General features: G+C 41.4%; 5 protein-coding genes, 1 long non-coding RNA gene and 1 pseudogene across 11 annotated transcripts; 3 read left to right on the top strand and 4 right to left on the bottom strand.

The window, feature by feature from the left end:
- Positions 1–10672: 10672 nt before the first annotated feature.
- On the bottom strand, positions 10673–27881 carry LOC132568916 (lysozyme g-like). Its single transcript, XM_060235098.1, has 5 exons — positions 27799–27881; positions 17989–18078; positions 11801–11997; positions 11196–11334; positions 10673–10823 (listed from the first exon to the last, which is right to left on the bottom strand). Exons 1-5 carry the CDS (start codon positions 27866–27868, stop codon positions 10687–10689), a joined length of 633 nt encoding a protein of 210 aa, XP_060091081.1. The 5' UTR covers positions 27869–27881; the 3' UTR covers positions 10673–10686.
- An 11327-nt stretch (positions 27882–39208) lies between these two features.
- On the top strand, positions 39209–39316 carry LOC132569196 (U5 spliceosomal RNA; annotated as a pseudogene).
- A 3767-nt stretch (positions 39317–43083) lies between these two features.
- LOC132568915 (lysozyme g-like) lies at positions 43084–54264 on the bottom strand. 2 transcript variants are annotated; one of them, XM_060235096.1, is made up of 7 exons: positions 54173–54264; positions 51395–51476; positions 49947–50039; positions 47550–47746; positions 45642–45780; positions 43542–43696; positions 43084–43218 (listed from the first exon to the last, which is right to left on the bottom strand). In XM_060235096.1, exons 2-6 carry the CDS (start codon positions 51438–51440, stop codon positions 43548–43550), a joined length of 624 nt encoding a protein of 207 aa, XP_060091079.1. In that variant the 5' UTR covers positions 51441–51476; positions 54173–54264; the 3' UTR covers positions 43084–43218; positions 43542–43547. The 2 variants fall into 2 exon arrangements, with proteins under 2 accessions (XP_060091079.1, XP_060091080.1); XM_060235097.1 differs by lacking the exon at positions 43084–43218 and having other exon boundaries at positions 43529–43696.
- Positions 54265–62367: 8103 nt separating this feature from the next.
- TXNDC9 (thioredoxin domain containing 9) lies at positions 62368–70965 on the bottom strand. Its single transcript, XM_060233836.1, has 5 exons — positions 69836–70965; positions 65773–65993; positions 64471–64589; positions 63401–63655; positions 62368–62835 (listed from the first exon to the last, which is right to left on the bottom strand). Exons 2-5 carry the CDS (start codon positions 65959–65961, stop codon positions 62718–62720), a joined length of 681 nt encoding a protein of 226 aa, XP_060089819.1. The 5' UTR covers positions 65962–65993; positions 69836–70965; the 3' UTR covers positions 62368–62717.
- A 2240-nt stretch (positions 70966–73205) lies between these two features.
- Positions 73206–114851, top strand: EIF5B (eukaryotic translation initiation factor 5B). Of its 2 annotated transcripts, none has more exons than XM_060233835.1 (24): positions 73206–73480; positions 85380–85505; positions 86344–86428; positions 86989–87637; positions 89378–89595; positions 90427–90577; positions 92917–93012; positions 93428–93517; positions 93718–93804; positions 94785–95080; positions 96805–96912; positions 97432–97542; positions 98468–98535; positions 98840–98981; positions 102024–102155; positions 103252–103434; positions 103532–103693; positions 106365–106496; positions 109709–109840; positions 110252–110328; positions 110422–110586; positions 111669–111807; positions 113309–113470; positions 114106–114851. In XM_060233835.1, the coding sequence occupies exons 1-24, from the start codon at positions 73446–73448 to the stop codon at positions 114211–114213; spliced, it is 3654 nt and encodes a 1217-aa protein (XP_060089818.1). In that variant the 5' UTR covers positions 73206–73445; the 3' UTR covers positions 114214–114851. The 2 variants fall into 2 exon arrangements, with proteins under 2 accessions (XP_060089818.1, XP_060089817.1); XM_060233834.1 differs by having other exon boundaries at positions 89375–89595.
- Positions 114852–121486: 6635 nt separating this feature from the next.
- Positions 121487–181610, bottom strand: REV1 (REV1 DNA directed polymerase). Of its 4 annotated transcripts, none has more exons than XM_060233830.1 (24): positions 180917–181610; positions 177872–178009; positions 165234–165297; positions 164574–164706; positions 163708–163876; positions 155649–155798; positions 151682–152376; positions 148520–148627; positions 147479–147595; positions 139870–139993; positions 139079–139207; positions 134849–135003; positions 133292–133411; positions 132269–132489; positions 129604–129776; positions 128181–128283; positions 127545–127710; positions 126093–126283; positions 124320–124553; positions 124029–124146; positions 123658–123875; positions 123350–123506; positions 122653–122755; positions 121487–121922 (listed from the first exon to the last, which is right to left on the bottom strand). In XM_060233830.1, the coding sequence occupies exons 2-24, from the start codon at positions 177886–177888 to the stop codon at positions 121811–121813; spliced, it is 3777 nt and encodes a 1258-aa protein (XP_060089813.1). In that variant the 5' UTR covers positions 177889–178009; positions 180917–181610; the 3' UTR covers positions 121487–121810. The 4 variants fall into 4 exon arrangements, with proteins under 4 accessions (XP_060089813.1, XP_060089814.1, XP_060089815.1 ...); XM_060233831.1 differs by having other exon boundaries at positions 139870–139990; XM_060233832.1 differs by lacking the exon at positions 177872–178009 and having other exon boundaries at positions 180917–181079.
- A 22957-nt stretch (positions 181611–204567) lies between these two features.
- On the top strand, positions 204568–208651 carry LOC132568914 (uncharacterized). Its single transcript, XR_009555225.1, has 3 exons — positions 204568–204619; positions 206083–206297; positions 208057–208651. It is a non-coding gene; the product is annotated as an uncharacterized LOC132568914 (long non-coding RNA).
- The last annotated feature ends 33547 nt before the right edge of the window (positions 208652–242198 follow it).

Below are 242198 nucleotides of genomic sequence, written 5' to 3'. Positions count from 1 at the left end.
AATGGGTGTCTGGAGTTTCCCAAGTACTAGACAAAAGGTGGCTGTAAGATTGGGGTGAGATTATATTTGTTCAGTAAACCTGGAAAATTAATGTTGTCCTTGATAGCCTGGAATAAAGGGGAGGGAATGTGGATATAAGACAGATATAGAGTCATGTTCAGGAAGGAGGTGATAGCCAAGAGAAGGACATTCCAGTAGCAATAGTGGAGTTAGGAAGCAGATCACAACACATAATCCATTCATACAGAGAAGATGGGCTAGATGTGTGGTCCTTTATCTGTGGCAGACAATAGGCAGCTTCTTAGCCATTAAGTTTTGGGACCGTGGAGCATTAGACAGTGATCGCTCAGCTGTTTTCACAGAGAAAGAGAAAGGAAGGAGGGGGAACTTCTTGGAGGAATTTGGTAACAGTGTAAGCTCTGCCATTGAGCCTACATCTCTTTCTTGCAAACCCAATGATGCCTCCTGGTCTCCTAGCATGACATCTCTCATGCCAAGTCTGGTTTTATGGGGAGCAGTATTCTAAGAGGTTCAGATGTTCTCTGGGGTGTTGGGGTATCTCTACTCACATGGAAGAACCACCTCCAGTTGCAGGGCAGTTGCCATGGTTACATGATGGGTCACCAACCAAATTCCTTGGTCATGTGCTGCAAGGGTATATATCATTTCAAAATGCTGTGCAGATGCCCAGGAAATTTGTGCTTCACATTATTTATTCTTTTTGAACTTATTTGGTAGTCTTGCAAGCAATCCTATCTAGAGTTACTCCTGTCTAAGGGACAACATTGTGGTGGGTCTGACTCTGCAATGGGAAGAGGGAATAGTACCCCTTTGTAAGAAAACTTAAGTGCCTTGAAGTTTTCTTAATGTGGATAGATTTAGGCTAGTAAATCCAATTCTAAGCATGCATATTCCAAAGCAAGCCCCAATTGTCTAGATTGAATTTACTTCCAGTGAAGTGTTCATAAGCTTAGACAGTGCCATTCTAAATACCTGATGCTGTTCATTGCTGCTATGGCATTGACATAACTCCCGTAATTGGTATCCTGTGCTTTCTCAGTCAAAAAAACATCCAAATCCAAGAAGTTGAGGGCATGGCAAATGCACTGGAGTTCATACTGAGGCTGCCCCCGCAGACCAATTATGGAGTAGCAAGCTGATGATGGCCTTGTGTCAGCCATGTATGAAATCATCATGACACCTGCCAATACTACTCCATGACATCTCCCTTTCCCTTCCTACATAACACAAGAAGGGGAAATCATCATCATCAGCCTTTATTGGCATAAAAGAAATCAGTTAAAGAAGGGAAAAATCAAAGGAAACAAGCATGCGCTGTAGGAACTTTGTCACTATCATCCTTCCTGGAGTTGTAAGGGAAAAGGAATAGCACTGTGGAACAGCACAGTTTTGAGGTTTCAGATTCTAACTCCTGACATTCATGCTGCTTGGTGGCTGCAGACTCCAATAATATCGTTTAGCACAGGGCTGTCAAAATGTATTGCACCAGCCCTCGGAGGGTTCCTATCAGACCTGCCAGCAACTCACTGTTTCTGCTTCCTTTTCTCTCTCTTTTTCTTTCTTTTGCATTGCAGTCTGCTTTCCCAGGCTTGCTCAATTGTGCAGAGACTACAGAGCAAAGCCTCTATTTTCTGCATTGACTGAGGCTCCTCCTTGGGGAGAAAGGGGAAGAGGGAGAGCTGATCCAAGCTTCTATTTCTTCTATTGGCTGAGGCTCCTCCCCCTCCTTGACTCCTGGGGAAGGAGGAAAAGAGCCAGAGTTTCCTTTGGCCACTTCCCTCAATCCCATGAGTGATACAAAGAAAGCACCTTTAAGATCAACAAAGTTTTATTCCAGGTATGAGGTTTTGAGGGGATGGGAGAGAGACACTGTGTGTGTCCATACCAAATTCACCGAGCAAATTTCCTTTGCAGATGGGGGAATTTGAACATAGACTTCCTATATTGTAGGCTGCTTCATAGGAGTTGTAGTTAGAGAAGGCTATAGCTTTGAAGACAAACACATAGCCATCAATCTTTGTCATGGTGCCTTCGCATGTTCTTGATCAGCACTTGAAGCAACTTATGTACAAAAGCTTGCAATGTCAAGCCATTTCATGTTTTCCTCTGGTTCTTAGGCCCAAAGCGTTGACCATGATGTTTCTGTTATTAATGCCAATAAATATCCCCCGGTAGTTGGAGCAGTCTGACTTTTCCCCTTTGTTCTTGTATAGGGTGATGATGATTGCATCGCGAAAGTCCTGTGGTAATTTGCCTTGTTCCCAGCAGGTGACAAGTACTTTGTGAAGTGAGCTATGTAGTACTGTGCCCCCATGCTTCCAGATCTCTGGTGGAATTCCATCAACTCCTGCTGCCTTGCCACTTTTCAGTTGCTTGATGGCTTTAACAGTCTCTTCTAGAGTGGGGATCTCATCCAACTCTGTTTTCACTGGTTGAAGTGGGGTGAGGTGAATTGCTGAATCTTGAACTACGCGGTTGGCACTGAAGAGAACCTGAAAATACTCTGACCACCGGTTCAATATGGATGCCTTGTCTGTGAGGAGCACTTGGCCGTCTGCACTACGCAAGGGACTCTGAGTCTGATATGATGGACCATATACTGCCTTCAGGGCTTCGTAGAACCCTCTTAAATCACCAGTGTCTGCACACAGCTGGGTTCTCTCAGCAAGCTTGGTCCACCACTCGTTCTGAATGTCTCGAAGCTTGCACTGGAGGTTGCTACATACAGCGCGAAAGGTTGCTTTTTTCCCAGGACAAGAGGGCTGAGCAAGATGTGCTTGGTAGGCAGATCTCTTTTTCGCCAGTAAATCTTGGATCTCTTGATTGTTCTCATCAAACCAGTCCTTGTTCTTCCTTGTGGAGAACCCGAGGACTTCAACTTACAGATACACACCTGAACAAACATGAACTGCATACTCAGGATTCCTACGGTGCAGACACTCCAGATTTTGATGCAAAAATTCAGAGCAAGAGATGTCAGTTATCAGAGACTGTTAAATAAACAAAATATTGTAGGAATGCTACATTTTTAAGCATGTTTTACTCTAAGTTAAAAAAACCCCCTGTGTTTGTATATCTCCACTACCTGGCATTACATTACACATTGCCCAGCCCAACAAGATCTCATTTATGTCAGATCTGGGCATTACAACAAATGAGTTCAACACCTCTGGTTTAGCACCTTCCCATGCAGACATCCCTCCGCTGTGTTCAAGTGGTTAATTACAGCTACCTGCTGCTATTCATCCCAGGCAGCATTTTTTCCTCATCCTATGTTATTGGAGCACCTCAGGTCTTTCTGGCACTAACTTGGGGAGAGAGGCAGAGACCTAATTCTCAGCCAGCTCCTCACTGTTGCTCCTTACCCTTGTTTCTGTTTGAGGGGGGGGCGGTTCCCAGATATAAGGAGGCAGTTGGGGCCACAGGGCATGTGCTCAGACAGTACCAGGCACACTGGGGTAAGGACAGCTACATCTCTTCAAGCCTTTTTCTGGAAGTATTCTATCCATAGGAGACTGGAAAGCACAGTGGGCACGCACACAGCAGGAACCTCTCAAAGGCCCTAGACAACAGATGGGGAGGAGGTTCCTGGGTTTTGCTCCATATTAGTGATGAAGAGACCTGAGAAGGCTAAGGAGGCCAACAGAGAGAGAAACAACTTTCCCCTACTTTGGTTCTCAGGCTAGCCCAATAAGCTTAAAGTGGCTGGAGGGTGTATGAGTACAAAACCCAGACACGACCACCCCATCTCTGCTCACACAAAACTTGATGCTGGAAGTTAAATATCAGAAATAGTAGGCCTGGGTCCAAAGGGGCTTTCCTTGAGTTTGGGACTTGGTTGCAGCAGCATATTAATAAGGATTGCTTCCAGACTAAAGCTGGCCTGAAAACCAATGAGACATACTAAGGACCATCTAACAGCCACTTTTCTCCAAAAGTCATTCTCAAAGAGACTCATCATTCAAAGAGTGAAATCTTTCATTGTACTGTCCAGCCAACAATAATATAGATTTTGGCTAGGATTCAAGACCAAGGCAGCCTCCAAGTTCAAAGTCTATAGCTCTTGCAAGAAGACCATTTTGAGTTACACAAACAACAGGAATCACTGCCAAAAGAGACATGATTTTTTTTTGAGACTGAGATGATGATAATTATAGTTTTATATACAGCTGTTTCTAATACACTTTAGAGATTTCAACAAGCACTTTGAGGAGATGGAAAGAGAAATGTAGAGGGAAAGTGAATCTCACTTAGGCTATCATAATAACAATTACAGTTTAGTTCTAATAGAAACCAGACAGGCTCTCTTAGAAGCAAGAACAGATTAATGATTAGAAGGACATGAGCTTCCTGCTGGGGAATTTCCAGTAGCTGTGGATTTCTTCCATGCTGTGCATCCATTTCTGAGTCCTCCCTCAATAATTATGACTGATCTTACCTGCAATCTGCTGATACAGGTAAAATTTAGTTATGAGACCCCATCTTGTCAGTTTTTACATGAAGCAAGAGTGTGACCTAAATCTAATATCTAATAGCCAAAATAGCTCCTTTGTGTGGATATCTAAATTCTTGGATTGAGAGGGGCATGGAAGTTAAACAGTTCTTTCTGCAAATTTGGGGCACTCCCCAGGTTTGCAGAAAAAATTGAAACCTTATGAAATTAATTTTGGGATTTAAATTTCCCACAAAACTAAAACCACTGTATGCGCATTCACACTTACATGAAGCAAGAATGTGACCTAAATCTAATATCTAATAGCCAAAATGGCTCCTTTGTGTGGATATCTAAATTCTTGGATTGAGGGGGGCATGGAAGCTAAACAATTCTTTCTGCAAATTTGGGGCACTCCCCAGTTTTGCAGAAAAAATTGAAACCTTATGAAATTCATTTGGGGATTTAAATTTCCCACAAAACTAAAACCACTGTATGCGCATTCACACACAGCAGACTTATATCCTCTTGGCAGTTGGCCTCTTTGGCCAGCAGGATGCTCTGGAGGCTGCCAGTGGGCTCTTATTGCGGCCTGTGGAATGCCTTGGAGGCCACTGTCTGGACCCTCTACAACAGGGGTATCAAACGCATTTGTTATGAGGGCTGAATCTGACATAAATGAGACCTTGTTGGGCCAGGCCAGGTCAGACCAGGCCATGTGTGTACCTATTAAGATTAGGTAGCAGAGATATAAACTTTATAAAGGACACAAACAAACACAATTAAATATTTTTTTCAAAAAAAAATTAAAACATGCTTATAACAGTAGCACTCGTTGGTCTTAAAAGTGCTTTCTTTGGATTTCTCCCAAGGTATCCAGGGAACCGGCCAAAGGAAGCTCTGGCTCTTTCCTTCCTTCCCCAGGGGACCAGGAGGGGGAGGAACCTCAGCCAATAGAAGGAAGAGAGGCTTGGCTCAGTAGCTCTGCTGTGTGGTTGAGAGAGCCTGGCATCCCCTTCTTCCTCCCCAAGGGAGGAGTCTCAGCCAATGCCTTTTTAGGATCTGGCCCCCCTCCGACGAGACCTCGTAGGAGCGGGATCCGGTGACCCGCAGCACCCAGGCGGCTAACCACTCCGGCCCGCTTGCAAAGTTCTTTGCATATACCGGATCCCCTGGAAAGAATCCCCTAATGGCTTCCCTGGTTTCGGGGGAACTACGGAGGTCCGTAGCCCAGTCAGGATGCAACCTGTCTAGCCTTGTGATTAACTTCCTCCCCAATAGTAACTCGGCAGGGCTTAACCCGGTGACGGGGTTGGGGGTGATTCTGTTATCAAATAGGAAGGCTGCCAGGCAGTGATCCCAATCTCCCTGTACAATACAACCCAGGGCCTCTTTAGTGGTGCGCATCATGCGCTCTGCTTGGCCGTTGGTGGCTGGATGGAAAGGGGCGGACCGAATGTGCTGGATGAGGTACCGATTCAAGAACTTCTGGAATTCCCGGGAGGTGAAAGTATTCCCATTGTCCATGACGAGGGCCTTGGAAATCCCATGAGGGAAAAAAAACCCTTCACAAGGCCTGAAAAGCAGCGGCCTGCTTCTTTTCCTAGACCTACGGGGCGTTTTGATCGAGGAGCCTATGAAGGGGTTCTGCGATGGCTGCTTTGTGGGGCAAAAATGAATGATAAAAATTTAATAATCCCAAGAAACTTTGTAACTCTATCTTGCACTTGGGGGCCGGGGCGTGGACAGTAGCCCTGGTCTTGTCAGCCGTCGGGTGGATTCTTGCGGCATCTACTGCAAACCCCAAGAACTCTACCCTCAACACCCCAAGGGAACACTTCTCCCACTTTACTTTAAGTCCCGCCACCTAGAAACCGCGGAATACCTCACGCAGACGGCTACTGAACTCCTCAGCGTCCGGGGCAGCGATCAAAATGTCATCAAAAAATGGTTGCACTCCGGGGATCCCTTTGAGAAGAGCATCCATTATGCTCTGAAAAATCCCTGGAGCCACACTAACCCCAAATTGCAACCGCCGCACCCGAAAAGTTCCCCTGTGAGTCACAATGGTCTGCGTTTCTGCTGTCTCGGCGTCCACCGGGAGTTGCTGGTACGCCTGGCCAAGTCCAACACACACACACACACCGCATTCCCGGGCCCGACCCCCTCGCATTCCCGGGCATGGGGAGGGGATGTGGGCAGATCCAGGGTCCACAGAGTGAGGGAAGCAGTTAGGGCCGATCATCTGCGTGGGGATGCCCTCCGCAGGTTCTCCACCATGTTGGCCGCTAGTGTCACGATGTGGCTACCTGCAGAACGGGACACGGGTCACATGCTGGCATGATTGGCCAGTTGCGGTCACACCATGCCTCACACTCAGTATTGCACCTTGAGGGGACTCAGGCCGCTCATCATCTGTGGACAGACGGAGGTCTGCTATGGCAGCATCCATGACCTCCTCACTCGATGTGTCCTCCCCCAAATTTGACACCTCCTGAAGGTAGTCCAGACGATCTGAGGGCGGCGGGGGGTGCTGGACCTGGTGTCCTCCTATCTTGCAGGTGCTGGGCGGCCAGCTTCAGTCCTCGGCTGCCTTGCTAGAGCAGGCTTCCGCCTCCAAGTCCACTGTGGAGCTCGTGGCAGCCTGCGATGATTCCTGGGAGTCACTGGGGGGGGGGGGCAAAGGCATCGCTGTCAGTATCTGGCAGTCTCTTGGTGGTGAGGGTGGAGGGGAAGGAGACAACCTACCGTGGATCACCTCAATGCCACGGCCAGCTACAGCCACCGGACGGATGAGGGGTCCCATCATTGCCTCAGAGCCGGTCAGGGCCCGGGCCACTGCCTCCTCATAGGTTGATCCCTCAGCAATGAGACGCCAGACCTGCTTCTTGGCAGGGCCGAGGGAGTCATTACAATGCTTCAGGGTGGATTGCTCTGTGTGTAGGACCTGGCTCACAGCGGACACTCGCTCCACCGCCATGCGGCAGAAACCCCGCCGATGTGAGTTCGCCCCACCGGCTCTCATGGCAGCAAGCACCACTGCGGCGTTCTTGACCACCAAGCCAAACAGGTGTGCCTTCTCTGCCTCAGTCCAGTTAAGTTGGCGGTGACGCTCGGCAGAGGCCAATCTGTCTGCTGCCATTCCTCCCACGGGCAGTGGAATGCGGGGGCTGCTGGCTGCAGCTGGCTGATAGTGGTCAACCCACCCAGCTTTCCCATGGGACACCAGCAGGGCATCTGCCGGCCTCGGCGGCCCGCAGCTGCCACTCGTGCAGGGCCCCTCACAGCTCCATCTGCAGCTTGAAGACATGGTGGTGAGGCTTGCGGAGGCGGCATGGTCACCGCAGCCCACGCCACAGTGCACAAACCATGGGGGACCGTGCTGGGTGGTGCGCCCTCATCCCGCCGCCAGAGCCCCCCCGGGTGCGGCCGCTGCACATCCTCCCTGCTATGTGTGGGTTGTGCGTTGGCGGCGGAGGTGCCGTTGGGTGCGCAGGAACCGGGAGAGTTTGAGCACTTTGCACTTTGCGTCTCGAGGATTTAGCCTGGACCGCGCTACCATCCAGGACCTGTGCAAGCAGCTCAGGGCGAGCCTCTGCAGCCAGGTGACCGGCCCCCACCCTATCTCTGTCCTTCAGTGGGTCCTCATCTTCCTGGCAACCGGCTCCTTCCAGGGTGTGGTGGTCGAGGTCCTGGAGGTCTCCCAGTCGTCGGCCAGCCACTGCCTCCACTCCTTCCTGGATGCCATGCTTCAGCGCCTCCAGCAGCATGTGCGGTTCCCAACAGGTGAGAAGGAGCTACAGGCTGCCAGAGCTGTCTTTGTGGCAGTTGCGGGGATCCCCAATGTTGTGGGGGCCGTGGACTGCACACATGTTGCCCTGGTGGCCCCATGGGAGGATCGCATGGTGTACCAGAACAGGCACCACTTCTACAGCCTCAACGTGCAGGCATCCTGAGATCACCAGGGATTCTTCACATATCTGGTGACGAAGTTCCCTGGGAGTGTGCACGACGCCCAGATCTTCACGTTCTCAGGCTTCAATCACCTCCTGGCAACCTGGCCGGATGGGCGGGGGTGATTGCTAGGTAAAGCCACCAGGTGGCGGCTTGGGGCACCCCCTCCATCCTGTGTCCTCAGCTTCCTCTTCCACAGGGGACTGCGGGTACCCGTTGCTGCCCTACCTGTTGACGCTGTACCCGGAGGAAGAGTCCAAGAACCAGGCAGCATACAACCAGGCACACAGGGCTACTCGCATTGTCATTGAGAGTGCCTTCGGCCAGCTGAAAATGAGGTTCTGCTGCCTGCACCACACAGGTGGACGATGCAGCATGCAGCCCCAGCCTGCGGCCAAGCTGGTCGCTGTGTGCATCATGCTACACAACATCGCCACCCATCAATGCCTACTGGCCCCCCAGGACCTCCTCCTCCCAGACCCCGGGTCGTCGATGGGGGAGGATGAGGAGGCGAGGGCATGGGCTGCTGCCCAGCAGGACGTTGAGGGTCACTTGCATCGGGAGCGTGTGCGAGCTCTCATATGGGCCAGTCAGTGTACAGGCAGGGCTCCCAGGGATGAGAGCATGCCGTGAGTGCTGCCGCTCACACACCCAGGGCCACCGGTGGGATACCGCATGCTCCCATGTATGCTAATGCCTCTGGGGCACCTCAATCTATTATTAAACCAGTATTGTCGGGACCACTCTCGGGATCCCTTCAAAAATTCATGCACTTGTTGGAAAAGGCATGGGGAAGACGACAAAATGGTAGGCAGAGCTGAAGTCCTGGGGGGAGACACAAAAAGAAAAACACAATGGAAAACACATTAGGAGAGAACCTGGGAACCCCTGTGCAATGCTGGGCGCACCTTGGCAGGGTTCCCGCATGCCATGGCCATGGGACTGTCAGCCAGGGCACCACAGCAGACATTCGGTGAGGTGTGAGTGGCACCAGCGGCATGGACGGCCAGGGCTGGTCTTGGGGGCTGGAGGCTGCGGGGACCCCTAGTCGGTCTTACCCGTCCATGCGGGGGGCTCTGAAAGCAAGATCTGTTAGGATTGCAAAGCAAAAGTGGTTAAACAGGCAGCAGAAACTTTGATCACCTCCCCCAAAGTCCAGCTGCTCAAACTTCACAAACATCCTTCTCTGTGCCATTCCCTCCACCAAGTGTACCCCTCCTCATGCCAAGTCCGCACGGCATGGCCCTCCAGAGCAGAGTGCCGTGCCGTACGCCCTGCCCTCCCTGGGGAGTTGTGCAGGGCACGAGCTGAAACCTTTGTAGGAAGGGGGGCACTGATTGGGTGTGGGAGGGGGGCCTTGGTCAGCCTGGCATGGCAGGGAATTGGTGGGGCGATAATACGACTCCCAAAAGGGTTCGTGCACTGCTGCAGCTGCGCCGCCAGTGTGTGCTTTGGGCTTCCACTAGTGCCTATGGGGCATGGCAGCATTTTCTGTGGCGCAGGTTTGATCCTGGGGGGGGGGCGTTCCCGCACTGAAAGGTCTCTGGGTCCCGACCAACAGCGGCCATGCCCCTTGGCCGGCCCCCTCCTGTGCCGGAGTGGCAGCCGGAGAGTGGTGCATGCCCCGTTTCCGCTGGTGTAGAGGAGGATACGCCAGCTTATGTCTCCGTATCGCCGGCGTAGTGGTAAGTCCGCTTCCACTATGCTTTCTGCCCCCCCCCCTTAGGATTGTGCTGTAAATCACATAGTCCAATCTTAAGAAGCTATGTAGGACTCTTAGCAAGTGTCCAGTGTATAGTCCATCTTTAGTAATCTCCTGTGCCACCAGAGGGACCAGGAGACTCCTGGCAGATCCCAGAACGTAGTGTCAGGATTCACTTATAACTTTTTGGATTCCCTTATAACATTTTGGATTCACTTATAACATTTTGTGAGAGTGGTTCAGGCTATTTGCTCAATGGAAGAAAAACCAGAATCTGAACAAATAAGTAATGCTGATCAATAAAACATACAAACCTTAAAGTAAAATTTGAACTAATTTATTTGAGGTGGTTCATTAGTATCTGCATCACTTTTAAAACCTCTAAGTAAATGTGTTTAAATTTCCATAACCGCCAGCCATTAAAGCATTAAGATTAATATGATCCTACTGCAAGACAGATGCTTTCTACATTTTCTGTTAAAGCTTTAACAACTAAGGAAAAGAAAGGGTATACTATGGATAGATGTAATTCTTGTAAATTATTTCTTTAAAATGGCCAAACAGGAGATTAAAATTATTATGGGTATCCGTTTTCATTGTAAAACTGGGCTCTTCCAGTAACATCATTGGCATAATCATTCCCTGTTGTGCCAATATCCATTCTGTCATAAGTTTGAACATTACGAATTCCTGCATTGTAGGCTGAAATTCCACCTAGAATTAATGTAGAACAACAGAAAATCATATTGAAAGCATTCTTTAATATGCATGTCATATCTGTTAAAAATATTAATCTGAATTGGCATTTCTGAAAGTTAAACATTACAACCTAGATCTAGAAGACCCATTTGTAAAGGCAATGTTTAGTACTAGATGTTGGATTCAACAGATGTAGCAGATTCCACTCATGGAATGAAACCAGCCCATATTCTATTTCCTGCTGCAGCCCTAGGCACAATCCGCCAAACTGGAGGAATTTCAGGACCATCTAAGAGGTGGCCTAGGGGCTACTGGTGGGAAGGGAAAGTAAGCAAGGGAGACAGACCCCAATTTGTACAAAATATTTTGGAGTTGGTAGTTTCATACCTTTGAGCTGCTGTGCTTTGGTCCACCGTGGAAAATTTTTAGCAACGCCGTTTATCATGCCACAGAGAATTTGGGTAGCTTGATTAATATGAGCCTCACTATCCCATGTGCCAGTTAATCTATGGTATCTTTTATCAACCTAGAGGAAACATTACAGGATTTCACTAACTCTGCAAAGATTATTATTTTATACGGTGCCATCAATATACTTGCATTTTATAAAGTGATAAGAAGAAAAATACAAGTGCCTGCCTAGAGAAGTTTACAAAGATGAAGGAGGACAGAGCAAAGCAAGGTAATAACTGAGGAATGTGATCAACTGCATCTATGTGAAGGTATGTCAAAGTGGGCAGCCATGTTGTTTCAAAGCAACAGAACAGAGAGTCCAGTAGCACCTTTAAGACCAACAACATTATATTCAAGGTATAAGCTTTCATGTGTTACACACAAATGCTTATACCTTGAATAAAACTTTGTTGGTCTTAAAGGTGTTACTGGACTCTAACTTTATTCTGCATTTACATGAAGCCAGAGTATAGTATCATTATTTGGATCAGTAGTGGGCCTCACAGTCTGTGTGTTCACATAAAATATATACACTTTACCTGCATCAAGCCAAATCCGTTTCCACCGTCACCCCAGCCATTCCTCAGGACAGTTCCGGCATGAGATTCTCGAGAGATTATACCCGCAATCACAGCTGCCTCAATGCCTGTTTTTCTACTGACGGCTAAAATCTTTGCTTTATATTTGTTCATATTCGTTAGGTCTTTCTTTGCAATGATGGCTGAAGCTTGAACTCCTTATGCAAAATGAAAATAGCATTTTAAACATTTGTTTCAAGTAGATAAAAAGTACATTTAAATAGCATAAGCTCAAATAACACTGCAAGTGTAAGTCAAACTTTAGGTGAGATATTCCCCCCCAAATTAATGCCCCCAAATTATGAGAGTCCATTCCAGTCAAAAGACGGGTAGTACTGTTGGGCTTGGATGAATAACGTAAAGGAAAATCAACAGTGGGAGTACATGTGGAAATCTTTTGTACAGTGGCTCTCTTATGCTGTGTTAGGGGTGCGTACATAACAAAGCACACAAAAGGTAAGATGATTAGTCTGCAAAAGAAGAAAAATCATCCTATGGTAGTGTTACCTCAAAACGGCCACCAAAGGGCTGGGCTATACATTACTTTGGTAGTGTAAAATAGCCCCACATGACTCGACACCTGTAAAGTACTGGGGTTGGTGCAGTAAGAGACCAGAGTCGGAGAGTGATTTCAGCAAGCTTTACTTCAGGAACACAAACACAGACTGAGCTGTATTCAAACCTCCCGCTCCTTTATACAATTCTTGCCCCCTTCTGATTGGACCTTAACTATGTACATGGATTGGCTATTTACAGAGGCCTAAGGGCCTATCAGGGTACAGTATGAGCCTAGATGTTGATTGGCTACTTATGTTTCAATCCTTCCCCTGATTGGGCACGCTTAGGCCTTCTCTGGAACCCTGGTGTGGAGTACAAGCTTGGCTTGTTCAACTTCCCTTCAAAAGTAACAGTTCCCTCCAAAAGTAACAGTTCTCCATTTGAACCTAGGACAAAACACCCCTCCCCCCATAGTTCCAGCTATCAGGTGACATAGTCCTGGAGATATGCCGGAGGGCGGCGGTCTCGTGTCGAGCGTCGGAGCTCCGAGGGGACTGGGCGTTCCAACTCGGTTGGTGGTTCCGCGACTGCAGAGCTGGAGACATCTGGGACGGCGGCCCCGGGAGACCTGGGTTCAGCTGCGCGGTCGGGGGTCTCCTCCTGCTGGGCCGAAGCGGGCTCTACGGAACCCTGTTCTGTGTCAGGCTCACGGGGACTTACGTTGTCCGGATCTGGAGCCTCTGACCTTGGCTCCCTGGCAGGCAGGCGACCACGGAGTTGGTCGATGTGTCGCCTCAGGAGATGTCCACCCTCCAAGGTCACTGCATAGGAGACCGGTCCGGTGACGTGGTCCACCTTTCCAGGGAGCCAGGCGGGGCCAGTGGTGGCATAGTTCCATGCCCACACTGTCTCACCTGGGTAGAACCCTCTGGGGGCTTTAAGGTGTTCCGGCGCCGGTCGCCTGTCTGGGGCTCGGTCAGGGTGCAGCTTGTCCAGCAGGGTGGTGATGCGGCGGCCCATGAGGAGTTCGGCTGGACTGCGACCTGTGGAGGCGGTGGGTGTGGTCCGGTAGGCCATTAGGAAACACGACAAGTCTTTTGGCCAGTCTGAGGGGCCCAGACGGTTCAAGGCCTCCTTTGCCGTGCGCACCATCCGCTCTGCCTGGCCGTTGGTGGCTGGATGAAACGGAGCAGAGCGAATGTGCCTGATGAGGTTCCTGGCTAAGAAGTCCTGGAACACTGCGGACGTGAATGCTGTGCCGTTGTCAGTGACGATGGTCTCCGGCAACCCGTGGGTTGCAAAGATGGCCCTCAGAGCTGTGATGGTCGCCTGCGATGATGGCGAGGGCACCTGGACCACCTCCAACCACTTGGAGTATGAATCCACTAGTATGAGTAGAGTCCACCCATGGAAGGGGCCAGCAAAGTCCATATGCAGTCTTGACCAGGGGGTTTTGGTGGATTCCCATGGTTGCACTGGGCCACGTGGGGGGTCAGGCCTTGACACCTGGCATGTCGGGCACCTTTAAACCGAAGCCTCAATTTCTGCATCGAGGCCGGGCCACCAGACATAGCTCCGTGCGAGAGCCTTCATGCGGACTATGCCCGTGTGTGCCTCGTGCAGGGCTCTAAGCACTTGGTCTTGCAAGGGTTTGGGGATGACGACTCTGTTGCCCCATAGGAGGCAGCCTTTGTGGGTGGATAGTTTGTCTTTCCGGGCTGCAAACGGTGTAAATTCCGGCCCAGTCGAGCCCTTGGGCCACCCCCTCCCCACCCAGTCCAAGACACGGGAGAGGACTGGATCACGAGCGGAGCGGGCAGCAACGTCATGGGCGAGCAATGGCCTGTCCGGAAGCATGTCCATCAGTAGGATCTGATGAGCCGGGGCTGGATCGGGATCTACATCAGGCAAGGGCAAGCGGCTCAGGGCGTCAGCATGGCCCATTGCCTTGCCCGGGCGATGCACTAGGGTGTAAGTGTAGCTGGCTAGAAAAATGGACCAACGGAGGACCCGTGGGGACAACACCTGAGGGGTCTGCCGGTCTGATGCAAAGAGGCCCAAGAGGGGTTTGTGGAGCGTATAGAGGGTAAAGGGCCGGCCATAGATGTAATCATGACATTTTTTGATGCCGGCCACAACTGCCAACCCTTCTTTGTCGATTTGGGCGTAGTTCCGCTCCGCCGACGAGAGGGTCCGCGAGTAGTACGCGATAGGGACTTCGGTCCCATCAGGGAGTCGGTGGCCCAGAACTGCCCCCACGCCATAAGGGGATGCGTCGCATGCAAGGACCAAGGGCAGGGTCTCGTCGAAATGGGCAAGGACGGAGTTGGACATCAGGAGGCCCTTGATATCCTGGAAGGCTTTAGCGTGCTGCCGGCCCCACGCCCAGGGTCGGTTCTTGTCTAGAAGCCGGTGCAGAGGTTCGGCCACCGCTGCCTTGTGGGGGAGAAAAGCATGATAAAAGTTTAGGAGGCCGAGGAAGGCCTGGAGTTCTTGCTTGTTGGTGGGCGCTGGAGCATCTCTGATGGCACGCAGCTTGGCGTCGGAGCGGTGGACCCCCTGGGCATCGATGGAGAACCCCAGGAATTCCACCCGATCCACGCCCAGGAGGCACTTCTCCCGTTTGACCTTGAGGCCGGCTGTTTCAAAACGTTGTAGGACTCCTCTAAGGCGGGCGGTGAATTCTTCAGGCGAGGCTGCCGCGATCAGCACATCATCGAAGAATGGAGTGACTCCGGGAAGTCCTTTTAAAAGAGAGTCCATGAGTTCCTGGAACAACCCCGGAGCCATACTCACGCCAAATTGCAACCGCTTTACTCTAAAGGCCCCCCGGTGGGTCACAATTGTTTGGGCGTTGGCCGTGGCCTCATCCACCGGCAGCTGTTGGTAAGCTTGGGCCAAGTCCAACTTGCCAAAAAATTTTGCGCCGGCTAGGGTGGCTAAAACGTGGCTGACGATGGGCACAGGGTATGCGTGGGCCTGAAGAGCCTTGTTGAGGGTGCACTTATAGTCTGCACAAATCCGCACTTCCCCACTGGGCTTGACTGGAGTCACGATGGGAGTTTCCCAGGTTGCGTGGGTGACAGGCTCTAGTATTCCCTGTGCAATCAGTTTATCCAGTTCCTCCTCAATTTTAGGCTTGAGCGCGAATGGAACTCGCCACGCTTTAAGCCTAATAGGCCGCACTGTGGGGCCGAGGTGTAGTGTAACCGGGGAACCCGTGTAGCAGCCCAAGGTCCCATCGAAAACGGCCGGGAACTCTTCGCAAACCTTGTTAAAGTCCACTCCGACAGTCTTATTGACCCCCCTGATCTCTATTCCCAGGGGCTTGAACCAGTCGAGACCCAAAAGGTTTGTAAGGTGGTTCTTGACCACTAGCACTTGTAGCTGGCCCTTGAACCCCTTGTATTGGACTGGGACCGGGCCCACTCCCAAGATAGGCACCTTATTCTTCTGGAAGTCCACTAAGGTAAACCCCGGGTCCCTGAGACGAGGCCTCAGCCTGGTGGGAATTTTAAAAAATGTCTCTGCCGCTATAATAGATGATGCTGACCCAGAGTCCACCTCCATTTGGCAGGGCACCCCCCCGATCCCTACATTGACCCGGATTTTGGGGCCTGACTGGCGAGGGTAGGTACTGTACCGGGTATGGGTGGGCGTGGAGAGCGTCGGTCTCGAAGTCTGGCTGGCCTTCGGAGTGCACAGATCTTTGCGGGACGCGTGCTCGGGATTTGGATCTGCAGGCGCAGGCAATGTGGCCTTCCTTGTTGCAGAGTCGACAGGTGGCATTCCGGAATCGGCAGGTCTTCCGCTCGTGCTGGCCCCCGCAACTTGCACATGCAGGTAGTGTCCTGTGTCTCATGCCCTGTGGGACGTGGGTGGTCTTCCTTCCTGCTGAACGATAGCCGGTTTGTAGAGCTTTGTCCTCGTCTGAGTCCTCTGTAGATGGTTCAGGGTTGATCTGGTGTGCCGCAGCCTGTCTTGTCAGCCGTGGCTCTGCTGATCTGCCCTTCTCCCAGCTGGTGGCCACATCGATTGCCTTTGTTAGGTCGCACTCGGAGAGGGACAGGAGTTTCTGTACTAGTTTTTCGTCCCTCAAGCCCCATACAAACTGGTCGAGAAGGGCTTCGTTGAGGTCTGCGAAACTGCATCGGCTTGCCACCCGGCGCAGGCTTGTCAAGAACGCCATTGTGGTTTCGCCTGCCTTCTGTGTCCTTTGTCGGAAGTCCCAGTGCCGGGTGAGCTTGGTTGGCTGGGGCTGGAAATACTTCTCCAGAGCGCTGATGATGTCGTCCACCGGCGTCTCTGAGAGCTTCCTGGGTTGGAGAAGAGCCCTGGCTAAGTCCACGGTCTCCGTGCCACACGTACTGATAAGCAGAGCTCTCTGCATGGTAGTCTCTGTAATCTTCCGGAAGGTCAGGTATGACTGGAAGCCTTCGACCCATGAGTCCCACAGCTCGGGGCGATCGATGCTAAAGGGCTGCAGGAGTTTGGCTGTAGCCTCCATTCTTGGCAGCGTGTCTGGGTGGCTTGCGAGATGGGGTGTGCGCAGAGCGGAGGTGCAGACCCAGATGGCTTGGATTTAGCCACCTTTCCGTGTTCCTGGTTCTGTTGCTGGTTCTTACTGGTATCCCATCCTCATTGCCAGTGTAAAGTACTGGGGTCGACGCAGTAAGAGACCAGAGTCGGAGAGTGATTTCAGCAAGCTTTACTTCAGAAACACCAACACAGACTGAGCTCTATTCAAACCTCCCGCTCCTTTATACAATTCTTGCCCCCTTCTGATTGGACCTTAACTATGTACATGGATTGGCTATTTACAGAGGCCTAAGGGCCTATCAGGGTACAGTATGAGCCTAGATGTTGATTGACTACTTATGTTTCAATCCTTCCCCTGATTGGGCACGCTTAGGCCTTCTCTGGAACCCTGGTGTGGAGTACAAGCTTGGCTTGTTCAGCTTCCCTCCAAAAGTAACAGTTCCCTCCAAAAGTAACAGTTCTCCATTTGAACCTAAGACACAACAGATTATTAGTAGCACATGCTCGGGCAGCAACATGGATAGCTGTACCATTAATAGTAGTCCTTACGTTTCACAAAGGAAGCAATTCTGTTCTTGATACCCAATGTTGCTAAAAATTGTTGAGTTACTTCTTTTGACATTTTTTAAAAACTATATTCCCATATTTTCTCAGGTTTTTTTCTTTCCTTTGTTGGACCTAGAATGGAATAGGTATTGGCTTAAATCCTGATCTTCTTTTCTGCATAAAGAAGTTGCTTTTGTTTAAAAAGGGGGGACGTTATTTTTTGCTCCTCCAGCAGATCCACATTTTATCCAGAGTGTTGTTCCTTGGGGCCCACTGGCTCTTGAATGAACCATTTCAAGGAACACACAGGCTCCTGTGGTCATTTGGAAGAGGAAAAGTTCCCCGTCATCTGCTGCATAAACCATTCCAAACTCTATAAACAACTAGGGTCAGCCCTGACACTAGGCAAATTAGGTGATTGCCTAGGATGCTGGCCTTCCAGGGGTAACGAACTGGGCGCCCCATGTGACTCAATGACATTATGGGGGTGGGCGCCAGAAGTTAGTCTTGCTTAGGGTGCCAGATAGTCTAGGGTCGGCCCTGTAAACAATAGTGAGGAATCTTACCATGGAATTTCAGGCCTTCTGCTTTTGCAGTTCTGGGTCCAGCTCCAGTGGTTTGAACATCTCTTACCTTTCCGTAGGGGCCAGTACAACCTTCGAAGGTTAAATACAATTATTAGTAAAGTCAAATGATGATAAAGACTTCCTTAGAATGGATTGTGTTTTGTTTTACCACTGGTTGCAAACAGTGGCCCGTAGCTACAGTGGGGCACTGGGGGTCCAGGCCCCACCAATCAAACCCCGTGTAACCTTTCTGGCCCCACCAATCACTTCCCCATTTCTTGCCATTGCTCTATTCAAGAGGCCTTAACTCCTTTCTTTCTCCTCCCAGCCCCTTACCATCCAGCCTGATAAAAAGTGCAGAGGAAGGGGAAAGCTCATGCATAATTTTGTGATAATAAAAGGGATAATGAGGCATTTGTTTTTTTAGAGGCAGTCACAGGATATTTTGAGAGTTGACACCCACAGCCTAAGCCCCCTCCCCAACAAAAACATCCTGCCTTGGGCCCCATCAAATTTAAAATCCTGGCTCAGTGTTCTAATCTGGTTGTGCATACATCCCTTGTGAGCACATAAAAGGTCAACCAACAGTTGAGAAATACATCTTTCAAGGTGGCTTATTAATTTTTAGTAAAAACTATTGGGGCAGCCTCCATGAACGTATTGACTTGTGCACCAATTATCTATAAACTAGAGTATAGTTTAAGCTGCTTCTTATTTTTCAAGGGGAATAACATATGCTTACCACAGGGGAGGATTATTTCCACTGAGCTCACTGCAATCCCTGAATAGAGGGATCCAGTTGTGGATATGCATCACATCAAAAGTGTGTGTCAGTGCCCTGGCATTATCAAATATGGCCATCCCCACCCAGCACAATGGGCTAAATTTTTGTGTTTATTTTTCTTTTTCACGCTGGGAACAGGGTTGGATGGACCCACCCAGCAGGCAGATATTGATGGATTTCCCAATCAAACTGGAAATGAAGAGGCACACAGAAATCTAGTATAATTTCCGCCCACACCCCCACTCTACATCCAAACCCTGTTTAGAATCTCATGGAGAGCCAGTAAGCAGGAGGGTTGCCAATCCCCAGGTGGGGCAGGGTATACCTTCGCAAAGAACCAGCCTCAATAATAATGCAAAACTTATCTAAACTTTATGAATATAGAACAAATTTCAAAAATAAAGTGAAATTAATCTTAAATGTAGACAAAAGAACTGTTGAAACTACTGCTAAGAATTCTGAAACTTTTGCTCTCTTTGTAAATTGTATAATCAGGCTTTGTAAAGCTTGTAGAAGCTTTTGAGTGGGAAAAGGGCATCATGTACAACCCTGTTGCATTCCATATGTGCCTTGCTGCACTGAATTACTTCACTCCATTATTGTAAAAGAAGAATTGGAGCTTGGTACTCCGCTTAAGAATTGACTTCTGCCACAGCTTGGACCCTTCCTTTGGAGAACTCGGCATTTAGTTGCCATTTGTGTGACTTTGTGGTGTGGGCACGGTCAGCAGAAAGCAGGGGGAGGGGAGGGAAATGTCTGTTGGGCACCTCAATATTCCTTATGGAGATCAATTCCCATAGGGAATAATGGAGAATTGATATGCAGTTATCTGGGGCCCTGGTAAGGCTGTTTTTTTGAGGTAGAGGCACCAAATTTTCAGCATAGCATTTGGTACCTCACCTCAAAACACCCGTCAAGTTTCAAAAGGATTGGACCAGGGGGTCCAATTCTATGAGCCTCTTAAGAAGGTGCCGCTATCATTCATTATTTCCAGTGGAGAGAAGGCATTTAAAAGGTGTGCAGTCCCTTTAAATATGGTAGCCAGAACTCCCTTTGGAGTTCAATTATGCTTGTCACAACTTCTCTCCTGGCTCCACCCCTAAAGTCTCCTGACTCCACCCCCAAAGTCCCCGGATATTTTTTTAATTGGACTTGGCAACCCTAGTAAGCAGCCAAGTCAGAAGGCATGATCATTGGCCTCTTCTCCTAAGGAACACACCTTTTTGAGCCAAAGTGTAGCACACTTCAGCTGAGAGGTCAGGTGGGCACTTTCTCATCTTCACCTTCCCACTCTGGCTGGAGTGCTGTAAAGAGGCAGGCCTCTGGCAATCAAGGGACATTTAGGAGAAATACTTCCCTAAAAACTTTACCACTGAAATATCGGCTTCCATTTTTAAAAAAGTCTTAGCTTTTTTCAGTACAAAGATAAAATGGAAAATGTGCAAGCAGTTCTTGCCTTGATTGCCCGGAGAATGGAGAGGAAGCTGGAAACTGAATTAGTTCAGTCACTTGATGCCTTCCTGGCCATGTTTATTCTTACCTGCTCTGTTCCATTACACACACACACTTTGGGCAGAACTGGACTGAGATATTTACTACTTTTTTTTGTAGTGGGCTGTATGTCCCAGAAATTGGTGGGGCCATGAGAGAAGGAGCAGGAAGAGAATAATGAATGTCCAGTTTAATTCACCTGGCATCTGCTTTCAATCATTACTTGCTAACCACCCTGCTGTAACTTGCCTGTTAAAAAGAAAACATGTCCCTGAACATGTGCAGAATGCCTTCTGTTTACCAATGAATAACACTGTCAAGCTCCTCACCTCCCCTGAAAAAAAATCTGGGATATGGGCTAAAGAGGCATATAATGCTCAGCCAGGCTTAAACTCCAGAGCCTTTTACAATGGAAAATGAGTTGCTTTACTGTTGAATGTGAAAGGGTTGAGGGGGAATACTATCTAGGGAATCTTAAGTCTCATCACCTTTCATTACAGAAAAAATAGAGTTTTGAAAAGCTGTAAATAAATTTGTCCCAAGAGAACAATCAGTGCTCTGAATGTCAAGAGTCCTACTGCTCTGTACAGGTGCAGAGAGGCTTTTCCCTCACCTACATAGTAATCATACAGCAATATACCTGGCATCAAAGAATGAATAACCAGGGTGGAGAGAGATTCTGGCTGTGTTGGTCTGAAGCAACAGAATGATGTTTGAGCTCAGGAGCACCTTTAAAACCAACAAAATTTAATTCTGAGTATAAGCTTTTGTGTGCACAAGTATCTGAAGAAATATACATGCACATGAAGACTTATACCCAGAATTAAATTTTGTTGTTGGACTCAAACTTTGTTAGGTTGGAGTAAATGACTTCCATACCAATGTACTTTAGGACTGTCCCATTGTATTAATAAATATGTTAATTAATGGCTATGAGAGTTTTTTTGTAGAAAATGCCCAGCATTTTCATATTAGGTCACACCCCCTGACACCAAGCCAGCTAGAACTGCATTCCTGTGAATTCCTGCTCAAAAAAAGCCCTGATGGGTATCCCCCCTATCTATCCCTCTCCAGCTTTTCCAATATAATTTTGAATCCTACCTATGGTCACATGCCCTTCCAGATAGAAGAATGTAGCACACTACTTAAATCAGCATAGCACTCATAGTATAACTGTAGTGTATCAAGAAATGTCATGCGACCCGACGGGGGGGGCAACTGGGCAGTCCCAGGAGCCCCAGCGCCGGGAGCCTGTCCCCGCCTATCTCCAGCTGTGGCGGGAAGTTCAACGGGGCTGGATTGGCCCTACCAACCCAGTAGGCTGTACCCGGGATTGTACATAAGCGGGACCCGGCCCGCGTGTTCCCTCTCTTGCAACGTGCTCCTAATAAACCATGTTGCCCTACTCTCGTCTCCGCATCGAGTACGTTACACTGGCGACGAGGATGGGATCCTAGCCGCAGCGGCTACGACGGAGATCTGGGCAACAAGCGACTGTCGCCGCCATCATGGCCAACCAAAGCGGAATCACCGGCTACCTCGAGCCCTTCGACCCAACCAATCCAGAGGGATGGGAGTCCTACGCGGAGCGGGTCGAGTTCTACCTCCGGGCCAACAAGATCACTGACGCCGGAGCGAAGAGGGACGTTCTCATGAGCGTCTGCGGGCCTGCCACGTTCGAGATCGCCAAGGGTCTCTCGGCACCCGCCCGTCTGGCAGAGAAATCCTACGACGAGATCATCCGACTCCTCACGGGACACTTCTCACCACAGCCTTCGCGGGTGGCTCGCAGGTTCCTGTTCCACAAACGGGACCAGATCGCGGGCGAGTCCGCCGCAGACTACCTGGCGGCCCTCCGTAAACTCGCCGGGAACTGCAACCTCCCCCAACTGGAGGAAGCCCTGGCGGACAGATTCACGTGGGGCCTCCGCGACGAGAGGCTCCAGCAGAAGCTCTTCGCCAAAGAAGAGCTTACTCTCCAGGCCGCCTTCAGCGAAGCGGTGGCATGGGAACGAACCGCACGAACGTTTCCCCGGGCCAAGATGGAAGCTGCCCATCACGGAGAGCTGGACCAAGACGGCCCCGAGGAGGAGGAAGCCCATCAGCTACGCCGCCCAGCCGGGCCACCCAACAGAGCGACTCAACGCCCCCGAGCGACCGACCGACCACCAGCGTCGGAGAGAGCCCCAGCCACCAAGTGCGCCAGCTGCGGCGGCCCCCACGAGCGGAGAGACTGCCAATACCGGACCTGGGACTGCAGGAGCTGCGGAAAGACTGGCCACATTGCCAGGGCTTGCCGAGCCAAGCCCAACCGCAGGAAGCCGACCACGTACCACGAGTCCGCGGAGTCCCACGCGGTAGCCTCCACGTCCCTACAGGTACTGAACTTGCCCCACGATTCCCCCGATAAAATCAAAGTGGCGGTCCTTATAGAGGGAAACCCCTGCCAAATGGAGGTGGACTCAGGGTCCTCCATTTCCCTTATTGCGGAAGAAACCCTAAGAGAGCTGTGTCCCCGCCAGCGGCTACAACTTCGGCCGGCAGACTTCATACTCCGGGACTTCCAGAAGAACCCGGTGCAAATTGCGGGGTGGGCGCGGGTGCAAGTCGAGCGGGGGTCCTTCCACGGCCCGCTGGACATCCTGGTGGTTAAGCGCCAGCTGGCCACCCTGCTAGGTCTGGCCTGGTTCAAACCCTTGGGAATCCGCGTGGAGGGGGTGGGCCAGACCATAACGCCCCGGGGGTTCGGGGAGATTTGCAAGGAATTCCCCGAGGTATTCGATGGGTCCCTAGGGAGCTACCGGGGGCCGCCCATCTCCCTGCCCCTAGACCCCACGGTCAGACCGATTCGGCTCAAGGCCAGGAGGGTTCCGTTCGCCTTGAAACCTAAGATCGAGGCAGAGTTAGACCGCCTCACGGCACAAGGCGTCCTGGAGCCGGTGGACTACGCCACCTGGGAAACCCCCATCGTTACCCCCATCAAGCCAAACGGGGAGGTGCGGATCTGTGCCGATTATAAATGCACCATAAACAAGGCACTACAGGACAACCCCTATCCAGTGCCGGTGGTGAGCCATGTCCTGGCCGCCCTAGCGGGGGCTAGGATATTTGGGAAGCTAGACCTGGCCCAGGCCTACCAGCAGCTCCCAGTAGACAATAAGACGGCGGAGGCCCAAACGATCGTGACCCACAGGGGGGCTTTCCGGGTAAAGAGGCTTCAGTTTGGGGTTAGCGTCGCTCCGGGGATTTTCCAGAGCCTAATGGACGCTCTCCTTAAAGGGATCCCAGGAGTCCAGCCGTTTTTCGACGACGTTTTAGTCGCCGCCCCGGACCCCGATGAATTCGGCAACCGCCTTCGAGAGGTGCTCCGCCGGTTCCAGGCAGCGGGGCTCAAGGTCAAGAGAGAGAAATGCTTGCTGGGGGTTCCACGGGTAGAGTTTCTGGGGTTCGCCGTTGACGCAGCAGGAATCCACCCCACGGAAGAAAAGACCCGAGCCATCGTGCAAGCCCCGGCTCCCACTTGTAAAGCGGAGCTCCAAAGCTTCTTGGGGGTGCTCAACTTTTACCACTCCTTCCTCCCCCACAAGGCAGCCCTGGCGGAGCCCCTTCACCGGCTGCTGGACAAAAAAGCCCCTTGGGTTTGGGGCAAACGACAGGCCGCGGCGTTTCAGGCGGTCAAGGACGTCCTGGTGTCCAATGCGGTGCTCCACCATTTTGACGAGGCCCTCCCCGTCATCCTGGCCTGCGATGCGTCGCCGTATGGGGTGGGAGCAGTCCTGGGGCACCAGCTTCCGGACGGGAGGGAGGTACCGGTCGCATATTACTCCCGCACGCTCACTTCAGCCGAGCGCAACTACGCGCAGATAGATAAAGAGGCCCTGGCAATCGTGGCAGGGGTCCGAAAGTTCCACGAGTATCTATATGGGAGAAGGTTCACCATTGCCACGGACCACAAGCCCCTCTTAGGTCTACTGGCCCCAGACCGACAAACCCCCCAAATACTCTCACAGCGCGTGTTGAGGTGGAACCAATTCCTCAACTCATACACGTACACACTGGTTCATAGGGCCGGCAAGGCTATGGGACACGCGGATGCGCTTAGCCGTTTGCCGCTTCCGGAGACGGGTCCGGACCCCGCACCCGCACACCAGGTCATGACGATAGAGAGCCTCCCAGAGCCGCCCCTCCACGCAACGGAGGTGGCCAAGGCCACCCAGAAACACAAGACACTGGCACGGGTGCTCGACTGGGTGGTGAGGGGGTGGCCAGAGGGAAACATGGGGGAAGAATTCAAGCCTTACAAGGCGAGGAGGGAGGAATTAGCCGCACACAAGGGCTGCATACTTTGGGGCAGTAGGGTAGTGATTCCACCTCCGCTCCAAAAGCGTGTTCTAGAATCCCTACACGAGACTCATCCCGGCATAGTGCGAATGAAGGCTCTGGCCAGGAGCTACGTCTGGTGGCCGGGAATGGACGGGGAGATCGAGGGCTGGGTCCGCGGGTGCCAGACCTGCCAGGAATCCCGGCCCGAGCCGCCCAGCGCCCCCGTCACTAGGTGGGAGTCCACCCGGAAACCATGGTCGAGACTCCATATCGACTTTGCGGGCCCATTCCAGGGGCAGACCTTCATCATAATAGTGGACTCCTACACCAAATGGCTGGAGGTCATCCCCGTAGGGTCCACCTCGTCCACAGCCGCGATCAGAGCTCTGCGCAGGGTCCTATGCACACATGGCATCCCGGACACCATAGTCTCTGATAACGGGGCCGCCTTCACCTCAGCCGACTTCCAGGCGTTCCTGCAAAGATACCTGATCAGGCACATAAGGTCGGCTCCCTTCCATCCGGCCACCAACGGCCAGGCGGAGCGGATGGTCCGCACAACAAAGGAGGCCCTCGGCCGAATTGTACAGGGGGACTGGGACCACAGGCTGGCCGCGTTCCTCTTCGATAATCGGATCACCCCCAACCCGGTCACAGGAGTCAGCCCGGCTGAGCTCCTCATGGGACGCAAACTCATAACCCGGCTGGACCAGCTGCATCCCGACCGGGCTTCAGACACCCGCGGGAGCCCCGAAGTCCGAGACGCCGCCCGGGGCTTCTTCGCGGGCGACCCAGTTTTCGCCCGAAACTATGCAAGGGGCCCCGATTGGGTGGCGGGGCGGGTACTGAGGGTAACCGGGTCCCGCCACTACGACATATCAACGGAGGGGGGCCAGGTACTACGGCGGCACATTGATCAGTTGAGGCGCCGCACCCTTCCGGAGGCCCCCACGGACACGGACGAGGCTATATCCAGCGAGGAGCCTAACGGAGACCGCCTAGGTGACGCGATCCCAACATCCGTGATGCGGGCGCCGGAGGTACCGGAACCGACCGAAACCGAGGGATCCGCGGAACCGGACGGGCCGCCCCCGTCCACTCCAGGACCTACCGAGGCACCATCCTCGGCGGCCGCGCCGCCGCCACCGGGACCCCCCAGACGGTCCACTCGGGAGCGCCGGCCCCCCGCATACTTACAGGACTTTGTACATTAACCAGGGGGGGAGCGGTGTAGTGTATCAAGAAATGTCATGCGACCCGACGGGGGGGGCAACTGGGCAGTCCCAGGAGCCCCAGCGCCGGGAGCCTGTCCCCGCCTATCTCCAGCTGTGGCGGGAAGTTCAACGGGGCTGGATTGGCCCTACCAACCCAGTAGGCTGTACCCGGGATTGTACATAAGCGGGACCCGGCCCGCGTGTTCCCTCTCTTGCAACGTGCTCCTAATAAACCATGTTGCCCTACTCTCGTCTCCGCATCGAGTACGTTACAATAACTGTATGAAAATAACTTTTTCCTTGGAAGGTATGTATGACATTGCAGATATATGGATTCTTTGAATGTTTAGACTCATGTGTGTTTGCAACAGCCACGCTGTGTATGTACATTAGGGATGGGAGGCAATACTTGGCATGAAAAACTTAACTATATTTTATATTTAACACACATTTAGCTTACATGTTATATTTATTCTGTTAAATATCACTTCTCTTCAAAACTTCATTATTATGACTATGCAGAGATATCATATGGTACCTCCCAAGGGATATATGAAAATACAACTATTGATAAAATTAATCAAAGTGACATCATTGCATGCCTTATGCCATCACAGGTCCTCACCCATGACATCCTGGGGCCCCACACAAGAAGGCTCACGGTTAGGATAATGAGGACATAGCCCCTTCCCAATGTACTCATGCCTCTCTACCATATAAAGTTTCTGTTTGTGGACCTGTAAAGAGGAGAACTGGGGGTAGTTGCCCTCATTTGCTTGTCTTTCATGCTCTGTTTTTATTATAATTCATTTTGTGTTAAATTTTTTAACACTGTAAGCATTGGGTGCAAATATCAATTGAAATAAGGGGTGTATATATATTCTAAATAAATAAAAATATAATATGTCTGAATTATAGTCGGCTAGACAAGCTAGAAAGGTGGTATTTTTGTAGGAAGAAATGTATTCTAAATGATTCTTTAAAAAAAATCACCACATATCACTAAATGATGGAGGAAGTTTCCCTTCAATTAGTATTAATCTGGAAGAGAATACTGCACTTTCCAGATATGCATGTTATTTATTTATTTATTTACTTCATTTATAGCCTGCTTTTCTCCCCAATGGGGACCTAGTGTGGTTTACAGCATTCTCCCTTCTCTATTTTATCATTGCAACAGTTCTGTGAGGTAGGTTAGGCTGCGTGTATGTGATTAGCCCAAAGTCACCCGGCAAGCTTCCATAGTAGAATGAAAACTTAGGTGTCCTAGTCCAGATCTTAGTCTCAAACTCTAAACAATATACCATGGCAGCTGACAGAACTCCCCCCCCCCCGCCCCCGGAACTGTGTGAGGAAGGAACCTGTGAAAACCACCTTCTCACCCAGTGGTGGAAATGTATAAGAAGGGTCCATGAGAACTAAGCACTGATGCAATCCTGCCTGCCCTCCCTCTCATGATCTGCCCAAATTCACAGAATCAGCATTGCTGCCAGATGGTCATCTAGCCTCTCTTTAAAAACCTTGAGATAAGGGGAGGCCGCCACCTCCCAAGGAAGACTATTCTACTGAGGAACTGCTCTAACTGTCAGGAAGTTTTTCCTAATGCTTAGTCAAAAACTCTTTTGATTTAATTTCAACCCATTGGTTCTGGTTCAACCTTCTGGGGCAACTGAAAACAAATCCACCACACCATCCTCTATATGACAGTCCTTCAAGTACTTGAAGTTAATGATCATATCACCTCCTCTTCATGCTAAACATACCCAGTTCCTCCAACCTTTCCTCATAGGACTTGGTCTCCAGGCCCTCACCATTTCATTGCCCTCCTATTCAGTGAACTAGGATGAATAGTTTTGTTTCACAATTCCCTTTTCCCAGTTGGCTGGAACAAATAATTATACATTCAGTTTGAAATCATCAGTCTACTGCTGCTTTGTGATCACCAACAGGAGACAGAATGTTTGCTAATTTGATATGAAAGATTAATGGGAAACATACCTGGAACATTTCCTTCAGTTCTGTAAAGAAGACAGAAAAGAAACACAAGTACAAATGAAACACCTGCCATGGTTTGTTTGATGTTTCTGGTCCACTTTGCTACCGTAACTATAGAAGAAGAGACCCAAATGACCCTTTTTGTATGAGTTCCTTTCTGGTTGCCTGCTATTTGCTTACTGAAGTGATGGGCGGGCAATTTTGAAAGTTGTGCAATTCAGGGCCATAGCCAGTCTTCCATTGCAAAATCAGAGACTTCCTCATAACCAAAGGAACACATCACTTTGACGCCAAGCCACATTAATGAACATCAATTATTAGCACCAGAAATGTCCTGTTCAGGTACTGTGGTTCAGAAGCATTGTCGACTTACAATAAGCACCTTTTAAAAAGAAATATATACCTTTGTGAAAGAAAGATTTACAGATAAGTCTATGTAGGTTATACGAAAATCATCTGTAAAGGGACATTTATTATTACATCGTAAGGTACATGTGTATATAGGAAATCAAGGATGTTATTTCATGATCATACTCGCCTATAAGTGAATTTGAAAAAAAATCTACTCTTTGACTTTTCGTGGGTACTATGTCACTACCACATGGCTGCCAGAGGGGTACAGCGAACTGTGAAATGGCTGCCATGGGAGCTCTATGCATCTGCACCCATCTGTTAGTTAGATAGCATAGGAACTATCTCTATCTATCTACCCTACACTATCAAGCATACATTGCTAGACTAAAGTGGTTATTGTTTTGTTTCAACTGAAACACAGCTCTGTGTAACATTTTAGCCTTGCTAGGACATGGTCAGTTCAGGACAAGCACAGCTGCATTAAAACCAAGTGCACTCTGTTAAATAAAGTAGGATCTGGATCAATGAAACCAGTACCCTTCCTACATCAATAAGAAAACTATAATTAATATAGTCAATATAAGTATAAACAAGGCTTTTTGTAGAAAAAAATCCCAGCAGGAACTTATTAGCATATTAGACCACACTCCCTAATATTAACATATTAGCTCATTAGCATATTAGGCCACATCAGCTGGGATAATTAAGTGCAAGTGGAACTGGTGGTAGCTGGCTCCTGCCCCCCACCTGCCCCCCTCCTTCCCTCCCTCCATGAATAAGCTGCAGCTACTCCCACCAGACCTTTAAAAGAGTCCACATACCCTAGCAGCAGACCTTCAGAAGACAATGCCCACCACTCGGGGAAGGAAGGAAGGAAGGAAGGAAGGAAGGAAGGAAGGAATGAAGGAAGGAAGGAAGGAAGGAAGGAAGGAAGGAAGGAAGGAAGGAAGGAAGCTAGCTAGCTTATGGGCAGAGCTCTGTGGGCGCCACATCACTCCTATGTAACAAGGAATAATTTGACCCTATACACTCATTTGACCTTAACCAATTCCACACTCCCACTGAAGCACTACACACACACACACAAATACATTCCAAGTTCTCTGAGTAAATGATCCAGCTTTTCCCTTCCTTAAGATTCAACCAGACAAAAATATGTGTTATCTCCCTTGCACTTTTAATCTCCAGCTTCCCAGCATTTTTGAGATTGGAAGTGGGACGAGTGAATAGGTGGACCATAAACAATGATCTGTGTTTCCGTATTTATTTAGGAAAGTTATGCTTGGCAATTAATATTTTTACTGGCAGATGGCTTATTTCCTGCTAATGTAGTTGGATGGTTAATACAGACTCCTTCGTGAAACTCCTAGCCATAGTGTGAATGGTTGCGCTCCAGGTTTCAGCAGAGTATTGGCAGAAGGCAGCTGACTGGAATGGGAGGCTTAATCTATGCATATAGTGGAAGGAGGTGGTTATAAGGTGGCAGAGTCTGAGATGGTAGAATGAACTGAACTACTTTATATGCTGGGTATGGGATCATGCTGCATTAATAATCCTCTGTCTGTGGAAAACTAGCACAGCATGAAAACAGCAAGGGTAGAACTTTTCACCCCTATACCCCCCCCCCCTTTTAAAAATCAGCTTAGAATTTTTACATGGGAGAGCATTAAAAATGTGACTTTCTCCACCAGCAGTGTGAAGTGATACATCCATTCCAGCACTTCAAGATTCTATTGAATGTGTAGCCCAAGCCCAAAGAAGGACTTCACACTGAAAATCCTGAATCCTGCATACCTGTGGTTTATTTAAATGATTAAAAAATCACTCACACTACTGCTATGCTTTCCGGGGTGGGGTGGGGTGGGGGCGTCCTGGAATATCACAGAAGCAAGTTGGTTGTCAGCTATGATCAGTTGCAGAGAATAAATCATTCTAGTTCTAGTATAGCTTCACTGACTGAGTGACTGAGAGGAAAGAAAGAGAGAGAGAGAGAGAGAGAGAAAGAGAGAGAGAAAGAGAGAGAGAGAAAGAGAGAAAGAGAGAGAGAAAGAGAGAGAGAAAGAGAGAAAGAGAGAAAGAGAGAGAGAAAGAGAGAAAGAGAGAGAGAAAGAAAGAAAGAAAGAAAGAAAGAAAGAAAGAAAGAAAGAAAGAAAGAAAGAAAGAAAGAAAGAAAGAAAGAAAGAAAGAAAGAAAGAAAGAAAGAAAGAAAGATTACCTGGATTACTTACCATATTCATCCACTTGAATGTTGTATAAGTAGATAAGGCTGCAACTTCCTTCCTTCCTTCCTTCCTTCCTTCCTTCCTTCCTTCCTTCCTTCCTTCCTTCCTTCCTTCCTTCCTTCCGGGTTTGATTCCCCACTCCTCCACTTTGCACCTGCTAGCATGGCCTTGGGTCTGCCATAGCTCTGGCAGAGGTTGTCCTTGAAAGGGCAGCTGCTGTGAGAGCCCTCTCCAGCCCCACCCACCTCACAGGGTGTCTGTTGTGGGGGAGGAAGGTAAAGGAGATTGTGAGCCGCTCTGAGACTCTTCGGAGTGGAGGGCGGGATAGAAATCCAATATCTTCTTCTTCTTCTTCTTCTTCTTCTTCCTTCCCAATCTGCTTTTTCAGTTCTCAAAGCAGAGAACAATAAAGACAAACAAAACAGGATTCATAGTAAAAGAGTCAAAATCAAGCAGGAGAAAAGTTATGATATGGCACCGCAGACAACCAAGCAAACTTGAATAATAAAAGAGTATCTTAAAAAATATGGATGGCACACCTCAGTGAACAACTGGTTAAATGTGGTAACTCACAGGCAGAAGCAGATTCTGTAGGAATGGAGTCTCCTTTGAGCAAACTGTTGATGACAATCTTGCCTGCTACTAAACCAGCCACCCACAAAAGAATCTTACTGCTAATTCTCGAGAGTAGGGTGGTGGTCTGTGGATGGAAAAAGGTGATTCCTCAGATAACCAGAACCCAGGCTATATAAAACCACTGATCAAAAGCATCAATAAAAAGATGAATTTTACTTCTCCTGGTGTGGTTAGATGCATTTGCTGACGAGCTGCCAATTCATTGAAATCAACTTTAATTGTACACCGAGCTCTTTATGATCTTTATCTCTTTCATTAATCATTTGGAATATTTGCCTAATTTTAAACTCAATCATTTATTTATTTGTAAGGGACATTTTTGTGGTTTTTTTTTTTTTTTTTACTTATAGTACCATGATGTATTGTGGATTACACTGTCTTGTTTGCTAGACTCCTGGAAATCCTGTTCTGTACTTCTGGTTACTTTAATGCTATGTAATGTTTTGGATTTTTTCATAAATATTCATTTTTTTAAAAAAAAGATGTATTTTGACCTATTGCCTAAAAGATAAGTAAAGCAGGCACCAGACAACCAAAGCAGCTGTCCATAGTGATAGTCTGACACTGCACTTTGGACCAATTGACATGTCTGAACCATTTCCAGTTCACATTACAGTAATCTAATTTGGATGTGATCAGAGCATAGATCAGCATGGCCAGATCATGTATTTTGAGGAATGGGCATAGGTGGCATACAAACCAAAGCTGATAAAAGATGTTACAGTCCATAAGGGAGACCTGGGCTTACAAGCACAGGCCAGGATCCAGTTGTATCCCCAAGTTACAAACCTTGCTCCTTCAAGGGGAGCACAACCCCATCCAAGCAGCTTCTCCATTGACCAACAGCACCACAGTTTTATCTGAACTGAGCTTATGTTTATTGACCTTCATCTATCCCATTACCTTCTGCAGGCACGTATTCAGGACTTCCACAGACCCATCTGACTTAGCTGTTAAGGAGGAATTCTTAATAGCTAAGAATTACAACTGCTCTCCAGCTGGCACAGATCACCTCCTCTTGGGGTGGGGTGGGGGAGTGAATGCCTTCACTTGGGTAGGTGGGAAGACAGCAAGGTGGGGGGGGCACTTGCCCAGAGCCTCCTTCTAGAGCCCGTTATATTTTTCTTCACAATGGGTTATACTCCTAGTAATTAATAATTATCATATGGCATTGTGTTTAGTATGGTAACTGTAAAAAAGCCCACAGGAAAAAAGCCCACAGAAAAAAACCCCACAGTCATAAAGGCTCACAGGAAAGAAGTCCATATGGAAAAAAGTCCACATGGAAAAATACCCACATAGAAATAAGCCCACATGGGGAAAAACCCACACGGAAAAAAACTCATCCAGAAAAAAGTGCACATGGAAAGAAACTCACATGGAAAAATACCATATAAGGCAGCATAGATGTTTATAATTGTGGATAACCATTCACATCCATTTACAAGAATGACCAGGTATTACCTATATTTTATGTTGTTATTTTAGGATTAAAATGTCGTATTCACATTCAACTATTTGTGACTAGGCACCATGCATACTTGTGCAACTGTATCCCATAAATATTCATTTTGGGGGAGTTTTGATTTGATTTAAGAAGCACCAGATAATACACTTCTTTCCTGCCAAGTCAAACATCCTGGGCTTTTGTTTAGGAATGTGATGATAGCTAGAAGTAGTTCCTATATTGGCTGCTTTCTCCCCACTCTGATTAGGTGTTTTCAGTTCGTGTTGTCTTTAGCTGTCTTCGGGGATCATGCTGCTCAGTTCCTCTGGAGTGACCATCTGTCATTTCTTCTTCTGCAACCTTTATCGGCATAACCAGGAAAAAATACAGGATAGAAGTAAACAGTCCTCAGGAGTTTTCTAGTACAAACAACTTAAAGAACATGGTTACAGTCAAGACTTAAGGGATAAGCAAAGTTGCTCCCTATCTGGTACCCCTACTGCTTTTGGTTCCTATCACCAAATGCTCCAACACCTGCTCAGTGATTGAGGGACACATGTCAGCTAACAAGCATTCTGTCCATGTATTTATTGCAAGGTTAGGGGTTGAGAAAAGTGGTTTAATCAAACGGTGGCAGTGGGAAATCAGCAACAGGCGATCTAATAAGATGTGTTTTAAAGAATCAGGTTCTCTACCACACCTGACGGTCTCTGTTCATAAAGGATATTATGTACCCAATTATCTGCCAAAGGTCACAAACTAAGGGAATATATTGAGTCTGGCCAGCATCTGTCATTTCCTGCCTGACCTCTTTCTTGAAGCATCCTTGTTGTGTGGCACTCTGACTGGTAGTGTTCCTCGCTTCCACACAGGAAGCAACTATGACAAGTGCCCCCTTTTTCAGATAATTGACAGGTACAGCAACTTTTCCCATCGAATTTTCATCGTGATAACAAGTTTTATTAAATTTAACAGGGAAAATTAGGGAATTGGGGAAAAAATCAGGGATAGGATACAGAAAATAAAATAAAAGATTAAAGTTATTACTACATCAAGAAAAACAAAAGAAAAAGTATAATTCATTATACCTGCAAGTACTCAAAATTAGTACTAAAAATTAATACACAGATATTACTTTAAAGTCTACAAATATTTTGATATTACTGTAAAATCCTCCTGTTTTACCAACTATTTAGTGGCAGATTCCAGATTCTTAGCTATCATATCTGTGATCATACAAAACCAAATCTATGTATCTTTAATCTACATAAAACAACAGAAGAAAGAAAAAAAAGAGAAAGAAAGGTTTAAATTTTGGTCTTTAATACCAGCTTATTAACCAAGAGCAGGGTTGTTGTTGTTTTTTTTAAAGCAGGAAAGCACAGGAACGCAGTTCTAGCTGGCTTAGCACCAGTGGGTGTGGCCTAATATGCAAATAAGCTTCTGCTGGGCTTTCTCTACAAAATGGCCTATGCTAAAAATTGGTGATGTCAGGGGGTGTGGCCTAATATGAAAATGAGTTCCTGCTGGGCTTTTTCTACAAAAAAGGCCATGACCAAGAGGTTTCAATATGTAGCAACAGCAGCTGCATCTCTATATAATTTACAAAGGAATCTCAAGGCTAAACGAAAATAAAACAAGCTTCTCATTAGAAGAAGAAGATGATGATATTGGATTTATATTCCGCCCTCCACTCCAAAGAGTCTCAGAGCAGTCACAATCTCCTGTATCTTCCTCCCCCACAACAGACACCCTGTGAGGTGGGTGGGGCTGGAGAGAGCTCTCACAGCAGCTGCCCTTTCAAGGACAACCTCTGCCAGAGCTATGGCTGACCCAAGGCCATGCTAGTAGGTACAAGTGGAGGAGTGAGGAATCAAACCTGGTTCTCCCAGATAAGAGTCTCTACACTTAACCACTACACCAAACTGGCTCTCATTAAGCATTAAAGGTTTCTGAGTTAGATGGGTACAGTTATGATACTCATGTCTTATTAGCAAATGTTGATAACTTTAGGCATCTACTTGAACAGTTAGCTCTTTTTAATAAACAAAAAGGATGGGTTTTCAAAAAGAAAAGAGAAAAAGTAAGTAAGGGAGGAGGAGAAACAAAAACACAAACCCATGGAATGCTGTTTTTACAGCAGCCCTCATCTCAGAAGGTGCTAGCCATTCCCAATTGCTCCCACAACTTCACACTAAACAGAAAGGGGAACCTTGATCTATAGGGAAGATTCATCTCAATCCCATCAAATTGTACTCATTTACTTCCCTAAAAAGCTCTTAGTGGATTAATTCATTGGCAAACATCTCCATGCATGGGAATGAACAAAGGGCACCTCCTCACCAACCATTCAAGAAAAAGCAAAAATATTAAAGGTATGTACACACTTTCCTTATATATATGTATGTGTGTATGTAATTCTAGCTACAATAGTCCAAATTCTAATTAAACAGATTAACGTTTTAGCCTTACATTAGTGTATATTTAAATTTTAAAAAGTTTTACAAGTTGTTAGAGTCATTCAAACCCCTCTTTTGTAGCAACAGATTGTTAAACTTCATTATGATTTTGAGCTTTGCAGAAAATCACACCAAACCAAAACAAGCTCCCCATTCAATTTGAAAAATAAAAAACGAAATAATCCTGCTTTAGGTTTGAAGAATCCCTCAAAAAAAAGGGGGGGAAATTCAAAATTAAGTCCCATAATATTGTGCCTGTTAGAGAATAGTCTTATAGCCTCTTCTTATAGTTTGAATAAAAATTAAGATCCCCTAGTTTAAAAATCAGAATATTCATTCCAAGATGTTATGTCAGATCCATAATATTATGCTCATGTCAAACCACTGTATGGTAAGAGTTTATATTCTCTTCTTGCTAAAAGCCTTCCAAGTCATAAACCTTGTTGTTGGACTTGCTCTGAGGCTGTAGATTTTAATTGAGTCGACTGATTTTTCCCTTTAATTGCTGAGCATTTTTACAAAAAGCTTTGGAGACGAATCGATGTTATTCCCCCCTTTCTTGGTCTCAGTGAACTGTAAATTTCATTTCTCCTGCATAAGTGCATAAACTGCATTCATTTTAAAATCAAACAAGGCAATCTCAGGCAATTATCGTTTCACTTTTGCCCGCTTCTCAGGCAGATTTTGTGCTCCTTGATACCTCTGTTCTTGTATATTTTCCATATTTTCCATTTCTTTACAATTCTCCAGGAATTTTCCCATCTGTTCCTTTGCCAATTCTGCTAAATGACCAAGTCCTTATGGAGAGTATAGTAGCCTTAAAATCTTTTGAATTATTCATCTCTTCCCTGCTGTTATAATCAGTATGATAGTAGAAATCAGAGACTAAGTTTAGAGTGCCAGGTTGAAAATCCAGAAATCCAGCTTTTCTCATATAAAGTCACATTCCACCTTTGATCAAGCTTTGTACAGTATGTTGGTAGTCCAATTGTCATTTATTTAATTTTAAACCAGATCTATCCACAACTATATACTCAGTCCAATTCCTTTTACTTGAAATAAAGATAATTGTTATAAGCTTGTTCTTTTAATTTTAGAAGCCTCTCTTGCGGGGGAGGGGATATTTTCACCTCCTCCCCCTCTTTTTGAACAGTTAAATTTGGTTTTATATAGCACTTTAGTTGATAGGTTATATTCCAAAGTGAACTTACTTGCAAGGTATAGTTCGTTAGTTGAAGTAGAAAGATGATTAAAAGAAAGTATTTTGTTACCAGTAGACACAGCTAGTGCCATACAAAATGGCAATTGTCACAGTGAGGCTTCAGGATAGACAAAGAACCAGGCTTCGCCCGCCGACGAAATCCCTGGGAGTGTCGTTTCCCATGCTGTTAGGGCTCCCCCTCCAGGGGTCCCCTCGGGTATCTGGGCTTCCAAGACCCCCTCAATCTGGTCAATTCAGGAAGTTTGCAAGCGCTGAGATTCCCCCCGCCTTACTGAGCTGAAGCCGGAACAGGAAAACCCCCCATCGAATTTTTTATGATGTCTCTTCTGCTCCTATAGTGAGTAGTTTGGCTGGTATAGTGAATAGTTAGTTTTAAAAGTTCACATCCTTGATTTGTTTAATGCTGGCTTTTAGATAGCTTATGTCATTCAACAAGAAAGTGCCTTTTCCCTTGTATGAAAAGGCACCTTTTGTCTCATGTTGAAGTTGTTACGTAAAAATACTGCAGTGTAGGGGTTTTGCCTGTCTTTGACCTGGACACCATTTCCTCATTTCTGTTGTTTCTCTCTTTCTTCATCCTGCTGCAAATCCCCAGGCAAACAATGTGGCAAACATAATGTTGTGTGGGCCTCAAATCCCAAAGCTGCCTCCTTGAACTGTCTTTCATTCTCTTTCTGTCTCTCATCTAGCCTTCCTTCTCTTCTTGTACCTTTAGGAAGCAATGCACACACACCTATCCTGTGACTAGATGTGAGTAAGACAGGCCTGTAGCTAGGAATTTTTAAGTTGGGGGACAGTGAAATTTTTGGGGGGCAGGGGGCACTTAGCAGCTCCTTCTTCTTCTGCCTGCATTACTGCCTGCCCACAGGTACTAGTAGCTAGGCCCTCAAGTGGTGGCGAGGGAGGGAAGACCACAGGGGACTTTGAGTTGGGCCCCATCAGGAAGTCGGGGGGGGCAGGGCCCACACAGCCTCCTGTAGCTACAGGCCTGGAGTAAGACATAACTGGACATTTTCATTATTAAAGATTCTAGAAATTGTCAGACTGTGACTTGCCAAACTAGATGTTTGCATTTGCCAAGGTATTTAATTTGACTTGTCAAGTATTTAATTGAAGCTGCCTTTTAAATTGTCTTTCTGTCATGTCCTCCATCTATCAATCTATCCACTTCAAGTTATTAAATTTTATCTTATTTTAGGCAAGTGTCTCTTTCCACTTTTGGGGAAGATACTATACTGGTCCATATCTGGGTATGCAAAGATTCCAGAACCTTAAAAAAGAAAAACCTTTCCCAAGTCTGGGACTTGACCTCCTGCATATGCTATCTGGAGTCTCTGGGTTACATTTTTTTAAAGGGGTGTGCATCTCTGTTGCCTGAGTGTAATTCTTAGTGTTAAGGCTTAGCTGTTAAGGAGGAATAGAGTTGAGTGTCATTAGCATGTTGATGATACCTCACTTCAAATCCCCAGGCAATCTTTCGCAGTAGTCTCATGTAGATGTTAAACAGCATGGGGGACAAGATGGAGCATTTTGGGACATCATAGTGTAGATGCCACATGATCAAGTAACAGCCCCCTGCTAACCCCTGGAATTGATCAGTCAAGTGGAACCACAGAAGCACAATGTCCCCCTCTCCCACTCAGCCAAACTATCCAGATGGGTATCATGGTTGGTTGTACCAAATGTTGTACCCGGAGAACCCCTGGTGATGGGTATACATGTCATACAAATCTGGCATAAATAGCATATTGGCTTTTCCTTATGGAATGGGTTGAAGTTACAATCACCTTCCTGCAATGGGCAGTTCTTTTTGCCATTGACAAATTGTGGTGTATTCCAGCACCAGAGAAGGGGAGCACACAGCCTCCTTAGAGAAGAAGAGCAATAACAGATGTTTTTTACAGAATAGATGGGCTAGAATTGCTAATATTTCTTCACTTAAAAGTACTGTCACACAGAGACTCGGGACTGCATACGCAGGGGGTCAAGTCTTAGACCTAGGAGAGGTGTTTTTTTTTAAAGAAATTAGAATCTTTGCATACCCAGATATAGACCAAAAAGTGGAAAGAAATACTTGCCTAAAATAAGATAAAATTTAAAAACTTGAAGTAGATTGATTGAGCGCATGACAGAAAGACAATTTAAAAGGCAGCTTCAATTAAATACTTGACAAGTCAAAATAAAATACTTTGAAAAATGCAAACATCTACTTTGCAAGTCACAATCTGACAATTTCTAGAATCTTTAATAATGAAAATGTTCAGTTATGTTTTACTCCAGGCCTGCAGCTACAGGAAAGCTGTGTGGACCCTGCCCCCGACTTCCTGATGGGGCCCAACTGAGGGCCCCCGACCTGCAGCCTTCCCTTCCTCACCACCCCTTGAGCGCCTAGCTACTAGTACCTGTGGGCAGGCAGTAGTGCAGGCAGATGAAGAAGGAGCTGCTAAGTGCCCCCCCCCCATTTCACTGCCCCCCAACTTAAAATTCTTGACTACGGGCCTGTCTTACTCACATCTAGTCACAAGATAGGTGTGTATGCAATTGCCTCCTAAGGGTACGAGAAAAGAAAGAAGGCTAGATGAGAGACAGAAAGAGAATGAAAAACAGTGCAAGGAGGCAGCTTTGGGATTTGAGGCCCATACAATGTTATTTTTGCCACATTGTTTGCCTGGGGATTTGCAGCAGGATGAAGAAAGAGAGAAACAATAGAAATGAGGAAATAGTGTCCAGGCCAAAGACAGGCAAAAGCCCTACACTGCAGTATTTGTACGTAAAAGCCTCAACATAAGACAAAAGGTGTCTTTTCATACAAGGAAAAAAAACAATTGCTTGTTGAATGACATAAACTACCTAAAAGCCAGCATTAAAGAAATCAAGGATGTAAACTTTTAAAACTAACTATTCCCTGTACCAGCCAAAGTATTCACTATAGGAGCAGAAGAGACATCATAGAAAATTCTATGGGAAAAATTGCTGTACCCAGGGGTGTAAACTTTCAAAGTTCCCGCACGGGGGTGGGCTGGGGCTCAGCCAGAGGCATTGGTATGATAAGTCCCTAAAAGAACTGGGACCCACTCTGGTTTCTCTTCAGATTGCATAAATCTTTCGCCTTTTACTAAGGATTTCCGTGGAGTAAGAAATAATTTTAAAAAAGAACTGTGACCCAATGACATTATAGGGAGAAGCCAGTGACATCACAGGAAGCGGCCTCCATTATCACTACCTATGGAGGTGGGGGCATAGGGATTTAGGAGAAGCTGCCCAGAATTTTAGTGGGAACCCCCCTAACCATGCCCCTGGGCTGGCCCAAACCCAGCAAAAGGTGGGAGTTGGCCTGTGGTTGTAGTGGTATCTCAGCAGTCACCTGCTGTTTCCTGTTTTTGAAATTCACTTTTAGAATAGTTACTTTAAGATCTGCAAACATGCATATCATGTGCATAGGATAAACTAATGGTCATAAATTTGACAGTAAAAGGCAACATTGAAAAGCCTCCAGGGGAACTTTTTAAAAAGTTTCCCTGTATGTTCATTTACAGGTGTCTTATCTCTGCCTTATTCATAAGGGTATTGTACCGGAATTTACAAAATTTTGGCATCACAGATACCTTCATTTGGTAAATGCATGGCTGGAATCTCTGAGCAAGGGCAGAATAGAAAACAGTTGCATTCAAGGCAAATAGATGAGGGGAGGGGAGCAGGAGAGAAAGGTAGAAAGGAAGCAACTTTAAATGCATTCTCCAAGCCACTAGCTGGCTTGGCTTGGAGAAGTGATTTAAAGAGACAAATGCCTTCTCCAAGCTGGTTGTCAGGATGGTGGGGTCTTTAAGAGCCACATGTGGTTCCCTAGTCACAGTTTGGCCACCCCTGCTCTAGGAGATCTTCCACTATTACAACTGATCTCTGGGTGATATCAGTTCACCTGGAGAAAATGACTGCTTTGAAAGGTGGACTCTGTGGCATTATACTCCATTGAAGTTCCTCCCCTCCCCAAAACTCACTCTTCTCAGGCTCCACCACCAAATCTCAAGGTTCTATATTTATATGATGACTACAAAAGCGCTATAGAAGGCAGCCTTTTCATGAACAAATAGCACATCTTTAGCGATAGTCTTTCTCCATGATCGTTGAATGGCCATTGGTAGTTTTCTGGGTGATTCTGAATACTGAACCAATACACAAAACAAAATTGGCATGCTGAGAAGGGAGGCTGAATTCATACAGAATTCTGCATCTGTTGAAGCAATAGCATAATAGTTTCTTCTTTCTTTACCCAGTTTAGCATCCATCCCATCCCATGTATATTGTGTTACTGGGAAGCTTTCCAACAGTATAGTAAATAAGAACTGGCAGGTATCTGGAGAATCCAAACACATAAGCACTTTCCTATGGGCCAGAATCTTCCCAGAGATTCAGTCAACCCCCATTCTCAGCATGCCAATTCTCTGTGTTAATCACAGCGTAATCCTAAACAGAATTATGCCCTTTTAAGATCATTTACTTAGATGCATTCAGAAGGGTATAGCTCTTTTTAGGATTGCATTGGCAGTCACAGAAAATAGTCCTTGTGTAATGCAAGGCTTTCCCACACACCGCAACAATGTTTTCCTGTGGAAACCCTGTGGCTGCTGGGGCCGCTGATGCAGTGCAGTGGCTTCTAGTTGGGCTTCTAGACAGCAAGTTTCCACAATTTTTTCCTGTCGTAGTTTCTCCTTTGCATAATTACAGTCTTTTTTTTGAGGATTTTTTTTTTAGTGAGGGTGATATGCTGTTATATCATCATGCTGATATATCAATTACCAGTTGTTTTTAAAAGGTCAAAGAACCACTCCCCCCTCCCCGTGGTACAGGCTATAGAACAAGAGGCCTCAAGAATATCTCTAAGCCTTTGTCACTTCCCTGTAAGTAATTAATTCTAAATATTAGCCTTAAATAGCATGAAAAAATATTTTTACAAATTTATTATTTTTCTCTTTTATATTACAGAAATTTCCTTGTGATCCAGCATTGTTCTATTATTTTATTCTGTTCTGTATTATGAGCCAATATTTGTACTTACCTTTCTGACCTCTGAAGAAGACCAATCTAGCTCGAAATGCATCAGATCAAGTTGAGTGGTTTCCCATTGAGGTTTTATGATTTTACATAGGATAGAGGCTTATGATTGGCCCTTAAATGGTTTTAGCTTTCAACAATAAATACATGTATGTTGATTTATTATTTTTCCGCCCTTTAATTGCGTATTAATCTTTTAGGTTTCTTACTCCAGTTTTTGGGTTAAGTTTCTTTCCCTTCTTTGTTTTTTGTTTTTTGTCTTATGGGTGGGACCACAAAAATCTAGAATTTCTGTCCCCTCAGCACACAGCAAACCCAGCTTTGCTTTTTGCTTTGCTTCAGGTGGGGAAAATGGAGCTCTCCCGAGATTACAACTGTTCTTCATACAACAGAGATCAGGTCCCCTGGAGAAAATGCCTGCTTTGGAGGGTGGACTACGTGACACTATACCCTAGACGCCCCCCCCCCTCCCAACCCTCCCCTCCTCAGCTTGATCTGTAAATCTCCAGGTATTTCCCAAGCCAGAGTTGGCAACCCCTAGCTGTGATCCTCCCAAAACTTAACAGAAAAGCAGGTTTGGCAAAGACTGAAGAAAAAACAGGGAAGCCCCCAGGAGATGCATATGTACCTTAGTGCAAAATCTGCTTCCCAACTGCATCTTCCCTGGGACAAATAACCTGTATAGAAAGTCCACAGATGCATAATCCTGCCCCCCTCTACTCAGGTCATTTGTCTTTTGTAATATGTCTTTGTGATGCCCATCTACTGGAAGACTTTCTTATATATAAATGTCACATTGCCTAATTTTATAGGATCTATGGATTTTTTAACTTGGACACCTATAATTGGAGCCAGTACAGTACAGTGGTTAAAGTGTTGGAGTAGGATTGTATAAACTTGGCTCATAGACCTATTCAAGCCATGAAGATCACTGACTGATTTTTGTTCAATCACTCTCTTGGGACTCTTGTGAGGATGAACGCCTTGGAAGAAGGGTAGCATAAAAATGTGACAGATACAGTCAAGGACTGAGTTGCATGTATGACTTTTTGCTTAATTCACCAAGAATGCTTTGAAATACACTGTTTTTCTTTATTCCAGTTTTTCAGTATATTTATAAGCCTATGTAGCCCCAGTACAAATAAAAGAAACACAATGATCCTGCCTTGAGCTAAAATTGTTGCTATTCTTTTTTGCCTTTTGTTTTAATTTGTCCAAGCTGAGGTGTCAGGTGTGCGGAAAATACAATAGTAAGATAAGTTTTGTAACCATTAGTACTACCCATTGTCACTAAACACACCAAACATTCACCAGCTTTGGAATGTTACCTTGTGTGTAATTGCAATTGAACCCATGGAAACCACAGAAACATGCTTTGGCCAGCATTTCCCCCACTGAGCATTTGCTCTCCTGCTGCCACCTTGTGGCCTCTTTAGCTCATGAGAATGAATTTAAAACATGCTCCTTTATCATTTGATAACCTTTAGGAACCTGGTCTCCTATTGATGAAACCTATCAAGGCAAAAATGTTCAGGGATGGAAAATATCAAGATTAAACTCCTCATATTTGCTATAACTTTTAAAAGCAGCAGTTATAGGGCAAGCTAGAATGAAATACATTTCCTATAAACAGTGCTGGAAAACGGGACTAATGAAGAGCAAGGACTTCTGCTTACAGAAATGGAAGGTGCTTCAGGGGTACAATGCTCATCATTTGAAAAATAAATTAGGCAAAGATGACCATCATTACTATGTAACACCTAAAATACATAAATCCTGGATTTTATATTTGAATGCTCTGTTGTCTCTGGTTTTGTGCATTCGAACAAACCCTGGCTGTGGTTTAGATCTGTCACTGAACCATTTCAACAAAAACTGAGAGCACATGCTTTTGGGGCAATTGGTGTCTCTAGGTTTCTAGATTCTACCAAGAAAAGCTGAATAACTGATCCTGAATTTATAACTGTGGCTTGATTATTATTACTTCAAATATTGCTTCTTTTCTCATCTCTTTTATATTCAATGCCAGGGGTGGGCACACTTGGTTAACATAAGAGCCACATAGAATAAATGTCAGATGTTTGAGATCTGCACGACATGAATGTCAGATGAGCAGAAGGAAGGAAGGAAGGAAGGCATATGGATGGGGGAGGGAGGAGACAGGGAGAGGTGGAAAGAAAGCAACTTTAACTTTGAAGACATTCTCCAAGCCACTGGCTGGCTTGGAGAAGTCATTCAAAAAAACAAATGCCTTCTCCAAACTGACCGATGTGGTGGGGGCTTCGGGAGCTACACAATATATATGAAAGAGTCACATGTGGCTGCAATTTGGCCACCCCTGTTCAATGCTATAGCTTTACTTAACAACATGAATTGAAAACCCGTGACCTTTTCAAATATTTGGCAGCAACAACCACTTTATCAGCAAATCTTCCATATGTACCACAAAAGTCACTTCCATGGTAACTCAGAATACTTGGAATGCCTGCTTGATAGGCACAGATCCCATCTAGAATGAAACAGAACAATTATTGTAGATTAGAAAAGAAATATTTTTTTATCAGACTTGCACAATTTGTAACCCTCTAAATATAATACTGTCCACCAGTCATTAATAGGCAGACAGCAAAAAAAAAAAAAAGTTTAAGAATTCTCTGCCAGTGAGTGGCTCATGTTTTGCTTCTAGAGGATCAATGCTCTTTGATCAAAGAGCACTACCTAGAACAGGGGTGTCAAACATGTGGCCTGGGGGCTAAATCAGGCCCTCGGAGGGCTCCTATCAGGCCCCTGAGCAACTGGTTGTCATCCGCTTCCTTCTCCCTCTTTCTTGCTTCCTTCTGCATAACAGCTTTCTTTGCAAGGCTTGCTCAATGACACATGAGCTACAAAACCAAACCTCTATTTTCTGCATTGGCTGAGGCTCCTCTCTTGGGGAGGAGAGGGGAGGGATAGCTTGCTTTGCCAGGGTCTCTCAATCACACAGCAGAGCTACTGAGTCAAACCTCTCTTCCTTCTGTTGTCCTACCCATCCTGGTCCCTGGGGAAGGAAGGAAAGAGCCAGAGCTTCCTTTGCCCAGTTCCCTCAATCCCACAGGAGAGATACTAAGAAAGCACCTTTAAGATTAACGAGTGATAATGTTTTAAGCATATTTTATTTTAAGCTTTTAAAAATCATTATGTTTGTCTGTATCAATATGTTGTTGAAGGCTTTCACAGCCAGAGTTCATTAGTTGTTATAGTCAGGGGTGTCGAACTCATTTGTTATGAGGGCCAGATCTGACATAAATGAGACCTTGTTCGGCTGGGCCATGTTGGGCCGAGCGATGTGTGTACCTATTTAAGATTAGGTAGCAGAGATATAAACTTTATAAAGGACGCAGACAAAAACAATTAGATATATATTTTTAAAAACTTAAAGCATGCTTAAAATGTTAGCACTCGTTGGTCTTAAAAATGTTTTCTTTGTATTTCTCCCAAGCGATCCAAATAACTGGGCCAAGGAAGCTCAGTTTCTTTCCTTCCTTCTCCAGGGGACTGGGGGAGGGGGGGAGGAGCCTCAGCCAATATAAGAAAGAGAGGCTTGGCTCAGTAGCTCTGCTGTGTGGTTGAGAGAGCCTGGAAAAACTAGCTTTGCCTCCCCCACTTCCTCCCCAAGACAGGAGTCTCAGCCAATGGAGAAAATAGAGGTTTTGCTCTGTAGCTTCTGTGTGATTGAGCAAGCCTTGCAAAGCAAACTTATGCAGAAGGAAGCAAGATATAGGGAGAAGGAAGCAGATGACAGCCAGCTGCTCTGGGGCCTGATAGGTGCCCCCCAGGTGCCTGATTTGGCCCAAGACTGCTTGTTTGACACCCTGTGTAGATTTTCTGGGCTGTATGGCCATGGTCTTTTGAAGCCCAAAGGCACTCCAGTTTTAACAGCATAGTTTTGACTCCTTGCTAGGGTTGCCAAGTCCAATTCAAGAAATTTCTGGGGACTTTGGGGGTGGAGCCAGGAGCAAGGGTGTGACAAGCATAATTGAACTCCGAAGGGAGTTCTGCCCATCACATTTAAAGGGACCACACACCTTTTAAAATGTCTTCCTTCCATAGGAAATCATGAAGGATAGGGATACCTTCTTTTGGAGTTCATAGAATTGGACCTCCTGGTCCAATCTTTTTGAAACTTGGGGGATATTTTGGGGAGAGGCACCAGATGCTATACTGAAAATGTGGCGCATCTACCTCAAAAAAACAGCCCCCCCCCCCCGAGCCCCAGACACCCACAGATCAATTCTCCATTATTTCCTAGGGGAACAGGTCTCCATAGGGAATAATAGAGTTCCCAGCAGACATTCCCCCCCCCCGCTTTCTGATGACCCTGAATTGGGGGGAGGGCATCCAAACTGGGGGATCCCCTGCCCCCACCTGGGGATTGGCAACCCTACTTCTTGCCAATGTATACTACATGATCGTACCTCTCCAGTATTGTTGCCATGTCAAGCCAGGTCTTCTATTCCGTAAGGTAGTGACGTATGTTGTTAGGATGGTTCCGCCTTGCAAGAGATTTTCTGTACTATCCCAGGCTCCACCAACAGGATAGTTGCGGCTATAAATCTGTAAAAAGATAAGTATTTAAAGCCTTCCCCAGATAGAGATTGATTGAAGCCCAAAGCAAACATCCATGAAGATGGCCTCATTGGCATCCTGCTGATTTGTAACAACTGGATGAAGCCCCTAACATTTGGGTAAGCAGATATCTGGATAAAGAGCAGAGCTTCGACCGGATCCAAAGTCTCCATTCTGATAATGGTGGAGGCTTGTATTGGTGCAAGGAGCCATTCACCAGAGGAACACCTTTCTTCTGCTGCAGTAAGGGCCTATGCATTGTTGGAAGGCTCCATTATTTGCAGAATGGACATTGTGGCCCCAGTCCCTATTTACAGTGTTACATGGAGGACACACAGTGGATTCAGGCAGCCTGCAATTTCAGCAAAGATGTTTGTTCTGTTCAAGATTGTTTTGAAAGAATGGAAGAAGACGAAGATATTGGATTTATATCCCTCCCTCCACTCTGAAGAGTCTCAGAGCGGCTCACAATCTCCTTTACCTTCCTCCCCCACAACAGACACCCTGTGAGGTGGGTGGGGCTGGAGAGGGCTCTCGTAGCAGCTGCCCTGGAATGATGCAGTGGTAGCCAACAAAGGTGTGTTATGACTTTATAATTTTACTCAAAGGCCTCAGATTAAAGGAAATGTTCACGTATTTGAAATGTTCAGATGCCCTTGGAAGAAAAAAAAAATTAAATATTTATATAGGATTATATTTACACTGATATCTTGGAAGCCAAGCAGGGTCAACCCTGGTTAGTATTTGAACTGGAAACCACCAAGGAACTCTAAGGCTGCCATGCAAAGTCAGGAAATGGCAAACTACCTGTGAATAGGTATTGAAAATGCTGTGGGGTTGACATAAACTTGCTTCAGTTTGACAGATCTATCTATCTGTCTGTCTGCCTGCCTGCCTGTGCTGGACCCACAAGACTGGGAGGGAGATTAATTTCTTTCCCCAAAATCCTCATTTTCCATCATTTTGTTACATTTTACTTTCTATCTGGACTCCATTTGACCCCAGTCTTTGACCCACCATTCATACCTGTTCCTTCTCTCCCATCACTGGCCATCTTTCATTTCATAATGATAAATAAATGACTTTAAAAAAGAAGAAAGCTCAGAATTCAGAAAAACTAGTAGATGCACAAAATGCTCCAAATGCTGCACTTTTTAAAGGCGAACCAATCTCTGTAGTCTGGAGATCATATCCAGACCCATCTGGAAGTTGGCAACCCTAAGAACATGTGAAGCAATTTAAAAAGTAGGTTGTCAAGTGGCCAGGAGGAAAATGTCCTGTTTCCTTACCAGATGCTTAATGTGTAGAAACGAGCAGCCAAAGCTTTTCAAGACTTGGAGGTAAACTGCATCACCTGGTAATGAACATCCTATTAAGTCTCTCTTAAATGGACAGGACATTTTATCCAGGCTTGTTGGTATCCTCAACAAGGACCACATGTATGCAGAGTAAAATTCCTTCAGCACCATTGAACTACTGCTGTTATTCCTATTCCTCTGTGTTATGGGCAAGAGATTCTGGGTTAGAGAATGAATTTTCCAGGATGGTTTGAGGCTCAGCATTATGTTCTTTTAAAGACACTCATACCGAGTGGGGTCACCATAGAAGAATATGGAAAGTGTTTACATACATCAATTTAGTCATCTGTCATATCCAGAAAGAAGAGTGAAGACTGAATAACAGCATATGTATTGGGCCCAAAGGACTTTGTTGCTGTCATTACACTTTAAACATTTTCCCTTGTCATCCCTCTCTACCTGCATCAGGCCGTATCTGGTCCGTTCCCTGTTCCAACCATTCAGCAGGCGAGTTCCAGCTCCACTCTCCAAAGAAATCATTGCCCCAAGGATTGTAGGATCCACACAAAGTTTTCTGGCAGCATGAATGATCTGGCTACGATATCTCTTCAGAACGGCTACATTTATTTCAACATTTTTTTCTACAGCAGGAACACCTGCAGCGTGTGCAAGGATAATTAGGTAGCTATTGTTAAATCACTCTTTGGTAGTGTTGTTGTACTCATTGTACCATGAATGTAACACAAGGAAACAGGGCAAAGCAGGGTTGACTTAACAAAAAAACAGAATCGTATCTGCATTTTTGTAGCTGAAGGATATATAATTGTGTCAGGAAAGGGCTGTACATTGATTTGTTGCAAATATTATTTTTATGCATGTTTTATAATAGTTGAAAAATGCTTACCATCATTTTGTTTTCAGAGATCTGGGAGCAGTTAACATGGAAAACTACAAATAGTGCAGCATACATCAAAGAAAGGTAGATTACACAGTCTTTTATGAAATGCTATATTGTCTCAAAGATGGGAAACACCAAAAATCTAAAGAGGAAACCTCAGGTTGTCTTCTTAATAATAACTTTAACCATTTCAGAATGCAGCAATCTTGAATCTAGATTGCAACCTTTATCTCCTGAATCTTTAACAGCTGCATGGTGGACAGAATTTGATCAGAGTGGTTTTGCTGCATTCAGTAGTGGTAGTAACAGTAGTGGTCTTTTACCTGACCAGTTTGCTATTCTGTTGAATGCATCTAGTACTTTCTTGCCAAGTGCATGTGATTTTTCCTCCTCTCCTGACATGGCTCTCAGTTGTTCCAGGCTACATCCTTTGCACATTCAAACCTCCCAGGGCCTGCTGTCAAACCCACCAGTGTTCCCTCCTTCCCATCAAACTCATGCTAGGATTGCCAGGTCTGACAGGAAATATCTGGGTACTTTGGGGATGGAGCCAGGAGCCTTTGGGGGTGGAGCCAGGAGCAAAGTTGTGACAAGGATGAATGAAGTCTGAAGGGAGTTCTGGCCATCATATTTAAAAGGATTGGGCTCCTTTTGAATGCCTTCCCTTCACTGGAAATAATGGAGGATGGGCACCTTCTTTGGGGGCTCATAGAGTTGAACCCCCTGGTCCAATTTTTTTTTAAACTTCTGGGCTTTTTGAGGGAGGCACTAAGTGCTATGCTGAAAATTTAGTGCCTCAGAAAACAGCCCCCTCCCAGCTCCAGATACTAATGAATCAATTCTCCATTATACCCTATGGGGATCAGTCTCCTGACATGGTGTGCCCAGTGGACATTCAAACCCCCGCCCCTGCTTTCTGTTACCCCTAAAGTGGGGGAGGATTTCCAAACAAGGAGATCCCCTGACCCCAACTGGGAATTAGGTAAAGAAGGAAACTTGCTGTGTGGAGTTTAGGCAAAGCAAGAAAAACACCGCATACCAAATGTTGCAATATAAGTGCAAAGCACTCTTTTACTCAGTCACTTTGTAACTGTAATTCTAAATGTCCTTCAAAGCAAATAAACAGTCCTTAGTAGAAACTCAAACTTTAAATGCTGCCATATCTTATCAATATGCACGAACGGTTCATGCATACTGATAAGATATGGCTGTGAGGTGTTGCCGAAGCACGGGTTCCAGATTGTAAAAATAGTGGCCAGAGGAAGTATAAAGGAAACACGAACTTGAACCTAGGACTCGTGTCGCTGCTACTACATCTGTTGAATCACTCTTCAAAGAGGAACAGTCGGGCTATCTGCGTCTGTCAACAGAAATACAAGAAGACAGCAGATTTTTATTCCTGGCAACATTTAAAGTTTGAGTTTCTACTAAGGACTGTTTATTTGCTTTGAAGGACATTTAGAATTACAGTTACAAAGTGATTGAGTAAAAGAGTGCTTTGCACTTATGTTGCAACATTTGGTATGCCGTGTTTCCCAACTGGGAATTGGCAACCCTACATCATGTTCAGCCTCCCAACCATTCAAAAGTTTCCCTAAGTTTTGTCAAATGACCAGGCAGTTACCCAGACCCAACACTTGCAAATTGGTCCCACGAGATTTGCAAAAAGAGCTACTTCTCATTCTTCTCTTCCACTTGAGTGATGAGGAAAAGGCTCTGGAGTCTGGACTCTATGAAATTACTTCGTGTTATCTGGTGAATCATTATGACCAGGATAAATGGATTGATCTGGAAGATGTCCATTCATCTTTACACTCTAGACACAGTTCCAAATGTTCTATGATTGTAGCAAAGCAACATTGAACAGCACAATGAATGCCTAGGAGAGGCCTACTCCATCACGAGGACATGTGCCATAAATATAATATATAGCAAAGCAGATGTTTATTCACACTTACCACAACTGGTTGTATATCCCACATTTCCACAAGTAATCACAGGAGTATCAAAAGTCGTTACATCACCATAGCATCCATAACTTGATAAGCACTCTAAAATGCAAGGAAGATATTTTATAGCATGATTTTGGACAGAATCTTATCTTGTTATGTTCAAAAAGAATATGGCTCAGATCAAGTGGAAAAGTTCTGGTAATGAAACCATGAATGATTTTTGCTGATTTACTCCTCCTGCAGCAGACCTCCAACTCCTTCTTGTTTCTCTCTCCCCTCCATCAGGAGTAGCATTACAAGGCTTATGTTGGGCTGCAGCAGGAGGGGAGGCGGTCCCATCCCACTGAAAAAAATCCCTTCCATCAGCAGACAGAATCCAAAACTACATCTGCATTAATCTATGTATGCTATTTTCTGTCATTCCACAGATAGACTTGATCCAATGTAGTGTGGACAGAATGAGCACATGAAACAAATCTCCTTCCTTTTACTTTGCTCCTTTTAGCCCTCAGCTCTCTCTCTCTCTCTCTCTCTCTTTTTTGAATCAAGGCTCATGTATTGTGCTGCAGGGAATAAGTATTCTAGTGATATCATCATGTTTACAAATTGAACTGCAAGTAGGGTGGCCAGGTCCCTCCTGGCCACTGGCAGGGGATGAGGAGGTAGGGTTGCTAAATCCAGACGGGAAAATTCCTGGAGATTTCAGGATGGAGCCTGGGGAGGACGGGAACCTCAGTGGGTACAATGCCATAGAATCCACCCCCCAAAGTACCAATTTTTTCTCCAGGAGAACTGATCTTTGTAGTCTGGAGATGAGCTGTAATTCCAGGGGATCCCCAGGTCCAGTGTGACAATTTCATCTGCTTGTTCACAAGTAGCCATGGATCTCTTTAGGAGGCATTTTGGTATTATGGAGGGTGGGGACTAGTATAGTGGTCGTGCTCCCTTCCCAGGTAATCCTGAGAACTGGGTGTGTATTTATGTATATTTGTGCAGTGAAGTTGCAGCTGATGAATGGTGACCCCAAGAAGGGGCTTGCAAGGCGAATGAGACACATAGGTGGTTTGTCATTGCCTTCCTCTGCAATCTTTCTTGGTGGTCCCCATCCAAGTATTGATCCTGCTTAGCTTCTGAGATCCTGACAATCTTATACTTTCCATACCCCTCTACTTATCTTTGCCTGTGGTCAAAGTCTCCCCCCGCCAGCCATCAAGTTGGATGCCCTGCCTCTGTATAGGACTCTTGGACTTTCTTGGTGGCCTCCCATCTAGAGCCAACGTTGATCAGCTTCCAACATCTGATGAGATCCGGGTAGCCTGGGCAAACCAGGCACTTAGGATCCTAAGCAACAAAACTACAGTTCCCAGGCTGCTTTGGGAAGGAGAAGCCATGACAAGGAAAATGGTATTAAAATCGGTATAAGATATGAACATAAAGTAACTTGTATTACTCACCGATGGATGCAGCAAGGCTGAGCACTAGCAGTGTAACTAACATCATGTTAGTAAAAAGAAATTCAGTTAAGCACCCAAGAGTCTGAAAATAATTCAAACATGAATAATAATAAGACTAAAGGAAGTACCTTATGTTACACTAGAAATGTTCTTTTAAAAATGGCTGCATTTCACAAAAATATATGCAAGAATGTCTATCTGTAGAAAAGGATATCCAGGGCTGGCCCTAGACTATTTGGCACCCTAGGCAAGGCTAACTTTTGGGGGGGGGGGGCTAAACTGATAACCAATTTTCAAAAACAGATGAATTGTGGGGAAAATAAAAAGTGCAAGACATGAAATTGCTCCCTGACCTGGTTAGCCCAGGTCACCGAGTCATGTAGGGGACGCCCAGTTCAGCTCCCTCAGAAGGCCAGTGCTCTAGGCAACTGCTTAGTTTACATAGTGGCAGGGTTGTCCCTGAGGATATTATTAATAAAAATAATACCCCCACCTCAGTTAGGGTTGCCAGCCTCCAGATGGTGGCTACAGATGTCCTGGAATTACAACTGGTTTCCAGGTCACAGCGGTCAATTCCCTTGGAGAAAATGGCTGCTTTGGAGGGTGTAGTCTATATGGTATGATACCTCATTCAGGTCTCTCCCGTCCCCAAACCTCACCATTCCCAGACTTCACCTCCAAAACCTTCAGTAATTTCTCAATCCAGAGTTGGCAACCCTACCCTGATATAAAAATAACTTAATCCATTTGGGCAAGATGATGCATAAAATATTATACAGTCCTTGTAACATTCTAATTTTAGTATATGTGCTGCCAAAGCAAACACTGTAAAATATTGTATACTGTTAGGAACCTACTTTAATTGAAGGGACTTATATCAGTGGGGCTTTCTGAGGAACAGAAGTAGGGTTGCCAGCTCTGGGTCAGGACATACCTGGAGATTTTGAGGGTTTGGGGATGGGAGAGACTTCAGCAGAGTACAATGCCATAGAGACCACCTTCCAAAGAGGCTCTTTTCTTCAGGTGAACCAATCTCTGTTGCCTGGATATCAGTTATAATCTCAGATCTCCCCCCCCAAGTTTCAAAAAAATTGGGCCAGGGGTCCAATTTTATGAGCCCCCAAAGAAGGTGCCCCTATCCGCCATTATTTCCAAATGGAGGGAAGGCATTTGAAAGGTGCACAATGCCTTTAAAGGTGATGGCCAGAACTCCCTTTGGAGTTCTGGGGGTTGGTAGCCCTGAAAAGGCAGAGAGTTCTGGCAGCTACTGCTTGTCTCTTCAAGGTGCAATGGATGTTGACAACAAGGTGGTGAAGTTGACAACAAGAGGCCCATGTTCTAGTTTCCACCAAGCTTTCATAAATGTTCAGCATTTTACATACCTGTAAAATCCTTGTAAAAACACCAATAAAGCATATGTGATTATTGTTTAGGAACAATAATTGTTTAAGAACAATAATCTATGCAATTTTTCACAGCCCAGATCATGCTAAACAGAACAACATTTTATTTGGGATTATTCACTCCTGGGTTAATTTCTCTTGAACACATCATTCAGAACACCTTTGGATATAAATTTAACATGAGTTGATATTCCTTAGCTGCCCTTTTATTTTTTTACTAAAGTTTATTTAATGCATGTTTCATAAACATCACTCTACAAAAAGAGAGAGAGAGAAGGGAAAAATTGAAACATTCTGGGATGTGGAGCGTTAGTGAAATTCAAAAATCAAGAATTTATGCAATCAAGGGAAGTGTCAACGGATAATCAAGGCAGAGAAGGTCAATATTACATCACAGGTTTTGGGGATTTTTTCCTTTTTGCCATGCTACTAATAAGAATCATTCTGAAAATGTACATGTTCCCTACCACATATACCCAAACCAGTGAATATACAGGAAGTAAAGACATACAGCCAAAAACGAATAAAATGCCTTTTCAAACATTGGCAAAATGTGCAGTGACAAAGCAACCATGCAACAGACCTAGGTAAAGCAGGCATCCTACCTACTGAAATAACCTTCCTCCAACTTAAGTTTCTTGTCCATTGGAAGAAGAACCACTCATTGGAGGCAGGCTCTTTGGACTGGGGGAAGGCTTCTGGCTTTGCTCAGTGGAGAGATAGGATGCATGTAGATATTTCCGAATGCCAACTAAATGCTTTTCTATCCATAAGGAGAAGCAGCAACAACTGTAGCTGGTTTCTTCCTTCTAGGGTTGCCAATCCGCAGTTGGGGCAGGGGATCTCCCATTCTGGAGGCCCTCCCACCACTTCATGGTTATCAGAAAGCAGGGTGGGGTAGGGAAATGTCTGCTGGGCACACCATTATACCCCATGGAGACCAGTTCCCACAGCATATAATGGAGAATCAATCTGTGGATATCTTGGGTTCTGGGTGGGGACTATTTTTTGAGCTAGAAGCATCAGATTTTCAGTATAGCATCTGGTGCCTCTCCTCAAACCCCCCCCCCAAGTTTCAAAAAAATTGGGCCAGGGGTCCAATTTTATGAGCCCCCAAAGAAGGTGCCCCTATCCGCCATTATTTCCAAATGGAGGGAAGGCATTTGAAAGGTGCACAATGCCTTTAAAGGTGATGGCCAGAACTCCCTTTGGAGTTCAGTCATGCTTGTCATAACCTTGGTCCTGGCTCCACCCCCAAAGTTCCCAGATATTTCTTGAGTCAGAACTGGTAACCCTATTCCCTTAAAAGGTTACCAAGTGAACCACTAAGAGAACTCTTCTTTGCTCTGACCAACTGCAAAAAGTTCAGACTCACCTGTCTTTCCTTGGTCTCATTAGCAAGAGAAATCCCTCAGACAGTCTTTATATACCACCCAAGCCATGCCCTGTGCTTTGAGGAATGCTTAAGCTCCTTTCTGTGTGATGGCATTTATTGCAAAATTTAACAATAGTAATGATAGTCACAGTGATCCAGTAAAGCAGTGACGCCTGTATAAATTCTTTCATTGTCACATTTTCAAATGTTGGGTAATCATCAGATCACCAGCCATCGGAACAGACATTTGCAATCATCGCTACTGTTTATTTTATTTTTACACCAATGGGTCATGGGAGGTGAAGGCACACATACACATAGGTAAACTTTGGTATAAACTTGAGACATTGGTGAAGATATTGGATTTATATCCTGCCCTATACTCTGAATCTCAGAGCAGTCACAATCTCCTTTACCTCCCCCCGCCCCCCACAGACACCCTGTGAGGTAGGTGGGGCTGAGAGAGCTCTCTCAGAAGCTGCCCTTTCAAGGGCAACTCCTACGAGAGCTATGGCTGTCCCAAGGCCATTCCAGCAACTTCAAGTGGAGGAGTGGGGAATCAAACCCGGTTATCCAGATAAGAGTTGGTGCACTTAACCACTGACTCTCCCTTGGGTACTGGCAGGGAGAGAAGAAGATGCAACTTAAATAATACTGCAGGATTCGAAATGCAGCTGAGGTGCTTCATTTGGAGAGGATTATGGCATGTGGTGTCAGTTCTTTCAATTGCCTTTCCACGTGCTGCTGGATGACATCTCTTGCTAGAACAGAAGGTAAGATTGTGAGTCATGATGCTTTTAACAAATACGCCAAAGGATAAAAGACTAACATTACTCGTTCATTGAAGGTGGAAAGCCAAGTTTGGTACAGAGCTCACCAAACAGTCACGTGAATGAGTTTGGTCACAACATCCACAGCTAGTGTGATCAATTTTTGTCAGTGGGTTTGGAAAGCAGCAGTCTCACAGCTGGTAGTAAAACCAGCTTAAGTCACTTCATCAAAAAAAGATTAAAATATGTCAGTCACAAGATGTGAATAATGGTCAAAAATCTTGCTGGTCCTCCTTCCTCTTCCTCTAGCCTTCATACAGCTTGGCCAGGAAGCAATAATCTCTCTGCCTGAAATCATGTGAGTCATTGTGACTCTCTACACATAGTGTAGAGCAGCTTCCAATTTTTGCTTTCTTTCATCTTTCCCTCAGGATTTTTGAACCATGTCACATTCTTCTCATCTTGCATAGAGCTGTATCCTCCTCATATGTCTTGAGATGAAGGAACTCTTCTTACTCAGGTTTCTGCTGTGTCTAACACCAACACCCACACACCTCTGAGCCACATGGAGGTTGCTTGAAATCAAAACTCTATGGAAACTTTTATGTGGTGAGTGGTCCATTTATAGACCCTCGCCATATTAAGCTGCTAGCTTCACCATGACAGAGAACAGTGAAGGATTTTTCAAAGGTCTGCAGAAGCACTGAGAAGGTCTCTTAATCCACATGGTGAGCCATTGCATATGAAGTGTTTATCACAAGAAACAACATAAAATGACCTCCATTTGTTTATTCTTTCCTCAGCCTCACTTGTGCTTCATTGAGCAGCAGACTAGAGAGTTCTGGCTCTGCCCTACAAATCATAACATGCAATCCTTCCAGAGTAATTGGTTCATCACAGCTCAGCAATCTAATCCACCATGAGTGAGTGGTGCAACAACTGCTGCAACAACAACATAATTAAAAGAAATCTAAATGTGTAGATCTTGGCATGAAATTACTCAAATGACTACCAGGAGAAATGAAGTCCCACCATGCAAATGGAAGCTGTTTAGTAATTGTGTGTTGATTTGCACATGTGCAGATGTGTTCCAATTTATCTCTCTTGATATACAAAACTGTGTACTTGTGCCACTTACTAGTGTGGTATAGTGGTGTTAGAACATCAGCTTAATCCTGGGATGACTTGAGTTCAAAGCCCTGTTGAGGCATGAAACTGGCTGGCATGTATCCAACCCTGCAGTTCCTTTGATGGTAAAGAATTTCCTTTTATGAAAGAGGAATGCGTTGACTTCTTCCGGTTCCCCCTTTTCACTTCAGACCCCACTATTGCTGTTCTCAAGGGTACACTGACTCCTAGGAACAAAGATTTCGAGCTCAGTGAGCTGCAGCAGGAGACGGAAGTGGGAAGCTCTGGCTTAGTGATATCCACACACGGTTAAATACAGACCACTGAGTGACCCTGGGGCCAGTCTCTCTCTCTCCCCAGGATTGCCAGGACCCACTGGCCATCAATGGGGGATGGAGGCAGGGTTGCTAGATCCAGGTTGGGAAACTCCTGGAGATTTGGGGGTGAAGCCAGGGGAGGACAGGGACCTCAGTGGGGTACAATGCCATAAAATCGACCCTCCAAAGCACCCATTTTCTCCATGGGAACTGACCTCTGTGGTCTGGAGATGAGCTGTAATTCCAGAGGATCCTCAAGTCCCACCTGGAGGCTGGCATTCCATTCCCTACTTACCATAAGGAGTTGAAATGAGGTTAAAATGGAGAACAGGAAAATCACTCTAACCTCCTTGGAGGAAGGGTGAGATAAAAACATGGCAAGTGAATAGGTATTAACAGAAGATGTGTCTAGTGATTATTTCCAGATGATCCCTTGTAGAGCTGTGTTTGATCTCAGTAAATGATGTGCTAACTCTTTGAACATGGCATTGTTTGCAGCTCTTTCCCATTGCATTCAGGGTGGTGAGAACCAGAGAGGATTGTGAGGAACTCCAAAGGGATCTGTTGAGGCTGGGTGAGTGGGCGTCAACGTGGCAGATGCGGTTCAATGTGGCCAAGTGCAAAGTAATGCACATTGGGGCTAAGAATCCCAGCTACAAATACAAGTTGATGGGGTGTGAACTGGCAGAGACTGATCAAGAGAGAGATCTTGGGGTCATGATAGATAACTCACTGAAAGTGTCAAGACAGTGTGCGTTTGCAATAAAAAAGGCCAATGCCATGCTGGGAATTATTAGGAAGGGAATTGAAAACAAATCAGCCAGTATCATAATGCCCCTGTATAAATCGATGGTGCGGTCTCATTTGGAGTACTGTGTGCAGTTCTGGTCGCCGCACCTCAAAAAGGATATTATAGCTTTAGAGAAGGTGCAGAGAAGGGCAACTAGAATGATTAAAGGGCTGGAGCACTTTCCCTATGAAGAAAGGTTGAAACGCTTGGGACTCTTTAGCTTGGAGAAACGTCGACTGCGGGGTGACATGATAGAGGTTTACAAGATAATGCATGGAATGGAGAAAGTAGAGAAAGAAGTACTTTTCTCCCTTTCTCACAATACAAGAACTCGTGGGCATTCGATGAAATTGCTGAGCAGACAGGTTAAGACGGATAAAAGGAAGTACTTCTTCACCCAAAGGGTGATTAACATGTGGAATTCACTGCCACAGGAGGTGGTGGCGGCCACAAGTATAGCCACCTTCAAGAGGGGTTTAGATAAAAATATGGAGCACAGGTCCATCAGTGGCTATTAGCCACAGTGTATGGAGCACAGGTCCATCAGTGGCTATTAGCCACAGTGTATGTGTGTATATAACATTTTTTGCCACTGTGTGACACAGAGTGTTGGACTTGATGGGCCGTTGGCCTGATCCAACATGGCTTCTCTTATGTTCTTATGTTCTTATTCCTAGCTGCATGTCTGTAGGTGGACCCAGGGTGTGCTTGTGTGCACATGCTCATATACAAAAGTTGGCAATAGTAAATACAAATGTAATTTTATGAGCATCCAGTATAGAATCATAAGAGGCTAGCCAGTTTCTCACATTGTTAAGTAAAAATGCTTAATTATAGGTAATGCAACAGGTTTTTATAGACATGCAACGCCTGCTACATGAGCCAACATGGGTTATGAAGAGTTTGAAATTAAGTATTTCTCAGAATGTACAATTGACAATAAAGCTGCAAGTTCACAGTGCCATTCTAAGCAGTATGACTTAGAAGGTTATCATGATGCAGGATGGCACTATTAATTCCCTTCTCTTTTGGAAAGCCTGTCCCATTCTATTTTTAATAATAATAATAATAAATGTATTCTTATATCCCGCCCTCCCCCGCCGAAGTGGGCTCAGTTTTATGTGCAGTTACTTATTTATGTTATGTACAGTCCATCTTTCTCACTGACATTCAAAGTAAATTATAAGCAATGTAAGATAAGCATCTTTTGGAAAGTTCCTGAGGGAGGGGGGGAAAGCCTTTTGTTAGATGAGAGAGACCACCTGACTCTATAGTGCAGGGGTGGCCAAACTGTGACTCTGGAGCCACATGTGACTCTTCTATACATATTGTGTGGCTCTCAAAGCCTCCACCACCTTGTGGGTCAGCTTGGAGAGGGCATTTGTCTCTTTAAATAACTTCTCCAAGCCAAGCCAGTCAGCAGCTTGGAGAATTCAGTTAAAGTTGCTTTCTTTCCACCTCTCTCTCCCTCATCCTCATCTATTTGCCTGCCTGCCTTCCAGCTCTCAAACATCTTGTGGCTCTCAACACATCTGATGCTTACTCTATGTGGCTCTTATGTTAAACAAGTTTGGCCACCTCACTACAGGGCAAAGAGCTATAATTAGGGTTATGCAGGGCTTTTTTCCTAGAAAAAGGCCAGCAGGAACTAATTTGCCTATTAGGCCACACTCCCTGACACAACACCAGCCGGAACTGCGTTCCTGTGAGTTCCTGCTCAAAAAAAAGCCCTGTGGTTACGTCTATGCTAGGCATATGTTATACTATGTTGATTGGCTGTAATGGATAGAATGCTTTCATGCTGCAGAAGACTTCTGTAACCCAAATGTGAGATGTGTTAGATAGAAAAGATAGCTTTTTTATTTTCTTGTTATTAGCCTGGAGACTGTATTGAATAGCTGATATATTTTTAGTAACTTAATAAACCTTTAATTCATTTTACAAGATTTGGTTTATTGTGTGCAAAACCCACCTTGAGAACTCACAGGTAAACTTGGCTGGGAAGTTATTCAAAGGTTCCAGGAGTGGGAGCCAGGAATAACAACTCTGTGGGACTGGAGAGTGTCCCTGACACATCTATTCTATTTAAAACACGCACGAGTAATGTGAAAAATAACCAGAAGAGTCACTCTGCTCTTATAACTATTTTATTGCATGTCAAGTTGCAGTTTAGAAAAGTCAGTTAGGCACATTGTCTCATACACACACAGAGGGCTTTTTTTGAGCAGGAACGCAGCTCTGGCTGGCTCGGCACCAGGGGGTGTGGCCTAATATGCAAATGAATTCCTGCTGGGCTTTTTCTGCTAAAAAAGCCCTATACACACATATGTGTGTGTGTGCGTGTGTGTATATGTATATATAAAAAAACCACTGTTGTCTATATATGTTGTATCTATAGCATCATCTCTGTCTCGAGTCTTAGCCCAACCTACCTTACAGGGTTGCTGTGAGGATAAAATGGAGAGAATGATGCAAGCTACTTTGGGTTTCCACTGAAGAGAAAGGCAGGATAGAGATGAAGATTATACATATACGCTTCACCTATTCCCCACTATTCCCTGCTAAGTGGCTCACATCATTCTCCATTCATCAGCGGAAATTCTTTGTTATAGCCTTAATTTATGGTTGCAAGAATTTCAATGCAATTGTACCTTTTCTTATCGCATTTTTGAAAGGCAGGACCAACATTTTATCTTTTCTTCCTCCAGTGATCAGTCATGCTGCATACTGTTGTGTTTCCTTCCATCATTTTATACAAAAAAATTGTACCTCGTATAGTTTACATAAAGTGTGCAGATAGTAGCTTGTGTGAGTGTATCCACTCCATCTGAGCTTTCAGTTCTTTTGAAGGGCAGAAATTGTACCAACCAGGCTTCCATATGATAGGGTTCTCACACTGAAGCATCCTGGGAAAACCGGTCCCATGTGCAAGGTAAATGGGACCTCCATCCCCCTGCTGCAGTACCATCATAGGACTAGATTTTTATGCAAGTAATTTTTTTTAAAATTTATTAATTGTGGTTTTGTAGTTTGGTATGAATCTATGCAATGGTTATTTGCAACCATATTGGGTTAGATTATACAGGCCTGTTGTCATTTTTAGAGGCCAGCCAACCTTTAGCATACTAGACCTGCATCTAAGGCAGAGACTGAAGATGAAATCAACTGTCCAGCATTGGTGCTAGTAGATAACTTACAGATCTGAAACCAAATGCTTCAATGCCTCATTGAGGAAGGTTTAGACTCTGGCCTTATAGGAACATTCTGGGGATCCAACTGTACAGGCATCGGATGATCTCAATAGTGTCTCGCCCTAGTAGAGAAGTTGCGGCAAAATTCCCACTCAACATTTCTTTTTTAAAAAAATTACACCTAGTAAAGTAGTAGAGTTCTGATCAGCATTATATAGGGCCTTTCTATTCCAAAATGCCTAAGGCAAAGAATACATTTTGTGAGTTTCCTGCATTGTGCAGGGGGTTGGACTAGATGACCCTGGAGGTCCCTTCCAACTCTGATTTGACATGGCAACCTACTTCAGCCCCCTTCACAGAATACTAGAAAGCTGTCTCAATATTTGGTAACTGCTGTGTTAAGGAATAGAGCAGCTCAAGGGCAATAGTTATTTTTGATGACAGACACTTTGGCATTAGAATTCAAATAATTTTTATTTTGAATTACATGAACATAGGAAAGAATCAGTCTTAAGTTAGGAGAAAAATATTGCTGATCCACTAAGTTGAAGAACCAAATTGGTTCTACACCTTCTGAGGCAAGCTGTGGGCTCAGACTTTGATGGGACATAGAAGCTCAACCATACCGTACCCAATGGAATACCCCTATTCCTACCCCCACTTTTCTCTTCTCTTCCTTTGCCCCAATCGTCTGAATATAAAGCTTGCTTGTCTTTGTCAGTTTATTGTTTTAATTTTGGTTAGCTCTGTATTTGCATCACTAAGAGATATGAAACGATGGCTCACTATTTTACAGCACTTGCACACACTGCTGATCTGGCAGAGTCTCCTTTGCTTCCCAAGGGGCTTTCAATACTCAGGATCTAATGGCCATCTGAGAGAAGGGAAATTACATCAAGTTACAATATGAAATCCTCAAGGGGCCTTTAACATTACAAAAATAGGGATTCTTATGGAAGGTATATGCCTACTACTGAAGAACAGATCAATTATGTTGTTACCAGATGGCGTAGTGGTTAAGTTCATGGATTCTTATCTGGAAGAATAGAGTTTGATTTCTCACTACTCCACATGCATGTACTGATGTGATCTTGGGTCAGCCACAAGTTCTCTCAAAGCTGTTCTGCTCAAGAGCAGTTCTGTTAGAGCTCTCTCAGCCCCACCTACCTCACAGGGTATCTGTTGTGGGAAAGGAAGGGAAGGGGATTGTAAGCCGCTCTGAGACTCCTTTGGGTAGTGAAAGGTGAGGTAAAAACCCTACCGAGATTCTGAATTCTCCCTAATTTATTTATTTGATTTATAGACCACCTCAGGGCTCAGGATGGTTGTTCACTGATCACAGCATTTACTGATCAGAATAAAAATAATATTAAACAATTCTGTGACTCATACAAATGGAATTTAAAGGAAAAATTTTGTCCTTACCCTTTGGGGAAGGAGAAGAGAGGAGAAAGTCAGGCTCAATGGAAACCATTGCTATCCTCAACCATAGGCCTGGCAGAACATTTCTGCCTTACAAGCCCTGCAGAACTGCACTAGGTCCTGCAAGGCACAGGTTTAATTAGGCAGAGTTCCACTAGGCTGGTGCCACAACTGAAAAGGCCCTGGCTCAGGTTGAGGACAGCCAGATATCTTTCAGACCAAAAGATTCTTTCCCCCTGAATATAGTGTTCTTCTGTGAGTATACCAGGAGAGGAAGGTTCTGCAGATGGACTCTTCATTCAACAACCTATTCACCAAACTACATAATTATATTAATAATCCTGATAGTAAGGTATGTTTCTATTTAATTTTTGCCATGAACTATTAACCTGCTGATTTAGCTGTAGCATGCAAGTATGCATTCTGTAGCCATTTTAATTAAAGAGCAGCTAAGACAGATTGATAATATGCTGTGCAATGTAGTTAAGTTAGGCACTGCCATGCTCATGGCACTGAGAAACAAGCAATGATTTTGTTAATGCATTGCTTCTGGAATAATTTTATAAACCATTCTTGATGCATTCTTCATCAATTCCTAACAAGTGGAATTCTTTATTATAGTGGTTTTAAGTGGTATAAAGTACTAATATGCATTCTGCAGAACTACTTCAAACTAACAAACATGGAAAGTTATCCACCCAAGAACTATTTCAAAAGGGCTCAGATTTTTTTCAACCTAGAAATGACCTTCCAGGAAGGAAAAAAAATATTTACAATTTCTTCTCATGAGTTGTATAAAATTGTTTAGAAAATGAGTTTTATGTGCAAATGTCCTAAAAACAAAGAATTTTATAAAAAACATTCCTAGAAATGTATCAAGCTTAAAGGAAAAGATGATTTACAAATATTTTTTAATTATCAGGTCATCTAATCTTCATCAGAATCTGAATCATATGCCTTTGATCTTATCATTTTCTTATCCAGCTTTGTGAAACTGGTTCCAAACTTCTTTTGGCTCTGGAAAGGGGGGTCCATCAAGTTGCCACTGGAAAGGGGGGGAAAAAAGTACCTTCAAACACTATACAAAAGTACCTTCAAACACTATACAAACCATTGAAAGCATTATTTTTTAAAATCCTTGAAGCAGCAGTGGTTTGTCTTAAGAAACTGTTTATAGGGCAAGTCTGGCAAAACTACTTTCTCCTGAAGTATGGCTGCCTGAGGCTGAGAAGCAGCCCTGTCATGAACACAGCAGAAGGGACACACCTGACTCCTCCATCAGTGTACCACTGCTAAGAGCCCTGGAAGAGTACCATCTTTATGAGTTACAGGTTTGGCCTAAGAGAACATCACCTAGCCAGGAACATCCCTCCCCAACTCATTGTATTTTCATAAAGAAGAAAGGCAGGAAGAGCCTTTTACTTCAAAGGGAATATATTTCAACAGCATGGTGTGGAGTTCAGAGTAAAAAATGTTTTTCAGCAAAATAAGAAAGGCAACCAAAGGAACCCATGCAGTGTGTTTTCATTATCTTACCCCCTGCATGAAAAACAGAAACTTTCTACAAATACTAGTAAAGCAACTAAAAAATTTAAAAGTATTCTGTTTACCTGTAGTTGATTATATTTGCACAGCCTAATCTCCATTCTAAGGTCTCTGTGGTAAAATCATCTGTGTTCCCCAGATCAGTGAAGCCAACCACATAATCCTGGGTTTTCCCATCTTTTACAAGAGCTAGTGTGGGGATTACTTTGATGTGAAGTCTCTCACACAGAAATGGGGATTTTTCAGCATTTAATTTGATAAACTTGGTTTCAATGTGCTTTTTTGCCAATGCTGTTAAATGCTTGTCTAATATTAAGCATCTGAAGAAACAAAACAAAGATGATTCAAACATTCTGCAGTGAAGAAATCTGATAAATCATTTTGCTTTTTAGATCAAATATGTTACATGTCTATATATTTATATGTTGTCAGGGAATTACAAGTCAGCATACAGAGACTGCTGAAGCCATACTACAAAAAGTTAAAGTTATTATAGGGCTCAGGTTCCTAGGATCAAATGTTTAATGCAAAATGGTATTTTCATCAAGTTTATCATTTTCTTTAACCTTAACTCTAGAAAGCTAATAAACAAAATATACAGGAAGTGGACCTGAAGAACAAAATTACCTATAAATATTCACCAGCCACATCTAGGTTACATACAGTATTTCAGATATTGATCTACACAGTTTAAAAAGTTTTTAAAAAATACACAGCTAGTTGCCCTTATGACACTATGTTAAAGTCTCATATTATAGCTATGATTGCTATTTTGCATTCTTAACCATTGAAAGCACTGTAGCATTAATATCTTATACACATCCTAGGGAAAAGGTCACTAATTCAACAGCACATTTTTCTGTTAAGCATACTGAACCAGACTCAAGAGAGCATAGTTTGCCCTCCAAGAATTCTGTATTCCCAGAGCATTAGGGAAAGATTAGCAAACAGGACCCTTCCCATTCACACAACTGGGAAGATATCTGATTAAGAGATTCAGCGATTAACAGAAAGAATACTTAATAAGAGAACTGGATTTAGCAGATCCAGGCAGATGAAATTTCTGCACTTGAGTTCTTCAGTACCTGTTTAATAATTTTTTTGTATTAGAAATCTTGTAAGAAATTTACTATACCTGAAAGTCGTATCTCTATAGAAGTGGCAAACCACATTTTTACTCTCTTTCACTTCTTGAAAAAAATCTCTTTCACTGGGGATTTCCCTATATTCCCCATGTCCTTTTGAAAGCCATTCCTGATTGTGATAAAAGAGGATTGTTACCATTAAATTCTTATTTATTGTGCTGTCTAAGATCAGAAACATGTATAATTGCCTCATAAATGGTTATTCATTTGTAATTACTAATACTAACTTGGCATTGAATCAAAAAACTCCCAGTTTCATAGTATTAAAAGCAAGTTTCTAGCACTGAAGGTATACATTAACTGATCAAAGCCTTGAATAATTTATTCTTCATCAGGTTTTCTAACATCAGCTTCTTTACCCATTCTGTGAAAGAGCAGTAATAGTATAAAAATGTTTAAATTAAATTGGATAATAGAAAATGATTGTTTTAACTAACAGACAAAGGTTGCATTCTAAAAGCATGAACAGCTATCAAGTACTTTTGCATGTATTTCTTCTGTTATATCTAAATATATATAAATGTTTCATACTTTCCTAGTAATTATTGGGTGGAAGACATAACCAATGTTACCTCCCTCATTTGATGCTTGATTATTCTGGGATGTACATATCATTCATTTTGAAAAAAAACTATAAAGAGATATTTTGCTTTCAGACTCTTCTAGTAATTGCCTCGGGCTACATATTTACTACATTTCAGGGTTCTGGATAGCATGGAAATGTCTTAACTGTTCTGGAAGTACACTTCATACCATTCATGTTCAAGTTTCAGACTTGTTTTAATAATCAGAGGACCCTATGTGAACCAGATTCCTGCATCATTAGAAAGAAAATCCCCAGTTTTGATACTATTATAATCATGCAGAAACAGAATTTCCAGGGGCATTTTGCAATGGTATGTGAGTGCAAAAAAATGCCTGCAGATCTAAAGTCATACTCTTGAAAATAAATCAGATTTCTAATGAAAGACCAAAAAAGTAACTCTAGAACAGTTTACCAAAAAACTATTCAAGCCTCCACACACCTTAAAGCAAAGTCACAGGCTTTAACAAACTGGTGTAGCATAATGGTCAACCACAGATCCTATGAATGTTTACTTGGCAGTAAGCCCCACTGAGTTCCACAGAGCTTACAAACAACTATCTATGCATAGATCTACAGCATAAAGGTCATCCTATAACACTTATTTGCACATAAGCTGTTTATAAGGTTTTTTTTTTCAAATAAAGGTGTTTGGGATTGAGTAAGATTTAAAACATATATAGGATTGTATTGCTACAAAAAAAGTTACCTGTTTCTGTTGCTGGCCTTTCTTCAGTGCTTCAAGCCTTCTTTGTTTTAGGAGTTCCAATTCATCTTCATCCATCTGATCAAGTTTTTCAAGGTTTTCATCAAGTTGTTGTTCTATAGCATTGGCTGTCTGAAGCATTTGAGTCTCCAGAACTTTTGAAAACATTTCAACAGAAGTATCAGCAGCCATTCCCCCCTATGTAAGCAGCAAACACAATAAACCTGAAAAAAAAATAAAATTGACTTGAAAGTCAGTCTCTCCTCTTTTCTGTCCCCCCCTCTTTTCTAGTTCATATTCTGTTCTATTTGATTTAATTTAACCTGAGTTGTGGCAGAGGCAGTGATTTGTGTTATGCTGTTTTATGTGTCTGATTTGTTTTTGTTGTTTTATTTGTTATAAAATTACCCTTATATAGGCAGTTATGTTCTGGGTTTATGCTTCTACGGAGCAAATGTGTTAATACTCTCATTTTATTCTAGTTGTCTTATCTATTTAGCTTTATCCCAGCCACTTTGTTATAAGTATCTCAAAGCTGTAACTTGAATTTTAGTTTTAATTTTATAGCTATTTTGTCAGTATTTTATCATTATATTTTAACAGCATATATTTTATATTCTGCTCCCCATTAGGGATTATCTTGGTTTTAATCTGGAGTTTTTATTAGAACCATATTTTAACTTAATAGCATCCTGTATTTTACAAGTTCTATTAATTTTAACCCCTTTACTACAGATTTTTTTACTTTATTTATTTGGTTTCACATAGGCTAGTCTTTGGAAATAGATCAATAATAAGGGGGGGCTGTTCCTTATGAAGGAAAGTGCCAGCTGCAAAGCAGAGTAAGAAGAACATTTTCAGCAGCTTTTGCCAATAGGTTTTTCCCTTTACTAAATGTGCCAACACCACCGAGTTTTGAAGATTCTATACTAGCCCCCTCCCAGAACCCCTCCACTCCGATCTGAAAGCTTTTGATGAATTATTAAAGCTGAATGCTACCAATAGGAAGAGATCTAAAGAGGATATGATGATTCTTGAATCTGACACAATTGTTTGGAGAGACTTTGCAAAAATTTTCTAAAGCTGGTTATTCCTGTGGACATCACTACATCCTCTGGCAGCAAATTCCACATTTCAATCACTCTCTGTGTAAAGTAGAATTTCTTTTTGTTTGTCCTAAACCTACTGCCCATCAACTTCACTAGATGGCCTTGAGTTCTAATATTTTGGGAGAGGAAGAAAAATTTCTTTTTGTCACTCCCTCCACCCCATGCATAATTTTATAAACCTCTATCATGTCTGCCCTGAGTCAGTGCTGGCCCTAGGGCACATGGCGCCCCAGGCAGGCTCCATGCCTGCCCCCCCCACTGCCGCCTGCCCTCCACAGTGCCGCAATGTGGCACTGTGCTCCATCACCCGCCCCTCTCCGGTGCGATCAGAGGAGTGCCTCGATGAGGCTCAGCCCTACCTACTTCGATAGAGCATGCTGGAGGAGGCTTTTCTCTCCTCACTTTCGGAACTGGAAGTGAGGGGGGAGTGAACCTCTTCCAGCGCGCTCTTCAAAGAACTTAGAAGAAGCCCAGGCCCTGTCAAAGCGGGTAGGGCCAAGCCTTGTTGCGGCGCTCCTCTGATCGGGGGGGGGGGGGGGCGATTGCGGTGCTACGCTGTGGAAGGGAGGGGGCAGATGGTAGAAGTGGCAGGAGGAGAGACAAACTTAAGACATTTGTCTTGGGCATAGGGGGGTGCCCAGTTCGGCACCCCCCTTCTAGTTTGCCTAGTGGGCGAGCCGGCCCTGCCCTTAGTCATCTCTTTTCTAAACTGAAAAGTCCTAGATTCTTCAGCCTTTCATCATAGGGAAGGTGCTCCCATTCCCTAATCTTCTTGGTTGCCCTCATCTGTACTTTTACCAGCTCTGCAATGTCCTTTTTGAGATACACAGACCAGAAGTGTATACAGTAAATGAGGCCACACCACAAATCTATACAGGGGCATTAAAATATTGGCTGTTTTATTCTCAGTCTCTTTCCTAATAATCCCTAACACAGAGTTTGCCTTTTTTACTAGTACTATTTTCTCCTTTTTCACTAGTATCTATTTTCTCCTGACTGATCAGTTGTGAAATCAGGGAAGAGTTCTCTGGCACACAACACTGTTGTCAGAAGCTATATTTAGAACTGCTTTTTTATTTTCTGGTAGCCTCATGAATGAATTTCTTCTTGAAACAATTTTTTGTAGAAGTTATCAATTATATGTTTGTGACCTCAAGACAAAATGACTAAAGTGGAATTTAAGCTTCTTGTTTCTATAGAGCCCCTCCATGGACTGCTGTTGAATGATCCAATCACATTACAAAGATTCCCAAGGCATGTTTTACTCTCAGTCCTTGCAGGGTATTTAGCCTGCTGGGAAATGAAAGTGATCCTACCTACATTCCCATGGAAACTCATAAGACACTGAAAGACTGTTAAGCATGCACAGGCCTTGAATTCAGCAGGAGCTCACAGGAGCATGGCTCCTGAACATTTCTGATGGTTCCCCCTTCTCTTCCCCACTTTGTCCATTGAATAGTAGATGCAGCTGCATAACAATCCCTGGATGAGCTCCACCACCTATTTTTCTACAAAATGACCCCTGAACATGCACAATTTCAAAGTCATATATAAGACCAGTCCTCCTGTCTTGAATACTCTCTTTCCATATCGACGGTCACTAGGGCTGTCCTCATTAAAGAAATATTAGTTGATTTAACCAGCCAACCGAAGCAGCGCTGCACCCTTCAAAGTATATTAAAATCAACCAGCATAAAATAATATTAACAGGAAATGACAATATTAGCCAGTGTGGAAATGAACAATCACTTGCCAACTGACCACATGAGACACTGCAATGCTCCTAGTAGTGACTTGCAAGGTTACTGTGTACATCAGGGGTGTCAAACATGTGGCCCGGGGGCCGAATCAGGTCCTCAGAGGGCTCCTATCAGGCCCCTGATCAACTGGCTGTCATCTGCTTCTTCTCTCTAGCTTCCTTCTGCATCACAGCTTGCTTGTTCAATCTCACAGGAGCTGCAGAGCAAAACCTCTATTTTCTCCATTGGCTGAGGCTCCTCTCTTGGGGAGGAAGAGCTTGCTTTGCTAGGCTGTCCCAATTGCACAGCAGACCTACTGAACCAAGTCAAGACAAGCTCAAGACCTTTAATGGCATAATAAAAATACAAACAGGATCTAAAGTGAAAGAAGCAATTAAGACAATGTCACTGAGAGAAAAAATATTCAAAACAGAATTAATCAAATACTCATAGCCTTTTCCTAGATATATAGTAAACCTTATACAGTACAATAGCCAAATACTCAGCCACTATTGCAGTCAAACTGGCAGATTTTTCAGCAAGTAAATACTGGGTAATTCTTTTCAGAGGGCCAGAGAGGTTAGAAATAACAGGATCAATAAGTTGTTGGCGAATCTTACAGAAAACAGGGCAATGGAGAAGAATATGGGTAATTGAATCTGGTTCCAGTATTTACAATATTTACAGCAGAGCTACTGAGCCAAGTCTCTCTTCCTTCTATTGGTTGAGGCTTCTTCCCCTTCTGGTCCCCTGGGGAAGGAAGGAAAGAAAGAACCAGAGCTTCCTTTGCTCAGTTTCTTGGATCCCATGGGAGAAAGACAAAGAAAGCACCTTTAAGACCAACAAGTCCTAATATTTTAAGGATGTTTTAAGAGGTTTTTTTTAAAAAAACCTTTGTGTTTGTCTGTGTCCTTTATAAAGTTTATATCTCTGCTACCTAGTCACAAATAGGTACACACATGGCTCGGCCTGACAAGGTCTCATTTATGTCAGATTCTGCCCTCATAACAAATGAGTTCGACACCCCTGGACACACCCACCCACTCGGGCGTCTTCAGAAGAAATCTACGTAAGAAATTCAAGTCCTGCCAGCATGACATGACAACCAAGAAGCTCAGAGAAAGGACCCGGGTCCTAAACCGCACTCCTCGCGGGTCCAGGCACCGCGGAACGCACCCTTTTCTTCCTGCCGCCCCGCCACTAAAGCCAGATACTTACCACGAGAGGCGCAAGACGCTCCCTTCAGGGCCCAGAGACTCCCCTTTAGTCAATATCACCCTCCGGCTTCTTTCACGAAGGCAGATCGAGGGCCCCGCACTTGCCTCACGGGCTAACTGGACTTTCCCCACCCCCCAGACCAGGACACCGTCTGAGTCTCAGCGGGTGTGACGTAGCAAGAAGTCATTCTACTTTTGACGCAGCCATTAGACGTCAGAGACCTTTACTGCGCTTGCGTACAGATTTTTTTTTTCATCTCACGCTCCCTGCCCATCCCATCCGATGACGGTTCGTAGTCATAGTAACTGCAGGGGGTGTGTGCTGTGTTTGGACAGGGAGGCCTTTTGTGGATAATGATTCTGCTCAAGCGCAAGGTAGGCTATATAGAAGAGTCTGAAGAGGAAGGCAATGGCGCACCGCCTCAGAGTTTCACTTGTCTTGGAAGCCCCATTGCTGGGTCGCCGTAAGTCGGCTGCGAGTAGACGGCACGCCAGAACGCAGTACGTCACCGAAAATGACCTGAAAGTTTGGTAAAAAATGAAAACCATGATTCTCTATGGGACAGACTGGCGCCGCTCTATCTATCCTGAGGCACATCTATGGTCTGCATGCTTGGCATTGGGATTTAGAATGGGAAACCAGTACATTGGTGGACTCGAAATATCAATGAAGACTGAGACGGTGAATGACTGTAGCCTCTGTGACGGCTGCCGTCACTCGGTCGTGATTTTCGTGGCGTAGGTTCTCCCAGAAACTACAACGCCCACAGCGCACCGCTCTGTCTTTTGAACTATGTGGGCGAGGAAAGCTGATGCCTTTCGTTAGGCAGAAAACCCAGTGGATCGCGGGATTTACTTTTAACTAAACATGTTTATGATGGGGGTATTGGGAAGCACAATGCTAAATAGGTTATATTCAGAAGTATGTCCCATTTTATTCAATGGGGCTTATTCCCAGGAAAATGTTTTTAGGATTGCAGCTTCCGTCTGTTTATAGATCCTCTAATTCATCGTTCTGGTAAAAAAAATTCTTTTAAGTCTCAGTAATTAACACTGGAATTATATACACACCTGCGGGGGGAATTGGGCAGTTTGTATAGATTATCTGTTTATGATGATAAATTTTATGTTAAATTACTTGCAGTCAAGCTTTTATACCTTAAGAAATACATTGCAAACCTCATTACAGCATTTATCTGTGGGAAGTGGGTATGAAATTAAGCACACATATGACATTAATGGAATTCAGTAGAATTTACACCCAAATGTAACATTGTGTTCCTATACAGAGTTGCAACCTTTTAACTCAAAGTCAATAGCTGCAGCCTAGGTTTGATATTAATATGAATAAACTAGTTTAACATCTTTGCTGATTCATGGGCTTGCATTAAGAGGGCAACCCTAAAGAGTCTACTCATAAAAACAATTTTATTTAGGAGGACTTACTCCCAGGAATGACTCAGTAGGGAAAGCCATAGCCTTCATTTGAAAGATCTGAGCACGGCTGTTACCAGTAGGACATTTTGGAGGTCATTAATTTGTAGGGTGGCCATAAGTCAGGACTGAGATGCCAGCACATACGGTAATACACATTTCTAGAATACTGTTTTTTTTAACTGAAACCTAAACAACCCCATGAGTAAATGAAAGTTAATAAGGTGGGGAAGAAATGACTACAGATGCATTTTTGCACTAAGAAGGGAGTGTGCATGTAATGTAAGATGACATAATTATGCTAAATCCTGCATCACTATCATAATGTGTTTTTAAAAGACCTGTTGGTAATACTTGTGTCATTTTCTCTCAAGCTACTGAATTTTCATTTGCTTCCTTCACTTGTTGCAAAAATTTCCAGGGCTATCAGGACTTTCCAGGCCTTCTTTTATACCAGCCTTTCTCTCCAGTGGAGATCCATTCTTTCTCCCCAAAATGGCTTACATAATTTTTTTCTGCTCCATTTTAAACTCCAAACAACCCTGTGGCTGGCCCAAATTCACCCAACAAGCTTCCCTGAAAGATAAGAGATTAGAAGCTGGGTTTCCCAGATCCTACTCCAACACTGTAATTTCTACCTCACACTGGCTTCCTTCTACTTACTTTTACTATCTGTTCATCTTTATGAAAACTAAATTTGAATTTAAACTTTCCTAAATGTATTTAAAAGTTTCTTTTGTTCTTCTGTATTACATTATGGTTAGTACATACAAATGTGCAGTCTTTTATCTTCGAGGTAATGTAAGGCCTATCTATACCCTAAAGAATTTCACTGTGGTGAGAAGGGCCAGTGTTACAATGAAAAGAGCAAATGATAGCTGTAGAGCAGAGGACAAACTATAGATAAGGATCCCCAACCCTGTTGAACCTCTGAGCCCTTTGGGAATTTTGAGAACATTGAGTGGACTCCACCACAGAATTACAGCCATGGGTGCTGATTGCCAATCACAGAATATTGGGAGGTTTCAAGTCAAACATCAACCCGTGATAGAGGCAGGTGTTTTGGAATGGACACTATCTGCTACTGCACATTAAAGCTGATACCTCCTTCCTGGGCTCTGTTGATGCGTGTCCAGTGAAGAGAAGGAAAGCCAGACTTGGCACGATACTCTGAGAAAAAAGGCACCAGGATGAAACACATTGGTGGTTGTCTTTTCACTTTTGCTAAGTGATTAATTCCCATTTACTTAATTGGTTCCATTTAACCTTGCTTGTAGTAGTTTAATAATCTCTCCTAATAAAAATAAAAACAAGTCTCGTAGCGTCTTAAAGACTTAACGAGATTCCACCATAGGCTTACACAGGTAGGTTAGATCCAGGTGGGTAGCTGTGTTGGTCTGGAGCAGTAGAACAAAGTTAAGAGTCCAATGGAGTTTTATTCAGGGTGTGATCTTCTGTGTGCAAGCACACTTCCTCAGACAGAATGGAATGGAAACAAATAAACTTACATATAGAATGTGGACAGTAAATCAACTACAGAATAACGAAGATGGTTTTAACAGATTAAAGGAATAATGAGCTTAGTTATATGGCTATCACCTGTTAGGGTTCAACTGTGTGTGGAAGGGAACAACATCATAAGGATATAAATATATCAGAATTGGAGACTGATGTGCCCTTGAAGGCAAGAGGCTGGCATTAGGTTTCTTAATTATAAAGAGTAATAATGTGGGCATCCCATCAAACATCACATTGTATCTGAAGAAGTGGGCTCTAGTGCAGAAATGCCGATGGTGGGATTACATTCTGTTAAGTCATGCCACAGCGAGACACCCGAGCTGTCTATTTTTATATTTACGCCTTTCAGAACTTGCCCAAAGAGCGAGCCTCCTTCGCAGCTGCTCTTCTCCTCTCCGACCAGAGGAGGCGCCATCCTCAACCACGTAGCGTTCCTCACGGCCGCTAGGACTTCCGCTTATTTCCTTCCTCGCATGCGCTTTGGCGTTCTATGCTGGCCGTGCGCCGGGTCGGTCTGCCAGGGAAAGGCGTAGGGCGCCTGCGCGCGGCGGTGACGGCTGCTAGAGGGCTCGCATTGGCCCTCTCCCTCTATGTGCCCAGGCGCGTGTGGATGTGGCTGGCCGGGCCCTGCGCAAAGCGAGAGACGGTTGTGAGCAGCCATGGGCAAGAAGCAGAAAAACAAGAGCGAGGACAGGTAGCCGCAGCAGGGGCGGGCTTGGCCACGAGGGAGCGGGGGTGGTGGTGTGTGCAGGCTCTGGACCTCCTTCTTCCCTTCCCTTCCGCTGAGTCAGGCTTTTCTGCCGTCCCCAGGTCGGCTTTTCCTGCCCTTATTCGTTAACCGGGGAGGGGGGGCAATGGAGGCGGCGACTCTCTTTGGGAGGCTTCTGTCTAGCCTCTGCTCTCCATCGTTCCTGGGTGGGGGCTGTTCCCCTTCAGACCACCCTCGTGTGTGATGGTGGGGCGGGGGACAAGGAGCCCTCGGAAGTGCTGTTTCCTTTCACCTCTATGGCGAGACACTCCTCCAGAAACTGAGAGCCCCCCCCCCCCCCGGGTCCCAGGTTGCCAATCCCTGGATGGTTCGATTAAGAAGCCTCGGTAGAGATCGTTCCGGCCATTATTTCAAGGGATGTATTTGTGCGCTCCCGCCCCAGACGGGTCGGTAATAAGTGCTTTCATGCTCAGCCAGAGTTGCTTTTCCAGTTGGGAGCACCAAGCATTTAACTCTTGACAAATCCCAGGCGGCGGCGCTTCCGCTGCTAAGAGCGCAGAGGTTCCAGGTTGCACAGAAAAGTGGGCGGTTTGGAGCCGAGGGGTCGGGTTTATGGAAAGGCCTTTGCATGCACGTGTAGAGAGAGTAATCTGCATGTCATGTTAAATCCTCATGTGATATCTGTGCTGGGGAAAGTTCATGGTCTGAAATATCTTTTTCATCATGGTTGCTAGTTATTATTAACAGCTGTTCAATGCAGAGGCACCTGACTTTCTGAAATGTCAGTATTTGAAGGTGGGGAGTTACAGTGAGCTTGAGGCAGGGAATAAGTCCTGCGTTATCTTAATGATCTACTGTGTTTTTGTGGTCTGGTGTACACATCATCGGATATATCTGCTAAATGGTGCATTGAGATGCTTTTTGTTTTTGCTGCAGCGGATAAACTCAGTGATCCCTCTGGAATTTGTTAACTGGGTGGGTTATAATAGATATTAGTGGGGCTTTATTCACTAGGTTACAAAATTTCTGGCTTTGATTTAAACTACTCTGAGCTTTGAGACAAATTATCAGAGTTCTGATCTCTGATGGCAGGATTCCGTATAGGAGCTCTGGTAATGTGGTATGTTGTGTATGTGTGTGAGAGAGAATGGGAAGAGGTTAAAAATGGAGGAAGAAATGTTAGATGCCTAAATAGGATAGGCAAATAGGTGAACTAGAATACTTAGATTTTTCAAGTAACCTGTGGATAACATGCTGTTTCTGTCCTGTCACAATGATACCTTAATACCAAACAGGTTATTTTTACGGGGAAAAGATGGAATGGGGAATGAAACATATACTCTATTTCCTTATTTCTCATATATAAGACCATGGTATCATGAACATTTATGAAATATACATTATTTGACTTTTATTCAAACGTTATTAAATATACTCAATGTTACAGATGGAACTAATTCACTCTGTAGTGCTAAGGATATCTTTTGCTAGTAGACACTAAATATAAAGTAAAAGTTTGAAATTATTTTCTAAACAAAAGGGAAGATTGTATTATTTATAAGCAATAGTATAGAAATAGTCATGAGAGAAAATGTTCAGCAGTGGAACAAAGTAATCTGTAGTGGAGTTAATGCATTTTTATATTGAGAACTATCACAATATGCAGTTCTTTTGTCATTATATAGTGTATACATATGAACCTGCCTTTTACTGAGTCAGATCACTGGTTCACCTGGCTCCAGGCCAGGGACAAAAGTGGTTTAAATTTCATATTGGTACTGTCTTTCTTGAAGTCATGTGCCAAAGATTCCAGACTCAATCTGTAGATCTTAGATCTACAAAACAATGGAAGATTTGTGTAAATTAAAGTTTTAACCTTTTCAAAGGTACCAGTTGATAGTGTACACAGGCATGCATGTACATATGTGCTTGTGTTTTCAGTTGCTGCCTGTTTTCTTTCACATTATGCAGAAGGAGAAAGGCAGATGTTTACTTTCTTGCAATGACATGCTGGGAAGCTGAGTGACTAGCCTCAGGTCACCCAATGAACTTCCATGGCACTGTGGGAATTTGAACCTGGCTCTTCCAGATGGCACAGAGTGTTAAAGCTGCAGTACTCTCTGCTCACAACCTGAGTTCGATCCCTAGCAGTAGCTGGGTTTTCAGGTAGCTGGCTTGAAGTTGACTCAACCTTCCATTCTTCTGAGGTTAGTAAAATGAGTACCCAGCTTGCTGGGGAGAAAGTGTAGATGACCTGGGAAGGCAAACCACCCCGTAAAAAAAGTCTGCTGTGAAAATGTTGTGAAAGCAACATCACCCCAGAGTCGGAAACAACTGGTACTTGCACAGGGGGCCTTTCCTTTCCTTTCAGATGGACTGAACCTAGCCCAACATTCCAGGCTTACGTACATCATACTGGCTTACTGACATCTAATCAGAATTGGTGTTGTGAATACTGGGAGCTAACTTCACAAACCCATTCTAAACTTTAAATTAAAACATGGGTAGTATCCTGCTAAGTTCTAGTTATTAACACTTTGCTGCCCCCAGCAGTGGAGGAACATCAGGAACACTGTGTCTTTCCTTTGAGGGATGCAGTGGGAACCCAATATCTACCACACTCCTGAAAATTCTGCAGATAGGGGGTTTGAATGAGGGTCAGTTCCAGATTTTGAGAGACCCTTGGCAGAGTGTGTTCAAAAGGTTCAGGCCCCAGTGTAAAATAATGTTCTACACGGGTGGGGGGGAGGGCGGACGGACACTACATCTTCATTCGCTACTACTAGGCTCTCCCCCAAACCAACCTTCCTGCACCTGCCTTTGTGATCTTCCATTGACTGCTTATGACCCCTTCCATCTACCACACTTATAGCCACCTTCATGCCCTTTCCTCAACAGTGGTGGGTGGTATGCATGCTGCTGTGACCATAAGGGAAATCACTTGCATCACCTGCATGTTCTTCCCTGGTGATGCTGGGCAGCCCAGGTAGCCAGGGGCACAGGTTGGGAAGTGCTTGCAAGTAAGATGCAGGGGGAAGGGTATGCAGGTAGGTGGCAGAGGAGATGTGTGAACAGGGGGACAGCGGCTGTAGCCCCTGGCAAATGGCCACGTCAGAGTATGCTGATGTGACGCTGTTTGAATACCTTCGTGGCATACATAGTTCATTTTGACAGATGGACACATAGAGAAGGAGTCATGGTCTCTCCAGTGATATCATAAAGATGCCTCCATGGTTCAGCTGATAGAAGAAACTCCCACATAAAGCCTGAGGCCTCTCAAGCACAAGGATTTAGACCCCAGTGTGAAATAATGTTCTACGCAAGGGTGGGGGTGGGACAGACACTATAGCAGCAACAAAACAATACATGATGGAACATTTGCAGAAAGCACTCTTATCCCCCAGTAGCTCATTTGAGAAAAGCACCTCTGTGAAAAATGGGAGTGAGAGTGTTTGGAACCCACCAGGAGGAAATGTTTTGACTTGCAAGGAACTGAGCTAAACTAGAAAAGTTCAATAAACAAATATATAAATAAAAATAAAATCTGTTCCTAAAAAACCAGTAAAACCTAAATAAGGTAAGCATCCTTTAATAAATGAATAACATATCTATGATTTGTGAAACATTCCTATTGTCAACTGTAAAAGACCAAACGTGTTTCTGCAATGGAATTTTCCCAGGCCATGTCCTGTTTGATTTGGGTTACATAAGCTGTTAGCAGTGAGCAGGGTTTTTAGAGACTTGAGACAAACACACAATGTTTTGAATCTTTACCACTAAGTTGCTAATAAATGGAAATTGCAAATTAGTTTTATCCTATGTACTTTACCTGCTGATATTCAGTGAAATGATTATGCTTGGAAATAAGTCTGTGAAGATTTACTTGCTGGACATGGTTCAATGAGATGTTCACAGTTTTTCTGCACTCTTGATATTCTATATATTGTATTTTTCTTTTACAAAAGAATGATTGTATATTTAAATTTAAAGGGACATATTGTTTTTTATGGTTTATAGTAAGAATGTTTGACAGATTATGCATTGTTCATTGATTAAAGGAGATATAATTTATTTAGGTTGCATTGATTTCAGAGGCGGGACTTTATTTTTTTATCTAGATCTTTGTTCTTCAACCTTTTCTGGTTGGCTGGGTTTCTGTATTGGCTGCAGGTTTATTCCTGCCTCCTCCCTTTTTTTGCTTATGCTTGCAACAAGCTGATCCACAGCAAAATGGAAGGAAAAGTCTGTACTACACTGCAGATAATTCCTCTAACCATGTGCACAGCTGGACACACAGAAGAAAGGCATATCACTGGGTGGTTGGGACCCACCACTGAAACTGGTGTGAAAAACAACTGTATATATCAAGAGCAAGGAAGACTAGAGAGAAAGGACTAACACATGCTTACTATGCATTTGGTTAGTCCAAACTCTGAATGGGGCTAGTTGTCAGACTGCTATGGAAGAAGCCACAGGCACAGCTGAGATCTTGTACCATCAGACCCAGTTACTGGAGGTAGTTTGTTCATGCTAATTAGGTTCCCCAGATTTGAGCTCGTTTGCTTAACAATTTCTCATGCACTATTCCTCCATTGCATCTGAGAAACATACCATGCTGCTATTCTTTATTAATTCCTCTCCACCTCTATATGTAGCCTTCATGGCTTATAACACATGCCTTGTGATCCTTGTTTGTCCCTCCTCCATGCTACAGCACAACTTTGCCCTGTCTCCTAAGGTGCAGTCCATGCTGAAGATCACTGAGATTGTCATGAACAGGGGAATCAGTTGGAATCTACGAACATCTATCAGACATAGCTGTGAAGTAATCTGTACATTTATTGTACAACGTCAGGATTGGAGTTTTGCAAGCAAGTTAAATTAATGGCATTGCTAACTCCATTGATCTAATAAGAGTCTTTTATACAGATTGAATTTTAAGAACTTTTAAAGCCATGGGGGGTACCCTCCATTTTCATGGAACAAATGAAAAAATTGGGAAGAATAAAGATATATGCGATACAGTTTCCAAATCTACTTTTCTGGTTTAATAATGAAAAGTGCATAAGTTACAAGTCAGTATATAAAGCTGTATGTATTAGTAAATCTATAGGATTTAAAAGTATAAATAATTTAGTTTATTCAGGCAAAATTGTAAATATACCCAATGGTAAGGTGAGAAACAGCAAACTGCTGCACCACATTCAATGTTCTCACTTTTTGCAAATTCCAAAAGGTGAAAAATATTTTGTAGGAGGTCCCCCCGCTCCAGTCCTCCTCAAAATTTCGTAATATTTTCACTGGGGGGGGGGGAGTTCTGGTGGGGGAATGGAAAAAAAATGTACCCCCCTTTTTTTTTCTTGGGCTTTCACCTCTTTAATCCTGTACCTGTATTTACAGACAGAATCTTACATGAAGCTGTTATTTCACTTTGTGTCCATGATAGGTACAGGAGTTCTAGTAAAACAACTATCTGTTAAGAAGTTTGCAATGTCAAAGGAGCCAAACCTTAAACAAGAGGTTTATCAGCTACTCAGTAGAATGGTTAGGTGCAAGCTTCTTACCCATTCCTTATGAGGAGTTGCATTTGAACTCTGACTGGTGTTTCCACTGTGGCTGTTTCATGTGTCTCTGTCTGACACTACGAAGTGAAAGACGTCATGAGTGTTTTGTTAGCAGAAGCAATAGTTGGAATGCAGTGGGTGGCAGCATGATGGTTCTAAGTTCTGCCCTTCAGGAGCCTAAGCCAGTCACTTTCACATGGTGGATTGGAATGCTAGAGAGGAAAAAAGAGTTTGGCAGAGAGAATTGAGGGAGGTTGGATTTTGGTGGGGGAACTAGGGTTCAGAGGTCTGGTTAGGCTGGGAGTCTGTTAAGGGCTCCAGGTATGAAGATAGTTGGGGTCTGAGTGCTGTTCCTATAAAAAACAGTTAAACCTTTCTGTTCCATGTGAAGTCTGGGTCAATCAAACAAGAAACCTTCTTTGTAACTGTTATATCTTATTCAAGCCCCAGCTCTCTGGTACTTTTGTTACTGTAATAGTAAGCGCACTGGAGAAAAGGAGAACCACCAAGCTGCAAATACCACTGGAATAAGCCTGTTTCTTAGTTGTTTCCATCAAGCCTTCTGTGTGATTCATTCAAGCACATAATCCCCTCATAATAGGCCAAATGAATGCTGAGTGGCTTCCTGAGTCCAGGCATTGCCCTCATTGAGGACTTGAAGACTACGTGGTCCCCAATGCCTCAAGAAAAAAAGTAAAAGGGTGTCTTTAAAAGTTTGTAGGGTGTGTTATCGTGACCCAGGTGGCCCAGGCTATCCTGATCACATCCAACCTAGGGACCCCTGGTTAGTGTTTGGATGGGAGACCACCAAAGAAGTCCAGGGTGGCAAAGCAGAGGCAGGCAATGGCAAGCCTCTACCGAACGTCTTGAGTTGTAAATATATGGGGTTGCTATAAGTCAGCTGTGAGTTAACATTTTCCACCACCACCTGGGTGTGAAATTTAGGCTTCTCGTTTCAGGTCTAGAGATGGTGTGTCATCACAGGTAGTCATCCAGAAATGTGATTGCACTCTTTGTGGGGAGTTTTACTGTCCCACTATCATACTGATAGGTACAGAAACTGCCAACTTTTTTGACTGGGGGTGGGGGCGGGTCTTCAATATGCTGGTGTATCTCTTGCCCCCTGTGTGGAAAGCACTGCTAGCAATGGTTGAGGCAGGACGGCTTGTTGAAATAGTACACAGCTGGTCCATGTGGGGTAAGGGAATATATTGCAGGGTTGAGCTAGGAGATTTCCCTACCTTGCTTATGTATGTGGTGTTCATTGTTCTTGCATTCCCAACTGGAGGAGGGTCTTTTCTAAGGCTTAAACAGCACTTTATGACCTTAACAAGCTGAGTCCAGGATTCCTGGCTCTGATTTGTATTCCCTGTAATCACATGGAAGTTGTGGGGAACAACCTTTTAAAGACGACTGCAGATTTATACCCCACCCTTCTCTCTGAATCAGAAACTCAGAGCAGCTTACAATCTCCTATATCTCCCCCCCCCCCCAAACAGACACCCTATGAGGTGGATGGGGCTGAGAGAGCTCTCACAGCAGCTGCCCTTTCAAGGACAACTCCTGCAATAGCTTTGGCTAACCCAAGGCCATTCCAGCAGCTGTAAGTGGAGGAGTGGGGAATCAAACCCAGTTCTCCCAGATAAGAGTCCACACAGTTAACCATTACACCAAACTGGCTCTCTTTTAAAGAGCCCATAGTGAGACCATGGTATGGGGGAGGTGGTAATACTTACACCAGCTTGCTTTTTTGCTGGTGTAATGTTATGTGGGTGTTCTGGTTACCATTGGTGTGGAGTGGCATGCTATTCTGACATAGCTGGGAGGTGCAGTAGCTTGGGGCTTAGTTGCTATCCTAAGCAATTTAAAGATTGGCTTTATGTCTGTACACTTGTTTAGAAAAATGCACAACGACTGAACATTTCAGAAAGTTTTTTATATACTACTTAAACAGATGGTTATAATGTGTATTAAGAAGAATGGCAGGTGGGAGCAAACAGTTTGGATTTTTTTTTCTCTCCAGGATTTTTCAGAACTGGAGTTGCAATTCTAATGGGATCATTTGCGAGGGAAGAGAGAGCTCATGAGTCCCCGTTTGGTTATCCCAATTCCCAAACTGAAAGTATAGAAAGAAGATAATGGGTGGGAGCGAGGGGAGGAGAGTGTTGTGCCTGTTGGAGATGAAAGTGTAGGGAAAAAGCAGGAGCCACTCATCTAGATCTAAGGCTAAATCAATACAAGGTTTTCATTGTTGCAGTGTGTTGCATCAGAAAAAAAATGATTTCCTCATTTCTCTACTTTTGGAAAAGATAAAGCTGCAGAGCAGTAAAAGGCAGGCTTTTGTTCTGACTTATGTGCTATTTTTCTGTATTTTGAAAAAATAGATTAAATAGAAGGGGGAAAATTAATTTTTTGTTTTTGTTCAAACAAAAGAAGAGTGTCTGTTCTGTTCCCTGTTTGCTGCCCTATGCAGCCTGGCAAAAAAGTCTTCCTGAGGCTGAAGGCTTGTCCCATCCCTCAAGGTGGTTTCCCCAGCTTTCTGACTCAATAGGCTGTAATCATGCAGGACACTATTAAGTAAGAGAGCTCGCAGCCGCTCTTCCAGACTCTGGCTGGGCTGAGGTAGGTGGTGTGTGTGTTTTGCTTGAAATGCTTCAGATCTTGTCCTGTAGTACTCATCAATAGGTTCCTTAAACACAGATTTTTTTTGTTATCATTAACTTGTTTAACTGTAACAGATAGTTGATATTGTTTGTTGATATTCCTGCAGAACTGGTTGTTTTATTTCAGACTATGGCATTAATAGTAAAAATGATTTTAACCCCCACCCCCCAAAATAAACCATTGTCTGCAAGTGGCTCATTCAGAAGTAGCAGCAGTTTGATATTCTATGGTTACATACGTTACTGCCTTAACCCATTTAGACTTGCTGTGTTCTGTTATAGATTAACCAAGTAACTTTCCTCAGGGTTATCTGTGGCTTATTTCCAGCTGAAGTTTTCTCAGCCATTGAAATACCTTTGCGTATCAAACACAGAGAGGAATTTCAACACAATTGCTTTAAATTTAGATTATTGGGATATAATGCATTGTAATAATGTTGATGTTTAATTAACTCATATTAAATATCTTTCACTGTGCTGTATTATGTATAGAGTTGTAAAATTGTTAGAAATTTTGAAGTTATGGGTGGAGTGGAAGGTTCCATTTTTGGAACGTAAAACAGAAGTTTTGGGGAAACTGCAGTGTTTGCAGTACTTAGTTTCCTGTCAGCCCTAAGATTATTTTTTTCACTTTAATAACATAAAATAATAATAATAATAATAATAATAATAATAATAATAATAATAATAATAATAATAATAAACTTTTATTTATATCCCGCCCTCCCCGCCGAGGCAGGCTCAGGGCAGCTCACAAGACATGGAGACATCTTTATATATATAAAGATGGCTAGATGTCACTTTCAGGATTCCATTTTATAAGCCAGTTGAAAAAGGACAGTTTTACAAGCCCTGCGGAACTGATTGAAGTCCCGCAGGGCTCGCACCTCCTCTGGTAGTTGATTCCACCAATGGGGAGCCATTATTGAGAAGGCCTGCTTCCTCGTTGTTTTCAGTTTGGCCTCCCTTGGTCCAGGGATTTTTAGAAGATTTTGAGAACTAGATCTCAGTGCTGTCTGGAGGATATATGGAGAGAGGCGGTCCCTAAGGTAGGCAGGTCCTTGGCAATAAATTAGTTTATTCAGTTGTATTGTTCAGTGTATTTATATGTAAACCCCTTAGTTTTCTACAAGGAAAACTGCAAATATACCCAATACTTGAGAAAGAGTTGTAGATTTCTCTACTGTATGCTACCTTAGTACATGTATCTTAATTTTGCCATTTGAGAGGTAGGGAGAAAAGTTGAAGGTAAAAACAGTTTCTTTACTGAAGAAAATAAAGTGTATTATTTGGATAAATATGTTCTCTTACAGTCACACTAGGTATGGTTACCAGCATATTTGGATATCAAATTAAACTTTATAACATTGAAAACACTGAACTGTTCAATAATGTGTTATATTAAAATATATAGCATATTAATTATTGACCCAACTGATTCGCATTTAAGCTATAAATGTTTGAAAATGTTGTATATGTTTACAGTAAGCTTGAGAATTGTCTGATATTGCTGATTGCCTTACATAAATATTTTCATAATGCCATTTTGAATTAGTAAAACCATGTAACTATAATGGAGAATCAATCCATAGGTATCTGGGACGAGGCGGGGGGAGCTGTTTTTTGAGTTAGAGGCATCAAATATTCAGCATAGCATCCAGTGCCTCTCCGCAAAACACTCCCCAAGTTTCAAAAAGATTGGACCAGGAGGGTCCAATTCTATGAGCCCCAAAGAAGGTGCCCCTATCCATCATTATTTCCAAATGGAGGGAAGGCATTTAAAAGGCATGCAGTCCCTTTAAATGTGATTGCCAGAACTCCTTTTGCAGTTCAGTCGTGCTTGTGACACCCTTTCTCCACCCCAAAGTCTCCTAGCTCCACCCCGAGTCCCCAGATATTTCTTGATTCAGACCTGGCAACCCTACCCCGCCCCCCCCAACCTTGACATCTCTAAGTGGATCATAGATCTCTAAGTGCTTTGCACACTTGATAAAATTTTGGGGCATCTTTTTTGTTTCCTTTAGAAAAATGAATTTTGTAGACACCTATGGTTGGTCAGTTATGTGTAGAAAGCAAAGAAACCCCCAAACCCCTCAACATAACCTCTTTTAATTTATAAAAGGCTCTTTCAGGACTTCCCATGTGAGGGAAGTAATTTCAGTGCCGTATATGGCACCAAGAAAGATACCTTTCAACTATATTACGGCAACAAAAAATTGCCCCTTACATAATGCAGCTAAACCTGCAAATATTTAATATGTGGTCTTGCTTCCTTCTCTTTTATTATACTTAAAGCCTTGGGTTCTAGTAGTCTCCTCTTCAGAGGGTGATTCAGATTAGCATCTCCTTTAGTTTCAGCAGTGCTACAGGTTCAGGACAATTGTTAGGACCTTTGGAATTTAGCATTCCCTGACTCATGTTGGATATTATAGCTTTTATATGGTACCCTGTTTAAATTGGATTTATGAGTATTTTAAATAAATATTTCCAGGTATCTCTAGTGCTGAATAAGTTATCCATCTCATATACAAAGTGCTTTCTGTGTGAATGAGCTATAGCAGGGGTAGCCAAACTTGCTTAACATAAGAGCCACATAGAATACACACCAGATGTTTGAGAGCCACTTGAATGTCAGATGTTTGAGAGCGGGAAGGATGGAAAGGAGGGAGGGAGGGAAACAGATGCGAAGGGGGAGGGAGGGGAGGGGAAAAGAAATCAGCTTTTAGATGCATTTGCCAAGCTGCCAGTTGGCTTGGCTTGGAGAAGTGATTTAAAGAGACAAATGCCTTTTTCGAGCTGGTTGGCAGGGCAGTGAGGGCTTTGAGAGCCACACAATATGTGTGAAAGAGCCACATGTGGCTCCCAAGCGGTGGTTTGGCCACCCCTGAACTATAGTTACATATCTTCTAAGTATTTGTTTGGGAAGTGTAATCAAAATGTAGTGAAATCAAAATAATTAAGGGTGGTGCACATTGGTTCACCTTGCAGACAAGGGCGATGAACTCAAGTCTTTTAAAATAAAGGTTAACCAAAGCTGTGGCATCTGGTATTTAAGAAAAATTATATTCGCTGTTGTTTATCACCAGGATAAGCAACCTTTTGGGGGGCCAGAAGTGTCCCTTCCAAAAGGGGTGTCTGCCTGTGAAGATGCTGATGTGCCTGCAAATCACACTAATGGTGCAAGCCACATCCCAGCAGCACTAGCACTATTTCATGGATTTGTCTTGGACTTGAATGTTGGCCATGTGGGAGCTGATTATGGCCACACATTATGCTGCTTGCCTTCTCCTGCATTGCTGCCCGCACAGAGCTGCTAGCGCTTTGATTGCTTGGGTGGAGTTCTGGCCCTGGGAGCCAAGCAAAATGATCTGAGCTGCTGCAAGCACAGAATCAAACTCAAATGTGTGTCTCCATTACAAAGTTATTTAATTACAGATCGGATCCTGTGGATCTGTTCCTCTAATGGTGGCACCTTCCCCTGACACAAAAAGAGAGAAGGCGCTGCTATTAAAGGAATGGATCTGTGGGAAGTTAGCCCAGTTAGAATAACGTGATAAAGTGTGTGCTAAGCTTTTAAAATGAGAATGACTGTTTCATTGTTACTGTTTCTGCTGTCACCATTGATCCTTAAATGATTGGTGATACCTTTCATTCTAGTGCCAAGGATGACATTGACGTTGATGCTCTTGCTGCCGAAATAGAGGGAGCAGGTGCTGCCAAGGAACAAGAGCCTTCGAAGTCTAAAGGCAAAAAGAAAAAGGAAAAGAAAAAACAAGAATATGAGTTAGTATGCTTGTCCATTGTAGCCCTCTATAGTGCATGGGAGCAGGTTTCTGAGTGTACTGCCTTGCTGAAAGAAGAAACATGAACCCAAAGAGATTTTGTGGCTGAAAAGCTCCATATGTGACTTCACAGTAAAATTGTTAGTGGTAGCCGGGATTGTTCAGGGGTGGGATGTGGGTAACGTATATGCATGACTAAATTTAATCTTTCACATCCAGCTCTCACTCCCCCAAACAGACTGTTGCCTTGATAATCCAGTGTCTTGGATGGGGTTTTTATACTTTGGAGATAATGCATGCATAGCATTCTGCTGCTTGACCTAGGCTGAATGTGGATTTGCCTGTTTGACAACTAGTGTTATTAGTGGGCCAAACAGGCCTTCCCCCATGGCCTTCCAGCAAGTTAAACAATGACCACTCTCTGTTCTGTGAAATTTTGTGGAATAGGGGGAGAGATGCAAGAGCATGCATACTACTCTGTCTCCCTCCTTAAACCCTTTCTCAGGTAGGGGACTTGAGAAACAAGGGCACACATATAATAGATTTCTCTGTATCACATCTCTCTCTGTCCCTGTGTTTCTAGTCTTTCCAGGCTGTTTCTTAGCTTGAAGTGAGGGGGAGGAGGAGAGCCAGAAGGTCACAAAAAAGAAGATAATGTATTTTACATTGACCCAGTTTCTGTCCTTCCTTTCAATTCATCTGATCCAAGAAGATGAAAAGAAGAAAGTGGGTTGGGATCTAGAGGGTCAGGCAGCACATCTCTAGCCACTGGATTCAGTCAGACTCCTGCTTTATCTGAAAGTAAGCAATGCGTTAAAAATATGTAATTCTTATTGTAGCGAAGATGATATCTTGAAGGAGTTGGAAGAGTTGTCTCTAGAGGCACAAGGAGGGAAAGCTGAAAAAGAACCACCTGCAGTAAAGGTAAACAAAATTGAACAAAAAGATTGAAATAAATTGTACCAGGAATGCTGTCTTATAGTTGAAAGTCCTTGCCAAAGTGAATTGTGGTGTTTTTTAAAAACTCTTTCAGATTTTAAAAGTGATCTGTGAATGTGTAGGTTCCTTGCCATATGCAAAAATTCCATGTGCAGTGTCTTTGTTCAAACATTTCAGTGACAAAGTAATGTTTACAATAGGGGACTGTGTTGGTGAACTGTCCATCATTTTCTGAACCTGTCACAAAATGACATAATTTTATGTGTTAATCTCACTGTGTGTTGTATGTGGAATGCTGGGTTGCATTCCATACCTTTAATAATTCATACATTGGCTGTGGACAGTGATGAGGCTGCCCGAGAAAAGATGAAATAAGAAACATTGCATATGTTTTATTGGAAGAAGGGAAGTTTCTCGAGTTTGTGTATGTTCTATAGTCCACATCCAGAGAATTCTCGTGTTACAACTTTAATATTTTCAAGCATAAGCCTTTAATTTTCCATTGATAAAATTTAAAAACTTAAAACATCTGTTTGATCTATCAGATAGAGAACGAAAATGAAGAAATTGGTCTTTCAAAACAAGACAAAAAAAGAAAAGGAAAGAATAAAAAGTCCAACTTGGATGATGATGATGACAGTGAAGAAATGGAGGACAAAGAAACAAAGTCTAAGAAAGTCACCAAACCTAAAAAGGAAGCTCCTTCTGGCAGTAGCGATGACGACTTTGATATGGCACTTAAAAAAAAGAAAGGAAAAGCTCAGAAGTCAAATAAGAAACTGGAGCTTTCCGAAGAAGATGACATTAACATTAAAAAAAGCAAGGAGCATGTCCAAGGAGTATCCTCTGGGGAGAGTGACGATGAATCGGTTGAGGGCTCCAAGTCAAAAAAAGGACAAAAGAAAAACCAGAAGGCCAAGGCAGCGGCTGAGGATGAAAGTGATGATGAAGAGGAGGAGTCTTCATTCAAAATAAAAACTGTTGCTCAGAAGAAGGCAGAAAAAAAAGAACGAGAGAGAAAAAAGCGGGAGGAGGAAAAAGCCAAATTAAGAAAGCAGAAGGAAAAAGAAGATTTGGAAGTTAGTAAAGAACAGGGAAAGGAGATTCCAAAGAAAGCTGAAAAAGTAGCAGTTTCTGAATCTGTGCCAGCATCTGGTGCTGTGGAAAAGGGAGAGGCTTCTGTAGTAGCTGAAGGTTAGTAAAACTGGGGAAGAAAATGTGGAAAACTGAAATTTTGTGGGAGGACTTCTACTGGGAACTTGCAAGGCAGGGAAACAAGTGCCCAGAAGTCTGGTTGATTACCCAGCATTGTGTTCTCTCACAACCTAGTTTACAAGTCTTGAGTTGTATTGAGAAAGGCAGAGTATAAATGAATTCTGAAGTAGTTTAATTTGTGATTAGATTCTGAGGCTGTTAGGCTTTTGATGGGCTTTAGAATGTAATGTGGTGAAAACGCTTAGCACTTGAGCTGATGGCAACATTCTGATCAGCTTGATCTCAGCTGCTGGGGATCTTAAAAACAAAACAAAAAAGTAGGCATATGCTGGGAAAATTAATTATGTTAATTTATTTGGAGATGTCCAATAATCAACACAAAAGAAGGGGCAAAAACTCAACCCCAAAATGGATGCCTAAAAGGTTGAGGTTATAAGCATATTTTAAAAAAAGATTAAACAAAATATATCTTTCCTATTTCAGTGCACTTAAGTAGTTCATTACAAAGTAAAATAGGCTTTTAGGTCATACAGGTAATATACTGTACAGTAGGCATTATAGACAATGCAAAATACTCTTAGTAACACCAGTTGGAACCAATAAAATTGGACCAGACACATTTCAGCTACAAAGACCTTCTTCTGTGGTCCCAGTTTAATGCCACATATACACTGTTTGAAGGAAATCTGTACTGTAGTTAGCCATGTAAGCTATGGTGGGGGCCTAAAAAAATAATACAGGATCAAATGAATGTTCTTGATACTTTTCAAAATTATTAATAAAACAAAATTTATAGCAAAATAAACGTACATTCCAAACTATATTATTTGACACAGAAATACTCTGTGGGAGTATTACATCTGGCTCCTGATCTTTATAGCCACACCAAAGGGAATGAGAGATAGTATAATTATACTGTAAAAATATATTTTTAAAAAAACACTTAAGAATAACTTCTCTGCTAAGGATACTAATAATAAATGCAAAACAAATTCACAAGTATTGCCAATGAAGTTTGTAGGCAAATTTACTGACCTGAATACAGCAGTTCCTTTACATGCAGTGTGCATATATGTGCTGCAGCAGTAAATTAAGAAGATGGTTATAGGTAATGTGTTCTCATCCAATGTTATTGGTTTATTGGTTCCAATCAGTGCTAACTAAGAATATTCTGCATTGTATGTAAAGTGTGCTACATGGTGTATATTCTGTATGGCCTAAGGGCCTATTTTGTTTTTGATGAACTATTTCAGTGTACTGAAATAGTAAAGATATATTTTGTTTAATCTTATTTTGTACATTTGTAACCTCAATCTTTTTAGTATCTGATATCCAGTAATCAGCCATGCTGCTGCTTTGGTTTGCTGGCTCATTTATTTGACTGTTGTGGTTGCAAAAATTAATGCTTCTGCTGGATGTAATTTACTCCTCCTGAATCCAAAGGTTCATGAGGCACATGACTGCTTCTGAGCAGAGCCTTCTTCAGGGAGAAGTGCTCTGTCCTGCAGGGTGAATTGCTTCCATGACTTGTGCAAACTTTAGCAGCAGGTGTTTTGGGAATCAGTTGCTGGAGGAGGAAGAACGTGAAGAAACAGCGTTGTGTATTCACAAGGTCTCGGGGACACCTTAAAGAGCTATTTGGCTGCCATCTTTAATTCTTCTGTTTTATAAAAGGGGCCTTTTGAGTTGAAATATGGAAATGTTTGTCTTGCTTAGCAGATGATAATGAAGGAGAGAAGAAGAAGAAAGATAAAAAGAAAAAGAAAGGCGAAAAGGAAGAAAAAGAAAAAGAGAAGAAAAAGGGTCCTAGCAAAGCCACAGTGAAAGCCATGCAGGAAGCCTTGGCTAAGCTAAAGGAGGAGGAGGAAAGAGCAAAGAGAGAAGAGGAGGAGCGAATCAGACGATTGGAAGAGCTAGAGGCTAAGCGCAAGGAGGAGGTACTGCAAACTTTCGTATTGAAGGGTGGGGAAGGGTAAAAGTGTTCTGGCTTTGAAGTGTGGATCGTGTTGTGTTTCTCACAAACATCATCATTTATCTGCTTCTGATAAATATTCCTATGAGATGCAAAGGAGGAGGAAGGAGACCAGCAACTCATGGATATGATTAACATGAGTCCCTTTGTAAATGCCCAAAACCAAGAACACAATCCATGTAATACAGGATCAGCCCAGTGACATGTAGTGGTAAGGAGCTTTCAAGTTCACTAGAACTCTTCTGCAGAGTGGATGCTACAAAAAACATTGTTTAAAAGGAGCTTTGGGAAGGGAAAATGTTCCAGGAGATGGTGTTAGGTCCTATTAAAGCCTGTACTGGATATTAGATGCAGAGCAAATTCAAACTATTGGTTTCAAGTTTACTTCAAGACAGAAGGTAATAAAATGGTTGCACTCCATAGAGGAAACAGTCCAACAAATATCTCTAGCTCCGTAAACCAGTGAGACTCAGAATCCCTGTTGAGAACTAGAAATTACCTAGAAGTTATTGTATTAACTTCTGAGGAGTTTAAAATTTGTTAACTGAGGAGTTTAAAATTTGTTGCATGAAGCCTAGAGTTGATCAATGACCTTTTCTGTTGGTTGAATTCAGGGATCGTAAACATAGAATGAGGTAGTTTACAGCCCAAAAGCAAAACTCAAATGTCACCATCCACAAGTGTCAATGCATTGAGTATACCACCAAATAACATGCATTAGTCTGGTAATTGCTGTCTGTCAAGCTCTAGCACAACGTAGTAGAAAGGATAATAGATGTACCCTTGCTCTTTTTAGGAACGCTTGGAACAAGAACGAAAGGAGAGGAAGAAGCAAAAAGAGAAAGAGAGGAAAGAGCGCTTGAAGAAGGAAGGGAAGCTTTTAACTAAAGCTCAGAGAGAAGCTAGAGCCAGGGCAGAGGCTACTCTTAAGTTACTGCAAGCTCAGGGTAAGGTTTGCTTTGTCATTAATACTCTAACTGCCTCAGGTGTTTATTAATTCAGACTAAAATATTTTCCAGTGTTTGAAATGCTCCAGTGCTGAGCACAAGTTATGCTACAATCTTTTATTTGATGTTACATGTAGTAACTGGGGAGTGAGCTGAAGGGAGCAAAACCTTGGTTGGTTATGTATACTAGACAGGAGTGAAATATGCTTGCTGCTGAAATCAGCATAAAAGCAGCTCACATGTAGCTGAAACCTCTGTAAACACATTTGTTACCATTTTTAACATTTGTAGATTAAGTTTTCTGTGCCGTTGCAGATTTGGTTGGAATTGCAGGAAGAAGGGGTTCTTTTAATGAGTAAAAGCATAAAGTCATCAACACTAATTAAATGACTAAAATCAGCTACTTAAAAAACCAGCAATTCATAAAAGCTTAACAAGCAATAAAAGTCACAGTAAGTGGCAGAAAAAGAAAAGAAGAGATTAGATTTATACCCCGCCCTTCACTTGTAGTCGCAGAGCAGTTTACAATCTCCTTTTCCTTCCCCTTCCCACAATACGACACCCTTGAGGTAGGTGGGACTGAGAGAACTCTGAGAGAAATGTTCTTGAGAGAACAGCTCTGAGAGAACTTGCGACTGACCCAAAGGAACTGCATATGGAGGAGTGGGGAATCAAATCTGCTTCGCCCGGATTAGAGTTCATGCTCTTAACCACTGCACCACATTGGCTCTCTCTAGTATTAAAGCAACTTTAGGAGAATAAGATGATTTGGAATCTAAATAACAGTAAACTAGGTACATCTGTAGAGAGGGTATACATTAACAGGAAATCACCATGAGAAAGGCCCTGGCCCTAACCAAATAGGGTCTCTGAAAATTACCTCCAACAGTGGGCACTGTCATATGGGAGTTTGTATTTGTGCTTTCATTTCCACTCACCCATTTTGCGAAGTATTTTTGTTTTCTGCTTTCAGCTTTTATTTTGTTCTGTCAAATGGCAAAAAATGAGATAAATGGGCTAAGAAGACAGAGTGAAACAATTTGCAGCTGTTTTCCTTCAGGGTTGGGTGTATTCACTCACAGTTTTGGTTCTACAAAACTAAGGCATTCATAATTCTAAATTCCATACATCTGCCAAAGAGAATAATTTTATATATGAGCCAAGTTATAAATTGTGCATTTTATGTAACTTATGTTTAAAGATTTGGTTTGATTAGAAGGTATTGCTTATATCCCACCCTTCCTCACAAATAAACTGAGGTTCTGCTCCAGCACTCTAGCCACTGCACTGTTTCTGTCACTGATGCTGTTTGATCAGGGTTGATAGCAGTTTGTGGGAAAGGGGATTTCTGCAAGCAAACAGCAAGGAGAGATTAAATCCTTCCCCTCCCCCACTGTAGACCCAATTGAATTTGGTGACAGCTGCAGTAGATTTTGAGTTTAAACTGTTTCCATTGTAAAATGCATTTGAGCCCTGAGGTTCTTCATTCTGTACTGGCACTGGTATGTATGATATGAGAACACAAGAACAACCCTGGTGGATCAGAGCAGTGATTGGCAGAGTCCAGCATCCTGTCTCTCACTGTGGCCAGACATTTAATATGGAGGGTCAAGAACAGGACATAGATGTTGAAGACTTTCCCTGGTTTTGTCTTCTGGAACTGGTACTCAGAGATTTACTGCCTCTGAATGTGGAGGTTCCCTTTAGTCACAGTGGGTCCATGAATGTCTAGCGCCCTTTTAAAGCCCTCTGTGTCTTTGGGCCACCATTACATCCAGTAGCAGCAAATTCCACATTTTAATCACTCATTAAGATGTATTTTGTCAGTCCTGAATTTGTTTCCCATCAACCTCATTGGATGCCCTTGAATTCTAGTGTTTTAGGAAAGGAATTATGTGCATAATTTTATAAACCTCTATCCTGTTCCCCACCCCCAGTTGTCTGTTTTCTAAACCAAAAAGTTTCAGACTCTTCAGCCTTTCTTTTTTGATATTAAAAGCCAGCAGTATGGTTCCCTTTTGGTTCAAGTGAAGTGATGCCATCTGTTTTATATAGGTTCAGCTTGTGCCACAAAGTTCACCAGTGCCTAACGAATCTAAACTCTTTCCTTGGCATCACTTTCTCATGTTATCTGCTACCTTGTTCACCATCTGCTAACCATTTTAGAGATTTGTAAATATACAGTGAAATTAGTTAAATTGTAGTTCACCAAATTAACGCTTGGGCTCATGGTTAAGCCTTGTCATTTCTTGCTAATTTGCAAATTCAGTTTTCACAGGCTGCCAAATTTGTTACACTGCAGCAGTATTAATCTGAATATGTTGGTTACCATTTGGCAGGTGTTGAGGTGCCATCCAAAGATTCTGTGCCAAAGAAAAGGCCTATATATGAAGACAAAAAGAAAAAGAAACAACAGCAGCAAGAGAACAAAGAAGGTGAGGTTGCTCATTTTTGCAATTTTTTAAAGAAAATGTACTCGTATGTAGCTTTGTTTTTCACCTGGAATTCTTGATTTTGTATTTCAAAACATTTGGTTTAAAGAGTCCTGATTTATTTTAAAATAGGTTTTACAACCTTAATTATAAAATTGGAAACATTTCAAAGCTTGGCTGTAAAGCTGTGGTGGTAGCTGGTTCCTGTTGTTCTATTATAGCTTATAAACAGCAAAGTGATCTGTAATCATTGAGAGTCCTTTACCTGCCATTTAGTTGTAGCAAAAGAAATCTGGATTTTGAAGGATTGTTAATATAGTTGTGATTGTGGTAGGTTTGATCTGAGCAAATAATTCAAAATGCTCTTTAAAAAAACTCTTCAGACATATTATTGTAATTTTTTCCCCTCTTAAAATAGAAATCATGGAGCCAACTTCCACTATCGAAGAAGCTGTTGTAGAACCAGTTACACCAGTGAAAGAAGAGATTACTTTTCAAGCAGAACCAGGTCAGTAATCAAGTTGATCGGAAATACTTAATTCGCCTGAATCATAGATCCTTTATTTCTTTTTCCTTAGCTTAATTTTGTGAGGCCAGATAAACCAAGCCCTTAAGGACCATCTTGAAGGCTACTGAGATTTTATGGTTATCAAGAAAAACATGTGAATGATCCAGTTCTTTTCCTATCCTATCTATATTACCTTTTAGTTACAGAAGAAAAAGAGGAAGAGGAACATGAAGATGCAGGGTTGGATGATTGGGAAGCAATGGTTAGTGATGAAGAAAGGGAGAAGGGTGAGTTTCATTTTGAAAAGGAATACACTGGTACATTCATCTAAGGCTTCTGCTGCCTTTTGTGATGAGACTGAAAAAATTTGGTCTGGAATAAGAAATAAATAGAACAGTCCTTTCATCTTGGTGCACTATTCTGAACAGCGATATGCTCTGTGGGGTTGCGTGGAAAGTAGACTGTTACAGTGTTGACAGTTTTTACATTTGCTATCCTGGGAGAATCTAGTGTTCCACACATCAAAGATATAAAATGCATGGGACCTTATGATCAGCCAGTAATTACAATTATGGCTGAAACCAACAGACCCAGTGAACTTGATTAGCAATATGATTGTGGACAAGAAAGGCTACTTATTTGTTGTTCATGCTGGGGGGAGATCCATTATTAGAGAGGACTTCTGTGTAGCTGAGAAAAATGAGAGGAACCATTGGCTGCTTAGAAGAAGATGATATTGGATTTATATCCCGCCCCCCACTCTGAATCTCAAGAGTCTCAGAGAGGCTTACAATCTCCTTTACCTTTCTCCCCCACAACAAAACATCCTGTGAGGTAGTTGGGGCTGAGAGGGCTCTCACAGCAGCTGCCCTTTCATGGACAGCTGTGAGGTAGCTGTGGCTGACCCAAGGCCATTCCAGAAGCTGCAAGTGGAGGAGTGGGGAATCAACCCCAGTTCTCCCAGATAAGAGTCCTCACACTTAACCACTACAATAAATTTAGTGTGATGTTCCTCATGTTCTTAGTGTATTGGTCATGTCAGGGGAATACTAGACCCTCCAATGCAGTGTTACAAACTGATTTTTATACTTCCTTCAGTTTCAAATAAGATTTGGGGACTGGGGTTTGAGAGATTCTTCAGGTGTGCTCGGCAAGTTGTGTAATTATTTGGACCCTAGCCAGTGTTGCTGATGCTTTATTAATACAGAGCTATGTAAGATTAGAATCCTATCTAGTAGCATTCAGTTTTTCTGTCTCCTGTTGACAGAAAGAAAAACTGTCCATATTGAAGTCAAGGAACAAAATGAAGAGGATGAGGATGAAGATGATGAAGACGACGATGATGAGGAAGACAGTGAAGAGTATGAAGATGGGGAAAGTGAGGGAAGTGAAGATGAAGATGAGAAGACTTCAGATGAAAAGGAAACGGAATCTCAGGCTGCTGGGAAACAACCATTAGAGAAAAAATTATGCAAAGAAATGAGCTCTGATTCTGAATATGATTCTGATGATGACCGTACTAAAGAAGAACGTTCTTATGAGAGAGCCAAGAGGCGAATTGAGGTATGTGGTCACCATCTAATATTCAGCCTGAATAAACCTTATTAGATTATAGTTTGTGGGAGGGGGTTGTTCTTTCTTGGTGAACTTTATGTTTCCCTGCAGCTTATTTGAAACTTCTGCTTATGCAGTGATTAAAAATATTATACTGAATGTTAGGACAAACAAAAAGATGTTTGTTTGTCAAGAAACTATAGTTTGTTGCAAACCAAGATAAGGGAGCACCAGCCTTTTGTCAGACAAAGAGAACACAGATACTAGGGCAGCAACAAGGGAGTGCACAATTGTACCCTCACAAAGGCAGTCTGGTCACCCTCCTCCTGATGGCTCACCACAACAAAACAAACAGTCAAGTGACAAACAGGGGGCATGGATTCAGTTCTCAGTAAGGTATGCTGACCAGAAGACAAAACTCACTTGTTGCCCAGCAACAAGCCAAATAGCAGCAAAAACAGCAGGTCTACAACTTAGACCTTCCATACTTGAGCAGTTCTGTAATCACTTTTCCAACTTGTTGCACCAGAAGAGACTTCATAGGGCATTAGACATTCCCTAGTAATTAAGACATCCACATCAACTGTATCAAAAAGGGCAAGGGAGAATCCAGAGACTGGCAGGGCAAAGTGGAAAGGAGCTGGAGTAGCACACCCATAGTCCCAACTCAATTTGCACATGGGGAGCACCCTGAGGCAAGATAGCTGGACTCCCAGGCGCAGCTGGAGTTTTGCCTCTTCGAACGTTCAAACCTTTGCTCCTTCAATCATCAACAGGGGGGATAGGCCACTCATGCTAATTGGGTACCCATCATTTGGGCCACTGAGCCCCCATGCACCATCTCCCTCCTGTACTAATTACCATTGTCTGTTCCCATTTGCCCGTGCCATGTGCCCTATCAGCTGAGCTGTGTGTGTATTGGGTGAGGGGGCTGCATGCATAGTTGGTATCCTGAGTTGCAGTGGTACTTGAATTTGTTGGGAGGACACTTGGTATTTTCTGCTTGGCTGAGGTTTTGTTAGTGTAATGTAGTTTTGGGGTGTGTGTCCAGGACTAGAAAGGCTTAGGGAACCAACTCTGCTCATTGTACACTGTCTGTTTCTACGCTGGTGAATGTTTACACTGGTGTGACATCAGTGCATCTTTGGGATATGCATGTAGAGCTTAGTCACTTTCCTAAACCTGTCAGGGCAGGGCTTAGGATAGTGCTCTGAGGCATTTATAATTTGTATTTTATAAATTGGACACATTGAACAATTTCATATGCTACCAAAGCTACAAATGATGCATTTTATTTTGCTAAAGAAGTAAAATAAGTTTAAGGGTTAGGGCTGAGAAGGGAAGTAGTCTGTATTTCCCTCAAACTAGTCCCCCTCCCCTGGGAAAAACTGTCACTACCTTCCAAGATTTCAAAATGTCTAGAAATTCTGCCGCCATTTAGTACTCCATTTAAACTTTTTCCATGACGGAATTTTATTTCTCTGTGAGTTTTATTTCTCACTTATGTAAGTGGTGGCAGCTACTGATTTATGGTGTGGTTTAGGTTGACTTCAGTCAAAAGAGTAAGCCAGGAGTGATTCTGCATGTCTAATCCAGTTTGGAGAGAGATGATGTCTTTCTAGTGCTCTTCAGGCAGTGAACAATGTTCTTCAGGCAAAGAACTTAAATCTGAGCAACTTTCCTTTTAGAAGCTTCCATTTGTTATTAAATGTCTTTTTTTTTTTAAATCCTAGAAACGCCGTGCTGAAAACCTTAAAAACATTAATACTGAGAAGCTAAGAGCACCTGTTATTTGTGTGCTCGGACATGTAGATACTGGAAAGACAAAAATCCTAGATAAGGTAAGGAAAGAATGCATGTTAAAAAATTGCCAGCTTTCTATAGTAGTTAACATGAAATGTCTACAAGCTAACTGCCTGCTTCAGCTTCATTTGAAAGCACATAAGTAATTGGAAAGTTTTAAAGGCTCTGTAGTGCAAAACTTATGGATGTAAAAGAAAGCATTCCAGACCTTGAGAGCCAGTTTGGTGTAGTGGTTAAGTGTGTGGGAGAATCGGGTTTGATTCCCCACTCCTCCACTTTCAACTGCTGGAATGGCCTTGGGTCAGCCATAGCTATCGCGGGAGTTGTCCTTGAAAGGGCAGCTGCTGTGAGGGCCCTCTCAGCCGCACCCACCTTACAGGGTGTCTGTTGTGGGGGGAGAAGATATAGGAGATTGTAAGCCACTCTGAGTCTCTGATTCAGAGAGAAGGGCAGAGTATAAATCTGCAGTCGTCTTCTTCTTCTTCTGTAGGTTGGAAGGTTTCATCTAATTATTCTTTCACCCTCCCTTACATTTCTTCTTCCACCTCACCCCCCAGCTACGTCATACTCACGTGCAAGATGGTGAAGCAGGTGGTATCACTCAGCAGATCGGGGCAACTAATGTTCCCCTAGAAGCTATTAATGAACAATCAAAGATGGTAAAGAATGTAAGTAATCTTTTTTTCACAACATGATATATATGTGCTTTCCAAAAAGAAATATAAGCTGTTTTAAGTGGCTCTGATTTTCAGTAGACTGGTTTTTCCTCAGCTGTATTTACAGTAGGAATGCTTGAGCTAGGAACCCTTGACTGCAACAATCTAATTTGCTGCCCTTCACTAAGAACAGAGCTGTCCTTTTAATACTACCATGAGTACCATGGTTTCCAGTATTTTGCACACCCGATGTTATAGACTAGAGCTGAGATGCAAGACTTGCTTTTTTAATGCTCATGGAAAACTGAATCATTCTAGTGAACAAGTGCATCCGTCTATACCTGATGATAGCTTTCCAGATCCACAGGCCCTTCAGAGAGGCTTTAGACAGGTTTGGATATGGAGATCTTCCGGGATTACAACTGATCTCCAAACTACAGAGATCACTTCCCCTGAAGAAAATGGCTATGTTGGAGGGTGGAGTCTATGGTGTTATACCCCATCCTTTCCTGGCTCTACCCCCAAATATCCAGGAATTTAAATAACCTGCAGTTGGCATCCTAGCTGTAGAGTTTCCAACCTGCTCTTCTCTGTGGTGTGCTATGTAGTAGTGTCCTATGGATTGATTATCTGCAAAGGTCCACAGTGGTCAGATGTGCAGAGGAATTAATCCTGCTGTATTTCTATCATGGCTCTGTACCAAATGTTGCTAACCTCTGACCTAGAAAGGAACCATCACATTATTGAAGAGTAAAGAATGCGGGCTTTTATGCATGGACCGTCGCCACTTGGCTACTTGTTTGTTTTGGAATGCTGCTGTATTGAAAGTAGTTTTCTAAGAGGGCAAGTTAGAGGTGAAAATAAACTGTTATTGCTGAGCGCAATCACTCTTCCAAAATATATGCCAAAGTTTCAAGACAATATTTCACAATCTTAGTTTGACAGAGATGGTGTCAAGATTCCAGGAATGCTGATCATTGATACCCCAGGACATGAATCTTTCAGGTAACTGTCTCTTGTATCTATCTCCTTTCTATCTCTCTCTTTTTTTAAAAGCTGCAGAGGTATAACTAAATCAAGGTTTCTTGGGATATATGCTGTGAATTTTGCTACCTATTTAATTTAATTTGTGATTCATACCCTGTCCTATCCCGCAAAGCAGACTCAGGGTGGCTTACAACATTGAAGCATTACAATAACAATAAATAAAACAATAATTAAAACTATGCTTTGAAAACCTTTGAACACATCAGTCCTGTCATCTCTTGCCTTCTTACATGTCACGTGTAACTTTTTCCCAATGTTACAGTAATCTTCGAAATCGAGGAAGCTCGCTGTGTGACATTGCAATTCTCGTAGTTGACATCATGCATGGTTTGGAGCCACAGACAATTGAGTCTATAAACTTGCTGAAGTCTAAAAAATGTCCCTTTGTAGTTGCACTTAATAAGGTAGGATGATATTCCACTGTCTTATTGCTTATCAAGGACTTTTGATGGTGGTTCATGTTGTGTTTGTGACTGTGAACTATGAAGCGCCTAGGTTTTTGTCTACCAAGAGATCCATGCTTTAAGCGCAGTAGAGGATATCTGATTTAATTTTGTTTGTAGAATAAACTTGAACTTTAGAAAGTGTTCTTCCCATCTTTCACTTTTGTGAATCTTCCCTTGAAATTCCTGGTACCCACATAATGGTCTTCTGCACTTTTAAGGTACCTTGGCCTGTTTCATTTTCCCTTGTGTGACTTAATATTCATTGTAATGTAGTGCACACAAATGCTTTGGGTAGCTATTTGGGTAAATTGGTTGGCTAGTTATGCAAGCTAGTTATTCAAATTCATTCAGTTCTTATAACTGGGTTATAAGAAGTCGAAATGATATTGGTAATTTTCCTGTTCAAACACTGGAAAAGCATTCTTAGCTTTAGACAGTATATGTAAATTACATATGACCTTCATGACCAAGGGCCCACATACTTGAAGGGCTGCCTCTCCCTGCATGTTCCCATGTGGCATCGCTGTTCTCTCTAGCAAGAGTAATTGCTCAGGATGTTCATTGTCTAAGGCACATTCTGCAAATGGGGACTGTGCTGGTCTGCTGGCAGAGAAGTTTTTTGCTTCATAGGAATAGATGGGTGCCCTTGTCTTCAGTGCATGCCCAGCTGAAACCACACCGAATATGAGAGGTGCCATTTTCCCTCAGTCCTTCCAAATCACTGAGCCCCACCCCCCTCCGGGGCACAAAGCACAGCCACAGAAAGAGCTCACAGTGCGATAGGAGGGAGGAAATGTGTGCCTGCACAGAAGACAACACAATGGACAACAGTTACAGGTCAACCCTGTTTTTGTCTTTGGTCTTCTGTGCAATCCCATATTGGGGAGAGTAACAAGCTACTCAGTTGGCAGTGGGAGTAGAGCTCTAGTTAGACAGGGAGTGCAGGACTGTCCTGCTCACTGCAGCAACTATCTGGGCATCTGCATCAGTAGCATAATGCCAGATGAAGGTGTTCTCTGAAGACCAGGTAGCAGCCCTACAGATCTAATGTACCAGGATGCCTCTGCAGAAGCCTGTAGAGTAAGCTTGTGCCCTAATGGAGTGTGCTCAAAGAGACAAGGGGTAAACAACTCCAGCATGCTCAAAGTACAACCTAATAGCCTGAACTACCCACTTGGATATAGTCTGAAGAGGCAGCACATCCTGCCCGGGGCCCCAAAAACAAACAAACAGAGAACACACTTGCACAGTGAAGTTAGTATCTTTTAACATCCAACTCATGCAAAGCTTTTTCTGCAGTAGAAGGAGGGTCTGGAAAAATACAGGCAAGGAGACAGGCTGGGACAAGTGGAAAGAAGAGACTTCCTTTAGTAAGAATTCTGGACTATGGTGAAAACCACTTTATCAGGGGAAGACTGAGTGAACAGAGGATCATCCCTGAGGACAGCCAGTTCCCAAGCCCTCCTAGCAGAGGTGACAAAAACACACCTTAAGGGAAAGCAAGGAGAGGGAACAGCTCTGAAGCAGTTCAAAGGGGGCCAACATCAAATGAGACAAAAACAAAGACCATTGAGATACCATGTGTGGTTTTGGAGGACTTGTAGAGACCCTTGAAAAACTGCTTAGAAGCATGATGGGAAAAACTTCTATCCTATCCACAAAATCATGGAAGGCTGAAATCACAGCAAAGTGAAACTTCATGGAGGAGGGTGCTTAACCCAAGTCCTTGACAAGCAGGAGGCACTCTGGAATTAAGGGCAAGGGACTGGATGAAGGGATGGAACCTTTACCCAGTCAGAAAAAAGGGTCCCATTTTCGAGTGCAGGAGTTACAGGTTGACCACTTTCAAGAATGGAGCAACACTTCTCACCACCCCAGAATAAAACGTTAAACAGGACGGTTTAGAAGCCATTCCCATCAGGTGCAGCATGGCTATATCCTGATGCCTGAGGGGCCCGTGGATGAGAAGGTCTGATGCAGGCTTCAAAAGAAGGTAGCACCTCTTGGACAGAAGAAGCAGTTCTGCAAACCAGATCTGCCAGGGTCAAAAAGGGTCAGCCAAAATGCTATAGGTGCCCTGAGGCTGAATCCTTATGAGGGGAGAGGAAAGCATAAAAGTGACACTACCCCTGGTTCAGGGAAACTGAATGGTATCTTCCATGGCCTGCACGTTGTGGCCCGCCCTGGAATAGAAAAGAGCTGCCTTCGAGTTCTGCAAGATGGCAAATAGGTCTATAGTTGGGAAGTCCCACTGCTGGAAGACTGGAAGGATATACTTCTTTGATATTGACTCCTTGTGCTGAGGGAGGACCTGTTCAGCGCATCTGCCATAGAGTTGTGGACCCCTGCAGTATGAATGGCACAGAGGGAAACATTGTTCTAGTTTTGCCTAATTCCAGATCTTTGCAGCTTCTCAGCAGAGAGACAACTCTGTGCTCCCTTGCTTGTTGACATAAGAGCTTGCAGAACAGTCCATTGCATGCTTTCCTGCATTTCTTTGCTACTTGGCTACACGTGTCACTTCCGCATGGAGGAGCTGAGCGATGTTCTTCAGGAAGGGAGTCAAAGTGGAAAACCAGTTGGTCCCAAAGAAAGAGCTGATATGCAGCCATTATGTATAGCCTGATAATTAGCGATTCTGAAATTCAACACGCTGGCCCATAGCCTTAATCCTGCAGCCCTCCTTATCCACAGGGGCAGAGTGGGAGCTGTGGCAGTGCTTGGCTTGAAACTCTTCTGTAACCAAAGAGGACGGAGGAGGGTGGGTGAATAGGAAACCACAATGTGTCTGTCTAACCTTTTGAGATTTTCTATCCTATGGGATGTTGATGGAATAGAGGATGATTTTCCTCAAAAACCTTTAGCCATATTGAGAAAATCCTCCAGGACAGGGAGGGCAATGGGAACTGAGTAAAGGTCTGATAGAATGTTATGCTTAGGTTTTGGGTTAGAGAAGACAACCTCAAACTCTAAAGATGATTATTTTTAATTCTGCCTCAGATTGATAGGTTATATGACTGGAAAAAAAGTCCTGATATGGATGTAGCTGCCACTTTGAAGAAGCAGAAAAAAAACACCCGGGATGAATTTGAGGAGCGTGCAAAAGCCATCATAGTGGAGTTTGCACAGCAGGTTGGTTGAATTGCAAAATGCTAGCTATGTTAGGCTTTTTAAAAGTTTGTTTATTTTGAAACTTAAAATATATTGAAACACCTAATGATATGCACACAGGCATTTAAAAAAAAATCCGAAATATATTTTGCTTTATTTCTTTACTCAAGTTCTCAATAGGTACTTCAGGCCATTAAATGTTAGCATGGTTAATGACATTAATGAGATTAATGCTTAATGGTTAATGCTTTTTTTGGTAATTAACATTTTATTGGTGTTTTCCAATACAAAAAAACAAAGAAGAATGCAAAGGAACAAGGATGTAATGGTTAATGCTTTTAATGATGATACCGTCATTGTACACCAGGGGTCCTCTACCTTTCTGAGATGCTGGGTGCCTTTGAAATTCTGACACAATGTGGTGCGTGCAGTTACAGAATGGTTGCTTCAGGAGATGGACCCAACCACAAAATGGCTGCCACAGAAGGTGTAGCTACATACACAGAGGAAGCCCAAGTGCAAAGAAGAGGGGTAATTTTAAAAATACACTAGAAAAGACTAGTGTGAGGGAAGAAAACCAATACAGTTGCAGCAGCTCCAACTGAAACAACATTATTTTAGTCTGCACAGCCAATCTGATTTCCAGTGACCAGTCAAGCCCTGCTAGGCAAGAACACAAGGCCCCACCCACTTTTAAAAAACCCTTGGAAGGTGCCAGAAAAGGTGTTGGAAACCCCTTGTGTGTGTGTTAAAATAATGTCCCTTGTGCTCTGCCAAGAAAATTCACAATTGTATGTTTGGTAATAGGGAGAGGACAGAATGCAAGAATATGAGAACAAACACACTTATATGCGCTTAGTTTGTAGTTGGGGGTCTCAGAAAGGATTTTATGGAAAAGATGGGTTTTGAAGACAGATTTGAAGGAAGCAAGGCAACTAATTGAAGCTCTTTTGAAAGGATGTTGCCCACTGTACAACCTTTATAGGTTTTCCATTGTTCTGATATCAGTCTAAGTTTAAGACTTTTGATCTCATGACCATTTTGAAATGTTAAGTGCTGGGTTTTTATTTAGTTTCCCCGCTACCTTCTTACTGTTAAACCGTATTTTTGCTCTTAGGGATTAAATGCTGCCTTATACCATGAGAATAAGGATCCCCGCACATTTGTTTCCTTGGTACCTACCTCTGCTCACACTGGAGATGGCATGGGAAGTCTAATAGCTCTTCTGGTTGAGTTGACACAAACCATGTTAAATAAGAGACTGGCGCACTGTGAAGAGCTTAGAGCGCAGGTCATGGAGGTAATTTGAAATGCATGCCTAGCAAATCTTTAGTATGCTGTTTGGCTAACGAACTGGAAGTAACTGTATATGTGTGTGTTTGGCTCTGGTTACTTAGGTCAAAGCACTTCCTGGTATGGGTACCACGATAGATGTTATTTTGATTAATGGACGTCTGAGAGAAGGAGACTGCATTATAGTCCCTGGAGTAGAAGGTCCCATCGTAACACAGATAAGAGGTCTTCTCTTACCTCCTCCTATGAAAGAGCTGCGAGTGAAGGTATGGAGTAGAATATAGAATAGGTGGACCATTTAAAATATAGGATACCAAAACTAGTTCAGCACTACTTCTGGTGGAATGCCCTTTTTCTGTACTCTGGAAATAGTATAAAGTAACTGGGTTATTTTTAAATTTTGATATCTTTTATTGATAAAATCTTAAAAATACAACGGAGTATTAAAGCAAAGAAGCAAAAACGAGGTATTAACAGTATAAACAAAGTGGTTGTTACAAGACATGTCATAAAGTGAAAACTACAGGTTATCAGCACCTATAAATAGATATTGAAAGCTAATTACACCACACTGAAAATAAGGATCAGAGTTTCCTACAGCAGCAAAACAACAATAGGAGAAGAGAAGTTAAACAGAGGTTCATTATTTGATATAAAATCTGTGAGTGGAAACTAGACATCAACAAAGGTTTCCTGTAGAGTAACTGGATTATTTCTTCACTTAAATTGTCAACTGCCAGATTGGGCCATTGATTGTGAAAATCAAGAATATTGATTTAATATGATTATTTGCTCTCTCTTTAAGAGTCTCCGAACTTAACTACCATTGCTGGTGTCTGCTTGCCTTGCAAAAATAAGAAAAACTCAAAACTCTGAATTGAAAATAAATTATGCCAACTGGGAATATATGGAGTTGTAATAGTTTATGCAGTTTCTCTGGGTTTGGGAATGGTGCAATATAGATAACAGTATATTTGCATATGCACACACCTAAGTATTTGCTTTAGTTGTCACAGCTGAATACAATGTTGTACTTTTTGCCTCCCCCCCCAGCACTTAATTAGTACTGATTCTCCACTAGCATTGTCCCAGTCTCGTGCTCCTTTTCTCTGCGGCGCTTCTGTTCGATTTTGTACAAGCTGCTGCGGGGCTGCAACTCACCCCACCTCTTTCCCGCAGCAAGCAGAAACCGCATTTCAGAGGATCTTGCTTGAGAACCGCTGATGCCAAATAAAGAAACTGACTAGTCATGTGCATATTGTTGTGAGCATTGGTTCCGGATAATATGAAGTGAATTGATCAAGACGAAGGTCTACAACCAAAACACAGCTTTTAAAACCTGGGAAACGTGTTATCATTTACACTTAATTATAAAGACATTGTCTTATGTGTTTAGTCTTGAATGTACTGCAAAGTAGCTTTTGATATCACTGTCAACATCATTATCCATCAGGAGAGTTTGGGCACCTACTATGACTTTGCACTCTTTAGACTCTTTCATGATGAAAAATGGCAAATGCTGTACTGTAATTTTGGATATATACATTATATGTTATAAAATAATATGAGATATTCCTTTAATAGTGAGTCTCTGAAAAAATTCTTTGTACTGAGCAACTACAGCATAATCTTGTAAATTTTACTGAAATTGACTTTTTTTGTAGAACACCGGTCTCCCCCGTTTCCCAACTCTATGGTGTTCATCCCGTTTGGTTTGCTTTTGCCGTGGGAAAGAGGCAGGGCAAGTTGCAGCCCCTGGCAGCTTGTGCAAAATCAGATGGAAGCGCCGTAGAGAAGAGGAGCACAAGACCGGGTTGAGGCTAGTGGGGAATCAGCCTAGGTCTTTTGAAAAAAACAACAGAATCTCAAACTGTACATAATCATGCAAATATTGTGTCACTTTTATAATTTGACATGAATTGTATAACGAGTTTGTCCTACTTTGTGGCTCAGAATTTGGGATTATTTTGTAAGACAAACACAAAAAAAAATTACATAGCAAAATATTACACAGTGCATTATGATATAAGAGTACACAATAGGAATCTGACTTCACCTTGCTATAGAGCTACTTTGACAGCAGGCAGCTGACCAGGTTTCTGTTGCTGCCATTTGGTTTGGGAAATAGTTTCACAAGGCCTAGGTAGCTTTATGGTGAATAACTGTAATTGAGGTTGGAATCTACTTGATGCAGCCTCCCCATATACCTGTTATGTGTATGGTTGCTTATCATATAGATTGGTAACATCTCCATTGCCACCAGGAGTAACCAGTGAGAATGCTGGTGGTGTGGACATTCATGAGGGCAACTCTATGAATGCTTGTTAGCACTGTTGGGTAAAAAGAACCTCTCATGCACAAAGGCAGTATGCCCCTGCTTCTCTAGTTGGCCACTGTGGGAAACCAAGTGCTCAGTCAGATGGATCTTTGGGTTGAACCTAGCAGAGCTTACTTTTAAGTTCTGAAACCTCCATGTAGTAGTGATTAACTACATGTCAAGATGCATTGCACATAGTAATTGGAATGTGGTGTAGCTTCCATTGAGATGTTTTAAGTAGATGTCTGCACTAGGGGTGTTCTATAAAATGCCCGTGTGGTAAAGGAAAAAGAACGTTCATGGTCTGCAATATTTTGGAGCAATAAAAGGTATGCTAAAAATAAGCACAATAAAGGGATGTTTTTGTGGAAGGTTCTGCTATTAGAGTGACTTTTTGAAATAAATAAATGAGCCAGTCATCCTTGCAATCCCAGCTTTGGCTAATAATGACTATCCCTTCTAACTCAGTTCTGTCTGCTATATTTGTAGTTTTGTGTCATGGTAGATATATATTGCTATGGACTACTAGCTGTAGTTCTGAAGCTATCAAAAATGACAGGTAATGTTTAGAAAACTATTAAAATAACATTGTGGACTTTTAAATGTTGTTTTCTCCTTAGAATCAGTATGAAAAGCATAAAGAAGTTGCTGCTGCTCAAGGAGTAAAAATTCTTGGAAAAGATTTGGAGAAAACATTGGCTGGTTTACCCCTGCTTGTAGCCTACAAAGAGGATGAAATCCCAGTTCTTAAGGTAAGGCACATGTGATCTCTTTTAGAATGACAGTATATCAGCAGCCAGAAAATCCCACTGTGCATTGTTACATCATGCTGAAACAATGAAGAATAAGCAGTTTAGTATGTCAATAGTGCAGAACTTTTCAGGAGGAATAACTGTTGTTCACCATACCTGATGATCATCACCCTTCTCCTTTGCCAAAGGAAATAAATTTTATTTTCTGGTTGAAAACTTCAGTTTTATGCTTCCATTAGTTTTTTTAAATCAAATCAAAGTGACTTGTAGTGCAACTCTGCAGATTTGCTTAAAAGTAACTCCAACTGAAATCAAGTAAGTGTGCACAGGATTGTAGTCTTAGACTTAGATCCAGCAAGACTAAAGCAATGGCCTTTGGCCTTAAACCTAAAATAAGGGAATGGAGTATAAATGGCCGTAAGCTACAACAGATGGCAGTTTATAAATATCTGGGGGTTATAATTCATGCCTCAGGAACAAAAAAGGCTCGCATTGAATATGCCTCAAATTCTGGTCACAAATCAGCCCAAGCCACTGTTAGATTCTTCTTTACAAAAGGGGGGCAATTTATACCAGTGGCCCTCAAATTATATCTTGCTAAAACTACAATTTATATATGGGACCCTGCTGGGCCCAGTTTCATAAAATTTTGCTCTCCTTGAGAAAATCCAATCCAAATTTTTAAGAGCCATTTTTCGTTTCCCAAAGAGTACTAAGGCTGGAAACTGGATTGTTAAAAATAGAGGCTAAAGTAAGCCTCACCTCAGTAAACACTTGGCTTAAGCTTAGCCATTGTCCCTCAGATATCATTTCATTAGTTCTCAAGGATAGGTCTTATTCTGCCTGGCTTAGGTCTATTCACCAGGTGTCTATGCTTGGCTTTTCACCTGAGTCTTTACAGATGATAATAATAATTATTATTATTATTTTAATTTATATCCCGCCCTCCCCGCCAAAGCAGGCTCAGGGCGGCTCACAACATATTAATTCACTAATATACAATAAAATCATATAATTCAATAAATACTACATTATAAAACCATCATTTAAATCAGCATTCCAATTAAAATTAACATTTATGGTGCTAAATTTCAGGTTTTTAATAAATTGATGGCAGAATACAACAGCAGCGAATCTATCATTAACTCAGCATTCAGCAAAGGCCATATTAAAAAGAGTAGTCTGCAGGCCCTGCAGAATTGCTCAAGACTCCGCAGGGCCCGCACTTCAATGGCCCTAGATCAAGCAAGGACCATAGTTAAGCAGAGAATACTAGACACTGAGAGACAGAATGATGTTTCCAAGGTCTCGAGATTTTATACTTCTCTCCAGAAGAGCTATGTAGTTTCCCTAGTCCCCTATCTATCGAATCCGACAATTCCATCCCGTAGAAAGGCCTTTTCTATGGCCCGATGTAACATTTTTCCTTCTGCAGTCATAGAGGGATGCTATAAAAAGGTGCCTATGGCTGAGCGTGTTTGTGTGGCACAGGTAAAGTAGAAACTATTAAACATACTCTGCTTGTGTGTAGTCTCTGTAAAGAAATACGAACCAAATTTATCCAACCTTTACTGGTGAAATTTATGGGTCTTCCAGATTCTGAATTAAGGAATGTACTTCTGGCAGATACTAACTCCCAAGCTGCTTGCTCCAGATTTTTGGCTGCAGCCTTTAGAATTCGCAAAGACTACACAAAGGAGTGATAAAAATGTATGTCTCTTAGGCTTTGCATTCTTCCTTTATTTTCTCCCCCCTCCATCAAGAATAAGGTCCCCTCTCCCCTTAAATACCTCCTTCATGTCCTTGTATATTATACTATTATACTCTCATTGGCTGTGCACTTTCTGTATTTTATATAAATTAGTTTGTTCTGATCTAGCAATACTGTTCAACTGGTAGGAGAGGATGTGTTTTACTGGTTCCCACTGCAGAGCTCCACTGTACCCCTCATTGTATTCTCAAGGGCCCCTTTGATCCCCAGAAACAGAACTGGGGAGGAGTCTCTAGGCTATATCAGAAGAGAGGAGGTGCAGGATTCCCTGGTCTGCTGGCTTCACTGTGCTGGTGGTGCTTTGGATATATCACTTGGTTTGTAGCCTGCTTGGCTTTTGAAATGTCTTAGAAGTAATGGCTGTTCTAAAATAATTTTCAGAGCAATGTCTGAATGATGTGCATTCATGCTGTTTATATTTGCATACTGTTTATCTCCTGGCTACGCTGCTGGGAGTTTTGTTGCGTGGAAGGTTACACATTTCTGTTAGAGCTATACCTCAGAGTCCTGATCATGTATTCTTCAGAACTGTATAGAATTTGAGTCTCAATTTAAAATTGGTGTTGAGATGAAGATATTCTGTGTGTGAAAGCCCTAAACATTCATCATCTTTAATATGCACTATAAGATTATTTGTTAAGAGATTAGCATGGTAATTTTCCTTTGTTCTGAAAAATGTCTTCAATAAGCTTGTTTTGGTTGTAATGGTGGAAGTAAACAGACCAATATATTTTGTACCAAAGGTATATTTGAAATCCTCCTATTTTACTAACTCTAGTCTTTGTGGTGAATTTTTAAATAAAAGCTACATGAATTCACTTACGTGCTTGGAGTTCCCCAGATGTTTCTGTCTTGATCATGGTCAGGCCTCAGATTAAGTGGGAGCTCACAGGAGCACAGCTCCTGAACTTTTCTGAGAGTTCCACCTCCTCCTTCCCACTTTATCCATTGAATAGTAGGTACAGCATAACAATCCTGGATGAGCTCTACCACCTATTTTTCTACAGAAGATCATGGTCATGGTTGCTACTTGTAAAATGGCTGCTACAGCGAAATAAGAGCTCTGAGTTGGGGCCATGGCTTGACTTTTTAAAGAGAGCTGCCATGTTGGTCTGCAGTAGAACAGCTAGTTTGAGTCCAGTAGCATCCCAGTGATCAGCAAGATTTGGGGGGTGTAAGATTTTGAGAGTCAAAGCTCCCTTCATCAGCTTGGCATGTGGTTCTATCTAAAGCTCTTCCAGATTGAAGCAGTATTTAGTTTGACTGGCTTTTAAAAAAAATGGCTTTGCCTCTGAAACTACCACAAGTTTACTAATGGCATAATTACCTGTACAGATAATTGTGAAGTGCTGAGTGTAGTGTACTGGAAGCTATTGATTCCCACTGATGAGGTCCAGGAATGAGGGATCTCTAACAGATATAATCCTTCATATATCTGCAGGATGAATTAATACATGAATTGAAGCAAACATTGAATGCCATAAAGTTGGAAGAGAAAGGTGTTTATGTCCAGGCATCTACTTTGGGCTCCTTGGAAGCATTACTTGAATTTTTGAAGACCTCAGAAGTGCCAGTAAGTTCCTGTAAAAGTGCCAGTAAGAACTCAGTTTTCCATGTCACTGCCCTATAAACTGATATATTCCTAATAAAATCCTAAAAAAAAAAAAGGTAGACCCCTGTGCAAGCACCAGTCGTTTCTGACTCTGGGGTGACATTGCTTTCACGTTTTCATGGCAGACTTTTTACAGGATGGTTTGCCACTGCCTTCCCCAGTCATCTACACTTTCCCCCCAGCAAGCTGGGTACTTATTTTACCAACCTTGGAAGGCTGAGTCAACCTGGAGCCAGCTACCTGAACCAGCTTCCGCCGGGATCAAACTCAGGTCACGAGCAGGGAGCTCAGATTGCAGAACTGCAGCTTTACCACTCTGCTACTGTGTTAAAAAGCCATTAGTCACAGTCTGCTTTTCTCCTTTCCTGACAGTATGCTGGAATTAACATAGGACCTGTCCATAAAAAGGATGTGATGAAGGCATCCGTTATGTTGGAGCATGATCCCCAGTAAGTACCTTTTTAAAAGATATGCTGCAACCTGTGCAAAAAAGTGGTGTTCCTGCCCGTGTTTCTCATACATCACAATTTTTTATTTTCTAGATATGCTGTAATCTTGGCATTTGATGTGAGGGTTGAACGAGAAGCCCAGGAGATGGCTGATAGTTTAGGAGTTAGAATCTTTAGTGCAGAAATCATCTATCACTTATTTGATGCCTTCACAAAATACAGGCAAGACTACAAAAAGCAAAAACAGGAAGAATTTAAGTAAGTATTGTTTCCTTAAAATATATGAAAAATTTGCACAAGAAATTGTATAAAGAAAGCCATTTCAGTGTCTTTCAAGATAGGGTCTAAAGAACCATGGAATGAATTTGTTCAAACCCACTAGTGTGTGAAAGCCCCTCCTCCCATAACTGTATCACTGATAAATCTGTGTCCCTAAATCTTTTTACACATTGTGGTTAGAAGATGTGAGGTCCTGGGTGTATGCAGGCACCTGGCTGTGCACCTGGAGTTGATTGGATCCTTGCCATAGTTGTCCAGTTCTTCCTTATAATCAGAATTATGCAATGGCAAAGTATGGGGCTTTATTGGAATGTCTTATTTTGGGCAAGATAAATGCTATGTAAGGGGGAAATGAGATCTTGTTGCAGTGAGTTGTGCTTAAGTGCTGACACCTTAGAACCAAGTTGACACATTTCTTCTCAGAATGTTGTTTACTAGCTCTGGTCTGGCTGTAGAGGCTGTGTATTGGGCTGGGTTTGTATATCCTGTTGAAATAAGTGGAGTGGGAATAGGCAGCATTTTGATGCACTCTGATTTACTGTTCCTAATCCAGTGAGCAGAATGTTTGCTGAGGTCTGCTTGTGTGCGTAGAGCTTCTTTGCTCATTGGGAACTGCTAGTAAAATGAACTTGCAGGCATTGGGTGGTTGTGCAATGGCTAGTCATGGAGGGTGTAAGTAGGTGATTTTTGCCACACTTTTGCACACTTGGTATGGTAAAATTTCCCTTTGATTGGAAGAATACTGTGGAAGTCCTAACTAACCTGTCCAACCCTGTTAAGTGCTAAGGAGATGAGCACACATGTGCTCAGTAGACGTATGGTAAAACATGGGATGGAATAGCTGTTTTATAAACTCAGAAGGCCAGCTTACAGTGGTTGTCTCTGCCAATTGTTAAGACATATTCAGTTGGCTGGGAATGGTTTAACAGCCAGCATTATGGTCTGTTCTGTTGTTGTTACAAAGTGGATCTAGCTAAAATAATGCAGGTATTTTGAACACACATTAGTATTACAGCTGATATTCAAATGACATGTTAAGTATTCTACTATTTCCCCCTTAGGCACATAGCAGTATTCCCTTGCAAGATGAAAATACTCCCTCAGTTTATCTTTAATTCTCGGGATCCCATAGTAATGGGTGTCCTTGTAGAAGCGGGTCAGGTAAAGCAAGGAACTCCAATGTGTGTACCTAGTAAAAATGTGAGTATGTTTTATTTCCTAAAGCTATGTTACTAAAGCTGTGTTGCGAGCCAGTTAAGGCTAGTGGCTAATGGTTAAGTGCACAGACTAATCTGGGAGAAGTGGGTTTATTCTGCACTCCTCCACATGCACCTGCTGAGTGACCTTGGGTTAGTCACAGTTCTTGAAAGAGCTGCTTTCTCAAGAGCAGTTCTCAAGAGCTCTCTCAGCCCCACCTACCTCACAGGGCGTCTGTGGTGGGGAGGGGAAAGGAAAGGCGATTGTAAGCCACTCTTAGTGAAGGGCAGGGTATAAATCCAGTCTCCAGTTCTTCTCTTCTTACTGGGTGTTCTTATTTTGCAAAGGTATCAAAGTCATGCCATATACCAGTAACAGCATCTTTCCTGTGTTCACTTGGCTTTTTTGTTCCTTCTGGGAAATAACAGGGAGAGTGTTCTGGATATAATTCTTGATGTTGCAACAGAGAAAACTGCGGTTGTCTAGCAAAGGAGGCAGGGGCAAGGACCTTTAGCTGTGCAGTCAGCTTTCAACCTTTCTTCATCATGCCCTCAGTGATATGAAAGCTGAATACTAGCCTTGATTCTGAGCAGAAATCAACCCTATAGCTTTGAGTGTTAAATTTGACAAGAGATGTAAATGCTTGATTAATGATGGAGCTCTGAATGTCCTTGTCATGTCCTACAAAAAACTTAATGATGCTGATAGTATCTGAAAATCTGAAGACTTTTTTTCTCTCTCAATCTCCCAGAGCTACCTGGAAATGAACAGGGTCCATTAATCTCTGACTATGATCCATCCAAATTGGTCCATTGCTCCTGCAGGGACAAACTCTCCTTGCCTTCTAATGATACTCATTGGCGTGGTCCCCCTAATGTCACAGGGCATATTGTTCTGGAAGGTCCCCAGCTCTAGCTTTTTATGGGGATAAGGGTTGCTGGGGAGGAATGGGAGTAAAAATTGCTTTCACAAACTTGCTTTGCTCATATCTGCCATGGACTTAGGCAATGTGGGGTCACTCCTTCCTGTATTACTAGGTAACACAAAAGGCATTGGCTCTCACAGAAGCAGCCTATGCAGCACTCCCTTCCCACAAGCAGGTTAACCCTTGAGAAACTGTTGTGTGTTACTTCCATGTGGTACCAGCCCTCTTGTATTACCTAGGAACATAAGAGCTTAGGAAGGGTACTGAGTTTATTAAAATTTTGCATTGAGAAGCTATTAAAAATTTAACCAAATTCCAAAGCATGGGTTAGATCCTGCCATTTTGTTCTGTTGATGCCGGTGCATTTCTCTGGTGGAAGGAGCTTTCAGCCAATGGAAGAGTGTTTTGTATTAGCACAATTCCTTACTCCATAGGAATGCATCAGTGCCAGTGGAATAAGATGGAAAGATCCATTCACTTTTTCTCTAATCTGCAGGATGTCATGTAAGCAGGTGTTTTATTAACAAAAAGCAGTGTATCATTGTATGCTCTAAAGGGTGCCTTGTGTGTGTGTTACAGTTCATTGATATTGGAATAGTTACAAGTATTGAAGTAAATCACAAACAAGTGGATGTAGCAAAAAAAGGCCAAGAAGTTTGTGTGAAAATAGAACCTATTCCTGGTGAGGCACCTAAAATGTATGGACGACATTTTGAAGCAACAGATATACTTGTCAGCAAGGTTAGTACTTTGCCTTGGATCTTATTGTTTGTGATTGTACTTTATAAATAGAGCAACTGCTTTGTTTTGCATGTACTATAGTGATTGTTATGGAAATTTTTTTCCTTTGTAGAGAAATATGCTTTCTAAGAGAACCCCTCCAAACCCAGATTTCTGTTCTAAACTAATTTAATTAAGTTTTCTAATCAGCACTCTGATCCAGCTAGCACAATCTCATTAGATTTTAGCTGAAACAGGGTCTGCCCTGGCTAGTTTTGGACAGGAGACCACCAAAGACATACGGGGTCACAATGAGGCAATGACAAACAACCAAAATCCCATGAGGTTGCCATAAATCAGCTGTGACTTAACAGCAAAAAAACAAAATCCATGCTACTTATGTGTATAAATTTGTCTATGTAATATCCTAACCCCATTCTAAGAGTATGTTAAAAGTTTACCTTCTAAATAGAAGCAAGTAGTACTGGTTTATTGAACTCTGTACCATTTAACAGGTTGCTAGTTATCCACATCTTTGATTTGTTGGGTGACACGTGCTCAAAAATGAAACAGTTGGATAAGCAGCGAAATAACTCATGTCTGAATACTGTGTATCTTCTGCCTCTGGTGTTTGACTCATTATGTTCTATCTGCAGATCAGTCGTCAGTCCATCGATGCTCTGAAGGACTGGTTCAGAGATGAAATGCAGAAGTCTGACTGGCAGCTTATCGTAGAGCTAAAGAAAGTATTTGAGATCATCTGAGTTCTATGAAGCAATGGGCAGGCTGGTGCAAACCCACACTTCCTATTACAAACATCACCCAACAGCCTATGATGAACATGCTGTTGGATTTAATTAACATCTGGGGAAAATAAGTGGATAAAATGTTTTCCATGAGAAACCAAGTAACTTACACTGGTTTGACAGTGGTCAATTTACATGTCCCTGTGGTTCCAATGTGCCTGTGCACTTTCTTCCCCACTGTCCTTCCCCTTTATACTGGCTACTGTTTTAAAGTTTGCCCTCCCCAACTCACATCCCCCAAATTAAAAAAAAATTAAATTTTTTATTACAAAATTCAAAGCTTTCACTTTTATACTGGTAAGATCCATACTGCAATTTTTGATTTATCAAACTCCTGCAGACTTTGTGATTCTTGGACTTTGATGTAAAAAATGTTTATTTATGCATACTTCCTTTTCTCCCCGCCTTGATTTTTCATCATTCTTCTGCTTTGTGCCTATAGCAATTTTTTAAAGATAGAATTAGGTAATAGGGTATCTGCATTTGCTTTGTGTGCAACAATGATGTAAGGCATAGTTGGCTGCCTTTTATTGCTTGTACAGTTTACAAACCTGTAATCATAAACACTGAGCTGCAAATAAAAGAAATGGACATTATTCTCTTTTTAATATGTAATTTGGTATAACGGAGACACTACATGAACGGAGACATACTGGCTACCAGCTTTGAGATCTGATCTTATGAATCTTTTACACCTGTATACAAATGCCTAGAATGGGATGTAACATCATTCAGTAAATGTAATCATTGCAATGGGTAGATAATGTTGGTAGTTCAATATTAGTTGGCTAGTACTGCTGTACAAGCAACAGTTGTCCAGCCCTGTTCTACTGGATTGAAAGGTGCCTGATGGTCATGGTGTACTTCAGATAGGATCCTATACACAGCCAGAAGCACAAATAGTTTGAATAAGCCTAGCAAATTACCCACAGAGACCTTGGTAACAATGTCACATCCCAGCTCACCTAATAGTCCGCTAGTGCTCCTGACAAGAAAGCTTTAAAAGGAGAATTTGATGTTTCAATGCCAAATGTTGCTGCTAAATTGACATTTCTCTGTGTGTAATCATGGAAGCCCTGCCTTTACCCCAGTGTAATCCCAGGAAAAGACATTCCCCAGCAGTGGTTCGCCCACAGGGAACAGCATCACATTTTTCCTGCACCATGGAGAGCTGGATTCTGCTGAGGTAATTCCTTATCTGGATAATTTCTAATCTGGTCAAAATTTGATCTTTTGTGTGGCATGTTTGAAGTGGGGACTCATGGAGGTTTGTAGCTGCAATGTTTGATCACTGACGTATCTAGTATGATCTTTGAGCCTACTCCAACTGTTAATTGAAAAGCAAAAGGCCACAGGTCTGTCCCTGCACTTAAGCATGGTCTTTTTGGGGGTGTGGAGTGTCAATGAGTGATGGTAATACCCTGACAACCCTACTCACTGGGAATCATTTCTGTCTACTCAGCCTTCAGTAATCTTTCTGAGCTTTAAAAGGAGAACTTGATGTTAGTTTTAATGCCAAATGTTGCTGCTAAATTGTTTTTCTGATTGTGTGTAATCATGCTGCCTTTACTCCAGCGTTAATCCATCAATATTGCAAAAATTCTCTGCTATAGCCCAGACCATGCATAAACAGGTTGCTGGTATGCATACATTCCATGTGATGATACAGATGGCACTAAGTATTTTAAAATACATTTCCCCTTCTAATGCTTTCTGGTGGCTTCTAAGACTGTTTCTCTTTCAGTTTAGCTAATTTACAATATGGCCTTTGGAAACGTCGACTGTGCGTTGATATGATAGAGGTTTACAAGATAATGCATGGGATGGAGAAAGAAGTACTTTTCTCCCTTTCTCACAATACAAGAACTCATGGGCATTCAATGAAATTGCTGAGCAGTCAGGTTAAAACGGATAAAAGGAAGTACTACTTCACTCAAAGGGTGATTAACATATGGAATTCACTGCCACAGGAGGTGGTGGTGGCTACAAGCACAGACAGCTTTAAGAGGAGGTTAGATAAAAATACGGAGCAGAGGTCCATCAGTGGCTATTAGCCACAGTGTGTGTGTGTATATAAATTTTTTTTTGGTCACTGTGTGACAAAGAGTGTTGGACTGGATGGGCCACTGGCCTGATCCAACATGGCTTTTCTTATGTTCTTATGAAATGTGTGCCCTTTGAGCACCTGGGGATATTTTGGCCTGATATTTGTCCTAAAGGTTTTCTCTGAAGATCCTATCATTTGGGAGCTCTTCCTTCTGGGCAAGAGGTTCAAGATCAATGTATCACACCCGAACCTGAGAGAGTTTATATCATGTAAGACTGGTATTTAGATTGTGATTTATCATGGCCTGCAGCACACATGAAGCAGGGCAGTCCTTTCGTGCTATAAGAGTAATTTAGGCCAACGGGCTGTGTGGCTACCAGGAGAGAGGCTGTATATTTGGGCCTGCACTAGTGAAGAACTTTACTAGCATTAACATGTACCGTATTTTTCACACCATAAGACGCACTCCCCCCCCCCCCAAAAAAAGTGTGGGGGGAGTGTGTGCATCTTATGGAGCGAAGGTACCGGTGCCTGCCTGCCTGGCTCCAGCTCTGATGCTTACAGCAAGCACCAGGATCGCTCCCTCTGCCCTCCGATCCTGGTGCTTGCTGTAAGCATCAGAGCTGAAGCCAGGCAGAAAGGCACGGAGGAAGCACCCACCCCCTCCACAAACCCAGCGCTGGCTGTGGAGAGGGCAGCGTGCTTCCTCCGTGCCTTTCTGCCTGGCTTCAGCTCTGCCGCTTACAGCAAGCGCCGGGATCGGAGGGCAGAGGGAGTGATCCTGGTGCTTGCTGTAAGCGTCAGAGCTGGAGGCAGGCAGGCACGGAGGAAGCGCCGGGATCGCCCCCCAGGAGGAAGATGCGTGCTATCGTCCGGAGCATCTTATGGTGTGAAAAATACAGTATATTGTGGCAAGCGTAAGTTGCCCTTGTATTGGGATTTCTCCCAATGCCAGTGCTGATGGGACTGAGGCCACTGATGGATCATGCAACCACTTACTGCGAGAGCCAGTTTGGTGTAGTGGTTAAGTGTGTAGACTCTTACTTGGGAGAAAAGGGTTTGATTCCCCACTCCTTCACTTGCACCTGCTGGAATGGCCTTGCGTTAGCCATAGCTCTGGCAGAGGTTGTCCTTGAAAGGGTAGCTGCTCTGAGAGCCCTCTCAGTCCCACCCATCTCACAGGGTGTCTGTTGTGGGGGGAGAACATATAGGAGATTGTAAACCACTGTGAGTCTCTGATTCAGAGAGAAGGGCGGGGTATAAATCTGCAGTTCTTATTGGAGTGGGCCCATTTTTCTGTCTGTCCTGGGGATGCCAGGGCTTTCTCTGTATGTCTGGCTTAAGGCTGTATTATGCTCTTCATCGAGACACAATAGATACCACTTCCGATTGTTGTTTGGAGTCACTCTGGCTCCACACTCTTCATATTTTAAAAATGCCATCCTACCAACTCTGGTGATCAATTCAGCAATCTGAAGCTGAGAAAAAGATGAAAAAAGCTGTAGCTCAGGAAGACTTGTTTTCTCCTTACAGCAGTAAGAAGTGGCAATGCAGGGGGGAAGGGGAGCACTCTCAAGCTCTGCAAAATTCTACTGAAGCTTGAAAACTCTTTCTCCATGGCTGGCCTGCAACCGTACAGTACCATGACAGTGAAACTGATTTACAAGAGAAGAGGATAACATTTACTTTGGTTAAGAGCTGAATACTAGATCTTAATACAACTTTTTTCTTTTGTGGACTCTTAAAAAGAGATGCAGACCAAAATGGCTGCATCTCATATTTCTGCAGAAACTAGTTTCACTAACAAAAAGGGTACATTAGTTATTGCTAGAAGCAGTTACAGGGGAATTGGTTGCTAGTGTTTCAAAGTGCTTACAGAAGCTCAATTGTAAAACAGGAGTGTACATATTAACATTGTAGGAAGGCTTCAGAGTTGCTCTAAGCAAAAATAAATTTTTATGAAGTGGAGTCATGGAATGTTGTCATGGCTACTAAGTACAACTTTGACCAGTAAGCTGCTGTGGCAGAAAGGTGGCAGTCCTTCCCTCAGATAGAGACAGTGGAAGAGCCTCTGCTTTGCAAGGTCCCAGTTCAATCCCAAGCATTTCTAGTTAAAAAGACCAGGCAATAGGTGAGTGAAAGACTTCTCCCTGAGACCCTGGAGAGCCACTGCCAGTCTGAGAAGACAATACTGACCTTGTTGGACCAATGGTCTGATTCAGTATAAGACAGCTTCATATGTGTTCAAGTCAATGTACCAATCCCTGTTACTGAGTTTTGAGTGTGTAGCATCAGTTGTGAGAAGAGAATGTCAGAATGCTGAGTTGGAGGACAAAAACTGAGAGTCAAGTGAAGATTCCAATCAGTGTTCTGGACAGAAAAAGTCGAAAGTGAAAGTGCAATTTAAGCTTTAAATGGAGTTGGGGGTATTCCTTGTAATTCACTGAAAAAGAAAGGGGTTTGCCTTAGAGCTACAACACAGCTTTCTGCTAACTTCCAAACAGCAGCTATTGTAAAAAACAAGTGTTAAAACTTGCTACTGAAGTAAATAAAAAAAACCTGTTATTCTTTTTGTAATTTTGCCTTATGTGCTGGGGTGTACAACTGGATATGGCCAACCCATTAAAATGCCCAGAAGTTCCAGAACTGGGTTAGCAATATTGGGTAGCATGAAAAGCACTCCCAGAATTTAAAGGATGGTTAGTTTCAGTGGCCAGTCTACCACCCATTGAAACTGGCCTTTTAAACTTTAAAGGGCCTATAAACATCTGATATATTGCCAAACAGATGAGGCACATTTCTTCCCTTGCTCTCCCTTCCTGCTGCCTTGGAGGGGTGATTACGCACTTCAAAAAAAGGTGTTAATTTTACTCTGTATTAAAAAAGGAATCATTATTTTCACTCAATTTTGAGTATACTGATACAGTAACAATACTCCAAACATTTAATGAAAATTATAATCATGCCTTTCCCACTATAGAATTAAAACAATTTTTGAAGTGTACATCTCTATTCCACACTGTAATTGTATTTACCAATTATTTGTAATTCCCCACAATAACAAAACCATTACTATAGCTATTAAACACACAGTCTGGGTCTTGTTTGTTTGAAACCTACTGAATGGCATTTCTTTCACAAATAAAAAGCTGTACATAAAGGGATGGACAATATCAGTGTAAGTGGAGATTAAATGACATGTTATAAGGTCAAGTCCTAATTGTAAAGCATTTTTTATTTAGTGTGGTTTTGTGTGGAAGACCTTTTCTCCCTAAGAATGTTCTTAAGACCTTGCTCCCAGAACAGACTGAATTAGTCATGCTGTAAGGTACAACTCTGGTGTGATGGGGAGAAATCCTCTCTCAATAGGTTGTATATTGGAGAGAAATGAGACTTCTGTGCTGTCAGCTTTATCTGGGTAAAACTTTGAGTGATTCTTCCTAAAAGCTGTCCCCCATCTCTTTTCCTGTAAGGATTTAAGATTTTATTTTGTTGTTTGTATCTGAAAGAAGTGTGCTTGCACACAAAAGTTTATATTTTGAATAAAAGTCTTAAAGGTGCCACTGGACTCAAGACGTTGCTTTGTTTGGACCAGTAAGGCATTCAGAGAACAACATATGTTCTGTCTGTTTTCATTTTTACCTGCTGTTAACAAGATGAGCAAGAAAGGCATAGAGTTTCCTTCTAATAGAACACCTGCGATCTCTGTTCTCAGAGAACATAACCTAATACAATTTGCAAGGCTTGCTCAATCACACAGGAGCTACAGAGCAAAAACTATTTTCTCCATTGGCTGAAGCTCCTCCCTAGGGGAGGAAGGCAGGCACAGCAGAGCCACTCAGCCAAACCTCTCTTCCTTTTACTGGCTGAAGCTCTTCCCCCTCCAGGTGCCCTGGAAGTAGAATAGGGTACCTTTATAGCTTTTAATTCTAGTATACCAATATGGAATTATTATGTGACGGGAGTTTGAAGTCCATGTAAATACTGTCCTATATAGTGAACTCCCCACCAGTGTTCCCTCTAAGCTGAGTTAGCGTGAGCTAGTTCACAGATTTTTAGCCTTCAGCTTACACATTTTTGTCTTAGCTCGAAAAGGATGATTCTAGAGCACACTAATTTATGCAGTAGCTCACAACTTTAATGCCAGTAGTTCATAAAGTACAATTTTTGCTCACAAGACTCTGCACCTTAGAGGGAACATTACTCCCCACCTGTACAGGGGAGCATCTGTGTTATGCCTGATGGAAGTTCCCCACAACCATTTCTGTTGTCTCAACCTTAATCTCAGTGATAGAATTTTTAGGGATACGCTGAGATGGGATCAATTACAGTTCTCATGCAGGATTGCAGAGACCATGATGGAAGGCTCCTGAAAATCATAACCATAGCCTTGGCAACTAATACAACTAACTATAGCTGATCCATGACAGTTAAGTATCGTAACAAAATTGAATAGGTTAAGTTGAAGTCTCACAACCTGCCCAATTGTGGAAATTATTGTAGCTCTCAGTCCTTCTAAGTGGTGGTGATCTGGTAATCTCTTTCAAAGAGATACATCCAACAAAACTATTAATGATTACATTAAAATAACTCACTGGATGATTCCTGTGTTTTTAAGCAATTAGATTTGTCTGCTTGTTTGTTCAACTAATGGCTTGGATCCTCTGGAGGATTTCTACAAATGGGGAGGGGGGGAAATGATTATCATCAATTCCCCTTTATGTCTGCAGACCTCATGCTGTTCCTTGAGGGGGAAGAGTATTATGTCCCCCAGGAGCAGCAGCTCAGACTGCAGGAGAAGGAGGGAAGTAAAAAAGCCACTGTACAAAAACTTTTTCCATCTACAGAAATTATCAGTGTGGATGTAAAGCATCATCTATAAGGTGTCCTGAGGACCCTTTTTAAAATGTGGAAGGATAGGGAAGGAGTCCTCAGAACTTTCCCTTAACTCCCTGGTACTTGCAATGTTTGAGCTTTAAGTAACATCCTGGCAGCTCTGTCATAAGCCCAGTCTATTAAAAGTAGACCAATTTTCTGGAATGCATTTATCTTTTTTGCTTGTCTGGAATGGGTAGGAGGATAAAAATTTTAAAGCTGTAGCTTCATTATAATTATGGAATTAATGTCTGTTTCAACATTGTACTACAAAGTCTTCACACAGAACTTAAGAGTACTGAAACAGAATCTGTACAAATTACATACAGTTCTTTATTAAACAACTGTAAACACTTCACTGTAAAAATCCGTAAACCTTTATAAACAAACATTTTGTAAATAGATTCTATACTACAATAAAAGAATTTGAACACAATTATTTACATGCAATACTGACAAATTTGGCACTTTCTTAAAAGGAAATGTACAAAACACTTTCTTCTTTAAAAAAAACGTCAACTTATAAAAACTTAGCTTTACTATCATGCACTTTGCAAATACCTCACAAGCACTTATGGCACAGCTACCAGAGAGCTCCAGGCTCTCACCAGACTTTTTTCCTACAAGATCAGTTCAGATAACTTTTAATGTGCTTCCATAAGTTTGTTGCAAAACCACCTGAACATTGTCAAGAATGAAGTCAAAAGCCATGTTCCACACCGATTCCACTGACTGCTGCATCAGCCTAAGAAGAAAAGAAGCCACCCTTCAGAATAAGCATCATTACCATTAAGACCAAGAATAATTTTCCTACAGCAGGACACTGGGGAGGAAAAAACAGCTTCAAAAACAGTTATTTACTTGTTTTAGTTACTGAATATGCACCATTTTAAAAGATTACTTCACTGCTAGCAAACATAGTGTTGAATACTATCCCTGAAACAAATGAAATAGAATCAAATGAACACAAAAGAAAATTGTATTTGTGGAATAATAATTTTTTATTCCGCACTCCCCGCCAAAGCAGGCTCAGTTATGAAAATGTAAAGTGCACAAAAATCAAAGCTTCTAAAGCTGTTTATGAGGGCAAAAGGGAAGGGTGGCATATGTTCTCCTAGGCTCCTTAAAAAAACAAGGCAAAAATAAAGCTACTAAATAAATGGTCCAACTTTGTGACTTCTCAAATCCAAAGCATTTATCATACACATGGCAAGAAATTTAAGACTGAAGTTCACAAATGAATGAGCATTACTCATCCAGGTGAACTCTTCTGCCCTGATGAAAAAAAAGTGACTGGATCCCACACATGCAAGTGACCAAGAATGGTGCATTTATTATGCAAAGTGGTATAAAGGAAAGATAGATATAGAGCATGAAAATGCTCTTAAGTCTTCCATCAACTTTGTATAACTGCTCATCTGGAGGGGTGGCAGACTTTTTATCAACATACACAAATTAATGATCTAAAAAGCTACCTTTTCATATACTTTATAACCAAATCCAGCCTCTCCAAATCTTTTTCTTCTATCAGATCAGTACAATACTTCACAACTTGTAGGATGTCTTCCTCCATGGGATCTATGAAAAAAAAGTTTGATACAGAATTATTAATGCCTCAAAGTCAAAAAGGGGAGGGTTCTAAAGCATTAAGAATGTAAACAGCTGGCTGCTGTGGGGGAGGGGGGGAGAATCTATTGGATGCTGATTCTCCAGCAAAGAAAGTTCCTGCCTTTCTAGAGCAGGTTGCTGAGAGTTCTATTCAGCCCTTGCCAGTGTTTGTATTTCTACAGCCCTGTCATTAAGGTTTTGTAGCATGATTGTTAATGATGGGCATAGGTCAGTGTATGCCACAATCTTCACCTAGAGGTCAATGGGGCAAACCGGCTCCTTTGTGATCCTGTTACACTTTGCTGCAACTTCTGGAAGTCTTACTCTTTAGGTATTGGCGATACATGACTGTGGGGCCAACTATGTATTTATTGGTATCTGCTTCACACAAATCTAGAAGCCTTACCTTTTAAAAGATGAGGAAAATCCTTTCCATTCATGTGGAAACTGGTGGCCTCCAATATAGAAATAGAAGACATGTAGTGCAGTCTTTCAAATGATTTCCACCCCTCCAATTACATTATGTATCTGCTCATTAAAACAGAAGTGAAACAACAAGATTACCTGATATGGTTGTAATCCATTCCTTGAGTAAGGCCTTTACATCACTGAACTCAACAGCTCCAGCTAAATTGGGGACCTGCGGCCTAGTAACAGAAGGTAAGTGTGGCTGTGAAATGGAAGGGCCTGAAGTATTCACAGTGCTTTGCATTAATTCCACCTGTTTGAAAACAAAACGTAGAATTTTCTTTCTTTCCAACAGCAAACCTTAAAAAAGCAACCCAACCTTTCCAGTCATCCAAGACAGAAAATATAATCAAATGTTGATGTGCTTGATATTTGGAGGCTGTAGCCACTGGAGATGATAATACCTGAGATTTGTCAGTGGTTGCTCCATCCTGTTTTAGGAAGTCATCTATTAATTTCTGTGGGCTTCCAACAGAAATAGCTGCACTTTTTGCGGGGCTCCCAAAGAGTTTGTTTTTCAAAGGACTGTGGCTCTTTTTTACTGGGCTGGTTTGGAGTCTTTTCTTGCTTTTTTTCTTATTTTTTGTAACTTGTCTCACATTTAGTAAAGGATTGTTTGACACTGAGTAGGAAAGGAATAAAACGATTAGTATGTAATCTAACACTTTATTGCTAAGTAAGTTTCTCATGTTAATAAAATCTCTATAGAGGGCAGCATCACTACTCATGACTAGTCATTGTGGTACTTGAAAAAAGCTGCCAGCTACAAACTTACCCATGGTATTTGCCGACTGCTGGAAAATCATTTCTATATGTTTTTGCCTTTGATCGTATGCCTGTCTGAGCTCCTCTTGCAGCTCTAAAGGGAGTGCAGCAAAAACCTCAGGGTCCACCTGAACAATGAGAAATCTATCAGTGGTTATGCCACTGGTGCACAATAACTTTTGATATTTATTATCAAACGAACTTATCCTAGGATAAATGTTGAACAGATTTACTAGCTACTACTATGTGCAGAGGCCTACTAGCATGCAATTAAGCAAAAATTAATTTTAGTACTGTTCACCTGTGAAAATGCGGGTAGTGCTATTACATTGATTCCTGCATCGCTGCTCGATTCTTGGACATCTGGTATTTGTAAGAGAACAGCTCCAACTGGCTGTGTTGGAAAGCTGGTATTGTACCCATTTACTGGTTCTTTTTTGTTACTACTGCAAATCTCGGTGTGTTGAATAGAATACATTTGTTCTACTTGTTCTCGAAGATCAGGGGGAAGTGCTTCTAAGACAGAGTGATCCAGCTATATATATAAAAAATTAAGACTCAGCGTCAGGAAAAGAACCAACACTTGACATCTTTGTACACATGCTCTGCCACTCCCCAAACTCCACAAAACAAACTAAAATAAAAAGGTTTATTTACTACGTATCTTCATCAACAAGGTATATAAAATACAAAAAAAGGGAAGTTTTCTTAGTGCAAGTTACTCATGCTTGGAGGATAGCAGAATAGATTTTTTTATACCCTCCTTTTTTCTACCTTAAGGAGCCTTCAAAGCAGCTTCCCTTTCTTTCCCCTCCTCACAAAAGACACCTTGTGAGTAGATGGGGCTGAGAGAATTCTGAGAGAACTGTGACCAGTCCAAGGTCACCCAGACGACTTCATGTGAAGGAGTGGGGAATGAAACTTGGTTCTCCAGATTAGAGTCCACCTCTCTTTAACTCCTATATGAAACTGGCTCTAGTAAATATTTGAATTTATGTAGCACCAGCATACCGTCATTACTTGCACAACTGTAGGTATCAGCCATCACCCAAGGTGGCAGTGGTAACTCAACCACCTCTGCTACGGTAGGATCTATGATGCACTATTCCCTGGAGTCTTCAATATGGTGCCCACCAAGTGCTTTTAGAAAGCAGGCAGAACTAGATGGAGTTTTTGCTCAGCAGGGCTTCTGACTAGCTGTGCACCCTGTCAGACAACATCTGCCTGCAATGCCGAAGAGTTATAATACAGTTATTCTCATTCCCTGGCATCCTGTGGTCAGTTCCACCTCCTGAGGTGGTGTTTCTGTGGTTGTTCCCTCCTCCCCGTGTCAAAATTCCAAAGGTGCCCATGGATTCAAAAGGCTGAGGACTCCTGCATTTATCCCATAATGGACATCAATTTCATCAGCTCACAGATTTTCAGTTATAAACTGATAAGGTCTAATCTATATTTTTTCAAGATTCAAATAATGAATACATAAAAAGCCAGGTAACTCTCAGGCAGCTACAAGCTATAGAGAAAACAAAAATTCCCAACTGTACTGTGCTGTCTGTCTCTAGAGAACATTTTTTTGCTACACAAAATTTGGAATGAAATGAAACCAAGTCACTACATTCTCCCACAAAAATATTCTTTATCCTATAGTTCAAGTCCATCTCTTTGTGTTATGGCTCATGTAGGATACAAATGATCATGTCATCCTCTCTGTGGCAAAATTCATAGGTGCAACAAGAGAAATAATACTGAGTAGGGTCTTTTAAAATAATTTTTGATTCTAATTTCTGCTTAAGGCAATAGCTGTATAAGTACTAGACAGACAGAAGTCCTTCCCTTCCAATAGTATTAAAAGTAATCAGACACACTTAATCATATATTGATCTAAATTTTTTATTTGAACAATGTTAAAAGCTCAAGAAAAGCAGTTTATATGTTTGAGATAAATACAAAGATTAGTGGGGCTTTAACTCTTGCCCCATGACTTTCATCCCATAAAAAGAAATTATTCAATAAGGTGGTAAAGAATTTAGCATGCTCTTTATAAAACTGTTAGTCTCAGAAACAGAAATTTTACCTGGGAAGCTGATGGAACCTCAATACTTAAATTAAGCCTGGGCTTTAGATTGACAGGTGTGTGCAAACCATTCCAACTGACTGCAGGCTCAGATTTGCTGGTAACACGATTGACATTAGATGTTGTCGGGTGAGGTGGTAGCACTGTACATGCTTTTGAAGCAGAAGGTTCTTCAAGATCCATAGCAGCTGCTATCATTATAAATGCAAATGATATAACAATTTAAAAGAATTGAAAATAAACATGCTTGTACTATGAACACAAACCACTCTGCTTTCATATCCTCTATTGAAAAGTATGACGTTAGTTTTGCAATACCAAGTAACTGCACAGAGGAAATATGCAATTAATTTAAGCTAAATGTAGCATGTTAGCAGTTGCTCGTTTTTCCATGTGAAATGTGTCCAATATGTTCCAGCTGCCATTGAGTCTTCAATGCCAAATCAGTATCTCAATTATTATATAGAATCTTCATCCGGATTGGTGCCTTCTGTGGAAAAAGTTCAGGTGTTGTTTTTTTGCGCTGTACTTTGGGAGCCCCAAATTGTATAGGGTACATGGCCATGTGTCTGGAGACAGAGTAACACCTCTTAAGAGACCACAACTTGGCTTTCTACCCTGAAATTCTGGCTTCATCCCCACTTCAGAATGGAATCTCCTAGCTGTATTCAGTATATGCTGGCTGGCTCCTTTACAAATACTTGGACTTGCTAAATAAGGCAGAAAATTTGGTCAACTAATAATCCATTTGATTCTCTCCTCATGTTGCGCAAATCTCAAGCCTTTAGAATACTGAGGCAGAGGCTTTTGAACACTGAAAAGAAATCTGTATTCTTTAGCAAATAGGATATGTTCAGCATTCAGTATTGTGCTTGACAAGGGAATTTAACCTGTTTCTCACACTTAACTACTCCTTAAATACAATAAGCTTTTATGCTCGCTAGGTTCAATCCCCCCCATCCCCAAGGCTGTCCTTTTGTATTTGTAAGGTTGGAAACCCCAGATCTATTGCCCATGTACCATTCTACTCTGATCTCTATGCTGAATTATACCACTCTCTAATCAGTCCACTTTTGTGTAAGATGAAAAGGTATTCCAAGGAGAGGCTTATCTCATATCTTCTCTTAGACTGAAGCCCTCATATTACTGGTGGGTAGCAAGGGATTTGCTAACTGCTATGAGAATCTAGGAACTTAAGGAAAAGTGACGTGAAGAGGCATTTCCCCCCTCTGTAACGTTTACCTGAATTCTTCTTTTCCCCCTTCTGATATGTTTTAATCTATGCCAATAAAGGTATTACTGACTAACAATACCAAGTACTTAGCAAGAATATTTGAAAACAAAACATTATTCCAAAAGAGATTTTTAAAAATGCCATGCAATTCATGCCTAACATGCTGTGCTGCATTTGTTATGCTATTACAAGGAATAACTGCAGCTGACTTTACTGACCTTCCTTGTGTTGTTGTTCTGAGTTCTTTGTAGCTTTTGGTACTTGCAAAAGATCGATAATGGAACTGGAACCACCAGGTAAGAAACCAGACTGTACCGATGAGCAAGAGGAAACTGCTGAACTTGTTTTATTAACTGGAACTAACTGATGTACTTGAATTCCAACCTTTCAAAAACAAACAAAAACACACACGGAAATTTGTGGCAATTTACACAGTACCCTACTTACGTAAACTGCTAATAATTTAGGAAATTATTTAAATCCCCCTAACATCTAATCAGTATTGTATGTTTCCAGCTATGAAAAGGAACTAAAGACTACCATGGAAAGTTCAACAGTCTACACAGTTTAGATACAGGTCCTCTGAAATCTTTATCAGAAATAAAATGTATTCTCAATTTCTATTTTTGCAGGCTTACATTCTGCAGTTAAAAAGATATTTCTAGACAGTTGCTGGGCTTCTCTAGCCTCTTGAATATTTAAAATGTCACACTTATATTGACCTTCTGTAAAATATATTAATTTATAATATTCCTAGTACTGCAAATTCTTGATGGCTTCTCTTTTTCTGTGTGTCTTAATAACGCAGAAAAACTATGAAAAAAGTTTTAAATCTCAGGGATTAAAAAACTTACCCCTCTCATATCTGATGTGTTCAATTTCATTGTGTGAAACATATTTAACATCTCTTTTCCAATCACTTTGGCACTGTTGGTTGCATGCTCAAGAGTCACTGTCCTGAAAAGAAAACAGCTTTAAAAGTTGAAGATCTTAACTTTAGTACATTGTGTTTACACTGATGAAAGAACACAGCTCACTTGGTGTCATACAAATGCAATGTAAACCATAAGGTTCCACTACAGGCTTCAGTTAAACCATTAAATAGCAAACTGGTGGGCCCAAGCTTTGAGAGAGAGGGTTTTAAAGGAAGAAGACACACACGTAACAATCCTTTCATTTGCAGCTTTATGCTGCAATTCTCCCCCTCCAAACCCATTCACTCTCCTCCACGCCACTTTCCAGACATGCATCTCTACAAAGACACATAAATCTGGAAACCTGGGTGGGGGAGAAGAGGCAGTGGCTGGAGAGTGGAGTGGGAGTGGAAAACAGTGGCCAGTGGAAGGCTTAAGCACCTCATTCCCAGTCCCTTTTCTGCTGAAAGTATCTTAAAGCTTTTTCCTGAAAAAGACAAACTAAAAGTCACTTGGGTTTATTTAAAGCAGGGATCCCTAACCTTGAATTTGACACTTTGAGCATTTTGAGAATGGGAAGCAGGCACCATCACAGAAGGATGCCATGGGATGCTGAGAACAATCAAAATGTTGAGAGGTTGTAAGTCAAACATCCTCATACAATGGAGGTGACTTTCTCTTGGTGTTTTCTACAAACACAAAGCTGATACCTCCTAGTGTAGCAGTTAAGGGCATGGACTCTAATCTGAGAGAACCAGGTTTGATTCTTCACTCCACATGCAGCTGCTGGGTGACCTTGGGTCAGTCACAGTTCTCTCAGAGCTGTTGTCTCAAGAGCAGTTCTCTCAGAGCTCTCTCTCCGTCCCACCTACCTCACAGGGCGTCTGTTGTGGGGAGAAGGGAAAGGAGACTAAAAGCTGCTCTGAGTGCAGGGCGGGGGATAAATCCAGTTCCTCCTTTTTTTCTGAACCATCTCTTGCTTCAGTGAGATGGAAGAAAGCCAGGACTGGCTATGCTTTGGGAAAGAAGTAAATCTGAGCTTCCAGAAATGCGGTGACAAGTGTTCCCTTTCCCTCACCACTCCAAATTTCTTATTAGATGTGGAACCTTGAATTGCTTTGTTCACACTAGGCAGCAAGTGTTTAAGCATCAACCATGTGAACAATGTTCACATATTACCTTGGCCTAAACCAATAATTTAAACTGGTAACCACCACGAAGAATTTCTTATGTACTGTAAAAGTACCTGGGACTATACTTTTCCCTGCCTACTGACAAAACCAGTTTCAGAATTAGCAGAATAAAAGACAACTAAGAGTTTTACACAGTAGGACACTTTTGGCAAAAATTCACAAATTACTACCTTGCAATGTTGTCACAGACTCCATGGCCACCATATTTTGCAGATTCTACTGGAGCACCAGCTTTTCTGACCATGATTTTGAGAATTAATCGCTTGCCTTTCATACCAGCAGCTTCCAATCTACGTTGGATCTCTTCTGAGAGACTCATCAGGAAAGCTTCAGCTTCTTTAGGCTACAAAGAAAGGTTGGGTTGAATATGCATAAGAGAGAACAGCTTCATGTCTCATTCCAGTTCCTGGAGACACTTTTTCTCTCTACAGATTATTTCTGCTTGAAATACTGAGCACAAATGTATGCCTGTACAAGCATACCCACTGGATTTTGGACAGACATTCAACCTTCTCCTCCTGATTAGCTCAAGGGAAACCCAGTATTTTGTTCTACAGCAAAAACTAGATCTGCACAGTGGTGCTTGGCTGACTTTACATTAATCAAGATTCACTACCCCTTCTTAGAGCTATTCCTAAAAGTGTTGAAACCCCCCAACCCTCTTGAAAATAAAGCTGAGAACAATTTTTAAGCAAGTAAGCCTACAAGACACTTGAAAAGCAAAGCAGTCTGATGTACTGGGGACAGTATCCAATCAACAGGTTGCACGTATGTCATCTAAAAAGCAAAGCAGGAAACTGATCTAACTTCAGAGCAGAAAATCTTACAACTTGTCTTATTGATTGTTATGTCTCTACACTGCATGAATGACCTCCTAGACCATCAGTCACTGCAACATAACCTTAACACTTAGTGACAGCAGCATTCTAGCTTCTTCCACACATTATCTTAAGAATCCTTAGAGTACAGTACATCAATAATATCTACACTACAGATGGGGAGCTAAATAAAAGCTTGATTGCAGCTGATGAATTCATGGCTCAGATGAGGTTTGAACTGAAGACCTCTCAGCTCCTCTTTTAGGCACATTTCAATTCTCAAAACATACTTACACGCAAGACTATTTTTGTAATGGTAAGAACCAGTACTGTATACATGCACCTTTTTTCAAAGCTCCCCCAAGTCCCCAGACTTACGGAGGCAGCAGTTTAGTGACAGAGACCTGGAGAACGCCACCATGGCCACAACAGAAATCAGGCAGCTAGCACATCATCATGAACCTCATGCACCAGCCTGCACCACTCAGCCAGAGAAACAGAGAGGAGGAGGTAAGCCGGGACAGTCATGAACAGAGCTGCTGAGGCAGACATGCAAGAACTTGGACATGCTATGACCTGTTCTGACTGGGGGTGGTGACTGACCAGGCACGTAATGAGTTCAGCTGCTATAGATTGCAGACATGTACATAGGTGCACATGAATGTGGGCATGTCTAAAGTTCCCACACCAGAGTCAGGTGGGGAAGAAGAGCTAGGTCACCACTTTCCTACAACCTAGGTGGGAGGAGTGTTGGTGTAGGCAGGCTGACAGGCAAATGTGCTGCTGCATGCTTGGGCATGCAAGGAGCTGCAGCTGTTCTATGACCTGGGTGGGTACAGAGCGTTGCAGTGGAGGAACTTACAAGGGAAGAGGCCAGGTAGGGAAGTCAGTGGGAGGAAGAGCCTAATGATAGAAGTAACTGGCAGATGCCTGATATTCTTCTCTCCATGTTTAATGGGGGCATGAAAGTAGAAGGCTGGGTAATGGGTCAAAATGATACAGCCCCAGGCAAGATGCTGCAGCAGCCATGCAAAATGGGTGGGCACCAAGCCTGCCAGAGGAATAGGCAAGGGAAGAGGCTGGACACAGGAAAGTAGTATGGAAATGGCCTGGGAATAGGAGGAAATGGCAGTTAGTCACCTACTCTCTCTCCATCCCTTCTGGGGTAGGAGAAGGCTGATAAGATGTGCAGACCCCAGCAGCCATAATCACCACCTACAGCTATCATTCCACAGACCTGTGATTCAGGCAGACATAAAATTGATTCCAACTGAAGGGATTCTTAAACTTCAAGCAGTAATACTTGGTTTTGGTCACAGGATTAAATTAACTATAAAGCTATAGAATCATTATTGTAATTAATACAAAGCCTTTTTGTCTGATGTAGTACATTGTTTTGTGCTCTGGTTGCCAAATGATCAGAAGAAAGTGTCTTCACAACTTGATCTGCAGAAATTAATAGGTGAAGATTCTCATACTGTTGAGATACAGCATTATGTAATTTCTGTAGAATGACTGTTTGTTCAAGACACAAGACCAGGGCCATGTTAAAAAACCCCCAAAAGCTGGCAATCTTAACCTGAAATGCACCACATAAGAACATTCTGAAAATTTGGGATTTTCTATTAAAAAATTAGGTATGTTTTAACGCTTTAATTCTTTACATATGAGTAATGGCACCTTTAAAAAAAATAAACAAAGCACTTCTCATATGACACAGATGCAGTGCTGCCTAAGTAATGCTGCCAGTAAAGAGTATTTCAACACAAGAGGATACATATCTCTAACACTGGAAGGAAGTTTTGGTTCTTTGACTACAAAATACATGCCTATATTTGTATATTGCTTTTTCAACTTTTGTGCTACATACAAAGCATTTTATATTTTCAATATTAATACTGATGTCAGTATGGATCATATTGTATGGATCATTAACAGAAGGCACCTGGAAAACCACAGGTGAAGACTAATTTTCAGTTATTTAGAAGTATATAATGTTTCAGTTTTTGGTTTTTACCTGGGTAAATCTTATGCCATAGTTGATCTCTGCTGAAACAGATTTTCTCTCTTTCTCTCTTTGAACAGGTCTATCATCCAAACCACGGCAGAATCTGAAGAGCATCTGTCCTGTTTTAGGACCAAATTCTTGCTGGAGCTTCAACATAGTGAAGCACTGAAGGTCTCCACAAGTTTTTATACCCAATGCCAATAGCTTAGATTCCATTGTCCTGCCAACTCCTGACAAGAAAATAAAATGTTGTGCTTGAGATCTACAACTTAGGATTGTAATAAAACTTGAAAACTCTGTTAGCATATAAAACCAATGGGTATTTTTATATAGATGGCGTCCTAAACTGTTAAGGTAGTTAGCCCTTGCGGGGCAATTCAGATATTTCATACTTAGTAAATAACTGTAAATTAAAAAAACTAATTTCACAGGCTTCTAAAGGTAATTCTGAATTATAAGTAATATAATAATTATTAATCATTACAGTACTTCTGATACAACCATAGACTTTTGACATAGTATGTTCTAAAAAGTTAGAATTCAGGAAAAAAATGTATTTGGTTATGAACTCAAAAACTGTGGTAGGACACACCAACTTACAAGTTTTGGAGAATTTATAAAGAAATGATGCCCCGTCTTGACTATAAACAATATATGTCAGAGGAGTACAGGTAAATGTGATAAGTCCTCAACACATGATTTTAGCCTAAGGGCCAAGAAGTGGTATTTCTTTCTCCTGTGGTATGGAATAGATTACAAACTATTCTGAAAGGGGAACTTTCTGATCAAACTTGAGATATAATGTTGACCCTCTCTATCCTGATTCTTTGTTGATATTGTCCTTGACTGTAAAAGTTTTTGTTTTTATGAATTTTACTGTTATAATTATTCCACATCCCAGAATATTTTCACTTTTCCCTCTTCCCCCTTTTTTGTATGCATGTGACAGGTTCCAAGTAAACTTTATATTTTATTTAAAAAATTGATAGGTCCTGTACAAAAGCAGAATACAGCATGCTAGCAAAAATTCACCTGGAAGATGAATTACTAGTTGACTTCGAATAAAATCATCCACTTCTTCTGGCTTCAAGTGATACTGCCCATCAGGCTTTGCACTGCGAGTTGCCATTCTAGCCAATAAAATGTTCGAACCTATAAAGATGACAAATATAGTGAAACAAGTGAGAGGCCTGCGAGGAGTCTTTGAATCCCATATTCTCCCTATTACTCAGCCAATGAGGCTCCAGGCCCCACCATCTAAAATTGGCCCAGCAGCTGGTATGCTTAGCTGCCCTGGGGCTCTCAGTGGCTGCTACTGCCATGCTCAAACCTGCAGTGGCTGCCAAAGGCCTCTTGTTCTGATCCCAGGATGTTGGCATCCACCACTCTAGGCACCTTGGCCCAGAGTGGCTTCTGGCATGCTCTGCTTTGGCTAAGGCTGTGAGAATCATGAGGTGGACGGGATTCCCCTCTACTTCCTTACCAGGCCAAGTGTGGCTTCAGGCTATGCAGCTGCCACTGCAGGGCTCAACAGGCTCCTGGGCTGCACTGCTGCCACCAGGCTCAGTATGCCTCCTGGGCTGTGCTGCAACTGCAGGGCTTTTTATTTCTCAAAAAAGCCCAGCAGGAACTCATTTGCTTATTAGGCCATACCCCCTGATGCCAAGCCAGCTGGAACTGTCTTCCTGCTCGAAAAAAGCCTTGCACCACTGCTGCCAGGCCGCGCAGCCAGCTGCCAGGATATGCTACCACTGTTGTTAGCAGGCCCAACATGATTCCCAGGTTGAGTTTCTTCCAACACATGCTGGACATTTTACTTCCCAGGAGATTAACTAATCCCCTGTATTTGTGTGCGTGTGTGTTTTTTTAAATCAGATTTTTCTGCACACCTAAGTGTGCAGAAAGATCTATTTAGCCTCTGTGTGGCCACAATACACAGATTTAGCTATCTGCAGATGGGGGCTACGGGTGGCTAATAGTATATAGATATGGAAGAAATCCATATTGCTATAATTAAACAACACTGGAACACTCTGGAAGTGTATGCATCTCTGTCTCCCCACAGCTCCAGAAGGTAGTGCTTGCAGAGATGTAAATTCATAGACTTCAGGACATATAAGAAAAAACAAGTTCCCTCAGGAAAGTCACTCTTGTAACTGAACATCAGTTGTATTGCCGGTGGCTACTGTGACACTGAGCAAGTATTTTTCAGAGTCACAACTTATTTTATATTTTTCACACCATTTTATGCTGGTAGGATGAATGTCAGTGTTGCCATTGACTAAGGTGAATGTACACACTAGCTGAATCCTACATTTGCAATACACACATCTACCAATTGTGAAGTTCCACTGACACTAAGGCTGTACACTTAACTTCAGTTTTTTGAAAGCTTAACTGCTACTCACCAAATGTACCTGAGGCAATGTTCAGCTAGGGTCCTAGACTATGCATCAGTCGAATAAGTTCTACCTATCTTCTAGACTCCCATGTAAAAGCAGTAAGAATGATATAAAATTGAGGTGATTAATTCACGTTGAGTTATTTAACATTTATTTAAACATAAGTATTCCAGGATAATATACTAACCTATTCCAATGGAAGCAGCACATTTGGTCTTGGTTTTTATTTCAGTACGAATAGCATTTGCTATTTCTTCAGGAGATAGGCCAGTCTCTGCAAGGATTTCAGTGATATCTACTAATGCTTCATCACAACTGACCGCTTCAATGTTATGAGTATAGCTATCAACACAAAGTAAAGGGAGTGAAACAGCAGCAACAGCTCACCATCTGTTTAAAAACAAATACGTAACAAGTAAAGCTCCCCTACTGCGGAACCAATTCCATGATTATTTTTTCTTACAACCTTGCAATTTAAATATATCATAATGGATAAGGAAATTTATTTTACTGATAAGCATTTACTACTGCTTCAAATAAGAGAAAATTTTAACCTTAAGAAGTAGATGTTACAGTTTATATTAAAAGAAATCTGGTATCTTAGAGACAAACTTTTCATGAAGGGGATTCCAAGTTTATATATATTTGCTTTGTTCACATATAAAGCAGGCATTAGATAGTCTACTTTTCACATCAGAAAGTTGATCATGAAAAAGGGGAACTGAATCTGCCCCACACGATCTCCCCATGCTTCTTTGCTTGAAGTGCTTTTCTGCCTTGAAGCACTTTTCTCCCTATACTAATTCTGGTACCAAAGGTAACCTTGAGAGAAAAATTAAGTCGGGTAGCCACAGGGCTTATATCCAGGGGAATGCACAGAAATGACGTTCCGGGAGAGAAGATACAAATTATTTATTTTTACCTTATAAAGCCACACACATGGTGAAGTTCTCTGAGTCTGTCTCTCCAGCTCTGCTTCTGTTCCAGGCAGCTGGAGCTACAGTATTGGCTGGCTCATTTGAAATCTGGCCCCACCGCCTCAGTCCTATAAGGTCAGAGACTGAGGCCACTCTTGGAGTTTCTGCCTGCCTGGCAATCTGGCTGGACTACTGCTCGGTAAGTTGTGTGTGTGTGGGGGTTCCCAGACATCTTTGGATGGGGGAGAGGGGACTTCACCTGCATTGCAAGGCAAGGCCCAGGCTCGCTTGCTCTGCCTCTGTGCACTGGCCTTGGGAGGAGAAGGGCTTCTCCAATGAAAGAGTGGGCACTGGTGGGGGCAGTGTGGAAGAGGGGGAGGAGGTGGGCACCATGTATTTACATTGCAAGGCAAGCCCCAGTATACTTGCTCTGCTCTGCCTTGGTGCATTCGCCTTGGGAGGAGAAGTGGGCTGCTCCATCAAAGCAAGTGCAACAAGGCACAGCAGAGCAAGCAGCCTGGAGCTTGCCCTGCAAAGAGCAGGCATCAGCGGGGGCAGTGTGGAAGAAGGGGAGGGCGCCTTCTGCTTACATTGCAAAGCAAGCCCCCAGCTGCTTGCTCTGCTCTGTCTAGGTGCACTCTCCTTCTCTGAAGGAGAGGACGGAGGGCTTCCCCCTTTTTTGGAGGAAGTTGGCTGCCCTTTCTCTTCAAGAAATAGGTCTCTTCCCTCCCCAAAGGAGGCAATCTACAGGTCATTCCTGGAGATTTCCCCACAAATCTGTTTAGTTCCCTATGGGAAAGGATGGTGGGCTTTCCCCCACTTTATAAAGTAAGTGAGCTGCCCTACCTGTCCAAAAGAGTTGATGGGGATGGCATATAATGCCCTTCTGTCCTTCATAGAGTACCCAGAGCTTACAAGACAGCTGCTTTTATTTTATTTATTTATTTATTTATTTTATTCGATTTATATCCCGCCCTACCCCACCGAGGTGGGCTCAGGGCGGCTTACAACATAAAAAGCTAACAAAAATCAGTTTAAAATACATTAATAATTATACAATAAAATACATAAAAACACATAAAACTCACTTCAATATGTACTATGCTACCTTTCCTTAAATCAATTCTTCAATATTCCAATATTCAATAATCTGATGTTTGAGATTTGAATATTCAGGCATTCCGATAACAATTAATTATATGCCAACCGGAAGAGGGCTGTTTTGCAAGCCCTGCGGAACTGTTCAAGGTTCCGCAGGGCCCTCACCTCCTCCGGGTGAGGTGCTGAAGCAATGTGAAATGGTAAAGCAGAAACAATAAAAGGGGCAGGGGGGAAAAAAACCGGTGGTAACCAGGAGAAAAAGGCAGACTAAGGAAGCCAGTCTTGATACTGGCAAAATAAAATTACAGAAACAAGAACAAAATCAATGTAAGGCCTTTTACTGGACCCATCAAATTAGTACAAAATAAAATTAACCATGAAAGAAAAATTGTGTAAGCCAGAAAGAAGTGGCAAGTCCCAGTCAGAGAAACCAGACTTGACTTTCTGGACTCCTAAAGGACTGTCCAGAAAAGGGCTGTTTTCAAGAGCTGTTGCAAACTTAATCCAGATAATCTCCCTGGAATGTGGGTCACATAAGCAAAGAGTGCAGAGTGAGAAGCCTCTCTCACCCCCCCCCCCCCTTTATCTCTCCCTGCTTTCTGTCCATCTTTATTTCCCTCAAAAGTAACTTGACAGGCCATGCATGCCCTCTGGCTGGCATACATCCTTTTACTTCTCATGGAGATTCCTCTCCCCCCCTCCACAGGAGGCAAAGAGTCAGTCAGTAGGTGACCAAGGCCAAGACCTCCCTCCCTAAAAGCCGTCTCAAGTCTCTCCTTCCTTCCTCCATCTAGTCTCTCTATTCCCACCTTTTTCACTCTTTCCTTCCATCTGTCTCTTCCTCCCCTCCTCTATTTGTCTCAAAATGTGGGAGCTATTGCTTGTCAATTGTGTTTCTCTGTGAAAGAGTTTGTAGTGGTGGCTGTTGAATGAATACAATGGGAGCCAGGCTGTTTGTGGCAGGTGAGCTGCTTTTGCTTTTCCAGTGACTGTACTTCTGGATCTTGTATGTTAGAATTGGATCTCGGGAAGAGACACGGTTCAAAAACTTCAGTAAAGTAAGTGAAAGTTGGATTTTTGCTATGGGATGTAGTTTTGATGGAAGTATTTCTTGCTGTTTTCTGCCTGATGCACACTGCTCTTTCATGGTGCTGAGATATGGAGGACATTGAAGAGTGAGATGTTTTCTGTAGCTCAGGCAGTTTTTCTCTGGATTGCCAGCTCTGAGTTGGGAAATACCTGGAGATTTTGGGTGGAGCTGAGCGGTGGGTTTTGCCTTCTGACACATTTCTGGTGATGTCAGGGAATGTGGCATATGCAAATAACTTATGAAATAAGTTATGCTAATGAGTTCCTGGAAAGCTTTTTTTACAAAATGACCCCTGGATAGTCATGTTAGTCTGTCTGAAGCAGATGAAAAGAGCAAGAGTCTAGCAGCACCTTAAATATTAACAACATTTGTGGCAGGGTATAAACTATTGTGAGTCAACTCCTCATTTCTTCAAAAGCACTTAAACTGGCTGAGTGTGGTTCCAATCCTCTCATCCAAGCTTTCCTTTGGGTATAAAAACTAGATCTCTGGGCTCAATTGCCACTTTTATATGTGAACAAGGCAGATACATATATTAAAATGCAGCTGCCATGTCATATCTAGTTTGACTGCAAATAGTGAACAACATAGACAGAAGACAGATGAAGGGTTCCAAAAGAAATAAAAAATTCAGGTAAACAGTGCAAGATCACAGTCACGTTTTATTCTTACTTTGGACTGTAGTCTACCAGCATCATATCTTAACTAACCTCTGAAAAGTGTTCTAATGTTGAAAATGACCATGCTGTGAAGTGCTGAGAAAAACAAATGCAAAGAATTCCCTTCTCACCCTCTGGCAGGTTCCAAATCCAAAATATGTAGCAAAAAAATTATAAAGAAAAAAACCTATAAAGTTATTTCTAAGGCTTGGATACAGACTAAAGTTTCTGCTCATCAGGGGCATAGCCAGGATTTTTTTTTAAGATTGGGGGCTTTAAACAAATTCAGAGGGGGCTCAAATGTTTTTAAAGCCCCCCCCCCACCTAAAAAGACAGGCCTGGCAAGCCAAGTCTTCCTGCTACTTGATGCTGGCAGGCTGCCTTCCTCCCTCCCCTGCAACTGCTGATACCCTCATTATTCTACTCCTGGGGAGCTGGAGAACTCTCAGGAACAAGCATGAGAGGCAAATTGGGGGTCTGCAGGAGAAAAGGCAAACAGATGGGAAATAACAGCAACACTTCTGTTGAACAGAAAATTTAGTGTGGGTCCAATCCTTAAATTTCCCCATGAAATATGGGATAGTAAAAAAAAGAGAGAGCTGATTCCCAATATTATTAAATAACGTATTTTAAAAGATAACTTATTTTACCTTGCCAGAATTTCATACATTGTCTGTGCAACTTCTTTGTATGTTTGAAAATCATAGGGTACTGCTTGAAGATCTGGACACAATCGTTTTGCTTGCCCAAAAAACATCCCATTTTTTATACCAGCTTGTCTAAAGAAAAAATCCTTGATTTAAAATCCAAAGCATCAGTTATGAAGTTAATAAAATTTTGCATTGCTTATGCTTTCTGCTCAAGGGGTACATTTTGATTTCAATTATTGTTAGATCATAAAGATAAGCATGACTGTTTGAGACCAGGAGGTTTTCCCACTGAACTTGCTAGTCATAATGGTAGTGATGTTTGTAGTTCCATCTCATATACTGCCATTAATTAGCACTTTAGTTCAATGTTTGTTCACAATAACATTTATGCAAGTAAAGTGAGGCCTGTTAGGATGAAGTTGCATGATGTATCTGCCTCTTGACTATTCTCCTGTTTCCTGCATTGCTGTGGAAAGCTACCATTCTAGTTTGAAATGCTTCTTCTGCAACTTCCAGTGCAAACAGTCCCTACAAATTAGACCTTTTATTGAACTGAAACAATTTCTAAGTACATTCTTGGCCTTCAAAAAAAGTTAACAAAAGATTCAAACCATGCAGTGCTAGGGCTCTTTGAGCACAAGACTGGCAATGTGCTGCTTGAAGAGCTTCCACAACATGAAACATTCCCCCCCTTTTCTTGCATGCTCTCACAGGTGTGGGATTAAGCCCCCATACATGGAAGAGAGGGGGAGGGAAAAGGCAAACATACAAATTGCATAGTTTCCTCCTACCTAGCCTCATAGCTGCAGGATGCAATTTCAGCCCTTGATGAAACAGAGATATCAAATTCATTTCCATTCATTTGGGGAGAATCCAGCTCATCCTCAATGGTGAAGTCCAATTTACCAGTTTCTGCTTGGAAAAAAAATTAGTTAAATTTTTAACAGTTAAAAACTGAATTTCATTAATATTTATTATTAATGTTACTTTTAGGAAAGTAGTACTTTACTTTATTAAGAATCTGAAATGTAATATATTTTATGTTCATATGACACAGTACCTGAAAACCCTGAAAATGTTACTTTCCAGAAATACATGCCTTTTAAAAAACTGCAGAATACTCTAAACCAATCTGTAAGCTAATATCCAATGTCAGTACAAAGGAAAGGTCCCCTGTGCAAGCACCAGTCATTTCTGACTCTGGGTGAGTTGCTTGCACGTTTTCACGGCAGACTTTTTTTTACGGGGTGGTTTGCCACTGCCTTCCCCAGTCTTTTACACTTTCCCCCCCAGCAAGCTGGGTACTCATTTTACTGACCTCAGAAGGTTGGAAGGCTGAGTTAACCTTGGGCCAGCTAGCTGAATCCAGCTTCCACTGGAATTGAACTCAAATCGTGAGCAGAGAGTTCAGACCACAGTATTGCATTCTGCTGTTTTACCACTCTGCACCACGCTTCCGCTAGTCAGTACAAAACAGATGCATTATACGGTTGGAATACAGATCACCATGAGTTTAAAAATTGGTCTCATTACCCACATATGAGAAAATCCAAATCTTGGGCAGTTTAAACAGTGTTTGAGAATGAATGATATTGCATACATATATATGCAAAATGGCTTTTTAAAGATGGATCCATATTAATTGCTTCTTTTTCACAAGTTCATTCTCTTGACATTCCAAGCCAAACCTGGCCTTGAGTAAACATCCAGAAGCTGTTTGGTTGTTTAACCAATCCAGGAAACAGCATGCTTTTATTTTTAGCTAGCTGTATCCATGTTGGCCCGGGAGCCACAGACTTACTGGACCTTGTCTAGGGTTTAGCTGACCATAATTTTTTTCTCTGGGGAACAAAAGAAAAGCAAACTAAGCATCACTAAAAATAACAAAGTAATTGTGTGATTTTCTCTACAGATATTTATTATTAATTAAAATTATGAATCGCCTCATCCTGGCCGACGCAAGGCTCTAGGCAATGCACAACAGCAAAAATACACATAAAATCAATAGAACCAGTTAATTAAAACAACTTGAAACCCAATGACATCCTTTATAACATGCTACAAGTTCCGCTTTCTAGGCATCAGAAGCAGGGAATTCCCTCCTTGAGGGGGGGGAGGGGGTGCCACCCCGGCAATCGTTGCTGTCCTCAGGTAAAAGCCTGGTGGAACATCTCTGCTTTACAGGCCCCACGGAATTGTAGAAGATGCAACAGGGCCCTGGTATCTTCCAGTAGAGTGTTCCACTAGGTTGGGGTCAGGACTGAAAAAGTCCTGGCCATTGTTAAGGACAGTCAGACCTCTTTAAGGCTGGGGATCACCAGTAGATCTCAACCTGTAGAGCATAATGCTCTTCCAGGGACATAGTGCAGAAGGCAATTCCATAGATGCATCAGTCCCAGACTGCTCAAGGCCTTAAAGCCGCCCTGAGCCATTCGTGGGAAGGGCGGGATATAAATCCTAAATAAATAAATAAAGGTCATAAACCAAAGCCTTCACATCAGTACTGAACTCAGCAAAAAAACTCCAACAGTACAGAGTAGGAGAGGCGACATACAAATTCCCAAAATAAATAAAATACAGAGTATGAAACTAAGTTTTCTGTTCTATGAAAATTTTCATGCTACACGTATTACTGATATATGAGTACTGTTGTAAATATTACAGACTCATTAAAATACTTAGAAAAATCTAATGAGTGCAAAAAACAGTACCAGCTAGAGACCTACCCTAACATTCTAATGCTCCCTTTGCCAGAAGAGTATAGCAACCTGGATGCTGTTTTTCATTGTTCAATGCACTATATCATGAAAAGTTGTGTCTTTGCAATGTACTCTCTAAAGTGTTGCAGATTGATCTACCATGTTGCAGAAAAATTTGAAATTGTGATGCAGTCTTCAACTGAATATGATCAGGACAAAGACTGCAGTGGATGACAGAAATGTGAAACAGAACAAGGACTTGAGCTGTTGTTTTGCAATAGTTCAGTTATCATTTTCATGGGCTCACTGAAGTCAGCCAACACATCTCATAATGGAAGTTAGAGCAAGTAAGGCCCCAACAAGAAATTAACAAGAACAATGTCTTCAGTCCATTTCTTCCTCTGCCCTGATGTTGTCATATTGTCTATCTTGATGAGTTCGATGGGTTCCTCCATAGTGCAGCACAGCAGATCCCCCCCATAAGATGATGCAGTCACTTCATGTAAATTCAGAGCAACGCAAGACACACTGTCCTCACTGGAAGGCAAGGTAGAGAACCTCTCATCAAAAGTTGAGAAAATAGGCGCATGGTGAATGTGGAGCAACGGATGGAGATATCAGAGGCCAGGACCCAAGTCTGTGAAAAAGAAATCGCTGAGAATAAATCTGTATCTAAGGTGATGATTTAAAAAATGTTGCTCTTTAGAATGAAAGTTGAAGATACTAGGGTTGAGGGAAAGGAAAGCTAAAAATATTCATATCTTAAGAATTATGGCAAAGGAGAAGAGACCCTAGCCATTTGTATAATTGTGTATCTCTCTGGGCAGAGAAGCTCTCTCAGTAGAATGGTAATTACCTGTTCTTAAGCAAATGCTCCAAAATGGAAACATGGAATGATAATGACAGTGTATGTTTAAGGTAACACAACTGTTGGATGAATAAAAATTAAAGACTAATTTTGTAAGAGATCCAAGATTTAACAGCTTCTAAAATTTGTCCAGTGAAAGATAGTAACTGCAGGAGTAAATGATTTGCAAAAGAAGATAGCTGAAGTTGTTGGTGCCTATATCTGGACAACCCAAGAGCCCCAAAGATCCACTGAAACAACTGTATCTTGCAAGTAAAAAAGAAGGCAAGAGCAAAGAGTATGGAAAATGAGACACTGAACTAATGATGTTTTTCCATATTACAATATGGCTATTAATATGTAATAAAACTGGGTTGGATTCTGTTCACTATCACAACTATGCACTCCAAGTTTCTGTATCATTTCTATAACATACTGTTGGCTGCTGTTTAATACACATTCACAAACCTGAATATATGCACATATCTCTGAAGATTTTGTTTCAAAATTCCTCACATGGTATTATTTACAAGAAACCTATAGTTATGCTGAGAATTCATGCTGGAAAGTACTTTATTTTTGCAGAATCCTGTAAAGCTCAATCACCCTTTATTCAAGTATTAGAATGACAGGAAATTTCAATGTTTTCTCTCCAGAAGACAAGAAGACAGCTACTATTTTGTGTTTCTCGATCAAATAAACTACCAGTCAAAAGGCTTAAAAATGCAGACCAAGATTACTAGGAAAATGCACAAGATAAAATCATGCACCAAGCTGGATACAAGATGGAAAAGATTTAACTATTTAACAGTAAAGTAGATACAAGTTCAAAATTGTATGGGTTATATCAAGAAGCATGACAAGGTAAGGCACAACTGGCATGATTTAGCAGAGGGTGGTTCTCATATGTAGCAGAGCTTCTGCATTCTCTGCTGTGGTAACTGAAACGCACTCACACTGTTTGCAGTCCTCTATTCTCTATTAGTGACAGTGGGAGGCTTCTATTAGTTTATAAAAAGAAATGGGCTGTACAAGGCAGCACTGTATTGTGTCAACAACATTTGTTTCCAACAACACAATGGTCAAGGATGGGGTTCTCAACCCTCAAAACTGTGAGCATTGCTATGTCAAGAAAACTCTCAATTCCACTGTCTCTGCATAGTTACAAATATATATATATATCCTGTGGGTCGTAAGCAGAATTCATTCTTCTTGTCAGCAACGTTGGCAACAGAGTAAAGAAAGTGAGAGGGGTTACAGAGATAGCATAGAGGTGTTAAGGAACTAGCAGCTAGATCATACTGGTTCAGATTAGCACTTGGCATTACAGACTTCACAGTACTCTATGACTAAGAAAAGATTTCATGGAAGTATGGCAGTACCACGAAGATGGCAAGAGATCCAAATGTAAAAGAGGGGGCATGCATGAAGGATTGCCTGGGGAGCCCAAGTTATGCTTTGATAATTTTTTATTAAATACTAGAAGCGCATATTGTTACTAGAATCTGTACAACCTGAGGGACCTGAGTTGAGAGACCTCTGACAGAAACTCAAGGTCACATCAGCAGGTGCATATGGAGGAGTGGGGAATCAAACCCAGTTCTCCCAGATAAGAGTCTGCCCACTTAACCACTACACCAAACTAGCTCTCAATTTTTAGTTCCAGTTAAGTAGTTCAAGTTAAAGAGATAAGAAGTATCTGAATTTGGCTGTTTTCGTATTCACTTGGGGCACATGCTTGCTTGAAATTCCTTCACCACAACATGGTCTTTCCCCCACAAAATACAATTCATAGTAACCAAACACATCAACTCCCCAGCACTGGCTTCAACTGGATCTCCCTTCAGAGTCCCTGATCCTATAGACTTGCAAGTGGTAACTAATGCCACCCATCACAATTTATTTCAGTTGAATAAATATTAATGTTTTCTTGTCCCACTTCAAAACCTGAAGCCTTCCATTTTCCTCCCTGAGTATTTAATTGAAAATGTATTTTAAGAAATATGAGAGAGGGAACTAGGGAAAAATCCACCACCCAATTTAGGAACAAATATTTATTTTTAAAAGTAGATTCCTTACCCACAAAGAAACAAAAATACTGAAATATCCCATGGCAATCATTTTGTGGTGGCACGAACTAACTTTTCTAAAAATTCCAAAAGTAAAGGTAGGCTCAGAATTAGGGATTCCTTTGTGGTGGGAATTAGGGATTCCTTTGTGGTGGCACGAACTAACTTTTCTAAAAATTCCAAAAGTAAAGGTAGGCTCAGAATTAGGGATTCCTTTTGAGGGAATAAAACCTCCGGTCATGTTACATTTTATACTACAATGTGCTATATTTATGACAGCCAATATGGTATCTATTATACTACCAATACCAACCAAGTAATTTTTTAAAAATACCTAATTTGACACAGTTACTGATGCAGCTTATAATTACATATAATTATATTAGAATATATATAGAAACAGTGATTTTGATCTCTAAAAGGATGTAACTGTGAGAATTCTATTGTGTAATTTCCCATTACAGCAGGGGCAAAAGAGTCTACGTGTCAACACAAAAGCTGCTTCTTTGCCATTACAACTGCAGTACTTCTGCGGCTGTTTTTGGAGAAAAGCCTGGAACCAGGATTTCTGTGTCTTGCATAGCAACTCTGCTCATTTTAGCAGGGTGTTTTATTGGGCACCACTTGCAGATCTGTACCTAGTTCAAATGTTGGCCATTACTTTAGCAGTCCAGATACTCTGAAAAGCCTTTCAGAGGATGTTAAAATTACAATCTTCCTTCTGGTTTTTAACAGAGGAGGAATTAAGAAACTATTACAGCATGTTTGAAATTATTTTTAGGCTGGTTTGTAATTTTGTCTCTTTTATGTAATTAATATTTAGCTGGTTGGAATTGCAGTTTTAATTTTTATTATAAGCCACTCTACATCCTTTGTAAAGGAGAAATATGGATTAAGTTTTTAAAATATAAGTATTTTCTGAGTTAGCAGAATCTTTCATCTGTGTACCCTTAACATTTTATATTACATTTTTAATGACTGATTCCAGTTCTTAAAACCTGCTTTGGGAGCAAACATAGGCTCAGAAGGGTAATATACACCAAGCATTTTGAAAGCCATTTCATTTTTATGCAACAATACGATTAGTCCTGTATTAAAATTAGTGCCTTTCACTAATAAATAATTGAAAAATGCCTTTCATTAGATTAAAAACCTTGGAATTAAATAACATTAGCAAACTTCTGAAAACTCTGCCATAAACTTGGGAGGAATTTACAAAATTGACTTAGATCTGTGCCATTCATCTTTCAGCATGGAAAAAACAAAACCACTTTGAAATCTTATGCACAGCTACTTCAATATGAGTTCACTGAAATCGACAGGCTCAGACTGGAGTAACAGCATAGAATTGCGCTGAAAATTTCAATGTAACACAAGAAAAAAAAGAATGGCTCTCTGGGGTCCTGGAGATTCTATAGCAAAAAAGATGACAATTATATGCCTTAAAGAAAGCAAGAGAATGTGAATTAACTCAGTCCATCTACTCACACATCCTAAGTCTAACAGTGGCCAGTCATATGAATCCAAGAAAGATACAAGTAGGGTGTGAATACAATAACCTCATCCTACTATTTGTTTCCAGCATATGGTTTCTAAGACAGAGCTTTGGCAACTGAATGCAAGAAGCCTCTCAATTCTATTATAGGTTAGGACTAGGGTTGGGCACAAACCGGTTCATGAGCCAAAATTCAGCATGAACTTGGCCTGGTTTGCAGCTCATCAGTTTGGGGAAGCTGTCTTCCTTGAACATTTACTAGACTTTTGTCCAGTTTGGCTGTTTGGGCCATTTAAACCTAACTACTGAGCAATGCAGGTCTGCAGATCACCTGTGAATTTAAATGGCTGCAAGCCATTTCACCATCTGGTCTCTCCACACAAAGAGTACCCACCTCACTGTTAGACTGTGTTCCGTTTTGCTTTGAAGTGGGGTGGGGGAGTGAAATGGATTGCTGAAATGGCTGCCAGCCATTTTAGCCTAATAGCGAGGTGAATGACTATGAACCTTCAAGGTTATTGTTTACACAGAAGCTTTGGTTTTTCCTACTCTAACAGCAGATTGGGTCTGCCTGTCAGTTGTTAGGTTTTCTGGGTGATCCTCCTCTTTCTCCCATCTGCAGCTTGCCAAGGCACGGAGAAAAAGCAACCTGAACTGACTGGCTTGGCTTTTTAGGGTCAGTTCAGGAACTGCCCCAAACCATGAACCAGAATTTTTAGATTCATGCCCAATCCTAGTCAAGAAGCTATGGCCTCTGTTTAATAATTGGGGGTGTGTGGGTGTGAAGAGCAACTATATATAGTGACCGGCTCAATTCTAATGAGGAATGACTGGGAATGGGAACCAATTTTGACCCTCCTCATCTCTCTGTACAGGAAATTTAAGGGGCTTCGGCAGGTTGATTTTTCTTGCCCTCCACCTTTTTTCCTTTAATTGAAATTCCTTTCAATGCGCTGTCTCTTCTGAAACATTTTCAGCATTCAACAGGCCATCTGAAGGATGTCCTCCAACTTTTTGTAAATTACATTTCTGTAACCTGGGGGATTTCCCAAATATTGCACAGCTCTTACCCTGTGGCCCAGTTTTGTTGCTTTCATCATACACAAGGAAGTCAGGATGTTTACTATTAGATATAGTTATATCCAATAATTGTGAGACAATGAAATAAAACAATACATTCAACCTTAGCTTTCATATGACTAAACTACATAGAGTTGTGAAAATAATTTACAACATCATATATACATATACACACACTCCCAATTTTAGTAAGCTGCAGAACATTTGTACCTGCTTTGCCTTTCAGTAATTTATTCTGGTAATATTGCCATTCCAGCTGTGGGTTTGCACCTGGACGAAGCAATGCTTTTCCTGATCCTCGATTACTTGTAACAGCCACTGGTTTCCCTGTGAAATATAATTACATGTAAGTCAACTTGCATCAGTTTTCAAAAAAAGGCAAGTAATATTGTAATGTGCTTTGCAACAAATATGCCAGATTTGTGTTCACTGATTCTCTTACACAGGAACCAACATGTTTGTCTTAGGTAGGCAGTAGAAGGGCACTGTTGGATATTAAATAGGATGATGTGCCATCGCATTTACATAAGCAGCATTATTCTATATTCCCTCATTTTTACAAGTTAAATCAGGAGACACAGTGAGCAAAGCTTATTTGGCCTGGTACCTGCACCACGAGGGATCCCTGTTCGCAGAGACTTTTTTCCTATATCTGTCATAAGTAAGTGAATGCTTTTGACTTGCATTTTGATACTCTGCCAGCTGTGGATAAATGTTTGGCCCTAGCTTTAACAGATTCTGTTTGATATGGTTGTACATATTTACATTCTTTGGTTTGGATTATTTTGTAAGTCGTTTAACAAAGGTTTTTCACCAAACACCACTTTTTATAAATAAAACAAATAAGTAACCTATTCTGGAAAATAAAGAAGTCCACGTACATTTAAATATGGACAATTATTTACAATTACAAGTATAACTCTTTGTTTTAATTGTTGCTGGTGGGGGGGGGAACCTTCATATTTTCATTGTTTAAACACTGTGCACTGAATAGCAGAAACCACCTTGTAAAAAGTCTGCTGCAAAAACATCGTGATGCGACATCACCCCAGAGTCGGAAACAACTGGTGCTTGCACAGGGGATTACCTTTACCTTTTTATGTTACTTGCAATATACAACCTGAAATACCTGCAAGGCGTAGTACCCACATACTATTTTTCAGATCAAAAGCTTAGCCGTTCCAATCACTGAATAGTTAACATACACAATAGCTCCTCCGTAGCAACTCAATTTTGGTGTAGTTTACTGACCTTTTAGGTCTGGCTTCTCTCGAATACCCACTGACACAAAGAAGCAGTCCATGTCCACATGCATTATACAGCTCTGATGCTTGGTTGAGCTCAGGATGAACACATTATCTAGCATAATAACAAATGGAAAATTTAAAGTAGAGATTACATTTTAATGTTTATCAGCCCACTCCTTGTTGACGAATAGTTTAAGATGCCACAAAATTCTAGTCTGCAAATAGAACTTAAAAGCTTTAGAAGGTGACAGCCCATCATTTCACATACTTCCTCTTCATTACAGTTCATTTGGTTTCAAGAGCGTATGAGTTTCTTTCAGCTTTTACTAGAACAAGAAATAAACTGTATCACTTTCCCAGCTTGATTCTATGCTGCTGTTTTATTGTATCAGGGAAAACAGGACTGTAGTGCAGCAGATGAACAGATTTAACCAGAAACCCCTTCAGCTTTATAATCATGTGACTTTCAATAGGCAAAAATAAATAAAATAATGCAGACTTTTGCCAACACTGGGGATGCCAAACTAAACATTTCTTGGGAACCTGAAAGATCTTGCACAGCACAAATGATATACAGAGGGACATGGCTGAATGCTTACATAGCAGGTTTTACGGACACTGGGAACTCTGTTCACCATGAAATTGGAGCAAGAGATAGGCTCATGTAAGAAGTGGTACAACTATGCAGCATGATCCCAAATCCACTAGTGTTAACACATGTTCGCAAATCCTATTCTCAAGCTCAACCAAAAATCACAAAAATATAAAAGAACAATTTGGCACCTTCAAATAGTAAACTGTCATCCCTTCAAAATAACCTGAAATATAATGGTGTATAACCACCATTAAGCAGTTTTTAATATAAGTATCCTTTATTAATAAAGTCTTCATTTTGTACCTGCCTACACATCAAAGGTGTAAAATTCCATTTCTGTTTGCTAATTGATTTTAAAAAATAAAAAAGGCAAATTCAAACATTGAAAAACTCCATCAAGTCACATAAATACTTTAGATTTTTCCCCACAGAAACTATTTTTCTGAAACATCTACTTCCCTAATTCTTGACATTTTCAAACTTAATTCAAAAACCTACAAAAGTCATAACAAGGCACAGTCTTAACAAGTCATAACATATGGCACAGTCATAGGTTGATCTTTCCCAACCTGTAAAGAGAACCCGTTTAAGCCAAACTCCCAGCTTTTAAGCCAGTACCCATCTACAGCACTGCCTACAGGAAGAAAAGTAACAGATAGAAGAAATGCTGAATTCCCCCAAACTGTAATATTACAAAATTCATTCATAGTAGAGATGGTTACAGATGGGAAAGCCTGATTCAGGCTCGTGAACAAGGCAGCCTTGAACTGAACATTTGAGTGAAACCTGCCTGAAAATGAACTGGTTTGGGGTCCCCCTGATGATGCATGAATGCCACTCCTGGCTGGTGTTGAATGCTGTCCCAGAAGTAGCATGTGTGCTCCGGGGGTCGAACACCTGAACCAAACCAAGCAGAAGTTTGGTGAGTGTTCGTGATTTGTGAACCAGTTCGAACTTTGGCTTGAGTTCAGGTTTATGCCCATCCCTAATTCATAGTAAGGAAAGAACCATGGTATCAACAATTCTCATAATCTGGAACACAATTCAACAATAAGTACCCTGAACTGTGATACAAGAGACAGATTAAGGGGGGCAGCCCTGTTGGTCTGACGCAGCAGACTTCTGTATCTGAAGAAGCATGCTTGCACGCAAAAGCTTATACCTTGAATAAAACTCTGTAGGTCTTAAAGGTGGCAGTAGACTCAAACTTTGTTGTGATACAGGAGAAACATTGTTCCACCCATTATATTCATAAGCTAAATTGCTTTGTGGCCCATAGCTGTTCATCACTAATTCATGAATACTCCAATGCACACAAATACAGTAAGTCAAAATATAAACTGAACAGCTAGAGGGCACCCCTCTCCCATAGTTAAAATGTGCAAGGAGATTTTGTTACTGGGGCAAGAGAAGAGCATGAGGTCATCTTGCAACATCAAGGCTCAGGACTATTATTACCAGAAGTCACCTGAAAACGATGCCAGGGCCCAAAATTAGTGAAAAAAGCAACCTGCGTTTATACAGGTCTTGTTGCCACCCAACTGTTCTGTGTTCTATAACTGGTTAAATTTGGATGTGTGTATCTCTTTTGTCACATTCCAGTGGTCAAGGAATGTAGGTATCATTTCCAAAACACTGATAGACAGATAGATGAGGCAAGAGCAAGCTGCTTAGCAGATGAGTCCACTATTTCCTTGGAGGCCATGAGGGCTCTTTCCTAAAGAGCGGCCTGCTGATAAAATACTTGATTTTGGCAAGTCTGTCTGATAACATTTTTGGCAATGGCAAACAATCTACTTTGTGTTGCTCCCCAAGCAAAACAGATAATGGTCATGGTTCACAATGGAAAGCTGCTTCTGGGCTAATGACAGCCCTTAAAAACAATCATTAATGCTTGAAATATCTCAGGATCATGGAGAAGGAAAAGTATATACACTAATCTGTGTTTTTTTAAACAAACATATGAAGAAAAAACACTGAGGGAACAAAGCCCAAGAATAAGTTCCTGACCCATGTTGCTGTTGTAGCAGAGAAAGGAGAACTAAATGCAAATCCTTCCCTGTCCTGATCTGCATCTCTAAAGATGGAGCTTTTTACACAAAACCAATACCTCCAGATGTGAAAGCATGATGCAGAGACCACGAAAAAGTAGTATGGCCATGGAAAACCACCACCACTAAGGGCAGTAGGTGATACCAAGAGGGGCCTTCTCAAGAGAGAGAGGATAGTAGGTCTCTGTTTATGACAGTGAAGGTATGGTACAGTCAACTATGGTGCAGGGGCTCCATTAATAAACCTATTTTAGACCTGCCTGTTTTTACACAGTGATTGGATCACAGTTTACATGGGAGACATATGTAGTACAGGTGGCCTGTTTATTCCAATCTCCCTAAGAAACTCAAAGAATTAGACTTGCTTCCTCCAAACAAGTCTAAATAAAGAGTAAAGATATGCATGTTATGTTTCTTCACTAAAAGTATGTCCCATATCATTTATTCCATGTATTATTGTCTGCACCTCTCTTCCTTTTGCAGTGTAGTAACATCTCTTCATATAATTTTAAACAATTACCTGTATCAGCTTTATGAAATGCAGACTGCCCTGCTTTCAACTTTTTTAACTTTTCTCTTCCTGGGAAGATTCCACTGTTTTGTCTCTGTAGGGTGTTAACAAACTCTGTAAATTCACACTTCCAGGTAGCTATATGATGAAGTCTTGAACGAGAATAAAAGTCAGAAATAAAACTGCTATTAGAAGATTTGGACAGAGGTGAAGAAACCACCTTACTAGGAGCAGATACTGAAACAGTGCTTTTTGTGCTTGAAGGCCCCTGAACAGTGGAATGATAAGCACCATTTATTTTAATATTACTGTGCAAAGATGAAGATGAATTATTCATAGTCCTATGAGGATCCTGTAAAAGTTCTGTATTTTTGTTGCTTTGTTGCAAATGCTGTACAGAGCAGTCTCTGAAGTCAGATTTCTCTTTCCTTTCCTCCTCCTGCACAGGGCCTGGAGACAGTCTAGTTGCAACCTTATGGCCAGAGTGCACCAAGCTATCCTGTGTCTTTAAGGCACTGTTAGAACTATGAGTGTGTCCATTAAAAATGGCAGTGCTGTCCCTATGGTGAATTCCATTCTGTTTACTCCAAGGAAAGACTTCCTCCAGGAATCCTGTTTCTCCAGTCTCACATTCCTTGTTCAATTTTCTCATTCCATTGGCTTTGATTTCATTCTTCTTTTCATATTTTTTTACTGGACTATTTCTAAAAACAAAGAAAACTGATCAAAATGCAATTTTAAGAAAAAAGGCACTTATACTCAATTTTTCACTTTTGAGAAAAAGTAGCCATTAGAGTACTTAGGAGTCTCTTTTTCTCTCTCCCTGTTTTAATAACACTATAGTTTCCAGAACCATAAACCAACCTGACAGGAGATTTCGCTACAAAATTACATTGTGTATGCCCAAGTGAAGTATTTCTAAGTCCTAATTGGCTAAACAAATGACAAGAAGAAGATGATATTGGATTTATATCCCGCCCTCCACTCCGAAGAGTCTCAGAGCAGTCACAATCTCCTCTACCTTCCTCCCCCACAACAGACACTCTGTGAGGTGGGTGGGGCTGGAGAGAGCTCTCACAGCATCTGCCCTTTCAAGGACAACCTCTGCCAGAGCTATGGCTGACCCAAGGCCATGCTAGCAGGTGCAAGTGGAGGAGTGAGGAATCAAACCCGGTACTCCCAGATAAGAGTCCATACACTTAATCACTACACCAAACTGGCTCTCCCTCTCAAGAATAAGCTGGGTTTCTACATGCAAGTCTAGCCCAATTATGCATAATGTGGGGAACTGAGGGCCAAATTAGACATCACAGTGTTCTCATGGCCGCCATGAAGATGCTGCTGCCATTTTAAAGTTGGTATGGTCAGTTGAGACACTTGCTGAAATGGTCACGTACACATACTCCATGGTTTGGGGGTCTTGAAAAGGCATACAGCTGTGCATAGAGATGAGAGCACTGAGCTGCAGGCTTGATCATCATTGCATCTTCGCGGCATTTTAGAATTATTTTTAAGTGGTAGTAGCAGTCTTGCAGCAGCCACAGTTATACCACTTCATCTAATCTGGACCTGACACTGAAGCATAATACACAAGGTAGGACAAGCAAGAAGGAAAAATCAATTCTTCTGCTTGCAACTTTTCCCCACATCACACCTTTCCCTCACCCCCAGATCAAGTCGTTTCCAGTAACACAATTCAGCCATGGGTAAATAACCTTTGGATATGGATTACAGGGAATTTAGCTTTTCTTTGGCATTCCCTGAATAGCATGCCCTTTTGGTGTGTATTGAAACTATGGAAAACAGAGAAATAATTTACTTCCTGGGCATATATTTTTAGGTTTTTTGTAGAAAGTTTTTTAAAAAGTCCTTTAAGTCTATGCTTAATATCAAAATTTAATAACTGCCCTTTTAAGTATCTTTGGCTTATGGTATTTTCTATGAATAGCTAGAATTCTGTAAGAAAACATGCGTATAAATTGACATATACAAAATTTGCATCTCAGAAAGAGATAACGCTATGGTAGTTCAAGGAGCTGCTGATCTTTGGAATGCTGAAGAATCAAGGTACTCCCAGAGAAAGCAATTTAAAGGAACTAAGAAATTGGATGCTAACTAGCTTTCTGACATACAAGTAAAATCTGCAACCCAATTAATTGTGAAATTCTAAAAGGGTTACTGCTAGTATCCCCATATCTAACATAGTTATATTAGTTAGTAACAGGCTTGCAAACACAGTAGTGAGAAGACAGAGACTTGAGTTAAATAGGGGCCGGTATAACAATAATCACAATTACCTGAGAACCGGGGTTCTGAACCTGACAATTATTATTATTTCCTCATCTCTGCTGCGGAGGTAAGATGGTAACGGGATACACCCCTCATGCCCTCCAGCAATGTATGAGTTCTAGGAGTTGTAAGCAGGCCTTTTAAAAATAATCTTCTCATTTTTCTCTGACTATCCTATAACCCCCTTAAATACATCATATATTTTTAAATGCAGTAAACATGCTCATATTGGGCTATTTGAGGGTTGTTGTTGTTTTTAAAAATTAAAAGTAGTATTTTTCTACATACCAGGGGAGGTTTTCCAAGTGTGCATGAACACCCCTGCGTAATTAGTGTGCAACACGGTTCACATCCCTGACAATATGAATCACAGTGCATGTGATTGAGAAAAATTTCTTGTGGGCCAGACAAAGGTCAAAACATGTGGCATTCTAAAAGGCCATAAGCAAAGTCATGCCTTCGCTATACTATGAAGTGATACAGCTATGCTGGGAATAGCCAACATGGACATGGATAGCCTAAAAGCACCACAACTCTCCTAAGTGAAAAAGAAAGGGGAACAGACAGGGAGAAAGACTATTTTATATATTCAGAGACCTGCTCAAGGGAAACCCCCCCAATAAAAGCATTAACACATCAAATCATAAAAACTGGCCATTACATTGTTGGAAAAATCTGCACAAAGGGAGTGCAGCATAAAAATCAGAAGACATTATTCCAGAAGTTGAAAACAGTGGTCATGAAGCAGCAGTATGCAGGTCATAAAACAATCAGCTAAAAATGATGAGACAGAACTACTAAATAATCAAAACTGGAATAGGAGACAACTTTGGCCTGGAATATAAATGATAGCAGAGTGTGCTACAGGCACTCCTCAAAAGGGAAGATATTCCAGATGTGAGGTGCCACTACTGAAAAGTCCTGTTTATAGTTCAGCTTAAAAAAAAAAGGTAAAAAGGTAGTCCCCTGTGAAAGCACCAGTCATTTCCGACTCTGGGGTGACGTCGCATCACAACGTTTTCACGTCGAACTTTTTATGGGGTGGTTTGCCATTGTCTTCCCCAGTCATCTACACTTCCCCCCAGCAAGCTGGGTACTCATTTTACCAACCTCGGAAGGATGGAAGGCTGAGTCAACCTTGAGCCGGCTACCTGAACCCAGTTTCCGCCAGGATCAAACTCAGGTAATGAGCAGAGGGCTCGGACTGCAGTACTGCAGCTTTACCACTCTGTGCCACGGGGCTCTCAGTTAACAGCTACTTCACTGCTATCTGGCTAAGTCTTGACAGGAACACCTTACCAAGCATGCTGATCAGCTTAATTGCCTTTTAGCTTCAAAAGATCTAAACAGAGGTGCTTAGTACCTGATACTAACATATTATCTCTTTATCACATTCACAACACAGTAGGACAGATTTTGTCTCTCACACTGGCAAAAAAAAATGGAATTCAAATCATTATTCTAATTTGGAAGACTTCTTTATTAAAATAATCTGAATACACACTTTTTCAGAATACAGGATAAAAAACTTAGAATAACTAAGTAATGATTTCTATCCTGAATGTAAACCCAGGCCAAGAAGATTCTGAAGACCTGCCCAAACATTATCAACATAAAGTTACCAGAAATCATCAGAATTTATTAACTTCCAAAAGTCTCAATGAGAAAATCAAGACCAGATACTTACACCCTGTTGAGCTCTCCAGAGATATTGCTAGGACCTGGAATAGGATCTTCTGGTTTGCATATGGCACTGAAACAGAGGCCTTTCTGAATACTTGACTGCTTTGTGTAAAGCTGATATGGAATGTAAGAAAGGAGACGCCCAGCTTTTATGCTAAAACAAAACATATTTAGTTTATTAAGGATGTCAACATAAATTTTTTAATGAATCTAACCTTTGACTTTACATCATATGGGAAAAAATAGTCTATGTTCAATAGTAGTGGGGTTTTTTTGGGGGGGGGAGCATTCCTTTAACCCTGGTCTAAATTCTGTGCACGGACACAGGACTTCCTCATCTTCCCCCTCACACTGCAACATGAAATGTTTCCCCATGCTGCTCCTGAGGGACAGATAATCCCCAGGAACAGCATGAGAGGCGAAGGGCTGCTGTTACAGGGGAGAATTAGCAACAATCCTCTTTCCCTTTTGTGTGTATGGATCTTTTCTACATGATCCAATCCTTATACATTAATTGCTATCTTGTTTCCTTTCTTTCCAGTCACTTCATTTCCCAAGTGATTTTATACGTAATAACCAGTAATATGTTTTAAATAAATTTAAAATTCTAAGGTAGAGATCCAAAGAGCTGCTTTAGGAGTACCTAAAGGTTTAGGCATATCCAGACTATGCACAACAGACTACTCAAAATCATATCTTACAGCTTTCCATAAGCTCCTGATTTTCTTGGCAATCAATCCACAAGTACTAGAATTGGCTTGGCTATGGATCTTCCATACATCTCCGCACTACCAGAGTCGGTTTATTTTCTTTTGCACGTGCCTTCAACAATGAGGATTTTCAAGGGAGGGCGCTGTCATAATTGGTGGTGTCACAGCACCCCTCCTTTAAAAAAGGACAATAAATACCGATTTATCACTAAATGGTTGTAAGAGGCTCAGCAAGTTCACTGAATTCCCAGCTTTCAGTATTTTTTTTAAAAAACTTTCTCATCTCTTGTCTCATGGAGATGAATAAAAAGACATATTTCCATAATCGAAAGTGCTAGAAATATAATTTTTACTTTACATAATGGAAGATGAGCATTCAGAGAACCAGATAAGACTGTTACAATGCTGTAGCAATATATCAATTTTAATGCTGTTTTTTAAAAAAAGAAAAATGAAACATGTGTGTGTGGAAGTGGTTTGATTACAACAATCCAATAATAAAAAGTGGGCAGGAGGTGGGTGGGAGTGGGCAGGACAAAGAAACCAACATAAATATTATGCACAATTTATTTATTTATTATTTTAGATTTCTATCCTGCCCTTCCCAAAAATGGGCTCAGGGCAGGTCATGTAAATAAAATTTACATAAATATAAAACTAACTAAAATCTTGGCTGGTACAGACAAGTAACAGCGATCAAAGACAGTGTCTTTTCAACTTAGACTCACAATAGTGCCTCCATGTGGCAGGAGAAAAACGCTAACTCAAAATCAGCTTCCAGAAAAACATCAGGGTAAAAGTGATCTCAAAAGAACTGGAAAAGGAGAGGAACAAAAAAAAACACTGAAGTGAAAACAAACGAACAAAATGTAGGCAGAAATCAGGTGAACATCTGAAGGTGTATGCAGCTAGGACTGACTCCCACAAAAAAAAAAAAATACAGAAGAGACTTCACTCATCTTTTGAAACCCCCATGAGTTTTAAAAGCAGTTTGCTATGTGGCAGTGAGAACCCTGTTTGAGAAACACAGGCTCAAAGCCTCTTTAGGGACCCCCAGTTAATTGCACAGCTCTTTGAATCCTGACCCAAACTGTTAAGAAATGGAATGCAATAAAATTAGATAAACCATAATTTTCAGACAATAACTCTCAACCATTCCTGAATAAAAGCATTTTTATGGTATAAAAAATGAACAAGGTTCAACAAACTGGAGAGCGAAACTTTTTGGAATTTTTCTGCAAGTCAGGGACAGAGAACGACCATTGGGTACTTACCATGAGGGGTCCTTCTCCTTTGAGGATAGTAGGACACCTTGTGGGTGATTCCCAACCCATCAGTAGGGAGGCAAGACTAAATTTTCAAATTCCTGTTTCCGTTGGGAGTCACCCTCAACTCAGTTCGGCAACTCCTGCAAGCAGTAGGAACCTTTCTTCCAACTCAAAAAATATAACTGATATAACCATTAGAACTAGAATAAGGCAACGAAAACAGGACAGCAATAGATAGCATAGTTGAAAAAACAGGGTAACAGGAGTATTTACACTTTCTTGAGAACCTATAACTTGAGTTTTTCTCTCTGTTTCTGCTTCATATAAATATTTTTAAATATCTGATGCACGTCGATGGCAAGAATTAAAGGGTAGGGCCAAGGTGTCCTACTATCCTCAGAGAAGAAGGACCCCTCACGGTAAGTACCCAATGGCCGTTCTCCCTCTGAGGCGTAGGACACCTTGGGGGATATCTTAAAAGCAGTGTCCCTAGATAGTGGGAGGGATTTCACCATCAGCGTCCCTCAAAATATGTTGCAGCACTTTTCTTCCAAATGCGGCATCAGCAAAATCATATGCATTAATTTTGTATTGCCTGATAAAGGTTGAGACTGATGACCACGTAGCCGCTCTGCATATTTCCTCTACAAATGCCGTTAGATAAGACTGCATTTGCTGCTGCGCTTCTCACAGAGTGAGCTATCAAACCTTGTGGTGGCAGAAGTTTTTGAGCTTTATAGGCCTCAGTAATACATAAACATAGTGATTTGCTAATGGCAGCATTAAACATTCTTTTGCCTGTGTGTGGTGGAGATATATTTATGAACAGAATCTGTTATGCAGCAGCCCTTGGTTCTCCCAATAAAACATCTTAGAGCCCGTCTGACATCCAGTTTATGCCACAACTTCTCTTTGGGATGTATCGGATGTGGACAAAATGAGGGTAAGTAGATCTCTCAAGCCCTATGAAAACTAGAGTCCACCTTTGGTCTAAATGTGGGATCTGTTCTGAGGACCATCTTGTCCTTGTGGAAGATACATAAATCCTTGTGGACTGAAAGCACTCCCAATTCAGATATTCTTCTGGCAGAAGTTATGGCCACCAGAAATATAACCTTCATTCTAAGGAATGACAAGGAAATCTCTTTTATAGGCTCAAAAGGCGATTTTGTTAATGCAGTGAGCACCGTGTTTAATTTCCAAGTAAGAAATCTGTACGACTGGGGAGGGAGAGAAAGAGTGGCACCTCTCAAAAACCTAGTGATATGAAGATGTCTATTAAGCACATTTTTGCCATCTAAATTTAATACAGAAGCAAGTGCTTCCACTTGACGATGAAGTGTAGCTGCTTTGAACCCTGAATCCAAGCCATCCTGAAGAAATTGTAGAATTTCTTTCACCCTAGGTTTCAAAAGGTTGGTCTTTTTTCTTCTGCCCCAGCAGACGAACGCTTTCCAGGTCACATTATATATACGGACCACAGAAGGCCTTCGAGAAGCTAACATTGTTCGTGTCACCTGATCCGAGTATCCCAGATTTAGCAACTTTGACTTCTCAATTTCCATGCGGTCAAATGAAACCATTCCGGGCGCGGATGACATATCAGCCCTTGATACAGCATGTCTTCTGATACTGGCAAGGTTAGCGGAAGATCTGTTGATAACTCTTGAAGATCTGCAAGCCAGAGATGTCTTGGCCACTATAGAGCTACCACTATTATCTCGGCTTGAAGTAGTCTGATTCTCCTTATCAGCCTTGGTAAGAGTGGAATTGGTGGAAAAGCAAATAGTAAGGTCTGTGGCCACTTGGCTGTTAATGAGTTTCTGGCCTCCACTTTTGGATGAAAAAAGCATGTGAAAAAGCGCTTCAGTTTGTTGTTGTACAGAGATGCAAACAGATCTACTTCTGGTTGGCCGAAGTGATCCACTATCATCTGGAATACGCTGTGCTTCAATGCCCATTCTCCCTGACGTATTTGCTGACGACTGAGCCAATCTGCTTGAATATTGGTACATGTTCCACTCTTATCGAAGCTATGTGAAATTGTGCCCAATTTAGCTGACGAGTCGCTTCCTTGAGAAGAAGAGTAGACTTGGATCGTCCTTGTCTGTTTATGTTTGCTTTCACAGAAACATTTTCCATTCTGACTAATATGTGGCAGTTGTCGATCCCTGCAGCAAAATGGATCAACGCTAGTCTGATGGCCCTCAGTTCCAAAACATTGATCGGAAGCTTGGACTCCTCTTGGTTCCAGGTGCCCTGGACTGGAACATTGAAGCATGTGGCTCCCCAGCCTGATAGATTGGCATCGGTATATATTTGGATCCATTCTCCTATCCAAAACCGTTTTCCCTGACTCAGGTTGGAAGTCTGTCCACCAGCGTAGGTCCATCTTTAGTTTCAGTGGAACCCTCAATGAACAGTCCATCTTCTTTGAGATGCGGTATTGGTAGGGTCGTAAGAAGTTCTAGAGTGGTCTGGAATAGAACTTGCCCCATTGGATGACATCTATTATTGCAATCATTAAGCCTTGTAGCGCTGCTAACGACATTAGAGCTGAGTTCTTGCTCTGAATCACTGCTGCAGTTGCTTCCCTTATCTTTTGTGCCTTGTGAAATGGTAGAACTAGGTGATTCTGTAATGTGTCTATTATAATTCCCAGGTGTTCTAGGCTCCAGTGAACTCTTGTGACTGTTGATTTTGAATCTGTTACTCTGCAGAATCTGGATGGCCTTGTTGGTGTCCAACTGTGCTCTTTCCAACGTTGGCACTCTTATAAGGTTGTCGTCTAAGTAAGGGTGAATGTGAATACCCTGTTCCCTCAGCAGGACTAAGGTGACCAATACTTTGATGAACACCCTCAGAGCTGATGATAGGCCAAACGGTAGTGCTCCAAAGTGCATATGATGGTTGAGATAGCAAAATCGAAGGAACCTTATGTGACCCACAAAGACTGGTATATGTAGGTACGCCTTCGTGAGATCTATTGAAGTTAATAGTTCTCATGGTTGTAGGGCTTCTGTTACCGAACGCAGTGTTTCCATTCAAAACTTCTTTGACAGGATGAATGTATTCGGATAGTTTAGATCTAACACTGCTCTTCAGTCACCTGATCTTTTCGGCACTGTAAAAAATATCGAATAAATTCCTTTCTTCTGTTCTTCCGGAGGAACAGGCTCTCTTGCCCTTATTTCTAAAATATGTTGAATTGCTTGAATTGTGCAATCTCTTTTTACTGGATTTGTATGACTTGGTGAGCAGACAAAGTGGTTGCGTGGTATTTGACTGAATTCTATTTTGTAAACGTCGGAGACTATCTCTTTGCACCAAGCGTCCATTGTTTAATTCTGCCACTGATGTTGAAAATGGAAGAGGCGCACTTCGACTGGAATTATATCATAGTCACGCTTTGTTTGGTTTGTTGTCTCTGTCCGATCTTTCTGTCTGTTTGCCTCCACACTTGTTGAATCTGTTCAAGGTGTTGCAATGAAAGGGCTGTTTATTGGAATTCCAGGCTCCTCTTCTATTGTCTTGTCTAAACCGGGGTAACGTGTGTTGCGCATGAAAGGAAGATTGAAACCCCTGTCTGTTGTCTTGACAACGGAAAAACTTGGGCATAGCCTTCTTCTTGTCTTTAGTATCTACTAGTATTTTATCTAAGTCTTGGCTGAAGAGGTGTCCTCCATGAAATGAATAAGACATCACAATATTTTTAGAATGTGTGTCTGCCAACCACACTCTCAACCAAACAGAACGTCTGGCTGCCATTGATGAAGCAATAGCTCTGGCAGCGAAGATCATGGAGTCCAGGGAGGAGTCTGCCAGGAAGGATACAGCCTTTAAGACTCAACTGGTCCCTTCCACATGCGATGGTCTTCCTCTGGGATCCTTGAGATAATTTTCCTCATCCATACAATTGAAGCTCTTGCCACCATGGACTCTATTTGCCGATTCCTTAAACGCCATAGCAGAGGCTTCATGTGCCCTTCGTGAGGCAAACTCTGTCTTGTCAATATGATCTTTTAGTGTGCCTTGGCTGTCTTCCGACACCAGATCAAATCTCTGAAGAGCTGCAATTGGAGCATCAACTAAAGGAATCTGCAAGAAATTGTTAGTAAAGGAATATAACTGGTAGAGCTTTTTTAGAAATCCTGGGTACTGTTTATTAGCAAATGGTTTTCTCCATTCTGCTCTGATCTGCCTTTCAAAATACTTTGGAAATGGAAAAGCCTTGGCATAGGATGCCCTTTGTGGAAAAAATTCCATATCCCCTTCCTTACGTTTTACTTTTGATTTTCCAGCTTCCTCCTCCTCTTCCTCAACATCTGAGGCGCCGCATGAATACGGCAATAACGGGGAGACCCGCATAAGCCTCTCTTGGGTCTTGTCGGCTCCACTAACCCTCTGTTCGCTTAAGGGCTCGCACTCCCTGCAGGAGAGGAAGCAGTCATCCTCAGAGTGCCTCATTCGCAGGAGCCCACGACGATCTCAAGGCCCATTAGAAGTACTGGGCACAAAATGGCAGTTGGGACGCCCGAAGGCGACTCCCAGCCAGGGAGAGGAAATATTGAAGGTTTGTCAGAGGAAAAGATAAGAGGGAGGATTAGACAATAGAACAGTACGATGAGTAGATAGGTAACAAAGGATCAAGAAATTGAGTAAAAGTAGAAGTATCTAGAGGAAGAGAATAACAGTAGCAGATGATCCTATATTCAATGCTCTCCCTACAGAGGCAGGTAAAGAACTGAGCTGAGGGTGACTCCCAATGGAAACAGGAAGTTGAAAATTTAGTCCTGCCTCCCTACTGATGGGTTGCGAATCACCCACAAGGTGTCCTACGCCTCAGAGGGAGAAAAACTTTTATCCTATTACACTACCAGTTAATAGTTTTCCTTGCTTCAAATGTACTTTCTCAAAAAATATTGCCACAATATTATTGCAGTTCTTCTTTCCTAGAGAATTAGTCTCCTGTCTGATATTTGACCTATGTTGTTCAATCTTGGGTTTATGGATTCAAATGGCATCACTTTTACACCTCCCTTCTGGATCACCAGTATGTTCTCTGAGGGTTTCTTCTGCCATATAAGCAGCCAAGTCCCTGTTATGTAGAAGAGGGATGTAATCACACATGGTCTAGGGAAATGTGCTGGCAAATCAGAGCAATACTAATATTCTTTATGATGTATTTCCCATCTAACTTCAAGCTATACGCTAACAAGAGGCTTGGCAAAGGATCAAAAGCCGGTACATGCTGCAATTAAGAGAACTACAGTAAGATCACATTACCCAATTAGAAAAACAAGAACTTGTTAGCAGCTACATGATCAGGTTTCTATGGGAATGGTGTAATCAGATCTGTTACAATGGGGACAGTCTCAACTACAGATCATTTGTTTTTTTGAATTGTCCAGTACAATCCAAATATCATTTCAGTAAAACAACTGCTATATTCTAAGAATGCAAATAATCCAGAAATTTTAACTCCTGAAAGGTATAACAGTGATACAGTAAATGGATTTTCTTGGCTAACTAAAAATCCAAAACCATCATTTTAAAACTGTCACATTATTTCAGTTATGGTTTTCTTAATAGTTCTTGTGTATTACAAAACACATAGTCAAAAATGTTACCAGCAAAATTAAACATTGTTTTTAATTCTCACACCTAAGTAAAGCATCTATAATAAACTCAAAAAACACAAAATCAAATGCTTATCAATGAAATTTTGATCATTTCTGCCCTTGTACCTTACACCTTCCGGTCATAAAATTAATTTACGTTCATCAGCTACATTGTGGATCAACTGCCTGAGCTTCCTTGATTGACTGACTGAAGCTGACCTTGCTATTCACTTCACAGACTACCCTTCAATATTTTACACTCAATTCCCACTATAGTTCATCAGTACTTTCTATACAGAACTATAGGATAGTAAATATTTTATGTGAGCACGATCACACAGTATTTTAACAGCAAATTAAATATTTGACACTGTTGTTTTTAGCTCTTTTTCATGGTATCAGTTCTCAATTTTATAACATTTTAATCATCATCATAATCCTAATCATAATTCTCTAGGATTCACCTTTCTGTTATCCATTCTGGTCGAACCACTTTTTCCCCTTTGAGTTCTTTTATTTTGGCATTTGGAAGATTTGTTGCAATAATGTGCGTTGTTTTGGATCTAGAATAATACACATGATATTGCCCTCCATGCAACATCATTAGCCTTCTTAGTTCATCAGCTGAAGGATCTGAAATAGATTTACTACATTAAAACATGCTGCACACTTAAATATGTTGTTTTCTACTACAACTGTTGGTTCTAATCCAATTTTACTAAAACAACCACTTAAGAGTTGGTGCTGTAAATCAGCATCAGAATTTTAGTTAATGATCTGTCTTTTGACCAATTAATTATATCTAAGTAAATATATATATTACTAAAATATCAAGAGGCACTTTCCTAAGATAGTTAAGTTCAAAATAACACTTGATACTGATTTCTTTCATATTGTAAGTCATCATGAACCACAAGGCAGGATACAAATGTTTTAATAAATAAAGCCTTCAATCACTTTTACATTGTCTATTATGTAATATACCACTTCCAAAAAAGAGCAATATACCTTTAACTCTCAACTCATCAACAAATGACAGCTAATCTATAGATTAACTAGTAAAACACAGCCAGAGACTTAAAACTGAGACTAAAGTTCTAAATATTATACAAGAATCTTTTATACAAAGAGGTCTATGCATGAAACTTTAGGAGGATTCTTTGCATAATGTATATAAGTGTGAATTCAGTTCACTACATGGGTTAAGAAACAGCCTGGCTAGCTCTCCCCTGACAAACAAAGTTCAGGCTACAATAAGAAGGTGGTTAAAGCTCTGGCCTACCTGCCTCTTTGAGATAACCTGAACAGTTTAAAAGAATAAAAATATCACCTGTAAAGCCATTGACATAGATAGCTACTCCACTGAAGATACTGGATGAAGTTCCATCTTTTTGATGTTGTATAGCTGCATCTGAATGGAACTGATCTTCCAGTTTTTGTACCTTGGCAGATATATATCCTCCCTTGGATTTAAATAGAATACATTTTTAGATGTTAAACAGTTAGTAAATACTCACTTTGACTATTCTGTGTATAATTATAGATGACAAGATCAAATGCATTACAATTAAAATTTTAATTAAAATTACAATGCTATACTAAGCAGAGTTACTCCCATATAACCTCAAATTACTCATAAGGGTGTAACTGCACTCAGAATTACACTGTTAATAGATTTAGTTTGGCAATCCACTTGTACACATCTTTTAAACTGAATAATCACATGAGCATTTTGTAAGTAATGGCTGTCCAACTTAAACTACTTCTGAAAAAAAACCCAGACACACAAGATCAACACAGCAGTTTTCTATGCCAAAGGCAAAACAGCACAGCCTTCATAATATAGATAATGTACAGGTAGAAATAAAGCAAGTGTGTTAAAGAAATCTATTTGTTAGATCCACTTATCAATTCCAGAAAAAAAGCATTCAATTTTCAAAGAATTACATTTGTAAATACTTTGTGTCAAAAGATTTCATGCTGAACATACCCATGTCGCCCAGCCATCTCTCTCACTGGCTCGTTTTCTCCATCCACCTGGCTTCATAATGAGGCTTTTAATCAGGGAGGAAAAAAAAATACAAGGGTTCATTTTCGGAATTGCTGTTGTTATATCTGAAATTGTACCTTGTAATGCCTAATCATTCTCTCTCTTCAGTTTCTCAGCAGGAACAACCAAAGGTGTGAATTGAGTGCAGCCCTTTTGTCTTCACATAGCAATGCAACTGATGTACCCACTATCCTTGCACAATGTATTAACTCAAACACAAGTAAAATATTTTTTAGAAAACTCAAACCTAATTTTATCTCTGTTTCACTGAAGTATATTCAGGATCTTAGATGTCATTCACTAATATATTGGCAAAGTCTTGCCAAAGTTTCTCACTTAGCTGCACTGCACCAAAACAGTAGCAAATATACTGGTATTTAAGGGCTGGAGGAGATAGAAGCAGTGTCCTCTCTACCAGCAATATTGTTTTGTCCAGTATCCTACCCCTGCTGTTGTCTCATCTCCTATAGATACCAGGGGGCATGAATCTCTACTTGAAGTAGCTCAGAAGTACATATAAGTTGGCAGACAAACACATTCTATATCAGTGTTTACCAATGCACTACCCAAGAGCATCATGGTGCCTCCGGTACTCAGGGCAGGTGGGGGTCACCTTGATCAGCTGTGTGATGGTCAGTAGACAGAGGACAGAGGCAGGGTGTGTGGTGTAAGGAGTTTTTCACTACCTGCCTGGCATTTCTCCACCCCCAATGTGGAACAGGGTAAGGTATAAATGAGGTAAATAAAAAATACAGCTAAAGACAAGTGCATGGAAAAGAGAGATGGAAGTTGTGAAAGATTATCAGGAGGAGGGGAAAAAGGAAAGAGTGTGGGAAGGGGGACAGATAGGAAAGTGAAGTGCCCCCTGCATATCCTTCCAGGTTCTCCATTGTGCAACTGAGCCACAGTTTTCCCAGGCAAGGTAACCCACAGGGACCTGTGAAGGGCATTTCATTTACCCTTCTCCCCCATTATTTTTTCTTTTCCATCTCAGAAAGCTCCTAAGCCTCCTTTTCCTGCTTCTTTCTCTCCTTCCCACCTCCAAGTCAATCTATTTTTAACTGACCCCCTATCTTCAGCTTTCCTGCCTCTTCCAGAAGTCTTTCTTTATTTGGGAATACTAGGGATAGTTGCATGGTAGATAACCTGCAAGTGCTTGGGAACCCAAAGTAGTTTATATCATTCTCGTCTCTTCCATTTTATTCTCACATCAACACTATAGCAGTTGAGTTAGGCTGAAAAGCTGTAACTGACTTAAGGTCACCGAGTGAACTTCCATGCTAGCGTTGTGGTGCAAATCTGGGTCTTCTAGATCCTAGTCTGAAACTTTTTTTTCTTCAACAACTTTTATGATTATAGTCATATAGTTACAACAGTAATCAATGTTGCTATATATTACAAGGTAAATAATTTTTAAATAAAACCATTCAGAAATAAATCAAGTCTTTGTATACAGAGTTGTGCGGTATAACATTATGATCTACTAAGTATGCTATTACAGGGTACCATAACTCAATTATTTTCTTTTCGTATGCAATAGGTGAGACATAACGAATTGAATAAGCAAGCTTACATAATATAAAATAATCCCAAATTTTCTTTCTCCAGCACTAGTCTGAAACTCTAACCAGTATACCACACTAGCTTTCATGGGACAGATTATTATTACTCTTGATCACCCCATCCGGCTCTGGGTGATTTATTTACCTTAAATTTATATCCTACCCTCTCCACAGACAGACTCAGGGCGGCTAGCAATCAGATGAAAACATTACAATACTAACAGAACAAAGGTGCACCTTTAAGACCAACAAAGTTTTACTTATTTATTGACTCCTACTTTGTTCTGTTCAGACCAACACAGCTGCCCATTTGGATCTAATACTAAAATCACTAAACTTAAACAGTAATAAAATCACTAAAATACAAACATTGTGGTGCTACTCAAAATAAACAGGCAGGTTCAAAGCCATTCTTCAGCAGGTAATTTCAAGTTCATATTAGTTCCATAAGGTTATTAGTTCTTCTAACCATTGACGGTCTTTAAAATATTACAGTTTCTCATTGTTGGTATTGCTCAGTCACTACATACAACACACTATAAAATAAAAATCCTTTAAACAGTATAATTAAAACATTTTATAAGCCCCTAGCGGCACCCTACTACTTCTACAATACCATAGGCATCATATCAAGGAGGGGGACCAAGGGTGCCAACTGGGTAACTGTCACTGTTCTTAATTGAAAGCCTGGTGGAACATCTCTGCCTTACAGGCCCTGCAGAACTGTAAAAAGTCCTGTGGGGCCCTGATACATCTGGCAGAGAGTTCCACCAGGCTGGGGTCAGGATCAAAAAAGTCCTGGCATGTGTTAAGGACAGTCAGACCTCTTCAGAGCCAGGGATCATTAGCAAGTTGCTGCCAGCAGAGTGCAAGCCTCTTCTAGGGAGATAGCGGAGGAGACAGTCCTGCAGATACATCAGTCCCTGACCACTCAAGGCCTTAAAGGTCAACACCAGAACCTTGAATCTGACTCAGTACTCAACTGGATGCTGTTGAACAGCAGCAAGCAGCCAGGCCTGGGTGAATCATGCAATGCTGGTGATAGCAACTGCTGGTGGTTGCTGCCTGATCTAATGAGTCCTTTCTCATAGGCCAAAAGAGCCCTAAAAAAGGTCCTGTCTCTCCACCCTCACACTTTTTAATGACAGAAACCAAGGCTTGATACTTTGCAATACTGTTGTAGTTGGCTAGGAAACCCCATACTGAACAACACTTTGGGCATTCCTTCTTAAAGCTACAGGCACTGATTCTATTATGGAGAGAAGAAGAGGAGACTGGATTTACACCCCACCCTTCACTTGGAGTTTCAGAGCAGTTTACAATCTCCTTTCCCTTCCTCTCCCCACAAGAGATACCCTGTGGCAATACTCCCTCTAAGCTGTGGAGTATTGTGAGCAAAAATTATACTTGGTAAGCTACTGGCATTAAAATTGTGAGCTACTTCATAAATTAGCTTGCTTTGGGGCCATTTTTCCTGGGCTAAGTCAAAAATATGTGAGCTGGAGGCTAAAAACTGTGAGCTAGCTCACACTAATTCAGCTTAGACGGAACACTGCCTATGGGGTAGGGGGGACTGACAGAGCTCTTTCAAGAGCTGCTCCTGAGAGACCTGTAACTGTCCCAAAATCACCCAGCAGCTACTTGTAGAGGGGTGAGGAATCAAACTCGGCTCTCCCTCAAAGGAGGTGCAGGTTAAGATACAATGTTTTAGATTTTTCTGCAAACCTCAGGCTTTTTCAAATTTGTAGAAAGAACTGTCTGGCTTACAAGTTTTGCTTCAGTTGAAGCTTCGAAGTTGTTTTCAATGGTAACCCTTTGCAAAGCATATTGCAATGGTAAAGCCTCTAAATTACTGATACATGGATTCAAAGTAGGAACTGGGGTGTGCACAAAAAAGAACGACTTTCCAGATTCAGGTCCATTGGACCCCCAAAATATTGGTATTTCCTGATATTCCCAAATCCCAGTATCTGATACTGGGATTATTTAAACCCAAATTTATTCAGCACTTAAAAGGAGGCTGACAGAAGGAAACATGGAGACCAGAAGAAACAATATTGCTATTGTGTTTCTTGCAAGAAAGGGATGGGAAGAACAGCAGTAGATGGTGCCTCTTGAAGCTGGAAGAACAGTGTAGGTCTGAGGAAAAATGCCTTGATGGTGATAGCAGCAAAAAACAAACAAACAAACAAACAAAAACCAGGTTGGAGAGCTGCACAGAAAGTGTCCAGGGGGTGCATGTGGTCTGTGGGTTGCAGGTTGGGGACCCCTGATTTAAGCCATTCCAAAGTACATCCCTTGTTACCTACTTCTATCATCAATCACCTCAACATGGTTGCTTGGAACACCATATCAAAGACTGCTAGTAAACTCAGTAAGAACAATGAAATATAACCCTTGTCTATATTTGAACAGAGACCACTGCCTCTGTCTCATAACCAGACTGAACAGGATCAAGGACAGAGTGACATTCAGGAGTTGCACTGTGAATAGGTCAAGGAATGCAAAGTGAAAGAACATACAGCAGATAGAAGAACTATCACAAACTGTAATGAGCATTTAGTCACTGGAATTGTAGCTGCTCCTCAATATATATCACATCCTGTGTCTTTACAAACTATGAGAGAGTCATTCAAAACATGCTGCACAAAGGATGTTCCCCATGTCCCTTTTAATGAAGACCACAAACAAGAGATACAGCAACTAGTAGAAAGTCAGCTGGTGCTCTCTGAGGTTGGTACATTCCTGCCTTAGAAGGGCTCCTGTGTCTTTTAAACATACATTTTAAATTGATCTAACAATTACCTATCTACCCAGCATGGATATAGAGAGATGTAGAAAGCTGTAATTGTAGCTTCATTATTCACAAGGAAGCTCTTATAGTACACAAAGTTCTATAGGAACAAAAAGGGACATTCCTTTTGATTCTGTAAAGCCACATTCCATCATTAATACTGTTCAATGTGAGATATGACATTTTCAGACATCTGTCAGCTTTCATCCTAGTTAGTGCAGGCCTCAACAAAGTTTTTCTGGACCTGGGAGCCAGCCAAAAAATGATAGAGCCCAGATGCACCCATACTGAATGCAAATTTTCTCTGTTATAAGTATGCCATTCTAATTTATAAATGGGGTTGCCAACTTGATCCAGAGAAAGATGTCCAGTCCCTTTCAGAGATGCAAAACGTTTACAGAAAATTTCCAGAAATTCTGAAGAACTTGGCAACCCTAAATCCAGCAGGTCAAGTCCTATTCTAAAAGTTTGGAATATTAGTCACTTGTAAAGACCAGTGAATTTACTGCAGCTGGCCCAAGGCTGTGGAACGTATTCTTGAGATATACAGAGTTGCTTCTTTTTCATCTTCTTTCATAATGGACGCAAAATATTTTTGTACGTGTGAGGACATACTCCTGAAAAGGCAGAGAGCGGGGGACAAAAACTTTCCTCAAAATGGACACACATCCTTTTCCAGTTCTGCTCCATCTCCATTTCCTTTCCTCTCTCCCTGTCATCTTCCTTGTCTTAAATTTAGACTGTTACCTCCTTGAGGCAAGTACTTGCCTTCTAGCACTGTGTCAAGCATCAGGCACATTGATTGGTTTGTATAATAAAAACTTACCACTTGACACACTGAATGTAAACAAACTGGACCTAAACTAATGAGTTCCAGTGGGATAGCTGTGTTAAAGTTTGTGTCAACAAAAACAACACTACCTAAAAGACATGTATTGCAGCATAAACGTTGACAGAGTCAATCCTCTTTTGTTAAGCTAATATTGTAAGGCAGACCAACTGCCACTATTTACCTGCTACAGAACTAGAATAAATGTAAAAGAAAAATTACCCAAGAATTAGTCTTTTCGACTCAAGCATGGAATCCTGGGCAGGGGTATGTGAACAGTTTTCAAAACAGGAGTCCCCACTTCACTGATTCAGAAAATATGGATAACAGTCCTGTGTATGTAACTAGTGCACCAAGCCTGAATACAGAACTACCCACAAACTATTATTTGTGCTCTGAATGGTTCAAGTATCACTAAAAGACTTGTTGCTTCCTCTCCACCAGGCCAGGTTCCTCCAAGTCTTAGGGGAACTGTCTCTTATTTTTGGCAACCCACCAAGCACAGCTACCGGTCAGCCTTCACCCCTCTCCCAGGAGACAGAAGTAATTCCCTACAAAGGCAAAGAAGAGCCAGTAGCTATTTGCAGCACTACTCATACCCTTGCAACAAGAGGCTAGTTCTGCACTGCATTCCTTTAAAGGGCTTTACCCCTTCCCTTCAAACTAACAGTTTACAAGTGGGGTGGGGTTTGCAATGGTAACCCAGCACCTGAAATTGTAAATGTCTAGATTAGGAGACTGTCAGCTTCAACTGCCATCAACCTCCCAAACTGTAGCCACAGTAAGAGCAGTGGAATTTCCACAACCATCTTACCCATAGTTTTATCACTAGAGCACTAGCAAGCATGTGTGTGAGAGATATTCACTTTAATGAATGAGGTTTTCTTCTTTCACATGATATACAACATTCCAATGAGGTGATCAAGACCACCTCTAACACTTCCTGAACCCTGATTTCTTCACCATTATCTGAAAGATTTCCTACATCATGGAATTTCTCTTCACCACACCTCCATCCCTCTAATCAAAAGGTTTGTCTGAATTCATTTTTATTCCTTGGCATGCTCATCTTCATCTGAAGCCACAATTTCTCTTCAATTTCTGTTCACCTCAGTACCAGAATGTATTGCATTCCACTCTGTTTTATGCCCTGGGCTTCAGCTCCCTCAATTTATTCAGTTCTACCTTGCATGGCAGATTATAAGAACATAGTCCAGCATCCTGTCTCACACAGTGGCCAACCAGTTCCTCTGGACACTCAACAAGAGGGCATGAAGGCCAAGGCCTTCTCCTGATGTTGCTTCCTGGCTTTGGGATTCAGTGCCTCTGAGTATGGAGGTTCCCCTCCGTCACCATGGCTAGCAGCCATCAAGAGACTCAATCCTCCAATAATCTATCTAATCCCCCTTTCAAACTGTTTGTTCCTGTAGCCATCACTATGTCCCCTGGCAGCAAATTTCACATTTTTATCACTGTATAAAGTAGTATTTCTTTTTGTCTGGTCTGAATCTACTGCTCATTAGCTTAATTGGATGCTCCTGAGTTCTAGTATTTTGGGAGAAAGAGAAAAAGTGCACTTTGTCAAGTATCTCCATCCCATGTATAATTGTATAACCGTCTATCATGTCCCTCTTTCGTTGTCTCTTTTCCAACTGAAAAGTCCCAGACTCTTCAGCCTTTCCTCATAGGGAAGATGCTCCACTCCCCCTAATCATCCTGGTTGCCATCCTCTGTACATCCAGTTCTGCGATGTCCTTTTTGAGATATGGTGACCAGAAGTGTACACAATATTCCAAAGGAGACTGCATCATAGATCTATACAGAGCATTACAATAAACTGTTTTATTCTCAATTCCTTTTCTAATAATTCCTAACACAGAGTTTGCTTTTTATACTGCCTGGGCTGACACTTTCACTGAGCTATCCACTATGACTCTGAGATCTTCTTCCCTCTCAGATGCAGCAAGTTCAGATCCCATTAGCCTATAGCTGAAGTTGTTGTTTTTTTGTTCCAATGTGCATCACCTTACACTTACCAACACACTGAACTTCATGTGACACACTGTTGCCCACTCAACCAGTTTGTGGAGGTCATCTTGGAACTCTTCACAGTCAACCTTGGTTTTCACAATCCTGAGTAATTGTGTCATCTGCAAACTTGGCCACTACACTACTCACACCTAGTTTCAGATTATTTATGATTAAATAGTATTGGCCACAGTAACGATCCTTGTGAGACCTTATTTCCCTCCAACTTTTTCTTAGGTTCTTGCTCTGAACTTGGCATGCATTCCTTTTGGAAATTACATTTGTTTATGCAGTTCTGAAAATACTAGCTCCTTAGATACTTGGTTAACATTCTAACATTCAGTACTACTGGTATTTGCATACTTGATAATATTCTGACTGCTTAAGAGTACTTCATCTTCTACTCAATGAACTCCCTCTGTTTTCAATAAAGCTAGGTGTCAGTTTTCTTTCCAGTCTTGCTTAGAATCCCCACCACTGTCATATATTCCTAAATTAGAATGCAGCTGTTTTAGTCCAGAATTGGACATGCTTTTATCAAGCCAAATATTGAAACCTAAGAAAGCAGCTTTGGAACAGAAGTGGGAGATGGTTCCTACACTATTTTAGCGTGGAACCAGGAAGCAGATTGGAACTGCTTGTATCAACATACATCTAACATACAAATCACCAGACTAAACACGACAGTGGAATGCAGAGAGAAATAACCTAATTTGATGCACTACACTATCATTTAAGGTATTGGTGTCCTGGCTGTGATTTATGTAATTCTTAGGAAAGCCAAGATAGATTGCTGACCATTTTCATTTAGGAAGCATCAAAATAATAAATGAAAATGTTTATTTTGGTTAACAATTTAAACTGTACTTTTTGTGATGATTTAAAATAATCTACCCTACCACACCTTTAAAACTTTCACCCTTAAAGAACTAACAGAATTCTGAAGACTTCTAATCAATTTGTGTAATTATCACTTGAATTTAAGGATACAGCCAAACATTTATCAGCTACCAATGACTGTCTTATTTCCTTTATTACTTCACTAGAAATCAAACTTTTTCTATTACCATTGAAAAATGGGTAAATTATTATTTCCTCCGGGGCTTCTAACAAAAAAAAAGTCAGTCATGTCACAACCTGCCTGATATTAATCCCCTGTGAAGCCAAGTAATATGAGTAACATAAACATGAAGTTTGTCCATAGAAGTAATCTTAGGAACTCTAAAGCAGAAGATTTACTATATACTACAGATACTCTGCAAGAGATCAATCTCAATACTACAATTTTTCATATAATATACAGCCCCATGGTGAAGAGTGGTTAAGCTGCAGTATTGCAGTCCGAGCTCTCTAAACACGACCTGAGTTCGATCCCAGCATAAGCTGGGTTCCGGTAGCTGACTCAAGGTCGACTCAGCCTTCTATCCTTCTGAGGTCAGTAAAATGAATACCCAGCTTGCTAGGGGGAAAGTGTAGATGACTGGGGAAGGCAATGACAAACCACCCCGTAAAAAGTCTACCGTGAAAATGTTGTGATGCGACATCACCCCGGAGTTGGGAATGACTGGTGCTTGCACTACCTTTACCTTTTACTCTACAATAACAAAAATAAGCTGTCTCATTTTCTCTTAATCATAGCAATTTTTACTTTGGTTATTATTCAAAGTATTTATAATTTTATCTTAATCTCTGTATTTATACAACTCTGTGAGGTAAATCAGACTGAAAGATATGAAAATAGATTCCTTTCACTTTATCCCAGAACTCTGCATTACCTTTCTCCAATACTGTTATTATTCTATTTGACACTTCCCTTTAGTTTCCCACAGATGCCTTGTAGAAACTACACACGCAAACCTTTGGCTTTTGAAAGCATTCGCATTTTGTCACCCAAACATGTGTTGTCCCAATCTTCCTGACTGTTCACAAAGCATTTGGTATGATGAATGGGGCTAACAGCTGCCCTGGCAATACTGTGAAGGGCACAAGAATCCATTTTGTCCTCATTTTGTTCATGGCTCTGCTGCTAAGTGCCTGAATGCAATAAGAGAATATAAGAGCTCATATTTCATCCCAAGCCCTGCTACACTCAATTATACTGCATGTCAATCAACAGCATTCCCATCCACACTGACAGGATCATTTTCTCAATTTCCTTTTATTTTCATATTCAATCTACCATTAGTTATACACTTTTTGTGTACTACATAGAAAAACCCTCTTTGAGTCATTTGCAAAAACTTGAGATGACACATATGGTCATCTCTTATCAGAATTACTGCAACTTTTCTTCAGTGGATGGTTCCTTACCACCCCTTAGGCCCCTCACCCAGAACTGCTATCTAAATGAACCACCTCTCTTGTTCACTTAAGACTATCTGAATCCTTTCTTGAAATGTCCACACTAGATTGCCATTTCCCATAATCCTTGTCTTTACAGTCCTTCACGGTCTCACTTTGCCAACACTTATTTTCCATGACTGCTGCTTCACATTCTCCATGTGTACCAATCTCAGCACTTCCCCATGACTTCTGCTCTCTTAAGTTATTCTACCCATTTTTTGGACCTCTCCAAAATTACTATATACTGTCACCTCATTCTTTCAGATCCCTTATCAAAGCACACCTTTCAAAGACTCTGCTCAATCTCTCATTCCGTGGACCAAACAAAATGAAGCTTAAGTATTTATAACTTTATTGGCTCACATGCATCCTTTGTTACCATGACCAACCCTTCTCTTCTCCCTTTTTATTGTCTACTTTTTGGCTTACATTAGTTTGTAAAGTATAATGTAAACTGACAGCACTCTGAAAATACTAATATATTATCACGGAAACAAGAGAGAATAGTGTCTAGAGACACAATCTATTTAGAAACAATAATAAATATTCTCACTATTCTGCACTGGGATATAAAGGAAGTATTAAGTCTGGGTCAATTTTTTAAGGCCTACCTTATGGCTTAATATAAGCCTCAGCATACGCAGCTGAAATACAATCTGATCTATGAGCAAAGTTTATTTTTCCTAAAGCCATTACTTTGCTATTAAGGGAATTTACAAGTGACTTTCACTGAAAACAAAAACTGGGTTATGAGTCTCATAATGCTGTACATTAAAGATTTTGGTATTCTTTCCTTGTGGACACGTACAGATTCAGATATTCTTTGATTGTAGTATAATACTAAATATTAAAATACTACTGACTAATGAGCACACAACTAAGAAAGCAGCTCGCACCACAATTCTTGACATGTCTTACAATTAATATTTTTACAACACATTAGTGAAAGGTAATTTGAAAATAAAAGCTTTCCCAAAATATTAATCCCATGAGATATTTGGGGATATTTCAAATATTTCACTGAAGATGTCATCACCAGTTATAGAAAATAGCTAATGACAGAGCACACCAGGTTTAGATGATGCTCTATACTGAATATTATTGGTACCAGACATCACTTTCAAAACAGAAACATGGAATTGGAAGGTACCTCTGGGGTTATCTAGTCCAACCCTCTGCACAATGCAAGAAATGCACATATACCTTCCCTCCACACCCAGTGACACTTGCTCCATGCCCCAAAGACTGCCAAAACAAAAAACAAAAAAAGCCAACCCTCCAGGATCCCTGGTACCTACTTAGGCTCATCTTTCTGAACTTGGGAAATAGTGCATTAACAAAAAACATCTTTTATTGAAATATCCATCGTTTCAACAAAAAGCCCCCCTTTTTTTCCTTAAAGTATACATAAAGAAATTTTTCTTACAAGGATGCTATAGTTTCTCTGTTCTCAAACTATTCCACAAGAGCAGGACCCATGTGTCTTGTGAAAACTGCAGCAACTTCTCCCCCTTTCCATTATAGCCCAATTACATACTTAAAATTATTCAGTCAGTGCATCCAATCACATACTTAAAACTACAATGAAGCATGCACAATTAATATTATCAATGTTCAAAAATTTGGATTTCTGCAGTGTATGGGATTTTTAAATTAATATCCAAAAGCCCTAGCATAGATTTGACTATGAACACTGAAAGCTCTCACAGATGCTTCTTGTCAAGCACCACTGCATTTGAACCCTGACTCACAAGGTTATCATTATAATAGTATACATTACACACCAACATAAGAACAACCCCGATTTCCCCCCAAGCTTCAGTACAGATTGTATCAGTGAATGAGTAGAACCGGAAACCATAACACATGAAGAAGTTCCCACTGGATAATATGTATAACTCCCATCCTGACTGAAAGGATTTTTTAGGCTTTAATTTTTGCTCTGGTTGGCAACAAAGAACTCTGCATCCCAAATGGGTACAGTAATGTCATCTTTGGAAGAGACTTGACCCATATCAGCCTCCAGTACTGTTTTTACAATCAGAAATTCTTTCCCCATAAGAAATATGAGGCCTAAAAGAATTTTTTTCTCCTGAATATGAAAGCCAAATCTCACCTAGATCTAGTCAGTCATTACAAATTGTAAAAAAACCAAAGCAAAAATATTTAGATAAGGAAGGATTTCCTGAGGATTACATAGATTTTAATATCTGGTGCCATTAGAACAGACTCCTGTCAGTCTAGTGCATATTTATTGTCATCAGCAATTAAATACAGCATTCCTGCAATTTCATGTCTGAGCTTCAAAATATTTACAATAATATCACATAGTTCTGGCAACTTATTATTAGTGAGTTAACTGCTTTATTCTGAAATCATTATGTTGGTTAACAAGAACAGTGCCAGTCTTTGTGTTGAGTCAAAGAATCAACACAAGAAGAGTTCAGTTAGCCCCTAAGCCATATAATAGTTCTCTTTAAATAATGCCAGCTTTTAACTTCCTCCCTGATAGAGTGCCACAATGTTGCTTGGCTCCTCAGTGTTAGTGCAACATTTAGAGCAGCTTTCCATTTTCCAGAAGAAAAAAAGTAGTTTGTTCCCATATTGGCTATACTCTGATGTAGTAGTGAAATTAGTTACATATCATATTATTTATTAAATAATAATAAATGCACAAATATTTATGCTTTATTACACACTTTTAACAGTACTACTTTATATAGCACAATTTGACATAAGGTGCTGATTTTCACACTGCACTATGGACACATCTTGCAAGTTAAGAACTATCAACCACCTAATGCAGATGTGTTAAGGACACTGAGGAAAAGAGCCACTGACCTAAGGCATATAGCAAGGTTCAAACAAGAGATTTCTTGATTTGTAGCTCAATAGCTCCTAGACTATGTTATGCCTTTCCTACTGCAAAAGCCTATTCATCTTTCTTTTCTACAATTATTTTAATATCCTTGCACAGTGCATGATACTAGTCAGTGTAGACATAATGCTTACCCATGCTTACCCATGGCTTAGCATCATTTGTTGCCTTAACCCTGGTTCATATTCAGTGGTAGCTGATGCCTCCCCATAAGTGCGGGTGTTACAAGTCCAAGCATCCTGCTGAGTCACTTCAACCAGCAGAGCCTGGCAGGTCCAAGCCCTGTGGACCAAGAGACAGAAACACTCTATATATCAAAAGGTGTACAACTATTGCAGTATTCTAAGTCCCATGGCACCAAGCAATACTATCCACAAATGATACCAGACCCCATAGACTAATATAACCCAAGTACAACTGTGCCATAATCAGAAAATAATGGCAAGTAGATATCTCAAGAAAGTGAGCCAAACCAATAAACTGTACATGGCACACATGACATGCATTATGTGAGCAAAGAAAAAAGGCATTCTAGAAAACATATTTTAGAAACAGGGTAACATCAGCAAAGCCTGGCAGATGATAACATAAAAGTTTCTCTCTCATGCATGACAAGACTCATACAACCAACACATATCTCCCTCTCCGAATATCCAATGCTGGAAACAACAGAGGAAGATTACTACTTGAAGTCCTGTTTTTAGCTGTCCAGAAGCATTTGTCTGGCTACCATTGCAAACAGAGTGCAGGATAAGATGATAACAAGTAACTTGCAAAAAACAACTGGATAAAAGACAGACTTACAGATTTAGCCCAAACTCACAAACCAGCCCTTTAACCCCACATTTGAGATGCATTACAACATCCATTTCACATGTAACTATTCAGTTAATTTCTGACACATATCTCAACCTAAATCGATTATCTTCAATTTATTATACCAAATATCTGACACATATCTCAACCTAAATCGATTATCTTCAATTTGTTATACCAAATGAATTTTCCACGCAGCACTATCTCCTGTAAAAATAACAATTTTTCCTTTCAAAAGGATGTTTTTCTTATCCATATCAAGGACAAAGAAAGTTTCCTCCTGCCCCAATGTCCTGGAAGGTTAAATGTTCCCCCAGGATTTTTTTAATGCTGTGATTTCTAATGTCCATTTATTTTTTGCATCCCCCTGGACTGAATCCTCCTGGACCAAATTGAGGCCTAGTTTTCCTGTTTCATTACCAATACTATCCTTCTGCATATCACACCTAATCCAATCAGCCTGTTGTCATTCACCTCCAGCAATGAGTACAACTTATATTTTTGCAAGGAGAGACTGGAAAGAAGGAAACACTCTTAACCTTAGTTTGCTTGGTGCTGATAATCATAGTTAGTGCAAATTTGATTTGCAAATCCACTCCACATCACCAATTTAACTCCTAGTTTGTAGCTAATATTTAACTATAGCTTAACTTTCCAGACATTAGAAAACCATGGTTAAGCACAGGACTGCTATAACTCAGCTGAAATAAATACTTTTTAGATTAAGGCAGTACAAGGGTTGGGTCTTTCCATGCACACTGATGGGCAATAGATACATTTCTTGAAAGGAAATTGCTTTGAAAATGCCTTCCACCCAGAGTTAAGCAGTAACACCAACCAACATCTATGTGAACTCTGAGTAGACTTCAAGCTAAGAGAACCCATGTAAGAACTATACCTTTTCCCTTTAAAAACACTGAATAAACCTAACCTAGAGCAAAGGAAATTCAATTATCATCAAGCTCCTTTCCTTTTACAGCAACATATCTTTATTATCACCTCTATCTCCCATAAACTTGTGCTCTTCACATTAAGTAGCTTATTGTTTTTCTCCTAACAGTTCAAGGAATCCTATGCATACAGGTGTACTTGCAAGTTCACCTCCCCTGAATAAAGCAGGCTTGCATCTGGGTAAATATAATCAAATTGTAAAGGCCTAATTCCCCAAGTACGCTTACTAAAAACATTCAATGGTACTTCCAAGTAATTGTGTTCAGGAAAAAGCTAAAAGACTGATCAGCAAAAAAATTCCCCAAATACACTATACGTGGAAGTCCTACTTGTTGCCACATGAGTTGGCACATCACAACAGACAAAAATACTTAATAATCCTGAATTATCTTCAAATAAAGGTTTTCATTAAGAGACTTTCGTAGTAACCACTTCCAGCACATCAGTATTTGCAATGTGCTAAACAGGTAAGAGATGTAAGACAGAATATTATGTGAATAAAAGAAAAGGCCAATGGATAAGAAGTTGACACCACAAGGAAAGTCAAGATGGCAACTGTTGTGTTCCTTTTAAAGCTGTAAAACTGAAATGAGAGAACAGCTTTTAAATAAGTTAGAAGGATTGACTTATTCGAGAAAATATAAAGATAATGTCAATAAAACTCTAAAAGAATAATCTGTCTACTCAGTTATTTAATACAATTTCAAGATGGGGAAGTCCAGGCATCAGAGGTATAATGACAATGATCATTTTTCTTTCCCCAGCACGCCTTTTCAGTACTGGACTAACGTAACTTAAAAAGAAAAGTGGGGAGGGGGCGCCGAGGAAAAATACTCTCAGAATCAGTGGTACTTCCCTGGCCGTAATTTAAAAATAAAATAAAATCCAGCAGCCCCACTTCCATAAGCGCTGCAAGCAATATATCCGAACTGCCCACCACTGCTCAGAGAACGCAGAGTTTACAGTCGAGCATGAGAGGACGCTGCAGACAGCTGCAGTGATGGAAAGCTGCACAACCCGCCATGGTTTCCTGAACGTGTGCTGGGTTCAGACAATTGTCCGGAACTGAGGACAGCAGCAGCAAAGCCCAGCTCGGCACCTTTTCAAGAGACCGTTTCTGTGCGGAGCCAGAAGAGGCACGCAGGAGCGCCGCCCTCCACCTCTCCGACACGGGTGTGAGCATGTTGTGTCTGAAGCGGAGGCCCCATGTGACACCCTCGTTACAGCTACAGAAACCCTCGCCGAGGGGCCGCCTGACAAGCCGCCTTCTGTTACATAACGCCACAGCAGCGCCGCGGGTGCCAGGCGGGAGAACAAGCCTCGGGCCCGGCACTGCTGCGGGGCCTCTCTCGGTGCGGGTTTCACTTGTTCCGCTCGCTCCAAGAAGGGAGTTAAGGGAAGCCGTCGCTATCGCGCTCTCACCTTTCGTCACGTCCCGGGCGTCACCGCCGTCTGCCCTGGCGGGCCGTGTGGAAGCAGCTTCACATCGCGACCCCTCACGCAGCCCCAGTCGCGGCTGCCGCTCCCGCCGCCACCGCCACAGCAGCAGCGCTCACTTCAGCAAACGCCTCGCCTCTCTTCACCTCGCCGCTCCTCCCCCGACCTTCCTTTCCTTCAGAACGCCGCGTCACTTAAGGCGCGCGCGGAAAGTCTCGCGCCACCAACCGCCTCCCTGCTTTTTTTTTTTTTTTGCTCGTTAGACAAACTCTCGCTCTCAGCCAGCCAGCTGTCTTTTGCCCTGAGGCGGCGCCCACTAGTGGCGCGCGCCACCAACGAAGTCGCGTGGCCAATAGCAGTAACCGCTAGCAAAAGAGATTTTTTTATATTACACAAACGCTTACACACACCAGCAAAAAAAAACAAAAAAACACTTCCCTATCTCACGTGACGTCTGGTGAAGGGAGGACAATCTTCCTTCGCTTTTTGTCTCTCTCTCTTTAATCTCTCCCCCGCCCTCCGCTCCGCCGGCTGCGGCGGACTCGTCGGAGGCGGGAAAAAGAGCCGCTTTCGAGCGCCCTCTGAAGGGAGAGAGGCGTCCTCGTTGTTGCTGGGGGGCGGAGAGCGCGGCTGGCTTCAATCACAGAAGCTGAAAGGGATGGGAGTGGAGGAGGGGAAGGGATAGCCCTGCTGCTGCGCTGAGGGAGTGCTATATATAGACAAGACGGCTATAGATACACACGCATGCACGGGGCCCTAGCGCAGCTCCGACGAACTGCAAGCTGGAAATAGTCCTGTTGCTTGTTTAATTCATGTCGCGCTGACTTCGGGAACGGCACCTGCCTTTCCTGAGGCTGGCAGAAGCTACGAGGCAGCGCGCACGAATTGGCTCACACACGCAAAAGCTTGTCGCAGCGCACCCAGCAACACATAATGGCGAAACTGGGTTTTTTGTTTTTTAAACCGTGCAGTGTTTTGCCTGCACAGACTTATTCCCACTCACGTCATACACACGCATATGTTTTCGCCTCAGCTGCCTTCCATTCACAGGTATAGGCACAGCAACCTTTTTTCCGCTCGCTTTCATACACAGGGTGGTATGCCGCACCTCGGAAGTGTGTCCACATAGGCACAAGTCCCTTCACACACGTGTTTTCCACATGTGTAAAGAAATACAGAGGCTTTCCCCTTCCCAACTGGTATTATAGAAATAGTATATGAATCAGGCAGATCTGAAGGCCCTCGCAAAAAGGCTTGATCTCTTTCCTCCCTAAAGGAAGTAATAATCTTTTGGCAGAGCAAGAATGGTTTCTGTGGCTGCCCTGTTCTGATGAAGGCTGCCAGACCAGCTGAGCAGTCTCTGCGTCGTCTACTTCCGTTCATTCAGACAACAGGGGAATGCTGTATCATTCAGGTCGGCGGGCTTTCTCCTGATCAAGTTCTAATTGTGATAGTGTTCAAAATGTCAGGCTTCCGTTTTTCTTTTTGTTGTTGTGGAGAATGTGAATTGCTTTTAGCAACCAGGCAAAGTGATATAGAAATCCAGTCATCACAAATGCCAACTTGGCTTGCTGCTCCAGTAATTACATAAGCAGCAAAACAGAAATTAGCAAGATCGCATCTCAGAGGAGTATGTGCTTCTCATTCCAGTACATTTTATTTATTTTTCCGCACAGAAACTAAGCAGCTTACAATAAAGAGTTTCATGTGATTTTTTTTTTTAACCAAACAACATTTTTTCCTGCTGTTGATGTCACAGGGCAGTCCTAGGTGTGAAGTTACTCCAAGCTAAACCCTTGTTTCTTTTCCTAGCACTGAATCTATGTGTGAGGTAGGACAGTATGCTGTTGGGAGGTGGTATCTTTGTTATGGTAACTGGGATGGTAAAGTTTATTTAGACTAATTAGCAGCTTTACGGGTTTTGAAGCAGGAGGAACTGGAGGGTGAACCCTTTAAAGCCCATCCGCATACTACTTTCTTAGTAGGTTTAAAGACAGCTTTTCCAGCCCCTGAATCAGAATAATATAGCACTATAGTGGGTTTTTCCATCACATATCCCACCCCCGCAACTTACTTAGTTGCTTATTTTTTTAGCCCACCCCAGAAGTTTAGTCAAATAGATAGTTTCTCAGCTATTACTAAGCCAGTTTGTGAAAACAACAGATATTTGATTATCCAGATAATTGTTATGAAGTGCCTTGTCTCCAGAATAACTCCTCATACGAGTGCATGTGTCCTGGACTGCCAGAACTCTCTCCCTCCCACCTGTCTGGGTTCAGGAACAGCTTTTTACAGGCATCTCTTTGCTGCAATTGCCTGCATATATTTTCTATTTCATCTCACTATATGGAGTAGAATCCAAAATGGTGCTACACAGCTAACAGAATGGGTGGGAGATGGTTTAGTCCTCACCAAAGTGATGTGATTGCTCTTCTTTTTCTCCCTCCTATACAAATGAATGGCCATCATTGTCTTTGAGGACAATATTACCCAATAAGCCTGAAAATAGATCAGTTGGTCACTAGCAACATGGCCCTTGTATTAACACAAAGGGAGGTCTTTCTAGAAGGCTTCTCCAAGATGATACAGGAGGAGAAATGTATATCTGAAGCTCTGGGTCCTCCCCATCAGTTCCAAATAACCATTCTGTTATGGACATGGGTAAGCATTCTTTCTCTCTTTAACATAGCTTGGAAGCTACAACACAGGGGTAGCCAAACTGCAGTTCAGGAGCCACATGTGGCTCTTTCACACATATGTGACTCTCAAAGCCCCCACCACTCTGCTTGGCTGGCTTGGAGAAGGCATTTGTCTCTTTAATTCACTTATTCAAGCCAAACCAGCAGGTGGCTTGTAGAATGCATTTAAAGTTGCTCTCTTTCCACCTCTCCACCCTCTTCCCTTTCCTTCCTGTCTTGTTTCTCAAACATCTGATGTTCATGTTTTGTGGCTCTCAAACATTTGACATTTATTCTTTGTGGCCACTCCTGCTATAGACAGTGGGTTTCATTGGGGTCACAGAAGTGGCTCTGTGACAGAACAAGCCAAATAGTTCTCCCCACACTATGGAAACAGCCTCAGTGATGGATGAGAGAGGATATGGAGAAGATTCCCCCCATATCTCTTTATTTCACAAATCATGGAGATTGTTGTATGGAGCACAGCAATGTGAGGAATCAAGTCAGCTGAGCTTGTAGGAATAGTGTGAAATTAAGTGGATCATCCCCGCCCCCCTCAACCTGGCAAACTTAATATTTCTTTAGCTAGTTCATAAGGTACATCTTACATGTGAATGTAGAGAGCTCAGTACGGAATCTTTGTTCTGAAGAGGATTTATCATACAAAGTGACTCTAAAGTAGTCCTAAGCCTAACTTAATGTTCAAAAATAATTTAAAAGTCAACTACTTTTGATATAAACATTATTCCAAATGAAGACCCTAGACTTTTATACGTCCAGTTGTTTTTGTTTTCAGCATTCTGAAAATGCTATCAGATATCATGAGAAAGATTGATTATGTGATTCATTCTAGGATTGTGTACATGTAGATCCCCATTTTCATAATAACCACCTCACACCTAGAACACAGCCCTGCATGCAAATGGAGGATATAGCATAATCTGTAACAAATAGTTTTGAAGTGGCAGCTGAATATAATGTGGAGAATTACTGTTGCTTTATGCCTGCTGTATATAAACCAAAAGTAGTCTGATCACATCTCTCATACAAGACAGTGCTGCATTGCAGGCACAGCCCACACAGTTTGCATGCATCTCCATTCTCCTGGCACTGCCGCATTGTACCTGCTTTATCAGTATCATTCATTACAGGACATTCTTAGCTGCTGTCTGCTCTAGTGACTTGATTTAGACATGGATACATTTGGGGATTAAAGTGCGAGGATAATCTATGTTTAACATGCTGTTGCTGTCAGAAGCAAAAATAAACGATGCCTGTTCTAGATGCAGTGGGCTTTTACTGACACCTATTGGCCCCAATGAGTTACTGCAGGAACAAATATTCTGTTTTAATGACTTGGGTGGCCTTTTTCAAACCAAAATAACACCAATGACCAAATTACCAATTATTTTCTTTCATTTGTAATATAATAAAGTCATTGTATGTGAGTTTTAAAAAAAGGGTAAATTCCAAGATGGCTGGTTAATTTTTCCAAACTGAACTTTCCAAGATAAATTTAGGGCTTGAATGAGATATCCAAGGAATTTTGAAGAAACCTTTTCCTCTGTTCAAAAGAAGGCACTCTTCTTTCTGGCTGGAAGGCTGAGTTCACTGGTCAATGGTCATCACCACTGTAAGACCCTAACTTGTAAAAGGCATCCCTGCACGATGAGACTCTAGGGGCATGATTTTAGTATTATGAATGTGAGGAACATCTTAGTGTCTTCTCCTTTTCATATTATTTTTTTCCATTTAAAAACCCCCTCTTAGTAGTACATTACAAGATGTGTGAATGAGAGGCAACATCAAACATTTAAATTAAATCTTCATTTTTCTGGGTGGGGGCTTAAAGGGAGAAAGATAACCTAGTCACTAGAAAGAGAAAGATAGCACTTAGTTTAAACACTTGCTATGAACCCATTTCAGATGTGAAAACCAATTCTTGTCATCACGTGCTCTGCCATTCTTGTATATACTAATTCTCTCGGCTTCCTGTTTTACAGCAAACTATATTTCCCATTTCATCCAAGCTAGCCACTAGGATTGTGGCTTTCACATCTGGATTGGAGAGCAAGAGCAAAGCCATTTTCTTAGTATGATGGAATCACATTGGCTCATCTTCATGCTGGTCAATGTACCTTACAGAAAAAGTATTGCCCATGAATTGTGCGTGTGCCTGTAGGATTAGGATGGCCAGAATGTATGGCATGTGGCTGGATGGGTAAAGCCAGCTGATTTCTGATTCTTGTGCCATTATTATTAGAATAAGATACCTACAGGAATAAAGATTACATGCACACATTATGAATCCCATGTTTATGGGCCTTTTCACACTTACCGGTGGAAACCGGAAGGGAGTCGGTATTGTGCCGCCTTGCAGTAATCCGAGACAGGGATGGAAGTTTTCAGACACATGTTTTTTCCCCCGGTAGGGTTCCATGATTGAAGCAAGCCATTTCACACTGTTCCGCTTTTATCTCGCTTCCACCAGCGCTAGCCATTTTTTCCTGCCGGCGTGCGATCTCCGGCTTATTTTTTTTGGAACGTCAGGCAAAGATCGCTATAGCGCTATAGCGACGTATCACAACAGCACCACCATAGAGATGGCTAGGCTCTATTGAGATAAGTTACCAAGTTTCAGCGGCGGCGATCTCTGGCATCTTAATGGAACCCAGGCATCCCTATGGTGATGCTGTTGTAATATGTCGCTATAGCGCTATAGCGATCTTAGCCCGACGTTCAAAAAAAAAAAAGCACGCCGGAGATCGCGTGCCAGCAGGCGAAAAAGGGTGCGAAAACTGCTCCCGGATTAGATACTGGACATTTCACACAGCACCCCATACCGATTTCAACCTGGAAGGAGGGGTTGAAAACTGGAAGAAGCTGCTCTTTGTTAGTAACGACTCAGGCATGCCTCACTACCAGGACAGCTGCGGGACTGTGTGAAAAGGTGACAGTATTCCGGTAACAGCCAGTTACTGAGTCGGGTCTGTCTGAAATGCGAGCAGAAACCCGTTACTGTTCAGTAACTGACCAGCTTCCATACCGGAATACATAGGCTGTGTGAAAAAGTTCTATGTGTAAAACCAAACTCTGGTTTGACATTATGTGAGTGACATTATGCCTGCCAGCTACTTTTCCCTTTAGATGTTTGAATTGCCTCTTTTCTTGCAGCAAGTCATTATTTGTCATTTCATCTGAACAGCAAATAATTAACTTCTTGAACTTACTAGCTGGTGCAGGGGTTAGAGGGTTAGATCAGGATCTGGGACACCAGGGTCAAAATCCCATTCAATCATGGAAATTTGCTGGTGACCTTGGACCAGTCTGTAATGGTCAGGCTAACCTACCTCCCAAGGTTGTTTTTAAGATAAAATGGAGAAAAAGCAGATAATGTAAGCAGTTTTGGATCCCCATTGGTGAGAAAAGGGGTATTAATCTGATCAATCAATAAATCAGTCAATAATACTAAGGTGAGGTTATCATCCTGGAAATGGCAAAGAGAGCCAGACACTGTAGACATTGTGGAAAGCTTTTTATTAGCAACATTTTTGTGCAGGGATTTCTGCTGCAGGATAGGGATATGACATAATGTACTTAATACATCTAATGCTTGACAATACCTTCAATGTCTCAAGTTTACATTGTCCTTTGATCACAATTTTCCTATGACACGCAGGCTCCCACCCATATCATGGCTGTTGCTTGCAAGTTTTTAAAAAACCTGCTTACAGCTGGCTTCTATTTCATTTCTGTCATTGCCACTGCTGCTGGACCCTGTCCAGGGAAGCCTGAGGGCTGGAGCTCAGTTCAGCAAAAGGATCTGTGCCATTGCATTTGTGCCAATGCCATCATTGTGCCATTGCTGCTGTCGCTGGGCTCACACAGCAGCTGACCTCCACTGCCTGGAGAGGGCTAAGACCCGGAGCTCAGCTCAGCAGAATTTGTGCCATCACATTTGTGTCATTGCCACTACTAGACCTACACCATCCAGCTGGACTAAGGCCCAGAGCTCAGAAAAGAATTTGTCACCATCTTGCATTTGTGTGTCTCATTTGTGTCATCGCTGCGAAAAATGGAAAACGGCAACAAAATGGAACAATTTCTACACAGAAACCACCAATTAAAGGTCATACTTAAAGTGGCACTCCAAAATGAGGCCCCTGAACAGCTGACAAAATCAAAAGCAATGCATCAGCATGCCTGCCAGCTCCAGAGAAAATCAACTGTGCCCACATCACCAGGCCCTGTTGGTAGTGTCTTGATGCAAAAACAGTGCACATATTTAAGACTGGGGGGGAACAGGCAAAAGTCAAGGTCAGACTGGAAAAAAAAGGCTGCTGCTGCTCAGCCTGCCTCACAAGACCATTTGAAGAAGATAAAAATGTTTGCAAGAAATATTATAGTTTGTGAATTGTGTAGATTCTTGATCATGTTTTGGCTTCAAACTGCTTATATATAATACTACTGCTGATGGCGAAATTGCTCAAATCAGGGGTCATTTTGTAGAAAAAGATGTGCTGGAGCTCATTAGCACAACTCATTTGTATAACGCATTTGCATATGCTACACCTCTCTGACGTCACCGGAAAGTGAACTAAATTATAGCAGCTCAGCATCTACTGTAAAATGCTTCTTGAATCATAATTGTCATAATAAAACCTTACTCCCATCATACTTTTAAAATTACATTCTCCTCCTATGTGGCCACAGTGGCATGACAAAGATTTCCATCTGTCTGCTTTATATGTTTGGGTTATTTTTCCTTTTTTTTTGGGGGGGGGGGTGTTTAAGAAAAAGCACAATAAAATTTAGAGGTTCCAGAACTCTGCTCCTGCCCAAAATGAGGCCTGGCTCAAATGATGGCAAAATGGATGTAAAAGGATCTCAGCCATTTAGTTGATGATCCAGACAGATGGAAAATGTTGCTCAGGGGGAAAAATGGGAAGTAATTAGTCCAGGGATCAGGGCTTATTTTGTAGAAAAAGCCCAGCAGGAACTTATTTGCATATTAGAGCACACCCCAACATCACCATTATTTTACACATTGCTTTTTAATAGAAAAAGTGCAGCAGGAATTCATTTGCATATTAGGCCACACCCCCTGCCTTCCTGTGTATTCCTGCTCAAAAACAGCCTTGCCAGGGACAAAAAGCAAAGCTGATGCCACATGCGTGAGAATATATGGGGGAAGGGATTATTGTGTAAAAATTACAAAACCCATCAGACATTGATTCACATCTGCATTTTTTTAAAAAGCAAAACCATGTTGATGCAGCAAGTTAAAGAAAATAATAAAATTTTCCTGTTATTTTTCCAACCGCTGCAAAAGGAGACAAGTCAAGTTACATACAATAACGGGGTCAAAGGGTGGACGGGGACAAAGGGTGGCAATTGTGGAAGAGCTGTCCCAGAGGCACTCACTAGATTGTGGGGTGCCGCAGGGAGCAGTTCTCCCTCCAATGTTATTTAACATCTACATGCGCCCCCTTGCCCAGATTGCCCGGAGGTATGGGCTGGGGTGTCATCAATATGCGGATGACATCCAGCTCTATCTACTAATGGACGGCCGGCCAAAATACATCCCAAAAAACCTGGACCTGGCGCTGCAAGCCATGGCAGGCTGGCTCAGGCTGAGTGGGTTGAAGCTGAATACAATGAAGACGGAGGTCCTTTGATTGAGTCGTGGCGCTCTGGGAAGGGAAATTCCTCTCCTGGTTTTTGACGGTGTGGCGCTGAAAGCGGCGCACCGGGTCAAGAGCTTAGGGGTTCTACTGGAGCCTTCATTGTCAATGGAGGCCCAGATAGCGGCCACTGCCAAGTCCGCGTTTTTTCATCTTAGACGGGTGAGGCAGTTGGTCCCCTTCCTTGAGTGCCAGGACCTAGCAACAGTGATCCATGCAACAGTTACCTCAAGACTGGATTACTGTAATGCCCTCTACATGGGGCTGCCTTTGTGCCGAACCTGGAGGCTGCAGCTGGTGCAGAACGCAGCGGCTAGGCTATTGCTAGGGCTCCCAAAGTGGGAGCACATACAGCTGGAGCTGCGTGGGCTGCCCTGGCTGCCTGTTGCATACCGGGTTCGGTATTGTATTGATTTTATTGTATTGTACTGTATCGAACTAAAATGTTGTGAGCTGCCCTGAGCCTGCTTCGGCGGGGAGGGTGGGATATAAATAAAAAGTATTATTATTATTATTATTATTAAGTTGGCTACACCTTCCACTGGAGAACTTTACATCTGGCTCCTAGCATTAAAAGCCAGTGAAGCCAAATTTGGTATCCACCTGCTACGGGTCTCTTGTTGGAACTCAAATGGTGCAATTAAGTTGAAGAAATCCAGAAGGGAGAGTGCAACTGTGGAAGTTTTATTAAAAAGTCTTATTTTTTAAAAAATAAAATAAATAGAATTCTAAAAAATGAGATGGGCAGGAAAACTTGGTGAGCTGAGGTATCTATTGATGAGGGGAGTTTGCCTAAGCCAACTGCTTATCTCCTACACAGACAATGGGGCATGGGGAAGGTGCACCCTAGGTACTGGGTAGCAGTCAACTGAACTCTAGCCTTAAATGTTTGACACCAACCTATCTTAAACATGCTTTTCTATAAACCTGCTCATCACCTGAAATGTAGAAAAGGAAGTTTTCCACAAATGTTAACCTTCTGAATAGTTTCCCAAAAGTAACTCCACGCACACAACCCCCTCCCCCCACTATCTCGTCTCTCTTCTGAAGGACTTGAGGTGAGTTACAATTCAAAGACTTTTTATGTGTTACCTAAAACTATTACTTCAAGAATGCAATTTTTTAAAAAACGTCCCATGTTTAAACTGCCTAGGATTCTGTTTACTGCACCTTTTTACATGTTACCTTAAACTTTCACCTCAATAATTATTTTTTCTGCGTACACATACAACAGGTGTTCGCTACCCTACCAGTGTTTTTTACCTCAAGAACAGCTCCAGAACTGGGGTTAGTACCCCACCACTATCACCAATTTATGTCCACTCAGAGTGTCTACTGCCCTCTACAACATCTCTTCTTCAGGTTATGATTTATAAGTAGGTCAGGACATCAGACTCGCCACCTGTCTTGTTTCTTTTAAAGTCATGACCATCTCACACCTTAGGTCCTCTCTCTTACTTCCAGAGACATCCACAGACAAGGTAGCACTACCCTCTTTATTAGCAGCCCTCACTCACACAGAGTTATTGGGGTTCAGTCTCAAACACTGTTCCACTCACTCATTACTACCATTCATTTATATCCTAGAATATATGTATGTACACCTAGATATGTGTGTGTGTGTGAACATGCGCTTCTTCCCTTGGACACACAGCCACCACAGAGGTAATTGAAACAAGAAACTTTTATTTATAAGAACGAAATACTGAGTAAAGTACAAGAAAAAATGTTGCCCTTCCACTTAAATTTTGAACAGAATTCTGTACAACTTGGATCCGTTAAATTTACTATTTTTCAGCCTGTTCCTAGCAGCTCTTCTATATACTCCTCAGTCAGAAAAGTACCTTTTAATTTAGCCATTAAGCTGTCTGCTTTCCTCTCTGTTGCTAACCCCTTCAACTGCCGTTTTTCAAGTCTACTACTGCTCTTAACATTCCATCTGCTCTCATTGACTGCTTTTAGAGAGACGCTGAATCCCACCTGTTTGTCACAACATACAATCCAAGCTGAAAAAAACTATTTAAATAGTTATATTTTGGAATATAAGAAAGCCCTTTTAAACAATTCAGTCCTTCTAAACATGTTTGAAAGAAGTGGTCCTTAGGATACCTAGGTATATTTGTAAGTACCATCAAGTTGCAAATGACTTATGGTGAACCCAGCAAGGGGCTTTCAAGGCAAGTGAGAAGCAGAGATGGTTTGTCATTGCCTTTCTCTGCAGTCTAACTTGGTGGTCTCTATTTCAAACACTGATCTACTTAGCTTCTGAGCACTGATAAGACTGGACTATATCATGCTTGCTTCCTTCCATGGAAGCTTAGCAAGAATGAGAAGAAACAGCTTCTCAGGAAGCATACAGCAGGATCATGCTTGAATCTGCTTGATACTTTATCATGTCAAAAGAGGACAAATAGGGCTTTCTTTCATGTAAATGCTATAAGAAGTTTGAATACAAAAATACTAAATGTGAACCCTGTGTGACCTTAAGTAAGACATTTTTTCTCAGCTGCCCCCATCATCCATACTAGGAAAATTATTTCAAAGGTTTATACCCCATCCTACAATGAACAATCTCCAAATGATTTACAACAGACTGATGCAATACAGGCTTACCCCTCATGTCTGCTGACCCAGGGCAACTGGCAGCAGTGTTTTCTTTTTTTCCTGCAGGTGGGGAGGGCAGCAATCAATCATATTGAAGGCGTCCACGTTGGCCTTCATTTTCCTACTGTGTCCTGCACAGAGGGGATAGGGTGCAATGTCTCAGTTACCTTGGGCCTGTGGCTGAAGATGGAATGATTGCGATTACAGGGTATTTCAAGGATTACTCAGCAAATCTTATGTATAACTTAAAAAATACTACATCAACCTATTGTACAATCATACCAGGGCTTTTTTGGACCAGAAACACAGTTCTGGCTGGCTTGGCATCAGGGGGTGTGCCCTAATATGCAAATACATTTCTGCCAGGTTTTTTCTACAAAACAGCATGGTGTGAAACAACAGTGGTGTCATGGGGTGTACACTAATATGATAATAAGTTCCTGCTGGGTTTTTTTATACAACCCCCTCTTTCTGCTCATGTACTTCACACCCTTACAGTCATAAAATTTACTTTTATCAGCTACTCTGTGAATCAACTGTCTTGAGTTTCCTTGACTGATTGAAGCTGACCTTGCTATTTTCACACACTACCCTTCAGCATTTTACACTCACTTCCCACTAGAGTTCATCAGTACTTTCTACACAGAACTTTGGGATAGTAAACATTTTCTGTGAGCATAATCACACAGTACTTACCAGAGAGTTAAATATTTGAAAATGTTGTTTTAGCTCTTCTTCAAAGAAGGCATCAGTTCTCAATCTTATAACTTTTTAATCCTCCTCCTCCTCATCGTAGTTCTCCAGTATTTACCTTCTTTTATCCATTCTGGTCCAACTACTCCCCCCCCCCCCTTTGAGTCCTTTTACTTTGGCATTTGGAAGATTTTTCACAATGTCCATTGTTTTGGATCTGGAATAACGGACATGACATTGCCCTCCATGCAACATCGGTAGCCTTCTTAGTTCATCAACTGAAGTACGTGAAATAGGTTTACAACATTAAAACATGCTGCAGGCTTGAATATGTTCAATATTCTATCACAACAGTTGGTTCTTCTCTGATTTTAATAAAATAGCCACTTAGAGTAAATCAGAATTTTAGTTAATGATCTGTCTTTTGACCAATTAATGATATCTAAATAAATATACATATTTCTAAAATCTCAGAGAAACTTCCCTAAGATATAGTTCAAGGTTCAACTAAAATCAACGACAAGGTTCAAGATAACACTTTTGAAAAATCTGCTACTGAAACAAAACAATCCGGGTATGTGTACAAAAGTCCCAAGTATGAGATTTTGATACTTGGGACTTTTATATACATACACAAAATGTTTTGTTTCACTGTGAATATATGAGACATGGTAGTTTTGGGTTTGGACCACAACCCATATAGGGAAAAAAGGAGACTGAACATGAACTGATTGTTAAGACTTTATTGTGTGACTCTGTATAGTGGCTGGTTTTCTTCTTGTTGACCCCCCTCCCTTTTTTGTTTTTGTTTGCAGTTTTTGTACCTGGGCAGATATATATCCACCCTTGGATTTAAATATAATATACTTTCAGATGTTGAGCAGTTAGTCAATACCCACTTTGTCTATTATGTGTATAATTACAGATGACAAGGTCAAAGGCCATTACAATCAAAAATTTTAATTTAAAGTACAATACAATACTAATCAGAGTTACTCCCATTTAACTTCAACTCACTTAGAAGGGTGGGACTCCACTCAGAATCCCAGCACCGTTAATAGATTTAGCTTGGCAAGCCACTTGTACACATCTTTTCAACTGAATAATCACATGAGCATTTTGTAAGCGATTGCTATCCAATTTAAGCTACTTGGGGGGGGGGGGGGATACATAGACACAAGATCAACATAGCAGTTTTCCAAGGTAAAGGCAACACAGCACAGCCTTTACTGTATAGATAGCGCACAGGTGAAAATAAAGCAAGTAAAGAAAATTTCTCTGTTAGATCCACTCATCAATTCCAGGAAAAAGCAGTCAAATTTTTAAAGAATTACATTTGTAAACATTTTTTGTCAGAAGATATTTCATGTTGAACCGGCCCACGTCCCCCAGCCATCTCTCTCACTGGATCGTTTTCTCCATCCACCTTGCTTCACAAGGAGGCTTTTAATCACGGCGGGGGAAATAAATAAACCAAAATTTAAAAACCAAGAACCCCAAAAGAGGCGCGCAGGAGCGCAGGCCTCCGCCTCTCTGACCCGCGTGTGAGCGAGTTGTGTCCGAAGCGGAGGCTCATCGTGACACCCTCGTTCGTCTTCCGAAACCCTCGCCTAGGGGGCGCCTGACAAGCCGCCGCCGCCTCCTGTTCCGCAAGGCCCCAGCAGCGCCGCGGGTGCCGGGCGGCAGAACAAGCCTCGGCGCGGCATTGCCGCTCGCCCCGAGGAGAGAATGACGGGAAGCCGCCGCTACCGCGCATTGTTTGCCCCAGTCCCGGGCGTCGCCGCCGTCTGCCCTGGGGGGCCGGGTGGAAGAGCTTCACGTCGCGACCTCCCGCGCAGTCCCCGTCGCGCCTGCGGCTCCCGCCGCCGCCACAGCAGTAGCAGTGCCCGCTTCAGCAAATGCCTCGCCTCTCTTCACCTCCTCGCCGCTCCACCTCCGCCGATCTTCCCTCCCTCCCTCCAGAACGCAGCCTCGCGCCACCAACCGCCGTTGCCCGCCTCCCTTCTCCTCCCCTCGCTCTGGCCGGCCGGCTTCTGCCCTCAGGCGGCGCCCTCTGGCGGCGTGCGCCACCAAGGATGTCGCCAACGGCACGAACCGCGGGCAGGAGAGTTGCTTCCGTGTTATTACACGAACCCACACAAACACACACACAAACCCACAAAACTATTCTACTATCGGGAACCATATTGCTACGAACATTGATTGAATTTCTGGATTAATTATTGGTTTCAGCATAGCATTTAATTTGGCCACAGTATGTATTTTCCATATATTCTTATACCAAAGATTAAGGTTTGGACTTTTTTATGTTTTCCCATCAATAGCTATTACGGTTCTAAATAATAATAATAATAATAATAATAATAATAATATCATTGTTGTTATTATTGTGTGATTATATTAGTTTTGATTTCCGGCCTTAAGTTTAGAAGTAATGTTTCTGGGGATGAGTATTTTTTGTCCAGTAATTTTTTTAATTTAATACTTTATTTCCAAAGGTTGGATTTTTGGACGTTCAAGCCAACAGTTTATATAAGTTCCAATTTTTTTGGCAATTTCTCCAGCAATATGGTTGTACATTTTTTTTAATATGTGATCAACACCGAGGAGTTAAATAACAGAAAGCTGTAATCTTGAAGATATTATAGAGGTGTTAGTTCTCTATTGTTATTCCAATTCTTATCCCAAATTTCTGTTGTAAGTGGGGTTTTGCATATTGTTTGCCACTTTGTTTGATATATGAGATATTTTATTGTTTTGTTATATTTTCTAATATTTGACATATTTTGATGTATTTTTTTCTTTGTTTTCATCCACAGATTGGCTTAATATTTCAAAAGTGTCAGATGCTGCTTCATTATAGAAGGTAATCTAATTTGTGTGTGTAAGTGTTGTATTTGAAGATATTGATACCAAGATATAGAAAAGCCATCTTAGTTTCCAATTGGTTTTTTTCTATTCCTTGATTTCTTATATGTTAAGTTTTTTAAAGTAACTATATTTGCTTTTATCTATTCTTTTATATTCAGTTCTGCCTAATCCATCTGTATACCGTTTTTGTCCTATTAGAGTCGTAAACCGTGATATGTTTGGTAGAAGTTTTCCTGTATAGAAATCCCATGCTTTAAGTGTTGTTGTAAAAAATTATATTTTCCTGAAGATTATTTGGTCTGTCTCTTGGGAGATTGCCATATTACCTCCTTAACATCGTAAGGTTGAACAATTTCTTTCAAACTTATTACCCTGTCTGGTATATGAGTATTTTTAGCATTGTTATTATTTTAGTTAGGTGGGTTTCTACATAGTAATTGTATACATTTGGAAATTGAAATCCACCTAAATGTGATTGTCTATACAATGTCTGAGCTTTGATTTGGTGTCATTTGTTATTCCACAAAAATTTAATAACATTTTTCACCATTCCAAAATTTGTGATCTCTCTATATAAATTGGAATAGCTCTAAAGTAATATTTTGGCAGAACTTTACCAGATTATATCAATCTATCCAAGTAAATATTTGTTTATCCCATTTTTAAATTGTAATTTTATTTCTTGTATTATTTATTGATGATTATATTTTATATTATATCTTGGTATCAATATCTTCAAATACAATACTTACACACACAAATTAAATTACCCTCTATAATAAAACACCATCTGTATACCATTTTTGTCCTATAAGAGTTGTAAACCGTGACTGTCTCTTGAAGATTGCCATAGTTTTCACCTTGATAACAGCAAGATGACTAAACAAACACATTTATAGTAGACTATATTAGAGACTTAGCTGACAATATTTATTCTATAACTTATATAGAATAAAGTTAAAGTTTTCAATATTTTGGAAATATCTGGAAAAAATGCTTTCTTTGGATATAGAAAAGTCACTTGACTTGGGTAATACAATGTATTTTAAAATTTTGCTAAGTAAAATGGGTTTGGGGTGAACATTTTTTATCTATAACGACTGCACTTTATGAAAGGCTACAAGCAACTTTAAAAATTAATAATATTTATTCTGAAAATTTCTTTCTCAGAAGGGGAACAAGACAAGGATGTCCCTTTCGCCATTATTATTTGCAATAGCCATTGAACCACTAGCAGCTATTTTTAGGAAAAATGGGTATAAAGGGTGTTTCCATGGAAGGAAAAGATTTTAAACTCACCTTGTTTGCTGACGATATTTTGCTGTTTCTTTTGGACTTAATCCAATCCTGTAAAAGTTTAGAAAACGTTCTTCAGCGATTTAGCGCAGTTTCAGGTCTACAAATTAATCAAACCAAATCAAGGTTGTCTTTAGACTTATCACATCAACAACAAGAAATAAAACAAATTTTTCAGTTTAACTGGGCAAATACACACTTAACATATTTAGGAATACATATACCTGTTAACCTTAAAGAAATATTTAAATATAATCATCAACAAATAATACAAGAAATAAAATTACAATTTAAAAATGGGATAAACAAATATTTACTTGGATAGATTGATATAATCTGGTAAAGTTCTGCCAAAATATTACTTTAGAGCTATTCCAGTTTATATAAAGAGATCACAAATTTTGGAATGGTGAAAAATGTTATTAAATTTTTGTGGAATAACAAATGACACCAAATCAAAGCTCAGACATTGTATAGACAATCGCATTTAGGTGGATTTCAATTTCAAAATGTATACAATTACTATGTAGAAACCCACCTAACTAAAATAATAACAATGCTAAAAATACTCATATACCAGACAGGGTAATAAGTTTGAAAGAAATTGTTCAACCTTACGATGTTAAGGAGGTAATATGGCAATCTCCCAAGAGACAGAACAAATAATCTTCAGGAAAATATAATTTTTTACAACAACACTTAAAGCATGGGATTTCTATACAGGAAAACTTCTACCAAACATATCACGGTTTACGACTCTAATAGGACAAAAACGGTATACAGATGGATTAGGCAGAACTGAATATAAAAGAATAGATAAAAGCAAATATAGTTACTTTAAAAAACTTAACATATAAGAAATCAAGTAATAGAAAAAAACCAATTGGAAACTAAGATGGCTTTTCTATATCTTGGTATCAATATCTTCAAATACAACACTTACACACACAAATTAAATTACCTTCTATAATGAAACACCATCTGTATACCATTTTTGTCCTATAAGAGTCGTAAACCGTGACTGTCTCTTGAAGATTGCCATAGTTTTCACCTTGATAACAGCAAGATGACTAAACAAACACATTTATAATAGACAATATTAGAGACTTAGCTGACAATATTTATTCTATAACTTATATAGAATAAAGTTAAAGTTTTCAATATTTTGAAAATATCTGGAAAAAATGCTTTCTTTGGATATAGAAAAGTCACTTGACTTGGGTAATACAATGTATTTTAAAATTTTGCTAAGTAAAATGGGTTTGGGGTGAACATTTTTAATCTATAACGACTGCACTTTATGAAAGGCTACAAGCAACTTTAAAAATTAATAATATTTATTCTGAAAATTTCTTTCTCAGAAGGGGAACAAGACAAGGATGTCCCTTTCACCATTATTATTTGCAATAGCCATTGAACCGCTAGCAGCTATTATTAGGAAAAATGGGTATAAACGGTGTTTCCATGGAAGGAAAAGATTTTAAACTCACCTTGTTTGCTGACGATATTTTGCTGTTTCTTTTGGACTTAATCCAATCCTTTAAAAGTTTAGAAAACATTCTTCAGCGATTTAGCGCAGTTTCAGGTCTACAAATTAATCAAACCAAATCAAGGTTGTCTTTAGACTTATCACATCAACAACAAGAAATAAAACAAATTTTTCAGTTTAACTGGGCAAATACACACTTAACATATTTAGGAATACATATACCTGTTAACCTTAAAGAAATATTTAAATATAATCATCAACAAATAATACAAGAAATAAAATTACAATTTAAAAATGGGATAAACAAATATTTACTTGGATAGATTGATATAATCTGGTAAAGTTCTGCCAAAATATTACTTTAGAGCTATTCCAATTTATATAAAGAGATCACAAATTTTGGAATGGTGAAAAATGTTATTAAATTTTTGTGGAATAACAAATGACACCAAATCAAAGCTCAGACATTGTATAGACAATCGCATTTAGGTGGATTTCAATTTCCAAATGTATACAATTACTATGTAGAAACCCACCTAACTAAAATAATAACAATGCTAAAAAATACTCATATACCAAAGAAATTGTTCAACCTTACGATGTTAAGGAGGTAATATGGCAATCTCCCAAGAGACAGACCAAATAATCTTCAGGAAAATATAATTTTTTACAACAACACTTAAAGCATGGGATTTCTATACAGGAAAACTTCTACCAAACATATCACGGTTTACGACTCTAATAGGACAAAAACGGTATACAGATGGATTAGGCAGAACTGAATATAAAAGAATAGATAAAAGCAAATATAGTTACTTTACAAAACTTAACATATAAGAAATCAAGGAATAGAAAAAAACCAATTGGAAACTAAGATGGCTTTTCTATATCTTGGTATCAATATCTTCAAATACAACACTTAACAGACAAATTAGATTACCTTCTATAATGAAACAGCATCTGACACTTTTGAAATATTAAGCCAATCTGTGGATGAAAACAAAGAAAAAAATACATCAAAATATGTCAAATATTAGAAAATATAACAAAACAATAAAATATCTCATATATCAAACAAAGTGGCAAACAATATGCAAAACCCCACTTACAACAGAAATTTGGGATAAGAATTGGAATAACAATAGAGAACTAACACCTCTATAATATCTTCAAGATTACAGCTTTCTCCCAGAAGCTATAAGGGCCCTGCGGGATTTGTCTGCGTTCCGCAGGGCCTGTAAGACTGAATTGTTTAAACAGGCTTTTGCGGTTTGATCAAAAAAGGGCTGCCACCGGACATCCTACAGAATGCTGGCGATCATAGTCGAGAAGTCACTCCGCCTATACTGGACTAAAATAGCGCTATAGAATGGTTTTAAAGTTGTTATATGTAAATTATGGTTTTATATGTTTTATTGGATTGATTGTTTTTATAATGTTGTGAGCGCCCTGAGTCCGTTCGCGGAGAGGGCGGGATATAAATGCGAAGTAATAAATAAATAAATAAATAAATAAACTCCTCAGTGTTGATCACATATATCAAAAAAAATGTACAACCATATTGCTGGAGAAATTGCCAAAAAATTGAACTTATATAAACTGTTGGCTTGAACGTCCAAAATCCAACCTTTAGAAATAAAGTATTAAATAAAAAAAAATTACTGGACAAAAAATACTCATCCCCAGAAACATTACTTCTAAACTTAAGGCTGGAAATCAAAACTAATATAATCACACAATAATAACAACAATGATATTATTATTATTATTATTTAGAACCGTAATAGCTATTGATGGGAAAACAATAAAAAAGTCAAACCTTAATCTTTGGTATAAGAATATATGGAAAATACATACTGTGGCCAAATTAAATGCTATGCTGAAACCAATAATTAATCCAGAAATTCAATCAATGTTCGTAGAGCAATATGGTTCCCGATAGTAGAATAGTTTTGTGGGTTTGGTGTGTGTGTTTGTGTGGGTTCGTGTAATAACACGGAAGCAACTCTCCTGCCCCGCGGTTCGTGCCGTTGGCGACATCCTTGGTGGCGCACGCCGCCAGAGGGGCGCCGCCTGAGGGGCAGAAGCCGGCCGGCCAGAGCGAGGGGAGGAGAAGGGAGGCGGGCAACGGCGGGTTGGTGGCGCGAGGCTGCGTTCTGGAGGAGGGAGGGAAGATCGGCGAGGTGGAGCGGCGAGGAGGTGAAGAGGAGGCGAGGCATTTGCTGAAGCGGGGCACTGCTACTGCTGTGGCGGGCGGCGGGGAGCCGCAGGCGCGACGGGGACTGCGCGGGAGGTCGCGACGGTGAAGCTCTTCCACCCGGCCCCCCAGGGCAGACGGCGGCGACGCCCGGGACTGGGGCAAACAATGCGCTGGGTGGTAGCGGCGGCTTCCCGTCATTCTCTCCTCGGAGGCGAGCGAGCAATGCCGCGCCGAGGCTTGTTCTGCCGCCGGGCACCCGCGGCGCTGCTGGGGCCTTGCGGAACAGGATGGCGGCGGCGGCTTGTCAGGCGCCCCCTAGGCGAGGGTTTCGGAAGACGAACGAGGGTGTCACGATGAGCCTCCGCTTCGGACACAACTCGCTCACACGCGGGTCAGAGAGGCGGAGGCCTGCGCTCCTGCGCGCCTCTTTTGGGTTCTTGGTTTTTAAATTTTGGTTTATTTATTTCCCCCGCCGTGATAAAAGCCTCCTTGTGAAGCAAGGTGGATGGAGAAAACGATCCAGTGAGAGAGATGGCTGGGGGACGATGGGCCGGTTCAACATGAAATATCTTCTGACAAAAAATGTTTACAAATGTAATTCTTTAAAAATTTGACTGCTTTTTCTGGAATTGATGAGTGGATCTAACAGAGAAATTTTCTTTACTTGCTTTATTTTCACCTGTGCGCTATCTATACAGTAAAGGCTGTGCTGTGTTGCCTTTACCTTGGAAAACTGCTATGTTTGATCTTGTGTCTATGTATCCCCCCCCCCCCCAAGTAGCTTAAATTGGATAGCAATCGCTTACAAAATGCTCATGTGATTATTCAGTTGAAAAGATGTGTACAAGTGGCTTGCCAAGCTAAATCTATTAACGGTGCTGGGATTCTGAGTGGAGTCCCACCCTTCTAAGTGAGTTGAAGTTAAATGGGAGTAACTCTGATTAGTATTGTATTGTACTTTAAATTAAAATTTTTGATTGTAATGGCCTTTTGACCTTGTCATCTGTAATTATACACATAATAGACAAAGTGGGTATTGACTAACTGCTCAACATCTGAAAGTATATTATATTTAAATCCAAGGGTGGATATATATCTGCCCAGGTACAAAAACTGCAAACAAAAACAAAAAAGGGAGGGGGGTCAACAAGAAGAAAACCAGCCACTATACAGAGTCACACAATAAAGTCTTAACAATCAGTTCATGTTCAGTCTCCTTTTTTCCCTATATGGTTTGTGGTCCAAACCCAAAACTACCATGTCTCATATATTCACAGTGAAACAAAAACATTTTGTGTATGTATATAAAAGTCCCAAGTATCAAAATCTCATACTTGGGACCTTTTGGACACATACCCGGATTGTTTTGTTTCAGTAGCAGATTTTTAAAAGTGTTACCTTGAACCTTGTCGTTGATTTTAGTTGAACCTTGAACTATATCTTAGGGAAGTTTCTCTGAGATTTTAGAAATATGTATATTTATTTAGATATCATTAATTGGTCAAAAGACAGATCATTAACTAAAATTCTGATTTACTCTAAGTGGCTATTTTATTAAAATCAGAGAAGAACCAACTGTTGTGATAGAATATTGAACATATTCAAGCCTGCAGCATGTTTTAATGTTGTAAACCTATTTCACGTACTTCAGTTGATGAACTAAGAAGGCTACCGATGTTGCATGGAGGGCAATGTCATGTCTGTTGTTCCAGATCCAAAACAAATGGACATTGTGAAAATCTTCCAAATGCCAAAGTAAAGGGACTCAAAGGGGGGGGGGGAGTAGTTCGACCAGAATGGATAAAAGAAGGTAAATACTGGAGAACCACGATGAGGAGGATTAAAAGCATGAAGCATGAAGTTTCCTTGTTAATATAAATATAGTGCTACACCACCAAATTGACCATTTCGGGGTGCACAGGCTAGGGAAGCCAACCTCCAGGTGGGACCGAGCATCCCCCAGAATTACAGTTCATCTCCAGATTACAGAGATCAGTCCCCCTGGAGAAAATAGATGCTTTGGAGGATGACTCTATGGCATTGTACACCACTGATGTCCCTGTCCTCCCTAGGCTTCACCCCCCAAATTCCAGGACTTTCCCAGCCCGTAGCTGGCACTGCTACCCTAGTGCCATGGGTCCACCTCTATTAACTCTTCAACTGGCCCCTTTAGGGTTGGGGACTATTTCCCTTGATGTTAACTCACATATAGGAATAGCTCCAAATCAGCTACTCTTTGTAGAATAATGCTCAGCAGAGTTTCCATGGAATAGCTCTGAATGTGATGAAAGATCTTGATGAACATATTAAACTTTGTGAACTGCCTGGTGACCTTCCTTCCTTCCTTCCTTCCTTCCTTCCTTCCTTCCTTTCTTTCTTTCTTTCTTTCTTTCTTTCTTTCTTTCTTTCTTTCTTTCTTTCTTTCTTTCTTTCTTTCTTTCTTTCTTTCTTTCTTTCTTATCGGACACAATATAGTAATAGTCACTTGCAAGGTGCACTTGTTTTTGGCTGTGCCACTACCTTTCATAGCCAGTCATGTTTTGCCAGCTTTTTTCTCTAGGGCTTCCCTAGCTTGCAATATGTGATTGACAGTTGATGACACAAGAATGGGGGAAGGGGGGAGAGAGAGATATAAAATGTGTATGCTATAAGCCCCAGTGGCTCTCCCATTTAAAACTATTGTCTGTCTCCAACCTTTAAAAAATACACGTATTTAAAAAATACACGAATGAAGATTGCCTTCCAAAGCCCTATTGTAATGCATGGGGAACCACACAAGAGTTCAACGTACCATTATAGAGCTCCGATTCATTTCAGTAAGACTGGTGCAGGAGATCTTCCTGCTGGATTCTGCATGTGATGCAGTTGTTTATCTATAATTGTTAGTGGTGTATGTGTTTACAATCTTATATCATAGGATATAGGAACCCTGAGGACATCCCCTTTTATAGACCAGATTGAAGAGCCAGTTTGGTGTAATGGTTAAGTGTGCGGACTCTTATCTGGGAGAACCGGGTTTGATTCCCCACTCCTCCACTTGCACCTGCTAGCATGGCCTTGGGTCAGCCATAGCTCTGGCAGAGGTTGTCCTTGAAAGGGCAGCTGCTGTGAGAGTCCTCTCCAGCCCCACCCACCTCACAGGGTGTTTGTTGTGGGGGAGGAAGGTAAAGGAGATTGTGAGCCACTCTGAGACTCTTTGAAGTGGAGGGTGGGATATAAATCCAATTTCTTCTTCTTCAGATCTGAAGATGAGAAATTCTAACAGTGAAGTCCTAATTAGAGTCACATCCATTTGAATCCATTGAAGTCAATGGGCATAGGCTGTTATTCTGTTTAGGATCACACTGTATGTCTCTCATTCTCAAGGCTTGTATTGGACACTGTCGTTGTCAGTTATCTCAGTACTTGAGCTTTAAAAACAAATTGTGAAATTGAAAGTGGAAGTGGAGCCTCTTTGTTGCTGCCATATCCTCCAGTACTTCTGTCATCACTGTATACATGGAGGATCCCTTCTCAGCTCACACGAGATTAAAGCAAAGACCAGTATCCCGACAAAGAGCAGCATAGTGACTGGTTTATTAATACTAGAGATTGTATGGCTTTACACGCCATCTTTTCCTTTAACAAGTTAACACTACTAGAACTGAACAGCAGAGAGTGGTGTCTGTTTCAGTGCTTCTAACATGCTCTGAGATGTACACAGATGGTTTTTGTTGGGGTTTTATTGTGATACTTGAATCCAAAACAATGGTTTTAAGCTCCCCCTAGAAACATCACTTCCAGGTGACGTCATCGCATCAGGGACATCATACAACATCTCTGCCCACCCCCCAGAACACCCCACAAATCCTCCCCATTGGATGAGCAAGGAGACCTGGCAACCTGTGAACCACCACAGAGAATGTTCATGACCAGGGAGCTTGCTGATATTACTATTTTGCAGGAAGTTTGAAGGTTCTGTTCAGATGATCAAAGCTGCCGTGGCAGAGCACAAGGTGTCCCCCAGTCATTTGATATATAGTAGCATGCATATAGTCTATAAACCTTTGCCCTTGTTTTCCACGTTCAGTGGACAATTTTTCCAGACCCTTACATTTGTTGCTTGTAATTTTTCTCTCTGCAGAATTCAACTAAAGTGGCTAAGGCACCATCTCCATGGAGTACTAGTGGAAAGTAAGTCCATTCTTCCACTGTAATGGCTACATTCATATTCAGCCACTACTTCCAACTGCAGTTTGAACACTGGAAAGTAAAAGTACTTAAACATTTCCTAATTTCCTCAGAATTGCTTGTATTTAACCATGCAGTTCCAAAGACTGACAGGCACTTCTGTCATCAGAAGGGGGGTGGCAAAATCTGTGGATTCTCCATTCCCACAACAGACCCCCATTTTGATGTCATGCTGTTCCTGAATGTCCAGTGATCCCCAGAAACAAAATTTGGGGAGGGCTCAATGGAGAGGAGAGGAGGGAAGATCCTGTTCTGCAAGCTCTACTCTGCAAACAGTCTCATTGGATACAAGCCAATGTTTGTAACAAGGGCTCTGATCCAGACTACATTATTCATCAGCAGAACAGAACTTCTCTGCCCCCCTCTTCCAATAACTGCCCATTGATCCCCTGAGGGAAAGATGAGGAGGAATGGCATCAGGGAGATCTGTAGCGAGAAGGGGGAATTTGTGCAAAATGCCAGCTGAGACCTGGACCCAACCGTAGAACTGCTTCACAGAACAGCAGCTAAGCATATGTTCAGTACGAAGCTGCAGCAAATCCCAGTCCTCAAGAAACTGTGTGTGTTTCAAGCAATTATGTGACATTCAAACTTTATATTTTTGTGTGTACACCTGAAGTCACGGGTGTAAAAGGTTAGCTCTAAAATGAACTGCACAGAAATGACTTGGTTTACTATTATTTCATTAAGTTGTCCAGAGTGTTTATCATTGTTTCTTCTATTCTGGTCCCTCTGAGTACCTACAGCTAGAGAGAAGGGGGGCATTAATTATTCTTCCACCCCAAAACACCTAATCCTTCATTTTGCATAATCATGTTTGCTTATAATTCAAAAGCAAAGAAAAAAAATAAGGAGCAATTGTTTTAGATGCAAAGGATAATTAAAGTCCTTCTCGGACAAGGAACAATATAAACTGGCAACAAAAGTCCAGGAATCCCATAGACATACTAATGAATAGGAAAATAGCCCAAGAAACAGAAACTTCTTGAGGTAAGAAGAAAAAAGTACAAGACACTAGTCCTGAATTTTCTCAATAACACTCAGTCAGTCAACACTACATGAGATGGTGATTGAATTACATTTTAAGAAAAAATAAAATTTCCACAAATCCTGTCTGAAAAATGATAGAACAGCAACATGGAAAACAGTGGAATACAACAAGCTGGCAAAATATCATCCATATTCTCCATAAAACCTGAGTTAAATTAAATCCATTCCAAGCTAAACAGCCGTTGTAGTCAGACTGTTTTGTCAGCTTTGCTGTGAGGTCTGTGTTCCACAAAAACACAGGTCTGACCCTTCAAAAGAGCAACCATGCTTGACATCAAGCAGGACACATGATGTGGGCAACACTCAGCTGAATGAACCTTTTATATTTTATATTTTTTATAAACTTGGTTTTTCAGATATACAGGAACACCCTCTCCCCTTTCACCCAGCCCTTCTCCTGTGAGCTCTGTGGGATCGCAAGGAAGCACTGGAACACCTTCTCCGTCCTCCATAATCAGCATCCCACAGCGAATTCATCAGATGGCAGCCAATCACGTTAGCATCACCAACAGCATCTTACACAGTTACGACTACTGGGAGATGGCTGACAATCTTGCCAAGGAAAACCAAGGTATATGATGATAGTGACTGACTAAAGCTCAATAACAACAATATATCCTGTGGTTACAAAAGCACTACAATAACAAATAAAATAAACAATCAAAATATATAGTTATCATAGATATTATAATCACAATATCACAATAAAATTAGACAGTTCAAGGTTTTACTCAACATATGAATCTTTCAAAAACAAAGAAATAAGGTTCTTCCTTCTCATACTCTTAATGTCTACATCATACAACAATAGAGGACCACTGATAGCACTTAGGTCTCTTTCCTCATTGGGTACTATAGAAAGTCCAATGATATCAAATAGGAATCTTCTCTTTTGGATGCTGATGTGTTTCCTTGATAATCCCCACATTTCGAAGAGGAACCTTCTTCTAAGCAGATTCCACAATTTTAAATCTGTAAAGAATATACAATAAAATACATACAATATAGTAAAACCCAGTGCAAAAAGCCTCAAGGTGCCAAAAGCCTCCAAGTACTCACCAACCAACGTCATTATTTCTTTTTAAGTAAATTCCAAAATTTCAAATCTGTAATAAATATACAATAATTTTAACTAATGACTAAACCATAACACATCCATTTTGATTCACTCTTATGTCTGGCTACTTTATATCCTATGTACTGATAAAACAGGGCTGGAGTACCACCTGATTCTACCACATAGAATCATAAAGTTGGAAGGGGCCTCCAGGGTCATCTAGTCCAATCCCTTGCACAATGCAGGAAATCCACAAGTACCTATGCACACAGTGATCCCTGCTCCAAGTCCAGAAGATGGCAAAAGAAAAAAAAAATATCCAGGATGCCTTGCACACAGTGATCCCTGCTCCAAGTCCAGAAGATGGCAAAAGAAAAAAAAATATCCAGGATGCCTTGCCAAACTGACCTGGAGAAAAATTGCTGCCTGACCCCCAAAGTGGCGAATGACAATTCTTTGGGTGTTTAAGAAGGGACCTCAAGAACGAAGCACTGATGCAACCTTTCCTGTCCTCCCTCCCTCTCATGATCTGCCTATGTTCACAGAATCAGCATTGCTTTCAGATAGCCATCTAGTCTCTGTTTAAAAACCTCCAAAGAAGCAGCCCCTTAATCCTCATGCCCCTCAGAGCATTTACTTTCCAGCAGTGTAGCCAACATACTTGATTACAGACAGGAGACAGGATCATCTGTACAACTTAACTTAAAGCATGTCCTATATTTGCAACTTGATATATATTTGCTGCTTGTCAATCCTTCTATGCCAAGATAGGAAAACTCCAGTTTTCCAGTAGCTGCATTCTGCATATGCATTATTGACATGAAAAAGTATCTGTGTGTAGCCCCAGTCTGGCTGAATTAGTTATGACTTGTTGAAAGCGGGGAACCAGTTAGTCATGATAAATTCAAGATTGCTTTCAAATGGGTTAGGCACGTTTAGCTGGACCAGGAGGCCAAAATATCTGAGAACTAGTAACAAGTCATATGGTGAAGTGCTGCCCTGAGGGCTATTGTGGGAGCTGACTAGAATGTTGGACTAGGACTGGAGAGATTGTGTTCAGATTGCCACTCAGCCATGAGATTTCGAGCAGTCTCTGTGTCTCAACTTTAGTTACCACACAAAAGAAAAAAGGATGTCTCGTTTTAAATATAATTGTATTGTGGAAAAAGTTTGTATTAAAGGTCAGACAAACCTCCTTTAAACCTTTTAACTGTAATCTAAACTTGGACAACATTCACAATGTATTATAAGCATTTTTTGTTTTATTCCCTAGATTTCTTTAATGATTTGGATGCATTGATGGGGCCTGTTACCTTGCACAGCAGTATGGAGCACCTGGTCCAATACACACAACAAGGACTTCACTGGATAAGGAGTAGGGCTGAGTTGTCATAGTGAATGCGTGCTGCTCATCTGGACACTAGATTCTCCCACAGGCAATTCAGTTATTCTAGACACTGTGCTACAGAAATACTCAACAGCATTGCTTCAGACAAATGTGAATACTACTTCTGATGCTAGACAATATTTTTCCAGAGTGCAGAAATAGATGTGTATGTATATTATGCAATGTTTGTCTGTTCTGATACTTTGTCTTTTTCAATTCAGCTCCTCTGTAAAGAACAGGAGGGTTATGTTTACACACACACACACACTCACACTCCACATACACACTCTCCTCTCCTTCAGTACTTAAACAACTAAACCAGAACTTCATAGGTTGATTTAACCAGGTACAACAAAAAATTCTCTCAATTCTGAAAAGTATTTTCCACTCAACTTTTAAACACATTCTCAAATAGCTGCTTAACTGTAACTTTGAAAGAGATGACATTTCTTGAATTAGGCCAATTGGAGGTTCTCTACATCAAAGCAAATTCATCTTGTGTTTTACACTGGAAGAGGAAAAGGCAGTGTCTGTCCATTCTGTTACCCAGAAAACAGAAGGACCTGTGGTCCAGAAGTGATTCTTCAACGTACACACTCCTCATGACTGGTCAGCCACTTAAGACAATAATGGTGAGAGAATGTAGCAGTCACAGTAAAGACTTCCCTATAACATAGCACATGCTGAATACAACATCAGAAAGATGCAGCATTGAAGTATGGAACATGTCTAAAAACATTTTCCTTATGAGTGAAACCATGGCTAGTTTTTCCCCATACCTTAACATGTTAGGGCCATCAGACTCCAGACGGAATTATATCTGGAACCAGATCTAGCCTGAATGTTTCCATCCTTTTACCTCGAGCAATGGGATGAGTCACAGAGAATGGAACTGAACCTAGACAGAAAGATTGTTTTGTGAACATAAAAAGATTACATGTCATATGTATTTTTGAAAATAATTTTGATTCCTGAAAAGCCTTTCTGCCATGTTCAATATACTATTCTGAGCAAACAGTCATTTAAAACAGTAGAATGACAGTACCCTATGAAAGCGGATTGGAGAAATTGTTCCCTTTTTAAAAAAAAAACCCACCAAAATATTATAATTGTAGCTGACTTAGCCAGGGAAAAAAATCTCTGCAATATAGGTGTGTCTCTATCAAGGGACATGTATATTTCAGTAAAGTAGCTGGTCTGCAGTTTATTTATATCCTGCCATTACTTTCAGTTCTCTTTATCCAGAAATCTGGATTTGCTACTTTGTGTGCTAACACAGTTTCCCATTATATTTCTCATCTTTTAGCTATGCTTTCATGATTTGATATTTATATGTTGTCTTCAGCACCTGCTGACAAGTTATTAGACAGGAAATTACTCTAGCAATAATTAGTTTTAATGGCAATCAGAATAAGTCACATCAACTGACACACACAGTAATTTTTTAAGTAAAAAAGAACAGTGTGGTGACAGCTTAAAGGCTAATAGTTTTCTTATAGCTTAAGTTTCCTGAGCTTGAACCATTTGTTTCAGATACATGTAATGATCACCTAAAGGACAGATAGATACATTCTGTACAATGAGAAGCAAGAAAGGAAATGTCACAAATAATTGAAAAAGTATAAGAGAACACTAGTTGTGTCTGTTTTGTGCAGAGCACACAAGGGGTTAATGCAGAATCTGGGAAGGAGGGGTCAGACCCGTATCAGGCAGACGTGCTGATTAACAGAATTGCTCTTTATAGTGAACAGGTTTTTTTTTAAAAATCTGCACAGCCAAACAGCTCTCCAGTGGCCAAACTTAAGCCTTGCTGAGCTAAAATCTCACCTGACTTCACCTACTTCATAAAAACATTTGGTGAGTGCCAGGAAAGGTGTTGACAAGCACCACGGTCACCACAGCTGCCACATAGGGGACCCCTAGAATAATCATTATTGGGGGGAAATATTAAGATGACCACAATTTGGCTGCTGCTGTAGGAAGTTCAGTATCTCTAGCAGGTCAGACATGCCCTTCTTATAAGAAAACCTGCAGAATTGCACACTGACCATAAGAATGCAACGATATTAAACATGTACACTGAAAAAAGGGCATACAACAATACAAGAGTATAGTTTAGCTTAATTTAGTAATACTTCCAGTCTCTAAACAATAGCTGTATTAGCCATTCTCCATTCAAATAGTGAGTGGTTCTAGTCCCTCAAATCTTAAGTACGCATTTAGAGAAACACTGGGGCACTTCGTAGCTGTCTGGAAAATACATATGTATTGCAACCATGCCCACAAGCCAATGGTGTGGCTGCCACCTCATGCATAAAATTTAAGCTTCTGGAAATCACTAAAAAGACATTGTGGTGGCATGCCAAAAAAGCAAACCAGCAAAGCAGAGAAAGGTAGATGTTTCTCAACAGCACATAGTGTGTGACCTGCAGAAATTAATGTGGGGTCTCAGTTTTATTATCATGTTTTCTTATTTTGTGGCATTTGAGAATCTCGAGTACGTCCCTGTTACAGAATGGTGACTAAGTTGAATGCATGCGTATTACCCCACCACCCAATGCAGGCTTTTCAAGCATTTGCCATATACTCCTATGCATCAGCTGTAAGTAAAGAGCTTGATCTGACCATCCCACCAAGACATTATATTTACAAGTAGGCCCATTAATCTTTGCACAAATGTTTGCATGGATTAAAATAACACTGGAACCCAGACCATGGCTGGCAACAGTTCCCAAGATCACAGTGGCTCCTTTTCTAGAGGTCACCATTACAAAAATCATAACCAGCTCTAACTGGGATCAATATCAATGCAAATGCTTATCCATGGCCAATGTGCAGCAAAATCATTGTGTGCAAATTTATCCCTATTTACATTAATTCAATTTAGGCATATCCATAATTAATTTTGCATGCCAAGGCAGATGGAACAACCCCAACAACTTTAGTAAATTGTTGTTTAAAGGTGTCACTTATTTCCATTTCTTTCCCTTTTATGTACAGGTATCAGTCGTTTCATATGTATGGTTTTTATCTTGGTGTCAGAATTGGTATGGGGGAAAAACAGAGCAATAGGTGCTGGACTTTTCCATAGGTTTGATACCTTTCCGAGAGTAGTATCATAGTTCTCCTGTCCATATCATTACAACAGGTGTATTTCTATAATTTACATTAACTGAGCAATGTAATAAACTGGAGTATCCTGTACAGTACTTTATGCTGTAAAATATGTACATACTGATATATATTGTAGCATTTTTAACGCTTTGAAGTGCTTTATTTATTGGATCTGTTGGCATTTTTCTCCAAGACCCTTTTCAGAGGTGACAGTAATATTCAACATACAGCACAGGCAGCTATCTTGCTGTTGATTCCAAGATCCCTGTTGTAGTTATAAAAGAACTATTTCATGAGATTAATTTGAGGCTATAGCTCCTGAATTGTGATCACTTTGGGGGAATTCAGAATTCACACCATAATTCCTTTAAGCAGTTCTAACAATGTCTACATGCATCCCAGTAATACACCAGCCAGTAATATACCACCGCATAACATAACCCTCAAAACCATGCCTTATATGTCGTTAAAAGAGACAGCAACTACTTTTCCATTCTGCCTTCTTGAAAGCCAAAAACAGGTTGTTAATAAAAAAAAAATCTATAGGAAGGCCCTGCAATTTCATTTCTGAAATAATATTGAACTTAAAAAGATGTATCCTACAATGGTTGTTTATTGATACATGCAGTGGGAGGTGAGTCACATGCTTTTTGTTGCTGTCAAGTCACAGCTGATTTACAGCAACGCTGTAGGCTTTTCAAGGAAAGAGACGTAGAGGTGGTTTGCCATTGGCTGCCTCCAGAGAGCCAGCTGTGGTGTAGTGGTTAATCTCTAATCTGGAGAACCAGTTTTGATTCCTCCACATGAAGCCAGCTGGATGACCTTGGGCCAGTCACAGCTCTCTCAACCCTACCTACCTTACAGGGAGTCTCTTGTCGGGAGAGGAAGGGAATGTGATTGTAAGCTGCTCCAACGCTCCTTTGGGGGTATCAAACCAACTCTTCTTTTCTTTTTTCCCCCCGTTGTCATGACCCTGGTATTCCTTGAAGGTCTCCCATCCAAATACTAGCCAGGACTGACTGCTTAGCTTCTTTGATCTGATGAGATCAGAGTATCCTGGGCCATCCGGGTCAGGGCAGTCACATTCTACTTTTAGTCTGTTTCCTCTTTTAGAACTATGTATGATGCGAGTGGCTTGTAGTTTCCTGAGAAGTTTTGTCTGAATCAAGCATGTGATGGATGAAGGTGACTAGGTTGCTTACAACCTTGGTGGTTTCCCCAGTTTGGAAATGAAAATTACGGCAAGTACATGCAATGTCTTGGCCTTTTCCTCCTCCTGAAAAGTATCCCATAAGTTTCCATGGGTTAGCAGTTGCATTTATTTTCTGCCATGTTTACAAAATAAGATATTCAATCCATCCAACCCATTTCAGGACAAAAAGAACAATGTGAGAGGTTGGTTTGTTTATAGCTCAGTTACGTAATTAAGTTCATGTGTATAGCGTGATAAAATTATTGACAAAGATTGCTTTGCTGTTTGGAAATGTTTCTGTTTCTACCATTCATACAAAACTTGTGTAGCACAGTTGCTGGAATGGTGAAAACCGTCCTGTAATGTAACAGACTGAGCCTTAAGGATTTGTTTTTAAAAAGCACTTTTATATTAAAAGTTAATATTAATTCATCAATAGTATTACTTTTTTATGTGAAAATAAACCATGAACTCAACACCTTTACATCTCAATTTTGTCTTAACCTTGTCTTATTGAAAGCTTCCTTCAGAATTCAGCAAGTCTCCATTTGGTTGTGTTGTCAGTATTGCCAGAACCTGTTACTAAATCCCAAATCAGCCCATGCAGTCATGAGAAGTACATAATTCAGCAAAACCAGCTAAACAGACTATATGGACTGGGTAACATGGATGATTTTGTGTATCGTGTTAAAGGAAAACAATCTAAATTCAGCTTCATATTCATGATGCTGCCTAAGTGTGGAACTTTGACTGCCGTCACTTATTCTTTATATCTCTAAACATTGCTAATCATCTACCACAGACCAGGAGGCTGATTTTGAAATACTCTCACTGCATCTTCATTTGGCTTCTGTGCTCTCTCCCATTTGTTTGGGCACTTGAGTTTAGCAGCATTCTCCTCCGTTCAGCAGGTCCTCTTTGTCTTTCTGTTTCCATATAATTGCTCTTGTCATCTTCTACTCCTTAATTTTCATCAAGGACTGAAACAGCTGTAAAACACATAAATATTTAGCACCTAGATAACACTTTCTGATTGTCGAAAGTACTTCACATAATGATGATCTCAGCAACCACTGCCAACAACCCTGTGATGCAGGGCTGTGTTACTTCATATTGCAGAGAGCTACCTCACAGTGCACTCCTCAGCAGGTCCATTCAGAATCCTAAGCCTCTTCATTAAGGTTGTGACTGAGATTACATTTGGGCCATGATTTCCCCAGCTTCTAATCACCACTCCTTAATATTTATGCTAAGCAAAGGCAAAAAAGACCACAACCACTAAAATCCAGCTCAGAGTTAGGCATATACATGTAGACATCACAAAAAAATAAACCATAAGAGCTCAAACAGTATTTGGTATTACCAAAAATAGCCCTAAATGGCACTGCAGGAGAGGTTTACTTTCATCTAAGAAGGCTTATGTGGAAAATAAATTCTTATCATAAGAGATAAGGATAAAGCCATAAACAAGGCAGAAGACAAAGAGCAGTTATCAGTAAAGCTTGGTCTCCACCTAGGAGCACAAACTATAGAGAACCATATTATTGTTTCCTTTCTCAGAAGTTTAACTTACTGGTTCAACATAGTTTTGCTTTTTTTAAAAAATGCAGCTGTCAACAGTCTTGATGGGTTTTGTAATTTTTACACAATAACCCTTTCCCGCATCTATTCTCACACGTTACCTCAGTCTCACTCTTTATCCCTGGACGAATATACTTCCCATTATTTCCCCTGAGCAATATATGCCATCTGTCTGGATCATGAGCTAAATGGCTGAGATCCTTTTGCAACCATTTTAACATCATTTGAGCAATTTTACCATCAGCAGTAGGGTGCATTTTATATAAGCAGCTCAGCTGATTAAAGCCAGACTATGTGATCAAGAATCTACACAATTCACAAACTATAATATTTCTTGCAAACATTTTTATCTTCTTCAAATGGTCTTGTGAGGCAGGCAGCGCTGCAAGCAGTTGTTGTTGTTTTTTTAAAATCAGTCTTAAATATGTGCCCTTCATGGACCCCTTTTTTGGACAGAGCCCAGTGATGTGAGCAGAGTTTATTTTCTCCGGAGGTGGTAGGCGTGCTGATCCATTGCTTCGTATGTGATTCTATCTGTTGTACAAGGGCCTCATTTTGGAGTGCCACTTTAAGTATGAACTTTAATTGGTGGTTTCTGCGCAGCAATTATTCTATCTTGTTGTTTTCCATTCTTTGCGATGATAGCACAAAGGAGAGGCATAAAGGAGACAACAATGGCCAAATTTTATGCTGAGCTCTGGGGCTCAGTCTAGTTCAGTGGTGTAGGCCTGGAAAGGTGGCAACAATGGCACAAATTCTTTGCTGGGCTCTGGGCTTCAGTCCAGCTGGGTGATACAGGCCTGGAAACAATGGTACAGATTTTTTTGCTAAGCTGAGCTCCAGACTTTAGTCCTCTCCAGGCAGGGGGGTTGGCTGCTGGATCGAGTGGGCCCAGCAACAGCAGCGATGCCACAGATGTGAGGCACAACTGTGGCATTGGCACAAATTCTTCTACTGAACGGTCTCAGGCCTCTTTGGACATGGCCCAGCAGCAGTGACAATGACAGAAATGATACTGAGGCCGGCTGTAAGTCACTTTTTAAAAGACCTGCAAGCAGCAGCCTTAATATGGCTGCAAGCCTGTTTGTCATAGGAAAATTGTGATCAGATAACAATGTCAACTTGGGATGTTGAAAGTATGGTCAAGCATTAGATGTATCAAAGACATTATGTCACACCCCTGTCCTGCAGCAGACATTCCTGCACAAAAATGTTGCTAATAAAAAGCTTTCCACAATGTCTAAGGTGTCTGACTCTTTTTGCCATTTCCAGGATGATAACCTCACCTTAGTATTATTGATTGATCAAATTAATACCCCGCTTTTCTTACCAATGGGGATCCAAAGATGCTTACATCATCAGATTCTCCTCCATTTTATCTTTACAACAACCTTGGTAGGTTAACCTGACCACCAAGGTCACCAGCATATTTCCATGGTTGAATGGAGTTTTGACCCTGGTGTCCCAGATCTGATCCAACCCTCTAACCCCTGCACCACGCTAGTAAGCTCAAGAAGTTAATTATTTGTTCAGATGAAATGACAAATAGTGGTTTGCAGCAAAAAGGAGGCAATTCAAACATCTAAAACTCTTTTCGCTGCCACTCAGGAAGAACGCTTTTTATCTTGCTCCTTGTGAGACAACTCACCTCCGAGTAAATTAAATAAAATTTAAACAATTTAAAAGAGAGATGAAAAGAAGAACGGTTTTGTGGATTTCCACTATGTCATGATGGCTTTAAAAGGGTTTCTTCAGAACTGGACCAACTGTCGCTTTAACAGGGTGCTGTTAAACAGCCATTTTCTGTGCCTAACTACCTAGGGGTTCACACAACAAAGCTGCCTGCTCTTGCTGTCACCAATTCCCTTGAAGGCATGACTGGATCGACTGGACTCAGAAGAGCTCTTTTAAAAATAAACATTCCCTCTCTATGGTGTGGTGAGGTGTTGTGCTACAGAGCGTTAATCTTAATGGCTCTTTTCTAAGGCTTTGGCTTCAGCCAGCCTGAATGATGGTGCAGTCCACCTCTGTGGTGAGGTGTGATACAACAGTGACTGTTCATGGTATGATTACTATTGATCGGGGTTTCTTGAAATGTATTCCTCAACTGAAACAAGCTACAGATATCAGAACTACATTTTGAATAATTCTACATCTTTGGAATTTTTCCTCCAAACTACGTATTAGTTACAGACTTGGGCAAATCTGACTGTTTGGACTTGCAATATTGTTTGGCAGCAATATTGTTAGCAGTTAATGTTTTGTATCACATGGCATTTTTTTTTTGTTTCCTCACCTTACTTCATTGGCTGCTGCCTCCTGGGCTGGGAAAATGTTAACCAAATGATATCATTTCTTATGTTATTGGAAGCTGTGTGTTGGCATCCCTCATTTATCTTCCCATTACATGCAGCTTTGTTCAGACCTTTTTCACAAGTAAATATGTACAGCAGAATTCCTGGTATTTCTTTCCAGCACTCACAAGTTCACTTGTATCTCGAACATGTCCAAATGTTCTCCATGATGAGAAACATTGAAACACTCAATAAGGGCTTTTACAGCGTAGTCTCTTTTGTTGAAACATTATCCAATATAAAAGTGCCAAAGAGCAGTAACTGTAAATCAATGAGAAGTACAGGTTTTTAATAAGAAAGATTTTTTTAAAGAAAGCAAAACATTCTAGCACTTTATATATGTATTTTTAAAGGCTGGAGACAGACAATTGTTTTAAATGGGAGAGCCACTAGGACTTATAACACACGTTTGGTGTCTCTCCCCCCCTCTCCGTTCTTGTATGATCTATTGTCAATCACATTTTGCAAGCTTGAGAAGCCCTAGGGGAAAAAAAGATGGCAAAACATGACTGCTTATGGAAGGCAGTGGTACAGGAAAAAGCAGGTACACCTTGCAAGCAACAATTACTATTTTGTGTCAAGCAAGAAAGTCACGTCAGTCACCAGGCAGTTCACAATGTTTCATATGCTCATCAAGCTCTTTCATCACACTTCATCACTGAGGTCAGTAGGAAAGAACAGACTGACTACCCCTGGGCCAAGACAAATCAAACTACAGAACACTCGCTCTCGGGCCTTTTCGGCCGCAGCCCCACATCTCTGGAACCAACTCCCAGAGGAGGTGCGGGCCCTGCGGAACCTTGATCAGTTCCGCAGGGCCTGCAAGACCACCCTTTTTAAATTAGCTTATGAATAACTGAATTATACCGACAACGAAGAAAATCCGCCATCAGCATCAACTAGAAGAACGTCAAGGATAGCGTTATAATATGTTTTAGTTAATTGTTTTAATCAGGTTTTTAAGGTTAATTAATGTTTAATTTAATGTTTCTAATGTGACTGTTTTATTGTTGGTGCACCATTGGTCACCGTATTGTTAGCCGCCCTGAGCCTGCTTCGGCAGGGGAGGGCGGGGTACAAATAAAATTTATTATTATTATTATTATTATTATTATTATTATTATTATTACTTTTGCTCCGCAGAATTGTTTTCAAACCCCCCCCCAAATTTCCCTCAAATAGGGAGTCTCATTAAAAAATGAGTTTGAACCATTTCCCAGCTTTAGTATGGTGAGAAACCCATGCTGATTTAATATTTTTTGCCACAATAGCAGGAATATATATATTTACTTTATTAAAAAGCTTTATGATACATTTTAAATAGTATTTATTTTTAAAATGAATAAAGAATTGGCATGAACAAAGATTATTGGCATTTGGCTTTAAAAAAAAAAAAAAACCCTGACAACATCCTTACTTCAATAGGGCTCAGAGGAGCATCACAATGCAGCTGTACACCCAGATGAGCAACTATGCTTGTGGAGTTCCTTATCAAGGCTCTCTATTCTGATATGTGGTTAGATATGGTTAAAGGGACTTACAGAAAGCAAGATTTTGTTCACACTGCTTTAGGCAAAGATATATTCTCATTTTCTCTATCCAGCTAATGTCAATAATATCCTATTTAATAACCTCTCCATTAAATCAACCATTGGTAATTACCATGGGGGGTCATTCTCTGAGGACTGGAGGACATCTTGGGTCTTTCCCACCATTGTGTCAGGGAGGCAGGAAATAGAAATCTTTCTTCTTCTTCCTGTGACACCAGAACACCCATCTCCTCAGTTTGGGTAGCTCCGAGAAGCAGTTAAACTAGTAACCTTACTCAGAAACAAGGAACAGTAACATTAACAAGAAAAAACTGTAACAAGGGAAAAACAGAGATAACTCTATAAGCAGCGTAGGATAGAGACAGAACAGAAAGGATTAAAACAGGTAAGAGTGATGTAAAGCAGTGGGCAAGATGTCCTCCTGTTCTCAGAGAATGACCCCTCATGGTAAGTACCAATAGCCATTCTCCCTCTGAGTCGGAGGACATCTTGGGTATTCCTAGAGCAGTAGATCAGTGACTGGGCGGGGCATCACTCTCTTCCGCCAACAAGTGCTGCAAAACTTTTCTGCTGAATTGTAGGGTGTTTTTACATTCAGTTTTGAACCAAAGTATTCAAATTGCCTGCCACTGTTACATTTTTACATTTGTGGATTTGCTGCACACATTTTGTGGAGCTAAACTTCTGCATTGCAGTTCATACACAGATTGCTGATGTCAGTTACAGGAACTGCAGGTATATGGTTCTGAGACATCACATTTTATCCTGAAGCCTGATTGCTACATTCTGCAGATCTTTCCGATGTTCACAGTTTCCTTATTACCCTATGATGTGGATTATTGTGAGCAAAAATTAAACTTTGTGAGACGAGCTGTGATCAGGGCAGCCAAAATACCATTGCTTAGTACAGGGATGTATACAATTGCTTAAAAATCATCACCATACAAACGCTAGTTAGAATCCAATTTGTTAGTTTCTTTAAATTGCTTTCTCTGGAAGTATCTTGATTCTTCAGCATTCCAAAGATCAACAGCTACCTGAAGTACCATAGTGTTGTCTCTTTCTGAGGTGCAAGTTTTGTATTAATAAATGCTAATTTATAGGCATATGTTCTTGCAGAATTCTTAAAGGATTTAATAGAATTTTTTTTAACTTTCTATAACCCCCCCCCAAAAAAAACCCCCTACAAACTTTTGACCATGCTATTCAGGGAATGCCAAAGCAAAGCAAAATTCCTTACAGTCCATACCCAAAGGTTATTTTCCCACAGCTGAAATACTGGAAATGTCTTGATCTTGGGGTGAGGGAAAGGTGAGATGTGGGGAGAAGTTGCAAGCAGAGGAATTGATTTTTCCTTCTTGCTTATTATATTGCAGCCTCAGGTCCAGATTAGATGGGATGGTATAATCATGGCTGCTGCAAGGCTGCTACTACCACTTCAAAGTCATTCTAAAATGCCACAAAGACCCCAATGCTGATCATGCCTGCAGCTCAGTGCTCTTGTCTCTACCCACATCTACATACCTTTTCAAGATCCCAAACCACAGTGTGTGTATGCTGCCATTTCAGCACTTGATAAGGCATGGTGGGGAGTGAGTGTCTCAGCTGACCATACCAACTTTTAAATGGTGCAGTGTCTTCATGTCTAATTTGGCCCTCAGTTCCCCATATTATGCATATTTGGGCTAGACTTTCATTTACAAGTTTAGTCTGTTCTTGTCATAGCTTTAGCCAAATAGGGTTTAGAAATACTTCACTTGGGCACATGCAATGTAATTTTGCAGCGTAATCTCCTGTCAGGTTGGTTTATGGTTCTGGAAACTACAGTGTTATTAAAATTGAGAGACAGAGAAAGCGAGACTCCTAGTAAGTACTCTAATTTTCTCCAAAGTGGATAATCGAGTAACTTTTTTCTTATATAGGATTGCATTTTGATCAGTTTTCTTTGTTTTTAGAAATAGTCCAGTAAAAAAATACAAAGTGGAGAATGAAATCAAAGCCAATGGAATGAGAAAATTGAACAAGGAATGTGAGACTGGAGAAACAGGATTCCTGGAGGAAGTCTTTCCTTGGAGTAAACAGAATGGAATTCACCATAGGGACAGCACTGCCATTTTTAATGGACACACTCATCGTTCTAATAGGACCTTAAAGACACCGGATAGCTTGGTGCACTCTGACCATAAGGGTGCAACTAGACTGTCTCCAGGCCCTGTGCAGGAGGAGGAAAGGAAAGAGAAATCTGACTTCAGAGGCTGCTCTGTACAGCATTTGCAACAAAGCAACAAAAATACAGAACTTTTACAGGATCCTCATAGGACTATGAGTAATTCATCTTCATCTCTGCACAGTAATATTAAAATAAATGGTGCTTATCATTCCACTGTTCAGAGGCTTTCAAGCACAAAAAGCACTGTTTCAGTATCTGCTCCTAGTCAGGCGGTTTCCTCAATCATGTCCAAATCTTCTAATAGCAGTTTTATTTCTGACTTTTATTCTCATTCAAGACTTCATCGTATACCTACCTGGAAGTGTGAATGTGCAGAGTTTAACACAACAACAATAAAAGCATTAACATAACAAATCATAAAAACTGACCATTACATTGTTGAAAAAATCTGCATAAAGGGAGCGCAACATAAAAAGCAGAAGACATTATTCCAGAAGTTGAAAACAATGGTCATGAAACAGCAGTATGCAGGCCATAAAACAATCAGCTAAAAATGATGAGACAAAACCACTAAATAATCAAAACTGAAACAGGAGATAACTTTTGGCTAGGAATATAAATGATAGTAGAGTGTGCTACAGGCACTCTTCCAGAGGGAGGACATTTAAGATTTGAAAAAGTCCCTTTTATATTTAGCACTTACTTCACTGCTACCTGGCAGTCTTGAGAGGAACGGCTCAATAAGCATGCTGTTCAGCAATTAATTCTAATTGCTTTTTAGCTTCAAAAGATCTACACAGAGGTGCCTATATACTAACATATTATCACTGTATTGCACTCACAACGTAGCAAGACAGACCTTGACTCCTACACTGGCCCCCCCCAAAAAATGGAATTCAAAGCATTAATTTGGAAGACTTTTAAAATAAATTAATCTGAATATACACTTTTTTCAGAATACAGTCTACAAACAGAATTACTAAATAATAATTTCTCTCCTCCTGAATGTAAACCCAGGCCAAGAAGTTTCTGAAGACCTGCCCAAACATTATCAACATAAAGTTATCAGAGAACAGCAGAACTGAATAACTGCCAACAGTCTCAATGAGAAAATCAAGATCACATACTTACAGCCTGTTGAACTCTGTCCAGAGGTATTGTTAGGATCTGGAATAGAATCTTCTAGTTTGCATGTGGTATTGAAACAGAAGCCTTTCTGAATATTTGACGGCTTTGTGTAAAGCTGCAAAAGGAGATGTCCAGCTTTTATGCTAAAACAAAACATGTTTAGTTTATCAAGGATGCCAATACTAAAATTTTAATGTATACCTAACTCTGACCTTTATACATCATATGGGGAAAAATGGTCTATGTTCAATAGTAGTCTAATTTTTGGGGAGGGGGGAGGGCATTCCTTTAACCCTGGTCTAAATTCTGTGCATGGACATAGGACTTCCTCATCTCCCCCCCCCCCTCACACTGCAACATGAAATGTTTCCCCATGCTGCTCCTGAGGGATGGACGATTCCCAGGAGCAGCACAAGAGATGAACAGCTGCTGCAACAGGGAGAGAATTAGCAACTATCTTCTTTCCCTTTTGTGTGTATGGATCTATTCTACATGATCCAATCCATTATGCATTAATTGCTACCTTGTTTCCTTTTTTTCCAGTCACTTCATTTCCTAAGTGATTTTATACATATCAGTAATACATTTTAAATAAATAATTCAAAATTCTAGGGTAGAGATTCAGAGAGCTGCTTTAGAAGTACCTAAAGGCCTAGGCATATCCAGTTTGCATAACAGACTACTCGATGTCACATCTTAGGGCTTTCTGCACGCTCCTGGTTTTCCTGGCAGTCAATCCACAAGCACTGAAATTGGCTTGGGCACAGTTCTGTACATCTTCTCTCGCTTTGCACTACTGGAGTCAGCTTATTTTCTTCTGCACATGCCTTCACCAGTGAGGATTTTCAAGGGAAGGAGCTATCATAATTGGAGGCATCACAGCACCCCTCCTTTTAAAACAAAGGCAACAAATATTGATCTAGCGCTAGATGGTTGCAACAGGCTCAGCAAGTTCATCGAATTCAATTTTTTCAGAATTCAGAGTTCAGAATTCAGCAAGTTCAGCTTTCAGTATTTTAAAACAAAAACATAGGTCTCTAGTCTCCTCCTTTATGGTGAAAAAGAAAAAGACATATCTCCACAAGTGAAAATGCTAGACATACTTTTTTCTTCACACAATGAAAGCCAGACATTGAGAACCAGATAAGATTGTTACAAAGCTGCACTGATATCAATATTTCACTGCTGTTTTTTAAAAAGAAAAATTAAACCATCTGTCTTCATGCTGTGTGGGGAGTGGTTTGATTACAACATACCAATAATCAAGAAGTTGCCAGGAGGTGGGTGGGAGGAGAAAGGATAATGAAAGCAATGTAAGTATTATAGAAAACACTGCAATGAAAAGAACAACAGTAAGATCATGTTACCCAATTAGAAAAAACAAGAACATTAGCAGTTATGTGATCAGTTTTCTATGGGAATGGTGTAATCAGATCTCTTACAATGGGGACAAGTCCCAATTACACAGAACGTTTTCTTGGATCATCCAGTACAATCCAAATATTTCAGTAAAACAACTGCTATATTCTAAGAATGAAAATAATCCAAATACTTTTAACACCTGAAAGTGATATAGTAAATAGATTTTCTGGGATAGACTGTGAAACATCCAAAACCACCATTTTACATCAGTTTTAAACTGTCACATTTTAGTTATGTTTTTAAATAGTGTGTATTACAAAACACATACTCAAAAATATTTCCAAAAAAAATAGACATTGTTTTTAATTTTCAAACCTAAATAAACTATTCAGCACAAACTCAAAAATCACATTCAATGCTTATCAGTGAGATTTTGATAATTTTGGCTCATGTACCTCACACCTTACAGTCATAAAATTTACTTTTATCAGCTACCCTGTGAATCAACTGTCTGAGTTTCCTTGACTGACTGAAGCTGACCTTGCTATTTTAACACACTACCCTTCAGCATTTTACAATCACTTCCCACTAGAGTTCATCAGTACTTTCTACACAGAACTTTGGGATAGTAAACATTTTCTGTGAGCATAATCACACAGTACTTACCAGAGAGATAAATATTTGAAAATGTTGTTTTAGCTCTTTTTCAAAGAAGGCATCAGTTCGCTTCCTATAACCTTTTAATCCTCCTCCTCTTCATCGTGGTTCTCCAGTATTTACCTTCTTTTATCCATTCTGGTCGAACTACTTCCCCCCCCCCCCCTTTGAGTCCTTTTACTTTGGCATTTGGAAGATTTTTCACAATGTCCATTGTTTTGGATCTGGAATAACGGACATGACATTGCTCTCCATGCAACATCGGTAGCCTTCTTAGTTCATCAACTGAAGTACATGAAATAGGTTTACAACATTAAAACATGCTGCAGGCTTGAATATGTTCAATATTCTATCACAACAGTTGGTTCTTCTCTGATTTTAATAAAATAGCCACTTAGAGTAAATCAGAATGTTAGTTAATGATCTGTCTTTTGACCAATTAATGATATCTAAATAAATATACATATTTCTAAAATCTCAGAGAAACTTCCCTAAGATATAGTTCAAGGTTCAACTAAAATCAACGACAAGGTTCAAGATAACACTTTTTAAAAATCTGCTACTGAAACAAAACAATCCGGGTATGTGTACAAAAGTCCCAAGTATGAGATTTTGATACTTGGGACTTTTATATACATACACAAAATGTTTTGTTTCACTGTGAATATATGAGACATGGTAGTTTTGGGTTTGGACCACAACCCATATAGGGAAAAAAGGAGACTGAACATGAACTGATTGTTAAGACTTTATTGTGTGACTCTGTATAGTGGCTGTTTTTCTTCTCGTTGACCCCCCTCCCTTTTTTGTTTTTGTTTGCAGTTTTTGTACCTGGGCAGATATATATCCACCCTTGGATTTAAATATAATATACTTTCAGATGTTGAGCAGTTAGTCAATACCCACTTTGTCTATTATGTGTATAATTACAGATGACAAGGTCAAAGGACATTACAATCAAAAATTTTAATTTAAAGTACAATACAATACTAATCAGAGTTACTCCCATTTAACTTCAACTCACTTAGAAGGGTGGGACTCCACTCAGAATCCCAGCACCGTTAATAGATTTAGCTTGGCAAGCCACTTGTACACATCTTTTCAACTGAATAATCACATGAGCATTTTGTAAGCGATTGCTATCCAATTTAAGCTACTTGGGGGGGGGGGGGATACATAGACACAAGATCAACATAGCAGTTTTCCAAGGTAAAGGCAACACAGCACAGCCTTTACTGTATAGATAGCGCACAGGTGAAAATAAAGCAAGTAAAGAAAATTTCTCTGTTAGATCCACTCATCAATTCCAGGAAAAAGCAGTCAAATTTTTAAAGAATTACATTTGTAAACATTTTTTGTCAGAAGATATTTCATGTTGAACCGGCCCACGTCCCCCAGCCATCTCTCTCACTGGATCGTTTTCTCCATCCACCTTGCTTCACAAGGAGGCTTTTAATCACGGCGGGGGAAATAAATAAACCAAAATTTAAAAACCAAGAACCCCAAAAGAGGCGCGCAGGAGCGCAGGCCTCCGCCTCTCTGACCCGCGTGTGAGCGAGTTGTGTCCGAAGCGGAGGCTCATCGTGACACCCTCGTTCGTCTTCCGAAACCCTCGCCTAGGGGGCGCCTGACAAGCCGCCGCCGCCTCCTGTTCCGCAAGGCCCCAGCAGCGCCGCGGGTGCCGGGCGGCAGAACAAGCCTCGGCGCGGCATTGCCGCTCGCCCCGAGGAGAGAATGACGGGAAGCCGCCGCTACCGCGCATTGTTTGCCCCAGTCCCGGGCGTCGCCGCCGTCTGCCCTGGGGGGCCGGGTGGAAGAGCTTCACGTCGCGACCTCCCGCGCAGTCCCCGTCGCGCCTGCGGCTCCCGCCGCCGCCACAGCAGTAGCAGTGCCCGCTTCAGCAAATGCCTCGCCTCTCTTCACCTCCTCGCCGCTCCACCTCCGCCGATCTTCCCTCCCTCCCTCCAGAACGCAGCCTCGCGCCACCAACCGCCGTTGCCCGCCTCCCTTCTCCTCCCCTCGCTCTGGCCGGCCGGCTTCTGCCCTCAGGCGGCGCCCTCTGGCGGCGTGCGCCACCAAGGATGTCGCCAACGGCACGAACCGCGGGCAGGAGAGTTGCTTCCGTGTTATTACACGAACCCACACAAACACACACACAAACCCACAAAACTATTCTACTATCGGGAACCATATTGCTACGAACATTGATTGAATTTCTGGATTAATTATTGGTTTCAGCATAGCATTTAATTTGGCCACAGTATGTATTTTCCATATATTCTTATACCAAAGATTAAGGTTTGGACTTTTTTATGTTTTCCCATCAATAGCTATTACGGTTCTAAATAATAATAATAATAATAATAATAATATCATTGTTGTTATTATTGTGTGATTATATTAGTTTTGATTTCCGGCCTTAAGTTTAGAAGTAATGTTTCTGGGGATGAGTATTTTTTGTCCAGTAATTTTTTTAATTTAATACTTTATTTCCAAAGGTTGGATTTTTGGACGTTCAAGCCAACAGTTTATATAAGTTCCAATTTTTTGGCAATTTCTCCAGCAATATGGTTGTACATTTTTTTTAATATGTGATCAACACCGAGGAGTTAAATAACAGAAAGCTGTAATCTTGAAGATATTATAGAGGTGTTAGTTCTCTATTGTTATTCCAATTCTTATCCCAAATTTCTGTTGTAAGTGGGGTTTTGCATATTGTTTGCCACTTTGTTTGATATATGAGATATTTTATTGTTTTGTTATATTTTCTAATATTTGACATATTTTGATGTATTTTTTTCTTTGTTTTCATCCACAGATTGGCTTAATATTTCAAAAGTGTCAGATGCTGCTTCATTATAGAAGGTAATCTAATTTGTGTGTGTAAGTGTTGTATTTGAAGATATTGATACCAAGATATAGAAAAGCCATCTTAGTTTCCAATTGGTTTTTTTCTATTCCTTGATTTCTTATATGTTAAGTTTTGTAAAGTAACTATATTTGCTTTTATCTATTCTTTTATATTCAGTTCTGCCTAATCCATCTGTATACCGTTTTTGTCCTATTAGAGTCGTAAACCGTGATATGTTTGGTAGAAGTTTTCCTGTATAGAAATCCCATGCTTTTAAGTGTTGTTGTAAAAAAATATATTTTCCTGAAGATTATTTGGTCTGTCTCTTGGGAGATTGCCATATTACCTCCTTAACATCGTAAGGTTGAACAATTTCTTTCAAACTTATTACCCTGTCTGGTATATGAGTATTTTTAGCATTGTTATTATTTTAGTTAGGTGGGTTTCTACATAGTAATTGTATACATTTGGAAATTGAAATCCACCTAAATGTGATTGTCTATACAATGTCTGAGCTTTGATTTGGTGTCATTTGTTATTCCACAAAAATTTAATAACATTTTTCACCATTCCAAAATTTGTGATCTCTCTATATAAATTGGAATAGCTCTAAAGTAATATTTTGGCAGAACTTTACCAGATTATATCAATCTATCCAAGTAAATATTTGTTTATCCCATTTTTAAATTGTAATTTTATTTCTTGTATTATTTATTGATGATTATATTTTATATTATATCTTGGTATCAATATCTTCAAATACAATACTTACACACACAAATTAAATTACCCTCTATAATGAAACACCATCTGTATACCATTTTTGTCCTATAAGAGTTGTAAACCGTGACTGTCTCTTGAAGATTGCCATAGTTTTCACCTTGATAACAGCAAGATGACTAAACAAACACATTTATAGTAGACTATATTAGAGACTTAGCTGACAATATTTATTCTATAACTTATATAGAATAAAGTTAAAGTTTTCAATATTTTGGAAATATCTGGAAAAAATGCTTTCTTTGGATATAGAAAAGTCACTTGACTTGGGTAATACAATGTATTTTAAAATTTTGCTAAGTAAAATGGGTTTGGGGTGAACATTTTTTATCTATAACGACTGCACTTTATGAAAGGCTACAAGCAACTTTAAAAATTAATAATATTTATTCTGAAAATTTCTTTCTCAGAAGGGGAACAAGACAAGGATGTCCCTTTCACCATTATTATTTGCAATAGCCATTGAACCACTAGCAGCTATTATTAGGAAAAATGGGTATAAAGGGTACTTCCATGGAAGGAAAAGATTTTAAACTCACCTTGTTTGCTGACGATATTTTGCTGTTTCTTTTGGACTTAATCCAATCCTTTAAAAGTTTAGAAAACATTCTTCAGCGATTTAGCGTAGTTTCAGGTCTACAAATTAATCAAACCAAATCAAGGTTGTCTTTAGACTTATCACATCAACAACAAGAAATAAAACAAATTTTTCAGTTTAACTGGGCAAATACACACTTAACATATTTAGGAATACATATACCTGTTAACCTTAAAGAAATATTTAAATATAATCATCAACAAATAATACAAGAAATAAAATTACAATTTAAAAATGGGATAAACAAATATTTAGTTGGATAGATTGATATAATCTGGTAAAGTTCTGCCAAAATATTACTTTAGAGCTATTCCAATTTATATAGAGAGATCACAAATTTTGGAATGGTGAAAAATGTTATTAAATTTTTGTGGAATAGCAAATGACACCAAATCAAAGCTCAGACATTGTATAGACAATCACATTTAGGTGGATTTCAATTTCCAAATGTATACAATTACTATGTAGAAACCCACCTAACTAAAATAATAACAATGCTAAAAAATACTCATATACCAGACAGGGTAATAAGTTTGAAAGAAATTGTTCAACCTTACGATGTTAAGGAGGTAATATGGCAATCTCCCAAGAGACAGACCAAATAATCTTCAGGAAAATATAATTTTTTACAACAACACTTAAAGCATGGGATTTCTATACAGGAAAACTTCTACCAAACATATCACGGTTTACGACTCTAATAGGACAAAAACGGTATACAGATGGATTAGACAGAACTGAATATAAAAGAATAGATAAAAGCAAATATAGTTACTTTAAAAAACTTAACATATAAGAAATCAAGGAATAGAAAAAAACCAATTGGAAACTAAGATGGCTTTTCTATATCTTGGTATCAATATCTTCAAATACAACACTTACACACACAAATTAAATTACCTTCTATAATGAAACACCATCTGTATACCATTTTTGTCCTATAAGAGTCGTAAACCGTGACTGTCTCTTGAAGATTGCCATAGTTTTCACCTTGATAACAGCAAGATGACTAAACAAACACATTTATAGTAGACTATATTAGAGACTTAGCTGACAATATTTATTCTATAACTTATATAGAATAAAGTTATAGTTTTCAATATTTTGGAAATATCTGGAAAAAAATGCTTTCTTTGGATATAGAAAAGTCACTTGACTTGGGTAATACAATGTATTTTAAAATTTTGCTAAGTAAAATGGGTTTGGGGTGAACATTTTTTATCTATAACGACTGCACTTTATGAAAGGCTACAAGCAACTTTAAAAATTAATAATATTTATTCTGAAAATTTCTTTCTCAGAAGGGAAACAAGACAAGGATGTCCCTTTCACCATTATTATTTGCAATAGCCATTGAACCACTAGCAGCTATTATTAGGAAAAATGGGTATAAAGGGTGTTTCCATGGAAGGAAAAGATTTTAAACTCACCTTGTTTGCTGACGATATTTTGCTGTTTCTTTTGGACTTAATCCAATCCTTTAAAAGTTTAGAAAACATTCTTCAGTGATTTAGCGCAGTTTCAGGTCTACAAATTAATCAAACCAAATCAAGGTTGTCTTTAGACTTATCACATCAACAACAAGAAATAAAACAAATTTTTCAGTTTAACTGGGCAAATACACACTTAACATATTTAGGAATACATATACCTGTTAACCTTAAAGAAATATTTAAATATAATCATCAACAAATAATACAAGAAATAAAATTACAATTTAAAAATGGGATAAACAAATATTTACTTGGATAGATTGATATAATCTGGTAAAGTTCTGCCAAAATATTACTTTAGAGCTATTCCAATTTATATAGAGAGATCACAAATTTTGGAATGGTGAAAAATGTTATTAAATTTTTGTGGAATAACAAATGACACCAAATCAAAGACATTGTATAGACAATCGCATTTAGGTGGATTTCAATTTCCAAATGTATACAATTACTATGTAGAAACCCACCTAACTAAAATAATAACAATGCTAAAAATACTCATATACCAGACAGGGTAATAAGTTTGAAAGAAATTGTTCAACCTTACGATGTTGAGGAGGTAATATGGCAATCTCCCAAGAGACAGACCAAATAATCTTCAGGAAAATATAATTTTTTACAACAACACTTAAAGCATGGGATTTCTATACAGGAAAACTTCTACCAAACATATCACGGTTTACGACTCTAATAGGACAAAAACAGTATACAGATGGATTAGGCAGAACTGAATATAAAAGAATAGATAAAAGCAAATATAGTTACTTTACAAAACTTAACATATAAGAAATCAAGGAATAGAAAAAAAACAATTGGAAACTAAGATGGCTTTTCTATATCTTGGTATCAATATCTTCAAATACAACACTTACACACACAAATTAGATTAGCTTCTATAATGAAACAGCATCTGACACTTTTGAAATATTAAGCCAATCTGTGGATGAAAACAAAGAAAAAAATACATCAAAATATGTCAAATATTAGAAAATATAACAAAACAATAAAATATCTCATATATCAAACAAGGTGGCAAACAATATGCAAAACCCCACTTACAACAGAAATTTGGGATAAGAATTGGAATAACAATAGAGAACTAACACCTCTATAATATCTTCAAGATTACAGCTTTCTGTTATTTAACTCCTCAGTGTTGATCACATATAAAAAAAAATGTACAACCATATTGCTGGAGAAATTGCCAAAAAATTGGAACTTATATAAACTGTTGGCTTGAACGTCCAAAAATCCAACCTTTGGAAATAAAGTATTAAATTAAAAAAATTACTGGACAAAAAATACTCATCCCCAGAAACATTACTTCTAAACTTAAGGCCGGAAATCAAAACTAATATAATCACACAATAATAACAACAATGATATTATTATTATTATTATTATTATTATTATTATTATTTAGAACCGTAATAGCTATTGATGGGAAAACATAAAAAAGTCCAAACCTTAATCTTTGGTATAAGAATATATGGAAAATACATACTGTGGCCAAATTAAATGCTATGCTGAAACCAATAATTAATCCAGAAATTCAATCAATGTTCGTAGCAATATGGTTCCCGATAGTAGAATAGTTTTGTGGGTTTGTGTGTGTGTTTGTGTGGGTTCGTGTAATAACACGGAAGCAACTCTCCTGCCCGCGGTTCGTGCCGTTGGCGACATCCTTGGTGGCGCACGCCGCCAGAGGGCGCCGCCTGAGGGCAGAAGCCGGCCGGCCAGAGCGAGGGGAGGAGAAGGGAGGCGGGCAACGGCGGTTGGTGGCGCGAGGCTGCGTTCTGGAGGGAGGGAGGGAAGATCGGCGGAGGTGGAGCGGCGAGGAGGTGAAGAGAGGCGAGGCATTTGCTGAAGCGGGCACTGCTACTGCTGTGGCGGCGGCGGGAGCCGCAGGCGCGACGGGGACTGCGCGGGAGGTCGCGACGTGAAGCTCTTCCACCCGGCCCCCCAGGGCAGACGGCGGCGACGCCCGGGACTGGGGCAAACAATGCGCGGTAGCGGCGGCTTCCCGTCATTCTCTCCTCGGGGCGAGCGGCAATGCCGCGCCGAGGCTTGTTCTGCCGCCCGGCACCCGCGGCGCTGCTGGGGCCTTGCGGAACAGGAGGCGGCGGCGGCTTGTCAGGCGCCCCCTAGGCGAGGGTTTCGGAAGACGAACGAGGGTGTCACGATGAGCCTCCGCTTCGGACACAACTCGCTCACACGCGGGTCAGAGAGGCGGAGGCCTGCGCTCCTGCGCGCCTCTTTTGGGGTTCTTGGTTTTTAAATTTTGGTTTATTTATTTCCCCCGCCGTGATTAAAAGCCTCCTTGTGAAGCAAGGTGGATGGAGAAAACGATCCAGTGAGAGAGATGGCTGGGGGACGTGGGCCGGTTCAACATGAAATATCTTCTGACAAAAAATGTTTACAAATGTAATTCTTTAAAAATTTGACTGCTTTTTCCTGGAATTGATGAGTGGATCTAACAGAGAAATTTTCTTTACTTGCTTTATTTTCACCTGTGCGCTATCTATACAGTAAAGGCTGTGCTGTGTTGCCTTTACCTTGGAAAACTGCTATGTTGATCTTGTGTCTATGTATCCCCCCCCCCCCGTCCAAGTAGCTTAAATTGGATAGCAATCGCTTACAAAATGCTCATGTGATTATTCAGTTGAAAAGATGTGTACAAGTGGCTTGCCAAGCTAAATCTATTAACGGTGCTGGGATTCTGAGTGGAGTCCCACCCTTCTAAGTGAGTTGAAGTTAAATGGGAGTAACTCTGATTAGTATTGTATTGTACTTTAAATTAAAATTTTTGATTGTAATGTCCTTTGACCTTGTCATCTGTAATTATACACATAATAGACAAAGTGGGTATTGACTAACTGCTCAACATCTGAAAGTATATTATATTTAAATCCAAGGGTGGATATATATCTGCCCAGGTACAAAAACTGCAAACAAAAACAAAAAAGGGAGGGGGGTCAACAAGAAGAAAACCAGCCACTATACAGAGTCACACAATAAAGTCTTAACAATCAGTTCATGTTCAGTCTCCTTTTTTCCCTATATGGTTTGTGGTCCAAACCCAAAACTACCATGTCTCATATATTCACAGTGAAACAAAACATTTTGTGTATGTATATAAAAGTCCCAAGTATCAAAATCTCATACTTGGGACTTTTGTACACATACCCGGATTGTTTTGTTTCAGTAGCAGATTTTTCAAAAGTGTTATCTTGAACCTTGTCGTTGATTTTAGTTGAACCTTGAACTATATCTTAGGGAAGTTTCTCTGAGATTTTAGAAATATGTATATTTATTTAGATATCATTAATTGGTCAAAAGACAGATCATTAACTAAAATTCTGATTTACTCTAAGTGGCTATTTTATTAAAATCAGAGAAGAACCAACTGTTGTGATAGAATATTGAACATATTCAAGCCTGCAGCATGTTTTAATGTTGTAAACCTATTTCACGTACTTCAGTTGATGAACTAAGAAGGCGACCGATGTTGCATGGAGGGCAATGTCATGTCCGTTATTCCAGATCCAAAACAATGGACATTGTGAAAAATCTTCCAAATGCCAAAGTAAAGGGACTCAAAGGGGGGGGGGGGGAGTAGTTCGACCAGAATGGAAAAAAGAAGGTAAATACTGGAGAACCACGATGAGGAGGAGGAGGATTAAAAGGTTATAAGATTGCGAACTGATGCCTTCTTTGAAAAAGAGCTAAAACAACATTTTCAAATATTTAACTCTCTGGTAAGTACTGTGTGATTATGCTCACAGAAAATGTTTACTATCCCAAAGTTCTGTGTAGAAAGTACTGATGAACTCTAGTGGGAAGTGATTGTAAAATGCTGAAGGGTAGTGTGTTAAAATAGCAAGGTCAGCTTCAGTCAGTCAAGGAAACTCAGACAGTTGATTCACAGGGTAGCTGATAAAAGTAAATTTTATGACTGTAAGGTGTGAGGTACATGAGCCAAAATTATCAAAATCTCACTGATAAGCATTGAATGTGATTTTTGAGTTTGTGCTGAATAGTTTATTTAGGTTTGAAAATTAAAAACAATGTCTATTTTTTTTGGAAATATTTTTGAGTATGTGTTTTGTAATACACACTATTTAAAAACATAACTAAAATGTGACAGTTTAAAACTGATGTAAAATGGTGGTTTTGGATGTTTCACAGTCTATCCCAGAAAATCTATTTACTATATCACTTTCAGGTGTTAAAAGTATTTGGATTATTTTCATTCTTAGAATATAGCAGTTGTTTTACTGAAATATTTGGATTGTACTGGATGATCCAAGAAAACGTTCTGTGTAATTGGGACTTGTCCCCATTGTAAGAGATCTGATTACACCATTCCCATAGAAAACTGATCACATAACTGCTAATGTTCTTGTTTTTTCTAATTGGGTAACATGATCTTACTGTTGTTCTTTTCATTGCAGTGTTTTCTATAATACTTACATTGCTTTCATTATCCTTTCTCCTCCCACCCACCTCACCTCCTGGCAACTTCTTGATTATTGGTATGTTGTAATCAAACCACTCCCCGCACAGCATGAAGACAGATGGTTTAATTTTTCTTTTTAAAAAACAGCAGTGAAATATTGATATCAGTGCAGCTTTGTAACAATCTTATCTGGTTCTCAATGTCTGGCTTTCATTGTGTGAAGAAAAAAGTATGTCTAGCATTTTCACTTGTGGAGATATGTCTTTTTCTTTTTCACCATAAAGGAGGAGACTAGAGACCTATGTTTTTGTTTTAAAATACTGAAAGCTGAACTTGCTGAATTCTGAACTCTGAATTCTGAAAAAATTGAATTCGATGAACTTGCTGAGCCTGTTGCAACCATCTAGCGCTAGATCAATATTTGTTGCCTTTGTTTTAAAAGGAGGGGTGCTGTGATGCCTCCAATTATGATAGCTCCTTCCCTTGAAAATCCTCACTGGTGAAGGCATGTGCAGAAGAAAATAAGCTGACTCCAGTAGTGCAAAGCGAGAGAAGATGTACAGAACTGTGCCCAAGCCAATTTCAGTGCTTGTGGATTGACTGCCAGGAAAACCAGGAGCGTGCAGAAAGCCCTAAGATGTGACATCGAGTAGTCTGTTATGCAAACTGGATATGCCTAGGCCTTTAGGTACTTCTAAAGCAGCTCTCTGAATCTCTACCCTAGAATTTTGAATTATTTATTTAAAATGTATTACTGATATGTATAAAATCACTTAGGAAATGAAGTGACTGGAAAAAAAGGAAACAAGGTAGCAATTAATGCATAATGGATTGGATCATGTAGAATAGATCCATACACACAAAAGGGAAAGAAGATAGTTGCTAATTCTCTCCCTGTTGCAGCAGCTGTTCATCTCTTGTGCTGCTCCTGGGAATCGTCCATCCCTCAGGAGCAGCATGGGGAAACATTTCATGTTGCAGTGTGAGGGGGGGGGGGGAGATGAGGAAGTCCTATGTCCATGCACAGAATTTAGACCAGGGTTAAAGGAATGCCCTCCCCCCTCCCCAAAAATTAGACTACTATTGAACATAGACCATTTTTCCCCATATGATGTATAAAGGTCAGAGTTAGGTATACATTAAAATTTTAGTATTGGCATCCTTGATAAACTAAACATGTTTTGTTTTAGCATAAAAGCTGGACATCTCCTTTTGCAGCTTTACACAAAGCCGTCAAATATTCAGAAAGGCTTCTGTTTCAATACCACATGCAAACTAGAAGATTCTATTCCAGATCCTAACAATACCTCTGGACAGAGTTCAACAGGCTATAAGTATGTGATCTTGATTTTCTCATTGAGACTGTTGGCAGTTATTCAGTTCTGCTGTTCTCTGATAACTTTATGTTGATAATGTTTGGGCAGGTCTTCAGAAACTTCTTGGCCTGGGTTTACATTCAGGAGGAGAGAAATTATTATTTAGTAATTCTGTTTGTAGACTGTATTCTGAAAAAAGTGTATATTCAGATTAATTTATTTTAAAAGTCTTCCAAATTAATGCTTTGAATTCCATTTTTTGGGGGGGGCCAGTGTAGGAGTCAAGGTCTGTCTTGCTACGTTGTGAGTGCAATACAGTGATAATATGTTAGTATATAGGCACCTCTGTGTAGATCTTTTGAAGCTAAAAAGCAATTAGAATTAATTGCTGAACAGCATGCTTATTGAGCCGTTCCTCTCAAGACTGCCAGGTAGCAGTGAAGTAAGTGCTAAATATAAAAGGGACTTTTTCAAATCTTAAATGTCCTCCCTCTGGAAGAGTGCCTGTAGCACACTCTACTATCATTTATATTCCTAGCCAAAAGTTATCTCCTGTTTCAGTTTTGATTATTTAGTGGTTTTGTCTCATCATTTTTAGCTGATTGTTTTATGGCCTGCATACTGCTGTTTCATGACCATTGTTTTCAACTTCTGGAATAATGTCTTCTGCTTTTTATGTTGCGCTCCCTTTATGCAGATTTTTTCAACAATGTAATGGTCAGTTTTTATGATTTGTTATGTTAATGCTTTTATTGTTGTTGTGTTAAACTCTGCACATTCACACTTCCAGGTAGGTATACGATGAAGTCTTGAATGAGAATAAAAGTCAGAAATAAAACTGCTATTAGAAGATTTGGACATGATTGAGGAAACCGCCTGACTAGGAGCAGATACTGAAACAGTGCTTTTTGTGCTTGAAAGCCTCTGAACAGTGGAATGATAAGCACCATTTATTTTAATATTACTGTGCAGAGATGAAGATGAATTACTCATAGTCCTATGAGGATCCTGTAAAAGTTCTGTATTTTTGTTGCTTTGTTGCAAATGCTGTACAGAGCAGCCTCTGAAGTCAGATTTCTCTTTCCTTTCCTCCTCCTGCACAGGGCCTGGAGACAGTCTAGTTGCACCCTTATGGTCAGAGTGCACCAAGCTATCCGGTGTCTTTAAGGTCCTATTAGAACGATGAGTGTGTCCATTAAAAATGGCAGTGCTGTCCCTATGGTGAATTCCATTCTGTTTACTCCAAGGAAAGACTTCCTCCAGGAATCCTGTTTCTCCAGTCTCACATTCCTTGTTCAATTTTCTCATTCCATTGGCTTTGATTTCATTCTCCACTTTGTATTTTTTTACTGGACTATTTCTAAAAACAAAGAAAACTGATCAAAATGCAATCCTATATAAGAAAAAAGTTACTCGATTATCCACTTTGGAGAAAATTAGAGTACTTACTAGGAGTCTCGCTTTCTCTGTCTCTCAATTTTAATAACACTGTAGTTTCCAGAACCATAAACCAACCTGACAGGAGATTACGCTGCAAAATTACATTGCATGTGCCCAAGTGAAGTATTTCTAAACCCTATTTGGCTAAAGCTATGACAAGAACAGACTAAACTTGTAAATGAAAGTCTAGCCCAAATATGCATAATATGGGGAACTGAGGGCCAAATTAGACATGAAGACACTGCACCATTTAAAAGTTGGTATGGTCAGCTGAGACACTCACTCCCCACCATGCCTTATCAAGTGCTGAAATGGCAGCATACACACACTGTGGTTTGGGATCTTGAAAAGGTATGTAGATGTGGGTAGAGACAAGAGCACTGAGCTGCAGGCATGATCAGCATTGGGGTCTTTGTGGCATTTTAGAATGACTTTGAAGTGGTAGTAGCAGCCTTGCAGCAGCCATGATTATACCATCCCATCTAATCTGGACCTGAGGCTGCAATATAATAAGCAAGAAGGAAAAATCAATTCCTCTGCTTGCAACTTCTCCCCACATCTCACCTTTCCCTCACCCCAAGATCAAGACATTTCCAGTATTTCAGCTGTGGGAAAATAACCTTTGGGTATGGACTGTAAGGAATTTTGCTTTGCTTTGGCATTCCCTGAATAGCATGGTCAAATGTTTGTAGGGGTTTTTTTTTTTGGGGGGGGGGGGGTTATAGAAAGTTAAAAAAAATTCTATTAAATCCTTTAAGAATTCTGCAAGAACATATGCCTATAAATTAGCATTTATTAATACAAAACTTGCACCTCAGAAAGAGACAACACTATGGTACTTCAGGTAGCTGTTGATCTTTGGAATGCTGAAGAATCAAGATACTTCCAGAGAAAGCAATTTAAAGAAACTAACAAATTGGATTCTAACTAGCGTTTGTATGGTGATGATTTTTAAGCAATTGTATACATCCCTGTACTAAGCAATGGTATTTTGGCTGCCCTGATCACAGCTCGTCTCACAAAGTTTAATTTTTGCTCACAATAATCCACATCATAGGGTAATAAGGAAACTGTGAACATCGGAAAGATCTGCAGAATGTAGCAATCAGGCTTCAGGATAAAATGTGATGTCTCAGAACCATATACCTGCAGTTCCTGTAACTGACATCAGCAATCTGTGTATGAACTGCAATGCAGAAGTTTAGCTCCACAAAATGTGTGCAGCAAATCCACAAATGTAAAAATGTAACAGTGGCAGGCAATTTGAATACTTTGGTTCAAAACTGAATGTAAAAACACCCTACAATTCAGCAGAAAAGTTTTGCAGCACTTGTTGGCGGAAGAGAGTGATGCCCCGCCCAGTCACTGATCTACTGCTCTAGGAATACCCAAGATGTCCTCCGACTCAGAGGGAGAATGGCTATTGGTACTTACCATGAGGGGTCATTCTCTGAGAACAGGAGGACATCTTGCCCACTGCTTTACATCACTCTTACCTGTTTTAATCCTTTCTGTTCTGTCTCTATCCTACGCTGCTTATAGAGTTATCTCTGTTTTTCCCTTGTTACAGTTTTTTCTTGTTAATGTTACTGTTCCTTGTTTCTGAGTAAGGTTACTAGTTTAACTGCTTCTCGGAGCTACCCAAACTGAGGAGATGGGTGTTCTGGTGTCACAGGAAGAAGAAGAAAGATTTCTATTTCCTGCCTCCCTGACACAATGGTGGGAAAGACCCAAGATGTCCTCCAGTCCTCAGAGAATGACCCCCCATGGTAATTACCAATGGTTGATTTAATGGAGAGGTTATTAAATAGGATATTATTGACATTAGCTGGATAGAGAAAATGAGAATATATCTTTGCCTAAAGCAGTGTGAACAAAATCTTGCTTTCTGTAAGTCCCTTTAACCATATCTAACCACATATCAGAATAGAGAGCCTTGATAAGGAACTCCACAAGCATAGTTGCTCATCTGGGTGTACAGCTGCATTGTGATGCTCCTCTGAGCCCTATTGAAGTAAGGATGTTGTCAGGGTTTTTTTTTTTTTTTTTAAGCCAAATGCCAATAATCTTTGTTCATGCCAATTCTTTATTCATTTTAAAAATAAATACTATTTAAAATGTATCATAAAGCTTTTTAATAAAGTAAATATATATATTCCTGCTATTGTGGCAAAAAATATTAAATCAGCATGGGTTTCTCACCATACTAAAGCTGGGAAATGGTTCAAACTCATTTTTTAATGAGACTCCCTATTTGAGGGAAATTTGGGGGGGGGGGGTTGAAAACAATTCTGCGGAGCAAAAGTAATAATAATAATAATAAATTTTATTTGTACCCCGCCCTCCCCTGCCGAAGCAGGCTCAGGGCGGCTAACAATACGGTGACCAATGGTGCACCAACAATAAAACAGTCACATTAGAAACATTAAATTAAACATTAATTAACCTTAAAAACCTGATTAAAACAATTAACTAAAACATATTATAACGCTATCCTTGACGTTCTTCTAGTTGATGCTGATGGCGGATTTTCTTCGTTGTCGGTATAATTCAGTTATTCATAAGCTAATTTAAAAAGGGTGGTCTTGCAGGCCCTGCGGAACTGATCAAGGTTCCGCAGGGCCCGCACCTCCTCTGGGAGTTGGTTCCAGAGATGTGGGGCTGCGGCCGAAAAGGCCCGAGAGCGAGTGTTCTGTAGTTTGATTTGTCTTGGCCCAGGGGTAGTCAGTCTGTTCTTTCCTACTGACCTCAGTGCTCTCTGGGGTTCATACGGGGAGAGACGGTCCTTCAGGTAGGCTGGTCCTCGGCCATATAGGGCTTTAAAGGTGATAACCAGCACTTTGTACTGGACCCGGTATACAATCGGTAACCAGTGCAGTTCGCGTAGCCCCGGCCGTACATGTTCCCATCTTGGGAGACCGAGCAACAGCCTGGCCGCCGCGTTCTGCACTAGCTGTAACTTCCGGGTCCGGCACAGAGGCAGCCCCATGTAGAGGGCGTTACAGTAGTCCAATCGTGAGGTGACCATCGCATGGATCACCGTTGCTAGGTCCCGACGCTCCAGGAAAGGGGCCAACTGCTTTGCCCGCCTCAGATGGAAGAATGCTGACTTGGCAGTGGCTGTTATCTGGGCCTCCATTGATAATGAAGGCTCCAGTAAAACACCCAGACTCTTCACCTGCTGCGCCGCCTTTAGCTGCACACCATCGAAGGTCGGGAGGGATATTTCCCCCCCTGGAGCGCCGCGACCCACACAGAGAACCTCTGTCTTTGCCGGATTCAGCTTCAGCCCACTCAGTCTAAGCCACGTTGCGATAGCCTGTAACGCCCGATCCAGGCCTTCCGGGAGGGAGGCGGGCCGGCCGTCCATCAGCAGATAGAGCTGGGTGTCATCTGCATATTGGTGGCAGCCCAGCCCAAACCTCCTGGCAATCTGGGCAAGGGGGCGCATATAGATGTTAAATAACATCGGGGAGAGGACTGCTCCCTGAGGCACCCCACAATCTAGTGTGCGCCTCTGGGATCGTTCACCCCCGATCGCCACCCTTTGTCCCCGACCCGTGAGGAAAGAGGAGAGCCATTGTAAAGCAGACCCCTTAACCCCAATGTCGGCGAGGCGGTGGATCAGTAGCCGATGGTCGACCGTATCAAATGCAGCCGACAGATCTAATAACATCAGCACTGCTACACCGCCTCGATCCAGTTGCCGTTGGAGGTCATCTGCTAAGGCAACCAAGACCGTCTCCGTCCCATGGCCCGGTCGGAAGCCAGACTGGCACGGGTCTAGGACAGAAGCGTCATCTAGAAATCTCTGTAGCTGCAACGCCACTGCCCTCTCGATGATTTTACGTTTGTGGGTGGGATTTAATCCAAAAGGGAAAAAAAAAAATCTCTGCATCTGTTTAAGGAGAGAGGTCATCAGGGAAGGCAGGAGGAGGACTCAATCTTATAGCACTAAAAACATTTCTAATTCACTGGCTGTTACACAGCAGATGAGCTACTTTAATTTGCATATTTAGTGTACCTGGGAAGGATTCAGAATGAGAGTTATGAGGACTAAACTCTGTTGTGTTGTCTGACTCCATACAGAGCAAAGTAGGGTTGCCACAAACTTTTGCTTTGTTCTTTTAATCTCCTAAACAGAGACTGCCATCTAGTGGAGCATAACGAACCTAACTCAAATCAGCCCAAGGAAAATAAAATAGGTATCACACAACCCCAAGTAATCTTAAACTTATTAATTAATTAATTATTATTATTACTTCCAACTTCTATCCTGCCCTCTCTGCAAGTGGACTCAGGGCAGCTAACAATCAGTTAAAAAGTCTACAATTACAATTTTAAAACAATAAAACGTTTTAAAAACATTTTATGTTGCTGTTTAATTTCAATATAGGCGGAATATTTCTCAGTATTTACCTTTGATTATGAATGGTGCAATTAAATTGGGACTTCCTTAGAATATGCCTAAAATACAACCATCCAGAGGTCACATCCTGAAAAACGTCTGAGGGAAAAAACGAATGAAACAAAACTTTCTTTTAAATTGTTATGTTATTTGCATGGTTGTAATCAAAAATAGTTTAGTTTAGTTTAATTTATTGTACAGTCAAAGACCAGCATAGATAAGATACTACAAAGTTATTGATTTAAAACCCCACAATTAAAAATAGATAATAATATAAATATACAGTAATATCATAGTTATTTACATAGACCCTGATAATAAAAGCAACTGATGGATTTTATCGGCTGTTGCACAAAATTTTGTGACTGAGGCTGTAGTTGTTGGGGTTTTTGTTTTCTAGGAGTAGCCTAACATACTCCAGACTCATTCTTCCAGGTATTCTGTTAATCAAAGAGGTGATTATCTTGATAGAATGGACAACATAGAAGAACATGATCTATAGTCTCAATTTCTCCTTCATTGCAGGGGCAAAGCCTTTTCCCATAGGGAATTATATTAAATTGCCCATCTAAAACAGCATAGGGAAGGGTAGCACACCTTACAAGTGTGAAAGCCCTCCTGTGACTATGCACCTCCAAGAGGGACAGATAGGCAGCCAGTTTGACTATATATCTGGTTTCATAGAGAGCAAGAAAGTAGGGACCCACCCTAAATCAAGCTGTGTTCAGTGTCCAATAACCATTGTTTTATAGCCTGTTTTGCCTGGTCAAAACCCATCCTTAAGATCATGGATGGTGAAAAGCCTAGACTTGCAAGTTTACATTGGATTGTCTTAAGCCATGCAGCTTGATGTTCATCCAGGAGGAGCAGTGGGGTCAAGCCTTGCTGAAAATAACTGATCTTAAGCAAGTAATTTAACGAGGCAAGGCACACCTTAACTTCCACTCTGAAAGTGCCGGTCTCCTGACATACCAATGCATTTGGCACCCAATCGGGGACTTGTAGTACAGCTTTTAAGAACTTTGATTGGACACGCTCAAGGGGGGCAAAAGAAGATGATGTTGCCCCTATCATAGCTCCATATAAAAGTTGGGCTAAAGTTTTGGCTTCAAAGAGTTTTAGGGTAGCATGGCTGTAACTGCCCTTAGTTTGTGGGGCTGGCGACCCTAGCTTGGGTCCACCTCTATTACTCATGAAGCAACTCCTTTAGGTTGGTGACCTTTTCCCTTGATGGTCACATGTAGGAATAGCCCTGAATCAGCTGTTCTTTGTAGAACAAAGCACAGCAGAGTTTCTGTAGAATAGCTTGGAGTGATGAAAGAGCTTGATGAGCATATGAAACATTGTGAACTGCCTGGTGACTGACGTGACTTTCTTGCTTGACACAAAATAGTAATTGTTGCTTGCAAGGTGTGCCTGCTTTTTCCTGTACCACTGCCTTCCATAAGCAGTCATGTTTTGCCATCTTTTTTCCCCTAGGGCTTCTCAAGCTTGCAAAGTGTGATTGACAATAGATCATACAAGAACGGAGAGGGGGGGGAGAGACACCAAACGTGTGTTATAAGTCCTAGTGTC

Source organism: Heteronotia binoei, chromosome 3, assembly GCF_032191835.1.
Source record: "Heteronotia binoei isolate CCM8104 ecotype False Entrance Well chromosome 3, APGP_CSIRO_Hbin_v1, whole genome shotgun sequence".
Lineage (NCBI taxonomy): Eukaryota > Metazoa > Chordata > Lepidosauria > Squamata > Gekkonidae > Heteronotia > Heteronotia binoei.
The sequence above is the reverse complement of the archived record's forward strand: the minus strand, read 5'-3'. Positions and strand labels throughout refer to the sequence as shown.

Excerpts from the sequence above, each read along its gene's own strand:
- LOC132568916 (XM_060235098.1), bottom strand. The coding sequence starts at position 27,868 with ATGGCAGGTGTTTCATTTGTACTTGTGTTTCTTTTCTGTCTTCTTTAC. Across the intron at positions 11,335-11,800 it reads ACGGATTTGGCTTGATGCAG|GTTGATAAAAGATACCATAG; the intron begins GTAAAGTGTATA and ends TGTTTCCTCTAG. Across the intron at positions 10,824-11,195 it reads CAAAGCACAGCAGCTCAAAG|GTGGAATTTCAGCCTACAAT; the intron begins GTATGAAACTAC and ends CATTAATTCTAG.
- LOC132568915 (XM_060235096.1), bottom strand. The coding sequence starts at position 51,440 with ATGATGTTAGTTACACTGCTAGTGCTCAGCCTTGCTGCATCCATCG. Across the intron at positions 47,747-49,946 it reads GGGATATACAACCAGTTGTG|GTGTTCCTGCTGTAGAAAAA; the intron begins GTAAGTGTGAAT and ends CACACGCTGCAG. Across the intron at positions 45,781-47,549 it reads CCAGATACGGCCTGATGCAG|ATTTATAGCCGCAACTATCC; the intron begins GTAGAGAGGGAT and ends ATCTTTTTACAG.
- TXNDC9 (XM_060233836.1), bottom strand. The coding sequence starts at position 65,961 with ATGGCTGCTGATACTTCTGTTGAAATGTTTTCAAAAGTTCTGGAGACT. Across the intron at positions 64,590-65,772 it reads AAGGCCAGCAACAGAAACAG|GAATGGCTTTCAAAAGGACA; the intron begins GTAACTTTTTTT and ends TATCACAATCAG. Across the intron at positions 62,836-63,400 it reads GCAAATATAATCAACTACAG|TGGCAACTTGATGGACCCCC; the intron begins GTAAACAGAATA and ends CCCCCTTTCCAG.
- EIF5B (XM_060233834.1), top strand. The coding sequence starts at position 73,446 with ATGGGCAAGAAGCAGAAAAACAAGAGCGAGGACAG. Across the intron at positions 87,638-89,374 it reads GGCTTCTGTAGTAGCTGAAG|CAGATGATAATGAAGGAGAG; the intron begins GTTAGTAAAACT and ends TGTCTTGCTTAG. Across the intron at positions 103,435-103,531 it reads TTAGAGCGCAGGTCATGGAG|GTCAAAGCACTTCCTGGTAT; the intron begins GTAATTTGAAAT and ends CTGGTTACTTAG.
- REV1 (XM_060233830.1), bottom strand. Across the intron at positions 135,004-139,078 it reads ATGTATGAAATTCTGGCAAG|CTATACTCATAACATTGAAG; the intron begins GTAAAATAAGTT and ends TTGTGTTGATAG. Across the intron at positions 132,490-133,291 it reads ACTAGTAATTCATCTTCCAG|GAGTTGGCAGGACAATGGAA; the intron begins GTGAATTTTTGC and ends TTTTCTTGTCAG.